This window comes from Triplophysa rosa, linkage group LG25 (assembly GCF_024868665.1).
Source record: "Triplophysa rosa linkage group LG25, Trosa_1v2, whole genome shotgun sequence".
NCBI lineage: Eukaryota > Metazoa > Chordata > Actinopteri > Cypriniformes > Nemacheilidae > Triplophysa > Triplophysa rosa.
Genome location: NC_079914.1, coordinates 11522701 through 11811058, shown reverse-complemented (window position 1 = coordinate 11811058; position 288358 = coordinate 11522701). Strand labels below are relative to the sequence as shown.

Here is a 288358-nt window from a genome sequence, read left to right as displayed (position 1 = left end):
GTCTGTGTTCAGTGAGCTTAAGAAATCTCTCTAGTGAACTTAAAAACTACAAACCCAAATCACCCTGCTATTCTTTTGTGGTGCAGATTTGCTCATTGATATAAATGAACAAACACACACAATATTGTATTCCTGGGTACTAATATGATACAGAGACAAAACTGCTCAAATGTAAACATGTAAACTAATGTAATGTAAACTACGTGGACAGAAACTAGTTATACAGTACTGTACATTTAATAATTTGCCATTTCCCTTAATCTTAAATTTAAACTGCTATATAATCCAAAATAAAATGTGAATAAAATGTGAGAATAAAATAAATAAAATGTGAGAATAAAATGGGGTTTTGAACACAAGTAACACATTGCTCTTAATGATTTTAACATGTTTTTGGTCATTATGGAATTATATGGAAATATATTGTATGGAAAATCTGGAAATATTTTTGCTGTGTTTTGCTGCTCCATGCACTTTTGACTTTCAGTTTGACAGAACAGACACATACATGTATCTTTATTGATTTCTTCTACTTAAACACATTGCATTCAATACACTTGGAACATCATTTATGACAGGTAAGTCAAAATAAATTTGTTTGTAAAATATCTTTAAAAAGCATGACTTGTTATTGGTCTCACTTTCAGTTTTGTTACGGCATGCTGGCATGTGACCTAAGATGCCATTTTACAGTATAACTGCCCCATCCTTCATGTTTAATCCCAGTAAACACAGGACAAAATATGAGAAAATGTAAAAGGTTGAATGCACAACTGCTTGGTATAAACTAAAGCATTTGCCAAATGAATAAATGCAATGTATACAGATGTATAGAGGCACGTTCAGAGGTGGGACTAAGGGTGCTTGAGAACCTGACGGTTTTCCCCTTGATGCACAAAGTGGCCTTTTTTAATGCCCTTCTCAAGAACAACCCCTCGAAATGCGATTGCAATCCCACATCTTTTAGCACCTACCCCTCTAAAGATCGCTGCATGGCACTGCAGATACAGTATGGGTACTCTCTGGTTATAGTACTAAGACATTTTGTTTAAAATAAATGCTAACTTGCCTTTAAATACATATGTTACTATGGTGGCCCTGAACCGCAAGGCGAAAAAAAGAAATTGCTGGGAGAAAAATAAAAACAGTGTCCTAGACCCTTTCTGAGCCTATGTCCGAAGACTTTCTCTCTCTGTCTCTCTCTGTCTGTCAGATTTTTTCCTCTCTCCTTGAAACGTTTTTTTCCTCTTCAAAACTTTTTTTTTCGTTCTTCAAAACTTTTTTTCTGTTCTTCAAAACTTTTTTTTGCTCTTCAAAACTTTTTTCTACGGAAGAGTATTAGGGCAAAGCAATAAAAAAATATATAAAACCGTGCCACCGTATTGAGGAAAAAAGTTTTGAAGAGCAAAAAAAAAAGTTTTGAAGATGAAAAAAAAAGTTTTTAAGAGCGGAAGAAAAAAGTTTTGAAGAGCGAAAAAAAAAGTTTTGAAAAGCGATAAAAAAGTTTTGAAGAGCGAAAAAAAAGTTTTGAAGAGCGAAAAAAAAAGTTTTGAAGATGAAAAAAAAAGTTTTTAAGAGCAGAAGAAAAAAGTTTTGAAGATGAAAAAAAAGGTTTTAAGAGCGGAAGAAAAAAGTTTTGAAGAGCGAAAAAAAAAGTTTTGAAAAGCGAGAAAAAAAAGTTTTGAAGAGCGAAAATTTGTTGCTACTGTCATTTGTTGTTTCACTTTCAGTTTTTTACTCTTTATTGCATAATGACAGGTACTTACTTTACAAAAATAGAATAGAAATATGAATGGTATGGTTACATAGGCTTTATAATAGTTTATTCATCTGTAAAATTAAGACAACAAACAAAAAACGCAGTTACAATGTACATGTAAGAGCAAACTAGATTTAAACAGTCTCTGTGTGACTATTACAGTTACAATACTTGCAGTCACAAACAAGCAGGTAAAATCAACATTCAAGTTTACTGTTTTTTATTTGTGTCCATGTGTATGTATTAAGTGTACCTTTTTTTAGACACGGTTTAAGCTCCGTCTTCTCTGCATTACTCAGTGCCTCACTCTCTGTCCTGGTCTGTGTGCCATCCTGTGCCCCACCAGTATTGTTGCGCCAGTCATGGTAAACAACTACGCCGAAGATGGAAACACTAAGGAGAAAGATCAGTACGTAACCTGAGAGCTGAAAAAAAGAACAATAACAGATTAAGATGAAGAAATGAATTAACACAAAAAAGAAAGACAGAAAATGTGGATATAACTTCACACTGTGCATATATTCTTCATTTTTTATTTATTTACTTTTTAGTTTTTTAAGGTAGATACCTTTTAAGCACATAGCCTACTAGACAGTTTTATAATGTTTACCTGTGATTCCCAGATAATCTTCTGATACTTGAGTCGTAAATCACTCTTATTGCCCACCTGTTCAGTAGGTTGATACCACTTTATGTTGACCTCTTCATCAAAAACATAATTTCCTTCCCATGCTGACATGCCACAAGCCATGTAATCGCCATCCAGTAACAAGATGAGGATCCATATCACAGGAGGAATCAGACAATATAATAACATTTTCCCCAAATTCTTTGACTGAGCATCATCAGCATCATTTATTCTTGCAGAAGACCGAGCATCATCAGACTGTGTAGCACATGGACTATCATCAGCCTTATTTTTTCCTGCAGACTGAAGTCTTAACAGGGCAAACATTAACGTGAATGTGAAACAAGCAGGTCCAGCAAAGATGAACGTTATTAGCGACACATTCCGCTCATATCTGCACGGGCATAAGAGCTTTGGTTCGATCAACACCGCCAGACCGATTAACAAAAGACTCAATGGAGCAGAGCTATAAACGCCAGGTTTGGATAGAAATGCATGGAGGTAGTTCAGAAAATGTTGCGGTGAAGGCATCTTTTGAAACGTCTGTAGTCGCGTCTCCGATATATTTCAATGGTCAGATACCTTTCAGTAGAAAAGATAATAATTATAATTCATATCAATGAACTGAATACAAACTTTACATTTTGTTTTTTTAACATTGCAGACATAGTGAATCAATATTGTTTTCTGTAGAACACAAAGCAATACAATGGAAGTAAATGGAGTGAATGTTGTATGGTTACCAACATTCTTCAAAATATCTTCTTTTGTGTTCTGCAGAAGAATGGAAGTCATACAGATTTGGAAAGACATGAGGGTGAATAAACGAAGAAAGACTTACAAACTATCGTAAGGCCAACTATCACTTAAAACAACAGTATAGGTAATGTTAGCTTTTTTGGACTTCAGCTGATTATATGCCAATTTTGTTATACAATTCTCACAGATATTGTGGGATCTCTAGTGCTTAAGTCATCATTAAAATTACATTTAAAAAGTGAATCATCATATTGTTACAAGAATGTTAACTTGGTCAATGTGCAGCTTTTTTAAAAACAACGTTTCAAATTCATTTTAAACTCATATTAGACTTACGTGAGGTTTTCTCTTTCTTCTTGTTAATGTGCTGTCTTAAAGTTAAAACAATGTCTGCAGTGGAATTGCATAGGCTTTTGAAGAAAGACGTTTGAGTAGCGTTTCACGTGAGACAGAAAATTCTCCAAGTAACAACCTTGTGGTCTTGAAGCAGATTTAAATCAATATTTTCAATTGGCATTTAATGTTTAAGTATATGAACATCAAACAGTTAAAGAAAGATAGAAAAACACTTCAACAGAAACAAAAGCTTATCTGTTTGAAATCTCATTATATTTCTCTAACAAGAGCAAATGTTTGAAATTACTGCAAAAAACAATGCATCTTGTTGATTGTACATAGGAAAGTCTGCAGGACACACGTGCTGGTACCTATAGCGTGGTAGACCACACATCCTGTTACACATCTGTATACAGTCAACCCTCCTAAAAAGCACAAAAAATAAAAAAACAGCAGTCATCATTAGAAATTCAGAAGCAGGTCCATGTGACGGTCTAACCTATATACAGTATTTGGGTAAAGTCTAAACTCAGTCTGGTTGGCTTACATCTGTTTTTTTTTATTTTTTATCCAGGGTATAATGTCATTCCCAGTGTGAATAAAAAGATTAAAAATTGACTTTAAATGTGTATGGAAATGGTGTTGATACAAATCACATTTATATGACATAGTAATGTGTTATGTCTTAAACATAACACAAAAAAGACCTCAAACAAGAAATAGCAACATTGTTTGGAGTCAGAAAACAAATTAAATACATAAAAAGCAGTGTTGTATAACTTGCCTTCAAAAACTTATTTTAAATATCAGGCATGGTCATGCCACAGGAACGATAATGCCCAATAAACATTTTCACGAATGATAGAAACGTTTTTCTCTTATTCTTCCGCAGAATTAGTTAAGATTTGAACTTGTTGCTACAAATGAAATAGTGTGATATTTATTGGGTTTTGAAGCAAAATTATTTGAATGAGGTGGCTTTTAGAGGGTTTTGCGTTTGAACTCTTCCTATGTACATAGATGCCAACAGTTCCAGACACGTAGCTCCTAAAGCTGGTTTCACAATACACGTGTAAATATGTAAGTGCGTTTTTTGGGCACTGAGGTTACTGGGTTAGCAATGTTGGGGAAGCTAATCTGAAACTGTAGTTAGATAAGTTACATAAGTAGTTAAATTACAGTTAAGATATCCATATGAAAACGTAGTTACAAGTTACTATCAAAAAGTAGCCTGCACTACAAATCCTATAGATACCAACGTGTTTCTGAACCTTGAAATAGCAAATATAAAGCATACTAAAGGATTTATTACAGTTTTTAACACTGCAAAATACTGTAGTATACATTAACAAAGTGTAGTAATTACTATTGTATACTACATTATACTACAATATAGGGCTGAAACGATTCCTCGAGTAACTCGAGTAATTCGAATACAAAAAATCATCGAGGCAAATTTTGTTGCCTCGAAGCTTTGTTTAATCCATTTAACTACAGTACACATGGAGCACTGCGTTTCCCCACGGACCATTATTACTAATGCACAGCCCGCTAAAATCTGTTCATGTTACAGACTAAAATGCGTGTGTCTCACGGTGAATGCGTGAGACTTGAGAGCCCTGTAACATGAATAGAGTTTAACAGGCTGTGCGTCAGTAATAACGGTCCGTGGGGAAACGCAGTGCTCCATGTGTACTGTAGTTAAATGGATTAAACAAAGCTTCGAGGCAACAAAATTTGCCTCGATGATTATATCGTAAATATGTAATAAAGTAAATTATAATATAATATAGCACCAGTATATCTGACACTCCAATACTAGCAAAAAAGATGAATTTAAGAAAATGTAAAAAAAAAACAAGCAATGGATATTGTGATAGTATCATTATTGTAATTTATTTTGGTCGCGATAATCACGAAATTAATTTAAAAATTCATGTTGAAAGTGTATCGATGACACTGAAATATTTGTACTTACTGTACAAGACTAAATATTGCTAAATATCAGACAATATACTCAACACAATACTGGGTCCACAATTTACGATATAAAAAAATCAGACAATTGTTTTAAAATAAAACTGAAATTCAAATAACAGATTTATTTCCAAAACATTAACATCTTTCTGTAACCTTTTCTTTACATACAATTTGTTAGAACTGACAACATTAAGGTTTAACTTAATATGTAAAGGAATAAATTGCATAGGTCAATCATTAAAATTATACAATTTATTTGATATATGTATCTTTACCCTCTTGTGCTAAATATTTACAAAGTTTACTTTGCAGGGAAATTAATATATCTAAATATATGCTTATATATGCTCATGTACATTCCTAAATAAAAACATTCACTTTAAAATCCTCTTAAATGCATTTTTTTCAAGCAACTACATATAGTGTATATATTGTAACAGATCCTTGAAAAGTTAGCAAATTATTAATTGGACTAGAAAGTGGACTAGAAAGTGGATGGATTAAAACGAAAAATGGATTACAAATACTGGATTGAAATTTTCTTATACATCTGAATCTGCATTATCTCCTGCATTAGTGGAGGAGATATTGGGGGCAGAATCAATAGTATTAAGCGGTATTGTCTCTTCCTGATCTTTTTTCTGTTGCCCAGTTTTTGCCCCAACTTGTGGCACAGCCTCTGTCGAACCTTGCTGACCTTCCAGTGTCTCTTGACATAATCTTCTGCAGCATTTTCCACTTTTGTAGCAGTCAAATACTCCCACAATGAAAACCATGATGACACTGAAGTCAGCAAGCACTACATAACCATTAAACTGAAACAAACAAACAAATTATTTATAATAAAATAAGTAAACATTAAAAATATTACAATTAAACGAATACATACTGTCTAATGTTTTGCTATAGCTACACAAAAGGTGGCTTAGAATATAACCTAAAAATTATTTTGTATGCACACAATGACAAAACAACTCTGCTAAAATGTTAAAATTATTTAAATATAGAATAAAAGTTTCAAACTTTTGAGCGGCAGTGTGTATCTGAATTTTGATAACAAGACTGCATATATGTTATATTTACCTGAGATTTCCCAATATACACCAGATAATCATGTTCACTCTTATTTATGGAAATAGACTGTGGACACCACTTTCTTTTTAGCTCTTCATCAAAAACATATATTCCTTCTAATGTTGTGAGGCTACAGGCCAGATAATCACCATCAAGAAACAAGATGATGACCCACATAACTGGAGGAATCAGACAATGTAGAATATCCTTCTTGGCATCATTCGGTTCTTCAGAAGAACGGGAATCCTCTGCCTCACAGTATCCAATTTTCAAGGGTCTTAACAGGATGAACATCAAAGCGAATGTAAAAAGAGCAGGTCCAGAGAAAATTAATGCTACTAGAGGTGTATTCCACTTAGGATTGCATGGACATGAAAATATTTGCTCAATTAACTCCTCTAGTCCAATTAACAAAAGGCTCATTGGAAGAGATCTGGAAGCAGCAGACAAGGTCAGAAATCCATAAAAATGTTGTAAAAAATCGTGTGGTGATAAAGGCATTTTTGGAGGCTAGTTTGATGACGCTTTTAGCTGCTGCTTTTTCTTAACGTCTGTCGTCTGGTCCACAGGATATTTTGTTGGTGTTCAGACACTCTTTATAAAAGAAGATATTCATTATTTTACATGTAATTAAAGTTAATTATGCATAGAATTTTGAAGCAAACAGTGCAGGGAACATTGAATATGCTAAATCTAAGTGAGATGTGTACCACAAACACAGTCACAGATTATGTGATACTGTCAAACACTTAGCACATATTTAATTTTATAAGGTCACAATTACAATAACTCTAGAGTTTACTGTAAGACAAAGAACGGCAGATGCAGATGTCGTATCAATATATCAATACTTAAAAATGCATACACACCTCGCCTGCCTCTTCTTCTGACGAATGAAGAACACGACAGATAACACAGTGGATTCAGAAGGGCACATGCAGAAGTGAAACATCCCGAAATAGTGTCACTGCCCTCATAAAAACACGTTTTCAAAGGGAACTGATACGATCACAAATTCATGGACAAATTACAGAGTAAATCACAAACTTTTAATTTGCACTTTTACATTTATAGTTGAAATATGGTTACTGTGGAAAGACAATAGTAAAATATTTGTTACTGTGGTTTTACCACAAATATGCCACATGGTTACAGTAGTAAAGCAGTGACTCATGTTTTAAAGAGTTTTAATGTTGGCACATTTGTTAAAAGAAACTGTTAAAAGGGTCTAATACCACAACCACCTATACTGTAAAAAAATCCTGTAAAAAACAATAATTTTCCGGCAGCTTTGGCGTTTTTTACCTTATTTCAAAAATACAAGAAAAATTAAAGCTGCAAGCAGCATTTAGTGGGTTCGAGCAGTTTAAGGCCTCTAAGAGGCCTTGCCGACGTAGACCAGGTTCAGGAATTGCACCCTTACACACCCACAATGAATATCAGTACTACAAATGCAAAATAATGCCATGGTTAGTTACTAATACATAATACAGACAACATCTGCTTACATACATACACACATATAATAACCATTGCAGTGCAGCAGACTGCAAGACCTTACAGTTGACAGCAAAGACAGCTGAGAAGATCATCCGTGTCCCTCCCCCCTTTATTCTAGATATTTATCTATGTATGTTGCTATGGGCGTGACTTGGCACCTGTCAATTGATAATTCACTAAGCCATGATGAAAACGAACCAACCCCCTTGCCTGTATGTTGTTCTACTGTAGTGATAAAGGTCTGGTTAAATGGTTGCTAAGATAATCTGTTTGGTTGCTATGGGCGTAGAATGGCACTTGCCAATATTTAATTCAATAAGCCATGAAGAAAATGAACCAACCCTTGTGCCGCTATGATATTCTACTACAGACATATAGGTCTGGATAATCGGTTATTATTATCTGTTTGGTTGCTATGGGCTTGGCTTGGTACATGCCAATTGCTAACACACTAAGCCATAAATAAAACGAACCAACCAACCCCTGTGTCTTTACGATGTTCTACTGCAGAGATATAGATCTGGCCAAACGGTTGCTAAGCTAATCTGTTTGGTTGCTATGGGCGTGACTTGGCACCTGTCAATTGATAATAAACTAAGCCATGATTAAAATGAACCAACTCCTGTGTCTCTATGATATTCTATGGCAGAGATATAGGTATTTTTGGTTACTACACTGCACATTCTTCAAAATAGCCTCTTTTGTGTTCTGCCGAATTAATATTGAACAAAAAATCTAGGATCACCTCAAACGGATAGTTCACCCGAGTATGAACATTCCATCATCATTTAGTCACTCTCTTGACATTACAAACCTGCATTGCTTTCTGTCTTCTGCAGAACCCAAAAGAAGATATTTTGAAGAATGTTGGTCACCATAAGCATTCGTACCTATTGATTTGCATTGGTTTTGTGTTCATACGTTGCACATTCTTCAAAATAGCCTCTTTTGTGTTCTGCAGCATTAAAATTGAATAAAATAAATCTAGGACCACATAAAACGGATAGTTCACCCGAGTATGAACATTCCATCATCATTTACTCACTCTCTTGACATTACAAACCTGCATGGCTTTCTGTCTTCTGCAGAACTCAAAAGAAGATATTTTGAAGAATGTTGGTAACCAAAAGCATTCGTAGCAATTGACTTGCAATGGTTTTGTGCCATACCATGCACATTCTTCAAAATAGCCTCCTTTGTGTTTTGCAGAATTAATATTGAAAATAAAATCTAGGACGTCCTCAAATGGATAGTTCACACAAGAATGAACATGAATTATAAAATGATTTATAAGGCATGTTTTCTTAGCATTGTACATTTTATATTAAATAAAATATGAAATGTTCAATGTTCAGTACACACCCTGTTTAGATGGCCAGATGAGTCAGATTCATTGACAAAAATGCTTACACAGCAATTTACTGTAATGGTCATGTTAATGTTATCTGTAAATTATAAACTGTGGGTCTTATTTCATTCTGTACTTCACAACAACAGACAAATATAACATGACACATATAAATGAATATATATCCAAATCTACAACGTATTCGCAAATATAATGAGGCAATAATTATGTTGTGACGTGTTTAGCATTCAGAGAAGGTATTCTACATACCTTAGTTGTAACAAGTGTTTATTTGAGTTCATTTGTGTCATCTCAAACCAGACTCCCCATTCTCCTCTGACCTCTGACATCAACAAGACATTTTCCTCCATACAACTGCCGCTCGCTGAATCTAATTTTTGGACCTCTTACAACCAGCCACCCTTATGTAAGATTTATAGATGTGTAAATTTGGAGCAATGTTTAATATGTATTAATGTTTAACACACACAAATGCACAAACACACACCCCTAGATGTTTAAACTTCCACACTAATAATTCAGGCACCAAAACAGTAAGACCATTGTAACATTTTGACCATACATTATAATAGACGTGTATGAAAAAAGCCATTTAAATGAGTGATATTTCACCTTTATACTGTTATGAAGGCATGCCTCTTCTGATGAGCATCACATTTTGCTTGTTTTGTGTCATAATATGCATAATAGTACTTAATGGCAAGTCACTTAGATTATTTGTTAAGGAGTAGCGAGCTTTAAGGTACACTTTTCACGTTAATATAATAAGGACCCTGTTATGGTCACACAAATAAAAAAACTCAACATGTTTTTGATAATTATTGACCTAGAGAGTCCAGAGAATTGTACTGTGGTGGAAATTTTGAAAAATCCTAGAACTAGTTCGCAAAAGTAGGTTTTTTACATCATCAGCAATAACTCACGAACCATTTGATTGACATCAATGGTTCAAGAGGCAAAGTTGTTATGAACGAGCTACAGTTTGATTTCAATAGTTTGTGTATAAGTCAAATGGCACGTGATACACAATTGTTTAGTCAACCAAAAGAGGTGTCGATTTTGCCATTTTTACTGTTATAGCACCACCTAGTCACCAAACGCAGAGGTGTTTTGTAAGTGATCTCAGAGTGATGGTCTACACATGTTCAGAGCCCCATGATGATATGTTAAGCCGTTCTGGATTTATGGCCATTTAAATGTAATAATCTCCGCCCATTTTTTAATTTTGGCGCCCCTAAGCGACCGTGAAAGGAAATTTCAACTTTTTTTCAATAATTATTTACATTCACACTCAACAGAAGTCATCTGCATTGGTTTGGTTCCAATCGGTTGAAAAAACTTGGACTAGTTCGCGAAAGTAGGTTTTAGACATCATCAGCGATAACTCATGAACCGTTTGATCGACAGAAGTGATTCCAGAGGCAAAGTTGTTCAGAATGAGGAGAGCTATCATATGATATAAATAGTTTGGGTATATGTCAAATTTCACGTGATATACAATTGTTTATGCACTCCAAAAGCGTTATTTTGCCCCCCTGTGGCTGAATAAGTTCACATTTCTTACAGACCTTCAGGACCATGAGACGAATAAGCCAAGTGAGTGTCGTTTCGATTGGCCTCCGTTAACCCGGTGTAATGAGTGCTCAAAATTCATTGGCCGATGGCGGCCATGTTTTTTGAGATACACCAATGTCCTTTTTTAGAGTCATGGTACATGACACAAGACACACTTTCCCAAATATCAATTTGATCGGGCAAACGGTTGCGTAGTTATAGCCATTTTTGAGTTCATTCCTATTATAGCGCCATCTAGTGGCCGAACGACGCAGTTTTCTTATCGTGACCCCAGAGTGAGCTTGTACACATACGTTTCAAGCCTTATGAAGATACCTCAAACCGTTCACGAGTTATAAGCATTTTAGTGAAATGGGCTCTACCCACTTCGTGCTATACGGCACCGCCTAGCGACCGCGGATTGAATTTTCAACTTTTTTTTGATAATTATTTACATTCACACTCCACAGAATCCGTCTGCGCTAGTTTGGTTCCGATCGGACAAAAAACCTAGGACTAGTTTGCAAAAGTAGGTTTCGCATAAAATGCAAATTAGCAGAAAAATTTGCATACCGGAAATTAAATGGGAGATATACGTTTTTTAAGTCTTGAGTCAAGGATTCCAAGGATACCAAACATTTGGGTGTGCGACAAACGGTTTAGGAGTTACTAGCGCAAACGCATTTGGCATCGCTGTAGCGCCCCTATGGGCCAATTGGGGTCATAATTTGATACCCTCTCCCCAAATTGAGGACTACCATCTGACCAAGTCTCAAGTCTCTACGCCTTACGGTTTGGGCTGCACGATCAGTTTTACGGCAGAAAAATAATAAAGAAGAGGAATAAAAATCCTTACAAATACAATAGGTTTCTAGCGCTATGCGCTCGAACCCTAATAACAGAATGTTATGAACAGTGTTTGTTAACAGTGTTAGTTGGATCAGTGTTAATTAGCCTTAAGAAGTCTTCATTTCTACATTTGACAGACACTTGACTTGCACCTCTTACTTCCTCTTTCTGCAGTACCAATACACCAGCCACGAACGCCCACTAACATAGTGATCAAATCAATGAACACAGTGATCCCTGCATAACCTGTATTCTGAGTGAAAACATGCATTAAGAAAAAGACAGAAACATGTAAACATGTTAAATGAAAATCTTTATGTTTTAATTATATATGTGATATAAAAAACTGAAAAACAGAATTTACAGCGTAACTAATTGTAACAATAATGTCTCTACAGTACATATCTGTAGGTAAAAGGGAACAATATGCAAAGTTTAATCTAAAGTATTACCAGAAAATGCATTAACAATAAAGCAAACTACTTATGTGTTTAAAACAATATAACATGTTGCTTTAGTGACGAGTTACTGTAAAATGATTGCACTAAAGATGTTAAAGTCAGCTGTCAAGAACTTCTTGAAAATTTCTAAAGAAATTTTAAATACTTCCCCATTCAAGCTGAGGACTTGGTTTCGTATAACTCAAATAGCTGGCCCTGGTGTCTTTAAATACTCATTAAACTTTCCAATGAACTTCTTAGATTAGTGTCAACTTTATTGTCAAGTACAAGTACAAGTCAACGAAATGTAGTTTTGTCTAACCAGAAGTGCAATAGCAGCAAGTGCAGGATATAGTTCTGAGGGCTTCATTAGACCTGTGTTATAACTGGACAGATTATTTTCTCCCTGGCTGTCCCATGCTGTGTGTCTTGATGTTTTCCTCTGCAGCATTTTGATTTTCCACTTTTGAAACATAAAAATTCATAAATCATAAATCATAAATTCCCACTAATACAGTGATCACAACACTGAAGGCACCGAGCAGTACATAACCTGCACTCTGAACATTTACATTTAGTCATTAAGCAGACGCATTTATCCAAAGCAACTTACAGAGAGTTCAGGGAGCAATAAGCGATATGTCATACAGGAGCAATAATACAATAGGTGCTAAAACAAAGTTACTAGTTTCAAGAAAAGCCAGACCACTACTGGTTGAGAGAAAGAGAGAGGGTTAGTGTTTCTCTGTCAAGTACTCATAAGAGATGGGTTTTAAGTAATTTTTTTAATGTTGTGAGATATGTGGTTGACCGGACCGAGTTAGGAAGAATGTTCCACCAGGAAGGAGTTGTGAAGGAGAATGAGCGGGAAAGCGATTTACTGCCCTTATGGTAAGGCAATACAAGACACCGCTGGTTTGCTGAACGCAGGGATCTTGATGGGGTGTAGGAGTGTAGGAGGGTGTGAAAGTATGTCAGTGCAGATCCAGTGATAGTCCTGTAGGCAAGCATTAGTGACTTGAATCTGATACGGGCTTCAACCAGTAGCCAGTGGAGGGAGATGAAAAGGGGCGTCACATGAGCCCTTTTGGGCTGTTGGAAGACGAGGCGTGCTGCTGCGTTCTGAACCAGCTGGAGTGGTTTGATAGCCTTTGCAGGAAGACCAGCAAGGAGAGCATTGCAGTAGTCCAACCTTGAGATTGCCAGGGCCTGGACAAGGAGTTGTGCTGCACGCTCAGTGAGATAGGGTCTAACCTTTCTAATGTTGAATAAGGCATATCGACATGACCGCGTTGTCTTTGCAATGTGATAATTGAAGGACAGCTGTTCATCAAATATGACTCCGAGGTTCCTGGCTGTTTTGGAAGGAGTGATTGTGGTATTGCCAAGTTGGAAACAAACTGAAAGAAAGAAACAAACAAATGAACATATTATTAAAACAACTTCAAAGCGCCTCTGCACCATGGTCCAGGTCCACCTCTGTTCCATGGCTCAGGTCCTGTTCCCTTTCATGGGCCTGGCCCTCCATCCCTCCCCCTGTTCTGCCTGCGCTCATCCACCCACCTGAACTTGTTTCTTAGGAGCGTCTGGAATCCGCTCCCTGCGGAGGGGGCTCTGTCATGATCCTGTCTGTGTTTTCCCCGGTAGTTTGGACCTTTAGTTTTCCTGAGTTCCTGTTTCCCCATGTCATTTGTAGTTCTGTGTAGTTTCTTTGATTAGTAGTTCAGTATATCTGTTTGCCCGCTTACTATCCCATATACATACATATATATATATATATATATCCCTAGTGTTTCATTTGTCAGTCATTGTTTCAGTGTCCCTGTTATCTGGTGTTTTCATGGGTTGCTTTTGTTGCTTTACTACGTTGTACTTTGTTTTTTGTTTAATCAAAAATCATGCTGTACGTGGATCTGCTTCCTGCCTGGATTACTCACACATTATAGAAAGTGTAAAATGGATGACATCATCATAGCTGTTTTCTATTGTTCAAACTGAACCCCTACATGCTTCTCTTATTGGAGAACGAACAGCTTTATATTACGAATTATACTTAAGAACACCTTTATATTACGAATTATATTGATACTAATGTCACTTTTATCCACTATTATGCAAAAGTACACACATAATGTCACTAATGTACTATTCTATATAATCATAATGATTTAATATACCTTCAATATGTAGTAAATATTCTTGTTGCAAATATTCTTTTAATATGATATAAAGTTACACACAAATGCACAGTTTCAATAAGAGCACAGTATGAGCACATTAAAAATCCAGAGTTGTTTAAGAGGCCTACAGAACATCTGAGGCCTACAGAAAACTGTTTTCAGCGTTGACTCATTTTCACCACGGCAGTGTGAAAATATTCTTATTTACCATGAGAAAGTAGTGTTGTTTTGAGAACGTATTCTTGTATATCATGTATCTCAAACCATATTATTTGAGAATGTCCTTTAAAAAAATATATTACAGTTTTTTTCAACTGCTTACACACAAAATGTTTACTTGTCACACAATTTCTGAAACCTGACACTCAAACACCAGAACCACACACCAAATCGGCAAAACCATACACTAATTCTCGACGTTTGACTCAGTTTTCAGATTCATAAAACACTTTTTGCAAAACACAACACACAATTCTCTACGTAACACACAAAAATCTTACAGGAAGTATATTGATTTCCTTTTTCAAACACAACCAATCAAAATGCCACACTAATTCCTCAGTGCCTCACACTAACTCCTCACATGTGCAAACACACATTGCTTTACTTAACACCAACCAATCATGACTTTAGAAGAGGCCTATAAATAGGCCAAGGGTCAAGTTATAGGTTTTGAACAATGGATGCAAACAATGTAGACAGAGTAAGGGGAGTTGGAGGGAGAGCCAGAGGACGAGGCAGAGTTCGAATTAGAGGATGAGTCGGAAGAAGAGGAGGAAGACGAGGAACAAGAAGTGTGGTCTCGAATGAGATCAGGGCTACAGTCATTGATCATGTGATAAACCACGGTTTACGTATACAACAAGAGAGGCTGTACAGAGAGTCCAGCCCAATTTGAGTCGATTTACAATGGCAGGTATAATTGAACCTTTAGAAATGAGAACAGGTATGTAACAATCTACTGTTATGTACACATGATCTAATGTACACAAACAGTAGGCTATAATACATATACAGTATTTTACAGTAGTACCCTTGCATTCATTTACTACGGTGCACTGCATTGGTCACAGTCTGGTGAGGTATCACACTGTACAGCAGTACAGCCAACTGTAAGAAGACATTCTGACCATATTGTATAAAATAGTATATTATGTTACAGTTTATGGTACATACTCACACTGTTCCTGAATCTTCTACAGAGTGGAAAGGTGAAGGTTTCATGGTGGGCGAGGTCACATGTTCACTGAAGAGCAAGAGACGGCTATCGTGAATTTGGCTTTGGCCAATAATGCTTTTAGAATTCGTGAAATATACGCAACCATATGCTTACTGTAATGATGCCACAATTTTTGCGAACATAAATGCTGTGAGCCCCTCAACAATACATCGTGTCCTCCAGAATTTTTTTTTCCGTACCGTGTACAGTAATACTGTATTCACAACCAGCAAAAAGATAAATAAACACAAGAAATAAAAAGTTTGGTTTCAATCTAGCTTTTGTTTTTACAGTGAATTTTAAACATCTCTCTGCCAATTTCTTTCAATCTTGTACAGAAATGTACAGAGGAGCTCATGAAAGAAGAGCTTTAGGTTTTGAATAACTGTGTGTACATGATATATCCCAAAATATAACATTACGGTAAATGTGTTTGCAACAGAAGACAAATGTTTGCTTTTGAAATGTGTTTGTGATATTTTTAATGTAGTGCTTCATTTTGAAAGAGATGTGAGGCATTTTGCATTTTGTGTGTGCAATTCTTGGATTTGTGTGTAAAGTTTTGAAAAAAAGAGGCAACTTTTTGAAAATGTGTGTAAGCAGTTGAAAAAAACTGTAATGGAAACTACAAGGCTATGTTCACATTTGACTTCTTTTTTGACAAGAAAAAGTTGACAGTGGCGCTTTTTGTTGCTACGATTGACATTTATATGACTTTGTTTCACTTTTAGTTTTATTCTTCATTGCATATTAACATATGCTTAGTGTACTTTTGTATAGGACAGTTCTGCTGTTTTTTACCTTCATTACAAATCACTGGGTTCTGCTGCCCCTTTAACTCTGAGTTACCCTGATGATTTTACTTTTCTATAGTGATTCTGCAGCAGTCAAATTTTCCATGGATGCAATTATGCATCCACATATTGAAACTACTGCACTAGAAATTATGAACCCAGTGGAGAGTTAAGAAATCTTTAACATTTTATTGAATCACCTTTTTGTACAGATAAAATGTAACTCTTCATATGCTTACTATGATGCATAATTTAAAATACTTTATTTATTGATGTGATTACATTTATACCTACACTCTACACTATCTAAACTCTAAAATAAAGGTGCTTCACGATGCCATAGAAGAACCTTTTTTTGTCTAAACGGTTCCATGAAGAACCTTTAACATCCAAAGAACCTTTCTGTTTCACAAAGGTTCTTCAGATTATAAAACGGTAAGAAAGAGATGATTCTTTAAAAAACCTTTGACTGGTTCTTTGTGGAAACAAAAAAGGTACTTCTATGGCATCACTGAGAAGAACATTTTAAGCACCTTTATTTTTAAGAGTTTGTATGTTCTCGGGACGGAGCAGCCTTATGCAAAATTCACAAAATAGAACTTTGAAAACACTAGAATAATCTTGAATCTAGATTAAACAAATGCATATGTTTAATAGAAATTACTGAGATGTCATTTTAGATAATTTCATTAGATTATTATACATTGAGTGCATTTGAAATGCTTTATTTACAGCCAGAAGTATCTAATTCAATTCACAAAGAACTCAGCAGAGAAAAAGATTACAACAATACAGGATAGCAATAACAAAGATACCATGATATGATTATTTTACTTTAATACAGTTGTAATAATGTAACATATTATTATATGTGTATCTCTTGAAATAAAATAATGATAAAAGGCTATTAGATCATGCTTTAGATTGACTGTGCTCTTGATTCTGATTGGTCACCTGCGACATTGAGGTCTTTCATTCACTGATAACTGTCACGATAGGTGGCGTGGAGAACCCAAATGCAGGCAACAGGAACAAAAGGGTTAACACACAGAACAGATTTATTTAATTAACAGAACAAAAACCACCCACGATGGGGGACAAACGAGGTAACTAAATATATCAAAAGTAGTAAACCAAAAACTTCCCACAATGGGGCAGAATGAGAACTAAGAAATAATCAAAACTCACACTGACTAACACGGGCAAGACAGGGCAAGACAGGGCAAGACAGGGCAAGACAGGGCAAGACAGGGCAAGACAGGGCAAGACAGGGCAAGACAGGGCAAGAACTCAAGGGACAAGCACATAAAGAACAGCAGCATATACATACAGGTAAGCACACGGTACACGAACGTGCACACAGAACACAATCCAAAGGCACAAGACAAAGAAACATGAGGGCATTTATAGGGGAAGACAAACGAGGGATAACGAGCAAGGGCAGGTGGGAAACATTAGACAGGGCCGGGAAACAATACAGGAAACGAGAGGGGCGGGGCTAATGACGAGACACTGGAGAGAACGCATACTATTGTCAAAAGGACAATAATATGTTTCTCTCCACACATAACCAAAGACTTTGTCATGGCTCTGCTACAGGACCAGGAAATCCAAGACTAGGTGAGGCAGAACCATGACAGATAACAACTCCTCAAAACTAATAACACCCATTCATCCAGTCATCTTTACTTGTGCAGTTTAATATTACACAGAAATTCAACTTTAGAATGTGTTATTAATAACAAACTGTAAATGAGATTATATTTACAAATGATAAAATCAAATTGAATGTTTGAATTCGTGTCTTGACTTGAAACCGAAAGTAAACAGTTTTCTCCCGGAAGGTCTGCAAGTGAGCTAATACAACATTTCAAATCAATATTTAATATCTAATAATTTACTTTTGTGTTAAGTAAGGTTAGTATGGTAAGTTTAAGGTATAGTATGATATACTGTAAATACACCCCTTCAGTGTTAGCACAGTGTCAGGGTTTGTTCTGCGATAACAACCGGCTGGCGTACATCTAGCTTACATAAAATATGTCATATGAAGTTAGTTCAATTCTGAGCAGTTTCATTTCTGTTTTCTGGACGAGTTATAAGTTCAGTTTCTTCGTTCCCTTCATGAACTTCATTTCTGTTTCCTGCAGTGGAGACATTTCTGAGTTGGATGTCCACAGGTATTGTATTTCTGTGTCCTTCAGTGGAGATGGTGTTAGGGAAATCCACTACAAGCTCCTGCGGGACTTGCAAATTACTTTGATTATTTCTGTAACAACGGCAACTTACATAACAAAGCACCGCAGAGAGGATAATCACCAAAACATAACCAGATATCTGCGGAAAAAAAGACACCAAAACAGATACATTAAGAACAACACAAAAGAACAAGAAATATTTAAAAATTATATAGAAATGAAATAAATTAAAACTTCTGAAAGGCATAAAAAGTCTGAAAAAGCAGATTACTCACAGATTGAAGACAACTAAAAAACATTATTATTGTATATAATATTTACCTGAGACCAGAAGATCTTTTGTTGATTGTTTTCTTGAAGTTCGGTCACATTTGCTGTCTGATCACTGGGTTGACACCTCTTTCTTTTTAACTTTGAATCGTAAACATATTCCCCTTGCCAATATGCAAAGAAACAAGCTATATATTGACCATCAAGTAAAATGATGAAGAGCCATACGCCAACAGGAATACCGTAATTTGTTCTATGTGCCCAATTATTCTCATTTCTGTTGTTGTTGTTGTTGTTTTTGAAGAACCTTGCATAGAAAAACATTAATGCACATGCAAAAAAAGGAGGTGTCACAAAGACCAAACATATTGTCATCACATTCCTTGAGTATCCACTGCACGGGCATGAAAATTCTTGTTCAATTAAAACCTCCAGTCCAATTAACAGAATACTCATTGGAAAAGAGCTGGAAAGGGCAGTTTGGGTCAGAACTGCTTGTAAGGTTTGTGAAAAATCTGTCTGAGACATTTTTTGGTATGTTAGTTTTCTCTTTTGCTCTGGCTGCTTCTCTCTCTTGGTGACCAGATACCCTAAAAAACAAAATATATTTTTACTACTCATATCACTTTATAAATATCATATTTTTATATTTTATAACTATCATATCATGCATGCAAACACTGGATACGTGGAAGAAAATCATATGACTTACTTCCTTCAAATGTATGAGATTTAGTAGGCAGGTTAGAAACAATGTATTGGGAGCGCATACAAAACATTATTAAAAACCGCAATGGTAAATATTTGGCCTAACCGGCCATTGGGAGTGGCATGACATATTACATGAAAACGTATTCATTTCATGTTGTTTCTCTGAGTTTATGATTCTTTGATGTGCAGTTAATAAAGGACAGAGGCATATTGGAACCTATAGGGGTTAATTCATCGAGACAGTGATGATAAATCATCATGTACATTGTATGCCTTATTAATAAAGCATATACAGTATACAGGCAAGCAAATGAGCCCATGAACTCAACACGTTTAATTACATGTTCAACATTGCCTTCCTATAGCAAACCATTATAAACAAAACAATTAATAATTTTGTGTACAAGTTATACCATGTTGTACACTTTTTAAAAAAAGTGTACAAAAAATCTAAAGATATTCTGAAAAAAAACCCCAAGAAGTTTTTTGGTTATAAAAAACACATGTCACTTCTCCTGTGAAAAATTAATAGGAATATTTGATACTGTTTTTTATTGTATGAAGTGAAACTAGTCCAGTGTTTCAACACCCATGATTTCCCCTACACAATTATCTTGACACAAATTCTTGCAATACATTTCAAAATGATAAAGAAATACATTCACCCCTTTAGTCTGTCCCTGGAATCCTCTATAGTCTAGATTATTAGTTTGGTTTTAATGCTTGTGGTTTTCATTTTGCTGGTTAAAATTCCCACATACACAACAAACATAAAAATTACCTTTAAAATAGTTAAAAATTAACAATTATTTAAGTCTAATGAACGCTTGTCATAGACTGTTACTGTACAGTAAATTAGGACACAATGTATCACTTTTATAAAACTAGAAGAATAGACATCATCGCTATCTATTCATTTTCATTTTTTACTTACATTTGATTTGCCTGATGTTTTTTCTTCCCGTTTTGATGTGCTGCCTTACTGTATATATATCTGAAGAGTTTTGTAGGAGTCACATGAAATCTAAAATGTTTTCCCTTCTCGGAAATGACCGCTGCATTCCTAAGCAGACCATATGCTGAAAATGGTGAAAGACTGTTGGCTGTTAATATTTTTCTTTTTTCATATAGAGGGACGGGGTGCAGGCATTGCATTTCATGAAGGAAGGTATTCTTCTTGAAAACGTAGAGGATGTCCAACTTCTTTCAACCTAACAGCCTCCAAACTCTATGCAAAATTCACACATAAATATAGTGGGATATTTTGCATCTATGGTTTAAAAAGGCAAAACATGTCCCAGATTTCAGTTCAACAAATGAATCGCTGCTTTTGTCACTGCTGATGGGTCTTAAATTTTTATTTGTTTGACAGGGACATAGCAGGGCAATGGTGCCCCTGCCCCATTTATGCACATTTGACATACAGTATGTGAGGATAAAAACAATGAAGATGGACTTTGCATGTTATGCAGTGAAAGAATATAATGTTAATAAAATGTTTTCAAGAAATAATAAAGTTGGAGCTAAACTCTGCAGGACAGGGCCCTCCAGGAACAACTTTGGACACCCCTGGTCTATTTATGATCTACATTTAGTAAGGAAATAAATCTTCCCTTGTTTTTACTAAGATACAGGAATATTTACATTTATTTACATTCATTTATACTAGGGCTGTCAATCAATCGATTAAAATATTTAATCGTGATTAATCGCATGATTGTAATGAGTTAACCTGTGATTAATCGCAACTGAATCGCACATTTTTATCCGTTATAAATGTACCTTACATGAATACTTTTCAAGTTTTTAATATTCTAATTAACATGGGCATGGACAAATATTGATGCTTTATGCAAATGTATATTGTTTTTTATTAGTGAAACCATACTCAACATAGAGCATGAAGACTAGACATGTTTCAAAGGTCATAGATGTTTTTCAAATAACTTGTACATGTCTATTAAACACATGAAAAAACTTCTTTCTTTGCACTGAGCTATTTACTTACACAAGCATGTTTACATTTTCGCAACTGTGATAGCTCGGTGGAGGCTGTGTGCAATGCAAGGCATATGCTCGAACGGAAGCTGCCTGGCCGCGGCATGTTGTGTGCACTATCGGTGGTCAGTGGGCTAATTTTGAGTTCAGTATTCCACTGTCTGGCTACCTGCAGAAAGTGCTCAGCGCAAACGTCAGCATAGTGCCTCTCGTCTGTCTTCATAACGGTCAAAGCGTACGACCGTAGTTTCCAGTGTGTGTCAAAATAATGAGCCGTGACCCCCAGGTAGCTATGGTTACTGAGGGAAGTCCAGTAATCTCTGGTGAGCTCAACCGTGTTTGTCTGTCTTATCGCCTCTTCGACTTTCGCTTTCTCCTCTTCGTAAGAGTCGTGAATCTTGCTTGTAGCAGTGGCTCTCGAAGGTAGTTCATATGTGTAATCGTTAGATGCGATGTGAATAATTTCAAGTAGACCCTCGTCCTCCACTACATTAACTGGCCTACATGCTGTAGCCACCCATTTAGCTCTCGATGTGGTGAGTCTGTTGCTTGTGGAGTTGTCCATCCGTCTCTGCTGAAAACAATCTAGTGTGGTCTGCCGCGAGAAGGAGAGCTCTCTGCGTCAGTTGTATGCTTCGCCATCAAGTGATATTTTAAACTCGACGTGCTGCGGTGATAGCTTAATTCACATNAGAGTTCGAATTAGAGGACGAGTCGGAAGAAGAGGAGGAAGACGAGGAACAAGAAGTGTGGTCTTGATGAGATCAGGGCTACAGTCATTGATCATGTGATAAACCACGGTTTACTGTAACAACAAGAGAGGCTGTACAGAGAGTCCAGCCCAATTTGAGTCGATTTACAATGGCAGGTATAATTCGAACCTTTAGAAATGAGAACAGGTATGTAACAATCTACTGTTATGTACACATGATCTAATGTACACAAACAGTAGGCTATAATACATATACAGTATTTTACAGTAGTACCCTTGCATTCATTTACTACGGTGCACTGCATTGGTCACAGTCTGGTGAGGTATCACACTGTACAGCAGTACAGCCAACTGTAAGAAGACATTCTGACCATATTGTATAAAATAGTATATTATGTTACAGTTTATGGTACATACTCACACTGTTCCTGAATCTTCTACAGAGTGGAAAGGTGAAGGTTTCATGGTGGGCGAGGTCACATGTTCACTGAAGAGCAAGAGACGGCTATCGTGAATTTGGCTTTGGCCAATAATGCTTTTAGAATTCGTGAAATATACGCAACCATATGCTTACTGTAATGATGCCACAATTTTTGCGAACATAAATGCTGTGAGCCCCTCAACAATACATCGTGTCCTCCAGAATTTTTTTTTCCGTACCGTGTACAGTAATACTGTATTCACAACCAGCAAAAAGATAAATAAACACAAGAAATAAAAAGTTTGGTTTCAATCTAGCTTTTGTTTTTACAGTGAATTTTAAACATCTCTCTGCCAATTTCTTTCAATCTTGTACAGAAATGTACAGAGGAGCTCATGAAAGAAGAGCTTTAGGTTTTGAATAACTGTGTGTACATGATATATCCCAAAATATAACATTACGGTAAATGTGTTTGCAACAGAAGACAAATGTTTGCTTTTGAAATGTGTTTGTGATATTTTTAATGTAGTGCTTCATTTTGAAAGAGATGTGAGGCATTTTGCATTTTGTGTGTGCAATTCTTGGATTTGTGTGTAAAGTTTTGAAAAAAAGAGGCAACTTTTTGAAAATGTGTGTAAGCAGTTGAAAAAAACTGTAATGGAAACTACAAGGCTATGTTCACATTTGACTTCTTTTTTGACAAGAAAAAGTTGACAGTGGCGCTTTTTGTTGCTACGATTGACATTTATATGACTTTGTTTCACTTTTAGTTTTATTCTTCATTGCATATTAACATATGCTTAGTGTACTTTTGTATAGGACAGTTCTGCTGTTTTTTACCTTCATTACAAATCACTGGGTTCTGCTGCCCCTTTAACTCTGAGTTACCCTGATGATTTTACTTTTCTATAGTGATTCTGCAGCAGTCAAATTTTCCATGGATGCAATTATGCATCCACATATTGAAACTACTGCACTAGAAATTATGAACCCAGTGGAGAGTTAAGAAATCTTTAACATTTTATTGAATCACCTTTTTGTACAGATAAAATGTAACTCTTCATATGCTTACTATGATGCATAATTTAAAATACTTTATTTATTGATGTGATTACATTTATACCTACACTCTACACTATCTAAACTCTAAAATAAAGGTGCTTCACGATGCCATAGAAGAACCTTTTTTTGTCTAAACGGTTCCATGAAGAACCTTTAACATCCAAAGAACCTTTCTGTTTCACAAAGGTTCTTCAGATTATAAAACGGTAAGAAAGAGATGATTCTTTAAAAAACCTTTGACTGGTTCTTTGTGGAAACAAAAAAGGTACTTCTATGGCATCACTGAGAAGAACATTTTAAGCACCTTTATTTTTAAGAGTTTGTATGTTCTCGGGACGGAGCAGCCTTATGCAAAATTCACAAAATAGAACTTTGAAAACACTAGAATAATCTTGAATCTAGATTAAACAAATGCATATGTTTAATAGAAATTACTGAGATGTCATTTTAGATAATTTCATTAGATTATTATACATTGAGTGCATTTGAAATGCTTTATTTACAGCCAGAAGTATCTAATTCAATTCACAAAGAACTCAGCAGAGAAAAAGATTACAACAATACAGGATAGCAATAACAAAGATACCATGATATGATTATTTTACTTTAATACAGTTGTAATAATGTAACATATTATTATATGTGTATCTCTTGAAATAAAATAATGATAAAAGGCTATTAGATCATGCTTTAGATTGACTGTGCTCTTGATTCTGATTGGTCACCTGCGACATTGAGGTCTTTCATTCACTGATAACTGTCACGATAGGTGGCGTGGAGAACCCAAATGCAGGCAACAGGAACAAAAGGGTTAACACACAGAACAGATTTATTTAATTAACAGAACAAAAACCACCCACGATGGGGGACAAACGAGGTAACTAAATATATCAAAAGTAGTAAACCAAAAACTTCCCACAATGGGGCAGAATGAGAACTAAGAAATAATCAAAACTCACACTGACTAACACGGGCAAGACAGGGCAAGACAGGGCAAGACAGGGCAAGACAGGGCAAGACAGGGCAAGACAGGGCAAGACAGGGCAAGACAGGGCAAGAACTCAAGGGACAAGCACATAAAGAACAGCAGCATATACATACAGGTAAGCACACGGTACACGAACGTGCACACAGAACACAATCCAAAGGCACAAGACAAAGAAACAATGAGGGTATTTATAGGGAAGACAAACGAGGGATAACGAGCAGAGGGCAGGTGGAGACATTAAACAGGGCTCGGGAAACAATACGAGGAAACAGAGAAGGGGCGGCTAATGACAGAGACACTGGAGAGAACGCATATATTGTCAAACGGACAATAATATGTTTCTCTCCACACATAACCAAAGACTTTGTCATGGCTCTGCTACAGGACCAGAAAACATAGACTAGGGAGGCAGAGACCATGACAGATAACAACTCCTCAAAACTAATAACACCCATTCATCCAGTCATCTTTACTTGTGCAGTTTAATATTACACAGAAATTCAACTTTAGAATGTGTTATTAATAACAAACTGTAAATGAGATTATATTTACAAATGATAAAATCAAATTGAATGTTTGAATTCGTGTCTTGACTTGAAACCGAAAGTAAACAGTTTTCTCCCGGAAGGTCTGCAAGTGAGCTAATACAACATTTCAAATCAATATTTAATATCTAATAATTTACTTTTGTGTTAAGTAAGGTTAGTATGGTAAGTTTAAGGTATAGTATGATATACTGTAAATACACCCCTTCAGTGTTAGCACAGTGTCAGGGTTTGTTCTGCGATAACAACCGGCTGGCGTACATCTAGCTTACATAAAATATGTCATATGAAGTTAGTTCAATTCTGAGCAGTTTCATTTCTGTTTTCTGGACGAGTTATAAGTTCAGTTTCTTCGTTCCCTTCATGAACTTCATTTCTGTTTCCTGCAGTGGAGACATTTCTGAGTTGGATGTCCACAGGTATTGTATTTCTGTGTCCTTCAGTGGAGATGGTGTTAGGGAAATCCACTACAAGCTCCTGCGGGACTTGCAAATTACTTTGATTATTTCTGTAACAACGGCAACTTACATAACAAAGCACCGCAGAGAGGATAATCACCAAAACATAACCAGATATCTGCGGAAAAAAAGACACCAAAACAGATACATTAAGAACAACACAAAAGAACAAGAAATATTTAAAAATTATATAGAAATGAAATAAATTAAAACTTCTGAAAGGCATAAAAAGTCTGAAAAAGCAGATTACTCACAGATTGAAGACAACTAAAAAACATTATTATTGTATATAATATTTACCTGAGACCAGAAGATCTTTTGTTGATTGTTTTCTTGAAGTTCGGTCACATTTGCTGTCTGATCACTGGGTTGACACCTCTTTCTTTTTAACTTTGAATCGTAAACATATTCCCCTTGCCAATATGCAAAGAAACAAGCTATATATTGACCATCAAGTAAAATGATGAAGAGCCATACGCCAACAGGAATACCGTAATTTGTTCTATGTGCCCAATTATTCTCATTTCTGTTGTTGTTGTTGTTGTTTTTGAAGAACCTTGCATAGAAAAACATTAATGCACATGCAAAAAAAGGAGGTGTCACAAAGACCAAACATATTGTCATCACATTCCTTGAGTATCCACTGCACGGGCATGAAAATTCTTGTTCAATTAAAACCTCCAGTCCAATTAACAGAATACTCATTGGAAAAGAGCTGGAAAGGGCAGTTTGGGTCAGAACTGCTTGTAAGGTTTGTGAAAAATCTGTCTGAGACATTTTTTGGTATGTTAGTTTTCTCTTTTGCTCTGGCTGCTTCTCTCTCTTGGTGACCAGATACCCTAAAAAACAAAATATATTTTTACTACTCATATCACTTTATAAATATCATATTTTTATATTTTATAACTATCATATCATGCATGCAAACACTGGATACGTGGAAGAAAATCATATGACTTACTTCCTTCAAATGTATGAGATTTAGTAGGCAGGTTAGAAACAATGTATTGGGAGCGCATACAAAACATTATTAAAAACCGCAATGGTAAATATTTGGCCTAACCGGCCATTGGGAGTGGCATGACATATTACATGAAAACGTATTCATTTCATGTTGTTTCTCTGAGTTTATGATTCTTTGATGTGCAGTTAATAAAGGACAGAGGCATATTGGAACCTATAGGGGTTAATTCATCGAGACAGTGATGATAAATCATCATGTACATTGTATGCCTTATTAATAAAGCATATACAGTATACAGGCAAGCAAATGAGCCCATGAACTCAACACGTTTAATTACATGTTCAACATTGCCTTCCTATAGCAAACCATTATAAACAAAACAATTAATAATTTTGTGTACAAGTTATACCATGTTGTACACTTTTTAAAAAAAGTGTACAAAAAATCTAAAGATATTCTGAAAAAAAACCCCAAGAAGTTTTTTGGTTATAAAAAACACATGTCACTTCTCCTGTGAAAAATTAATAGGAATATTTGATACTGTTTTTTATTGTATGAAGTGAAACTAGTCCAGTGTTTCAACACCCATGATTTCCCCTACACAATTATCTTGACACAAATTCTTGCAATACATTTCAAAATGATAAAGAAATACATTCACCCCTTTAGTCTGTCCCTGGAATCCTCTATAGTCTAGATTATTAGTTTGGTTTTAATGCTTGTGGTTTTCATTTTGCTGGTTAAAATTCCCACATACACAACAAACTTAAAAATTACCTTTAAAATAGTTAAAAATTAACAATTATTTAAGTCTAATGAACGCTTGTCATAGACTGTTACTGTACAGTAAATTAGGACACAATGTATCACTTTTATAAAACTAGAAGAATAGACATCATTGCTATCTATTCATTTTCATTTTTTACTTACATTTGATTTGCCTGATGTTTTTTCTTCCCGTTTTGATGTGCTGCCTTACTGTATATATATCTGAAGAGTTTTGTAGGAGTCACATGAAATCTAAAATGTTTTCCCTTCTCGGAAATGACCGCTGCATTCCTAAGCAGACCATATGCTGAAAATGGTGAAAGACTGTTGGCTGTTAATATTTTTCTTTTTTCATATAGAGGGACGGGGTGCAGGCATTGCATTTCATGAAGGAAGGTATTCTTCTTGAAAATGTAGAGGATGTCCAACTTCTTTCAACCTAACAGCCTCCAAACTCTATGCAAAATTCACACATAAATATAGTGGGATATTTTGCATCTATGGTTTAAAAAGGCAAAACATGTCCCAGATTTCAGTTCAACAAATGAATCGCTGCTTTTGTCACTGCTTATGGGTCTTAAATTTTTATTTGTTTGACAGGGACATAGCAGGGCAATGGTGCCCCTGCCCCATTTATGCACATTTGACATACAGTATGTGAGGATAAAAACAATGAAGATGGACTTTGCATGTTATGCATTGAAAGAATATAATGTTAATAAAATGTTTTCAAGAAATAATAAAGTTGGAGCTAAACTCTGCAGGACAGGGCCCTCCAGGAACAACTTTGGACACCCCTGGTCTATTTATGATCTACATTTAGTAAGGAAATAAATCTTCCCTTGTTTTTACTAAGATACAGGAATATTTACATTTATTTACATTCATTTATACTAGGGCTGTCAATCAATCGATTAAAATATTTAATCGTGATTAATCGCATGATTGTAATGAGTTAACCTGTGATTAATCGCAACTGAATCGCACATTTTTATCCGTTATAAATGTACCTTACATGAATACTTTTCAAGTTTTTAATATTCTAATTAACATGGGCATGGACAAATATTGATGCTTTATGCAAATGTATATTGTTTATTATTAGTGAAACCATACTCACAACAGCAGAAGATGATGAATGTTTCAAAGCAGTCATAGATGTATTTGTCAAATGAACTTTACATGTATTTAACACAGAAAAACTTCTTTTTTCGCTGACTATTTATTACACATGCATGTTTACATTTCGCAACTGTGATAGCATCGGTGGAGGCTGTGTGCAATGCAAGGTCATAATGCTTCAATTCGGAACTGCCGTGGCCGCGGGCATTGTTTGCACTATCCGGTGGTCAGTGGGCTAATTTTGATGTCAGATTCCAGCTGTCTGGATTGACTAAGCAGAAAGTGCTCAGCGAAACGTAGCATAGTGCCTCTCGTCGCTCATGAGCGGTCAAAGCGTGACGACCGTATGCTTCGCATGATGTCAAATAATGGTCGTGACCCCAGGTAGCTATAAGTTACTGTAGGGAACCATAATCTTGGTGAGAGACAACCGTCGGTGTGCTGTCCTATCGCCTTCGACTCGCTTTCTCCTGCGAAGTAAGAGCGTGAATCATTGCTGTACAGTGGCTTCGAAGTAGTCATATGGTGTAATCTGTTAGATGCGATGCGAATAATTTCAAGTAGACCCTCGTCCTCCACTACATTAACTGGCCTACATGCTGTAGCCACCCATTAGCTATCGATGTGGTGAGTCTGTTGCTTGTGGAGTTGTCCATCCGCTCTGCTGAAAACAATCTAGTGTGGTCTGCCGCGAGGAGGAGAGCTCTCTGCGTCAGTTGTATGCTTCGCCATCAAGTGATATTTTAAACTCGACGTGCTGCAGTGATAGCTTAATTCACATCGACAATAAATGCAGATCACTTTAGTCTTGTCGACAGAACCATCAGACATCGTTTTATAATGAATTTTACGTTCAGAAGACATATTTTTTCTCCATTTCTGTTTGCTGCTGCATCGTTTACTTTCTCAAACTACGGGCAAGGCCAAGGGTCAAACAGAAAATGCGCGCTGCGTTAATCGCACGTTAATAAAATTAGTGCCGTTAAAAGGAATTTGCGTTAACGTCGTTATTAACGCGTTAATTTTGACAGCCTAGTTTATAGCAACGAGAAAAACTACAACTTGTTCATCGTTGACTACAATGTTGAAAGAATGTTATGTAGGACTACTGACGATAAAGAAAGGCACGTTTTAAGACGAATGGAACTTGTCCAGATGTTACACAGATAGTGAAATATGATATCACTCACCATCGGAATTCAACATGGGTAATAACATTTACGATCTGTAAATGTTTCACATAATTTAAAACCGTAATGTATTCAAGGTGAAGTAATAGCTACGACATTACTAGACTAATAAATAATAATAAAATTAGAAATATCAATCAAACTATGTGAGCTATTATTAGTATTAACAACACAATCTGCTAACAATTTCCTTCTTCATACAAGTTCAGGCTTGTCTAGCTGACCCTGCTGGGAAGTCAAAACAATATGGAAAACGAAAGTCTCTGCTATAGTTTAGTATCTTTGCTTTAAATATCTTTGATGAGGCCTTTTTGTTCTCTATATACACTTAATACACGCACAACACGCACCCGACCACACACCAGGCTTTGGACGACCCGTGGGGAATCCCATAGGCGGTGGAATGCGGCACGGTTTCCGTGTGGTGGAAGGGTGTAACGAACAAAACAAGGTCGATGGAGATTCGTTTGAGGAGAATCGCGTGCGGCCGTCGGCCGGTGTCGTGGCATTGGGTAAAAAGTGGGCGGTAAAATTTTTTTCTTTAGTTCAAAAAGCTATTTTTTCTCCTCATACCATATGTTCAAAGACACCAAACAATAAAACCTCCACCACAACATCAGTCACCTAACACACACACAACACGCGCACACACACACACACACACACGGTTCTGGTTGACTATCCCCGTGGGGACAGTCCATAGGCGTAATGTTTTTATACTGTACAAACTGTATATTCTATCCCCTATCCCTAACCCTATCCCTAAACCTAAAGATCATAAACACTTTTTGCATTTTTAGATTTTTAAAAAATATTGTTCTGTACAATTTATTAGCTTTTTTGCCCATGAGGACCTCAATTTTGGTCCCCACGGTGACACGAGTCCCCATGTGTTGGTGTGTATTCAGGTTTAGGTCCCCACCGGGATATACAAACATGAACACACACAGACCACACACACAGCACACCACAGCACACGCACCGCACACACACGCACACACACCCGCACACGCCACACGCGCACACGCACACACGCACCGCACACACACACACACACACACACCACACACACACACACACACACACACACACACACACACACACACACACACACACGGTTTCTGTGTTTTATGGGGACATCCCAAAGACTTCCATTGATTTTATATCAGGTTTATGATATATTCTATCCCCTAACCCTACCCCAACACCTGAACCTAATAATCACACAAACCTTTCTGCATTTTTAATGTTCCATAAATTTCATTCTTTATGATCTCTAAGCTGTTTTCCCTCATGGGGACCTAAAAATGTCCCCACAAGGTCAAAATCTACTGGTATTTCTATATCTTTGTGACACACTAATCTGCTGTGCAGCAGAAAGCAGGACTCCAGACAATGACTTTGGTAAGCTTTAATATGGGATGACTGAAGAAAAATCACAAAAAACTCGAAAACACTGAGCAAATTGAAATGATTACTATAGGCTTTAATACAACTGTTTAATCAACTTTACACTCAAGCAAACAAACAAATAATGCATTAACAGTAAAAGAGCAAACCATATGCGTGAGTACTTTAGCTTGTGATCAAAAACAAATATCCAATTTCAGTCTATAAAGATACTTATATCTTATAACAGTGGAACCAGAAAGGAAGCAACACCGTTACAATATACTGTACTAGCAGTCTGAACAAACAAGCAGATGAAATCAACATTCATTTGTATTATTTGTATCTCTGTTCAACATCTCGATCTCTGCACCATGTGGCCCCAGGGACTGAGAGCCTCAAATTCTTCCAAAAGAATGTCTCTTTCTCTTTCCTTAGCCACAAAAGACTGGTTTAAAGTGTATACACATGAATCTCCACATTGTATGCTTGCCTCTATGTTATTCTCCTTCACCTGTAACCTCAAAGGCATATGTGCTTAATGGTATTCTGTGTATACAGTATTTACATTCTTGTCCAAACTGCAGGTCAATGTAATTGTAACCCCTTCATGTTTCATATCTACGTGTTTCCCTTTTCATGTCTTAGAATATGGTGTATAGCACAGTAATGTATTTTATACCATACTAATTTTATTCTATTCAAAGTCTATTCCTGCTCCAAACTACCAGGTGACCATAAATGCAAATGAGTTAGTGTGCCGGACAAAGAAACATGTTTTCGCGCCCAAAACTATCTCATCTCATTGGATCGCCCACCTTGGAGGGGCGTGACGTGTAAAAACATCTGAACACGCAGGAAAGCTCGTTCTTTTGTGTATGCTCGTTCGCTTGGGTGCGTTCGCGCTCTCGAGACCTGCCTCTCCTCAGAGACAGCTTTCTTCAGGCAGTTTTGCTTCAAGCTAAATCATCGGACTCACGGCCCGCTCTGAACACATCAGGACCCTTTGATACGCGCGCCAGCACGTGTCCCGAGAAACAAAGAAGCACTTGATATGCTATATTATCACCAAATATTGGATTCAATCTTTTTGTAAACTCAGTAGATTTCACCTGTAAATATCCACAAAAATAAAACTTGTGACACAACTCCTGGAAAAACAAGACCTAGTGGTTGTAAATACACATTTTGGTAACACTTACTGGTAGTTTGTAACTGCAATCTTTTTTAATGTTAATCTCAATACAGTTGTTCATGTTAGTTCATTGTGCATTAACTGATGTTAATAACTTTTTATTTTCAAAATGTTAAGTTAATTGTGTTCAGGTATTGTTCATTGTTAGTTCCTGCTAGCTAGTGCATTAACTAATGTTAACAAATACAACCTTATTGTAAAGTGTTAGCAGATTTTCTGACTAGTTTAAGGTCAATTGAGAAACAGAATAATGTCAGAAGAGATATTTCACTGATTGGATGGAAGGAAGGAAAGAGGGGACCAAAATAATATATGCTGTAATGTCACATTGTTTTTTTTTTGTTTATATTTATTCCTTCATTCATATTTATTTCTTATTTTGACAACATTGAATTGGAAATAAAAGCATGTACCCAACGGGTCTCATGCCTCACTTTTTTTTTGCTCACGTACAAAAGCATATTTTTCAAATGAAGTGGTCATGCCATCAAACTCTAAGATAAAGATTTAGATGATTGATAAAGTGAATCTATTGTCAGCTATTCTTCCATAGCTTAAGATAAGATTTGAAGTGCAATCCTTTTGTTGCTACAAATGACTTTACATGACTTACAAGTTTCACTTTTTACTCTACAGACCCCATGCAACTACAAACAAGAAAATTTTGCTATTTAACAAAATTACACACTCAACAAAAAATACAATATTTTTGGGTTATGGCAGTTTCTAATAATACAATGTGTTGGTCAAGCTTAATTTTGAGTTATATGTGGTATTTTCCAGGTGCCAACAGATTGTGGTGTTTTGTTTTATTTAGTTTTTTTCTGCGTTGTATTATCTTTTTACCCTCTGATAATAATGAGAAATTGTGGAGATTTTTCTGATGTTTTATACAGAATATACAAGTTTAGTATATTATACCATGTTTATCCAGGTGAATCTGCATATTCTGCAGGTTCACGTGGCTCAAGCTCACCACCCTGCACCCCGGCGCGCACTTCACCTCATGGTCCACCCCACGTCCCAGGATCTGTTACTGTCCAGCAGGGAGATTTTACACTCAGTCATTGCCACACACAGAGATGTTGATCAAAACTCTGACGACAGAGAGAAATGCACAACATAAAGTCTGAAAGAAAACAACATAAAACATTTTTGTTGATATAAAGTTTGAAGGTAACAAGTGAAGTTCTTACTGCTTATAATATTTACCTAAGGAAGAGGTGATCAATGTCTGATAAACACCTTGTAGCTTGCTCAAACATCCTTCATGATCCATTTTTGGGTTTACACCAAATTCTGTTTAGCTCTTCATCAAAAACATATTTTCCTTCCCACCATGTCAAGGCACAAGCCAGATAATCTCCATTAAGTAACAAGATGAAGACCCACATAACAGGGGGAATCAGACAACTGGCTAAAGCTCTGGGGCAATTCTGCTGAACATCATTGGCATTGCTTGGTCCTGCCGCACAACGGCAGCATCCATATCTACAGGGTCTTAACAGGATGCACATCAACACAAATGTAAAAAGAGAAGGTCTGATGAAGATGAGTGCCGTTAGAATGGACTTAGCCAATATGTGCATGGGCATAAAAAATGTTTGTTCAATAATCGCCCCTGACCGAATAACAAAATGCTGAATGGAATAGAACTGAAACCCACAAGAGGTTCTTGGATAATGCATGTTGTTGAGGATACTTTTAGCTACTTATCTTTCTAGTCCCATCCACAAGATATTTAAAATCCCTTAAATAAAGACAACATTAATTATTATTAACAATTTAGTCCTTTTTTGTGGTGCAGAATTGATCATTTACAAAAACAAACACTGTTAACTTTGTAAATTGGGCTACACACAGTGGCGTGTCCACAGGGGTGGCAGCTGCCACCCTAAAAATGAGCTTTGCCACCTCAGTTGCCACCCCAGCGCTGACCATACAGACTTGGGTACTAATGTAATGTACAACATTTTTTGGATTAGGTTTGTGGAGAGCGTCAGTTTTAAAAAAAATCACAAATTGCTAATATTCTGATAGAGACGCGTGTCTGTCGGCATTTGAGCAGCCTGATCACTGCGTGTATCCTCAGGCAGGAGCGGCAGTATAACTGCAGTCGAGTCGAAAGAAAAACACACTTCTCCAGAGACAAGTTGGTGAGAATGAAATTTCCACGCATCAAATATACTAAAGTAAAAGTAATAGTAAAACCAGTTTACTGTTACAATTAAAGCTCATGGGCCAGTGGGGTGGTTGATCTGTGATCCTTATTGAACGCGCCCCACTGTTCAGATGCTTGTGACCCTCGGATTAACTGCAAAATGTATCTATCATAAATTCTAAATGTGATCTCTTTCTCTACCTCGAGTAGTTCAGTATTTCTTTATTTAAATCACTGCGTAAAGTGTAAAGTTAAAGTACCAGTGTTGTGTAGCATTAAAGCTGTTAGCCGCTATTTCAACACACAAGTGACACCACAAACTGTCTGTACAAGCTGTCCGAGAAAAAACTATCACATGCGTTTCAAATAAATAAAGTGTGCACTTCTGGACAAGAATGAGTCTTTGTGCATGCTAGAAGGTGAGGACTACATCTGTCAATATAATCTCGATAGATCCGTCTGTCATAAACAGCTATTTACTCAACTGCACGTTTGTGTACATATTCATACTTATTCTTTATACATGTGTCTGTTTTTATACAAATGATATAGCCTGGAAGATAAATAAAAAAAAATTATCAGGATTTCAGAGCACATTAACTTTTCGAAACTTTTCTATGATCAGCAATATATTCATATCAAGTTTCTGCAGTTGTCTTTCAGAAAGAACAATACAAATCAGCACACGTTTTGATTAAATGGTGCTGGGAAACAGATCTGAAAGAAGAATTATGTATAATTTCACATATGATTATGAGAGGTTTTAAGGCATTATTTTGTGACCTTTGTAAAACTGCTTTGAAACAACATGTACAAGTCCTCTAAGGGGAGAACTCCCCTTTTCCTTAAACAGTTTATGTGAACACTATTTATTCCTTAACTATTGTTCAAAGAAAGATGTCGTCATAGTAATCATCACCTAAACCCTCTGCATTTTTTATGTAGGCAAAAGATTTTCCATTTTTTGCTGATCAAAAAAATTATCTGAACCAGACTAAAATAGGGATCAATAATTAGGAATCTATAAATGAAGATTGATATGTTTAGGTATTGCCACCCCTCATTGTCCTCTTGTCCCCCTTTGCAACCCCATGTATAAAATCCTGGACACACCTCTGGCTACATAACCACTTTTATAAAAAAACAAAAACATTTGATTTGCTTTCTTGTCTTGTTCTTCTTGTTGTGATGTGCTGCTTTACAGTGTATGCAGTATTTAATTCCAGCGTCTGCTACAACCCCTGCAACAACTGTTTTGCTGGAGTCACAGGAAGTCTGAATCCTTCCCAGAAAGGAACAATTGTATTCCAAAGCCAAACACAAACTAAAAAGAATGAAAGACAATTTTTGAAAGATAAAAGAGTGTTTTAAATGGGCAGTTTTCACTGGGAAGGATATTTTCCAACTTTTTTCAGCCTAACAAGCATCTCCAAACGCTATCAAAAATGCATTTCAGATTATGTTGTGTTGTGCACTTGTGTTTTCTTTTATTGATGGGGTTTAAATGTTATTTTGTTTGACAGGAGCACATGTGCCCTCTGGTGTCTTTAAATACTCTCCAAAACTTTCTAATGAACTTTTTGTCATGAACTGGCAGAAGAACCCAAGCGCAGGCAGGCAGTGAAGGGTTAACAGATACTTTAATTAAATGATAGACAAAACAGAAACAAACACCCACAATGGGGGAAACGAAACTGATATACATATATAAAACAAGAGACTTCCCACGAGGGGGCAAAATAAAAACAAGACAAATAAACTAAACACAAAGACACGACCAAACGTCTTAAATCATACGAGGCACAAAACTCACAAAACTCTCAAAACACGAACAGGAACAGGAACACGGGCAAGAGCACGACCACGATACAGGAACACACAGTACAGGCACCAAACACATACAATGCACGAGCACAAGACAAAGAAACAAGAGGGTATTTATAGGAAACACAAACGAGGGATAACGACATGGGGCAGGTGTGAGACATTAAACACTCAGGGAAGGATAACGAGGAAACGAGAGGAATGGGGCCAATGACAAGACACTGGAGAGAACGTATATTACTGTCAAACGGACAATAATATGTTTCTCTCCACACATAACCAAAGACTTTGCCATGGCTCTGCTACAGGACCAAGAAAAACATGACTAAGGAAGCAGAGCCATGACACTTTTGAAGTTTTCATTAACACTTTATTTGAACAAATTGACAGATTATTTTCTCAAGAGACGCATGTGCTATAGGGTAAATTCAGATAAACAGGTAATTTAGACCTAGACATATCCTTTGTTAACTTTAAAGATCAGACAAAATATTTAAACATTTTTATTAATGTGTTATTTGGATGGTATGTATCAAAAAACATTTTGTGATAATGCACACCATACAAGTAATTTTTCAGGTAAACTGGGCCAGCTGGTCAGATAAAGTGAGCCATCTTTAGTTTATCATAAACAAATTCTGCATCGTAATTAGACATTTAACCAACACATTGTTTATTAATATACCCTGCTTTAAAAAAACAGAAATCATTACAGATTCTAATTAAATTCTATTAGATTTAACGATTATAATCACAATAAGATTGGTTTTAATGGAAACTACAAGGCTATGTTCACATTTGACTTCTTTTTTCATAAGAAAAAGTTGACAGTGTCGCTTTTTGTTGCTACAATTGACATTTTATGTCTTTGTTTCACTTTCAGTTTTATTTTTCATTGCATATTAACAGATGCGTGGTGCATTTTTGTACAGTTCTGCTGTTTTATACCTCCATTAAAAAATCACTGGGTTCTGCTGCCCTTTTAACTCCGATTTATCCTGATGACTTTACTTTTCTGTACTGATTCTGCAGCAGTCAAAATTTCCATGGATGGGTTAGAGTTAGAACCAAAAATGGTACTCCTATGGCATCACTGAGAAGAACATTTTCAGCACCTTTATTTTTAAGAGTGTATATGTGTTCGGGACGGAGCAGCCTTATGCAAAATTCACAAAATAGAACTTTGAAAACACTAGAATAATCTTGAATCTAGATTATATGCTTAATAGAAATTACTGAGATGTCATTTAAGATAATTTCATTAGATTTTTGAACATGCATTTGAAATGCTTTATTTACAGCCAGAAGTATCTAATTCAATTCCCAAAGAAGTCAGCAGAGAAAAAGATTATAACAATACAGGATAGGAACAACTTACAAGAACAAAGATACCATGATATGATTATTTTTCTTTAATACAGTTGTAATAATGCAACATTTTATTATATGTGTATGTCTTGAAATAAAGTAATAATAAAAAGGCTATTAGATAGTGCTCTAGAATGACCGTCCTCTTGATTCTGATTGGCCATCTGCGACATTCTAAGGTTTGTTATTAACTGATAACAACTCCTCAAAACTAATAACACCGGTCATCCATCTTTACTTGTGCAGTTTAATATTACACAGAAATGAAACTTTAGAATGTGTTATTAATAACAAACTGTAAATGAGATTATATTTACAAATAATGAAATCAAATTGAATGTTTGAATTCGTGTCTTGACTTAAAACCGAAAGTAAACGGTTTTCTCCCTGAAGGTCTGCACTGGTAACAAGTGAGCTAATACAACATTTCAAATCAATATTTAATATCTAATCATTTACTTTTGTGTTAAGTAAGGTTAGTATGGTAAGTTTAAGGTATAGTATGATATACTGTAAATACACCCCTTCAGTGTTAGCACAGTGTCAGGGTTTGTTCTGCGATAACAACCGGCTGGCGTACATCTAGCTTACATAAAATATGTCATATGAAGTTAGTTCAATTCTGAGCAGTTTCATTTCTGTTTTCTGGACGAGTTATAAGTTCAGTTTCTTCGTTCCTTTCATGAACTTCATTTCTGTTTCCTGCAGTGGAGACATTTCTTAGTTGTATGTCCACAGGTATTGTATTTCTGTGTCCTTCAGTGGAGATGGTGTTAGGGAAATCCACTACAAGCTCTTGTGGGACTTTCTTATTACTTTGATTATTTCTGTAACAACGGCAACTTACATAACAAAGCACCGCAGAGAGGATAATCACCAAAACATAACCAGATATCTGCGGAAAAAAAGACACCAAAACAGATACATTAAGAACAACACAAAAGAACAAGAAATATTTAAAAATTATATAGAAATGAAATAAATTAAAACTTCTGAAAGGCATAAAAAGTCTGAAAAAGCAGATTACTCACAGATTGAAGACAACTAAAAAACATTATTATTGTATATAATATTTACCTGAGACCAGAAGATTTTTTGTTGATTTTTTTCTTGAAGTTTGGTCACATTTGCTGTCTGATCACTGGGTTGACACCACTTTCTTTTTAACTTTGAATCGTAAACATATTCCCCTTGCCAATTTGCAAAGAAACAAGCTATATATTGACCATCAAGTAAAATGATGAAGAGCCATACGCCAACAGGAATACTGTAATTTGTTTTATGTGCTCAATTATTCTCATTTCTGTTGTTGTTGTTGTTGTTTTTGAAGAACCTTGCATAGAAAAACATTAATGCACATGCAAAAAAAGGAGGTGTCACAAAGACCAAACATATTGTCATCACATTCCATAAGTATCCACTGCACGGGCATGAAAATTCTTGTTCAATTAAAACCTCCAGTCCAATTAACAGAATACTCATTGGAAAAGAGCTGGAAAGGGCAGTTTGGGTCAGAACTGTTTGTAAGGTTTGTGAAAAATCTGTCTGAGGCATTTTTTTGGTATGTTAGTTTTCTTTTGCTCTGGCTGCTTCTCTCTCTTGGTGACCAGATACCCTAAAAAACAAAATGTATTTTTACTACTCATATCACTTTATAAATATCATATTTTCAATATTTTATAAATATCATATCATAAATTCATTTGTGCATAATGTGCAACTTTGATGTGCAATTATTAAAGGACAGAGGCATATTGGAACCTGCAGTTAAGGGGTTAATTCATCGAGACAGTGAAGATAAAACATCATGTTCATTGTATGCCTTATTAAGAAAGCATGTATACAGGCAAGCAAATGAGCCCATGAACGCAGCACATTTAGTTATATGTTCAGCGTTGCCTTCCTATAGAAAATCATTATAAACATAACAATTAATCATTTGTGTACAAGTTATACCATGTTGTGCACTTTCATCTGAGGAACGAGACCAAGTTTGTCTTTAAAAAACTTTATTGCTTGCAAGCAGGTCAACTTGTCATACAGAGTGATAGCCCTTTTATACCTGCCCTCTCTCCTCCTCATCCACCCAGTATGCATGTCATCTTGCTATACCTCAGTACATGTCATCTGTAGCCGTCAGGCATTCTTCACATGCTGATGGGGTCTCCTCCTGCTTTTAAGACCTTGGCACTCTGGGTGTATTTGGGTAAACACTTTTCTCTCTAAACTCGTCACCTCTCAGACTAGGACAAAATGTAATATTAGAATATCTTCTGATTCCTTGATGTTTTAAAAACCTCTTAGAAAATGTTAGTAACTAGCATAAATGCAAAAGCATCTCCAGAAATAAAAAGATATTGTGTATAATATAATATTTCTTATTTAAAACAACCTTAAAGATCAGAAATTCTTCAAAAAGAAAAGTCTGAGGACAATATCACAGACATGCTCTTCACAAAGATGTCGAACATTAACACACTATGGCAAATTATGAGAGTATAAACGACCCTTTCAAAAACAAAATAGTCGAAATAGTTGGCTAGCATTTTTTCCTGACACACAGGCATGTCTATTCCTTGGCAAAGCAGGTTGTTTCACCCATTTCTATTTACAAATGTTATTTATCTCTTATTCGTCTACTCATTACTCATTATCAACCTTTGAATCTTCCACATAAAGCATCGAATGAAGCATGGCAAACAAAATAACACCAACCCTACCACTACTACTACTGGCAGGACAGTGTGAGATAACCAATAGCCCCACCCTCCCCACAAATTTTTCAACCAATCGATCCAGGAATCATCTCCGTCTTCAGGCTCTTTCACGGCTTTTCGCATGTCATTAATGATATCCGTAATATTCTCATGATAATCAGGAATATAGAAGCAACATGAAATACCTAACATTTTACACACACCCCCTTTCTCTGCTGTTAACATGTCTAAAGCAAATCTGTTTTGGATTACTGCCTCTCTAATCTTGGTCATTTCTTTATTAACAAGACCTAAAGCCTTCTCAGTCCTATTGGCTAGGGCAAGAACTTGCCACGCCAAGCCATTCAGTTTGTTTATTGTTGCAGCAGTTCCTCCAAAAGGAAACAGGGACCATCCTATTTGAGCACCTATGCCAGTAAATGGGTCCCACAGTTTGTTTCCTTTATAGTATGCTGGCATTTCACTCTGGATTAAAGTTGATCTCTTCCTCCTTTGCTGAACCTTTTCTTTGTCTGCAACATACACCGCTGCCCCTACAGACATGAATGCCGGATAGCAACATCCTGTCCACGGTATCGCTGGCAAATGATGAAAAGCTCTGCCCCCACATACCCAAACTATAGCTGGCATTGTCTGATTCGGCTTCTCAAATGGGCATGTGAAGTTATGCACGATGTTGTTTGCAATCGCAGTGCAGTTGTTGGTAGCATTTATCAAACTGATTTTTATCCTGCAGTCGGACCAGCCTAGCAGCCTCTCCGTTGGTTTAGTGGCACACAGACAAACATCCCCCACATCTGGTATCACTCTTATGGGTGGAGTGACAAAGCTTGTTTCTACATAAGATGTGGTGGTTTTGTGACACTGAGAGTTGCTGTGTTTCGCTGGAATTGTGCCCTTTGTCAGGTCAGATGCCGCTTGTAATACCTTGACAATTTGACATGGTATTTTCCCTTCTAATTCATTCACAACTTTGATTCTCAATGGAGCAGCTCTCCAGGCATGAGACATCTGTAAGCACCACCAGCAGCTCTTTTCGATTTTCAGTTCCTGCTTTTGTAACACAGCCAGAGCACAGGCTTTGTTGCCTCTACACATCAGCATGGCTCTATTCACAACAGGGTCGTGACCGTTTTTCACCGTTTCTATCATCCACGCATCTTCTTCAGGGGACTTTAGGCCTGGCACCAGCTTTTTGACGGGGTCTGGGATTTTATCAATCACATTTAGCTGGACTGCCTGATACCCATCTTTGCCTGTCTTTCCCCACCCACAATAGTAAGTTCCTATGTCGTTATCGGTCAGATTGATCATGGTGACTTTTAAGATCAGTGCCTTCTGGTATGAGTATGTCGCATCATTCTGTGTAACCGTAGTGACATTGAAGCGTCTGTCTGTTCCATACTCTGTGTTTGGAGTGTAAGCCTTCACATCTACCCAGCCACACGGGTGTTTACAGAAATACAGATCTTCGCCAAAGTTATATCGAGTGTTTTCGGTATTAAGGTCTTTTCCAGATGTCACTGTTATTGGATCACATAAGAAGCTATTTACTCTGCCCTTTTCTCCAGTGATTGTCATAGGATTGTCAGTCAGACTGATGGCTGATCTCTTCGGTCTGATTTTCACAGGAACACTAGCCTGGTCTTGACCATGGTTGGGGGTGTTTTTCTTGATTCCCTTGGAGATAGCCTCGGTTTGCGTCAGTATATTAGCACTTATCAGAACAGAAAGGATAGCAAGGAAACATGTTGTTTTAGATATTCCACAAAATCCTGGCAGCCAGAAGGGATGCCACGGTTGGTGTCGCTCCATTTTCACTAATACTTGCGTTGGGGAACCTATGAGAGTCTCGTGGGGAACTAAGTCTTCTGGGTCTTATCTTCAGCCGGTGGGGGGCCCCTGCCTGACTAAAAGAGAGCAGTTCTTGCTCTTGTTCTTTCTCTAAGCTATCTTTACAGCATGTAGGTGACCTTGCCACCGCTTGGCCTTCCAATATTTCCTCTGCAGGTCCCAGATCACCACAAAATCTCCCTACAAGATAATGCAGGGCCCCGCCTGCTGGTTCAGATTGGGCGTCTTTTTCCTGCACAGAAATGTCAATTAACAAAGATGACATCTTCTTGCAGTAATTCAACATGTTATGTTCACACACCTCGGTTAAAGGCAACTATTATTCTATGTGGGGGGGATCAGCCAAATAAAAATAAGGCCCAAATTTGTCTTCGTAGGTTTACTCATTCTCGTGTACATCAGTACAATTGGTAGGGCTTTTACCCATGTCAGCCCAGCGTCTTCACAGCACATTAGCAATTTGTTTTTGATTGTACCATTTTCTCTCTCTACTGCTTCTCCAGACGTCGGCTGCCACATGTCTATTCCCAAAAATGCACCCACCTGGCCATGTTGTGATGCATCTCAGTATTAGATGACCCCAATGGAAGAGTGCCATAGTGTTCACAGATTTAATTTCCTATTATCTCTTTAAATTCAGGTATAACGCATCAAAAAGACTAAACTTTTATGCATTTTCATTTTATCTGTATCTCTTAAAAATGTATTTTTTATCCTAGTATAGCACCCCCAAGTGGCCAATCGCTGTGATTTTTTTCACGTGAGCACAGACAAACTCTTAAACATGTGTAACAAAGTGTGGTTGAAATATCTCAATTTGTTCACGAGTTTTAGTAAAAGTGCCTCCGCCCACTTAGAATGTTTTGGTGCCCCTTACTGTACGTTTACACCACCAGTGACTGTATTGCTGCGTGTTGCCCGTCTCTTGCTATGAGGTCATATGAAGGCATTCCTAGCTTTGGTTGTTATAAACGAACACTGCAGTAACTGACAAGAGATGGATGACGTAAACTCCATTGCTTACTGCCATTGGTAGTCGCTCCTGAAAGTCACTCATCATTTGCATAAAGTTGAATAATTCTTAACTTTGTTGTGCGGCTGGACATGCCCACTCCTTGTCGCCTAGAGTCACTGTTGCCGGTATCTGATTAGCTACCACTGAAAAGAATGGGATCATGTTGCCTTGTCGCTGGGTATTGTTGGCAGTCTGAACAGGGCTTTAGCGACCCTGAATCAAATTGACAACTTTTTATTGATTAGTAAAGAATAATGTGCAGTCTGCCTGTACATTATCCTGCTTATTACATGGCTACTTGCCACATGAGAAAAAAAACTGTACATGAAATATGAATTTGTTATTTTATATTTTATTAGCTTATTAATGTTTCAATTACAGATTTTAAACTTTCCGCGAAAAGATATGGTCCCAAGCGGCCATTAGCATTCCTGACAAACTATTTAGTACAAGAATTTGTAATGCTACATATGAAACATATATAATAAAGCATATATATTATTTATTTGTAAATATTAAATTACACATTCCATTAATTGTGAACTGTGACATTGTATATGTGGTCCCAGCGGAGATGTTGATTTTTTTAGTTGAGTAAGCCAAAGTGTGTTCTATGGACTTTTCGTTGTTTGCCCCTATAATCACAATTATTATCATTAGACTATGTTGGCGATTAAATTTTATGATAAATATTATATTTAATAAGAAGCAGAAGGCGGACACTTACTGCAAACAGCGAAGCTGCTGTCATGATTTGCTTAGAGTGTACTGCTCCATTTCTGTCTGTCAGCGGTGGTCAGTGTACAAATAACTCTTTAGACTGCTCTTTCTTCTATGTCCGGTCACAGTTATCTCTCTGGGTTGCATTTCCCGATAACGTTATCTCTTGGACTCTAAAGATACACCTTAACTACAGGTATACCTTTCCTAGGTGTCCTCCGAACTATACCTTAGGATGTTGCTTAAGGTAAACCTTCTTTCGTGCGACCTTAGCAGGTGCTGTCCATGGCGGTGGTGCTGATTAGGTTGAAATCGATGCATCGAGAATCGATTGATCACTCTATTCACTGCGTTATAGAGTGGGTAAAGTATTGAGAAAAAGATGTTCATTATAAAGAAGTGCTTTAGAAATAGTAGAAATGGCATTTATCAGGGATCACTGAAATAGTACAAAGAAAGAAATATGTGTATGTGCGATCCCGCACCCTCACGGCCATACGTTTTCTGCGTTAACCAGCTTTATTAACTGGCTGTTTGGCTTCGTTTGTTTTTGAAAGGGTCGTTTATATTCTCATAATTTGCCATAGTGTGTTAATGTTCTCCACAATCTGTGTTGATTACCCACCAGCCACATTACATTATTGGCGTAAATCACTAATTTATATGTGTATGTATGTAATCAGTGGCATTACGCAGCAGAATGTTTGTCACAGAGTGAACGCACCGCCACATGAAGGTCTTACCCCTGATTTGCACTGCATGCATGTGCGGCACGTTACTGCTCAGACACGGCTACCGGAACTGATCGCGGTCATTCTAGTCAATGCTTGTGTTTACACCAGAAGCACTGCGGCATGTTTCAAAAGGGTCCCAGAAGTGCTAAAGATAGGATAAGGACGCCGCGTCCAAACCGCACAGCAAATACAAAAGAAGTCAAAAATCATGTAAAATTCAAAATAAACACCCTGTGCAGACTTACGATCGTATTTCACGGTCGCATATCTTTGGCAGGAGGCCAGAAATGGACGACGAGAGGTTCATCCTCGAACAAAACCATGGTTATTTTGTGGTAAAATATTGTTTTTTTTGTTTTAATTTTAGAAAACCATGGTTAGTTTTCGTGAGGGAAGGAAGCATGACTCATAGCAATAAACAGAACAATATACCAGACAAACATAACAATTTAAACCATTTAAATTGCACATAGACTATATGAGATGTTTTCCGTATTTATCGATCATGTATTAAACTTTTGACATTGTATTTAAAACACGAAATGAATATACATAATTTTCCTGTCGTGTCACGTACCACCAGGGGTCTCTTCAAGTACCACTAGTGGAACGCGTACCACAGTTCCAAGTTTAAGTTCGGTCTCAGTAAACTCTCTGTGTCTTGTTTGTTCTTCAGAGTTCAGTTTTAGTTTTTTTGGCTTAACTGGGAAGTCATTCGATTAGTACAAATCTATCCACTGCTGAAACTTTTTGTTTTTACCATACATGTTGAAATCAATGCTGAAATCATCCATTGCATATCATGGTTGTCCACTGTTTCAATCACAAAATGGCACCAGATGGTAATATTTGTTGGAGCGGAGGGATATTACAGTAAACACACCAGTACCGGTCATGTGTTATTAGTTTTGAGCGCTTGTTATTAACAAACCTTGGAATGTCGGGACTGGCCAATCAGAATCAAGCATTCCAATGAGCCGTGTAATAATTATTGATAATCACATGGCATAGAGTTTTTCTGATCTGGTTTGTTTTTGATCAGGGTTTCAGCACTTAGTCCACAAAGGTGCACAAGTGGAAAATTAATCTATAGAGAAACTACTACTATTTTTTATGGCAATAATCAATGTCAGGCAAAGGATATTGTTGAAAAAAAACTACTTTCTTACCTGAAAATCCAAAAGAAATTTATGTTTTATACGATTTTGCTCAAAGTTCTCCTATGAGAAAGAAATGGGAGTGTTTGTTATTCATGACATGACAACATCTATTTTCTATTGTTCAAACTAATAGTGAAATGAACAGTGTTGTATAAAATATCTCATATGTAACCTCAGTGTACATGACATGTCATCATTCTGGCACTGCTTTGTGGTGCACAATTGTTAAATTGGATAAAGAAACTTCTGGGTACACAAACTCTTGCAACCGAGAATTGTTTCAATGATAAAGAAATACATAACTCCACAGTCACCATGGATGTAGAAAGCCTCTAGTTCTTAATGCTATTTTTTCTTTAAATAAAACACAATGTACAATTTAACAGTTTAATTTATATAAGACAATATGCCTAAATCACCATTAAGTAAGGAATAATTGACGACGGGCCGTTCAATTATCGAAAGTTAATGCACACCGTTACACCTCGGGTGCGCATTAACTTTCGATAATTGAAAGGACCGAAGTCAATTATTCCGCTTATACCACGATCGCAACACCACAAGACGTTGTTCCGATACCACAAGACATTGTTACGATGTTTTATCTCAAGACATTTGTATGGTATTTGTCCCGGAATGCACTTGCTTGACTAATTTCTTACGCATCTCACCTGAAGGCATTGCTTGATCCTGCATATGCAGTTTTTTGAGAGCGAGAGGAAGACAGACAGTGCACGTGCACACGCGTTTGCTTCACTGAGAGTGAAAAGACAAGTATCTATATTTGATTTGTTTTCGTCATATTTAACTCCCCTGTCGTATAAGAAAAGTATTAAGAGAAAAAAGTGACATGGAGGTTTCTGCGCCAGCTGCGGTTCTCGCAGTGGCATAGAAAGCTTCCTGCTGTGTGTTTTAAGTCCCGTTTACCCATTCCACAGACGAATTTAACATGTTGTTGTTGTTATGTTTGTGCTTCGTGTTTTATCTTTAACCCGATGATTGTGTCATGTAGTTTGCCGTTACCTTTGATACATGCTTTAGTTTTTCGTCTGAACTGTCCTGTACAGTGCTCTCGCCATTGTTGTTCAAATGTTCATGCTAACCATAAATATTAATAGTTATTTCTCCTCAGACAATGGTATTTGCCTGTCACTTTGTCTGTTGTTAGATAAGTATTCACTGGTGGACAGTAGGCTACATTTAAGTTAAACTGGGCGCAGTGATATGGAACTGTAATTCGGTCGACAAATCTGGAACTACTCGATAGGTGTGCGTTTAACTGAAAAATAATGCACACCCGTCGAACGTTCGTCAGCCAATCAGAATGAAGCATTCAACAGCCCCGTGGTATAAGGTTCAAATAAACAATAGTTGAATGACATATTGTTCACACAGCACAGACTGTTAACTTTGTTGGCTAAATTAGGATACAATATACAGCAAATGTATAAAAACATTTACAACTTTTTAGAAAACAATGAATATTTATATTATTAATATATTATCATTTTAACTATTCAAGTTCATTTTTACTCACATTCGATTTGCTTGATGTTTTCTTGTTCTTCTTGTTGTGATGCCTACAGTACACTGCAACAACAACTCTTAAAGAGTTTTGCAGCTATAGGAAATCTGACTTTTTGCCCCTCCCAGGACCCAAAGAAAAAATAGTAGCAGGCTGTTGCTAAGGCGAAACAGGTTTGTTTTGAGCTGAAATTTTAAGCCTACATAGATACCAAACTTCAGTGGGTAATTCCCAAAGAGCGGTAAGCAGGTGAGCGATGTTTGTAGATGTGTTTCTGGACATTTTTGTTCACGATTTTGCTGCATCCACTCACCAAAATAAAGTTTTAATACATTTACAGTAGGAAATTATAAATATTTTCATGGAATATGATCTTTACTTACAGTTACTTTCTCGATTGCTAACAAACAGTTCATGAAACAATTCACCATTTTCTCACAACTATAAATACATTCTCAGAACAATACACCAACTGGTACAAACCCCACACAAAAACATCTTCATTTTGCAAAGTTTAACCATTTCAATTCAAATGTATTTATATAGCGCTTTTCACAATTTTCATTGTTGCAAAGCAGCCTTACATACCATCATAATAAGAAATTTAATAAAAATAATACTAGGGGAAAAATGAAACCGAATATACAGCATTACGATACATGGTATTATTAGTAAGTTTTTCTCTATGCAATGTCAGTGGATTGTCAGAAACTATAAATTATTCAATCGAGGTATATTTAATTTAGGTCTATTATTATTTTAAATATTGTTTCCAGGACTGGGAGCCTAAAATTTCGAAATACCAGAACATTTTGCAATAATACACTGAAACAATTATACTTTACAGTTTTTTCCAACTGCTTACACATATTTTCAAATCTATGTCACCTTTTTTCAAAACTCTACACAACTCCCAAAACTGCGCACAAAAAAAATGCTAAATGCCTCACATCTCCTTCAAAATGTAACAAAATGCCATAAACACATGTCAGAATGAAGCATTTGCATCAAATGGCAAACACTTCTTTCACAATAGTAAATGTTTGGGTATACCATGTAAACACTGTTGTTCTAAATCTAAAGCTCTTTGGTCTTTCATAGGCTTATATCTACATTTCAATAAATGTTCTACAGTGAAAGTAGTCTGCTGAGAGAGTTAACAAGTACACTGTAAACACCAATACAATGTAGAAACAGAAAATATTTATTAAGCCAAACATTACTGTTATATACAGTAGCATACAACAAAACCATAAACATATGTAAACTAAAAGTATATTCTTCAGAATACAGTAAAGAACACAATTGTGTGTGTGGGGTCCCGGGGGGGCAGTCCAGGAATTGGTGGGGGGCAGTCACGAGGGCTAAGCTACGCTTTATCTCTTCTCCAGGCTGGGTCTGGCCACAGTACTTCGTCCACATCACAAGATACGTTTTCTCTTGCCAAATATTGAGGGAAGTATCTCCTAGCATGGCGTATCCAACCTTGGACAGAGGCAACCTCTATGTCCCCACATGCGTCCTCCATTTGATTGGAGAAGCGCCATGCGGGCATAGGGTTGGTGATCATACACTTTCCAGCGCCAGGCTGAGAAGAATTCCTCTATGGGATTTAGAAAAGGTGAATATGGGGGTAAGTACAAAACTAGACCAGAACAGCCCGGTGAAAACTAACATTGTCCCATGTAACCACAAATCTAGCAGGCTCCTGATCTGGATCAGGGACAAGCATTGTGTAAATTGTATCCAGAAAAGTGAGCATATGGCCAGTGTTGTACGGACCCAGTGTGGCATTGTGATGGAGGACCCCGTTTTGAGTGATGGCAGCACACATAGTTATATTACCCCCACACTGTCCAGGGACATTGGTAATTGCCCTCTGTCCTATTACATTTCTTCCGCGGCGCCTGATTTTGGTGAGGTTGAAACCAACCTCATCCACATAAATAAATTCATGGCGAATTACATGGGCATCCATCTCCAATACTCTCTGTAACAGACAAAAGGATATACAGATGAGTAAATATGGTATGTAAGTAGTCTTGCATACATACCTCTACAAAGTCATGTCGCAGATTCGCAGATTGAGTTTCTCTCAAATGGCACCTTGTAAAGTTGTTTCATTGTCACTTGGTGCCGTTGGAGGATGCGTTGTATGATCGACATGCTTACAATATTTATGTTGTTAAATATGGTGTCATTATTCAAGATATGCTCTCTTATCTCTCGAATCCTAATTGCATTGTTGGCCAAAACCATATTTATAATTGCAGTCTCTTGTACATCTGTATACAAGCGTCCTCGTCCTCCATGATGTCTTTGCCTTTCCACTTTGTACAGAATTGAAACACAGTATGTGTTCAGCATAGGAACTGTAAACAATTTACAAAAAAATGTAGTACAGCATGGTAACCAACCTCATTCATTCAATGCACTGCAGTAAATGGATGGCTTAGAGTTACAAATGTTTATGCAATACTATGCAGTCATATGTATTTTACTGTACATTACTGTAAGTACTGAGAAATAGCTTATGGTTTTGGAGATTTGGTGTGTAGTTTTGCACTTTGAGTGAGAGGTTTCAAAAATTGTGTGACATGAAAAGATTTTGTGTGTAAGCGGTTGGAAAAATCTGTAAACTAATTTAATGTATGATGAACTAAACTGAACTGAGTAAACTTAAACAACAATGTCCAAATAACTTGATCAATTAAGTTTATCCTACTAAAAGTCTTTAAGTATAGATAACTTGATTCCATTTTGTGGAACAGCTGTCCATAATTGTATTAAGTTAGTTTAAGGTAAGATGTTTTATGATATAGCTGTTATTTTTAACACACACCAAATAAGCTAAATATAGCTCTCATCATTGTTAGGAGTTAGCCAAAAGTTGTTTTTTCAATATACCCCAAGTACTTATTTTTTTAATTAAAGCAACTTAAAATCTGGTTAGCAGGTCTCTATACTTTACCACAATGGTAACCCCCCAAAAACATTAACATACCAGAAACTCTTTTAAATACAAACATAAAAGAGTATTAAACATGAAAAATACCCCCATTTCTTAATTTTGATAAAAGATGTATAAAATAACATTTTATTGCAACTTTTACTTTCTCTTTTCAGCAACGTGCAAAGCATGATTGGAAGTGGAAATGTTGTTCCTTGTTTCTTTAACGCTACTTTAATAGAACTATATTCATGTATGTATATGTAAGATAATTGTGTTGTGTTAACTTGATTTATTTAGTAAGTAAATAATAAGTAAATTGACCAAGAATCAAATATTATTTTGATCTACTTGATTGAAACATGTTCATTTACAGTTTTTCTCGATTGCTTAAACACATTTCTTGAAATTATGCCTCGTATTCGCAAAACAGTAAACACGAATCGATAACATCTCACCCAATTTGTGTTTATAATTGTCAGAAAATGGGGAATTGTTTCATGAATTGTGTGTTAGCAATCGAGAAAAACTGTAAAATGTGAGTAGTAAATGTAATGTAAATGTAGTATCCTGTAACGAAATTCGGTCAAATGTGCATAGTATTCCATGATTATTTATATATTTACGCAATTGTATTCTAAATTGTGTTGCATAGGCCTACCCAGTTTATATTGTTTTTTTTTGTTTGTTTTTTAACTTTTCTTCTACTTTACACTAGTGTCATTTTTGTTCCCTAAAGTTCATTGTTGCATTTTGCACTTTCTGCACTCTTTTAGGTTGTATATGGTAATAGGCACTGAGCTGTCAAATTACTCTGTTCTTCAAACCCAATAAAATGTTTTAGTAACAGTGTTTTGATTGATCTCACCAGTGTCTAAGACTATGTTGAAGTGTGAGTGTTTCTGAGGTCTTGTTTGTCATATTTGGTAGAAAAGTTTGTTTTTTCTGCAAGTTTGAATGGTTTTGAGAAGAGAGCTTCATTTTGATGCAAAAATAGGATGTTGAGGGAATTGAGTGAGAAGTTATGGATTTGTGTTTAGAGGAGCCATAATTTCAAGAAATGTGTTTAGCAATCGAACAAAACTATAATACCCTAATGATTTTTGGCATAAAAGAAAAATCGATCATTTTGACCGTACAATGTATTGACTATTGCTACAAATACTGTATACCCGTGCTACTTACAGTATGACTCATTTTTCAAGGTCATTAAAGGCGCAGTTCTTGAAAATCAGCGGCCACTAGCATTGCATTATAGTTTTGCAATGAATCTCTGAGTCATTTGCCCACCCCTCCCTTTCGAATTACGACGGTGGCCGCAACAGTAAAAAAATGTCGTCTACTGAGACAGCGGATAGCAGTGACACAAGCAACGATGTTTCTTTGCAAAGGTAAGGCAATATATTACCGTAATTAATCATTTAACATGTATTCTATTGCGAAAGTTACCGTTACAATTCTATAATTAGATGTATTTCTTGCGTGCTATCTAGTACACGCTGAGAGTAGTGAAGTAACTAAAGTTAGCTAATCGTAAATAGCAACGCTGTTCAAAGTGTTTGATCTGACAGTGACATAGGCAGTTAGGTGTAAGTTAGTAGACGTTTGTCTCCCCCTTTGTAAAGTCAGGAACAACCGGAGTACGTACCGCAGGGACGGAAAAACATTATTATTCGGAGGTTATATGGCCATTTGTATAAAATGCTAACATTACCGTTTCAACAAAACAGTTGTTTGGTAATCATTGAAAAAGTGGAAACATTGAACATGTTGAATTATCTTACAGGTCTAGCAGAAAACAGGCAACTTTGGCGTCGTCTTGAAAACATTTGTCTTTCAACAGTGCCTTCCATCTGGTAATAGATACACCGATGTTTATCCTGGATTTCTGCCGCCGTTTGTCTCTAATTCGTCTGGCAGCATCACGTTTGCGCTTCTTTGACGACGGAGATTCACGCTCTGTCGGCTCTTGTGCACAATACGCATGGTCCTCCATTTTATCAAAACTTCTAAGACAGAACAATCAGTTGCTTCAGCTAGACGACGACTACTCCTCCTCTCCGTACTACGACTTACTACTTTGTGCGTCTTCAACTCAGTGATGACATAAGCTGCGTCTAAAAAAAACCACACGAAGACGACCAACATATACGAAACGCGCTCTATAGAGCTGTTTGTCCATTAGAGCTTACTGTACAAAACATGGCTGCGCAACATAACAAATTCCATGTAGATAGGCCCGCTCCCTATGTAGATACAACTGGTTTATTCTAAGGTAATAAAAACATAACTTTTCATTACGTAAGGTTTTTATATTTTTTTAAAGACACAGTTTTGTATGTTATATTGCATTTCTGTTAATAGATCATACAAAATATCCCTCACTGTACCTTTAAGAAATATAATTCTATAATTCTGTACATGCGTACGTCATTCTAGCGTCAGTGCGGTCTAAACTAAATGTACTGCTTCCCAAAATATTGTTAGTCTTTTCACACCCCATGGCTTGAACAGGACGTAACAAAAACGGACAAAGTTGACATGAACTACAAATAAATAGACTAGACTAGACTAGACTAGACAAGAACTGTATCTATGGTGTGTTCATCTTCATGCGGCACCGCAAAAAGTGACAGGGGCATGACATCAACATGTTGCAATAGTGATTTAAAAAATCATAAAAAAGAAGTTTGTTTTCTAAGTTAATGACAAACTTTTGATTAGCATTTTATTGCCAACTTTTACAATCATAGTGGAAATATGGTTAATGTGGAAAGACAATGGTAGAATTATGGTTACTGTGGTTTTACCACAAATATGCCACATGGCTACTGTTGTCAAGCAATACACATTTTTTAAATAGTTTTTATATTGGCACATTTGTTACAAAAAACAGTCTTATGTTATGTTAAGTTCTAAGTTGGACCTGGCATCCCAAGGTAAAAAGAAAGCATATGGAAAATTAGCTTTAAACACAAGATTTTAAGCACAAGATAACCATTTGCATTTGATCTGATATAACTGTAATACAAGGGCACAAGAGATGTGTTTTTGTTAGACCAGTTCTTCTGACTACTAATAAAGTTATTTATAATGCACCCTCTGTAGGGCAGAACACCTTCCTTGAATTGAAATAGATTCAGTTAGAAACAGTATAATTGCTTATATGTACTACAAATAACATTTGGAGTTTCACACTGATCCAACAAAAATGCTTTTGTTGGAGTTTATTGAATGAGAACTTAGAATGTTGGGCTTATTGTTTGTTGGATCAGCATGAATTAGCTTTGAGAAGCTTACATTTATACACATGACAGACACCTGCACCTGTGACTTCTTCTTTCTGCAGTACTAATACACCACCAGCCTCAGATAATGATCAAAACAATGAACACAGCAATCCCTGCATAACCAATTCTAAATAAAACACGCATTAAGAAAGATGACAGAAACATTTAAAAATGCTATAAAATGTTATATGAATATCATTAAGATTTAATTATATTTGTGATATAAAAAACTGAAAGTCTTTACAAAGTGTGTACATCTTGGGAAGTGGTCTATAGGATGAATAAATGAGCAAATACCATGATATGGTCACATTATTTTTCTATAATATAATTGGGTCTTCATCTAGGCATAAGCAACCCCCTCCTAAATGTACTGTATATGACTGATCATAAAGCTAATCATTTTTCTAAAAAGCCTTTCTGAAAAAATAAATCCTGTAAAAAGAAACGTTAGATTTGCAAAAATGTAATACACTGTATGTATCTTTTAAGATCAAATAAAATAAGCCAACTACTCATCATAACGTCTGAAAAGAATAAAAGTTACAGCACAAAAGAGAATTAACAGAATCTAAACTCAAATTAGTCAAAGAAAATGCATTAACTACACATATGTGTTTAAAACAATATAAAATATTGCTTCAGTGACGAGTTAAAATGATTACACTAAAGGCCTTTAAGTCAGCAGTCCAGAACCTTTACATTTCTACATGAAGAAATGTTTAGATACTTCCCCATTCAAGATAAGGACATGGTTTCGTATAACTGAAATAGCTACCCCTGGCGTCTTTAAATACTCATGAAACTTTCCAATGAACTTCTGAGGTCTTCAATAACCCTTTAGTGGGATGACTGTACAGATTATTTTCTCAGGGGATGCATGTGCTATAGATCAAAACATACAACATGCAGACAAAAGATATATCTCTTAATTTCCCAACATTTTTCCAAAAAAGGAGTAGGCAACTACGAAGGGTTAGTGTCACTAATGTTTTTGTTTATGTTGATGCTCTGAAATAGAATTAACCCTTCTCAAGCAGTTTGATTGACAGGTGATCTGACCAATCATAACGCCGATATTATGTGCCCCCATGAGTGACCACCATTTTGTCCGACAAACAAACCAGTCCCGCAACTGCTGGCATAGTAGAGCTTTGGTGATTAATATAAAAAATTGCTTTTAAATTATTGTTATAGAAAACAGAGAGATATATACCAAGCTTTAATGGACGTTTACACTATAATGATAAACGATAACTTAGTTATAACTTTTTAGAATCCTTAATGCGTTGGAGCCACTGCAGAGGGGCGTGATCCGAACAGAGAGTGAATTCCCGCCCCAGGAGATAGTATCGGAGGGTGAGGATGACCCACCTGATGCCCAAACTCTCCTTTTCTATGGTGCTGTATACTTAGTCTCTCTCTTTGAGAGCTTACAACTAATGTACAGCACCGGCCGTTCTTCTCCCTCCATCTTCTGGGACAGGACTGCACCCAGCCCCCTGTCCGATGCGTCAGTCTGCAACAAGAAGGGGAGAAAAAAGTCAGGAGAATGTAAGAGCGGCCCACCACACAGGGTAGCCTTTACCTATGTAAAAGCCTGCTGAAACAGCTCCGTCCACTGGACCGTATCTGGCGCCTCCTTTTTAGTGAGTCAGCGGGCTGGTGAGGTCTGAATAATTAGGCACAAACCTTCTACAGCAGGAGTCTTCAGCTAAAATTGCTTGAGGTCCAGTAAACGAACCCTCCTTACCAGCCGAGGTCCGGACAATTAAATATAAAAAATATGAATTGATGGTTTTTCATATCTATACGATGGCATAACCATGTCTGACAACAATATAATGAAGGAAAATGTGCAAAATGCCCTAATCTCTAAACCTGCACTGAACATTCATTCATTTCAACATTAACAGCTTTAAAAGAAAACTAAAGTGTTGTTTCCTGCTGAACTGAGATTAACAAATAGCAGCATCAAGTTGTGACCGATCATCCTCTGATAACATTTCAGATCTTCTGGTGGCTGTTGCAGCTGAAAGGGGGGTTTGTTTCATATTTTCTTTTAGTTCATGTCTTTATTTTCCTTCTAAAAGTGTTTCACAGAAGCCTCCGTGCACTCTTTTACTATTTCCCCATCAGTAAAGGGCTTGTTATGTTTTCCTAAGATCCACTGTATTCTTAGGGAACATTCATATGCTCGTTGTTGGGCGGTAAGTGAGTGAGGGAGGACCCGTGTAGATCGCTCTATTGGGAGCGACCTAATATATTTTCTGTGTCCTTACCTCGGACTGCTGCGGGTAAGTTTCTTCAAAGTGTATATGTGTAATTTCATAATGCCGTTTAAGGTTTCCAATTTTGACAACCGCAACAGAGTCCGAGCAAATGAGACAAACCGGTCTCGTGCATCTCGATGCAGGAAGAATAAATGCAAATCTCTCGACCCATTCATCTCGGTTTTCAGCGTCAACTTTTCTAACTTTTGAAAAGGACAAGGACATTGTTTTTCAGTCACTGAGAGCTACATCTGTCTGCGCGCTGTGCAGCGAGTCTGTCTCGGCTCTCAACAGTGCGCATATGTTAACTGTCCGTGGTGCCGTAGGACCCAAACTGCTACTGAGCGGACCTTGATGTGCCTGGTATAAATTTGTTAGGCGTTCATTTATTTAGTATGTCAAAAGGCTTTGAGGTCCGGACGGATGCATCTCGCGGTCCGCATTCGGACCGGAGTCCGCTAGTTGGTGACCCCTGTTCTATAGTATCCCACCAGCCCCAGGAAATGTCTCACCTCTTTTTTGGTGTAACCTGAACGCCATTGTGAAGGCTGTTTTTTCTGTGGATACAGACGTTAAATCCAGTGTCGAATAAAAACGAGCCGTGCCGAGCCGATCAAGCAATTCTTCAACTCGCGGCATTGGATACACGTCGAATTTTGACACAGCATTAACTTTACGATAATCCACACAGAAACGGACCGAGCCGTCCGTTTTAGGAACTAAAACTATCGGGCTCGCCCAGTCACTGTTGGATTCTTCTATTAGCCCCATTTCGAGCATTGCCTCTAATTCCATCTGAACAACTTTTTTCTTGTGCTCAGGTAAACGAAACGGCCGACTGCACACTACTACGCCTGGCTCGGTCTCAATATGGTGCTGAATGAGATTCGTCCGACCAGGTAGGGGTGAGAACACGTCCGCAAATTCTGCCTGCAACTTGGCCACATCAGTGAGCTGGAAGGTGAGAGATGATCCCCGGGGCCAGAGCGAGAGATTGAGTTTTGGTGTTCACTTCTGGCCCGAGATCATCTTCTCCACAAACTACCATCACCAGCATCACCGACTCCACCTCGCTCCATTTATTTAGGAGGATGATGTGGTAATTTTGACTTGCCCTGTTCCTATCTGTTCGTACCACCTCATAATCGAGAACCCCAACTTGCCGTGTAACCACAAACGGTCCTGCTACTTCGCCAGTAATTTGGAACTCGAAGTTGGGAGCAATAAAAGCACTTTATCTCCCACTGTAAACCTGTTATATTAGCCGGCTTTGTTTGTCCTGAGCCTGTAACAAATTCTCCATAGACAGCTGCCTCAAAGTGTGGAGTTTTGCTCTCAGGTCGAGTACATGCCGAATTTCACTTTTACTTTGAGAAGGTCCGTCCTCCCAAGTTTCTTTCAGAACTTCTAAAACCCCTCGGGGCTGACGTCCATAAAGAAGCTTGAAGGGGGAAAACCTTGTGGAGGCTTGTGGGACCTCCCGCACAGTGAACAAGAGGGATTCCAACCATTTATCCCAATTTTTGGCATCCTCGTGAACAAACTTACGAATCATGGTTTTCAACGTGAGATTAAATCGTTCCACCAGACCATCCATTTGTGGGTGAAAAACGCTGGTGCGAATGGACTTAATGCCCAATAACTTGTATAGTTCGCGTAACGTAAGTGACATGAACGCCGTGCCTTGATCCATGAGTATCTGCTGGAAAAGCATTTCCCAGCGGCTTTTTGGAACTAATAACTGCGTTGTATCCTCCTTTGTCTGAGCATCTTGGGTCACTCTATATAACCGGTCTATTACAATTGCGAAATAAGGATAGGAAAATGGTCGGGAAGGTTGGAGAGGCTGACCCTCGAAACAATGGACCTGTTGGAATGCACGTTTTAATGACCTCATCCTGAGTCTGTTCCAGGGGAAAGTCATCGTGCTCCGAGAGGATCAGCCTCTCGATTTCGCTCTGTTTCCCTGGTTCAGCCTCTCCCACCTGTATGAGCGCCGTCCTTCCCTGCTTTTTCTCTCCTCAAGAGACAGCCGCACATAGATAACCCAATAATTCACTAAAAGCAGGCCATTTAGTTCCAAGGAGTTAACCGCCACCTCTACCTTATACTTTTGTCCTCTAAATTGTATAACAGCAGCCATTAAAGGATACTTCACCACATCCCCGTGCACACACCGTACTTGAACCAGGCGGCTTGTATCCAATGCCTCGGGCTGAATCAGGCTTTGATGGATAGAGGTTTGGTTACAACCTGAGTCCACGAGAGCCTAATATGTACCTCCCTTAATACTCACAGGTATTTGGTACCAGCCAGCCTGACCGGGACACCTGTCCATGAAATGGTCCGGGTCCCAGCAACGTTGCCAACAGGCCAGCCCGGACCTCCCCGCCACCCTAGTGGATCAAGAGCGGGGCGTGGAGAGAGCGGGGAAGCTGATGTGGCGTCCGTTCCAGGCGCGGTCAGTCCTGCCCCCCTGGGTGGAACTCTCAAACCCATGGCCTAATCCTGTCCTGTCCCTCCCTTGGAACCGGGACAGGTCTTGCATATGATGGGAGGAGAGAGAGCCAGGGGTTCGCCGACCCCGGGGCACGCCACCATCTGATGCTCCGGCAGTTGGAGTCCAGAGACGTCGGTCGGTGGCACTGGACCTACTCCGCCATTGTCCTGGTTAGGTGAATGATAAACTGCTCCATTACCACGCGGACGATGACTTCCTCAACGTCGCATCCCTCAGCCAGCAGCCATTTGCGGCAGAAATCCCGGAGCTGTTGCGCCATCAGGAACCGCTGGAGGATGGCCTTTTTCAGATTGTCGAAGACCAGGAGGTTCTGCACAGGCAGTTGCTGGGCAGCCACCCAGTGGTATGAGGTGCATGGACCACTGCTCTCGTGGCCACCCGCTGGTTTCCGCTGCTTTTTCAAAGAGATCCTAGAAGGCTTCGGTTTCATCCTGCGGCCCCATCTTGTTCAGCGGAAGGTGGCTGGGTTGGGACTGGCGAGCTGCTGTTTCTGCCCGAACCCTCCCGGCCAATCCAGCGACAGAACGTCTCGTGGTCCTCCTGATGCGCCTGGATGATGGCCTGGAAGCGTTGCTCCTGGTCATTCTGCATCTCCAGCAGCACTTGATGTTGTTCTTGGTGGAGGGCCGCGAGGGATGAAATGACGTTTGCAAATGGCGTACTCGGCAGAGTTTGCTTGATGGCGGTGGCCCTCCTGCTTCCTTCCCAGGTTTCGACAGCAGTGTAACAAGTCAATGATCAGAAAGCAAGAGGACGAGGTCGGTTGGACTTCTGCTGGCTTTATTTTTACTTAGTCACACACTCAAATAATCAAACATAACAAACGCACAATGGTGCTTAACTGAATATCTCCAACAAGTGTTGCCGTAGGATTTTCAGATTTCTTCTCCTTCAGCGAGGACTCTATCTTCGCTGCTTGAGACTTGTTTCGTAGTTGAAAAGCCTTCGCAGCAGATAGTACCCCCTGCTCAGCGGACTTGTTGTCTTCTCCAGTGCCGCTATAAAATGTTATATGAATATCATTAAGATTTAATTATATTTGTGATATAAAAAACTGAAAGTCTTTACAAAGTGTGTACATCTTGGGAAGTGGTCTATAGGATGAATAAATGAGCAAATACCATGATATGGTCACATTATTTTTCTATAATATAATTGGGTCTTCATCTAGGCATAAGCAACCCCCTCCTAAATGTACTGTATATGACTGATCATAAAGCTAATCATTTTTCTAAAAAGCCTTTCTGAAAAAATAAATCCTGTAAAAAGAAACGTTAGATTTGCAAAAATGTAATACACTGTATGTATCTTTTAAGATCAAATAAAATAAGCCAACTACTCATCATAACGTCTGAAAAGAATAAAAGTTACAACACAAAAGAGAATTAACAGAATCTAAACTCAAATTAGTCAAAGAAAATGCATTAACTACACATATGTGTTTAAAACAATATAAATTATTGCTTCAGTGACGAGTTAAAATGATTACACTAAAGGCCTTTAAGTCAGCAGTCCAGAACCTTTACATTTCTACATGAAGAAATGTTTAGATACTTCCCCATTCAAGATAAGGACATGGTTTCGTATAACTGAAATAGCTACCCCTGGCGTCTTTAAATACTCATGAAACTTTCCAATGAACTTCTGAGGTCTTCATTAACTCTTTAGTGGGATGACTGTACAGATTATTTTCTCAGGGGATGCATGTGCTATAGATCAAAACATACAACATGCAGACAAAAGATATATCTCTTAATTTCCCAACATTTTTCCAAAAAAGTAGGCAACTACGAAGGGTTAGTGTCACTAATGTTTTTGTTTATGCTGATGCTCTGAAATAGAATTAACCCTTCTCAAGCAGTTTGATTGACAGGTGATCTGACCAATCATAACGCCGATATTATGTGCCCCCCATGACTGACCGCCATTTTGTCCGACAAACAAACCAGTCCCGCAACTGCTGGCGTAGTAGAGCTTTGGTGATTAATATGAAAAATTGCTTTTAAATTATTGTTATAGTAAACAGAGAGATATATATCAAGCTTTAATGGACGTTCACACTATAATGATAAACGATAATAACTTTTTAAATCATTCTAAATTAAGGAGAATAGCAGAGTTATCATCTTGAACTATACCAATACAGATACGAGACACGATATTGTTGAAATAATTATACAATAATACAAAATAATACTTATTGATATATTACTTACATATATGTATGAGCAAGCTGTCAAGAAATGCTTTGCGTCCCTGTGATGTGATGAGTGCACCTTCAGTGAGCAGCATTTGCAGTGACATTTTAAAGGAAAGACGTTTTCAGCAATGAAGTCATAAAGCAGCAGTTGTACTGTGTTTGTTGCAAATATTGATTAACTAACTGATGGACTGTTGTTTTTTTCTGAACTGAAAAGTTTATTTTCGTTTTCACAAAGAAAGATCACGGCCAACCAAAACTCTGCCCAACAAGGTTGAAAATAAATTACAGTGCATGGTATAATGGAAAGAGTAAGACCATTCCGATAAGGCAATGTTAATGGAATTGACAACTGACAGTCTCCCGGTGAGCAGGCCAACATGGCCAGGTGGCAAGGAACCCAAACTCAATGATGAATAAATGGAGAAAAAAATACTTCAATTGTGATACTTCACAGCTGGTAATTATCAACAACAAGCAAAACCGATAACTCTCTGGCTTAATTTTTTTAAATAATGATTGAAATACTTTATTTTGTTACATATCCATGCACAAATTTGGTCTAATATTAAAATCAACTGTTAAGTAGATTGTCTAGCAATGTGTGTTCTGAAAAAAATGTCTTTTCAAAAGTTCTGTCATGTTTCATTAAGTTTATTAAGTTGGCTCATGCAATTTTGGTTAAACGGATTTTAAAAATGTCACTTGATTTCCGATAAGGGAATATAATGAGCATCGATGCTACATGACTTTTGCGTTGCATTGTGGGATTTTTTAGGGAACGAAAGTAATCAGTGTACTGGAGGATTTTGCGAATGAGACAGCCCTTAAAATGGCAGACTCAGTGCCTGTGTGGCAGTAAAAGTAAACAGAGAATACAACTGTACCTAGGGAACCACCCTAGATTACAAACTACGCCACCCCGGGGGCTTACTACGGGGGATTGCCCTTTGCCAAAAAAATACACCAGGCTCACAGGTTCATTAAGGCTGAGTCAGATACCAGACAAGGTGGTGTAAAATTCAACAACAATCTTTATTAAGGCAATAAAAATAATACCACACTACTTCAAGAAATCCAATCACTCTCACGCACACAGTTTACCAATCCAGAATTGGCGTTGACCACACTAGTCCAGGAAACCTAGCGATCACATGTGGACACTCACACCACAACACGCCACACCTCACTGTGAACACTGAATTCAGGCAAAAGACCCACCACCACAACAACAACGGGACACACTGATCCACTGCAGCAGGCTGCCCCAATTCTGGAGGAAAACAAAAGAAAAACTTGATGGAATTGTTTTAAAATCCAGTAAACAGACACACATCACACAGGTTCAGCCAATAGTCAGTTCTGCCAAGCTGATCACGGGGCCACATCCAGCCACCGTAATAACCAATTGGTCGACAAGCTGGAGAACAGGAATATTGTATGAAGACACACAAAAGAAAACAAAACAAATTATAAAGCGAAACAAAAAATAGAAAAATCAATGACAAAGAAAAGAAATAGAATATGTCTAAATATCACACAGACTCAATTTAAGCATAAATACATATATAAATGAAACAAAACAACTCGAAACAAAAATAAAACAAAGAAGAGAGACAAAACATCAGAGAGCTTGGTGACCGCTAGGTGGCTGATCATCGATTGCACGCCACTTAAGACTCTGGTTGGAATTGGTTACCCACACAGTTACAATAGGTGGTAAAGACACCACGCCACAGGTCCTGACCCACAGTCCAGCTGATATAGCGGATGTTAGGCACTGCAAATGTAGTTAAAAACAGTTAGCAAAAAACAACCAGGCGCCATATGACGGCACACAGGCTCAAACGAGTTTATAGCACGAAGCTGCCGGTCCAATCCAGCAGCAAAACTGTAGGCGGCAACCCAGTCCTCCTCGATGCACAGAACCGAGATACTAATCGCAATTTCAAAGGTCAGATGACATGTAGCGTCATGGAGAAAGTAGCGAAGCAGCAAGCAGGACAGGCAGAGGAAATAAAGTGACATCTGCAGAGCTGCGAGTAGGGCTACGCCCATCACCTTCGCGAGGTTCTACAACCTACGCGTGGAACCGGTGTCAGCCTGGCAACATGTAGGACCGGCAGCCGGTAGGGCGTACGCCTGCGAAAGCCCTTCCCCCTTCCTCTAGGGGGATCAGCGGCTATTTACGCCTCCCTTCTTTCCCCACTGGGTAAAGAACAGGCATTCCATCCATCACTAAGCACCTCCTGGGGGCAGGCTGGGTAGAGCAGCCCTGCCCCCTTAGGCTGGGTAACAGTTGAGTTATCTACCACATAGCTCTAACCGGATCTAGTGCTCCAGACGTGGTAACCCCCCCCCCCCGTGGGCGGTTCCGTCTGATGTATCCTCATGAATGGTTCCCACCTCGGCAACCCATGACCTCCCTAGGTGGACCTCCACCTTGCGGTTAACTCCTTCAGTCCGCACGTTTTCCAATGAGTTCTCCCCTGATGGTGAGACCATTGTGGTGTCTGCACTAATTCCTTCCTATGGTAGGATAGTGCTCTCTGTAGCATTTTTCCCCCAGGGGGAATAATGCTTACCCAGTGGCCCTTACGGTGCCGTGACGGCCGGTGGCAGGGGCTTCCCACCTTTTCTTCAAAAGCTCTGGGACCCCCTACCTCTCCACTGGACGGTTACAATTTCGTACTAGCACTCACGTCTGACTCGCCCAGGCCAGTCAGCGTCGCTCCGCTAGAGATTGTGACGCGGCACAGCGCTGTGGCGTTTTCCATAGGAACCCCATCTGTCGGCTCGACACAACGTCGAGAGACCGACAGAAAGGGAACGTCTTGGTTACGGATGTAATCTCAGTTCCCTGATGGAGGGAACGAGATGTTGTGTCCTTCTTGCCGCAACGCTGGCCACCCGCCACAGCGGTCGAGGGATGCTCAGGTTCCTCAGACCAAAAGGTGAATGAATGCAGCACGATGTCTCCCTTTTATCCCGGATATCCGAGGGCGGAGTCTGGCATGCAAATTTCATTCGCCAATTTCATTGGCCTTTTCTAAACTAGTCAGAAGTTGATAGGTTCTCAAGAGCGAACCCCATCTGTCGGCTCGACACAACGTCTCGTTCCCTCCATCAGGGAACTGAGGTTACATCCGTAACCAAGACGTTTTGTAACACAGGTCAAAACAGATGTAGCACAAGTATAAAATGTCTGTTATCATCATTGAAAAAAACACAAGTGCAGGTCATCACATAAATAGGCAGGTACCTGACAAAATTGTTATTGTTACACACTGTTGGACGTACTATTTACTATGTTATTTAACCTTACTTTAGTAAATATACTACAGTGTTTACTACAATTGATCAATTTCCTACAAGAATACTACAATTATAGTAATAGCACATGTCAACGTTTCGTGGTTCAAATACCCATGTGAGGTCTCTCTTCAAGTGTATAAAGCATGCGTTTTATTTTTAGTGCAGGATTTTCTATAGTCCGGTTAGTGTCATTTTCAGGATTGTCACATCCATAATGGTGCATATTCCTCATGAAAGGACTAAAATAAATAAATAAAATAAAGTAACTATTTTGTGTTATATAAAGAGGCATCCCTTCTCTATTTGTTGGGTATAATTGCTTTTGGTTTGTGCATTCTAATTCAAAGAAATCCTACAAAGTTTGCTGTCTCCCAAAAACCGTGTCCATTTTTTGTCACATCCATAACACGTTTATTTTCCTTTTTATAATAAAAAACGTATAGTGATATTTTTCTGAGGTTTAAACTCTATCAACAAGGGTTAAGTAAAATATCTTCTTTTGCTATCGCAATTAGATTTATGTATTCATCGTATCTGCATATTCTGTCAAATCTCAAATCTTTCATTAAACAATGTGGCTTGTTGTCCTGCGGTAGTCTGCATCATTTGCAGAGGCTTGGTCGTGCTGGGTCCGCAGTGTTGTTATTTAACAATTTAAAAAGTACAGAATGTATAGACAAATCAGTGACTTGAAAACATGGCAACTGCAGTAGATCATAGTTTCAGGAATAAATAAATAAATAAATAGGATTATTACAGTTCTAAATGTTTATATTATTATGTTTATATGTTTATATGTTAATATCAATATTAATACAAATTTATAAAGGAAAATGAATATGGGACATTCAGACCTCTTCATGCAGTCTTGAGGTAGTGTTACTAAAACTATTTTCTTTTGAATCCTGCTAAAAAGAAGACGGCACCTAAGCGGGTCAGAAACATATTGGGGTTTTTGAGTTTCTCTACCCAACCGTTTTGGGTCACCATTGACTCTCATAGTAGTCATTTGTCCTACCATAGGAGTAAATGGTGACCCAAAACGGCTTAGTTACAAATGTTCATTAGACATCCTCATTTGTGTTCAGAGAAATGTATGCAGGTTTGTAACAACTGGAGGGTGAGTAAATGATGACAACATTTTCATTTTTGGGTGAACTATACCTTTAAGAGTCTATAGAGCTCCACTAACCTGTTACATTGAAATAATCAGACTCTGGGTGATGTCTTTAAATTGCTTTAATAATCACAACTGGCATAATCTCAAGTTATAAATCTAAATTACATCACTTTTAGTTATTCACAGTTACAGGACATACAGCTCAAATGCTCAATCCATGATGCTTGTAAAATGTAATTATCAAAAACTGCTTTCTCCGTCAACAGGAAGTATCATTTTCAATTTGAAGTTTGTCTTGTGCCCGGGGTGCTATAGCCGGGCTTATGTTTGCAGCATTTCACGATCAAAATCACAGAGATGACAATACTGAAAACAGCAAGCGAAACATAACCCGTGAGCTGTAAAAAAACAAACAACAATAGATTAAGAAGAACAAAAGAAAGATTTTGTTGATTTAACATTTTCCAGACTTCACTGTGGATATATCATTTGCTTACATATTGTACATACTTTTTAAAAACAGGTTCTTATATAATAATCGATATAATATTTACCTGAGATATCCAGATATTCTTCTGATAGTAACGTCGTAGATCACTCGTATTTCCTGCATTGGTCAGTGCAATGGGTTGACACCATTTTATGTTTATCTCTTCATCAAAAACATAATTTCCTTCCCATTGTGTTGAGGCACAAGCCACATAATCGCCATTAAGAAAGAAGATGATGACCCATATAAAAGGAGGAATCAAACAATATAACACATCACAACAAGTACACCCATTACACCCATTACACCCATTACACGCATTACACCCATTACACCCATCTTTTCCTCCTGAAATAGTGGAAGTGCCCGCAGCATCAGTATGTCCTGCACTATTCTGCCAACGGGATCTTAACAGGGCAATCATTACTGTTAATAATAAAAAAAAAGGTCCGAATAAGATGAATGCTATTAGCGATGCACTACGCTCATGTTTGCACGGGCATGAAAGGTTTGCTTTTAAAGCCGCCTCCAGTCCAAATGACAAAAGACAAACTGGAAGAGAGCGATTAACAGCAGGTTTGGACAGAAATGATGCTATTTTTTTTCCAAATGTTTTCGAAGACATCTTTTGAAACGTCTGTAGTCCCGTCCACACAATATTTCAGTGGTGAGATAACCTTCAATACAAAATATATGAATTACTTTTTATATCAGTGAAATTAGTAAACACATTACCACTTTCGTTTTTGAAAACTTCAGGTAACACTTTACTAGACAATATTTAAGATCAGTGTGTTTAACTGGCATTGCATCCTACATTGCATTTTATACTTGATCATTTTTGTAGGTCGCTTTAGATCAAGCATCTGCTAAATGTAACACTAGTGTACTCAACATTTGTGTTAAACAACTTGTGTTGAACAACTTTGTGTTAAATAAGCTTATAAAACCACTCAAATGTAAATTAATGTAAATTCTCACAGATATCCGTTTAATCATCGTTAAAGTTCTAATGAACAATTTCACAAAAACTGAATGATCAAGTGTGTTAATTTGAGCAAATAAGGTTAAAATGTTACCAATTTCATGAAATAAATAACACATTGGACATCAACTCGTGTTACACTTACTTAATGTTTTTTCTTTCTTCCTGTTGTGATATGCTGCCTTACAGTATATAATTCACTCCTGCTGCGGCAACAATGTTTGAAGATCACATTGTGCACTGCGCAGTGTTTGACACCATCTCACAGGAAGTTCTGCCTCTTCAAACATCAACCTTGTGGTCTCAGGGAAGCAGATGCTTTTTGAATAACACATTTTTATACCATTTGCATTTGATATAATGTTGTAAAACTGTTCCATTGGAGTCAACTGAGATGACACGACTCTCTCTCTCAATGGCTCTGGCCCCAATAGCGCTGAAATGTATTTGTAATACCCAAAGGAGATATTGAGCGAGTCATTTGATGCTTTCACTTTCGGTTTGGGTGCGACTGCATATTTAAAGCATCTTTAACCATGAGCAAAGATAGCATTCTTGCAAATACGAATGGTTCTCTATGACTTTATGCAAAACAATGTATTAATAATATAAGTAATAACAAGCCATGTGTAATTAAAAAAATAGCTATCAAAAGCCACGCCCTTCGGTGATCAAAAACATACTGCAGGATCTCATTTAGAACCTATTAAAAAAGTTAAACGGACAACTTTATGAAATTATGTAAAATGAAAAAACGAGTGCTTCTGGACCTGTCTTACAAAATGGTCTACAGCATAAGAAAGATTCACACTAGTTTTACAGAACTTTACTCTCATTTCTTGCAGATTTTTAACAATGTAAAAACTGTAATATTACAGAATTGTACTTTTTTTTTTTTTACAGATTTTTTGTGCATTTTTAAAATACTAGTACAAAAAACTAGTTTTTACAGTGTAGTGGATCTTGACAGAAAGGGTTTAAATCTACTGTATGTGTTTCTAACAACTGAAACACAAAAGTCACATTTAAAAAAACAGGCAAAAGAAATTGAAGACATTTTGTTTTATAGTTTTATAGTGGAGAAAAACGTGCAGATTTGTATTTGACTTTACATTTCATAAAGAATCTCACTTAACTACAGAACATAAAACAGGTACTTTATCTGTCTTAGGTTAGTTTATGCAGATGACTCTGCTTCTTTAGCAGCGGAGGAGAGAAGTGGTTTCAGCTCAGTTTTTGGCCGATTCTCTGCACTTCCCTGTGCGTCACCCTGTGCCCTATCCTGTGCATCATGTGCCGTACCCTCTGTCAAATTCTCTGCCCTGTCTTGTGTCCCACCCTGTGCTCCAACATGATCCTCTGGAGGTGTTCTTTTACAGCACTGAAAGAGACCAACTGTGACAATGATCACAAGACCAAAGACAGCTAGCACTATATAACCATACACCTGCAAAAACATCAAGAATAGATTAAGAAAATCAACAAATGACACATTTTTAAGACAATACTGTAAGTATATAATATCTACCTGAGATTCACTGATAAATGCTCGATATTCCTGTTGTAGATCACTCACATTTCCTGCATAGGCCTGTTCAACGGGTTCACACCACTTTCTGTCTATCTCTATATCAAAAACATACTTTCCCTCCCATGTTGTCCAGCAACAAGCCAGATAATCCCCATCAAGCAACAAGATGATGATCCACATAACAGGAGGAATCGCACAACGTCCCAAAGCTCTAAAACAACTTTGCCAATCATCCCTTTTGTCTTTTGCAGAACACTGACAGCATATGCATAAATTAACAAGGGATTTTAAACAAGATGCTAAGCGACCCCAGAAACCTTTATTTGCAGAACACTGATAGCAGACGTGTCTAAAGGGGCTAAACAGGACGAACATTAATGCGAACATGAAAATAAAAGGTCCGATGAAGATGCACACGATCAGCGGTTCATTCAGTCCAGATCCGCACGGGCATGAAAGATTCACTTCCATCATCTTCTCCAGTCCGATTAATAAAAGACTCACTGGAAAAGAGCTGAAGACCGCAGAGTCGGTCAAGAACGCGTGCAAGTTCTTTAGAAGATTTTGAAGTGCAGACATCTTCCGAGGTCATTGAGATTCTTTAAGGTGATTCCTTAGTGTCCTCAAGATTTTTTAATGGTTGTCAGATACCCTTCAATACAAAAGATATTCATGAGAATTTATATCAATGAAATGCATAAATAGAGTTAAAATGTTTTTGATGTATTGAACTGTTAAGGCTGCAATGGAAAAGTTTCATTATTCAAATTCATTTGTAACATATGTTAGACTTACTTGATGTTTCTGTTTCTTTGTGTTGTTTCATTTATCACTGCTGTGGAATTGCGACAACATTTGAGGAATGACTGAGCAGTTTTACACGAGTCACAGGAAGTTCTCTCTCTTCAAGAACAACTCTGTGAAACAGGTGCTTTTTCAATGCCATTTTCATTTTAGGATACAGGTGTCACAAACAACGGTAATGACCTGTAAATCTTTTTAAATATTAATTTTTAATTATAATGCCATCTACTGAACATCTAGGTTAGGTCATGTGACAATGGGTTATGTGTTGCCATGAGAACATCTTTAACATTGCGGTCTGCCTACTTGACACATGTTGGAGTGGCAACACATTTTAGATAAGCTTGTCTTTGTTGCAGAAGGTTATGGAGTTGTAATGTTATTTTAAATAACTAGCCATCTATTATATTAAATCTGTTTTGATCACATTTATTGAACAAATTGATATAAAACAAGTTCGAAAAATATTGTGGTATGTCACAAATCTTAAAACAATATTTGATCAATAATTTCAGAAATGTGGTGTTTTTATCTACTATTATCTTTATTTGTTGACAAAAATGTGCATTTCAGGTTAACATGTAAACGTAAATTAATATCAAACATTTCAAGAGAAAGAAAAAGCACTACCATAGAAAAAAATCGCAATTTGTTCCTAAAGACCGGAGAATAAATGGAGAGCAAATCGAGATGTTCGCTTACTTTAAGTTGTACGATTGTTACTGTAGTAAAACAATGGTTAATGTTGTAAAGAACATTAAAACACATTGCAATTAATCGTATTATGTGTGTAATGTCATGTTTTCAAGGTACAAATGAAAGAAACAGCAGTCATGAGTAATTGAGAAGTTAAAGGAACGTAAAATGGAACGTGCCAAAAGAAGACTCCGTGTTGGTCAAAAACATATTTCATTAAACAAGGTCACACTAGAAGAATAGAATATATCTTTATTGTCATTGTACAGCTGTAGCCCATCATTGAAATAGGGGTTCAATGAAAGGCTTTGGACACGCGTTATCATGTGATCTACAGTATATGGAAATGTTCAGTGATGCTTCTAAAAATAGAATTTGTTTTTGTGTGGTCAGTAAGCCACCAACAAACATGTTAAACAAACAAGATCATATTAGACTAGAGTTAGAGCAAATAGCATTATGTCAAATGAAATGAACTCGCCCTGTAATATTATTTGTCAAGCCTAACAGCGGCAATTTGACACAAGCTTCTGGAATATGTTTGTGACTATTTTATCCTCAGATTATACATTTGCATGCAGATTAGACATTGTCTTTTAAATATTATTGTAATAGACTATGCGGTCAAATGTTTTTGCTACAGTTTTTTTTTTAAATTTTTTAGGTGGACCATATTCCAGCTTACTACATACATTGCCATCACCAGTGCAGGACATGCTGATATAGAGATCTACAGTTAAAAGATACATTAAATGCTACTGTTTTGTGCATTTGTATTCAGAAAAAGTGAAACGTCGTTCACTGAACACTGAACACGATTGATTTGAGGTTATATGTCATTTCTCATTGGATCCATCTCCGTCTCTGCAGTGCGTCTCTGTACTGTCTCTGCACTGTCCTGTTGTTCATTTCTACAGCATTTAAAATTTATCAGGCAGTCATAGACGCACACAAGAACAAATGTCACAGCGCAGAAGACAATGAGCAGAATATAACTGGCAAACTGGAAAAAGAAAAGACAAATGCATTTGTAATATAACTAAATCATTTATTTGAGTTATGACGTTTAAGTTTAATCATTTATTTGTATGAATGTATTTTTTACTTCATAATAATTTACCTGTGACCAATTGACTAAAGTTTGAGTTCGTAGTTGGAGTTCTCTACTTGCATTCACATCGGTGGGTTTACACCATTTCTTTCCCAGCACCTGATCATGAACATACACTCCATTCCAGTCTGTTTGACTGCAAGCGTAATAGTTGCCATCATATAGCACAAGAAAGAACCACACCACAGGTGGAATCAGACAGTGCAGGAACCTTTTAACACTCTCTCGGGAAGTTTCGTCGCACAGACACTCTCTATCACAATTCCAAGACTTGACTTTACAACCACACGGCCTTAACCATAAGAATATTAAAACAAAGGCAAAGCAAGCAGGAGCGATTATGACCAGATTAGAAAGAGCATGATTCCACTCGATTCTGCATGGACATGAAAACTCCACATCCATCAAAGCCTCCAGTCCGATTAACAAACAGCTCAGTGGAAAAGATCTGAAAACTGCAGTTGAGGACAGCTTGGCCTTCAACTGCATTAACAAATCTTTCGTCAAATTTTGCGTCATGGTTCAAGGATGATTTCAATGGTCAAAGCAACAGACAGATTTACAAGATGCAGGTGAACTTTGTGGCTCAAATGAAGACAGATTCCTGTCAAATACAGTATTCTTCATGATTATTCAAATCAGCAGCTGGAGTAATTGAAATGAATGACTTTTTTATGCATAAACAACAGATTTTTAGAGCAAAAAAAGAAATGATTATTATACCATTTTAGACTTACCTGTACAGTATTTGCTCTCGTTTCCTGTGACGGGCTGTTGAACAACGTGACACCACAAAGGGCTTTGGACAGGTATTATCTTGTGATCTACAGTATATGGAAATGGTTTGTGATGTTATATAATGTCTCCGACAAACCCGTTAAACAAGAAAGATGATGCTAGACATAATTGTGTGCACATAATTGAATTAACTCCTTCACACTTGCAAATGGGTGCTTTTATAAAAACGTCGTGCATGTTAAAGTAATAACTACAACGCATTAGAAATGGCAAGAAAATCCATTTTATTTCATAGTCCTTGGTCCAAAATCACATTAGGTATATCTGTGTTTGAGTATTTCAACGATACGTTTCCTACACTCCCTTAAAACAGCAGCAACCGTGTGATTGCTCAGTGCAATATAACGCTTATGAATTATTACAGGATTCATCATTTAGAAAACAACAACACTTCAGTTTCCACCCAAAGTGAAGACGGACCAAATATACTGTATACACTTTTTCCGTATAAAACTTTGAACATTTAATACATTTCCAGAAAATACAAGCAAACCGGACGTACAAATCAACTATAAAATTATAAAACTTTCTCCGCTCTAGTTTGTACATTTGCACAGAGATTGTGTGTGTGTTGCCCCAACATCATGTCATAACACGAAGTGAAAGTCTTTATTTTATAGCCCCTGTAGTGCTAAAAGGTATTTATCTGCAACAACTTTGAGTTGGTTTCGCTTTCGACTGCATATTTAAAGCATCCGAAAAATAACATTGATCTACGTAAACATAACAATATGAGAAACACGGAATCGATGAGAAATATAAAAATAAAATCTGTGACGTGAGCATACGATGCGTTTAAATATGTGTCTGTATCTTCTCGTACTGTTAAATATTAAGAGGCAACTTGGGAATATCTAGGCATTGGCGATCGTACCACCAACAGGAAAACATATACATACCGTGTACGTAAATAAACCTATATAAAATTCTCTTTACATGTCTTTAAATGTATATAAAGCCTTTCGAGATTGAGCAGCTGTGAAAGTCCGTTTCATTTTTTGTTTCGGTGTAGTGCATTTACAAAGTCACAAAGCAACCAAAAATGTTTAAAATAAAAAGACGTTTCAGCAGCCCACACTGCACAGGGAGCGACCGAACAAAACAACGTACGTAAAAATACGTCGTTTTGACGATACTAATAATGGAACAGAAAAGTGAGACAAGACCCAAAACGGATGAGTTAACCTGACGGAAAAAGTTCATCTTTGTGTTTTTAGATATTTTATACAGTTTGTATAAAAAAGAAGCAAGTCTTGGAAAAGCTGGGTTACGCCGCCGTTTCTCGAATCGTCGTTTCCAGTCTCTTTGGGAGAACGTCACGTCTTGTGTCGAGGTTGATGACCGGCTTTCGACAGTGCTGTCCGTCATGGTACATCTTTGTGTATATTGGGTTTGAATAGTTCATTGCCTGGAAAAGCAAAATGTTTTATTACATTTACCTAGCATGAGGGTACTAGATCAACTGCTATACAGGGAAACATTAGAATCAATTTTTAACCAAAAAAAATGTATTTTTTAAGTATTCTATATGCATTCATGCCACTGTCCAACACCTTCACAGTCTGAATTTTTCCTCCAGGCGTATGCAAACTAAAAAGTTTGCATTTATAATAAATGCGGCACATATTACAATTAAATTTCGGTCTGGTTTTCACACAGTTCTGTTGTGTGGTTGAGAAGATCATGCATTCATGCAAACCTCTATGTTTAAGGGTGTGAGAACGTCTGAGAGTTCACCTGTCCTGGAATGAGCTCCTTTGGAACGTTCTGGATAGGTAGAGTTTGTGCAGACAAAGGGTGTGCGGGTAAATTGCGAGGATCGCTGGATCTCACACACCAGCCCTGAAAAAAGCAAAAGAAAAATGATATTAAACTAAGCTCCAAATAATGTCCAATGTATTGTAAGCACTAAAATCTTTGAATGCCAGCACTATAATACGAACAAATTAAAATAGTAAATTAAACTAAATGTTGTTGGGGGATTCTGGGTGCTACCCAAATGAAATATAAAAGGGCAGAAAAAGTTTTGTTAGAGAAAGCAGTGATAATATTACTGTAATGAAAAATATAAAACTAAAACTGCTGCTCTGTTATGACTTTTGACACCCTCAATATTCTTGCGGCAAAGATATCTCCGCATAAATGTTGAAATGCTATAAAGACAAAATGTCCTGTTGGGATTTTGTCTAAATTAAAGTGAGTAAAAGAAATTGTTTTGTAGAAATGAGCCAAAAAACAATCACACTTTAAGGGCGATAAGAAACAACTGTATATCACCTGAGAAAATTGTTTGGTTTTAGCGCAAAATTATTTTTTAAAAACACAATCACGTGTCATTTAGTCGCCCTGAACTTTTACGACTCTTAATTTTTTTAATGCAATTCAAATTACACCCATACCATCATATCACTGATTTGATCAGTCAAGCACAGGAAGTGATGTCACGGACGTACAATTCCCAATGTTTTCCTACCTTATGAGGGTCGAGGGTAAAGCTGGGGTGAAGAAAGCTTCCCACGTCTACGTGATTGTCGTGGTCGACTTCGTACATGTTATACGACGGGTTCCCGATCTCCACGTTCAGGCCGCCGTTCGCCATGGGTTGCCTCTGCACCCGTTTGCCTCTGTGCAGAGATATTGTATATATCAAACGCAACCTCACAACAATTAGTACCTATGTTACGAGGCGGCTAGTTCATATTCGGATTATTTTCGGACGTTTTCGTGTGGTCTGTTATGTTTAGGGGTGGGGTTAGAGGAGGGAAGTGTTGCTTTTTTCCTAATAATCGCACATAGATTCATACGAAATAGCCACATGGTAAAATAGAATTCCCGTGGGATCAGGCTAATACTTCACGTACTGTATGTTTTAAGTGGAAATCACAGAAGCTACAGCACATCAACTGAATGCTAAAACTGGTTTGAGAGACTCTCCAGGGCTGCGTCAACAAATCACATTTGCAATTCTGTGATTAAACATCTAATCCTATCTCACACAAATGATTTGTTTGTTTACCGTTGACGTCTTTTGCAAATAAGGAGCCCCAGCGTAACAGCGGTGATGATGAATACCAGAAGAACCAGGGGCACTACGATGGCGATACTTCCTGCAAATAACAAAACATAAGACATAAACATATTCTGACAAAACATGTTTGTGTACATGTGTATTTAATTAACAAAAATGACCAATAAGTACCTCTCTAGTGTTATTTATGAAATTAAGTTAAGATTCGTTTTTCAACATGCAAAATATGGATGTACTATTGCGTACATTTGGGTAATAACATTAAATATGATTTCTCCATTCCACCACTGCTAACCCTAAAAGACTGCAGACACCCTCGCGAGCTGTTTTACGACGATGCTAACCTCTCTTAACTAACACATATAGACATCTGCCGCTGAAATGGCACGGAAGGTACGTCCTGAAATGTCAGCCCTCGCCCCACACAAATGAAATGACCTAACTGTCTGAAAACAGACAGCGGACGTCACTATAGGTGAAGATAATCAGACAAAAGGGCAGAATAAAGCTGTGTGTGATCTCTTCTGACCGATAACGTAGACCTTAAACCACCTACAAGCATAAAACTCAGGCCTAATTGTAGACGTGTAAATTGTAGAAGACTATAGCTCCCCGTGCTACTGTATTAGGTTTATAACCATCTTCAGCTGTTTAAAGTACACACAATAAGTAGGCTGAAGATGGTTATAAACCATAAAAGTATTGAAATAATGTTACTTTAATGCTTTTAACTGTTGTTTTGTATTAAATTAGCTGATGTGATGATTGTTATCTGTTCATTTTCATCTATCTCCAATACAGAGTTAATATTCATTCGGCCAGTTGCAGGGTCTCCATCTCGATGCGGCACCAACATTTAACAATTTTAAATATGTTCTAGCTTATCAAATATGAACTACTCTCTGAAAGATATGCAGTATATTTAAGATATTTTTCAAGGTCCCCCTTTTCAGGCCCCCCCCAATTTTTTCTGCCCCCTTTTGAACTATGTTGAATAAGACACTCACTTCCATTGAAGTTTTCTGAGCGACTGGTTTTGGTGGCCGGTCTCTCGCACTGTGTACCAGACCAGTTTGCTGAGCACCTGCGAAAAGATGAAAAAACAACTACAAATCTGTCTTTGTTGCTACCAGAAACAGGAAATGTTTTTAGAACTGACGTTGGCTAATTTTGGCTAATGTTCTCTAAAAGTTGTCTCAAAGTTATCAGTCATTATTCATACATTGTTATGAGAAATGACATTTTTCATAACTTAAAATGAACGTTGGCAAAACGTTCTTAGAACATTTTTTTTGTTGCTGGTTAAAAAAACCTTTAAAAAAAAACAAGAGAATTATTTTCTAAAAGCATCAGGGTATCACAGTATATCATGGTTTGATTATGTTTTTGACTCATTATTTACATTTTAGTTTATTATATTTATTTTTAAAAATGTCGATGTTGATTTAGGTTGTGAAAAGCATGGCAACACTGACCCTCAAGCATGGACCATCAAATTATTAATGATAAACGCACAATACACCAAAGGGCGAGTTACAGGATTATTCTCACTGTAAACACATGCAGTGTGTGTGTTTCTCATCCCGAGTTCAAGCGGCATGCATCCACAGCAGTGATCTCTGGACATGAGAGATTAAGTGATTATGAAAGATGCTGGTGTGAATGAAACAATGTTTAATCCAATTTCCTGTGGACAGGGATTCTATTTCCTGCTGAGGGGTGCACGTGAACGCACAGCTGTCTGAGGAAGGTGACCGGAAACATCCAGCAAAAAAACACTGGGGTAGGAAGATAAAATGAACTAAATGAACGTAAACATCTGGGACACTTTCCAAAAACATGGTATGAAGCAGGACCTGCATGTCTATTTTTGTCAACAAATATTTAGCGAAATGAGTCGAATAACTTTCAAAGAATGGTGATTTATTGTTCTTATATGAGATTGTACCAGGATTTTTATATAGTGATAAACATTTAATGACGTTCAAAATAAGTTGAATTTATTGAAATGTATAAAAAAAACTACATACAGAATAAAATATAAATCTGTATAGAACTAATTGAAAAATTTGCCCAAACTGATTGATCACTAACAAACTAAATGTTGATTTATAGCTAATGATAAAGTTGTATTTCTCATAAATTAAAAATAATTACAAATCAATGTATTTTTCCTTAAAATATCTTTAAAAAGGTTGAAAAGTTGGGGTTTAATAAATGTAGTCAACGCAACATTTATAAAACTTTAAAAAATGTAATGTCATTATTGTTTCGCTTTTATTTACAATGTTGTAGTTTTTACATAAATATGTAGGTTAAAAAAATCAATAACAAAATAATAATGTTATATTTGAAAAAGTTAAGTAAATTAAAGCTTAAAAATAATGTAGAGAAATTAATGAATAAATAATAAAAAATAGTGTATTTATAACACAAAACAATAAGTTCTAAATGCAGCAAAAAAGTTACAATTAAAACAATAATAAAAAAATTAAAAATAAATCAATGTGAAGTTTGTCCTCTACATGTGTCAGTCTGTAAATTTTAAAACGTATGAAATCCCACTCATGCCAAACGTGTCCATAGAGACACAACGTGGCGTTTAGTTGCCGTTTGGCAGCGTTTGCGGCCGTGCCGGAGACATGCTGGTGGTGGCGGATGGAATTATGGGAATGTTCTGAAAACTGAATAGACTGGGAAGACCTACTTGCAACGGGGTTTGTTATAGGCGATGAGGGAACAAACGCCCTGGTTCTGACAGTAGTGATCGCAAGGGTTCGCTCTCTCGTCGCACCTCGGGCTTTTAAACTCGGACGGGCAACTGAGGAAAACGCAATGAGATGAAAAACACGTGAGGAAAAGAAAAAGAGGCCACACACACACAGAGCAAGCAGCTGTCCTTAAGATAAGAGCAAGGACCGACGAAGACAACATTATTTTTGTATAATGTTCACTGGCCATATATAAATGCACAAATTGTTAGTTTTGTGGTAGCAAGATTATTATAGTTTACTTAAACTAAAACATTTTATTTTAAATATAAAAACTTTTTTGTTAAGTAAGACCAAATTAAGTATCGACCTATATATTATTTTTAACACTTGAAATGAAAGATGAAAATGAGAAATGCTGCGTCAACAGTAAACTAAAATACGTCTGAAGCTAAAATTATTAACTAAACAAATAAAAAAATTAACTAAATTAAAAATAAAATTGCAACATAACAAACATAACATAATAAATAAATAAATACAAATAAATAAACAATAAAAGGTCAAAAGCACATAACAGAATGGCTAAAAAAGAAACTATTTTTACATATTCAGTTTTTCATGTTAATTTTAAAATATTAATAAAACTAAAAACAAAACTATAATAACTGCGGGGAAGTATGTAAAGTTGGGTGGTTGTTTAAAACATGGAGTGAAAGTGCAGGAATGAAACGTCACAAAACAAAACTTATCAAGAGATAAGTCGAGATAAACACAAACACGCCATCTAAATCTCCTCTCATTTAATACAAAATAAACAGTGGCTCCAGGGATTTAAACTGCAACGTGTCGTCAAAACGAGCTCTGATAAAATGCTGTTTGGAAAATAAAATAACCAAAAATCCAGACGAAAGACAAACAAAAGTTTTTGATGGGGTGATGTGAAGTCAAATATGCCTATTCATGTAACACGCTCATTTTCCCAGGTAATCTCTAAACGTCTGGTCACCGCCTGTTTCTCATCATTACCAACCTCTCACCTCCAGGGACAAAAGAGGAAAAACAAGACTGAATCATCTGCATGCAAATCGATTCGTTCTCGAGGGGCACAATGGAGCTGTCGGCCCATCAACGGTGAGCGGGGATGAAAAAGAAGTGGAATATGAAGACCAGGTGTCGCGGTTAAGCCTCTAAAGAACCCGTGTCTATCTTCTGCGGGATTTTCACCGACTGTAAAGGAATCACCGGGGCCCTTTCAATGATTTTGGCTTTGTTTGGCTCGAAGATTGCGATGCATGCCGAAAGCGGGAGGCGGGCGTGAATATTGTCTGGGTTTTATTGTGTGTGGAAGTGGACGGTAAAAGCTCCATCACCGAGGAATTCACAAGGACCGAAACTCAAATAGTTTCAGGCGGATGAAACATTTCCACTAGATTCACTTTACGATTATCTGTCATCAAATACGGTCTAAAAAAACGTACACAAACAACGGCTCCGCCACTTCATCTCTCGAATAATGTTTCAAGCAAACATGTTTGTGTAAAGGATACAAACATTTGTTGTTGTAGGTCAAATAGTTGAGAAGAAAGCACGGCTAGCATTCAGATGCTAAGAAACAGAAACTCACAACAATTCGTAACTAGTTTTCTATTAAGTGGCTAATTCGCATAGCGTAAATTCGTAAAATCTTTTTGTACGTTTTAGTTCGATCTGCATTTGTATAAACTCAAACCAGCCACGTCGTAAAATATTTAAAAATGAAACAGGCTGGTTTAAAAGGTTTTTAATGGCTTATTGTGAATCATTTACGAAGATACGCAAATAATAAAAAGAGTAATCGCATTAAAATAAATGAGCCAAACTCGAACCTTAAGGTGTGCTACACCACTGCACCACGGCTCTGACATCACCTTTTGATGCTTTTCACTGAATCTCTTTCTATTTTCCTCCGATTTCTATGATCGCTTTCGCCGCGTGCCTCTAATATACGAATAAAGACTTGGAAATAAGCGTCAGATTATGGACCCCCGCTGTGATAATTCACTCCTTCTCTCTAACACCTCGTTCTCTCCCGCTCTCCTTCACGAAACATTCATCCAGCCGACTCAGACGGGCAGAAAAAAGCCATTAAAGCGCATGCTCTCGTTGCCGGAGGGAGCAATTTAAAAGGAATGAATCTAAATAACGACAGGCAATTTGTTGCCATAGAAAGCTATTAAGAAATTACTCACTGACAGAAAGGCAGGCCCGTCTCCGGGTCGAGGTGGCAGGTACCGTCATTATAACAGTATCCGTCGCACAACTGACAGCTGGCTGCGATTCTGCCGTTAGTACAGCTGTAAACACACACACAGAGACAAATACACACAGAGCTTCAGTCATTTAATCTGATCTGATCTCTATATATTAACAAATACAAAATCTGAATTGCATGCATAGCTACTGTAAACAAACACAGTTTACAAGTATTTAATAACTGAAACAACAGCAATCATAAACTGCCAAATACACACTTGCAGGCAACATCACCGGTCTCCTCGTCGGCTATACACGGGGCACCTCGGCAGCGAAGACATCGGTCCATCTCGCACTTCGGCCCCTCGTAGCGGGTGGGACAAACACACTCCACGTGCCCGGAGCTGGACAATGTGCAGGCCTTAGAGTTCACACAGTAATGATGACAAATATCTGTGATTGGAGAGAGAGACGTCAGATTATGAATGCATAAAGTTTTAAATGGGATATTTGATGTCTAAAATTTTCACAATATATGAAATATTTGGTGAATGTCTTCACAGTAACTAAACACTCTCTGTAGGGCTGTCAAACGATTCATCGATGTCTACATAATATTTGTCTGTGTTAATATTTGTCTACTTAGTATTTGTCTGTGTTCATTAATTTTGTATTTATAAACACACACACATACACGTGTGCATATTTAGGAAGTATTTACATGTATTTATTTATATTTACCAGTCATTTAAATTATATATAAATGTTTATTCATTTTTATATTTGATATTTCATTTAATATGCACATTGCACAGACATATATTTTGTAAACACATACTTTTATTCTGGATGGGAATAATCGCGACAACATGAATTAAAAAAATGTAAATAAATTTGTTATCAACGTAAAGCTCAAAATATATACTCGCATGAAAGAATCTATTTACAATCAATGTCAATAGAGCTTAAAACATAAACAATGTGTAGAAAATATTGACAAATATTGGGCAAAATAGTCTTTTAACTATATTTTATAACTATTTTTTATAATTATATTATTTACATTTTTTAGCAAAAGTTAAAAAACAAATGACGTTATATTTTTCTGTATTGAATGAAATATAATCGGCAGTTTTCTCAGAAATGCGATGCTGGCTTAGATTTCAGGCCAATAAGAATGCGAATTTACGGAGCGTAAATGAAAACTCTAGTAGCAAATTTATCAACCATAAATTGCCAAAAGGAAGCTTGGAAAAAGGTTAAAATTTTTGTCATTTTTAGAGTTTTTATAGTGTTTTTCTTCTTTCTCACTGTGCATTTTTCTTTGTTTCTTGAATCTTAGCGTTCACATTCTTACTGGCACAAAAATAATCCCATTGCATAAATCTTACAGCATGCACATCATTTAACTTTTAACATGTAGCTTGCAGTACACTGTAACTCACGGTGCTGGCAGCGGTCTCTGGTGTACTCCGCCAGACAGTGGCACGTGGGTTGGTTGCCCAGGGTCATGTCGCACGTCCCTCCGTTGAGACAGTAATCGTCGCATACGCGTCGCTCACACAGCGGGCCAGTGAAACCCAAAGCGCAACGACACGTGGGCTTACCTTCAGTGAGAGAAACAAGAAAAAATACACACTGTTTTAGTGTGGGTTTAGTGAGGACCGGATCATGGCCATATGGGGTCCAAGGCCATTTGTATTTGGGACTCTAGGTTTCAAAATACGTTCGAGATACTCACAAATACTCATAGACATTCTTGAGGTTATATTTATGTTGTAAAAAGCGTGTATAGTCACTCAGTTTGACCTAAAAGTTTTTGCCTCCAAGTATGTGCCGCACCGAGACTGAACCCAAACTCTTAAAGTCATTAGCAGACGTAAAAAACCCCAGAAAAAATAAACTCATAACATCATTTCTAATCTAAAAACAACATCATCTGCAAACTAATTTCTTTTATCAAAATACGAAAAGAGCCTTTGCTATCTTAGACAACATTCTGGCTGGAATTTGCTTGTTTGAGTTACTGTGACATAAGCACGCCAGGATTTGCGAGACGATACATCTGTTGGGCAACGATTTTCTATGTGCACATGTTCAGCGCACATTCAGAGCTGAGGGATATTCTGTTCTTCTGCTGGTGGTCCATCTGCCAGCCTGTGCGAACGACAGGTTTTGATGTAGAGAAGCCAATAGAAACAATTCCTGCCTGTTTCTGAGACATGAAACATGTTCGGGTTGAATTTTGTCCAAATTTTAGTCCCTTCTAAAATATTCTTCGGTATTATGACTCAAAACAGGGTCCGGTACGAAATTTGACAAAATTTCGTTAATTTGCTATAAATTGTTAAAAGATCAACTTGTAGTGCCTTCAGACGTTCTTGAACAAGTAATACTGTATGTTAAGACACGCCATGTTGGGAAACCGTATGCGAGAACGTGTGTCAGGAGAATTTGTATAGCACTATAAATGATTGCAACTATTGTCACTATTCCCTGTGAAATTATAAAATGCTGTAGCTTGACTTAGCAAATAAGGAAACAGCCGAGTTTGTAATAAAATGCTAAATACTTACAAGATTATTAGTTACATAGATAACAACAAGATAACAACAAGACTACGCAAGATAACAACAAAACTAAAAGCAAACAGCGCCTACCTAGTGGCGAACCCGTGCATGTGCCTCCGTTCTGACAGTAGTCCTTACAGTGGCTGATCTCACAGCGCTCCCCGGAATAATTCGGCCAGCAGAAACAGCGCGACTCACCGCGCTCGTTCGTCAAACATCGCCCGCCGTTCTCGCAGGCTGGACGGCAAAGGTCGCCTACAACAAAACACACAAACATACAGTATGTTTAACTAGCTAAATGCAGTCGCCCACTGACCGCTGAATGTTGACGTTACAATAAACACAGCTGTATACACTGGAATCACTTCGACGTATTAAATTCAGAACTGTTAAATTGCATGCATTTCCAGGACACATCTATAGAAACTGCCTTGTCAAAACATTTGAACAAGGATTGCACGATATTGAAAACGAGATAAGCGATAAGAAAATGCTGTTTGTAAAATATATTTAAATTATTATTATATAATTAGTAAATTCTCAATATAAATTTTAAGAGTTAAATATTTAAAAAAATTGCACATTATATAACCAACATACATATTTTATATTTTTTCTGGGAAAAGAAAACACTATTGCAACAGCCATGTTTTTCTTTTCCAGTAAAATCTGACAATTTCACTGCAAATATACATAATGCGATATTTATGTAATATGCGATGTAGCTGCAATTTTTAAATACAAATCAAAGCGTTTTTAGTGTTTTATACTGTTGTTTCTCAATATAAAGATCTTGTTTATCCTCGGTCTGTCTTCGGTCTATTTGTCTTCAAAGAACAACCAAATACACGAAATATAAACGAAAGGTTTATAATGGACGTATGTTTAAAACACTAGTCCACTCATTTAAAGCCTGTGTGCTGTGTGTGGCTAAAGGGCCTTCAATTCTATAAAAACACTTCAGTCAAACTCATTGAGGTGTAACGTGCGAGTTTGACACGAAGCGCCTGAGGCGGCTCTGCCGTTCTGTTCGAGGTGTAAGGGCACTCTGCCCAGCGTGTTTTGACAGAGGTACCTGAGATGTTGCTGTCTGCGCAGGTCCTGTTCACCAAAGTTTTTCCCTCAGGACATACGCAACTGGCACCGCTGGGGTTCAGAAGGCAAAGGAACGGACAATTCAGCTTGGCACAGAGGTTCGAGACTGAAAGAGAGACATAATTCACATAATATGTGTCAGTTTACTCATATGCATAATTAATAGTTCATTTTTTTAATATAATTCAATTATAATATTTGATATGCAATGGTTTGGGTTTGGTTTAATATTTAGGTTTGCTTGAACGATAATACTTCTTTATATATGATAACCGTTCGGTTGGGCAATGTGTGATGCATTGCTTGTTTGTTTGTTCAGGTTTAGCTTCTCTTAGCTTTTGCAGGTTGTATTGAAGACCATAAAGGTTTTCACTGTAAAAACACATCAGGGTGAGATGACAGTTCCCATTATACAGCACACAGACAAACAACACGGGCAAAGATCCATCCCGCCTCCCTTCTAACAGACGGAAGGAGATCAGTGGGGTATAAAGAACAGAGGACAAGAAAGAGAGAGAAATCGAATGGCACGTAAAGCAAAGCAAAGCAAAGCAAACGAAAGAAGACAGAGAGATGAAGGGCTGGAGGTCACAAAAGGTGTTGCGAAAGAAACAAGGAAGATAGACTCAGACAATTTAAAGCTACAAACTGTAACTTTTGCCAAAATATCACCTATATTTTACATTTATATTTCATTGTTTGATTGTGATAATAAGCTACCATTTTGCAAGTTTCAAACTCACCGTCCAATCAGATTTCAACAAAATGAAAATGAACAATTCTTGAATTGTCTTCTTGGCAGTGGCTTTAAGATACAAAACCTTTAATTGTATAGTTGAGACACATTTGAGACGTATGATGGAGACTCACCCTCTTGTTGTTTGTACCGATGGAAGACCAGGATGCTGGACGCTCTCTCCACACCCAGCATGAGCCTCTCGGCGGGAAGCATCCCGTATTTGTGAACTCTGAAGACGTCATGTTTCATCCCGACTCCGTAGATGTAGTCCTCAAACACGTCGATTCGGAAGGGTTGAGAAATTCCTGGAACGAAACCAAGACAGACAGAAATAAGTCTCATTGGTTGTCGTGGGTTTTGTAACCACTAGAACCAATAAGATTCAAAAGATGAGATTCGTTGAGCCCTTGTGCGGCCATTTTGAGTGAGAACACTGATGATCCTGTTTACACCCAAAATGTGACTAAATTAGCGCAAAATATTCATCAAAATGTCATTCTAGAGTGAGCTGTCTCTTTAAATAGTAATGGCTGGTTTAAAAATGTAAAATATAGCACAAAGCTATTCTGTAGCACAACTCAACAAAAATACGTTTCTGAGGCCCAGAATCAACAAACAGGAAATCTGCATGATGAATAGATCCAACATGGCAGATAAGAAAACTTTCAATTATAAATACACAAATATTTTTACATTTTATATATTTTAACAGTGAAATATTCAGTATATATACACAAATACTCAAATATACACAAATTTCATTATATCTATCTTACCAAACATTTGCAATGCATTTATATTACAGCTAGAGTATGGTTTTATACGCTTTGTTAGCAGGCTAACATCAAACTCAATAGACTTTTTGCTAGCAAAACTATTTGTGTAGTTGCTGCCTATGTAATCCAGTCATAAGGTTTCACTTCACTGCTTGTGATGTTGGCTTTAAAGGAAGCTCTCTAGGAGGCAGACAGCATGGCACGTCCGAACGACGGTTAAGTTTCAAAAGCATTCAATAATTCCTTAACTCTTTAATACTTTCTTTCTAACCATCCAATCAGGGTCTAAGTGGGAACCTGAATGAAAAATCTCACTGAAAATCTCAAAAACATTTTTACTATACAGTAGTACAAATACTGTACACAATACATGCAAACTTACCATCTCGACTACTAACAGCCACCAGCGAATCAGAGCCATCGAAACGCACGCTGCCGATCTGAGAGAGCTCTGAATCTGCCCAGTACAGCCGCTGGTTATAATAATCGATCGCAAGTCCTATAAAGACAGAGAATTGTCACAGAACCATGTAATATGTGAAAACATTATTGTTTGATTAATTGAGCTTAATTGAGAATATTCTTATTATAAACAAAGTACTTCTATAAAAAACTGTTTATAGACGATTTGTCACATTAACAAAACATTTGGATTTTATTCATTCATAGAAAATACATACAATTATATTTATAATATCGGAAATCTAATAAAATATAGTCACTCTTGGCTAATAAAAACATTCGCATCCCATAACTGAACAGATAATAAACAGATATAGTGAAACTTTAAGATGTTTTTCCTGTTTTTGCTGTCAACCCACAGAAAGGACCTTGGGAGTACTTGGAGAGGTGTTTTTGTGCTTTGCATTTTAATTGAGTGAAAGACACATTTTTTAGAAATGTTTCAGTTTTTAGCATAACATATGGCACATTTTTCCTCTGACAGTTTCTGAGTCACACGTTTCAAACTAGAGAATATTTAATAGAAATCAGTGTTAGGATTTTGGCGTCTCATAATCTCACCCGTGGGCCTTCGCAAGTTCCTTTCCAGCAAGATGCGACGCAAAGACCCGTCCATGGCAGACTCTTCGATGTGAGACTGGTCGCCAATAACCGTCCAATACACCATTCTACAGAAAGAAAAATGACAGACAAACATTGCCTGAAGAGTCAGGACTGTACCATGTTATTTCATTTTAATATAACAAAATGAATTCAAAACATACAAATAAAATATTTACGAATAATATACAGACCCTATATACACATTTTAGTATATAGTCTTAAGAACCTTTTCCACTATAAAATTTTGCACAGAAGCAATCTTTCATGGATGTAAAAGATGATTGGCCAAGTTTATCATTTAAAGTCATTAGCTCATTCAAGCTGGTCCAACCTGGTCTAGATGTATATAGTAGACCACTCAGACCACCTTGGACCAGCAACCAACCAGCTCACATATTTTAAAAACCATCTTATCCACTTTAAGCTTTAGTCTTATCTCATACCACTTACCCTCGTACGGGATTAACGGTGATAGCGAAGGGTTCCCCATCGATGTCCGTGATGAGTCTGGTGCAGTTTGGGCCACCCAGTTGTCCAACATTGATGGAATATCGTAGTCGTCTCCAGTGTGCCGTGTAGTAGCTGAACCAGTGCATTCTGGAGTGATCGGTCCAATAAATATTCCCAGTTACCCAGTCTGCAGAAATATCCCTCGGTCTCCTGAAGTCTGGACACTGAAAATACAGAATGTAGTTAAGTTTTAAAAAAGTATCACAGGGGACCCATAACATATTTTGTATGTCTATAATAAATCTGTTATTGACTTACTATGACTCCACTGTTGGACGAGATTGGACTTCTGTCTTGCAGGTCTCTGTAAAACATTCCTCCGGGGTTAAACTGTGTGGCCCACACAAACTTGTGATGATGAAACAGAGCGTCCATTCCGATGATGCGAGCGCTGTCTGAGATACGGGCGAGTGGCGTGTGTCCGTGAGTTTGGTTGTACGGATATACGAAACTCCGGATTTCCGTGTCGTTGGCCACATAGAGGACCTGATCCTCCGGTCCTGATCAAAAAGATAAAAGTGTCACCAAAACTAACTAAATCAAATGAATCCAAAACGAACGAAATGAAACCAAATTAAACCAAACCAAATGAAACCAAAACTAACCAAATGAAACCAAAACGAACCAAATGAAACCAAAAGAACCAAAACGAACCAAATGAAACCAAAACGTACCAAATGAAACCAAAACGAACCAAATGAAACCAAAACGAACCAAATGAAACCAAAACGAACCAAACGAAACCAAAACGAACCAAACGAAACCAAAATGAACCTAACCAAATAAAAACCAAAACTAACCAAAACAAAACAAAACAAAGCAAAGCAAAGCAAAACAAAACAGCAGATTTCTGAAATGAATATATAATAGAATAAAATAGAAATATACCTTTTGTGATGCATTCTCTGTTTATGTCTTTAAAGTTTCGGTCACAGGTGCACTTGTACGACCCTTTGGTGTTGGTGCAGTACTGCGAACAAGTGCCAAACAGCAAACACTCATCGACTTCTGATGAGAGAGAAACACATCCGTCCATCAGGCTCTTCGCTCCCTCAACCAGTGACATTTTTAACAACGCTGTAGGGATGACGCTTGTTTAGGCTGTTAGGGATTACAGAGGAATTTTCTTTATCTGCGTTGCCGGAGTTCGAGTTTGTGTCAGGAAGATGACCCTGAAGCGACCGCTGGCATACGGCTGATGGCTTAAAGCCTAAGTCATAACTGAATACAGAGAGACCTTTCCATTGGACTGTCTATTTGATGATAGATGACAAGAAATGTGTACTGGGGCAAAACCTACAATGACTATAAAAAGTATTTGGATAGTAAACATCACTGTAAAGGAAAAAGTTTAAACTGTGTCAACTTAAAGTGACAGTTCACCCAAAATAAAATGTACCCTCATGCTATTCAAAACTTGTATATGCCTCTTTTTTCAGTAGAACACAAAAGAAGATATTTTGAGAAATGTCTCAGTTGTTTTGGGTCCATACAATGAAAGTCAATGAGGATCAGTGTTGTTTGGTTACCAACATTCTTCAAAATATCTTTTTTCTTGTTCTGCAGAAGAAAGAAAGTCATACAGGTTTGGAATGACATGAGAGTGAATAAATAATGAAAGAAATGTCATTTTTTCATTTTCAACTCCAACAAGCAGATGATCTAACGCAATGAAACTCATACATTTCCTTTATCGTACGATTTATTATTTTGTAAATCTGCTCCTGCAGAAGACGTTTACAAGTGGAAATGTCTTGTTGTATAAATGTTTCATAGATCATTATAAGAGTCTAGCACACAAGAAGAAAAATGATCCCTTTATTAATCCCATCATCCATCATCCAAAAACTTCGCAACACTCTTCATTTTAATATATTAACGTGTTCAAGTTTATCTCACTGTACCCGCAAAGGAACCACACTTCAACAGTAAACATCTTTGGTTGACTTTGCTGTAAATTTACTCAATAAATTTTCATCAATACACATCTAAACATCCCACAACCCACTAGAGGCAGCAGAGCAAATTCATTTGTTTGTGTGATTCCTTTCAGAGCAGTCTATGTACTGTGTTAATGTACGGTACAATACGTCTTAAAGGGAAGAAGAAGAAGTATACATTTCTTTGTTTTAATAAACACAGAGAAAGATATTTGGAATAATGCTTGTAACCAAAACAGTTATTGGCCACTTAGTAGGAAAAATTACAATAGCAGTTAATGGTGCCCCAGAACTGTTTGCTTCCCTACATTCTTCAAAATATCTTCTCTTGTGTTCATCAGTACAAAGACGTGATGTATACAGTCTGAGGAAATGATGACAGATTTTTCACACAAAGGAAGATATTTGGAAGAATGTCAGTAACAGAGCAGATCCTCCATTTACTGCCATAGCAGGGAAAATAAATACTATGGGAGTCGAGATCTGTTCGGTTACTGACATTCTTCCAAATATCTTCCTTTGTGTTGAGCAGAACAAAGAAATGTAGACAGGTTTGGAACAATCTGAGGGCGAGCAAATGATGACAGAATTTTCATTTTTGGGCAAACCGTCCCTTTAACAGAACATAAAAAAACATGTCAAAGTATTAGACCTGTCAATCATTCCTGCAGTACAAATGTGGCTAAACGGCTTTAAACATCAATATTTCTGACACACACAGTCTCTACCTTCACATTGCCTGGTCTTCTGGTTCCTCTGAAAACCTTCTTTGCATTGACAGACTGAAGGCGTTTTTGTATGGTTGCAAAACGCGTCATCTCCGCACAAGTCCGGTCGCTCTCGGCAAACGCCTTCTGCGGAATCTGTAACCGAAAGAAGTTCAATGCATGCGCACTTATTTAAAAAACAAACGTGAACGCTTTGGTTATCCAGCAATAAAAATGTTTTAAATAAGAACTTTTATTTTTATTTAGATATTTTTTTATTTATAAATAAAAGTTTTTGTTTTTATTTTGTTTATTTAACTTTTTGTTAAATTGCGCACAGTCGGAACTAAGGCATTGCTCCAAGAAGGAGACAACGATGCGACTCTCAAAACACAGAATCATGGGTGAATTTAGAAACAATGCAAAAGTGTGCACTTACGAGATTTGCATTCGCGCTCGTCCGAGCCCCCATCTTCGCAATCGTCAAACAGATCGCACTGCAGCTCGGCCGCGACACATCGCTGGTTGGAACAAGAGAACTCGGACTTTCCACAAGGTCTCGACCTTCTGACCACCTCCACTGGAGAAACAAAAATATCAGAGTCATATAAAGAGAGGAAAAACAAAGCGAAGAACAAAAATGTCATACCGCATTCGTCTTCATCCGAATTGTCGCCACAATCGTTCGCTGCATTGCAGATTTGTTCGGTCCGCAAACACACCTTGTCATTCCTGCAGCGGAAAGGTCTGTTCGGGGGACACGCCGACTTTCCTACGGGGCCACATACAAACGCATAATCACAACATCATTTTGTTTTGCGAGTTTGTTTGGATGAGTGTTCAAATGATACTATGAAAAACAATCCGGACCGTGTTACATGCGTCACCAAAACCACCTAAAGCTGCCAAGATAAACGCCTACACAGTATGTTGTGTTTACACAGCGTCGCAAATCTTTTCATTTCAACGTGAATGTTGTGTCGCAAAGGGTTTAGAAAAGCAAAGATCCAACAAGTGATCAAAATTTGGAAATATTCGCTGATGCATTTGGCTCTTTCTGCGAAACGCTCCATCAAAGCTCAAGTGTATAGACATCTCGACAACAACAACAAAAAAAAACATACCACACATGTCAGCATCTTCATCTGAATTGTCTCCACAGTCATCCTCGCCGTCACACAACCAGACCAGCAGCTTACACAGCGTGTTGTTGCACATGAACTCGTCTGCACGGCACGTCAGCGAACCTGCCAACGTATGTTGAAGGACAGTCAAACAAATGAGATTGAAATCTATCTGGATTAGTTTGTAGATATGCATATTTTCACACAAGGTCATTCTTTGTGTATTCGTATAAAACGTAGCTTTATTCAAAAGGATTGATGTTTTGCTGGCGAGGGACATTTTTGGTTTCCTTTTCTCAAGTGACAAAAGCACTTTGTAACCCTGAAGATATTTTAGGCTCCAATTTAGCTTAAAATCACGCTTCAGGTACAGTGAAATAAAGCATTACGGCTGTGCGAAGACAAACTAAAACGACCGTCCCCCAAAAGGATGAACCGAGGTCAGCTTTTGTGCTTTCTTTTTTAAGGCTCAAGTTTGGATGTCAGCACAGAAAGCTGGCGTCCCATCAGCGTAAAGAGGCCGTTAAACTAAGAGCTTTGCTTTTCAGGAATATAGCGGCTTTTCTCGCCCCGAAGCCTCTCTTTTTTATTTGGTCTGAGAGAGAGAGGGGGTTTTATAGCAGGTGTCTGACAGAAATGGACATTAATATCGCAAAGCTGCCTTGAATAAAACATCATGATCATCTGTGGAAAAGAGCAACACGGAAGGGTGAACACGGAAGATGGAAATATCTCCCAAAATATTGAGTTCATGATCATGCTTCGAGTTTCTCGAAAGTTTTGGAGGTTGAAAAAACCTGGAAAAATGCCCTTGGTGAATTATTATTTCAATTCTATCGAAAGTGAATGTAGGTTTATTTATGGTTATGTGTACGTTTATGTGTACCACCGTGGTTCGTTCTTTAGCATGTCTCCACATACAGCAGCACGACAAAAGATCACGTGAACTCGAAATTGTCTTTAATTTTTTTTTCATTTTACATTTACATTCCATCATAAAGTCGGCATTAAACAACATTTTTAAACGGCATTTTCCCCTATCGTGACATATATCTAAGTAAAAGGGCTTCTAAAATGAGAAAAAAATGTAGGCGGGACTTAATTTCATCCATCGGGAAGTAACTGGATCACCGGAAGTTGGGTGTGGATAACAAAATGGAGGGGCAGAAACGAGTCCCCGATAAGCCCCGCCCTTGCACCATAACTTGTGACAGGAAGTTGTTTCGAGGGGGGTTCGGAGGAGACATGAATTAAAAATAAACATTTATAAAAATTAAAAAACAATTATCCATAAAAAACAAGAATAGTACATTTTGTTTCATTATTTCTGGACTGATGCATTTGAATGGATGCTACAGAAATTACCTGCAAGATTGACATTATCATGGGGAAATATAAAAACTGGTTTAATGATAAAAACAAATATATATATATATATCTTTTCTTGTGAATAATATACTTCTTTTACTGAAATTCTTGTAGTAAAATTTTGAATGTCCCCCCAGGTTAATTATTTTAATATTTTTTTTGAAATGTTAACTGTTTAAAAGAGGTGAATAAAGCTAAATTATTTATATTCTTTATTGATAGATTTTTCATAATGTGATTTGTCCGGCATTTATTTTTATTTTGGATGTATGTTTTTGTAAGATATGTGGGAATTTGTTATATAATTTACTTTTGATTGTAAAGGATAAATATTGTTACTGTCTTTTTGTTATTCATCATTAATAAATGTTTTGGGGGAAAATAAATAAATAAATAAAATGGTGATTTCATGGTTTCACTTTAACCATCACCTGTTACATAAAGTGGCGACCAAACGAATGTAAAAAAAAATGTGATCTATATGGAGATATTACAATTAAACCCCAAAGACGACAAGAGTTTTAAAATCTTCCCTAAACTTTCAAATATTTATCCAGAGCCAGTCCAAAAACCGCATTCATGCAGCAAATGCATAATTTAATTACGACATGAAGTACGTTTTTCAATCTGATTAGACCAAATGAACAACATCGCCACACAACTCCATGCTGAAGGATGATGCGAGCGACAGCGCGGTTGGGAACAGATCAAAGGCATCCGATTCAGCAAAAACACCTGGGAGTCAGTCACAACAGAAGAGAGAATTGCGCTCTCCAAATAAATCCAGACAACACGCATATCCACTGACTCAGAGCTGTCTAAAAGAAACAAGAAATGTGACTCCATGTCGTACGATATCTGATACAACCACACAAGCAATTCAGAAGAAATGAAAAATAAATAAATAACATTTCAAAAGGAGGCTTCATCTTTGATGCAAACTCCTTCAAAGAGCCGCAGGTGTGCGACGGCCGCCGCACGTCTGCACAATAATATCAACAACGGCAATTTTTCAAAACACCGAAATTAGGCCTTTCATGTACTTGGTTGTCAGATATCAAGTGGCGACAGGGAACCTTTCATCCGTGCCAATTTTCGCAAATAAGGGGGAAATGACTGTTCTCGTGAGGCTGGGGATTTTTCGGGAGCTGCGGCACGTGCGTAAGGGTTGATCCGGCGTAATGTATTATTGAGATGAGGGAATGGAAATCGGGTTTGGAAAATCCCTGAAGTCTGTCATGGCGTGAGAGCGAAATTTAAGGGAACCGGCACAAATACATCAGCGAGTTGCTGGATGCTGAAAGCAGAGCATCTATCGCTTGGGTTGTGTGGTGTGATTTTGCTTGTCTGGCTGATGTAACCGTTACATTTTGTTAACGTGTCATTTGTGTATAACCTGGATATCGTACGTTGGAATAAATGACTGGAAATTCTGTGGGGTACAACATAACCAACAGTGAAAATCTGGGATTTGGGTACATTCTTTAATAAAGACGAATTATTAGGTTTTGCACTTTACTCCTATACCTACCAGTACAGAAAAATGGAGATATACCAAGAAAGTCATTTTTATTAATCATGGAAACTATAAAATGTTGCATTGACTTTGGCAAGAACGCAACGTCTTCATTAGACTGTTAAGGCCCTGTTTACACCTGGTATTAAGATGTGTTTTGGTCGATCAGATAACAAGGTGTAAACGGGGAGTGAACCGTTTTAGACTTGTCCACTTTTGACCACTTCCAGAGGTAGTTGAAAATGCATCCGGACTGCATAAGGAATTTCGGCGCATACCTTGTTCACAGTTGTCCTCGTCGCTTTGGTCCAAGCAGTCAAAGACTCTGTCACACCTCCAGCGGGCCGGAATGCAGTGTGCCCGATTACGACACAGAAATTCGTCTTCCTTACACTCCTGGATACAGTCAACCTATACGAACACACCAAACAAACATACGTACGTACGTTTGCTACTGAAAGCTACAGATTTCTACTATTTTTAAATGCAGTTAATGACAACTACAACAGAGTCACCCCTAAAGAACAAATTTAACAGATAACTTTTAGCATTTTTAAGGCTAATTCTAATTCCAATCCCAAACCAATTGTCAACGGCACGGCCTCCTCATTTCAATAACTCAGCTGACTGATTGGTTGAATTAAGAGACGTGTCCCCTTTAGCAATGACCTTTAACCATTCACTGCTGCTGAAATTGCTTTTTATATATAATGCACGTGGCTAGAAATGCGGTCCGGGCTCTCTGGAAAAGTGGTCTGTTCTAATGGTCCTTATTGGGACAGGCAAAGCGAGTTGAACTATTGACATTGCATTATGAGTAAGGATGTAATTAAACTGCAGTCCCTGAAGAACAGACTGAAGAAACAGCCCGGTGATATCTTACAGAGTAAAAACAATAGTAATAGCAAGCATTGTTGCGTCACACGTAAGACTGGGTACGCGATTGCATCATGACCTGTTATTTTGTTGTACCAACGTTTCCTGCATTGTTATTCAGTAGTGTCTGTACCCAGCTGCAAAACAAGTTTGTATCCTGCATTTGATCGTGATACAGTGAGATATAATGGATGTGTTTGTGCGTGCACCCAGCTGACCTCATCGGATCCGTCAGAGCAGTCGTTCTGGCCGTCACAGCGCTGGCTGGCCGACACGCACCCCCCTCCGACGCAGACGTACTCATTCAGACCACAGGACGTCGGCCGAGCTGCATGCACAGTCACGCAATAATGGCTCATGTTAGACAAGACATCTATAAACCTTAAAAAATACTAAATATTTCTTGACACAAGAGCACGGTGTTACGAGAGATCAGGGGTCATGAACTAACATGCATTCAAGAGCTCAGATCCAGAGATAATTGAAAAAAGACCAAAACAATCTAAATACAAACACAAAACAAACATACAACAAACTTAAAGATGAACATGCTCCCGTCAAAATTTTCGTTCGTTGAATGCTCAGATATACAATAACAATGTTTTTCAATTCAATTCAAATAAAGCAATTTGATTAATTTAATTTAATCTAAAAAGAACTAAAATGAATTAAAATGGCCTTCTATGGTTTCGTTTTTGAACCTTTACACCTCACCTTCAGTAATCTTAAAAACGTCACTATATAGCCGTAATGTTAGTTTACATTCTAAATATTTACTTACATTATTGCCTTATTTATTAACAATAAAACGATAAATACTAAACTAAATAAAACTTAACAAAATAAAACTAACAAACAAAACTAAATTGATGCTAATATCAAACTAAATAATTATTTATTAAAATAAATAACTATGGTTGTCACGATATCAGATTTTTTTCCTTCACAGTTATTGTGGCCAAATGAATTTCAGCTATCACGGTATGCATTTTTTTAATATAAAAATGAATGTTTTCGGTGGAATTCATAATTAATTTAAAATTCAAGTGTAAGGATTAGAGAGAGAGTTTGTAACCACAGAAGCTTTAAATGGGTGCTAAATTATTTACGATATTATCATGTGTATTAACAAAATAACGACAATTCAATTTTACAAATCTGTCCAAGGACACCTTGCAAAACTTTGATGGGATAATATACTGCTTCCTCGAAGCCTCTGAATGGTACACGTGACTGTCTGCTGAAGTCTGAAATAATCTGCGGTGCGATTTCGGCCACTAAGAGCTTTTGGGAGACTTGACTGCATTTCGTGAAGTGCTTCGGCCACATAAATATTCATTTGAGGAAGAAATTCCCTCGACTTGCCTCGAGTCGCAGGGAAAGAGAAAAAGAGGTGGAGAGAGACGTCAGAGCTAGAGCGTTCTGAATGCATCTCAGCGGTCTTCACGATAAGAATAACTCACGTAGCGTTCGCTGGAGGGGGTGTCCTCAGGTACCCTGCGCAGGGCCCACAACACTAAAATATTCAAAAAGGTTTGTGGGGCACACACCCCCCCAAAAAAGAGAAAAATACTTGAAAACTCTTGGGGTTAAAGTAACCACTGCATTATTCTGGTTGGCTTGTATTTTGCAAGTTTCAAAAACAAATGAATAATTTCATTTACATTTTTGGTCATGTTGAATGTTTTTAGTGATTGATGCAAGCACAATATTAATTCAGTAGAAACTAAGAGTTTACAAATAGACAATTCCCAATCATTTTTCCTCCACATTTTTATTAAACTTTTCAAACTTTTTATTACGAAATACAGTCATAAAAATATCTTCCATAATAGCACGATGACTTAGTACTTCTGGTACATAGTGTTAAATGCTTGGCCAGATAAAATTGCTGTAATTTTGATTCTGAAGCGCTCGGTAGGAGCACAGATGGCGATCGATATCACAGAAGATGTGTTTTACAGCGGATTACAAAACGTTTTGCCAGTTAAAGAGTGCAGCGACTTTTTGCGCTTGCTCGGTTGGTTAATGTTAGAAAAACAAAACACAAAGCAAAACAACAACAAAAATCACAAAACCAACAACACAACATTAAACAAAAACAAGAACAAATTTTTGCATTTGCTCTGTTGGCTAATGTTAGAAAAACAAAACAATAAAAAATAAAACAAAAGCTTCAGATAAGGAATATTATAAAACGCTTTGATTTTACATATAAAAAATAATTTTTTTTGCACTTACTTGATTTGTTAACGTTTTAAAAATAAAAATAAAAAGCAAAATACAAATCTAAATACAAAGCAAAACAAAAACTAAACACAAAACAGATCAAGAATATAACACAAAAAAATCCAAATCAGTGTATTTTTTGTGCTCCGTAGTTAATGTTAGAAAAACAAAACACAAAACAAAACAAACAAACAAACAAACAAAAAATGTATAAACAAATCTGTGGACTTTTCGCACTTGCTTGGTTGGCTGATGTTAGTTTTAGTTAGAAAAGGTGGTTTTATTCTTAGGAAGAAATTAAACATGTGAAAGTTACATGGCTAAACTGCTTTTTTTAATGTAGATGCTCGTCAAAACACTAAGAGATGTTTCTCATTCCCGATGGCCAATAAATTATAAATTGAGCTAATGATGTATTGTCCTGTTCTCATCAAAACGGCTTTACATGGAACAAAACTCTATTGTTAACATACAAATAAACTTTAGCCAATTCTTCCTATAGGCAAACTACACAAGTTGCATAGGGCCCTTGCACCACCAGGGGGCCTCCTTGAGTACCGAATCAAAATCACTATAACGTAAACAAGACGCAGATTCAACTTTCTGCCTTCGGAGTGTTCGGTTACAAATTTTACAGGAATCATTTGGAAATTGCCTTTTTAATACTTAGCCCTCTAAGCGCCAAAGTCGCAGAATTGCGACAAGACATCATACTTCATAAAATAGGCTGTAGATCCTAATATGGTGTAATATCTCATTTGTATTCCATACCACTAGATGGCAGACATGTAGTACTTCGATTCTAGACCAAAATGACGTCATGTTCCCATTCAAAGTGTTTGAGCAAATAGCAGAGCAAGTGAGCTATCATGAGCTATCATAGCGGAAGCAGTTCAGTTCAGAGCGTCACAGTAAATTGTGAGATTTGTGAGAGAAAATTGCCAAATTGCTAATAAAAGGTTGTACCGCGAGGGTGTGTTGCGAATGTTATTCGCCGATTCTGACTCTGAAGGGGAATATTTGCCTTTTGGAAATCACGATCGGTCGTCTAATCACCACGCATCTCCTGGTACAGCTGTGCAGCGCAATGGTGCCGCCGTGCAAGGCGCGAATGTTCACGAAGCACAAACGAGCGATCATTTCGACCCTTTTCCTAACGGAGATGGGGGTGGCAGGGGTGAACGTGGTCATAGTGTCCATAGGAGAGCTGTTGCTAGAGGTAGAGGCAGCTGATTGGGCCGATAGCTGGTCAACTGATCAAAAAATAGGCACATGCATTTTACTATGGCACAGTAATATAGTAATAATTTTACTATAGTTACTAATAGTTTTACTATTGATTTCCTCTTTTCCTGATCATTTGGAATAAGGATCAAAGAGTAAAAAAAAACATGCAAATAAGTTCAAACATCAATTCAATATCTACTATTTCCTGAATATTATGAAATTCAAGTTGGCCGCCCCGGATGACGTCATAATATGCAAATTAGATGAGTATATTTACACCCCACATAAACTTTTGGTCATGCCCAACATTTTTCTAATTTACAGAAGATCTCTATCTTTAAGTCCTTTCAAGCCACAAGCTTTTGAAATCTTGATGTCAAAATCCAGCATGTTTTCCAAAAACCCTGGCGCCTAAAGGGTTAATTTATTTAATTACTGTGACATACTCAGACATCATGCAATGCGTGCAGGTGATGACATTGTAACGGCCACTTAGAGCAGTTACGGTAGAGAGGAAACGTGGCAGCATGTACTGAATGGAACAGTTTTGGAAGACGAGAGAACCGCTCTGCCGACTTCTGTCTTTTTTCTTTTCTTTCTTTGCTATTGTTTACCAATGTGGTTTTGTCAACTTATGCAAGTGTCATGATTCTGCCTCATCTTGTCATGTCTTTCTTGATCTTGTGGCAGAATCACGGCAGGATCCCCTGTTTAATGTGGAGAGAAGCCGTTTTGGCCTTCCATATACTCCCTCTCTCCGGTGTTGCGTCTCTGTTCCCGCCCTTTTGTCTTGTTATTGCTTGTTAATTGGTTCATGTCCCGCACCTGTCCCCTCTTGATTTGCTCCCCTTTAAATATCCTCATGTTTCATTGTCCTTTGTTCGGTCATTGTGTGTTTGTATCTCGTGCTTACCTGTGTTTATACCTCTGTGCATGTTTCTCTGTGGATGATATTTCCCATGTCTAAGTAAGTCTAGTTTAGTGTTAGTTTATTGTAGTCCTGTCTAGTGTTGTATTTAGTCTTTGTTAGTTTAGTGTAATCAGTCTATGTTCCTGTGTTTCCCATTTATCGTGTCTTGTTTTTCCCCATCGTGGGTTTTTGTTTTGTTCGTTGTTTTATTATTAAAGTCTTGTTAACCCCTTCATCCTCGCTGCCTGCAATTGGGTTCTTCCCTAGTGTTTCATGACAGCAAGTACATATTTACAAAACATTTGGTTTGACTGTGGATGTTCGATAGTCGTGAATTTAGGGACTGTCTCCAAAGTTACATACTGTACACATTCATATTCTAACTTCAATCGCATTTACAGGGAATGACGTAGTCACAAAACCAGCTATACAATGTTCATGTGAGTCTCATGTGAGGTTTTTTGTCTTTCAGTTTTAATTTGTTTAAGTGTGTTAATTGATTTATCATTTTATATCTTATAGTTTACAGTTATGCTCATCCAATTTGAACTATTACGACAAGGGCCCCTCACAAAGGTTTGCATTGGGCCCCAGACGTCTAGGATCGGCACTGCTAGCATTTAACTGTTATTTTTAAGAGATGTTATAGTTATAGACTGGGATGTCATAAAGGTTTGAAGGTAGGTCGGATCGAGGACTTGACAAAGATTCAATGCATTCTGGGGCCAGGAATATGGCGATTCACTTTAGATAAAGGTGTCCGCTCGGTGACGAGTGGTTATAGAGGTGCTATGCTAGCTGTCCGTTTTAGATCGTTTTGTTTTATTTAAAGAGCAAACCTGTCATGGCGGTGTTGGCGGGGCTGCAGTTGGCCTCATCTTCTCCGGTCTTGCAGTCTTCCTGTCCGTCGCAAAGCCATTTGACGGAGATGCACAAATGATTCATGCATTGAAACTGATCCTCCGAGCAGTGGCTCTCGCATCCTCTCTAAAATCACATCATATTTAATAATGATATAATAAAGATATCATACGTTATATAACAGAAATAACATTAATATCAGTACATTATATAATAGGGATAATATATAATTATAATATTAGCACATGGTATTGAAATATTATATAACAAATATCCCAATATACCGTCACTGTCCTTCTGAAACCTTGGATGTCCAAATTTGCTGTTTTTCAGGAAATGGATAAAACACTTTTTGAAAGATTAAATGCTGTGTTGTAAAAGGTGACAAACACCCTTTAAATGCTTTTTATTAGTTAGATAATTGCAAAACCCAGTGACAAACAAAGGGTGACTAATAATAATGATTTTTGACAAAAAATAAACATCACAAGATACAGAGATACAAGGTTTCAAAAGCGATATTAGGAGTAATATATAGCCACTAAATGTACACATTATATAATAGCAATAATAAATAATTCACAATATTGGCACATTACATAACATGCAATAGTATAAAATCACGACATCTGCACATTACGTAATAATATATAATCACAATATCGACACGTTATATAACAGAAACAATATATAACATCACGATTTGTGTGCGTTTATATGTCTAATAACAGATAAATGGTAATGATCAACAGTATGACTAATGGATCTGGTACTTGGTCGAACCTCATCCGAGTTATCAGTGCAGTCGAAATCTCCATCACAGCGAAAGCGGGATGAAATGCACTCTCCGTTTGCGCACACAAAGTTTTTCGAGTTGCACGTGATGGGCTCTACGAGAAGAAAAAGAGGATTGAGCTACTGCCACCAGTAAGACAAACAAAACCAAATAAACAAGGAAACAAAAGGCACCCAAACTGGTCAGTGAAGAATCTTATGAATGGTTTTAGAAAGACACATTGAAATGTCCTTGTGTGACTGTCAAAAAACAGTTTGACAGAAAGAATGCTAAATGCCAAGGTGACAAAAGATAGGAGGAAGAACAGACAGAAGAATAGAGAATGACAGAAGACAGAGAACAAGATAAAAGAAACAGAAGAAGATAAAGGCAGTAAATGTAAGAGAGGAATTGGTCTTCTGTGCGGATCCTCCAGCCTCTATTATCAGTCTCCCTGCATCCGTCTCAACACCCCACAGATTATCTGCCCCGACATCAAGACTCCACGACCTAATGAGAGCCTGTCCGTGATGTTCCTGTGCCACTTTCCCAAGATGAAACCTCTCTCTGCTTCATATATCTGGATATTACATGTGTTGAGACCCACTTGTACAACCCACAACAAACACAGAATGACCCGGATAATACAAAAAAGTGAAATTAACTTTATTCAAACATACACAAACAAGCTAGCTAAAATGTAAATGAGTCAAACAAGTTTCGTTAGTAGGCCATGCTTGTTAGTATTGTTAAAAACAGCCTCTAGGAAAAGATGTCACATAGCTACAAGAATAAAAAAATCGCATGTGTTTTAGTGTCTGTTGTGTTGAGAAATCGGCTTTCTTTGAACTGAGATGTGCGAAACGATCAACGCAAACAAGAATGAACTCAATTTGAAATCCAGCTCCCACACAGTTCATAAATCCTCAAGACCCGCATGAGAGCTTTAAGACGTTGTATATCTTTAGTAAGTAATGTGCGCCAACCGCTAACAGAAAACTGACGTTGATTTGTTTTGAGTGCTTTGCGTTGATGTGGCTTCTCTAAACTTGATAAAAATAGTAACTAGTAGTTAAAAGCGCTCTTTAAAATACATTACTACTACTGGGAAAGAGATTCAAGACACAAATGATGCCGGAGAAGATGCAGGTTGAAACAGGTCTGCAGCCATTAAAACCAAACTGCGGATGAGGGTTTGTGATCAACTCCGCCATTCAGTGCAACATTTCCACCGCTGACTGTCAATCAAAGTCACAGGGCTGAAAAATGCGGCTGCATGGATGGAAGGCAGCAACATACCGAGAAGACAAGAAAAATACCTGCCTGCATTTCGGGGAAATTGAAATAATCACCTCTTGTGCAACACATTCACTCACGCAAACTTCGACAACTTTGGCGGTTTCTCGCTCTCGACAAAGCAGTTTTTTTTCCTGCTTTTGCCCTAAAAGATGTAAAAGCCTTCACACTTTTCCATCTTTTAGGGCAAAAGAAGGAAAAAAAAACCTGGAGGAACAAGTCACATCAGGACCACGACACAGGGATGAAACACATCCTGCGTGAGAGTCAAGCACTTTTCAGAGGGGATAAAAAAGCATGTGTCAAACTTGTCAATCCTCGACGAAGATGGAAGTTGTACGTGCCGTGAGATGAATTCATTTATAGCTTTCAGATACACTGCTTTATCTGTATGTTTGGATATGCAAAGGAATCTTTAAAGCTAGGTGTCCGCAGACAAGAGGAAAGCAACAACATAACAGCGGATTACAAAACTTTTTGCCAGTTACAGAGTGCAGCGATTTTTTGCGCTTTTCGGTTGGTTAATGTTAGAAAAACAAAACGCAAAGCAAAACGACAACAAAAAACACAATATTGAACAAAAAAAGGGTTTTTTTGTGCTTGCTCGGTCGTCTTATGTTAGAAACACAAAGCAAAACAAAAAACACAAAACCAACAACACAATATTTAACAAAACCAAAAAATATTGCACTTGCTCTGTTGGCTAATGTTAGAAAAACAAAAAAACAATAAAACAAAAAAAAAGCTTCAGATACGGAATGTGATAAAATGCTTTGATTTTACATATAAAAAACAAAAGCAATTATTTTTGGGTAAAACACAAATCTAAACACAAAAAACACAATATTAAACAAAACAAAAATCCAAAGCAGTGTATTTTTTGTGCTTGCTCAGTTGAACAATGTTAGAAAAACAAAACACAAAGCAAAACAAACAAAATTATAAACAAATCTGTGGACTTTTTGCACTTGCTTGGTTGGCTGATGTTAGAAAATAATTAACAAAAAACACAACAAAACAATATAAAAAACAAAAACAAAAGCTTCAGATGAAGGAATGTAAAAAGATTTTTTGATTTTGTGAATGAAAAAACAAAAGCAGTGTTTTTTTGTGCTTGGCTGGTTAATACAACACAAAACAAAACACAATATAAACAAACAAAAAAAACCTAACAAACACAAATGGTTCAGATAAACGAATAAATCATGTTTTTTATTTTATGTATATGAATTCAAAGAGCAACATTCATGTTTTGTTCATCAATGTTTTGAAAATATCTAAAGCAAGTTTAGATGCAGAATGACTTACTGCAGTTTTCCTCATCAGAATTGTCGCTGCAGTCGCTCTGCCCGTCACATCTCCAGTGGTCCGGTATGCAGTTGTTGTCCTTGCATCGAAATTCATGCGGCCCACAGGTCTTCTCATCTGCTTACACAAACAAACAGAGTTCTCAAAACAAACACATCCTCTGTCGAAGTTTCGATTGCCGATAGTAACATCCACTAGAATTGATTGCTTCATACTTTAGACCTGTAAAAACAAATCAATGTTTACAAAACCGTTTCATAAAATAACTTTTTGAACTTAAAGCATTTACCTCTAATGTCAACAGGAAAAGTTACATGTAAGCCTGAACCTCAATTCAACTTTTTGGTCACACACACAAAAACTTGTATACTGTTAAAATGTACAACGTATACAATAGAAATCACACTTTCATGTCTTCGCTCTTTAATAATCAGCATTCAAATCTCATCTTTTTGACTACAGGAAATCAGAAATGCAATTTCCCCTCGTCTGAATGTCAGAGACAGCTAATCCGGCTATCATGAGGGAAGATGAGAACATAATGCATGATTAATTGACAATCGCAATGCTGTGTTTGAGCGCTAATTCCCAGACTTAAAATGACATTATGAGAATTCTAATTCAAAAAGAACAAGGCAGGAATATCAAGATCGATTCCTTTTATTTGTTTTCTTTTTCTTTTTGAAGGTGACTTGAGCCCTGAAGCTAAATCGAAACAAGGCGAACTAAGAAAGTAGCTGAAAAAATGAATAATAATATAATGAACAATATGATTAATAATTCTGGAATTGTTTACAAACATATGTTGTTTACCTGCATTCTGTGATTTGTATGTTCCAAAAAAATCTCGAATGTTCTAAAAAAACAAAAACAAAATGGAGGCGAGACACGCAAGAGCAGAATGAAACACAAAAACACAATAACGTTTATCAAACATCATTTGCTGTGGTTAGTAAGCCAGTGACGTTCAATTGCTGTACTTTTCGTAATATCTATTCAATGCGTTATCTGCCAAAATAAAATAAAATAAAGCAAATGTTTCAAAGCAAATATTGACATACAGTATTGATTGTGATACATTTAGTTATTACAGTTACAGTTTAATTTGCTCTGATCTCAGCGTAATACCAACTAATCATTGTTTTTGTATTTTGTACGGCTTGAGTTTGCGCTCCATGCAAGATTCACGGTGGCCGACACGAGGCGGGTGAATAATTCCAAATAAATAAATGAGGCTCATGCTCAACTGGAAGATGCCACATCCAGAAAATTAAGAGCGGCACTTGACGCGTCTGAGGCCATAATGTAAATGTTTTAGGAGAGCCGGATCAAACGATCCATTCTTCTGTAGCGGGGTTAATGCGATCCTTTGATGTGACACAGCAAAACAACTTCAACAAACCCTCCAATCAACATCCAGTCACTCACTTTAACTTTTTTATTAGACCACCTGTCATAATAAAGAGAAATCACAAATATTTTAGGAATCCGTCAAAAGCTCTTACTTTCACTTCGGTGGACATCCCCAGGGTTCTCATCTCAGTGAACCTATAAATACACCCTACCAATATCTTCTGATCTTTCATAAAATCCCACGGCAGGCAAATGCCTTTTATCAAAAGAGATGAAACAAGATGAAAAAGATATTGATTTTTGAAATGAAGATCCACACCAGTGGTGTTCGGACACTTACGTAAGTGTCTCGTTTTTAAAAATCAATGGAGTATTATGCAGCTAAATGTGAATATTCCATTATAATCTCTCAACTGATGTTGTAAAGTGCGCGGGTGTGTTTTGTGTAAGGGGGCATGTAATGCAACCCATTCTAATAATAATAATAGATGTGCGTGCAATATGAAATACGCTTTCTTCATACTCATTTCAAATTCATACCCTTTTAATTTACTATATTCTTTTAATTAAAAATATGTAAGTGGATTCACACTTACATATCCTGTTTCGCTACCTTATTTCAGATTCAATTCAAACTGGAAAACAATAGGAATTCATATAACATTCTCAATTCAGAGTGATATCTGCAGATTCTGAAGATTAAATTACTATTTCTTAACTTTCTGAATATTATTAATTCTAAATTGTAGAATCTTGATTTTTAACATTTTCTATAAACAAAGCACAAATTCGTTGCATTTTCCTGTCCTGCCCTGTTCGAAAAATTGCTTTTATCGACCAATACCGATTATTGGCCGATATATCGGTGCATCTCCATTCCCGATTATTTGTGTTCTGATTCATATAATATGCTTTTGGATTAAAAAAAAGGTTCAGAAACGTTTGGGAAGACTTCCTCACAGGTCCCGAAAGATTGTAACAGCAAATTACGGTTTACTTAACTTTCAATTTCCCTTCTTTGCACTGCATTAAACCTTCACTGTAATGAATCCCAATGCGTTTTTTGGCCCCATGGAGAGGCAGGACTCAAAATTGGTGTTGGACAGTAATAGACAGCTAATGTGCCAGATGACCATTAAGAAATGCATAGAGAGACATCATTAAAGGGGTGATATGACACGGCTGAAACGAATATTATGGTTTGTTTTAGATGTAATGCAATGTGTATACAGGATTTAAGGTTTAAAAACGCTGTATTTTCCACATACCGTGCATGTTTGTATCTCCTCTTTGCCCCGCCTCTCTGAAACGCGCAGATTTTTAACAAAGCTCATGGCTCTGAAAAGCGAGGTGTGCTATGATTGGCCAGTCAACCAGTGCATAGTGATTGGTTGAATACTGCAAGCATGTGACGGAAATGTAACGCCTCTTACCATATTTGGAACATCAGGTTCCAAAGCAATTGTACTGACAGGTACGCCCACCTTACTTGCATATACATTTGGCGGTCTTAGTCAAATCATACCACGAACTGACGTAGATTTGTGGGGGTGTGGTTACACGAGGCGTTTCAGGCAGGTCTGGGTGAGCATTCGCTTTTAGATAGAATGCATCTTTTGTTCCAACACTTTTTGCAATTTTACGTGTCTAATACATGCATGGGCAATTTATAACGCACCAAAGACACAGAAAAACACGTATTCACGTCATATGACCCCTTTAACAATAATTAAAAAGACTTCTCTGTTCTATGACACAGTGATGCTTAAAGATGTGTACAAAGGGACAGATATGCAGAACATAAGGTGTTTGTATAACGCACAACATCTGCGAATCTACTGAAGCTCTATATTGTAAAGGACTCTACAGTCTGTAAAGACGTCGCCTTGAAGGAGCTCTCCTATACAGAAAGGAGGAAAATATTTTGTGTTCTGAAATCTGAAGTCTAACCTTCAGCACACACGATTCTGTAGCACTTCTCCAAAAGTTTTCTGTGTCGTGAGATCATCAGGAAGACTCAAGCGAGAACACACAGAAACTCAGCTGTTGATGGCAAAACGAACGTCAGGTTTCTCAACGTGTCAATCTGAGATACTCAGAGTTAGTATGGAAAGCAATGTCTAACCTGCCTGAATGAATACATTTACGATATACAAACTAAAAAGACTACACTGTATAAAGAAGTTCTTCTTAAATTTTATGTAAACTGGAAAAACAGAAATATACAGTAAAATATATTTTCCCCCTGGAAATAATGATATATATTACATTGTTTTCCCCATTTTTCTTGTAAATGTGTTGTCTAATTCTGTAATTTTATAGTTTTTGACCATATTTCAAGAATAAACTGTAAAAATAAAACTTGAAAAAAAAACGGACATTTTCTGGCAGCTGGGGCGCTAGAAATAAACTTTAAAATAACGTTTTTTCCCTGTAAAATTACATTTCCCCGTTTTTCTTTTAAATTTGTGGCCTTTTTCTGTAACTTCACATTTTTTTGACCGTATTTCAAAAAATACATAAAAAATCTGTAAAAAATAACAAGAGAAATTCGGTAAAATTACAGGGATTTTTTACAGTGTATATTATTATGTATAATATCTCTATTTCTGTATTTCTTATCTTTATTCTATAGATTTTGAGATAAACTCAAACTCAAGTAATGTGAGCTATGCCATCCACAAGGCTTTTATGAAGAGAAACAACTGTGACAAAGTTGATCCTCATAACTACGCAAGTCTTCTGAGCTTCGAAAGAGCAATTTCTGAGCAATAATGTTTCTATATACTGTAAGCTACATAAACCACTGGCAGTCAAAATAACAGCTTTGTGGACACATTAAATGCAGATCTTATTATGAAACACTGCTCTTTATAAAGCGAGAAACATCTCCATAATGTCATTACATTAAATAATAAATTTTGGGCCCAATGTGGAAGGCAAATCAGTTAGTTGCTCAGGAACCGAACACAACACAACCTGACATGGCTCGCCCTGAGAAAGCGTTAGCGGTCGGGTGAGCGGTTTCCGACTGAGGCTTCTTACCACACTAGTTCATCTTCCGACCCAACGCCAGGCGTAAAACCTCCACAACATCTTTCATGAAAGTAAGCAAAAGCTATCTTTATTCATCCGAGTCAGCCTTCTGGGTAAACAGACGGTGCAAAATTAAAGCAAATGGAATGGTTTTAAAACGACGACTCTTCTCAGAGGGTGTTTGGGGGTGGTGATGATGTGCGTGAGGTGATGTTCTTTGAAGTCGACTGACTCACCGCAGTTGGCTTCGTCCGAGCCGTCAGCGCAGTCGGGGTCTTCGTCGCACACCCACAGTTTGGAGATGCAGTGCATTGTGCTCTTGCACTGAAACTGGGACGGCGAGCAGGTATTCTCAGCTGGAGAGACAATAAGAGATGATGTCAAACAACGAAAGCTGAAGACCATTTTACAGACATGTTTTTTCTGAAAAAAAGAAATAAAATCAAATAGAAAATAAAATCAAATAAAAGAAATACGCTAAATTTAATTTTTTTAAGAGGTTATGCGTGTCATTTTCTGATGATAAAATACTTCCTATTCCAACTACTGTAAATACAGACACAAATATAAGCCATTTACTGTATAAGCCAATTATTTGTTTTATTTTACATTTATTTATTTATTTAGCAGACACTTTTATCCAAAGTGACTTACAAAAAAGAAATCATACAATTTTTAAAATATTTTGTCATGTTTTCTATTTATTTATTTTCAAATGGTCACTCGGTTTTTATTTTATTTTAAATTGTATTTTACTTAAAATGTTATTTTAAATATTACTTTCCATTTAAAATTTCATTTATTTAATATATTTAAATTGTAATAAATTTGTGTAACGTAACGTAACGTAACGTAACGTAACGTAACGTAACGTAACTTAACTTAACTTAACTTAACTTTATTTTTCCAGCTCAAGCAATAGATATTGATATTCCGCTTTTAGTCAAAATTAAAAAAAATATTGAGATATCAACTTTTACATCTGTGGCCTTAGAATTACGTCATTAATTAATTTTCCATTTATATTTGAGATTAAATATAAATCGCGCATTTCCCGACAATTTGACCTCACTTCATACAATGTTCTACATAGCAAAATACAATTAATTAATTACAATGCAAAGTAAAACAAGTTCAAGCCCTTGCTGTCTAAATTAGAACAGAAAACCATAAATGTTCAGGCCGCTGTGCGCAAATCTTAGCTAAACCCTGACCCGGTGTTCCCCAGGGTGAGGCAGAAATTTTAGCCTACAGCGCTCTCTCCTATGGGGGTCTAAAGCCAGTCTCCAGTGCGGCGCTCCATATGCAATTAGTCCTGTAAAACCGTCCCTGTGTTTAGCTAATCAGTGCCGGGGGCTGAGTCGACTTCTCCTAGATCCAAGACCCCCTCAAAAGCCTCTTAGAGTTCTGTGGACCCTCCGGGCTCTGCTCCATGGTGCGCTATTTAAAATGCTCCTCCTTCTAACTTTTGGTTTTCTCTCTTTCGCTGTCTCAGAGAAGATTGAGAACCTTTTCTTCTTCCGTCACCTACCAGGGCGTACCAGATCTGGGCTTCTTATTCAAAGCACAGGGAGATACTCGACTCATGCAGGTGTAAGAATTCAGGCCCCCGCCGTGGCTTTAAATTGAGTTTTCTGACACAAGAAAGGATTTTAAGTCTTATTCGTCTCTAACTTCTTTTTGTTCTGTTCGTATTTGGACAAGGATTCGGTCACTCATTGCAAACAGAGAGAGTAATTATTTCACCAGTCAAGTTTCTGAAGGTGACATTAGGCAGATCTTTGGTGTTTGGTTAGCATGTCTACATCACTTTCATTGCCTTTTCCATTTCTTTTTATTTACCTTACTGTCGGTGTGCTAAATTTGCCCAGAGCGATTTTGCCTAAGGCAAGAAGTTTCTGCTGGTTTTTACCACGATACTCTCTCGGCTTTCGTCTCATCAGCCGGTTCAAACTTCCCAGACATTTCATATAAAAAAACAATTGCCAGTCACACAAAAATAGATTTATCATTCTCTGTCGCCTTGTGTTTTTCCTTCTGCACTTTTTACTCAAAGCAATCTGGTTTACCAGGAGGTTTACAGAAAATTACTTTTTTTTTCTTAAAGTAAAAAAATAGCTGAAAAATACATTATCAACTAATATTTTTTAAACCACCAACTGTATTCGTAATAGTAAATATCACCGATTTTTTTGCGTACATGGTTTGAGCAACTAAATTTGTTTGAAATCGGGACATCTGAAACACATCTAAACATACATTTTTAGTAATGCATGTAATCATAACAACAATTGCCAATCACTTTATTTTGTCTTTTAATTCATATACAGCAGTGTATAAAATATGAAATCAAATGAATTATCAAATACTGAATTTTATAACCTATACAAAAAGTCTAGCGAGAGAATAAAAGTTTGTCTCTTACGACAATCCGTTTCGTCTTCGCCATCACCGCAGTCGTCCTGTCCATTACATCGCAGGTTTATGGGAATGCACTTTTGCCTGTGTGTGCATTTAAACTGACCAGACAGGCAGATATACGAATCTGAAAACAAATGCAAACAAAATAAATCATAGTGTTATGAATCGTACCGCACAATGGCTTCTCTCCAGAACCCATCATCTATCTATGCATCAATCAATCAATCCATAATTACCACAGTTGGCTTCGTCTGAGTTGTCGCCGCAATCGTTTTCTCCGTCACAGATGAAAGGAGGTAGAGCGCACAAACCCGTTCCACACTGAAACCTTCCGGGCTGACATTTAAACTCGGCTATAAATAAGAAAGACAGACAAGAACAAATGAAAGCCAAGAAGAACAGAGAGACAAGCAGATATATAGACAAAGCAAACGGAAAAAATGGATAGCCAAAAGAAGTAAAAGACAACAGATAAACAAATAGAAAACAATAATAAACAAACATAATGACAGAGTATATGAAAGGATGAAAAGAAAGAAAGAAAGAAAAAAAGAAAGAAAGAAAGACAATTAATAAATTAACAAATAAGAGGAAGCCAGAAGAGGTAAGAAACAAAAACAATAAATGAATGAAAGTCAGATAAAACAAATAAAAGACAGAACAAACAACAGATAAACAAACAGACAACAATATTAAACAAACAAATTAAAGCATATAGGAAAGAGACAATGAAATGAATGAAAGACATAAAACAAATAAAATAAATGTATAAATGACAAATAAATGACGTATAGGAAAAGAAAAAAGAAAGATAGAAAGAAGGTAGGAAAAAAGGAAGGAAGGAAGGAAGGAAAGTAAGTAAGTAAGTAAGTAAGTAAGGAAAGAAGGAAGAAGGAAGAAAGAAAGAAAGAAGGAAGAAAGAAAGAAGGAAGAAAGAAAGAAAGAAAGAAAGAAAGAAAGAAAGAAAGAAAGAAAGAAAGAAAGAAAGAAAGAAAGAAAGAAAGAAAGAAAGAAAGAAAGACTGAAAAAAGGGTTTCATTCAACCAATTAAAATATTTTAGGGTAAGGATTCACATCTAAATTTTATAACTTGAGCCAATTAAAAATATATACATTTTCTTTATTATTTTTCATTGGCTTAAGTTATAAAATATAGATGTGAATCCTTACCCTAATTTTTTTTAATTGGTTGAATGAAACCCTTTTTTCAGTGAAGGAAGGAAGGAAGGAAGGAAGGAAAGAAAGAAAGAAAGAAAGAAAGAAAGAAAGAAAGAAAGAAAGAAAGAAAGAAAGAAAGAAAGAAAGAAAGAAAGAAAGAAAGAAAGAAAGGAGGGAAGACAATAATTAAATAATGAATAAATAAACAGCAGTGAACAGAAGCCATGAGGAACAAAAGACAGACAAACAAGCAGATATACAGACAAAACAAATGAAAAACAGAAACAATGACAGGTGGAAAAATGTAACGAACAAAAACAACTGAAAGAAAGAAAAGAAAGAAGAAAGACTCTAAATGCCAGACTTGTGCCGTCCTTTGCAGAAAATTGGACAATTCACCTTTCAATCAAATAAAAACTACTGCAGCACTTACAAATGACTCGTACGCTGCCATATTCAACGCAACCCAAGAGTCACATGAATAGAGCCTTGATGACAGACAATTTTATTCAAAAATCATCTCTCCATAAACCGTAGAGGAAAATTACACGTTTAAATTATGAAATAAAGTTTCTCCTGTCTTCCACTTAGATAAATGGATCAAATGTCTATCTGAAATGCAGGGACTGTATTCCCTTTGAAGGGATATATGTGAATTTCTCAAAAATGAGGAAATGATGTACTTTTGAATCAGCCATCACATTGGAATCATAAAGCCTCAAAATACTGTGTAGGTAAATGGCATGCTAGGAGCTAGCGAGTCTTGCACTAGCGTAACAGATGTGCTCTTTCATCGGCCCAAGAGCGACGTGTTTGGTGTTACTCACGACAATCTGCTGGCTCATCAGATCCATCGCCACAGTCGTCCACAGTGTCGCATTTCCACCAGAATGGAATACATTCATCCGTACCACAACGAAACTACACACACAAACAGGAAAAATGCACTTCATCCATTAGCACACATACAATTTGAAAGTGTTTCGGAGTTTCATGATTCACACCTGGCTGGCTGTGCAGTTGGACAGGCATGTCTTGTTGTCGTTGGCCAAGTAGAAGTGTGTAGGACAGGCGCACTTGTAACCCCCACCAGGGGATAGAAGGCATAGGTGACTGCACCCTCCATTAGTCACCTGACAGTGATGCTTCGGCACTACAGACAACAAATAACATCAAGCCAGGAACAAATGCTGAATCTTGACATTGAACATAAACGTCACTAGAAGAAACAAGATGACTAATTCAAGCTGATACTCTTGTTGTAATACCGTCAGGTTGTCTGAGAGGATGGTAGACTTTAATGTCTCGGATGGTTTGCCAGGAGTTGAGGAGCTCGGTACGTCGGCCTCCAGACGTCTTGTGAGAGCGGCTGAGGGTTTTGGACTTTTGGTCGCTCCAGTAGATTAAATCCTCAAATAATGTGAGGGCAGTCACTCCACCAATGTCCTTGATCGGGACTGGGAAAGTGAGAAGGAGAGTTTCATGAGCGAATTTCAGATCTTGAAATGATTGAATTTTGTACTAACATCTAAAATCTTGAATCTTCCATTTTGGCTAATAAGCCAAGTTGGTCACAGAATTTCAACTTCATGAAAGCTTCTAACAACTAAATTTTGTTTAAAAAACGACAAATGTCTGTTGTCACATAATTTTGTACATTTTGTTGCATATGCATATATATAATATAAGTTAAATATTACAAAATTTAGTCAATATTATAGAATTAAGGTGTAAAAATAATAAAGTGACAATAAATAAATAACTTAATTATTGTAATATATTATGATTTATAAATTAATTGTTAATAAATTATTTTAATTAAATGATTTAAAATTATATAAAATGATATTTTTTATTGATAAATTTGCTTATTAGGAGTAGACCTGTGATATAATCCAGATTTTCAGTACAAAAAAGTCAAATCTTGAATTTTTGCAATTTGGCCATTTTGGTCACAGAATTTCAACTTCACAAATTTTATGGATATTTTCTGTTCTCACACAATCCTGATACATTTTTTGGACAATATACAGTATGTATATATGTAAAATATGTACAATTGTTATAAAATATTTATAAAATGTAGTAAATATTATAAAATAAGGTGTGTAAATAATTACAAAATAATAAATAATTTAAATACTTTAAATTTAAAATTATAAACTAAAATCATAAAATGTAATAAAAAGAAAAATACATTAATTCAAATTATTAATAAAATAATAAAAAATACATAAAATGACATTTGCTATTGATCAATTATTTTATGCAAGTGTTGTCATTATATTAAAAACATTATTTCCTAATTTCTAGATATGGCTTTAGCTTTGTAAAAAAAATATATTAAGTTAAACACAAAATATCTTTCTTTGTGTTCAGCAGAACAACAACATTTACACACATTTGGAACAACTTGAGGATTAGTAAATAAAAACTAAATTTACATTTTTGGGTGAACTGTCCCTTTAACTATGAAGTGCAGTGCTAGAAATGATCATGGGTTTCGATTCTAAGGGAACACCAAAAAAACGATTAAAAAACATACCTTTGTGCCTTTTTGTACCATCCATATCTGAAAATAAGATATGGTTCTCATCCGACCAGTAGATTCTCTTGTTGATGTGGTCAACGGTGAGAGCCGACGGGGCGTGTATTTCTCTATCTATGATGACGCGCGGCTTGCTACCGTCCATCCCTATTCTCCCGATGTTAGGCTGCTCACAGCAGTCGATCCAGAACACGTATCTGAGTCACCACAGAGGAAAAAATTGTATTTGAATTTGCCTGAGGTGATTCCTTTATAATTCATGCACGTCTTAAAAATACAATTATTTTACCCTGTTTGTGTGTCCAGAGCTAAAGCGGTTGGATTTTTGAGTCCGGACTTGAGCAGTACAGTCGGGTAGAGCCCATTAGCTTTCGCCACCTCCAGGGTTTTTTTCTCTCCGTCACACCAGTACAAGTTCTTCCCGATCCAGTCGACAGCGAGAGCGCTTGGGACCGACGTCCTGTGAACCACCTGAGAAAACAACAAGGAGTGTTAGGCTAACGCAGTCGCTTTGGCTGGATATTCACAGGTAAAGATTCGCAGTCGGGATCACAGGGAACAAACGTTTCCTGGCAGACTAGTTCTAGATTTTAGTTTAAACTAGTTTCATCTGCTAAGTATGCAAGTAGCAAGAGCTTTAGACTGTCTTAAAGGGACTCCCACTGACTTCCATTGTATGGACACAAAACCACACATTTCTCAAAATATCTCCTTTTATGTTCTGCAGAATAGTTTTGAAAGATATGAGGGTGAATAAACGATGACTGAAGTTTTATTTTTGCGTGAACCATCCACAAGATAACCCCCCTCAAAAACAAAACAGGTAGCATTTCACATCATTTCACTGCTCATACTGATAAGGGAAATTGCTTGTTTGGCATAAACAAAACACTCTCCAGCTGGCAAATAAACAGTTGCGTTTAATCATTTTCACTCTTGGTTGCTGGTGCCCCCTGCCTAGCGCTTTTAAGAGTTTGAGTTATATTTTACAAGCTCTTTCTTTCATAACCAGAGATGAATACTAAATACATTTCGCCTTGTGTGTGTCTGTCCCATAAGCAGCAATTAAAACTACGTTAGCTGTGGTGATATACGCTGTCTTTTGAGGTGTACACTGGTTTTTGCATCAATGTTACGCCACAGGGTGAAAGTGTAAACATTTATGATGTGATATGTGTAAACAAATCGATAGAAAATCCAGCGAATTTAATTACATTTAATTTAAATACACTATATAGTGTCAGCTATGACAGCCCCATATGCAACAGACATACATAGACACAGCATTGGCACAACATCCATCTGACAAATTTCAACTGGCTTTAAAGGTCCAGTGTATGAAATTTAGCAGCATCTAGTGGTGAGGTTGCGTATTGCAACCAACGGCTCACTCCACCCCTCCCTCCCTTTCGAAGCACTACGGTGGCTGACACAGGACTAAGATGTCGTCATGTTTTCACTTCTTTGTCGAAGATCATCACGTATTTACGAAACACGCTCTGTAGAGCAGTTTGTCCCTTTAGGGCTACTTTACAAGCAACATGGTGAATTCCATGTAATGGGACCCGTGGTGTATGTAGATAGAAAAGCTCATTCTAAGCTAATAAAAACATACCGCTTCATTCTGTAAGCTCTTTATCCACCTCTGAAGACATAGTTATGCATATTATATTGCACTTCTGTCAATACATCTTCCAAAAAATGACACGTTGGACCATCAACAATTGTGGAATTGCAAAAACTTAAAGCTAAAACATGTCAAACGTCCTGAACATTGGCAGCATGTGGCTCATTTACTTTGCTAAGATGCTAATAAATCTCCTAAAAAGCATTTTCGTCCTATACATTCAAAATGAAGTAGAGGTAACACTTTACAATATTGGTGCATTTGTTAACATTGGGAAATGCTAAGCTAACATGAAAAAGCAATGAGTAATATAGTTTTCAGCATTTATTAATCTGCAAATGTTATTTATACTAACACAACTTTCATGTTAGTTTATTTTGCATTAAGCTAATGTTAAGTTACAACCTCTAATTTAAAAAATGTATTAGTAAATGCTGAAATGAACATGAACTAAGATGAATACATGCCGTAAAAGTATTGTTCATTGTTAGTTCACTTTAGCTAACGCATTAACTAATGTTAACAAATGCAACCTTATTAAAGTCTTACCAAAGACGACTTACAATTTAAGATCACTCTCCAAATTGTTGTGTCACCTTCTCTCTTCCTGTGCTATATAAACCTCTCATTATCTTAGTGTTGATGCATTTTGCCTTTAACTTCGACATCGAGAGTGTGACTTCGCCGCTGAACTTTCATTGCCTTTTATAGAAGCTCTCGCTCTCTCGCTCTTATAGGATAGCATCATAAATCAGTTTAAGATCCAGAGTTCAATCAAACGTAATGAGCCATTATGGCTCGATATTAAACATAATGAGCTCTGGCTGCCCAGCAGGGCAAGACTGGCACACGATGCCCATTTTCTGCCCTGAGTAATACAGTTTACACAACGGCATTGATGAAGAGGAGTGTGTAGACAGATAGCCTCTCTCTCTCTCCTCTCTCACACACACATTTTTCTTTTGTCTATGGGCATAAACCTGGCTCATTCCTTATTACACATGCCAGGTCTGTTAGAAAAATCAAGGCTTCTGTTAATTTGTTGAGCTGGAATCATCAATTGCACAATGGGTGACTATTATACACGTGGAATGTTTTGCTTCATTGCTTTCTCTCTTTTTGCAAGTCACAAAATTTGACTAAAATATGTAAATATAATGTAAATGAGTAAATGCGTTTCAATATTTAAGCTACATTAGGTGCATACAACTTACATAGATACATAAGTCGATACTATAATTTCATTCAATTATAATAATAGTACTAATAAATATGTATTATTTTAATAATAATAATACAAAATATTTACAGAATACAGAAGTGAAACTATTTGAAATGTTTCATATGCAAAAATTATTATTATTACTATTTACATTACGACCTACTGCAATTTTTATTATTATTAATATTGTTAATAATAATAATAATAATTCTGTATTTGTTATTATTATTGTTTACATTAGGACCTACTGCAAAAATTATTATTATTATTAATATTAACAATATTAACGCTGTATTTATAATTATTATTTACCTTAGGACCTACAGCAAAAATATTATTAATATTGTTAATATTAATAATAATAATGCTGTATTTATTATTATTATTATTATTGTTTACATTAGGACCTACTGCAAAACTTCTGTATTTTTGGCCCTCACAAATACAGTCAAACCCAAACACAAAAACCAAAGACTGGCTCATTTCAGACCAGGATTGTCAATTCTTTTCAGAACACCTTTCATTTCTGTGTTGGATTGATGTGAATATGCTTATTTCCCAATGGAATCCATCCGTAACACAATGAAAATGGCTACAGGTGAGAGGAATCAAATTTACCCACGGGCAGGGAATATTTGCCTATGTCAATCTGGGCCATTTCAAGAGTAATTTAACATAAACACACATACACATAGACTAACACTCCCAGATGTACCTTAAGGTCACTTCCATTGAGACGCATGCGGTTTATTCTGCGTCCGCTGGGCCTGCTGGTGTCAATCCAATAGATCAACTCCTTCCTGGAGTCAAAGTCTAGAGAGATGACATTACTGAGCCCCTGAAGAGAGAGAGAGAGAGAGAGAGAGAGAGAGAGAGAGAGAGAGAGAGAGAGAGAGAGAGAGAGAGAGAGAGAGAGAGAGAGAGAGCGAGAGAGAGATGAGATGAGATGAGATGAGACAAAATAGAAAAAAATAAAAACAAGACATATTTAGTATTCAATAAACTCAAATATGTTTATTTAATTACTTATTTAATTATAAAATATTTAATAATTTAACGATAAATTATTTAATAATTTGATATTTTTAATAATATTAAATATTTAAATAAGATTATTAGAAATACAATTAATTTTGTACTTTACTGTACGTTTAAAGCTTTAACACACCAACAGCAGAACCTGTGTTCGCCCCAGTGTATTTTTTTGTACGTTATCTTTATATGAAATGAACAAATAAGCCTCCTTTGTAAAAAAAAAAGTCGCAGATTACTGTGATATCAAATAAACATACTATATTAAAACGGATCAGGACACCAAAACAGACTCGGATGAAACATCACGCCGTCTTTACATTCGACTCATTACAGCAACTACCCGCGGCTTTCATTTTCTCACTGTCACTCGGACCCGTTTTATTTGACTATTTTCAGATTTATGTCCAGTTCGAAATAAGTCTGAGACACACTCAGTCTGATGGAAACTTCCCATCATGCATCGTCGAGACCTGAGCCAATCACTTTCTCAGCAGGGGTCTCTCACATTCTCCTCTCTCTATGTCTATTTCTCTCTCTGGTTCACTCGAAACCCCCCGCCGTGCTCCGATCTGACTTGCCGGACCAGACCTTTCAAATCAAACTGATGGAGTCAGTGACTGATGAATTAAGCCGAGCGTACATTTTTAACTGCTCTTTAAATGGCGAGACGCTCAATCTTGAACATGAGAGAGATTCTTCTTTGTCGGATCCTGTTCACGGTATTGGTCATGAGGAAACGTCGGGTCTTCATATGGGATTAAAGACTTGCTTAAAGACCATGAAATCATTAATGATGACTAATAATATATTCAAGCAATAAAATAAATGAGGCAGGGAACAAGAAGCCATGATGTGTATGTGAGAGATAGAAAGTGACTTTAAACGGTCTACTTTACTTTTTCTCAATCATTTTATAAAATTATTTGTATTGTACGGTGCCCCTTAGGGGGAAAACTTGTTTTATTAAAAGTGTAAAATCGTAGTACCCAGTTTTTGGCACATCGGTTCCCATTTGTACAACCATAGTTTTACTACAAATATCATGGATAAACTATGGTTACTGTAGTAAAACCGTGGTAAATTTGTGGTTACTATGATTTAACTATACAAAATAAAACCAAAAAACTATGGTCACTATATTTAAACCATGGTTAATTTAAACAGATTCACCCAAAAATGAAAATAAATGTCTTTGTTCTGATGAACACAGAGAAAGATATTTGGAAGAATGCTTATAACCAAACAGATCTTGCCCCCCATTGACTCCCACAGTAGGAACAATTACTTTATCATTTGTTTTGTTCTGCTGAACACAAAAGAAGACATTTTGAAGAATGTAGGACAGCAAACAGTTCTGGGGCACTTTTGACTACCATTGTATTTAGTCAATCTATCTACATCTGCAATGTATCTACTATGGGAGTCAATGGGGGGCAAAATCTGTCTGGTTACAACATTCTTCCAAATATCTTCAATCAAAACAAAGAAATTTATACAGATTTGGAACAACTCGAAGGTGAGTAAATGATGACATAATTTTCATTTTTTAGGTCAAGCATCCCTTTAAGTTGCTCATTTCAGTGTTACTTACTTAAATGTACAATGATGAAGTGAAAATATTGCAGAACAGGTGGCTCTTGATATTGTGTTTCCCTTAGAGCGTTCAGACATTATGAGTTTATTAATCTCCATTTGTCACAACATGTGTATTTTTATGAGCAAAATACGTATAAAATTTCAGGCGAAAAAAAATAAAACAAGAGGTAAAAAAATCACAAAAGAACTGGATTATGAAAATGGGAGTGCTACCTCTACGACTGCTAAATGCCTAAATGAGAAACTGTGAATCAAAAAATGATTCAATGATTTTTATCGTACCTGTTTCAGAAGGGTGTAGTTGGACCCGTCCAGACTGATCTTTCTGATCTCGTGATGGTCAGCAAGAACGAGAAAAGGCTCTTCCGCTAGAAAACGAAAGAAAGAAACGAGCGAATTTAAGAAGCATTTCTAAAATCAAGTATAAAAACAATTTTAAAAATCTCCTACATTTACCAACGGGTACCGAGCATGCCAGATTCAAACCTGCGTCACCCAATGTGAGCACCATAGGTACACATTTAATCGTGTGTACTAACAGATCTTGACGTAAGCAAACATCTTGATCTAAGAATGTTGCCGTACTACCAGGAAGTCGGTCATCCCTCGACCACAGCTTCCATTTCAAAACATTGCCTAACTCTAATACTACATGCAATATGTAAATTAAAATGAAACTAAAACATAAAAGTATACCATCTATTTGGAAACCAAATGCGTTTTAAGATACGTGTTTGTGTTGCTCTATGGATTACTATGGCCTGCGACTTGAAGATTGACGACTTGAAATTGATTTCTCTCAAGCTGCCAACACCTGCGCGTCCACTTCCTGTCAAAAGCAGGACTTAGATATGTCAGTCAAACACAAACAGGGCTTTATTACTTGAGGTTGTGCGCGTGAGTGAGACCCATACAAATACACATATACATGTGATAGAACACAACAAAGAATACCCTGTATGCCTTCAAAATATTGTTGTATTCTCAAACTTCTTAGTTTATGGCTAATCTGCATGTTAGTGATGTTTGTGAGCATCCTGTAAATGTGTGTGGCTGTGTTTTCCTGTATCCTTTATAAATAACTGCAGACAGATGCCATATATGTCACACCTGGATCTGCTCTCAGCCAATCAGAGCGCACCTGCAGCTACCCAACTAATTGTCTATCATGTCACTTTCTTCTAAATATAAACCACAACGAGGCAATCTGAGACTTTTCAATGCAAGTATGACAATAAAATCTTTGTAAGGGTCCACAGGAGCTTGTTTGCACCTGTGCCGCTGAATAGACGGGCTGTACCTGAGAGAGACCTGCAGCTCTGTGGGTTACTGGCGGTCCACTGGTAGCCGTCGGCGCAGAGGCAGCGAAACGATCCGTAGGTGTTGATGCACTGATGGCTGCACGGATAACTCTCGGAACATTCGTCGACGTCGATGCAAGTCCTGCCGTCGTTTTTGAGACGAAACCCCGGCCAGCACGTGCACTGGAGGAGAAAATATTTTTGAAAAGTTGTAAACAAACATTTACTTGCAATATTGTGCTTTAGTTTTAAAATTAAGCATTTAGCAGACACTCCAGCCTGATCTCACGAGAATTTATTATGAGAGACTATATTATGAGATTGCTATTTCATATGAAATTGTATGACGTGAAAGTTATTAAAGTTCACTAACACTACAACTATTACACGTTTCTGGTAATTGATATCAAATAAAATATTGGTCTAAATATTCATTAAAAAAAAAACTTGATTGACAAAGAGAAATGCTGCCTTGGCAATACAGTACACTGAACTTAGTTGAGGCATTTAAAATATTAACAGACTAAAACTAAACTAATACTAAAATAAAAATAAATTAAACTAACATGGCAACGCAATAAAATAAATAAATAAAAGGGCTGAGACGCATATTAAAATGACTGAATATTAAACTAAAATTACCATGCATAAAAAAAATATATATATATATTAGTAAAACTACAATACAACTAAAAACAAAACTATAAAAACACTGAATCGTAAAAAAACCCTTATAATTACTAGGAAAAACGCAATAATGAAGCCCCACCTCTAACCCCGCCCCTAATCCTAACCGTTACTGGTGCAAAAGCAGATCGTACAAAACTTATTAATGAAATTGCATGAATTCATATGAATTAACCACCTCGTAAAATAGTTATGAATTTCCATGTTAAATGCTTTTATCCAAAGTGACTACGGATATGACAAAAATGAGTAAAATAAATTAAGTAAAATAAATGATTAAAATAATTTGCATACTTAAACCTCAATAAACCTCAATATTGTTGGACAGAAAATAAAATAAAATTGAGTAACCTTTAATTATATAGTGCTTTACTGAATATATAAATAGTTTCAAAGCAGCTTTTCAGCTAAATTCATTCATTATTAAAAGTGCCTTGAAGGGAATCACAGTATGAAGGTTTTAGTTATAACTACATGTTTTGTTGCATAAATAGTTAAACATAAATGTTAGACGTCTTATGTACTAAACAATCACAACTTTTTAAAACACAATAATGCTAAAATGAGTTGCAGGTTAAATTTAGTTGAATATCGATGCTGCGAAAGTCGAATCAACTATAAAGCAATCTGAAAAGAACAGTTATGTTATCATCCAACTCATTTCAATTCTCATCCAACAATGTCTGTAGAGTCCAATTGATATTATTGAATGTTGAAGTGTCCTTTTAACCCCAACCATGCAATGTACAAAGCAACTAAACAATGTACAAACTTTAAAAAAGTGAAAGTTTGGTTGTGTCGTGTCCTTCACTGTCGGTTTTAAAAGTCAGCGCGCCTGTCAAAGGACGGAGGCCAGTATTCCGAGACATCTGCCAAAAGAATCGCCTCTATCTGCCACTCACTGCGTGTGCACGCTTTTCCCCCACTAAAAACACACCCCGAGTGTGTGTCTGCCTACATGTCACTCCTGCTGTTCAATATCTCGACAGCATGAGTTTCTCACATTCCAGATACATTTGCTATTGAGTTTATAACCCAACACACAAAGGTTAAACAGCGTAAAATGGTGACAAATAAGATCATAGCATTCTGTCGGCTCACATTAAAAAGAGTGAACCGTGCCCTCATATAGCAGCGTTTTATTTATTTGGCTTTAAGCAAACATTTGTGGAATGTGGAAAGCCTTACAAAGTATTATTACTTTGAACGTTTGCTTGCAAAGACTTTGGTAAATATTAGTCTAGGTGCTAAAACCTGTAAGGATTTGTTGGACAAACAAAAACATTCTTTACAGCCAGTGGATAAAAGCATTTCGGATAAGTAGTTTGTGTTTCTTCTGGTTTGTGTGCAGATTGGCTATCTTTGTGCAAAATGTAACAAATAATTTGCCCTGAAAATGAAACACTAAAACATAACGTCACACACCTTGTATCCCACAGGTAGATCTTGGCAGTCCTGCGAGCAGCCGCTGACTTTACGGTTTAAACATTCGTTAACGTTGCAGTTCCTTTCGTCCGAGCGATCCCCGCAGTCGTCATGGCGATTACAGACGCTCCCCAGCGGAACGCAGCGACCGTTTGCACACATGAAAACCGAACCGTTGCACAAACTTTCTAAAACATGGAGCAGCGAGGAAAAAAACGGGAGAAAGAAACAGATAAAACTGTTAGACGGAAAGCATTTTGCGTTTTCGTTTGGTTTCAAAAGTTTTAAAACTAGTTCTTTATCACTACATTAAAGGGGTCATATGGCGCGAATATGTGCTTTTCTGTGTCTTTGGTGTGTTATAAGTTGTCCATGCATGTATTAGACACGTAAAATTGCAAAAATTAAAGTGTGGGAACAAAAGATGCATTCTATCTAAAAGCGAATGCTCACCCAGACCTGCCTGAAACGCCTCGTGTAACCACACCCCCACAAATCCATGTCAGTCCGTGGTATGAGTGGACTAAGACCCCCCAAATGTATACGCAAGTAAGGTGGGCGTACCTGTCAGCACAATTGCTTTGGAACCTGATGTTCCAAATATGGTAAGAGGCGTTACATTTCATCACACGCTTGCAGTATTCGACCAATCACTACACACTGGTTCACTGGCCAATCATAGCACACCTCGCTTTTCAGAGCGATGAGCTTTATAAAAAATCTGCGCGTTTCAGAGAGGCGGGGCAAAGAGGAGATACAAACATGCACGGTATGTGGAAAATACAGCGTTTTTAAACCTTAAATCGTGTATACACATTGCATGACATCTAAAACAAACAATAATATTAGTTTTAGCTGTGTCATATGACCCCTTTAAAGCATCAGGTAAACAAAGAAACTAGTGACCGTGTTAGCATGAATCCAAGGTAAACTGTTACGAATGCAACAACAATATAAGAAAACGTCATTTAATATCTGCAATATCTGTTTTTTCTCAAAGAACACCTTCTGTCGCATTCAATTCAACGCAACGATTTTGTTGTAAAATGTTAGAAAAATGATTTTACAAGCACTTTACATGGAAATTCACAATTCATTAATACAACCCAGCATAAACGGCACACTTCAATACATCTCAATTGGTCCAAACAACATTTCGGTACAAACATTAACACAAGCCAAAAAAGTTTGTAAGTTCCCCACAAGTTAACTAAATGCAATATTCCATCTAAAAAAATAAATAAAAAATGAAACTACATCATGATGAGGTTGGCCAGGAACAGTGACAGCATCTGCTAACATTAATGGCATATGTTTGCCCTAAAACTAAAAGCTAGAGTAGAGGCGCCGCGCTTTCATCAGCCCCTCTCTGCCCTCCTCAGGTGGCACTGGCAGGGGAACAAGATGAAGGGGGAAGAACAGGTGTTCCGACAAATCCCATATGGGACGGGACAGCGGAACCTGTCAATCAATGAGGCGGGTGACATGTGAGAGGGACTCGCCTGCAGCAGAACATTTAGGGTTCAGTGGCAGCTCGTCTGATTGGTCGAGACAGTCGGGGAAGCCGTCGCATTCCCATTGGGCGCTGAGTAAACACCGCCCATCTGCGCAGCGGAACTCCTCCTCTTTGCATAAACGGTACTCTGAAGAGACCGAAAAATATATTTATGTGAACGATTGGCTAGAGAAAATTATTGCATCGTAAAACATCACAATAGCTTTAAAATATAATTTTTTCGTGAACTACCAAATCGAAACAAATATATCCAAGTCATTATGAAACCGTGTGTTTATTATTAGTTTGAGGTTTGGGACTTCAATCTATCCACTGAATCGTCAAATTAAACTTGTGCCAACGTAATTAATACACAGTAAACACAGACCGAGAATCCGATCTCAGAGGGATGGTCATTTTGACAGAGACTAATGAGTCAAGAAAATGGAGCTACTCACCGCATTCAAGAGACTCGTCCGAACCGTCGCCGCAGTCGTCGTCGTGGTCGCACACGAAACGCCGCAGGATACAATTCTGGTTCCGACACTGAAACGTGTTTTCTGTGCATGCGTTGTTCGGAGCTTTTGAGACATAAGGACAGTAAGTCATGCATTTGGATGAAAGACGAAGAACGTATGGACAACTTTAGAAACACGTATTTGTTTCGAGAGATGATAGTGAAAACTACCACAGCCGGCTACTGCGAGTTCATCACTGCCATTGGGACAATCTCTCTCCCCATCACACAACCAATTCCTGGGTACACAAGCGTATGAGCCTGGACAACTGAAGAGACCAGGAGCACATGTTACCAAACCTGCAGAGAGAGAGAGAAAGAGAGTCAGACACATTTTCCCGAACCCCCAATCTCAAGCCAACACTGTGTCATTAATGAATATTCATGTGTTTTGAGAAAACGAGCCGCGTTTAATCTTTGACACCGAGGAAATTATCAAACGTCTGCCAGACGCTGACTTCCGCCAACTACATGGAAAAGTTTAATCAACCTTTAAGCATTGTCTCGAGAACTTGTTTAAAAACCTGCTTGTGTTTGACCTCTGTGGCACCTCTGTTTTTTCAGCTCTATTAGTTATGAGCAAAGCGCTCCCATAAATTCGCAACGATGATGAAAGCTCAGCCCAGTTTTCCCTCCTGCCTCTTTTACGCTGATTTATATCTTTCCTCTCAGAAGTCATTCGTTCTATGTCCTAAATGTAAATGTGCGGTGCTCGGTTTTACCGCAAACTTCCTCGCTCTCGTCCAATCCATCACCGCAGTCGTCCTCCCCGTCGCAGACCCATTGTTTGGCGATGCACTTGTTTTTCGAGCAGGCGAACTGGTTCCAAAGGCACGATGAATCTGTGGGGGGGGGGGGGGGGGGGGGGAGTTTAAACTGTTTAGATGAATCAGAGACTGCAACGAGTTTTCTTGAAAATTTCGCACTTGTGGATGTGGATGAGAATTTTTAGACAGCCCCTGGTCCGTACGTTGCTTTTTAAAGAAAATCTGAATTCAATTTTTATCAGAATATTATATTTTCTATGCAACGAAGTTGGGTTTTATAAATAAGCACAGGTTCGGAACGACGTGAGGGTGACAACAGATTTTATTTATCTGAAAATTACTTTGCCCTCAAAACGCTTTGTTTTTCCATTAAAGCTTTTATCTGTTCGTCTGTCAAAACCGAGACAGAAAATATTTGTGGCCCACAATAAGCAAAAGAAAACTGAAAGGTTTATGAATACATTTCAACAGTTATAAGTTCGCCCGTGAAAGTCAAATGGAGTGCGATTACTCCGGAGAACTGGAGAAGTAAAAACAAGGTGGCATTTAAAAGCAGAGAAATAGATCATATCTGTGCCCCCCGTTCGCCCTTGTTGGGATGAGAGATTCAACTTTAAAAGTGCTTGCGAGCAGGAACGCCATCCAAAATAATTGTCCACTCGCGCACATGCACAAAAGCAGTAAAGGTGCGGGGCAAAGATGCTTCTATCAGCATTATGGCGTGAGGGCCGAATGTTTGTTTGCCTGCCTCCGCCATCGATTTTGTGATATCTCTGCAAGCCACTGGGGTTGTGAAAAACACAAGGTCAGAAAAACAGAAGCAGAAAGGTTTTTACTTCTGTTATTATTCACTCAACCATAAAGTGTTTCGAACCAGTATGACTCTCGGTTTAGTGGAATCAAACATTTTTGAAGAATCTCCACACAATGGCAGTCAATGGTGACCATGAGTGTTAAATGGATAGTTCACCCAACAATACAAATTCTGCCATCATTTATTCATCCCCGTGTCATTCGAAACCTGTTAATGACAAAAGAAGACATTTTGAGAAATGTTTCAGCGGTTTTGTGTTTACACAATGAAGGTCAATGGGGGTCAATGTTATTTAGTTACCAACGTTCTTCAAAATATCTTCTTTTGTGTTCCGCAGAAGACAGAAAGTCATACAGGTTTGGAATGACATAAAGGTGTGTGAATATTGAAATAATTTTAATTTGGGGGAAGCTATCCCTTTAAACAGGTTTGAGATAAGTCCATGAGGACTATTATACGGTACACCTGTGTGAATTTTACAACCAGCACTATACGTAACAGAATGGCGAATAAGCTCTAGTGCATTTGTCAAGGGCACATTACTTCTGACATCTAGTTTCCTTCACATATCAAATCTCTTGTTGAGAACACAGCTCTTTGAACCAGAACCCATAAGATTCACCACAGGGTCAGGATAAGACCAAAGCAATGACCAGAAGGAGCTAAGGCCCTTTAAACCCAATATCTCATCATACTTTTCAGCACAACTTCCAACCCCACAGTGCTGCTCGGACTCTGAGGTGCATCCTGTCAGAACTAAAAATTTTTTTTTTTTTTAAAGCGGCGTGTGTTGATACCAGTTTTTTAAGAGTGACTGGATTTACAAGAATATTACAATAATCACTTTTATCAGTCATCGAATCGAAATGACGTTTTACGGTTAACTGCAAATAAATAGCTCGACAGACAATATCAATCATAGGGAGATAAACACCGTTTTCAAGGCCGTTCCACGGTTTTGGCAGCATAACATGCTCCATGTTTCTAATGTATTTAAAATTCCATTGTCAACATCAAAATAATATTTTTGTAAATTAAGTTACAACTTAATAGCAAAAAAATGGGCAAAAGCAAAAGAAAAACAATTTCGTAGTCCAACAAGTGATTACTCCATGCAGGTGCATAATACCACCAGATGTGATGTGAAGAGTTTGGCTGGAAATTGGCTGGAATTACGAACAAATCAAGTCAAATGTACGACAAGAAACCAAGCGTAACATTTCTATAAAAAGAGAACTTTAAAGCATGTAACGTCAGCATTTAAAGGCACATACAAGACACGTTATGCAGATCTTCGTGGCAAAATAAAACTTTAAATTCTGACGCTGATGGTAATGCGTGACTAGACAATAAATAAAGTCTTTAGACATGAATATATGCATTAGGATGACCAAGATGGTGGCACTCACCGCACTGAAATTCGTCAGCTCCGTCCTCACAATCCTTCTGTCCGTCGCACAACCAAACCCTGGAAATGCAGTTTCCGCTGGGACATGCGAAGTGGCCGTCTTCACACGTATGTATCGCAGACACTGAGAGACAACAAAAGCAAAGGGAAAGTTTTATTTAAGGGAGGTGTTGAACATAGTGTCGTTTTTTGGAGGAATCAGCAAAAATGATCTGCGATTCTAACTCAGAGTCAAAGATAATGAACAACAATAATATATAAGTGAAATATTTGAAGATAATATTTAATAATGATGTCAATTTGTCAACTTTTTTTGATGTGGCTATAAATTTGTGTTTGGTTGTTGACCTGAGGTCAGCAGAAGAAACATCTAGTTTTAGTTTTACGAGGCAGAAATCAGGTCAAAGAGAATCATCTTGAAATTTCTATTGAAGATCTGCTTTCTAAAGATCTTTTTACTAAAAATCCTAAAAATTACACACGCAAAAGAAACGAAAAACTCAACCACTGCTCAGCTCGGTTGTTAAAACCATAAATATTCACCGAAGAAACTGGACCACAAAAATCTAAGCACATCACTTGTAAATATTCAGCAGAACTCATCTTGGCCGTGTTTCAGAACATCACAAAAAACGTCAGGAAAGCGAGCAGTCAAACACTGACGTGGCTCTTTTGCTTTTGTCAGTAACATGACTGAAACATTCAGTGCCGACACAGTCAAACATTTGCTTTGGTTCACATCCAAACTTTTCATTCTACTGTGACAGCATTCAGTTTTGTAAACAAAGAACAGAAACAGAAAGACTGACAAAGAATGCAATCCCATCTACCGTGGCAGTTTATTTCATCGGCGTAATCTCCGCAGTCATCGGCTCCGTCGCACAACCAGGAAGGATGGACGCACAGCGACGTGGAGTTGCAGCTCAGAAACGCCTCGCCGTTGCTGGCGCGAGCACCCAGCCTGTAGTATTCCACGCAGTCTGTGCTGTCTGGATAGGGAGGATAGCGAGGAGAGCGTTTCGCACGTTAGGTAACACGTACACAAACAGGTCTGCTAAAAGTGTAAACAAGCTAGCGCCTTCACGCATGCTAATCTTACTGCAGCTTTTCTCGTCCGAGGCGTCGGCGCAGTCGATGATCTGATTACACCAGGATGACAGCGGGACGCAGGAGCCGTCCACGCAACGCCGCTCGGAGGACAAACACGAGGAACCTGCAACAATGACGAGAGTTAGCATGCTATCCAAAGAACATCTAAAGATTGTGTTATAGTTTGTTTACCTCTGACTTTATTCTGGTATTATTTTGTATATCGTATTTTGTTTATTTCTAATGTTAGCAATTTCACATACATTGTGCTTTACTGTAGGTTTACTGTTGGAAGCCATTTCCATCATGTATCGCAAGAACTGTTGTAATTGGCATTCGGTGAAGCGTGGCGGTGTTGAGATCTGTGGTTTGTGTGTGGTCTACATTATAGATGTGTTTCTTCATTAAAGCTTAATGTTGTTATTTAGATGTTTGGGTAAGGTGAGAACTCAAAGGTTTATCGATTGATCGAGTGAATTTCTCAAGAGAATTTAGCAGGATGAGGGCAAACTACAAGTCGTGGATTCGCCGACACACAGTGTTTCACAATTATCAGACAAAGAAACTCACTGTTACAGTAAACTTCATCTGAATTATCCCCACAGTCGTTCACGCCGTCGCAGAAACGATGCTTGGCGACACAGCGCTGGTTATAGCATGATTTAAAGCCGTGTCGGCAGCTCCGGTTTTCTGGAAAACAACATAAGAATCAAGAATATGACTTTTCAACAGCATGTGTTTTGTTTCTCAACTGCTGAGATATGACCTATAAAATCGATCAGAAGTCTGTTCTGAAAGAGGAAATTTTAAATTCTTTTGGTGTTGACATCAATATCTGGGCGGCCAATCTAACGTATCTTGATATTTTTATGCAAATTCATCTGTCACTTTAGAGAAGCCAGATTAGACGCCAACAAATATGGGTTGCTAGATAAGACTTTACCTTGGAAAATCAGGTTTTAATAAGATGTGTCCCATGGTACGGCACAATAAAAAAAATCAATTACAGGTTCAAAATAAAGACAAAATACAGCAGACTTCAAATTGTATTTTAATTAAATGTAAATGCATACACAAAAAATACAAATAATTGCAAAATGTGGTGCCTATTTGATTCACGGCAATATCAAGAAAATATAATGACTGACTTTAAAAGCAATTATGTTCATTTCTACACCAACAATTCTGGTATCCAGTTGGGTTGCCCATATGTTGCATTTGGGTCCTGAGGCAAAACCAGTTGAGAACCACTGTTTAATAAACACTGTGCTTTCAAAAGTAAAGAGAGAGAGAGAGAGTCAGCCTGTCTCATCACTAGCTCTCATTGCTTTTTTGGCAGGCTGCTCTTAGCTCGCCTCATTAGCCCCAGTCACAAGAGAATGAGAAGACCTTCTACATTTCTGTAGATTCCTTCATTCTGCTCGGATTTGTAACCCGAGGGCTACAACCCAGCACCCGTCCTGATTGGGTTCTTACCGCAATACTGCATTTTCTCATCCGACCTGTCTTTGCAGTGAGCGATGCCATCGCAAGTCAGCTGGTAGTTGATGCATTCACCGTTCCCGCACTGGAACTCTGAGTGGATGTTACAGGAGGAGTTCATGGCTAAAAAACAAGACGACAAAGGGTTTGTAGAGTTTTGACGTGCCATTCTGATGCAATGATTGGAGATGGGGTCATTTCGACTGCCTGAGTATTCAATGGATACATTGAATATACATTTAGAATTCAGATTCTAATCCGCCTCAACAATCTAAATTCAGAAAAAAATGAAATTGAACCTCATTATGGATTAAGAAACCAGACTTTGAATTTAGATCTTAATCTGGTTCTAAAATCTAAACTCTGAGCAAACAGAGTTGGACCCACTATGTGGATTTAGAAATTACATTTTAGTCTAGTATAAAATCTAAACAGAATCTAAATCGCAGTATAGATTTAGAATTCAAATTTACTTCCTTATGTGGTTCTAAAATCTAAAATCTAAAAAGAAAAGAAAAAGAATCGAAATCGTAAATTGGCTTTAGAATTCAGATTTAAAATGTAGATTATAATCTATATCTAAAATTTTATCTCAAAGCAAACAGTATATGAATCAAAATATGGATTTAAAATACCCATTTCCAAATATAAATCCTACTCTGATTCTAAAATCTAGACTCACAGCAAATAGAATCTGAATCACAATGTGGATTCAGAATCCAAATTTAGAATTTAGATTAGATACTAATCAGGTTCTAAAAATGAAAAAAAAAAACAGAGTAAACTGAATCTGAATCGTAATTTGTCTTTAGAATTCAGATGAAAAATATAGATTATAATCTAGTTTTAAAATTTAAACTCAAAGCAAACAGAATCGAAATACATATTTGCAAATTTTACACTCTGGTCCTAAAATCTAGACTCACAGCAAATAGAATCTGAATCACAATGTGGATTCAGAATCCAAATTTAGAATTCAGATACTAATTGGGTTCTAAAATCTAAATAACAGAGTTAACAGAATCTGAATCGTAATTTGGTTTATTATTCAGATTTAAATTATAAATTATAATCTAGCAAAACACAATCTGAACCACAATGTGGATTTAGAATTCAAATTTAGAATTCAGAAACTAATCAGATTCTAAACCCTAAAACGGAGTAAACAGAATCCAATTCACAAGCTAGATTTAAAATGTAAATAAGAATCTGCATTATCCTGTATTCACAATCCAGATTCGATGCGTCTTATTTATTCTGGACACAGAATCTCTCAGCTTTCTTTCTAGCTCACTAACCAGGTCTTATTAAGAACAATGGAGCTTTTGGGGTAATAAGGAAAGGGAATGGCACTTAAGGTTGTTAGGGCAGAACCTTGCTGCTAGATTTCTGTTGCAATCTTTTCTTGGAGTTGCACTTCGTTTCTTTCACTAATCTAAAAGTGGCTGTTCTGTCCCACTTCTCCCCTGTTTCTCAGCCTCCCGTCACCAGCTCCGGGGCTCCACAGACCTAAACGTACGTTATGAATTTCAATTCAGACCCAGTCCGTTCCTAAACAATGTTTCTCTGTTACAAAACTCTTATTTCATCACCTGTATTCCCAAGCAAATCATCAGATGTTTGAACAATGTTTACAGATTCAAATGCTTGTGAATCTATTCTCTGAGAGATGTTTATCAGTTGTCAGGCATGCACGTTTTGCTTAAGGTATAATGCCCAATAGGAGACCAAAGTCTGTTTTGTGAAAGTTGTCCAGAAGTCAAACTGCTTTGGGTTGAAATCAATGTCTCACCCTATCATCCCGTTTTTTACGCCAATTTACCAAACAAAGCTGCACATTTCTAGGCACTTCAGTGAGCCTGTATGTTCATCAAGTTCTGGTGTGAAAAAAACTTTTGGGTGCGTTCAAGAAATTAGTTCACATGAAGTTGACTGAGAAAGAGTGAGAGACAGAGAAAGGGAGAGAGGATACAGGACTTACATACACATCTGTTATCGTCCAGTAATATCCGTTCCCCACGGCAACTACAGTTTACCACACCGAGCGGGGTCAGAAGGCAAAGGTCATGGCACCCTCCGTTGTTCATGCTGCAGGGGGACGACTCGCCTGGAAGTATGAAGAAATCCCAGATGACACATCACATGTGGCGTCTTTGCTTCCATATACAAATCGCGACTGAGTGGGAACCTTTCTTAAAGCTTCAAATAGATATGTTAAGTGATGCTGAATAAGACACACACACACATGCAGACTGCTTGAAGGGCATTCCTGCATTGGCAGTCAGAGGTTCGGTCTTCTCAGCGGGTGTGAGTTTGAACTGTGTTTGGCACACATGTTGGCGAGTCGTGTGGGTCTCTGAACCACCCTGCCCTATCTCCTCACACACTCCTGGCATACTCCATAGCCCCGGGCTGAATATATTACCCGCACAAATGGCTGAGATTCAGATGAGTGCACCGGGCCAGCATCTTTCACCATAGCGACACAGGGCTTCAGTCCTGGGAGTGTTTCACTTATTATTGGATGTAGCTTTAAATAGCATGAACTCTTTAACGGCTGTTTCCTGTTGACGTTTATTAAGGAATGTTTGTTTGTTTGAACAAATGCCATTGCAGATGGTTACCTCAGTCTTAACGATGAAGGTACCTCTTTATGTCTAGCGACATTTACCCAATCCAGTGTTTCCCACAGAATTTTGTGAGACCATGGGGGCTAAACGTATTTTCGTGTAGGGGGGTCCAGGGGCATTCTCTCCCGAAGAAAATTTTGCATATTTTAAAGGTAACTACTGCAATCTGGAGCATTTTAAGAACAAAATTAAGTGACTCAATCTATAAGAATACAATAGCTATAGTAGCAATTTAATCATTGGCTCCATATATAAATGGGGATAATAGGGCACAACACGTGGTAAAATGGGAGTTCACAAAAAGTCAAAACATGTAGAGCATGAGCCATCAAAAAATTAAGGAAAAAAGTGTTTAACAGTTGAACTATTATATCCATATATTAAAACGCGGGCCTTTTTCATAGTGCCATTGTCCTACTCCCCCGCATGGCAGTATCACTTTACTATCCGGACCAGAGCATTCATACATTATTATGATGCGGCGACTGTTTAGAGTTAACCCGTAAGAAAAGTGTACTCAGCACAATAGAGTAATGTTAAGTTTGTGATTTATTATGTTTTCAACTTTATGCGCGAGTTGCGCAGACCTATCAGTTTATATCAAAGTAACATGAGAGCAATTAATGACAGATGCTTTCTCCTGCGGTACACTCCTATCCGTCTGAGCAGCGCTGCTTGATGTCTGACAAACCAAATATATTGACAAGTTTGGGACACGGAGACACAGGGCAGAATGTAATCGTGTGGAGCGCACCCGTATAATTTCTTTTCTTACGGCGACAGCCAAAGCTTAAGGAGGAAATTAAGCAGACTCATGCCCATCATGCTTCATATCATTAAAATTGGCGCGGTTGGCAATCAAACTGCGTTCTGTGCCTGAGCAACAAACAAAATACCCAAACATTTTTCTAAACAAACCTAATAAAGAAACGAAATGAAATATAATTTACCATTAAAAACTAAACTATTTTAATATTTTTTAACTATTTATTTATTCTAAACTATTTTAACTATTTAAACGGTGTCATTCACATTATTAATTCAAATTCGTGCTCCAGCGCAGTTGGCAATCAAACTATGCGTTCTGCACCTGAGCCACATAAAAACACTCCAAACATTCTTCTAAATTAACTTAATAACGAAATGAAACGAAATATGAATAATTTGCCATTAAAAACAAAACTAAACTATTTTAATGGTTGCAGCAGTTTCAAAAGTATAATTCACATCATTAATTAAAATCCGCGCTCCAGCGCAGATAGCTATCAGACTATGTGTTCTGCACCTGGCTGAGCCACAAATAAAAAATACTCCAAACATTTTTCTAAATTAACTTAATAAAGAAACGAAATTTGAATAATTTAAAAACATAAATGAAAACAAATTTTAGATTTTTTAGATTTAGATTCAATTTTATTGTCATTGCACATGTACAAGGCAACGAAATGTGACCTCTGCATTTAACCCATCCAGAGAGTAGTGAACACACGTACACCCGGAGCAGTGGGCAGCTATCACTGCAGCACCCGGGGAGCAAGTAGGGGTAAGGTGCCTTGCTCAAGGGCACCTCAGTTGTTACCCGCCGGCCCTGGGAATCGAACCGGCAACCTTCTGGTCATGAGTCCGACTCTCTAACCATTAGGCCACAACTGCCCCCTATTGTTTTAAAATAATTATAACTGCCCCAGTATTGTTTTAAAATAAAACAATACTGAACTATTTTAATTGCTGCAAACAGCCTGTGTAATGTGGAGGTACAAAAAACACGACCAGCTTTCTCAGCACGACGGGCTGAGAATCCTGATAAGATGTCGGACATGGGCCGGACTAGGGCCTGAGCGTCTCAATTTGAGGCCCGTGCAGGGCTCTAGCTTGAAGCACGATCGTAGCGATGTGGAAAGGGTTTAACGGAGTGCTTTTGGCGCTAAATAAGGATATTGGAGGATATAACGCCGAGAGATCTTCATTATAAATGTCACGGGTGCGTGTGATTCGTACAGCCCCGTTGTGTAGACGCGCTGCCCACATCAACAACAGAGAGGGGGAAGAATTTCGTCTAGCTGTGAACAATGGCACAGCAACGAATCAACGGTGCAGAATTCAACGAAATTCAAAGAAATATTTATGTTATAAGAAAAATTTTTTGGCTCATTTTAAGACTGTGGCGGAACAAAGTAGATTATGGTGGGCCGCCATAGTCTCGTCAATGAATGGGAAACACTGCAATCAGATGACACTGTTTGTCCAAACAATGGAAGTTCTAACATGATGGGACGGTGTTGAGTTATCAGTGAAAAGTATTGAACTCATGTACTTGGCTTCGCCAGCATCATGCTCTACCAGCTGAGCTGTGTGAGAATTTCACATCCCATACAAACAAATTCCCGTGATGGCTTCGTCTGTGCAATAGAGATAGGAGGGACTGTGGCCACCAAGGTCCAAATCTCATCCAGGATGAAAACGGCACCATTCACGCTTCCACATGCCAAACATCTAAGCTGCTTCCATTAGACTCATTTGAATCATTGAGACTGAAAGTGCACACAAAGAAACGTCTGTTCAGAAGCCAGAACAGCAGCACAGGGAGATAAATAAATAAATGATACTATAAATATGTCACTTTCTATAAATTTAATAGTGTTGCCGAGCTTGTCAGCCTGGATTCGTTGCATAAATGATTTACGCCTAAGGCACTCAAAATGTGTTTTTCCTTACAAACACGCCATTACCTGGAAACAAAAAATCTTGAATTTGAAGCATAAACAAGTCACCATGCTTTGCGATACACTGATGTAAACTGAACCGGCTTGGTTTGGGTCTTGATGCCCCCCAGAGATTTTACAATAAGAATATGTGGCGGTGATTAAATTTTCCCACCGGTTAATAGACGTGTAAAGGTGACACCGGGGGTGGGGGGTTTGCTATGGGGTGGTCGAAGATGCAGCCATGGCATTCAGTTTTGAATTTGCGGCAATTCGGGAACGACACCAACTATCGCAACAAGCCTAATGCCACATACTGTATATGCCACATACAATGCCATTGGCCACTTTTATTGCAAACCACTAGAGATTCAAGACACAGATTTTAGAAACATAAGTTGCATTTATAATAGTTTATAAGACTGCAGCAGACCTAAACCTTCAATTTATTTATGGCAATACTGCAGTCCCATCTGACGTTATAGAGCCATCCGTCATGATGTAAGTAGATTTTTGTCCATATCACAGAGAGAAATAGCAGATAACATAATTGCCACGTTGGAACATGTTGGTTTTGTTCTAGCTTCGCTCTGTGCCCATCAAATTTTAAGGACCCCGGTGACTTCTGACGCATCCAACATCTGACTTTCCATTGTGTTCCTGTCATCTCCGAAATAAGGATCTCAGACACGTCGTGCAAATAAAACAAACAGAGTGACTAACACAAACAGCACAGAGCTATCCAGTGCAAGACAAAGACACTCTTTTATCTGCTTGTTTAGAGAGCTTTTGGTTTTAAATGTTTGTCTTCGATTCGAGCAGATGTGGATTCTAGAAAAGACACTTGAAAAGGTTTGTTGTCAAAACCCTTCGACCAGCATCCGTCTGCAAACACTTAGTTTGGGTTCAGCGTTAAAACAGTTTGCATAACATCCATTTATGATGGGAACATAACAAAGGAAAACAATTACGTACAGCTGTTGGTGTCAATGGAAACAGCGACGATTCCCATTGGTTGATGAGGAATGTCCGCACGGAGAACTTTCACATTGGCTCCGGTTAACTTATCTGAGCGGATTATGGCCCGTCGCACCCAGTCGGACCAGAAGATGAAGTCTCCGTAAACTGCCATGCCGAAAAACGTTCCGGCACCGGATTTCAAAATGACCTACAATATTGAGAAGCAAAATTCAAGAAAAAGTTTCATCTTGGTGTAAGTCGTATGTAATATCTCGGGTAATACATTTATGTATTATCAAATTTAATTGTATTTATAGATCCTCAAATTCTCTCTCATTAAAATCACCCAATATGTCCATCTTTCCAAGCACAGCGAATAAATAAAACAAACCCTCCAGCAAAATCTATATCTTGCACTTTACAGGACAGTTCCATCAATAAATTTATCGCGTACGTTTTACTACGAAGGTGCCCAGACCAAAATAAACCACACCGAGCGCCTGTATAATTCACGCAGATACACGACTCTGTCCGGAGCTGGAGGGGAAAAACCACCATGACACCAGAAAGACGGCCCTCCTCCATTATCTCCGACATTATAAATGATTAACCTGGATCTGTGGAGAGTGTAAATGGAATTCCTGCCGTTACAGACGGTGGGATACATCACGCATGCCTTCAGGGAGGAAGGTGAGCGGTGAAGAGAGAGGATTTGTTTTTCCTGTGGCTCAAGTTGTCAGGAGAATTGAAGTTGAAGGGAATTTGAAAATGAAATGATTACTGTCAATCAGGAAAACTGACGTGACAGAGGGAATAAACGAGGTTAAAGATGAACACTCGACAGGCCAACTGTGAATAAATATTACCTGGAAAGAATAATAAATATTAAAACCATAAATATTTTATATTCTGTAGATATAGAAAGATATGTATGATCAAAGGGTTTACTGGCTTGATGTCTAATGTAAAATTGGGTTTCTACGGCAAATCCAATTGTGAACCACAGAGCTACACAATACTGTAGACATCGTGGCAAAAATGTATTTATTTCTTATCAAAATAATGCAAAATGCAATTTCGTGGCCAGCAAGAAATATTTGCAGCTGTTCAATTTTATCCACGCACCAGCCATTGGCAAAAAGTTCATTTTGGATCCTGGAAACAAACGATAAATGGCAATGCAACAGCATGGCAGAGAAAAAAATAAGAAAGAGAAACGACAGGTGAACGACAATGAGGAAGAGAGATGGAAAGAAATAATAGAGAAATGGAGAGTCAGGAAGACAAATAGAGAAGAGCAATCAAGACAGAGGGAGAGAGAGAGAGAGAGAGAGATTTAAGGCAATAAATGCCTCAACTGAATATTAATCTTCCCACACACACCTCTGAAAAAAGAGCTCAGCACCAGAACGGCAGGACACGGAAGACCAAACTGTGGCTCTGCCACATCAAATAGACCGACAGAGAGTTAGACAAAAAAAGATAGAGTGAGGGATAGAGAGAAAAATGTAGGAATAGAAAGGTAGGTAGAGAGACATACAGAAAGATAGATAGACAGACAGACTGACAGAAATACAGACAGAAAGATAGGGAAACAGACAGATGGATAGATCGATATATAGAAAGACAGAGAGACAGATGGGGAGAGAGATATACAGAAAGATAGATAGAGAGACACAAAGAAAGATAGACAGAGACAGTGACAGAAAGATAGACACAGAGAGATGGGGAGAAAGATGTATAAAGAGAGAGGCAGACAGAGAGAGGCAGACAGAAAGATAGACAGACAAATGGAGAGAGAAAGAAAGACAGACAGACAAATGGAGAGAGAAAGAAAGACAGACAGACAAATGGAGAGAGAAAGAAAGACAGACAGACAGACGGACAGGTAGAGAGATATGCACAAAGACAGAGAGATAGATAGCTAGACAGAAAGATAGACAGGCAGTTAGGGAGACAGACAAACAGAAAGGTAGAGATATATAAAGAAAGATAGACAGATGGAGACAGACAGACAGACAGACAGACAGACAAAAATAGAGACAGACAAATGGGGAAAGACAGACAGACAGGTATACAGAAAGATAGAGAGACAGACAGACAGACAGACAGAAAGATAGATAAACAGATAGTTAAAGAGACAGACTGACAGAGAGATAAAGACAGACAGAAAGAAAGATAGGAAGACAGAAAGATAGACAGATAGTTAGAGAGACAGGCAGACAGACAGACAGACAGACAGATGAGACAGACAGACAGAGACAGAAAGATAGACATACAAATAGGTAGACAGACAGACAGACAGGCAGACAGATAGATAGACAGACAGAGACAGATAGATAGACAGACAGAGACAGAAAGATAGACATAAAAATAGGTAGACAGACAGACAGACAGACAGGCAGGCAGATGGAGACAGACAGTCAGATATATAGATACGCAGACAGAGACAGACAGATAGACATACAAATAGGTAGACAGACAGACAGACAGACAAACAGGAGACAGACAGACAGACAGACAGACAGACAGACAGACAGACAGACAGACAGACAGACAGACAGACAGATAGATAGATAGATAGATAGATAGATAGATAGATAGATAGACAGAGACAGAAAGAAAGAAAGATAGACAGACAGATAGACATACAAATAGGTAGACAGAAAGACAGACAGATAGATAGACAGACAGAGACAGAAAGATAGACAGACAGAGACAGACAGATAGACATACAAATAGGTAGATAGACAGACAGATGGAGGCAGACAGACAGATAGACAGATAAACAGACAGATAGACATACAAATAGGTAGATAGACAGACAGACAGATGGAGACATACAGATAGATATATAAACAAAAAGAGACAGACAGATAGACATACAAATAGGTAGACAGACAGGCAGGCAGACAGACAGAGACAGAACGATAGACAGACAGATAGACATACAAATAGGTAGACAGACAGATGGAGACAGACAGACCGACAGATAGACAGACAGATAGACATACAAATAGGTAGACAGACAGACAGACAAAAAGATAGACAGACAGATGGAGACAGACAGACAGACAGACAGACAGAAAGGTAGAGAGACAGACATACAGACAGACAGAGAGATATGCAAAAAGATTGAGAGATAGATACAGACAGACAGAAAGAAAGATATACAGAAAGACAGAGATAGAGAGACTCTATTTACAGACAGAGACAGAAAGACAGACGGGCAGATAGGTAAAAAGACAGACAGAAAGATAAACAGACAGATGGAGACAGAAAGACTGATTGACATGTAGAGAGATAAACAGAAATACAGACAAACAGACAGCACTGCACTTTTTTTGCCATTTATTTCGAAAGCTTCATGCTTCACTCACATCTGTTTAAAAGTGTGATATTAGCTGCTTTTCACTAACCCCCCCCACACAGATGGCTCTGAAGGGCCGTATGCATGAATGTCAGAGTCTTTCCGTAATAATAGGCAGCCCGACGCGTGGAGAGCGAGACTCACGCTTTAATCCTCAATGACAACATGTCAAGCGTGTGTTCTCGCCCTCTTCCATATCTGCCGTCTTTATTCCCAAGCGTGCCATCGCTGTTCCCGCGCACACGTCTCTGAGCATTGAGCCAAGTCGGGGAAGGAGAATTAAGAGCTTCTGCACGACGTTCTGATATCAGAGCTGTCGCCTTGGCAGGTGAAAACCTCTCCGTGCTGTCCAAAGATCGAAACTTTTTAGCATTGAAGTAAGAATCGCTGGACGGAAAACACGACATCTCTGTTTCGAAAACAAGCTCGTGTGTAAAATAGCTTCAGAGGGGTGATTATGTTGGACTTCTCTACCCTTTTCCATCCTTTCTTAAAGGCAAAGGATGTACAATGTCTACCTGGGTAAAATGTGAAGGAGAGTGAATCAATGTAATGTGAAAGAGAGTAAATCTAAGCTAGGATAGGTGCAGATAGCGCTTTCTAATTTTTCGTTTTTTTTGCTCACATCTAAATTTTATTGAAGTTTATTGACAACAATATTATGCTTTTGTACATATTATATATATATATATACAACAAAACCCATTCACAACACATTTAACTTACGTATTTCATTTATTGTTTAGAGGGAAATAAAGCTTTTACTTAGAAAATCTGAAAATGAGCAAATAAGATGCATTAGCATACAAAAACCTTTCGGCTTCAAGAATTTCTGTTCACCTTTGAAAGTTAAGTGAATAAACAAATGCTAATTTTTCTATTTGAATCTTTTTATGGGTATTTAAAGAGACAACACAATGATACAAGTGGAAAACAAGAGATTGTTGTGTGTCTCAATTCAAACCCTTCTAGAACTCTCTCACCCAGAAAACTATAAATGTAATAAGGTAAAAAGAATAAAAAACAAGATAAAAAAATTACAACAATAATAATAATAATAACAATAATAATTAGGGATGCACGATAAATTATCGTCCATATCGGTATTGGCCGATAAATGGTCATTTTTAATGTTATCGGTATCGGCCAATAACAAAATTTATGCCGATGTATTATAGCCAATAAATTATATACAATTTTCTCTGGTTGAACCACTTCAGCTGCACGCAGCAGTTAACAGTTAAAATCCAGTACAGTACTGTCTTTCTGTCATGATCATTCACTTACAGCTATTAGCAAAACATTGTTGATGTTGGATGTAGATATTTATGAATGTGTAAGGAACAAAAGCATAATGTTTGAAGCCGACTGCTGTCTTGAGACCTGTTAGACTTGTGGCTATTGACAACACCTTTCTGGGTTGCTCTGGAAGAACATCTTTAATTTGTTTATGAAATAAACATTTTACCAGAAAAGTTTAAAAGTTAAAGAATCTTTAATTAGTGTAAAGTGGGCTTGGTACATGATTTTCAGGGGGAAAAAATAATTTTCAGTCTCGGAAAATGTTATATTAATATTTAGATACTGCATATCGGCCAATATATCGGTTATCGGCTTACAATGTTCAAGAATGTTCGGTTATCGTTATCGGCCACAATTTGCATGTCTGTGCATCCCTAATAATAATAATTATTTTTATTAACCAAGCAATACTTATAAATAAAGAAAGAAAGAATAGAAAGTTAATGTATATTGCACTCCCCAATATCGGTCTTAACAAATCTTTATTTTTAGGCACTACATAAACAAGACAAATTTTGATGTCGCCTTAAAAAAGTAATTAAAAAGTTTCATTAGGCGAAATCCAATCTGCATCGATTTATTTTAAAATCAGGGTGCTTGAATCCTTGGCCCAGTTCCTCGTACATAAGCTACAAGGTTTCTTGCACACTGTTTTCCATTGAATAAGTCTGAAAAGGCCACAGTATGGATCTATCTCCTGCAGACCGAGATGGCACTGGCTCCCACAGAGTGGTCCGTCAGGACTCCTTTTCTCAATACTTGGTTTGTGTCTCACGCACGAGAAAATAAACGCTCCTTTGTTTGCCCAGCTCAATTTTCACCTTTTAATAGCCTGACGGGCAGACGGAGTCATTTCACACACCGTGGTATGGTTGGCTGTTGGGGACTTGCAGTTCTAGACCCTTGACTGAAGCGTTTGACATGGACCCAAAGCGCGATGATGACTTACTACATATGATGCACACGAGCTATTGTCTCCTAAAGTCGAATTTGTAACATAGGACTAAGCTCGATGAATAAATGAAAGTCAATGCTTGTTTAGTGATCTCAGGGTCTTTAATTTACTTGTTTTCTTTAGCATCAAGTCAGAGCGAATCTCAGCAACAGCCATGAATCAATTTCACTCTCGATTCTTTAACAGGAATAAAAATCGAACTTTTCTTTTAAAGCAAAACAGAGAAGCTTTACAAAGGCCAAAGCTCGTTTCCAGAACTATTTATGTCCTAACCCGGTTCTACTCTCTAGATACACTTAATGCACCCACATCCAGCCACATGCATTTTTTAAAAAACTCTTCACGAAGCCTCTGCATACTCACGTATCTGTGCGAGCCATCGTAATCACACCTCTCGATGTGCCCGAGGCTGCCGTCGGAAAAGTAGAGCTTTTCGGCTTTGTGGTCGATGGTGAGTCCATTAGGGGTGATGACGTCTGTGCTGACGATGACTCGGACATTCCGGCCCGATAGCGTCGACCTCATGATGCTCGGCCTCTGTTCGTTCCAGTTAGTCCAAAACATCAGGCTGAGGGGTAGAAATTGTGTTAGCATAGTTTTCAAACCAAAGCATTTTTACAACGTTAACAATAAAGATAAAAAGCTAACTAGAAACCAACTTCTGGTTTTAAAGTACAATGAATCCAAGACATTCGGACATCTAGGGCAATGTCAATGCGTTATGTAACAAAATATCAAACCATATTCTGAAAATCAAAAATGGTATCTGTTAACATTAGTTATTGGCATTATTTAACATTATCAAAGAATAATAAATGCCGAAAAACTGTATTGTTTATGTTAGCTAATACATTGTTAACAAATGCGACCTTACAGTTTATTCTGTATTAGTGAAAACAACTTTGTGTAAAAAATAAAAATGTTTAAGTTTAAAATAAAAGCTTAGCTTGATATTTTGTAAACACAACGACAGTACACATTTTAAAATGACGACTTAAAGGCGGGGTAACCGATTTCCGAATTACGCTTTAGACAACCGAGTCGGGCCGAGTACCAAAACAACCTTGTAGCCAATCAGCAGTAAGGTGCACAGTGCACAGGACGGACATTAGCCGAGCCGAGCGCTGACGAAAGCGACAGATGGGGGTAGGGGTGTGTTTGTTTTGGTGATTTGAACATCAACAACAGCTAAGAGAAATCGGACACCCCGCCTTTAAGTGTCCAAATATAAAAACATTGGCAGAAATACTCACTATAGTTGAATCACTCGCACAATTTCAGACACGTTATCTTTGAATGCCACATTCAAATTTTGCATTTTCAAGTTGGCACCGTCGCCGTCTGATAAAAGCTGTTATCTATATCAAGGTTCACATTCTATGTTAATTTCCTCATTAAAGATGTATTCATTTGCAATTATAATCAAACAGGCTACAGCCCAACGACACTTACATAGCATCCTGTTCTTAGTCTTTTAATGTAGCGGAAAAAGGCTAGTCCTTGGCATCCTTGTGTACGAGACATGTGTGCTAGCTTAGTCGTGATCTCTGGCAGCTCTGAGATCTGTGGGGCAATGTGCTGACAACAGCAAAAGCCACCAACAGGCGCGCTAACGCTCTAACAGGTTAACACCACTACGGCCTGGCTAATGCTCAAACAGCAAAATATTCCTCAGCGCTTGTCATGATACGACGAAAAGACGATTGACAACTAGGATAACTGTTGAATACCCATTGACATAAAAGGCGTAGTTTACCCAAAATTTTTTAATTTGATAATATCTGAAATTTGTTTTGTAACTCCTCACGCTATCTTGAAGGTCTAGTTGACCCAAAAATAAAAATTGTGTCAGAATTTATTCGCCCTCATATCATTCATGTGACTCTTTCTTCGGTGTAACACAAAAGAAAATATTTTGAGAAATGTCTTTGTTTATGCTCTGCAGAAGAAAGAAAGTTACACAGGTATGAAATGACACAAGATTGAAGAAATTATGAATGATGATTTTTGTATATACAGGTGCTTAAAAGTTGAAAGACGGACTTTCAGCTTTTAAAGTTTACTCAAGGTTTTTAAACACATTAACTTATTGGCTATTAAAATGTATGGCGTCAAAGTATGTAAAAACTCGTTACACTTAAAATAGCTCATAATTCATAGTAGTTACATGTATGTCATGCTAATTAACGTGCTAATTAGAAAATCAAAAATGACTCATGATTGATGTAAAAAAAACTGCGTGTCTTGGACAACATGAAAATAAGAAGTTCAGCAAAAGGCGAAATCAATTAAATATTAAAAATAAAAAATCACTGATAAAAGTACAACTTAATTAATGTTTTCTAGATGATAAAAAATAGCTAATAGAGATCAAGAGTCATAAATCACGTTTGCCGTGTATCTCTGTAACACAGGTCACCCTGTTTTGAAATGTAAATCTTTATTAAGCATGCACGCAACTCACTGATGTAAAATTAATACGCTGTATGTGGTCTGCCGTCTAATTACACCGCAATAATTAGAGGACCCCTCCTACAATTGACCTTTTGGAAAGACAGCCATCACAATAATAATTTCAACAGGGCTTATTTGGAGGAGAGAGAAAAAAGAAACTAGATATTTTGAGAGTAATGGATTTATTTTATTCTAATAAACATAAACACATTTGACGGCGATATGGGATTTAGTTGTTCTTGTATTCGGAATCACAAGGGCTTAAGAACGTCGCTGAACAAAGTCGAATTTTAATTGCACAAGCAGCCGGATAAAAAATAAATTAACATGGGGCGGATTAACAACTACAACATGTGGAAATTACCAAGAGAACAAAGCTTAAAATGTTACAGTTAGGTTTAATATCTCCAGACAGCGTCTGGCTTGCTTTTTTCTTCAAGATGTTGAAGAACTAAATAATTTGTATTTATAAGCACAATCTTCAAAACTTCACCATGCACTCTTACCTCTGACACTCGTCCATAGTTAGAACATGCGGATGGTCTTCTTCAGACAGAGAGACCACCGTGTCTCTGTTAAAGGGGTTGGGTCTGGTCTGGTCGACGGTGTGCCGTGTGATGGAGGCTGTGGTGGAGCTCGTCCAGTAAAGCACGTCCCAACCTCGGTGGTATGCCAACCCCTCCACAGAACCAACATCTACAGAGGAAGAGTCAACGTCAAAGGTCTTGATGGTCCTAATTTTGGTGACAATGCCACTTGTACAGTCTTACGGACGTCATATATATGCACAATGAAAACGGAGGAGATTACAAGTGCACATCAAGTAGAGCACTATATTGTAACCTGCATCTTCTTATACATTTACATTTAGTCATTTAGCAGACGCTTTTATCTTCTTATGGATCTACATGCATCATGCATTTACGTATATTAAGTAAAAATTGCAGTTATACTTATACATAAGTCAAAAGATATTGATAAATGTAGAGTGAATTTAACGATAAAATAATAATAATTAACAATAAAAAATATGCTTTGACCACCTCGCCACAGAAGTTTAGTTAACAATCATTCTGTCCAATGGCTATATGCAACCTTGTTCTTTTCACTTTTTCTTATAAGTTTTTTTAGGAGAAATAAAATCATGCATTAATCGCAGTAGATTTCAATCTCTGTCATGTAAAAGTTGCATCCTCCATACTTTTTGTCAGATACTGATACCGGTTTTAACAAACAACTACCGTCCGATTCTGATTCCATAGTCTTTATGATCCATTTAACATTTTAAGAGAGGCACAAGTTTAGATAAAAATACAATAAGACGTCATGCCAATCTTCAAAGGTGATTTTTGCTATCCAATATTTATTTTATTAACAACTTTAACTCATATTTGACTTAACATTGAACATTTCTTTAATAAACTTAAATGCTTGTTGCTATTGCTGTTGCTATTTAATTATTTTGCTCAGAGAAAAACGTTGGATTATTCAGACATGCGGTATCTGACTTTTCATGCTATTGCCGATATGCCGATGGTGTTAAATGAATCCAATATCGGTGGCCGATACATCGGTCCATCCCTACTTCACATATACTGTATATATATACTGTATATTACAAAACTTGTTAATTTCACCGCAGCTTTAAAGCTTTAAAAGCGCACTGCAAAAGTATTTCACAGTTCACAGATTTTATCACCATACAGCCTGACAGATAAAGCGACTGGAGAAGAACAGGACACGCGAGATACGCTGGATTACTTGCATAAAGCAGGGGATTTAACAAGCGTGAAGCTGGACTCCGACCGCGCCGAGAAAGGACAATACCACAACCTGCTATTATCTCTAGAGAAAAAGACCCTTGTAATCTTATGCATCTCCTGTTGAGTTTCGCAAAAAACCGAAAGAGCTCAAACTGTGCACACATTTGCCAAGACGCAAACGCATTCAATCAAAACTCCGAGATTTTCATATATTTCGCGTCGGAGACCACGGGAGTTGTTGACAATCTATTTCCTCTAATGAGTTTTAGAGAAGAAACAGCAGACACAGTTTAAGTTGCTCATTATGAGAAACACATCTGAGAGATACACATCGAGATTTCTAAACAAATACGATTCCAATGTGCAACACCAAAATCAAGCAATCCTGAAGAATCTTATGAACTATTTAACACAAGACGCAAATCCTTCTGTTTCACTTGAAACAAACGTTCCGTCATCACTTATTCACCCTCGTGTCATTCAAAACATCACTCTTTTTTATGTGGAACACAAAAGAAGATATTTTGAGGAATGTCTCTGCGGTTTTGTCAATGGGAGCCATTGTTGTTTGGTTACCAACATTCTTCAAAATATCTTCTTTTGTGTTCTGCAGAAGAAAGAAAGTCATACAGGTTTGTGAGTAGATGATGAAGGGGATGGAAATGAGGCATCCGCGTTGCCATGGAAACGGCTCCTGTCCTATATATCGCGTGTGTCATCCCATCAACCCCTGTATGGCATCCGTCACATTTTCCTTTCACTAACAAAGACAGATCTCTCCCTGTGGAGAAAACCCCATCACATCTCTCTCTCTCGCTCTCTCTCAAGGCCTCAAGGTTGATCATGTGATTTCGAACATTCCTGGCATAGTTCAGTGCTCGCTGTCTATCTAACTTCCTTCTTCTGACGGTCTCTCCCTCTCTTAGCCGGCACTCTCTCGGTAACTCTCGTTCACCTCCAACCCGCAATTGATTTTCCTTGCATGAGTAAAACCCTTCAAGGGTCCGTCGTCTCTGTGAAGTCTGATTTGGCAAAACCTTTTAATTCGCTCACATTCTCCCGCAGATTCAATTGAGGTTCGTGCTGAATTACAATGGCCGTCTCATAATTCATAATAGAGACATCTGCCTTTTTAATGCCTAATTATACTTTAATATCAGAAGTGTTTTTTTCAACTGACTACACTGATTAGACCTTTGCAGCATATTAATGTGTCTAAAAAAAAGTAGGCGGACACTGTACGTGTGTATTTTTGCTATTTTCATGTTTACAGACCCCTCAGTGTTTCAGAATCGATTGAGAATATGGCAGACAAAAAAAATGCCTGACATGTTGTCGATATATTTTACTGCTTTGATCCAGTAAGAACTTTTGGATAAGAATATGAGTATTGGATCTCAGCAGTAAGCAAGCAAAAACCCCTACATCGAAAAATGTACCTTCGGAAAAAAGATACAGATCAGAGAACGCACATTTAAAGAGACAGTTCACCTAAACTTTTCCTCAAAAAAATCCTAGAAAATGTCCTTATAGTCATATGACGCCCCATTCTCGAAAAGCATATGTTTTTTTCTATTGAGGAACACAAACATTAAAATAAATAAAATAAAATTTAAATAAAATAAAATAAAATAATAAAATAGAATAAAATAATAGAATAAAATACAGAATAGAATAGAATAGAATAAAAAAAAATTACAATACAAGAGGACCATCAACATAAAATACTGTAGTATACTTTAGTATTTACGTTGTAAACTGCATTAAAATTCTTAGACACTGAAGTGTTTTTGAACCTTACTATAGTAAATATTAAAGTGTACAGTTCATCAGTTTATTTCAGTTAATACTACAGAATACTACAGTACACATAAACAAAATGTAGTAACTAATATAATTTACTTCAGTAGACTACAATTTACTAGTTTAATACAGTAAATACTAAATTATACTAGTTTTGTTCTCGTGTGGGCAGGGTTAACACGCTCCGAAAAAAAAGTATCCAGGACATCTTTTCTAAACATTTCCTTTTTCGTTTTGCCGAAAAAAAAGTGTAAATGATTGACAACTTTTCATTTTTGGGTGAACTGTCTCTTTAAAACCTCCCAAACTGTACTGATTTTCTTCTCAAAAGTAGAAGTGCTAAAGGAAACCTGAGGCTTGTTTCCGAACGCAGGATGAGAAAGTCAGGTTGGAGGTACGACGGTTCTGACAGTCGTAAGGATGAAAAGCGAGAGGTGCGATTCTTCCCTCTGTGAAAGTTCACGCTGAATGAACAGGGCGCGCTCTCTTCAATAAAAAAGATTTGGAAACGGGAGCGACGTTACCAGTGTGTGAAAACCAAAGGCTTTAGTCATCCGAACTGGGGAAAGCTTCAGAGGTCTGAGTAAAACAAAATCAGGCCGGCAACTGTCTGTGCTGGCAGAAGCTTTGAATTGGACAGGCTGCAACATGTCGGATTTTAAGCATCCCGTCAACGAAAGCTGGCCTTGGGAGATGTTGGAGCAACAAAACACAATTGGAGCATCTGGGTAAATCTCACGAAAACAAGTCCGGGTCGCAACTCGCATTGAAATTAAAACACCATTATCATTTTTGGCACTGTGACATTTTCAACTTTTAGAAATAAAACAAACAAGTCCGACAGACAAGTGTTACCTTATATCCTGTCACCCAAATATGTTTGAAGCAAAGAAAACCCGCTTATCATCTACGCCAAACAAACACGCATCAGCACAGATCCATGACAGAGGATACAGCTTATAGCGTCTGGGGTCAGGCGTAACAATCCTAACGCACGCCATGGCCACTTCTGACAAATTTCAGGATTCCTCTCAGGCAAACCATCGATGTGAAGAGCAGCTGTGAACTGACAGCTCCGCAGGTTAATGGAGTACTGATTAAATGAGACGTGTGTTAATGTTGACAAGGTTAGGACTTGATAAATCACATGAGGTATGAATTTTAATGTCGGCTACTGGCCCGCTTCTGTATCGGAGTAATTGGCTGTACTCTATGCGGATAATTTATTTACATTTTACCACAGTTAATTGGCCGTGATGCCTCTACAAATACGAGCCGCACTGCGAGAAAGCAATCGCTACGCTTCCTTTATAAATAAATACGTGCTATGAAAGTAGCAGTGAGAGAATGATGCGCAAGCGGTTCAAAGCATCTGACAAAACCATCAATTATTAAAAAAATAACTTAATTAAATGGCAACAATTAAGAAAAAAATCTATTTACGTAAACATTTCAAACTGCTCATGTAAACATTTATGTGGGAATTCATAAATGGGCCCAAACAAAGACTTCTTTGTTATGTTTAGTTGAAAGAAATCAGAAATATGTTTTAAAAAGCTGGTTTCAACAAACAAGAAGTTAAAATAAAATAAAATAAATAAGAATACAATAAAATAAAAACTAAAGTAAACTATATTAAAGAATATTTAATTAAATTCGATGCCAACAAAGGCTGCTCAAAAAAGTTGTCTTTAAAATAAAATAAAATAAAATAAATAATAAAATATATATATATAAATAAATAATATTTAATGAAATTTAATGCCAACAACGGCTGCTCAAAAAAGCTGGCTTTAAAATAAAATAAAATAAAAACTGAATTAAATTTACTAAAATAACAGCTGATTTAAATTAAACAAAATAATACCAAAAAGACTTATAATTAAAAAAAGAAAATCTAAACCAGTTCATGTAAACATTTATGCATACATTTTTAAATGTGCCCAACCAATGATTTGTTTATGTCTGGTTGAACGAAAACAAAGTTTGTTTTGACAAACAAGAGGTAAACTTAACAGCTGCATTTTCATATACTGTAAACAAATCATTGAATAAACACAAACACTCACTCTCAGCAATGATGCGTCGTCCCATCCAATCATCATTGATGACTTGTATATTCCCATAATGCAAGTCGCTGAAGAAAATCCGATTGGTTCCTTGCGTTTTCTGATGGTGATCAAAGGCCAGAGCTATGACGTTTTTAAAATAAGCAGGGTTCTCGTACGCCCGGACTGGCGAGTTGAGGTCATTTTCATCCGACAGGCGAATGCTTCTCAAAACGGTCCTCTCGGAGTACAGCAGGTAGCCCTCATACCTGTTGCATCCCAGGCCATCCTGAGCGAGATATCCGTGAGCGCAGGCGCAGGTCTTCTGATTGCCCCCCAAATAAAAACAAAGCTGGTGGCATCCTCCGTTAGCACTGCCGCAAGGATTCGTACCTGCGTGAGTTGGAAAAACCAAAGAGATCAGACTCCTTATGGAGTCTCGGACAGTTTTATCACCTGACAGACATTTAAGTTATTCCATATTTATCGTGATTGACAGAAAGCATTATGAATAGTGCCCATTAATATATATTTGATGAATTGTAAAAAGAACAGGAAATCTGTCATTAAGTGAAACCTCAACCTTTCTCCCGATCCGGATTAAAGACCTTCACATCATTCACGCTGACGCCCATGCCACTCCGTATCGTCACCGCGTCCACGGCGTCGTTCTTGGAGGCGCGACGGATGGATCCATTGGCGTGAGCTCTGGCGGGGCACGAAGTGAAAAATTTGACACCTGCTAATCAACGGCCCTTAACTAATTAAAAGCAAAGAACTCATTAAAATACAGTACACAGCTGGTCCGACAGAAGGTGAGGCAAGCCATCCTTGCGATGACATTGAACCGTACGAGATTTTTAAATAACAAAACCTGTCCGTATTACACCCTACAGCTGGGGCACTAGACTTGTGACCTTGTGTGTACAGTAAGACGGGACAGAATATGTTTCTTGGGCCCATCTATAAATTACAGAAAAATAAATTACCTGTCAGACCAAAAGAGGTACGCTCCGAAGACGGCTATGGAAAACAGATCCGCACCATTCGCCGCGAACACTATCTCTCGCTGTTCATCCCCCTCGAGGTTGATTCTTTCTATCTTGCCATTGCGTGAGTCGCACCAGTATAATTTATTTTCCTGGAATGCAAATGGAAGACAGATTTCAAGTTTTGTTATCAGGTACATTAGGAACAAAAAGATGTATTGTGTGCTGCTACAGTAGATAAGCAGCGAAACAAAATGAATGAGATCAGCACTTTTAAGGGAAAGAAGGAGCAAACCTGATAGTCTATGGAGACACTACTGGGTCGGGATAGTCCGGTGCTAACAAGCACAGACTTTTGAGAGCCGTCTAGAAGGGATCTGGAGATGGTGGGAGTTTGTCCCAAATCGGTCCAGAAGAGAAACCTGCATCAACCCAAGAAAATGGATTAAAGGGGCATTAAATTCAGTCATCATTTAGTCACCCTCATGTCATTCAAAACATGTTTATAACTCTTTGATCTGTGGAATACAAAAGAAGATATTTCGAGATATGTCTTGGTGGTTTTGTGTCCTTTACAATGGGAGTCAACGGGGTTCGATGCTGTTCGGTTACCAACGTTCTTCAAAATATCTTCTTTTGTGTTTTGCAGAAGAAAGGATGCTCTTCAACTTTCGGTATAAATCTGCAAACAGATCAACTCATTATGAAGGTCAAGATCATAATCGTGCCTCTCTTATTACATTACAAAGCAAATTACAAAGCCTTTTGTAAAGGAGGTGAATCTGTAGTTAACAAGCTTAGAGGTGCTAATTGCAGACGCTAGCTGTTCTCCAGATGATCATAGGTCATTCGTTTAAAGACTGCCGCCACACTTGGGTGAAGCTTAGCATTAGAGAAAATGAGAACAACCGCAGTGTTATACAGGGAAGAAACACGGGAAACCGATACGCACCCTTTCACTGGATGTACAGCGATCGCTCTGGGTTGATCGAGTCCCTCGGATATCACCACGGCGCGGTACATACCGTTCAGCCTGGCGACCTCGATCAGATTCAGCCCATGGTCCGTCCAGTAAATATTACCTTTAAAAGTAACAAAGATCCTGAGCCGACAGAGAAAGAAAGAGCCCGAAGGCTTCAAGGCTACTTGGGAACGTGTAGAAATGCTAAAACAACAGAGAGATGGAAATGTTGGCACCTGCGACCCAGTCAACAGCGAGTCCTTCGACGCGTCCGTGACCGCTACTGACGATGTCCTCCCTCCAGGTCTGATCTCGGCTGGATCTTGAGATTTTGTTCGAGCCCATGTCGGTCCAATATAACGTGTCATTTCCTGTAAGATCAGAAATTCGACATACTGCTTTTTCAACAGACGTAAAGATAGAGTGAGTATGTAAAGTAACCTGCACTTTTATGTTTCAAACAGAGATGGCGATAGAGAGGCAAACATTTACATGCATAGCTAGTTCAGAGCTATTTTAGAGATCCTTACTTTCAGCAGACAAAGTGTAATAGCCAAACCGTATTCAAACCATAAAATACTTTTTTGGGCTGTATGGACGTGCCAAAGCTCACCTACTACAATCTGCCAACTTTTACTGGTCGAAATGGTTTTGCCCTTTTGCTCTCAATCACACAATACTTTGACCATCCATCTCTGGACAAATCCATCTCTTCTCAAAAACAATAGAGGCGAATTTTCCTGGCACTTATGGTCCGCTTTAAAATGCTTTTCATACAAATCGCTTTGACTCGGCCACACTGGCATGCACCACCGGCTCAGCGCCCACCCAAAAATGCACATTTCGACAGGAACCCCAATACGAGTACATTGTATTCTGTTCTCATGCGTGCGTCTCTCATTAGGAGACGTCGGCTCATCTGTCCAGCTAATCTGTTGCGATTATCTTCCATCTGTCATGACGCCATATTGACCCGCGCCATAAAATATATAGACGTGTAATGCAACCCCAATATTTGCTCTATAATGCAAATGCAGAGCTGCAGATTGCCTGCTGCCGATGCAAGGACTGACATTTCTGTCTCGCCGGCAAGACAGCTGTCCAATTACTGTACTATATAAATCTGCCTCAATTACCGGGAGCAGCAACATTGGAAATGAACGTTTTCTGTATTTCTCTCACGTCAAGAGACGGTATATTGACAAACACGTTGTGGACGTTAAATAACGCAATGTTTTAAAGTCCACGTTGTGAATGATTGGAACAGTTTACTATACTTTTTTTCTCAAATATTTCATTGTAAACAGAAAATTGAAATTAATTATTTTTACTTTCTACTTTGTTTTTCATGTTGGCTCATTTTTATGGCTGATTAAAGCTTATTTATTTAATATTTGACAAAATACCATTTTGGCATCTGATTGTGTTCACACTTACAGTAATGAGTGACAAACTACACATTTTGTGAGAAAATGAGAGCAGGATGTGTCAGCTAACCGAGTACCTATTATCATGTCTAACAGATTAATTCCTTGTTGCATAAACTGCTATTTGTTTTATTTCCGTTACAGGTATGTGCATCTTGCAATGCTAATCTAGTTTCATTAACGCATTACTTCTCTTTTCACATAAAAATACTACAAACTAAAAAACATACCAGCATGATAATCCAGACCCACAGCAAATGTAGTTCCCGTAACTGGCATCAAAACTTCCGAGTTATCGCTGGGGTCAAGAGACAGTCCTCTAATTCCTTCATTCACAGAATACACCAGGAAGGACTGAACACCTGTCAAAACATCAACAAAAATGACACAAATCCGCCTTGAAACCTTTCTTTAAAAGGCACATATAGAATAACGGCTAATTGGGACGTTTTATGTACCTTCGCAAGTGGACCGGTCTGTCCGAAGGTTGTACCCCATAGTACAAGAACACGTGCGGGTATTTTCAGAGGTGGGCAGACAGAGCTGGGAACAGCCACCATTCTTCTGCAAGCATGCATTTCGACCTAAAAAGAGGACAAGATTGCGTAAACACACACACATATAGTCATTTGAAGAACATCTCGTAGAAACAGAGAAGTGAAAAAACATCGGCTTTGACTTTGTTCCTCGGACACCCCAGTTAGCTCATTTGAAGTGGCGTAATGAGACGGGCCCGCTCTCCCATGAGGTCCGTGTCAAAGAGATAAATGAGGGAGCTAATTGGTATGAGAAGATTCGAGGAGGAAGCAAAAAGATTTACCTTAAAAAGCCCCTAATTGCCATTTTTTTAATCCTAATAGAGCATTTAGAGGATCAAGCACTCCAGCGCTAATAGAACTGTCAGTGGTATGAATGTCTTTCACCGTAATTCATAGATGTAGGAAAGCTTTGACGGTGTTTAGCCGACGAAGAAATAAAACGCACTTTGTCCGAGTCGTTTGTAGCCTCACCTTGCAGAAATGAAACCGTGCCAAGTATCGGCTCTTATCTTGTTGGACCTATAGGCATTCATCTGAAAAACTCTGACAGACCGGTATTGGAGTTCGTCAGCGTTATCGTGCTCATGGGAAGATTTAGAGAACGAAAATGGGTATTTTAAATTGTGCTTTACAGGCCGGGAAAATTTAAATCAATCTTTAGTCTCAATAGACACTCTGTATTAAGATGGAAATCTACTGATCAAAGGGTGTTTTATCAGATTTGTTTACTGCTGTTTGTGTGTTGTAAAACAAGAAAACGGGTCATTAGTTTTGTAAATTGTTGAGTCTATGAGCACTTTTCCACCATCGCGCCTAATCGTTCTCGTTGCTTAATCTTTCCACTCCATGCCGATCCATGCCAGCCGGTACGTAAATGGTTTCATTTTCCACCGCAGGGCTGATAACGGGAATTTTTAGAATGTAAACACAAACGCGTCACGCGCTGCCTTGGTAAACGTTGTAGATAAACGTTTCAGACTGTGCTTAGAACGATTGGGCGCGATGGTGGAAAAGCATTTTAAAAAAATGTTTTATTCCAGACAAAACACGCTGGGAAATGTTTTTGTTTACCTTTCTGGCTGTCTTTGTCATAGACTTTGATGTGAACGACTCCTGTGGTCTTATTCCGAAGAACCGTCAGGTTTCTTCCGTCTCTCTTGTTCACAGTCCCCAGCTGAGCCAAACTATCATCTGCCCACCACAACTTCCCACCTGAAGGCAAACATACACACAAAAGACAGATATTATTCTCTTTCATTCTCTTTAATAGGTAGATGAGAAATAATATGAACTTTTTCGCATTTAAAGTCAACACACAATAATGTTCCTCCTTTTTTTTGTATTTCAGTAAAACAGTTTATTCAAGAAAAAAAATGTTGGAATTGTGAAATCAAGTATCTGCGTATGACAGTTGGTTGGAGGGGCGGGGTTGATAAATGAGAGGACTTGATGACATCATCAGAAAAGAAAAGTTGTTTCAGAGGCACAGCAAGTTATTTTATTTTGAGACAAAAAAAACGCAAAGACTTTCTTTGGAATGCTGTACAATAAAGAATCATTTATTATAAGACGAGCAACGTATCTTAAAGTAAAACGTACCATTTTTGATTTCTTGTTGCATAGTCAAATATCCATCAAATAAAATTAATTTTTATATACTCCATGTAGCCTCATAATAGATACAATTTTTATTTATTATATAATAATATGTAATTATTTTTTAAATGACAATTATTTATAACATTAATGAATAAAATCTAATTTATTTTAATAAAAATGCTGTGTAAAATGTATTTACAGGACATTTAAGGTGTGCATTTTATTACTGTGTGTGCCCTGGTAATCAAACCCATGACCTTTGGGCTTACGCAATGATAACGCAATGCTCTATCAATTAATCTGCAATTACACTTCACACACATCATGCCACATCAATCATTGCAAGACAATATTGACATTGCTTTATACTGTATGTCAAGTCAACTACACAGATTTAGTTAGAGACGTCTCTGTGTGTGTCAACAACCCTTCACAAAACTGAAGTGGGATGAAACGGAATTGCTGTACAGAGGTGTTTCAGTTTCTCACTGCAGCCGCGTGGAACAAATCCACTAAGCTCCGCAGTTCTGTCAACTCAGCCTTTAATGCATTATACAACACAGACTCCCGAAACTAAGAAAACAAGCAGGCCTTAAAAAACATCAGGTCTCACACATCGCCTGTGATTACACATCATAACAAGGCACACAAGTCTCCCAAGATCCTTTTCCCCGGTGTACGAGGAACAGCCGCACATTCCTTTGCCATCGCGCCTCGGAGTGAAGAATGCGACATCCCTTGGCGACAAACCGACCCATTGTACCTCTGTTCGGCTCACCTCCTCAGCACTTACGAATCCCATAGGTGCGAGCGCAGTCCCGCGGTCTCCTGGCAGTGCTGAATGGATTACATACAGATGCCAAAAGCAAGTGCGACTATTCTTAGCTCTCGGCCTGAGCTGAAGCTATCAGCCGTTGGCAGACACTTGGAGGAAACTTGGCGAAAATGAGTTTGAAGAACAAGCTAGACGTGTAGTTCACACGGACGCGATGAAGGATTGACTAAATGGACTTTAGTTGGGGTGATACCCTATTTACTTTGATGGAAACTAGAACAAATGTGATCGCTAACTAGCTAACAGCATAGACATACACTGTAAAAAACGTATAATGTAAAAAAGTGTAATTTTACTGTTTTTTAACAGATTTTTCACATATTTTTTTAAATACGGCCAAAAAACTTAAAATTACAGAAAAGGGCCACAAATTTACAAGAAAAACAGGGAAAACATGTCATTTTAAAGGGGAAAAAATGTTGTTTTACAGGGTTTTTTTTAGTGTACATAGATACCGCATTAAACGGTTTTGTAAACAGTCGCTACGTCAAACATATAGAAGTCAACGTAGCATATTTTTCTGGATCCAAAGCACAAAAACCTTAACATTTTTTAGCTGATTTCAATAGTTTACGATTTAAGTAAAGTAGTCAAACGTGTAGTCATAAAGAATTGTCCTAAATAATTGTGAATAGTCTGACTGAAACAGACAAAACTATGTCTCAAATGGCTGAGGAGGGCAAAACAAGCCCATTAATATTTTTGTGCAGACGACACGGCTTATTAATAAAAACGCAAAGACCAAACTAAAACCGTGAATGTTAGCGTTTACACCAGGGTGCTAACGACATTTGCTATAGTGGGACGACGGTACCTTGACTACGTTCCAAGTTCACAAAGTTAATGTGAAGGAACGACAGACTGTGTTCTGTAAAGACAACAATGACAAGGAAAATGAAGTGGAAGAGAAGTCATTAATAATTCATTATCGCTTTACTTGTTGAGCGACTCCAGGGACGGCTGGTAAGAATCGGGGTTAATTAGACATTAATATTAAACAAACGAACGTAATAACCGAATGGCCAAGAGACGAGGACGTGGCGGACTAGGTTCGGTTATTGTGCGGCTGAGCTCAAACACAAAACCAGATTCCAAACAAAGAAAGAGAGAGAACGAAATGATGTGAAGGGATGTTTTGAGAAACAAACGCCAGTGCGCTTGGGTCACGGAAATCTCTGTTTCATATTAGTTTGATTCAATAACTGTATATCTGTCCATAACATGCATATGTGCACATACTACACGGTTCCATTTAACAAATCGAGTCCACAACAGCGTTGATTTGAGACCTCATTCTTTAGACACACACAAAAACAAGTCAGATCTTCTTCGCAAGCATCTGCAGCTCTGTCTGGCACCAGCCGAACGGATCTAAATGAGGAGAATAAACATTGTTGCGTGCAGCGGACCGCAGAAAACGTGGAGAACAAACCGTCCAGTAACTACCAGTGTGTCAAAGCGTCTCAGATGCTGATTGCTGGGATGTCGTTCAGGCTGATTGCATTAGTACATAGTTGCAAGCGGCAGTGTCTAAACGTCTGAGGTTTGAACTTCATTGTGTTCTGTTTCACAGGATAATACGCCAAGTTGTTTCTCAGACACGTACAGAAACATACATACTTTAAGTTTAAGTGAAGCAGGAATCAAAATAGACGTTTATCCATGTATGCGGGGGGGCTTGGGTGAGCAGGTAATTTTGTGACTCTTAAAGGGACAGTACACTTAAAAAATGTGTTTTCATCATTTAATCCCACTCATGTCATTCCGAAACTGTATGACTTTCTTTCTTCTGCAGAACACCAAAGAAGATATTTTGAAGGATTTTGGTAACTGAACAACATTGGCCCCCACTGACTTCCATTGCATGAATACAAAACCACAGAGACATTTCTCAAAATATCTTCTTTTGTGTTGCACAGAAGAAATAGTAATATACAGGTTTTGAAGGACACAAGTGTAACTAAATTATGACAGATTTTTTATTTTTGGGTGAACTATCCCTTTAAAACCTTCAAGATGTCTTAAGATGGTACAACATTTGAATTTAAAAAGTAAAATTCAGTCTCTCTTAACCAAAATTGGGGAGAGGTAGTATGCCTAAAATCTGTAAAATATACTGTAACAACTGTAAATAAAACAGTAAAATACAATCAGGTATACTGGATCAGGCACATTTGTACAATCTAACTCATTTGTAATTGACCATGATTGTAAACACCATTGTACCCCCCCCCAAAAAATCACAAAACCTCAACAAGAAAACGTAGTTACGAAGCTATGCCTAATTAGAAGACTTTTTGAAGACTTGGAAGTTGAAGGTGAGTGGAAAGACGGGAGGCGCTTCAAACAGCAGATGTCGGGAGTCAGAACTGATGTCTTTAGCTGATGATTCTCTGGTTCTGAAGCAGCTGTTTCGCACTTAAACAGATTAACGTCAATCCACAAACGATGAAAAATGTGCGCCATGTTCCCCATCCCCTCTCCAGGCACCTTACAGACAGATTTACGCACCGGGTCAGAGGAATGAAAAGAAAGATAGTGCTTCATTGCGTTTGCTTCGAAGATTTCTTCGCGAGAGATGGAAATTGAATGAAATAGGACTTATTGCTACTTTAGGACTGTCTTTTAGAAAATGTCAAGAAAATGTTTATAAAAGACCATATAACTTTCTCGACCCCTGAAACAACTTTTCTTTTGTGCTGACAAAGCATAAAAAATAAATGCATCTTTATTTCAAACAAAAACAGCTTACCCATCACTGCCAACGCCGTAGCTTTCCTTAGCTCCTTCTTCAAGCTGTCAATCACGTCGAGGCCACTCCCATCGAGGTTACACCGATTCACAGTTCCGTTTCCAGAACTGATCCAGTACAGTTTGTTGGCTGTGTAGTCTATCGAAAGTCCTGAGGTTGATGGGGAAAAATACGTAACCATGGTGACTTTACGGTCCCAAAATTCCGCAAGTAGAACCGTTCGAAACTACATTGAGATACTTTGTTTGACCTCCGCGAGTTCCACGAGACGTTTCAAAAAGACACGACTGATTTAAACGACATAGGAATTGGATATTGTTTCATTTAATGAATATCATCACACTTCGCCGCTCACGAAGCGTGTCTGGTTATTTCAAATCTGCATTAGCCCAACGGCAAACAGTGTTTATTTGCCGAGCAGCGTTATTAGTATTCAGAGAGAGCTCAAAAGGTTGTTTTTTTCCCAACGTTCACTTCCTACTAATAACAACTGGTTCTACTTTGGATTTGGCTTGAGCGATAAACATCTGTAGTGAATCCCCCAAATTTTGCTTTAATTATAAAGAAAGGAAAGAGTGAATAATGAGAATTTACCAACTGGCTCTTTCTGGTTCTGATGCAAAATCTTGATGTTACTCCCGTCCATGTTGGCCATGTTTATGGTGCCGCCGTCCGCCCAGAACATCTTCCTGCCGACCGCAACAACAAACACACATTTAGAGAGACGGATGGGTCTTCAAGATGAAGGATGTGCTGCTGTCACTTTAAGAACTGCGAGCCGCGGGGGCCAGGAGGTATAAAAGAACATTCACCACAGGTCAAAAAACAATCAAATAAAGTCCATCTCTATCTTCTTCATACATCTAGATAGCGCGCGTGAACCTTTGTGACAGGTGACTTTCAGAAATGTCGAGCGGATCGGGAGCTAAAAGGAACAGACAGCTGCTTGAAAAGAGTAACGTGAGGGGCGTAGAGCAGCAGAGATGTTGGGATACGGTATGACACAAATCTTTTCAAGTTGTTGAGCAATGACGTGTCTGATTTGGCAGACTTTAACCTACGTAGAGCAACCTGCGGTTTTATGTATCAAACAGAGATGGCGATAGAGAGGCAAACGTTACGGATTGCAGCTTTAAGATAAGCTTGTGGATTAAAGCATTCTGTTATATTAAATCTCGTGTAAACTTTTCCAACGACTGGCTCCGTTTTTAATAGGCTCACATGCCTTGAATAATAAGTCATGCTAATTAAGAAGCTGTCATTGACCGGCCCAACAAGGGTATGATAAATTCCAGCTTCTGATTGGCTGGCGACCAGTTTGGCTTTGTGAAAGACTTTGCGTGGCTATAACAATTTGTCAGTCTTAATCATCTCCCAGAAAATGAATTTAATAACTTCAGTTAATTGTGAACATGGAAAACAGACCGAGATTGGTTTAATAATTAGGTTTTTATCTGATGTACGTAAGCAGCTTTGAAGGTAATCAAAGGTGACAATGCAATGGAAATTCGCAATTACATTGTTAATAAATAAGATATCGATTTTTGCCGACATGAATTTCTTTTTTGTGTACTGCTCGGAGTTTAGATGAAGTTTTTAATACGGTACCCCTTGGATGGGTGTAAGACGAGGCACTTGGGTTTGTCCATGCCGTGAACGACGGTGCTTTTGAGAGATCCGTCCAGACGAGCGACGTTTATGTGCGTCTCGTCGTTGTCCGAGTTCATCCAGTACATGTTTCTGGAGAGCCAGTCAATAGCCAGGCCACGGACGTTCTACAGGTCTATAAACACACAGACCAACATGTGTTATCGATGAAAAATCAAACTGCTTATATTAATAAAACTAACCACATGATCAAAGCTATTGAAAGTTGGTGAAGGCTTGCAGAACAACAAAAATTACACAAATATAATCACAATATTGCTAACATGGAGTTTTGCATTCGCAAGGAGGAAACAGAAGGACTTGGTAAAGAAACATTTAGCCCATCTATAACTTAAAGGAATAGTTTAAAGAATGTGGGAAACTAAAAAGTTCTGGGTCACCATTGACTATCATACTAGATTTTTTCGCTACTATGGTAGTCAATAGTGCCCCAGAACTTCTTCTTTTTAAGCAGAACAACAAAATTTATACAGGTTTGAAAAACTTGAGGGTGAGTAAATGATGACAAAATCATCAAGACAAAAAACACAACAAATAATACATTATAAAAGAGCCTCCATCTACCTCCAGACATGACGGTTTCAAGATTGGTTCCGTTAATAAAAGCTCGTTTTATAGTTCGAGTCTTCACATCGGCCCAGTAGATCCTTTCGTCTACCGCATCATAATCCATTGCTGTGACATCATCGATATCGGGTACGGTAAGCGCGGTCATGATGTTGAGGTATGGGTTATCTATGTCCACTCCTCGAATTTCAGACCTCCGGGCTTACAGCAAGAATTTCTTTACACCTGTTCAGATATTTAAGAAAATACAATAATCATGGTTGGCATTGAAATTTTATAATTGAGATTTTATAAAAAAGTTGGAAACACAAATATATTAAACTGCATTTGAACAAGACAAAACAACAAAGAGATTTTATTCAAATGTGACCCATATGGTAACATAATGGAAATACAGTATAATCAGAAAACTTCAGTGCCCTTATAAAAGACAAGACTATAAAAATCTTTGACTTACAGGAGTCATACTGTAAAATTCTCCTTTGTTGACCTCCAGAGAGATCTCTGGGGCAGCCGTTATAGAGAGATCTCCATTTCATTCTATAATGAGTTTAGGTAGGTCACAGAAATCTCCTGATACCTGCTATAATTATTCCGATATCAGACATTCTGCTTTATATCAAGTCCGTTCAACTGTAGAACACCCATTTTTACCAACAGACGTAGACTGTAATTCATAAAAGTAGGGTATTTGCGACAATAATAGTTTTTATACAGTTTTTAAACCGAGTACTGACTTAGGCACTTGCAAATGTATATCTGAATGAGATCTGTGGCATTGAAACATAAAATGACGTCCTGCTCCTTGTAAGTATTTTTGTACTGCATTATACTGAATTATATTTAAATAAATACTTAACTAAGCATGTTTCCTTATCTGAGAAACACCTAAAAGCTACATACCATTGCTTTAAATTAGTTTGTTAATATTTTCCTTTAATAATCTAATAAAACACTAAATTTACTTATTAGCATATTAGTTGCGGTGGTATCAAAATTACATTTCGCTAGTATGGGTCTTGACTGCTTATATATTATATACATTATATATATACTGTATATATCCATTTTTTTAAACTCAGGTAACAAATAACAGTGTTTGACAAGCTTTGAAACCTATAATCTTTATTTTCTGAGGTCTAAAATTATGGTGTTTTAGTAAAAGTGAATGTTCAGGAACCAGCGGGATGCAGCTCACCTTGGCAAGTTCGGTTGTTGGGTGAGAGTTTCATGAGATGCGGACAGGAGCAGGACGCAGAACCGTTATAATTGATAAGACACAGGTGAGAACATGGACCTCTTGCTCTGTTACCATCACATGGGTTACGTGCTGAGGAAGAAGAACAGATGTAACTTATGATGTCTGCATATGTCACATTAATATTTTATCTCCCATACTATTTATTTATTTACTACCAAAGTGTCTTATTATTTGTGATTATTATTTCTATGGGTCACAAAGTTCAAACTTATGAAACAACACAGCTGAATTACTTCCATAATAACCCACCATATGTCTTATTTAAAACATTTGCTTTATTAACTTTAAAGCTCAAGTTATAGTTAAAGGTCTGTGTGTCATTTATAATCAGCCTTAGCTAGATTATTATGATCTGCATCTTGTATCGGTACACATAGTCCCCTGAAAACCAGAAGCACTCTGCTTAACAAGTGGAATATGTGGATGCCGTGCTGAGTAATTAGGCCCCATATTCCCTTCCTAGCAATCCCAGGGTCCGTTCTTGCTCATAGCAAGGTTGTTCCTCCACACTTCTAAATGGGATTGAAAAAACACAGCTTTGAATTGCAAACTTGGGGCATAAAACACAGCATAATTAATTCATCTTTGACTGCATGAATGAAATTCTCTCGTTTTTGAATTGTTGCTGTTATTACGTGTTATTACATGGTTATTACACAGTGATTACATAGTAACAAGCTTATAAATGTGTTAGAACTGTCATTTCCTGTCCAATAATTGAATCTTTATGCCACTCTCAATATGAAACGTGGAACAGACATCTGACGCAAAACATAAACAGTGGCATAAGCTAAGACCAACCACAGAAAACTCAAATGCAACAAAAATGATTATAAATGCCTAAGTCTTAAACTTAGGAACACACTTTTGGTTAAATAACACACATTTGTAAACTCGCCCGCTCTTTCTAAACCTCACAAACGCCTATGATGTGATTTTCAAAAGTCACTGATTTCAAAGGTAAAAACAAGTCTAAATATAATTATTCAAAAGATGAAAGATTCACTTTTATCAACTTTTCATCACCGTCTTCTTTTGAGGAATAATATGCAGTTGAAGAAAAACGTCCCACTGTTTCACAAAAGGCCTTCAGCACACATCTCCAAAAGTACTTAAAAGAGTAGCGTATCACTCCATCCAAACTCTCGGTTCATAGCTGCCAATCATTATCCAAAAACGCTTCGCTGAACGTTTCTGCCAGCACATTATAAACATTTAGCTGGAGCCATCAGTTAACAAACAGTCTCTTAGCACCATTAAGGGTTTAATTTTGCTTTGGAGGACGATGCCAAACCCGATGTGATGACAGGGGACTGATTCTTCTAAATCTGGCAGATGTTCACTCAAAGGAAAAGATGCTGGACAGCCATCACACGCTGATTCAATTGCGATGTACTCATTGGCCATGTTTGGCTCGTCTTTTATGCACTAAATGTTGCCCAAACAGTGAGCAAATTCTATTAGGCCAATAAAATGCTAATGACAAAATGTGGAACGGATTCTAAGGGTTTATGCAAGCTGTTAAACACAAGACAAAATTACAGGGGTAATTAGTAGGGATGGCTCACACTTAAGGTTCGGATTGTAAACAAACCCATAACTTTAAGCATTTCACTTCAACAACTCATCTTGTATGTTTTTACTGCAGACATGAATGATTGTGCCGCTTGAAAAGATGTGACTCTACAATACTAGATCCTAAAGCTCTAATAGGAACTTCTATTTTTAAGAGCACATTTGAGAGAATAAGTCAAACAGAAGTAACTTGACTTTCACGCGTCAAAAAAGGTGTGTTTAATCAAAGACATCTCAATCATGAGTAACAAGGGATTTCTCGGTGAGACAACTTTACAGCCAATTAGTCCCTAAAATCTTCCGGAGAGAAATGGGAACGTGCCAAAATTGGGTCAGTATGTGCTAATGCAACATGACAACTCCCTTCAATCTGGGGACATCTTACATTTTATTATTTTGGATCTTTCCAATCATCTTGTCTTTTAAAGTCCCTTTTCGCTGCTGTCATTCAATCTAGATGGAGATGTGCGGCCATTCTGAAAGATGGAGACAAAGTCCCCTGTGCTCCCCTAATGGTTTTCATATAAATACATAGCACCTTAGATTTAGATGAAGGTTAAAATAAGTAAGGTTTCTTACTCTGTGGCTGTCTGCTGGGGTGGTAGATCTCCAGGTCGAAGGGCTGGGCGCTGGTTTTTTGGATCACGGTCACATTGGCCCCCGTCCACTTGTTGGCTTTGGTCAATGTGTTGGTCCTCCAGTCGGTCCAATAGACGTTTCCGCCGAATAGGGACACGGCAAACGGGTGAGAGAGAAACTCATGCCCTCGCAGAATTTCTATTAAACCCGTGCCATCGTACAGAGCGGAATATATGGCATCAGACCTGCGGAAGGATTAAGAATCATTTTTATTATCACTATCATCAGTATATTTAAGTATTTTATGTTTATTCTATAGTATTGTCAAAGTTATATAGTATAGTACAATAACTAATATTGTATTTTAGGTTCAACTTGAAATCAACATAAACCGAAAATATTCCTAGCATTCATGGCATTGTTTCACACAATTGACGATGCATGTAACTGTAATTTAAAACATATAAGATCAACCAACTAAATCAATGAAATGAATGAAACAAAATAAAATCTTTCAAATGATGAAAAAAAAAGTTTTAATAATGAATTCAACTAAAATACCATAAAAAAACTTGCCCTAACACCGCAAACTCAACGGAAGAAAAAGCTGCTTTCAGAGAGAGGGAGAGAGAGAGAAAATGAGCAAGAGAGATTAAAATAAGTGAGCTCTGAATATAGCAGAGACGGAAATGAGAGAATCGAAAGCAGACAATTGATCAGATTCTTCATTAGGTCCAGGAATCTCATTATCTGAATATTAATTTGTAGTGCATTCAGGGCCACCGGGCATACAAAGAATTGGACTCAATAGATTGCAGGAGGGAGTTTAGGAATGTGTTAAGACAGCACAATTGCTTGTATATGAAAGGCAAAACACTCGATGGGCACAATTATAATCTATAATAATACTATATATCCATCCACCTGTCATTTTCTTAGTGGCTAAGGTGGCGCTGACTTTCACGAAAGCGAAATCACATCAATCATTCAACAAGAAACTGCATTTGAATTTGCAACCAATGACTGAATCGAGTTTATTTTCAACCGCTGTAGTCACCATGGCCTGTATTTTTATCCATCTCCCCTAAAACCTGGTCTCTTATCACTCACAAAAACAATGTCATGAAATACTGACCAAGCTCTCGGCTGTAAAAGCATGAGCATCCCATCTTACCGGGCGTCTGTCCACACGATCCTCCTTTCCATGTGATCCAGGGTGAGTCCATTAGGCCAGGCGCCTGTGTCCATGTCCTCGAAGATCACGTGCCGACGGTCGCCACTCATCGAAGCGCCTTCGATGCGGGGAAACGTGGCGTCCCAGTCGGTCCAGAACAGAGCGCTGTTGACATCCAAACGTTCTCAGATAAGTACATATAACCGACAAACAGTCCTAACATCTTCACATCTTCATTAAGTCACATCTTCATTAAAAACACCACCATTAGCGCAACTGAACAATAGGTAAGAATGTGTAATGATCCAATTTTATCGTAATATCCCTTCTGGAAATCGTTTAAAAACCTCATTTATGGGTGATTAGATGTGTTCATTACTATCAGCAAACAACCGTAAGAAACTATCAATCATTGGACTTGTTCATTAAAGTCATTTAGAAACTGGCAAACATTTTGGCTAAATTGAGAAACAAACCCCTGGCCTGGGTCCACAGCGATCGCCCGAGGGTGTTCCATGCCACCAGCGATAAGGGTGGTCCGTAAGTCGCCATTCATCTTGGCCACCTCGATCTGGTCCAGGTTACTATCAATCCAGTAGAGATTTCCTGCTATCCAATCAACAGCCAGCCCCTCGGGGGTGGCCAATCCATGCTGGACAACCACCTCAACGCTTGAGACACCTGCAAAGAAAAAACTAAGTTTGTTTGAAGGCATGCACTGCTATAGAGTATCACAGAGATGACGTAATTTTGTATGCAAAACCCAGAAGCGAGTTGGCATTTTAGCACTTCCATCGCCCCAAAGTCAATGGGTTTTTTGGATGGGTTTTTGGTTAAATGCCTAAAATAAGGTTTGTGGTTAACAAAACGTCTAAATATTTTAACGTTTTAATTTGACATAAAACACACCAGTTTTAACCCACTCGTGATTTTTAAAGCTTTATTGTGTCTTAAAAACGGCGGTTGCTAACAAGTTGCTAAAAGTAACTACTTCCTTTGGCGGGGACGTTAGATGTCATCGTGCATATACTAAATCTCACAAATAATGCAACATGGGCACAAATGTCTAAAATCATTTTTGGGGATTCATTCACGGAGTAATTACTTACAAGGGAACGCGTTTTCAATAAAGTTTGAAAAAGTTGTCGGAGGCTTGGTGGTGGTGACGTTGATATCGAGCGACCATAGTGTAGTCTGTTAATAGCCTCATGTTAGCTTTGGCGATTGTATTAAAGCTTCAAAAAGAGCAAATATTGTGTTAATCTGTAAAGATTATGTTGATAGACAAAACGTGTAAACATCATAAAGCTTTGTTAATCACAGAGTTTATTTTTTTGCGATCTTCCAAAACTCGATGGGAAAAATCCATAGGCTTTCGGTCAAGGGAACCAGTGCGGCACTAACTTCCAGGTTGGCCTACAAAAATAAGTAATCTCTGCGAAACTCCATTTAGCTGAAATTACACTTCCCAGAAGATAAAAGGGCTCATATGTGGCAGTTGAAATGAAAAATTATACTTGGCATAATTATTTCTTATTGGTCAAATTATTCTTTCAACATTGTGTTAAAACGTAATTTAAATAGTGATGTAATGTTACCAGGCAACGCTTTCATTTACTCGCATTCGACGTTTGCCAAGTGTTAATTCCGGACCCTGGTTTCTAGCACGAAATGTTAGCACATGTCCTAAAGACAATGCAATTCCCACATTCTTTCAGCCCTCCACTCATAGTTTTTTGTGCGATCTGAGTGTAAATTACTTCTCACACAGGCTTTTGAAGCTGAAATATTAACACAAGTGGTACAGTGACATCGGCCTTTCTCTTATAAAAGAACTAGAAGAATATCACCATTGAGCTCAGAATCATGATGGTCATGATTACCTAATGAAACACTGTGTTTTACATCACATGTTATGTTTAGACCAATGTGTCCAATGTCATCTTAATGATGACATGATGCTAGTTACCAAGTTGTCAAACATTGTAATTAATTTTCATAAACAACCTGATGTGTTGTTATCGATACCTCCGCTGTCTGACAGCTTCCCACGGTAAATTTTGTCTTCGACGACGTCAGTCCAATACAGCAGACTCTGGCTGTAGTGGAAATCCAATGCAATGGTGTTTCTGAGGCCGGGGACCAACAGGCTGTAGTCGCCCCTTTGCAGGTTAATGCGGCGGATTTCGTGCCTGATGGAAAAAATGATGAAGGCCTCGAAGGGATCTGTTAAATCGACAAAAAACAACATGACATTATCAATAGAGACAAAAATGTCACTTAAAATAATAACACTTAAAAAAAGTATTATGATTGAAATTCGTTCAAATAGTGCTCAATTGCAACATATTTTGCATCTGATGGAGAACATTACGACTATTGAACATCTATACAATGGACAAAAACAAAAGAGAGAGAAAACTTTTAACAGGCAACTGAAATGCATCAATAAGTTTGTTTGTCATATGAAAACCTAAAATCAATGCAAAAGTTGGTCAAGAAAATGATGAAAGCCTTGAAACAATCTACAAAATAAACAAAATTGAAAGTAAAGACATTATTGGTCAAGTAAAAAAACAACCCTAAACAATTTACAAAACACGTATATGTCCACTTAAAACAAATAGATATGTTTGTTTAAAGTTGACTAATAAACAAATACATTTGCTGCAAATGAATTCTATTGAAAAAAAACCCCACATCTTTACAAGCCTGCGACTGCGGTCGAAAAACAACAACTTTGCAGTATAAATCCTAGCTGGCTGTTTCAGCTCGGCCACAAACTAAAGCATTTTGACAGCCTTCAGGGAAGAGGCTCACAGTTTGGCTGTGTGTTTAAGTAAAAGCCTGTTTTTCTTTTAATAAAACATGTTTCTTTCACACATTTGTCTTTTCTCGCATACATATTTTCTTCTCCACTATCGTGAGTTGCATCTCTTCAGTAATTCTAAACAGAAGTTTGGCCGCTTTTTTGTCGCATTTGTAAAGTCAAAACTCAGAAATGAAATGCACGGATATCTCACATTCATTTTATGCTTTCAAAATCAAAGCCAGCTTCATCTTAAATTCCTGTCCCGGAGAGCCTCATTAGGCCTGAAAACACTTACAGGTGAAGGAAAGAAAATAGATTCAGACGTTACGTGGTGTGTGCATCGTGAAGGCAAAATATGAGCAACAATGAAGTTACTCATATTACTCATGAACAAATATGGAAAACACAAAATGTGAGTTGTGGTACTTAAAAATGTCCTGTTAATAACTTAAGCCAGCGAATAATTTACTTTTTGTCATTTTACAGACATGTCTCATGTTTTTATAGTACAGAAATGAAGCGGCTTGACTCCAAAAGTTGCCCACTTTTAAAGGGACAGGGCACCAAAAAAAAAGAGCATTTTTTCATCATTTATTCACCATTATGTCATTCCAAATGTGACCTTTTTCCTCTGGAAAACACATTAGAACATATTTTGAAGAACATTAATAACCAAAAAACTTCCATTTACATTTCTCAAAATATCTTTTGTGTGTCAAACAGGTCATATACACGTTCGAAGACATGAGAGTTAATAAACGATGGCAAATTTTTTTATACGTTTGCTCAAATCAGTGATGTCTAAACAAGCTATTTTGCATTACCTGTGCTGTGGCAGCTGTCTCCATCAGGTCCCAGACTCCACCCTGGATAGCAGGAGCACTTCACAGTGTTTTTGTGCTGTTCGCACACCTGACTGCAGCGCAGGTGTTTGGTACAGTAATCTAGCACCTCGCAGGTACGGCCATCTGAGGCGATCTGGAACCCGGGCGGACAGGAACACACCACGCCTTTACCCGGCGCGACGGCGCACTCGTGACTGCAGCCACCCTTCCTTACAGAACACTCATCTGACAAAACACGACAAAGACAAACCCATTTTTAGATCACTTTTGACAAACAACGACATGCTCAAAACAGTCAAAGTTGTCTGGAATCAATGCAGACTGACTACGTTCTTCAGTAGCCATAAGGATGAACAGCAGGAAGCCGTTAAGGCTCATGAACGCCTGAAAGAATCGACTAAAAAATAGAACCAAACAAAACTAACAAACAAGAAAGAATTCGATGTTTCTCATTCGGATCTCCCGACTAACTATAAAAGAACAATTCCTGAGGTATTACAAGGATGCATATGCGTCTGGGTCACCCAGCACTCATCGAGGAAGCGAACCGTGACTGTGTCGTCCACCGTGTCAAAACACACAGGTGTGTAATTCCAGCTTGTTTTTGTTTTCCCTCCAATGAAAGCTCAGAGGCACCGGCCGCAGAGCTTCTTTTCACTTTTACTATCGCTTTATTGTAGTGTTGACAAACTAATGTGGCGGCACGGCCGCAAAGTGGCCCCGCGGCAACGGAAAATTCGGTTAAGTGTTAGCTGAAGTTGTCGACTGGCCGTATATTGTCAGCCCCGTGGGTATTTAGCTCGATAATTCTGTCTTCCAACTGTGTTGGTAAAAGTTTATAATTGTTGCAAATGGCTTTGTTATTCTTAGCTCATGTACAAAAGTAACGCACTTGTTGGTCTGGAGGGAACAGAGGCTCTTTTAAATGACCAGTAAAAATTAAGCTCATTTAAAGAATTATTGAAGCACGGAAAGGTTAAGCATCAATTAGAAATGTTCCTTTGGGTTGTGCTGTTAAAGGTAAAGTTTGTTATTTTCGTCACATTAATGACACCAAATAAAAATGGAACGACAGTAATATGTTTGTATAAAACGTTGTGACAGTAACAACGTTTTATTTGACAAGGGGTTTGCGGACATAAACCGATTGAATCATAGCCACGTGCAACGGTACACAAAATTCAAGGTTTGACACAGCGAGGACAACAGAGAACGCATCTTAAAATTATTTATTTCACAAACACTGTAGTTGGCACAACTCTTATTGTGCATCTTGAGCTAGAGTATTGTTTGGAATCACCCCAAAAAGTAAGAATATCGGAAAAAACATCGTCTCCCTTTGACTTCCATTGTATGAATACAAAACCACCGAGACATTTCTCAAAATATTCGGATTTCTCAAAATACATGTGTTCTGCAGAAGAAACCAGATGGAGGCCAGAAAAGCACTCAAAGTAGAACCCCTTGAGCAAAAAACAGTACTTCAGTATAATGTATCCATAAACCTCAAGGCAGCCATAGAAGAAAAAGTTATAAAGGGAATAAAGAAGCACAAATGGAAAACAGCACAGAACAGGCAGGTGACAAGAGTAAAAAGAATCACTAATTTATGAAATGGCAAACGAAAGTGGATTAGTTCACAATGCGGTGGTGGTGATGTATGGGATCCTGCTGCAAGAATCGAGCCGTGAGGTCTGAGGTGAACTTACTAATACAGTAGAGAAAATTAAAACGTTCCAACAGGGTAATAATGGATTTTTTCAGACTGCAAGGTGCCTGAAGAATCAGTTTAAATGCTGATGAAAGAGGGGAGGTAGTGGCTTTACAGTGCAAGAATTCAATAGACAAAGGGGGGGAATTGTTCAAAAACCTTGCCTCAGCTCTCCATCAAAGTTGCTTGGCATTTCCTCTAAAAAAAAATGTTGGGATGTTTTCAACCCATGGTTGGGTCAAACACGGGCAAACCCAATCGTTGGGTTAAATCGACCTAGAAATTTGGGGTTGAAACAACCCAGCATTTTGGTCTGAAAAACCCAGCAGTTGGGTTTATCTCTTTTTGGCCCAACTGCTGGGTAAAAAAGCAACCCAGCATTTTTTTTGAGTGTATATATATAAAAAAAACATACTCAAAACTCAAAAAACAATTTAAAATTAAGATTAAATAGCAGAGAAGATGCATCAAATTTTTCACGATCATTTCAGTACATCAGACTAAAATACACTCTAAAAAATGCTGGGTAACTTGCAACCCAGCGTTGAGTCAAAAAGTGACGAATCCAGCCATTGGGTTATAAATTAACCTGATTGATTGTTTTAACCCATTGTTGGGTCAACTATAAATATTTTCTATGTAAATTTAACCCAGCGGTTGGGTTTGTCCTTTTTTGACTCAACGCTGGGTTAAAAATAACCCAAAATTAAAAATTTGAACATTACACATTTGAAAGAAATGCTTGGTTTAACTCGTTTGTCTATATTTTACCCAATCATAAGTTAAACCAAGCTTTGTTTTTCAAATGTGTAATGATACACTCAAAAATATTATGGGTTTTTTTAACCCAGCATTGGGTCAAAATGGGACAAAAGCAACCGCTGGGTTAAATGTACCCAGAAAATGTTTATAGTTGACCCAACAATGGGTTTAAAACAACCCAGCATAGGAACATTTACAACAAATCTACTTTTTGCTGCGGCAAAAAGTCATGCGGCACAAACATACAGCATGGAGACTGCCATTATTGTTTGGGGAATACTCGCGCATGCCTACAGACTGAACGTGAAATACGCATGCATATCTCATCATCGTTTTTGGAAAACGCCGCCTTCAGAGTTTACACGGAAACAATAACGCGTCGTTTTCAAAAATGTGCACTTTGAGACCCGTTTACAAAAAATGTTCCCCCAAAATGCTGTTTTTGTGAAAATGAACAGCCAAAACGCATAAAAAGTTTTCCGTTTTTATTTGAAAACGGTCTCGCGTAAACGACCTCTGAGAAAAGCAAACCTTCAGTAGGTTACCATAAAATCAAATTGTAATTCACAATGAACAGCACATATAGGAGATGAAAGAGGTCACCGGAAAGAGTTACCGGCCTGTGGAACAGGGCAACATGTCTATTTACACATCCAGACCATCACATTTTTTTCAGCCTACAGAAAAACAGCTTCAGTGAGATCCCAGTGAGATCAGAAACGGCTGCTTATAGTCTCAAAAATATTAACGCTGACAGGTGAAGTCTATCCTGTCTTACCGAACATGGAGTGTGATGGAGTAATATTCGGATTTCTCGCTTGTAATATGAAAGAACCAGCTGACTAAGTTCAGTGACGATCTTGTTTAATCCTGTGAGCGGCAAGGAGGACACTTCTCGTCTTACTAACCGAGAAATAAATCAGTGAACGGTTTCTCTTTCATCTATTAAATTTAAAGCTCTCTCTTTTAGAGTGATGCCGAGAGTCATTAATCATGATTAGACCTTCTGTGTGGTCTATACCAGACAATATTTATCTAACTCGGGAAATTTTGGGATGTTTCTGGACCATTGAGTTTTGACATTTTTCTTATTTATCTTGCAGTTTCTCTTAGTGAATTTGGGTTCGGCCCAGCTTTTATTGTTATGTTCAATATAGTATGCTGAGGTTGTGCTAAAAGTTAATGGGGGTTTCACTGCCCCTTTAAACATTAATAGGGGAATAAGACCGGAATGGTGTTTAATGTTCTCAGGTCTGTTGAACCTGCTGGTAAAGGATTAACTGGTTTGCTGGTCTTGCGGGCTGGTTTTGAAGTTATTTTGGGCATTACAAGCCAAATCCCGGCTAACTTGTGCTGTTAGCTAAAGCTTTTCAATTGTTTGCCTATACAAATGACAGGGCTGAAAAAAAACAACTGAACCCAGAACACAATAGAAAATTTACTTTGTTTATTTTATTTTAATTGGGAATTGTATTGGGTTTAATGGAAACTATAATGGTGTCTACTGGTATGTGATGGATTCTGTTGGTAGGATGTTAAATCCTATTGGAATAATGCCCAAAACACAGTACAAAAAGGAATTTTGTAATGGTTTTAATGGAAAAAGCCAATGGTTCATAATGGTATTTTAATGTAAACCATTAGAATTTCTGTAATGGTTTCTGTTGGGGTTCTATTGTTTTTTTCAGCAGGGACACCACAGCACAAGTGCCTTGGTGAGTGAAATTCTTGAGCGTGCTCCAAAAAGTGCAGAAACAGTTTACATATAAAAAGTACTATTTACATATATACACTCACCTAAAGGATTATTAGGAACACCATACTAATACGGTGTTTGACCCCCTTTCGCCTTCAGAACTGCCTTAATTCTACGTGGCATTGATTCAACAAGGTGCTGAAAGCATTCTTTAGAAATGTTGGCCCATATTGATAGGATAGCATCTTGCAGTTGATGGAGATTTGTGGGATGCACATCCAGGGCACGAAGCTCCCGTTCCACCACATCCCAAAGATGTTCTATCGGGTTGAGATCTGGTGACTGTGGGGGCCATTCTAGTACAGTGAACTCATTGTCATGTTCAAGAAACCAATTTGAAATGATTCGAGCTTTGTGACATGGTGCATTATCCTGCTGGAAGTAGCCATTAGAGGATGGGTACATGGTGGTCATAAAGGGATGGACATGGTCAGAAACAATGCTCAGGTAGGCCGTGGCATTTAAACGATGCCCAATTGGCACTAAGGGGCCTAAAGTGTGCCAAGAAAACATCCCCCACACCATTACACCACCACCACCAGCCTGCACAGTGGTAACAAGGCATGATGGATCCATGTTCTCATTCTGTTTACGCCAAATTCTGACTCTACCATTTGAATGTCTCAACAGAAATCGAGACTCATCAGACCAGGCAACATTTTTCCAGTCTTCAACTGTCCAATTTTGGTGAGCTCGTGCAAATTGTAGCCTCTTTTTCCTATTTGTAGTGGAGATGAGTGGTACCCGGTGGGGTCTTCTGCTGTTGTAGCCCATCTGCCTCAAGGTTGTGCGTGTTGTGGCTTCACAAATGCTTTGCTGCATACCTCGGTTGTAACGAGTGGTTATTTCAGTCAAAGTTGCTCTTCTATCAGCTTGAATCAGTCGGCCCATTCTCCTCTGACCTCTAGCATCAACAAGGCATTTTCGCCCACAGGACTGCCGCATACTGGATGTTTTTCCCTTTTCACACCATTCTTTGTAAACCCTAGAAATGGTTGTGCGTGAAAATCCCAGTAACTGAGCAGATTGTGAAATACTCAGACCGGCCCGTCTGGCACCAACAACCATGCCACGCTCAAAATTGCTTAAATCACCTTTCTTTCCCATTCTGACATTCAGTTTGGAGTTCAGGAGATTGTCTTGACCAGGACCACACCCCTAAATGCATTGAAGCAACTGCCATGTGATTGGTTGATTAGATAATTGCATTAATGAGAAATTGAACAGGTGTTCCTAATAATCCTTTAGGTGAGTGTATATTTACAATACTTTAGTCTCTGATGAGTTTCAAAACACTTGCTGAAGATGGGTGTCAGAGCAACGGGCCTCCAGTCATTCAAGCATGTGCTTTTATTTTTCTTTGGCATGGGCACAATGGTGGATTTTTTGAAGCACGAGGGAACCACAGACAGAGAATGGAGAGGTTGAAAATGTCTGTGAAAACCCCGGCTAGTTGGAATGCGCATGCTCGGAGCACACGGCCTGGGATGCCATCGGGACCCACAGCCTTGTGGATATTCACCCGTCGAAAGGATCGGGTTACATCCGCGACAGAAATGGAGAGTGCACTCTCTGTGTGGGCGGTGTTGTGAGCCTCGAAACGAGCGTAAATGTGATTAAGCTCGTTCGGTAGAGAGGCGGCAATGTTCACAGTAGCTGGTTTATTCCCGTTCAAATCTGTGATGTTATTGATGCCCTGCCACATGCTTCTTGCATTGTTGGTGTTGAACTGTTCTTCAACTTTGTTTTTATATTGTCGTTTGGCTGCTTTGATGGATTTCCTGTATTGTTTTTAATGGAAATTATAATGCTGTCTACTAGTATGTGATGGATTCTATTGGTGGGATGTTATCTGTCATATTAATAATTCCCAAAACACATTACAAAAAAATAATGTTGTAATGGTTTTAATGGGAAAAAAGCTATAATAGTGCATAATGGTATTTTATGGAAACCATTAGAATTTCTGTGATGGTTTCTATAGTTTTTTTTTCAGCAGGGAAGATAGACACGTCACATCCATAAAAAAGACAAACTGAAATCCGATCTGACCGTGTAGATACATTCCCAAAATCAGATTACAATTGATTTCAAATTGATTTCAAACCGCACAAGGACGTTATGGATGCGGTTTGTATAAATCAAGTTTTTTCAGACCACAAACTAAACAGTTTTGAGGTTTCGGGTACACCCCCCAAAAATCGATTTTTGCCCATCTGAACAAAGCCTGAGTATTTATTTATTTGACTCATTTTTGATCGAGCTGATCTTTATCCTTTACGACAAAGCGCAACAATATCCGATGATATTTCAACTAAATGTCGCGAGACGGGGGAATATGGGACAGATCATTTCATACTCAATAATTTCACATTCCATTCATAATTTGTACTGTAACTTGAATGATGCTGTATGAGAGATAACACACAGATACAGTAAAGTAAAGAAAAAAGGAAACTGCTTCTTTTCTCGTTTTGTCTCATCTCTTCTCCTTATCTCCTCCATAGTTCCTCAGAGGCCACTTTGCTGCCATGTCTCAGCGTGCTACCCAGCATTAATCAGTCTGGAGGGATGTGTGTGTGTGTGTGTGTGCGTGTGAGGAGGAGCTGATAGATGTAATTGGCTCTAAGCTGATATTCAAGCACCACCCCATCTCACCTGAGGGAAGATATGTCTCAAAAGCTTTCCTAAATGAACCTTAATACACACACACACACACACACACACACACTGACACAAATCTTCCAATCCCTCAAGACACTCGTGCACACACACACATTTTGGGTTTCTATGTTTTATGGGGACTCTAAATTATTTTTATACTGTACAAACGTATCCCCTGGCCTTCACCGTACCCCTTAACCCGACCCTCACATAAACCTTTCTGCATTTTTTCATTTTCAAATACATCATTTGGTTTGATTTATCAGCTGTATTGGGGATAAAAAAAATGAAATATTGCCCAAAAGGATGCTGGTCTGCAGTGGTTCTTAAAGGGACAGTACACCAAAAATAAAAATATAAGTTCCTATATATTTTTTATGATTATTTATTATTATCCGTTTACCCTCATTCAAATCCTCTATAACTTTCAATTCCTGGAACACAGAAGAAGATATTTTAAGATATGTCTCAGTGGTCCACAGAGTGGAAGTCAGTGGGGGTCAATGTTGTTTGGTAACCAACGTTCTTCAAAATATCTTATTTTGTGTTTTGCATAAGATAGAAAGTCATACAAGTCATAAATAAATGATCATTTTTCATTTTTGGGTGAACTGTACCTTTAAATAGTTTTCGGGTAAATTGTCTCTTTAAATGCAAGTCTAAATGGGTCTCTCTGGTTGAGAGGTGCTAAAATTCAAGGCAATCCCCATCCCATAATAAGCCTTCAGTTTGGCTTATGCTCTCGAGACCGAGATAAGATTAGCCATCCTCTCTTTCTCTCCATGTCTTGCCCTCCAGGTCTCTCATTATCGAAATCTGTCCATCTGTTTCTCCGGGCTGCTAAAAAGCTTTAGATAAGAAATGCATCGGACAGGATCGGGAGAATGGAAAGAATCTCGTAATTCATAAGCATATGGTCTGAAGAACAAAACGTGCCGCTTAGACATATGTAAATTCAAACCTTCAAAGTTTGTATAAGCACGCCTCCTGCACCAGGTTCGTAACGCACGCAACATTTTGTGACAGTTCGCCAAATGGGACGCGTTCCCGGATCGACATCCTTTAACAGTCCTTGAACAATATTTCTATCAAGGAATAACCTACCCATAAAACCCGAGGGAAACGCCTGGTTGATAAGATTGTTGCTCAAGACCTTAAAGTCAGCCAAAGTCAGTCCGCTCAAGGGCCATTTTAGTAAAGCAATTTTCACAGGCAGATATTTTCTTTTTAGATAACAGGCATATGTATACAACTCCAAATCATTTGAGGAAGAACATGCATCTTCAACACTGTTAGTCATGACATCAAAACGGCAACAGAACCTAAAACCTCAATTGTGAATGTTTACCGCTCCACAAAAAACTGATCAAGATGTTATTCCAGAACCGAAGTCATATCGACCCTTTGGGACTCACCACAATACGGCCCTTCGTCTGAATTGTCCGCACAGTCTCTCCAACCGTTACAGATCCGCTCTGGCGAGAGACATACGGACGTGTCGTTGGCGCAGGGAAACTTTGGAGGCTTACAGACGGACACCTCGCATCCCTCCTCGTCTGATTGGTCCTCGCAATCGATGTCTCCGTCGCACACCCAGTCTTTACTGATGCATTTCCCTACAGCCCAGACGAGAACGCAATTAATAAAAAGCCAATAAACACTTAACATAACTGAACATTATGCATTGGTTGTCATATAATATAAACAATAAACTGTACAAACACAAAAATAAAACTTCTATGCAACTAACGTTACGTGTTACCAAAACTATTTTGTTGTCAACATGATCAAAATGCTCAACTCTCTCCGTGGTTGTTCTACAAAACAGTCTGCTTTTTACTGTAAATTTTGGATTCGAAATCAGCTTCATTCTCCCAAGCTGTTATTTCAGAGCTTATAATTTCCCATAGGGTTGCGCATAGCTTTCAAGTGCTTTTTGGTCCTTGCGGTACGCCGTATCATTAGCGATAATGAGGTGCACACTCAGGGGTCGATCAGACAGAACGCATTTTTTGCTGTCCTCTTTTGAATTGTTTTCAGTTGGCAGGGAGCGTTTTGCGCGCTGCTCATGCTAGCCGGGCGCCTCACATTTTTGGAGGAGCGCTTCAAGCGCCTGAAGTTGAAAAAAACTCAACTCTGAGCAGAAAAGCGCTTGACGTCATGCGCCTTTTCCCCACTGTCTAATCGAATGAAAGGAGAGGCGGGCCTTGCAATGTGGTGACGGACCTTTACAGTTGCTTGAAACGTCTGGAGACTGCAATGATGAAGGAGAAACTTGTGTTGGCTGACGCGGGTTAACCGAGCAAGGTACCTTGTACCTTTTTAAAGTTTCTGATAATATGATAGTTAACAGCAACTAGAGCGCTCGCGCTATAATCCTTGACTGACAGGACAGCTGTTTCGGTGGTAACCTAGCAACATAAAAAACGCTGCGCGCTGCTCTGTTCAAAGAGTCACCCAAAAGAGCAGCGCGGCGCGCTTTGCGTTTTCGAACAGAAAAGGCGCGTTCTGTGTGATCGTCCGCTCAATGTGCTTCTTTTTTCTGTTTTGTGAAGAAGAAATTAATCGCGAAAATTTCAGTCAGGTGCTCAAAATAACCACTTTTAGCAGTAGCGTGGGAGAAACTGAGAATTTTAAAGCTGAAGACTTACAAATGAATGAAATTAAATGCCACCGCTTATGTTACGATGACAAGCTGTGCATCTATTGTTGTTAAAAAAAATGTTTTTCCCAATTTAACATGAGATGCGAGATCCCGTGTTCAGTTTAACATAAAGGCAGTGCATCCAAGAAAGCGTTTTTCAAAGCTGTTTTTTTTAAACCCATCTTTAGGCGCTATGATAAGTGACGGTTGGTTGGTGTGGTATTTGTCCCGCCCCATCTCCACTGTGATTGGACAGAGTGAAAAGCGACATTGAGAAGTACATTTTTTAACGCATGACGATGGAAAGACAACGACCCGGGGTTGAATAAATGCTCAGACTATAAAATAAATACATAAATAAAATGGTGACCGGGACTGTAAAAACCAGGCTGAAGTCTCAAAATCTAATGTTGAGATCAAGAGCGTCAAAGTTTTATGTCAACCATTATTTCTTTACTCGGTCAATGTTAAAGATATTATATTACAGTTTACATTATATTACAATTGACTTTAAGTACATTATATAGAATGTTTTATCTAGAAAACAGTAAATCCCCAAAAAATACTTTAGCTGGGTTTTCACAGACTAGGTCACAATTTATTTATTTTTAATAGAAATAGAAAAGAGTTAGACGTTATGTTTAGTACTGGTTGTGTTAAGTATTTCACATAACAAATCGTTGAATTATCTCAGTATTGAGAGAAAAAAAGCAGACTTTCTCACTGACCTAGGAAATACACCAGTCACCCGTTTGTTTGTTCCACTTTCCAACCCTTAACTTTCAAGATCTCACCGCTCGGCGTCACGGATCGATTCCGCGCACACACATTTGCCCACAAACACACATACGAGATACTCTCCTCTCTACCTGAGCCCAGCTCACCGGGGTAATAAACTATTCACAGTCGGCCTCAATCAGAACACATTGTGTGGAAGTCATTCAGGGCGAGTTTGAGAAATCTCTCCAAAACGATCCATTTTAAACATTATAAATTCAGCCCGGAGGAAGCAAAGCAATAATCAGCTCCGTTTTGGAGATGGCTTTCCACGTCACTGTCTGGTTTTTCGTAAAATAACAGTGCATACTCATCAAGTCACTCCAGGCTAAAACCAATCGATTAAGGATATTTATTTAGCGCCCATCGCCCAAAAAATACATTACAGACACTTCCATTCTTCCATAATGTGATTATGTAATGGATTTTGCTTCTACCTGAGACTTTACAGGTGAACTTGGCATTGTGGTCACACATCCGTTTGGCTCCCTCGCAGGCGAACTCATCGCTGCCGTCCTCGCAGTCCTTGTCGCCATCGCAGCGCCAGATTTCGGGAACGCAGGTACGGTCACCACGGCAACGGAACTCTTTGTCGCCGCAGTCGGTTGCGGTTGAGAGCGCTGGTTGAGGGAAAGAGTCTCATTGGTGAACAAGTTTCCTGCTGAAAACACCATCTAAGACCATCGTACTGGTCCAGGCTGGTTTTTACTGGTTAGTCTAGGTTTTGTAACCAGCCTTTTTGTTCTTCATTATTTATTATTTACTCACCTTCACGTCTTTTCAAACCTGTATGACTTACTTTCCTCTGCAGAACACAGAAGAAGATATTTTGAAGAACGTTGGTAACTGAACAACATTGGACCCCATAGACTTCCATTGTGTGGACACAAAACCAATGAGACATTTCTCAAAATATCTTCTGTTGTTTTATACATACAGGTTTTTAACCCCGTGAGGGTGAATAAATGTGTTTTTATTTTTGGGTGAACTGTCCCTTTAAGATGCCTACATGAGCTATACTTTATATGCATAAATGCTTGCATTCCCTGGGAATCTAACCGACCTTGATGGTGATGCTTGTTTGTGGGTTTGTGGTGACAAAACTTGTTTTTGTATTTTGAAGGTGGAAGACACCAGTTTTTATGAGATTGTGACCGTTTTGTCAAAGCTCTGTTTCTGTGTGTGACACACACCTGTTCTTGAGCAGGTGGCGTTCTCGTCGCTGAGGTCACCGCAGTCATTGTCCCCGTCACACATCCAGTGCTCAGGGATGCACTTCCCACTGGAACACTGAAACTGAGCCACCGAGCAGGCATGGACGCATCCCACCTCATCGCTGCCGTCTCCACAGTCGTCCTCTAGAGAGAGAGAGCGAGAGAGAGAGAGAGAGAGAGAGGGAGAGGACAAGTGGAAAGGAAGGGAGGAAGGACGGAAGGAAGGAGAGAGAGAGAGAGAGAAAGAGAGGACAAGCGGAAAGAAGGAAGGATGGATGGAAAGAAAGAAAGAAAGAAAGAAAGAAAGAAAGAAAGAAAGAAAGAAAGAAAGAAAGAAAGAAAGAAAGAAAGAAAGAAAGAAAGAAAGAGGACAAGCCGACAAGGAAAGGAAGGAAGGAAGGAAGGAGGAAAGAAAGAAATAAAAAAGAAAGGATGGATGGGAGGAAGGAAGGAAGGAAGGAACAAAAGAAAGGGTGGATGGTTGGATGGACGAATGGATGGAAATAAAGAAAAAAGAAAGGATGGATGGAAATAAATAAATAAATAAAAGGATGGATTAAAAAACGAATTAAGAAATAAATAAAGAACATAAAAAGAAAGGATGGAGGGAGGGATGGAAGGAAGGAAGGAAGGAAGGAAGGAAGGAAGGAAGGAAAGAAAGAAAGAAAGAAAGAAAGAAAGAAAGAAAGAAAGAAAGAAAGAAAGAAAGAAAGGGTTAACAAATGAAAGAAAAAAGAAAAGAAGAAAGGATGGATGGATGGATGAGATGAAAAGAATTTAAAAAATAAAAAATAAAGGATGGATAGTCCATAGAATCCAAGAATAACCCATTATATTTCACAGAAAGAAAGAAAGAACACAGGGGATACATTGAAAATTAAAATAAAATACATAATATAAATGTAATAATCATAATCAATATAGAAATATGAATAAATATTTAAAATACTCATTTTAAAATCGCCTTACCAGAATCACAGTGCCATTTGACACTAATGCATTTCCCATTCGTGCAGCTGAAATGGGTCAGTGGCTCACAGGTGGGGAAATCTAAGGAAGGACACGAGAAGTACAAACGTGAAGAAAAGACGGAGGGCACCTCACTCACTCAGCTTCAGAACTCAACTTTGTCCCCGTGCCAGCTGGAAATGTAATTATAACAATAAAAGCTGAGATTAAACCTTCGACTAACAGCCTTCACTGAGGAGAAACACAACAATAAACACAGAGTTTGTTTTAGCTGAACTTCGCACCTTCCTGCTTTGTCTCTCTGGAGACAGAAGCTTTAACCTACCGCACGTTTCAAAATAAACCGACAGCTCAGGTCTTTGTGGCAACACCCATCAGAAAGACATCGCTGACAGAAAATACTGCCAAGCCGAAGTGAGCAAGCGACGTATAACTGTGGCCGCCACGTGCCAACTCTCAACGGTTGTAAGCGCGAGCGGAGCGGCGCCCGCAGTTCACAGTCAGCGTTTGTGTGCCAGCTTGATTTTGATTTAAGGAAGCCAAGCATGAACTTTAATTACTCCGCGCGCGGCCCGCGTTCACGTGTGTGTGTGTGTGCCAATGGAAGCGGCCCTGTAACGGTACCCGAGGAAATAAAACGATAATAAGATCCGACGACTGAGGAGGAGGAAGCTTCAAACGCGCGCATCATCCCTCAGAGGAAAAGAGGCGGAGATTTGCTGGTATTTTTCATCTCTTTTACTCATTTACAAGAAGTGAACTGAGCCGTCAGAACGGATATACGGTGGCTCGCGCAACAGTGAGAGCTGTAACAAGGCGCATAATATTACGCAGCGGTTCGTTGTTTATGTGTTATTTACTAGTTTAGCCGCAATCCAGCCCAGAGCCATTGAGAGAGAAGCTGTGTCCCAAATGACATACTATGCACTATGCACATTCTATGCACATAGAATGGTAGTATCGTCCCAAATGGAATACTAAACGGGTTTATACTAACCGGAAGTATATCGGTTTCCCAGACGAGCGCAAATGACGTCAATCACACGGCACAATGCGTGTGAAAAAAAATATATTTGTGCATTCTTCATTTTAATGTAGTTTTAAGCGTTATCAATCTGCAGGAGAGTATTGCTCGAGCTGTGTCCGATAGCCCCGCCTTCCTTCCGCTACGCAAGCGAAACTGCGACCGCTGAGTGCGTGAAGTGTCCACAGTTCCACACTTCATATTTTCGGTTGAAAAAGTGCATCATCCGGGTACTTAAAGTGCACCTTTTTTTGAGAATTTTTAATGTGAACGCACTACTCACACTATTTATACTACAAAATGGCAAAGAAAAGTGCATAAGTATGGGACGCAGCTAGAGAGTTGCGCCAACGGACGTTCAAAATTTTCGCGTGTCACAAGATTCACAGAGCCTTCATGAAAGTTCCAGGAAGTTATGTTTTCTCTTTAAATGCTTTATTTCATTCATTTTTTTATTCATTAAATGACTTACGTGTTTAAATGGGTTAAAAGTTTACCTCAGTTGGTCTATTTAGCTCCATGCGTTACTAATAACTTCAGGGAACTACTGAGAGCCTCCATGAACCACCATTGCTGTGAAAAAACTGTTCCATTGGACTCCATTATATCGCTTATTGCTCCCTGAACTCTCTGTAAGTCACTTTGGATAGAAGCGTCTGCTAAATGACTAAATGTAAATGTAACGTGAGTCAACGGAGTTGACGCGACTCTCTCTCTCTCAATGGCTCTGATCCAACCTTGCCCCTGGATCTCCCGTTCTGCAGTGAGGAGCTGCTGCAATTTTGTCCTGGTTCACATTTCCTCTAATCAAACAGAGGTTATTAGCTGGAATAAGCACAGGCATAGTGAACCTGCTTATTTTAAACCAAAAACCAAAGCGTATGCTTTTCAAAACAACACTGATCTGGTTCAATAATGCAACAAAACTAAATCCCTCCCATTAAAATTAACACACTTTCTACACGGGACACTATTGATGGACACTAAGTCCCTGTTTCATCTCATTTGTTTTGCAACAAATTTATTTTTTGTCTACATGTGTGAATGGAATGCTATAAATTGATTTCATATTACTATTTTACTTTAATATATAATAGAAAATAGGCTACAACATGTAAAACTTGAAAACAAAGTGTTTCGCTGGACGTTTGTACTTCACTGTGAACAATCTTCCTGAAGGGTCAAAATTGTGACCTCTGCATTAGCATATTGCGCTATGAAACGGCTCAAATTAAAGCAGCCTGGTGTGAATGGAAACGCAACCTCCACACACCCAACGATATAAAGATTTCAGAGAGACAAAACTGAGGAAATGTGACAACAGAAAAGGACTTTTTATGATGTAGTTGTACTACTGTAGACTCTCAATACACGTCTATTGCTGTTCCTGGCCTCCGGCATTCCAAACACACTGAACTTGAAATGAAAAATATGACTTTGCACAGCTCTGTCTGTGTTTTTATACTAGCACAAACAGAAAATATTTCTGGAAAAAAATCAATTGTGAACTGTTGCATTTAAAAAAAAAATATACAGACATCCCTCAATACTGTAATAAATAGACGTTAAAGCCAAAATCTAGAATTCATAAAGTCTATAATCAATTTAAAACATGTTGAACAAAAAGATACTAAAAAGAGTCTAAACATCCAGTTTGATGGAACTGGTCATTAATGGCTTGCTTTAATCATTAGATATCATAAGGTTCTCTTACAGTATATGGACGATGTCAAGAAATCTGTAAAAAAGGTTCAATAAAATATCCAGAAATCCTTTCTAAATGAAGAAACAGTATTCAACAAAAAACTAGCAAAATGATGTAAGAAAGATAAAATATTTAAATGCAGGGGGGAGGAACTTCAAAGCTCTCCGTGTAAGAAAGACTCACCACATGATGAAGATTCATCCGATTGATCCCCGCAGTCATCATCGCGGTCGCAGCGCCAGTTCTCAGGGATGCATCGTCCGTTCTGACAGGCAAACTGACCCGGCTGACAGGTTTGGGCTGTGAGAAGTAAAAAAAAGCAATCTCATCTTTTGCATCTTGTATTACACACGTGTTCACACACAGGTCTGTAAAAAAATGTGTTAAATAAACATGAACACGTACAGTAGTATATCCAAAATCTGTACCAGACATTTTGAAGGTATTGATCGCTGCTTTAAAGAAAGTATAACAAAATAACTTTGTTTGTGAGATATGTTTGGTCTTTGGACTTTTTTGAAGGCCAACTAAGCAAGGAGAACAACAATAAGACTTGAATGACCAGAAAAGCCTTGATCACAGTCTAACACAAAGGTTGTTCAATTGGTTATCAGATGGTAAGAACACAATTGGAAGCACTTGTGATTACAAAAAATAGAAGGACGGAGGTGGGACAGAAGACATTCTTGGAGGAAAAACTAAGTAAAGTGTCCTCAGATCAGACGCAGATGAAAACACTTACGGTTTAAAGTAACAGTTCACACTTTTTTAAAGCTTTGGTGACAAGAAAGATTTCTGTTCCTCCTGTAGCTCAAACGCATAAATGGCTACATACAGACGGGTTCTGATTTCTTAAAATATATTTTGTGTTCTCAGGCCTCTGTTATTTTTGGATGAACCGTTCAAGGAGCAATGTTGAGATTTTAGCGGCATCTAGTGGTGAGGTTGCAAATTGCAACCAACGGCTCACTCCACCGCTCCCTTTCAAAGCACTACGGTGGCTGATACAGGAATAAGATGTCGCTACGTTTTCGCTTGTTTGCCGAATGAGATAACGTATTTACAAAACGCGCTCCCTAGAGCAGTTTGTCCGTTTAGGGCTACTGTAGAAACAACATGGCGAATTCCAGGTAAGGGGACCCGCGGTGTATTTAGATAGAAACAGCTCATTCTAAGGTAATAAAAAAACATAACTCTTCATTATGTAAGGTCTTTATACACCTCTGAAGACATAGTTATGTATATTATATTGCATTTTTGTCAATAGATCCTTTAAAAAACTACACACTGGACCTTTAGATCAATGATTGACAACCAGAAGAGATGATAGGTCTCGATTTCTCAATTTTTTAATAGTTGTCTTGTTCTGCTGGTAAGGAACCGCAGACCGTGAGGAAGCTGCAGGTGTCTAAATAACCTTTGAAGGTCAAGTTGTGTTGTTTAACAGAGCTTTGAAAGGAGGCCAACTGAACATATAGCCAAACAGGTGCAGATCTGAATTCTGAAAGGGTAAAAGAACACACAAGTTTGGTTGTTTAACAATTCATCAAAAATAGCAACGGAATAAATTTTAAAACAAGAACGACGGCGTGATTGATGAATGGCAAGAAAAGTTCATTAGGGTTTCGCTAACATGCCTAAAGTTTACATCACTTGGTCTCATTTAAACCGTTTTTGTCATTAATTTTGGTTTCGAAAGGTGTTTGACACACTGCTAATGAGAAAGTTTCCTTGGAGATAGTCTGAGCACCGTCCGGGGGTCTTCGGCATGCCAAAAAAGCCTCGCTCTTAATGATCTGACTAAGCTTAGCAGAACCGTGCAAAACCTTTTCCTTTTATTTACCTGTACATCTTGCCTGCGAGCCTTGCTATTCCCGTCCATTTAATTAAACTTAATTTTTTCCCTCTGGTTTCTAGATTAATTATTTCCCTCAAGATCTCATTCTGAAATTCCAGGTTTGCATGTGACCTTGTTCTTTAGTCGTTAAAAAGTTTAACAAGGAGTTTAAATCATATAAATGATCAAGAAATGTCGATGTGAAAGCACCGACGGCACAGCGGCGTTTTTAATGCAATTTTAATAACTATTGTTAAGTCTTTCATGACTACAACTGCTAGAACAAATCGGTTGCTTGTTAATAAGTCAGTTTGAGGATAAAAGTGTTCCTGCATTGTTTCGCATGCAAATTGTGCCCGTTATCACAAAGGCACAAAAGAAAAAAGCATTCACATTTTCTATTGATCTTATAAGCATAAATTATTAAACACCAAGTTGCATGACAAATTATACATTAAAACACAAATCTCAAACTATAAATTCAGAAGAACACACATTCTACAAACTAAATCTTCCTTTTGGATAGAAGACTATAGACCTCTTCGGATGAAGTGAAGAACGTCCTGTTTCATTTTTTTAACACTATACACAAACATTTATATTTATAAAAATATACACATATAGTACATGCAAATAATTAAGAAGAATGTAAAATATAAAAATTATAAACATTTATATATAATTTAAATTATTGGTAAATATAAATAAATACATTATTTCCTAAATATGTATGCATATACATACCCCTAAAATAAATAAAAAATGAAAACGGAAGTGCTTAAAAACTGCAAGCTGGCACAAATATTCCTTTTCACCTCTAACACTCTTCCAAACAGTTTCCATTGATTCTCTTGAAATTCTTCCGCAAAGATCAGATTAGCGAACAGCATTACCAACAAAGGAGAACATTGTCTCCGGTCTATCTAAATGAAATCGACCAATGCCTGTAAGCCAAATGTGTGAAATTTGTCTACGCCGCTTTTATCAAGTGCCCAAAGCTCGGACTATACAGGTCTGACAACACAATGTATCTTAAACACAACCTCTTTACTATAATATTGATGTTTTGGTTTATCCTTACATCATGGAAACCCTCGGGGGAAGACATTGCTGGATATTTACATGTCACAGCTGTAAGAAACCGTTCCACATATTTGTAGTCTCAAACTGGGTGGCAAACCTTCCAGTAGGTATAAATTCGAGTGAATCGGCATCCTAGAATCTCTCACCGAGGACCTGAGCTCACCGGAGCGTATCAGACGCATGCCACATGTAAATCCCACCAAGTGTATGATGAATTATGATGGCAAACCTAGTTTCATCACGCACACAGCCGGTTTCGACCAGAGGGACACGCAGGCCATCCTGCGGGAAATTATACGGAGAGGTGTCGTGCAAAACTCGTCCTCCTCTCGGAGCAACGTATTCTCTGATGGCACTAGCTTTGAGAGAACGTAGCCTACAGCGAGTGACGCGTCTCCCAGCGGTGGGGCTGGTTTGTGGGGTTGTTCTGGATGGCTGGGTGCGTATACGGGCCTCCATGTAGGACAAGGCTCTGGGGTGAAGCTCACCTGAGCATGTGCGGTTGGACTCGTCTTCGTTGCTTCCGCAGTCGTCGGTTCCGTCGCACAACCATCTCTTCGGGATACAGCGGTTGTTCAGGCATTTAAATTGGTCCGCTGGGCAGCTGCGATTGGCTAAGAAAACAAACATCTCGGTTAGTCTGTAAAAATCACTTTGAATTCCTAACAGACAAGATGGACGACACTAATTTATTTGAATAAATCTGAGTGTCCAGATTTCAACTAAAGTGTTTTATATTTATATTGTTGCGCAGCTGCTTTGCAGAAAACATACAGTAAGTGGGTTTAAATAAATAATAATCGTTTATAATAATAAACAATAAATAATAATAATAATAAAGTATGTATTATAATTTATCATATAATATAGTATTATTACAATATATTATAAATAATAATTAGTATGTTAAATAACAATAATTTACAATAAATTTGTGATGATAATAATAATAATAAATAATGGAATAATTATTAAATATCAATGTCATTAGTATTATTATTATTATTTTAAATAATAAATTGTGTTTTAGTAAATAATAATAATAATAACATTGTATTTATTAAATAATAAGTAATAATTAGTAGTTTTAATAAATGTCAACGTTTTACAGGTTATTACATGTTGTATGGTCTTTGGATGTGTTCTAATATTGTGGAGTATGTTGGAAATCGTTTAACTGCGAATACAATTAATGTAGTAAATATAGCAAGCTACATTTTTTTGAAGTATAGTAGGTCACCCAGGTGACCTACTGTACTACTTTTGACAATTTTTCAGTACAAAACACAAATCACAACTGTATTGAACAGTATATCCCACAATGCAATGGGCTCAACTGGACCTTCCATTTCTGGTGTGATGAACAACCAGATAAATATCAACCATGATTTTTAACATCCTCTTATTTGCTAAAAATGTGAAATATTTTGTTAGTCAACACAAAAACTAAAAATACTCTGCAGAAAGCGGTCCGCTAGGTTTCCCATAACAAACATGTTTTTTGTAGTTTCATGGTTGAATTACATACAAGGATTGGAATAAACCTACAGCATAGATGCGGCTCTTCATCGCTGCCGTCCGAGCAATCATCATCGGCGTCACACTTCCACGAGAGCTGAATGCAACGCTGGTTTCTGCACTGGAACTCCGCTGGACCGCAGCGTTTTGTCTTAGTGACCTCTGATGGAGCTAAAACAAGCAAGAAATACGTGTCAAGGGAACAATATATAAATCCTTTCTCGACCTAACAATGAAAAGACGTCCTAAAAAAGAATCCACACACGCTTTCAATGGATTCAAAGTCAGGCACGATCATAAAGACAAATCCACATGGGGCTCAGAGCCAAACCGCGAGTTGAGCCGAGATATTTACATCCCCCACTGGAATTGGAAAAATCGATAGACATATTTAGCATTACATAAACACGTGTGATCTGCGGTCATGTTTTCTGTTGACCCCTAACGTTATTGACTAGTCTGTGTGTTGTTTTAAATGCTGAATATACTAAGTGACATTTTTCTAAATGAAAGTAGTACTGTAGCCTATATGTGAAACAGGATTCGGACCAATGAGATTCATTTGTGGTGGGGCTACCCACTGTGATCCTGTAGATGAAAACCTAGCCAAAAGAGAAGCGCCTGAAGGCATGTCCCTCGCTCTAGTAGCATCTTGTTTTGACAAACACGCAAGGTTTCTAGCACTTGTCACTTTATTGCATCACACCTTCTGGACGTGGAGGTAACAATAACTCTACTACTTGAGAGATTGACAGAAGCTTACATGTGCAACTGATGTTGTCTTTCTCCAGATGCTGGCCGTCTGCGCAGGCGCACACGAAGCCCGCAGGTGTGGCAAGGCACAGAGCCGAGGGGCTGCATCCACCATGATTTTCAGAACACTGGTTATTACCTAAGAGAGAATGAGAGTGAGGTAATACCATCAATTTTATGACATTTACAGAAAGCTCACTTATTGAGCAAGTCCGTTTTTCAAACGGCCTCCCTGTATTAGCCCGATTCACGCCGGTAAGCTTATAATAAAGATGTATAAATTACGAACTCATGGAAAATGTCAGCTTGGCTCCATTTGACAAGTACGTAACCTGCAGTTTATGTTTTAAACAGAGATGGCGATAGAGACGCAAACTGCATTGCAACACATGCTATACAAACGTATATACAACAGAGAAAGAATGCAATTCTCGTATAGTCCTAAAATGCATTTTCACAACTACAGAGAAAAAAACCCATTCATATATGATCTCTTCCTAAGGGGAACAATAAACATTTGGTGCGAATACGAGTTTAAACTGAAGCCACTGATCATTTCATAGAAAAACAATTCTTGGCAAATGATACCTCATCTCCGCTATTGTCCAGTCATCCAAAAAAGAGTCATAGAGAGCTAATGTACCGCGAACTCTGTACAAACTCTATTTCCGAACCGAGCTTCTGGACGCTCACAAAATGACAAATACTGAACATTAAAGCAGTTGCTTTTCTACATTATTTACAGTAGGACTTTAAGACCAAATGGAAGACCAAATGGAAAATCTGGGCTTTAAACGCAGAAATAAACAAGGTTTAAGAAAATCCCAAAGCACTTTTACAATAGCCTGACATGTTTTGTAAATGTGGTTTCTTAGGGATTTGAAGATAGAAAACACATAATTTAGCCTCTGAGCTGAAAGCTCAGGCTGGTTATTATGTATTCAGCGCAGCAGTGTGTTCCGCTTGGCTGTGTCACGTTAGCGTGTCTATTCGCCGCTTAGTGTTGAGTGCTTCGCTGGGCAGTGTGGTCTCCCGCAGTTTTGCAGACCCCCTGTGTAACACAATGCCAGGTGCTCATAGCTGTCAGTGGCTGTCATTACAGAAGATGCTTTGGCGTAGAAGACATCTGGAGAACGTCATAAGTATATATATAAAGTCTGCTTGATAAGAATATCAGAATATGAATTACAATCATTGATCACGTTGTACCTACTAGGTATCTAGGAGGGTCTATTAGAAATCCATTTATACTAATCGACCATTTCATTGTGGGAGAGTGGATAGCAAGTTGGTTGTTGGATGACTAGATCACCTCGACCCATCCTAAACGCTAAACCATGATGAATGACAGGATTCCCTTTTGAAGTCCCATTTGAGCATTATTAAGCGACACTGTTTAAATTAAACATGGGATGAAAGCACACTGTCAAAGATTTATTTGCATAATCCAAGCCAAAAAAATGTTATCAGCATGTGTTCTTGGGAATCAAACCCATGACCTATGCATTGCTACCACATTGTTCTGCCAATTGAGTTAGCATCTTTTTTAAATTTTCCAGATAATGATGTCACTGATAACAGCAGCATGTGTCACAGATCAACCACAAGACTTAAACTCCAAGTCATGATGCCCATGATTTATAAACCGTTCCACCTCTGCCCATAATGGATGGGTCACATCCAATCAGCCATTGGCTGACTGCTATTAAAGGGACAGTTCACTCAAATATTAAAATTCTTTCATCATTTACTGACTCTCAGGTCATTACAACTCTGTATGACTTCCTTTCTTCTGCAGAACACAAAAGAAGATATGTTGTGAAGAACGTTGACAACATTGACTTCCATTGTATGAACACAAAATTGTATGAAATTCCTCAAAATATCTTCTTTTGTTTTCCACAAAGTCATATACAGGTTTTGAATGAGGGTAAAAAATGATGACAGAATTTTTATTTTTGGGCGAATGACGTTTAGCATCTTAAATGAACCTAATATACGAATATCTCAACAGAGACGGTCACTATGATTAACCTTGAACAGAATCAAAAACATCGACTGCAGCCATCTTACCAGCTCAAAGCACCAACGAAGAACCAAGACGTCAATTTCTATCAATGGCATTACCATGAACACCCCACTAAGAAAAAAATACTACATTTGAAGAGCCACAAATAATGGCAAAGTTCATTGAAACAAAAAGGCGACTCTAAGCCCAAAGCATACACATTTCCTGCAAATCCCTCCAAATTGGTTGTAAAATACAACCTATGCTTCTTTGATCTGATATCCAAAAATGCTAGGATCATGAACTCTTAAGGTTAAAATTACCATTAAATATCCAACTCTGGGAATATCCACAGTAGAGCATTTATTCAAATTCAGGGACTTGCCGGTGTGGCATTACGTTATAGAATATTCAGCTTTTTAAAAGGTGAACGCATGCGGTGTAGTACATTTCATTTCTATATATTGTACGGGCTCTCCGCAAAGCTAAGCGGGGACGAAATGGAAAGAAACACTCTAAAAAACAGTAAAAAAAACGTAAAAATAACAGTTTTGACTGTATTTCAAAAATACATGAAAAATCTGTAAAAAAACGACTTTTGAGCCGCTATAAAGTTAGGTTAAGTCAAAGTACAAGTTATTTTTTATTATACGTGGTAAATCTGTAAAAAATACTGTAGAAAAAATCTGTAAAATTACGTTTTTTTCGTAAAGTGTAGACTTCCGCACCAAAAGACTTTTGAGCCGCTAGAAGGTTAGGTTTAGTCAAAGTACAACTTCATTCATTTATTATAGATTTGTTCGCTTTTTCCTATTCTTTGTGGTCCAATATTGACAATCCATATTTACCTTTCTGGCTCTGTGGATCATACACCTGAATCCCGAAGAGAGGTGGTCTTTCCGCCCGCATTAGCGCTACATCATTAGAGGACAAATCCAGACGGAATATCGAGGCGTTCATGTAATCAGTCCAGAACACGTAATTTTGGTAATGTGCGATCCCAAATGGGTGATTCAACTCGTTTCCGCTGTACACCACCTGTGTAAAGTAGATCACATCTGTTAGCCATTCGAAAAAAAAGAGAAAACAGCAGAAGAACAGAGGGTGTGTGAGGACGAAAGAACTCACTCACTCATTTACTAACCGTTCTGTGGCTGCCGTTGAGGTAGATTTTCTCAATGTGGTCGTAGTAGGCGTCACACCAGTACATGGCGTTGGACGAGTGGTCGAGCGTGAGGCCGTTGGGCCACAGCATGTTGGACGTGACGAAGATCTGACGGTGGGATCCATCCATCCAGGCCTTCTCGATCCGTCCGCGGCTGTCGATGAGCTCATCTTCCTCCCAGTCGGTCCAGTACATCCATCTGAGGAACCCAATGAGAAATACCATCTTCAAGTCATTCAACTAGACCCGAATTAAAGAAAGTTGGTAGCCAAACATTGACCCGCATTGACTTCCATTGTAGGGACATTTCTCAAAATATCTTCTTTCGTGTACCACTGAAGAAAAAGTCACGTACGATCTATTTATTTGGATTAAAACCTTTTTGTATTAAAGTCTTACAAGGTCAATTCATACCTCTCGTGCATTTTTTTCTACCCATAAACATAACACGGTAACACGGCCTTGCACGATTGATCACATCTTAACATAACATGACACTCCCCCTTCATTTCGTATTCGGTGACCTGTTGAATGATTCATAAAGCGGGGCTTTGAGTGACAGCACCTGCTGTGAGCAGAAGAAACGGGCGAGTGATGGGGAGCAAATGCGATCAGGACCCAAAGTCATAATCCTCCATCTTATCGTGTTAGTACAGACGGAAAATGACACGCGTGCATGAGAAAGCGAAGGACAGAGAAGATTTTTAAAGGTATAAAATAGGTAAAATGACATTTAAGGGAGAGATTATGTCAGGATAAGTACTTAAAAGTCAGCATTTCAGCAACTTAAAGGGATATTTCACTTTCATCATTTATTCACCCTCATGCATTTCAAATCTGTATGACTTTCTTTTTGCAGAACACAAAAGAAGATATTTTGAAGAATGTTGGTAACCAAACAACACTTTCACTGTATAGACACAAAACCACTAAGACATTTCTCAAAATATCGACTCGCATACAGGTTTTGAACAGCAAAGCTATTAGAAAAAATCTAGCTGATCCTGATCCAAAAAGCCATTAGGAGGATATACATACATGTCAAGCACAAACAGAACAGAAGCCACTAAAATATAAGTAGAAACCTGTCTTTAAACTTCTAAACCTCTTATGTCAGGCTTTCCTGTTCTGCCATGGCAGCGGTTTACAGTAGAGGAGCTTCTAAATTTCCTTTAAGCGTTTCTGAGCAATGCCATCCAATAAGGATGCTCGATTTAGCTGCTTTGACACAATGCTCTCTGACTCTCTCTCTCTCTCTCTCTCTCTCTCTCTCTCTATCTGTCTGTAATTTCTTCACTTAGATTTGAAGTAACAATATTATAAAATAAATGTGTAGCGAGTGGCTCAGAAACACAAGGGAGTAACGCATACTAAAAGTACCACAGTATTACCATAAATACAATGTTTTTGGACATCACTGTGTTAACCATAGTATTTTCTTCACTGGGACCATAATATTCCCATGTTTTTTCATGGTAATACCATGTTTTAAGAAATCAGGGCAATACTATGTTTTTCAGATATTTATCAGTGTATTACCAGAGTATTTTCACTAGTACCATGGCATTACCATGTTTTTCCAAGTTACAATGGTAATCTCTTGTTTTTGGACATCAGGATAGTTTAATGTTTTTTAGATATTTATAATTGTTTTACCATAGTATTTGCTTCACTGGTATCATGGCAATACCATGTTTTTAGAAATCAGGGTAATACTATGTTTTCAGACTTTTATTATTGCATTCCTATTGTATTTTTTTGTTCAAGCGGTATCAAGGTTTTACCATGATTCTTCATGTTACCATGGTAATACCATGGTTTTGACATCATGTTTTTTGGAGACTTGCTATACCATAGTATTATCAACTACTATTGGAACAGTTAAAAAACTATTTCAATATCATCAAGGTACTATGGTATTATTAGCACACTCTAGACATTATGCTACAGAAATATTTTTAAAATGCAATAACCCAGAAACTAAATGTTCTTTTTTTGTTGAGCATGCAAGGTGACGTGGACTTCTCTGTTGTCATTGATTTTTTTAAATCTCTAAGCCCAAAGGGCCAAAAATCCCCCCCCAGTTTTGTCCAAGGCATTAGCCTGCTGAAATCCCTGCAGAAGAAGCCTTTAAATGCTGCTGTAAGCAGGACCGGTATCATGAGCTTACCCATTCAGAGGATCCACAACAATGGCTCTCGGATGAGACATATTTCCCTCCAAAAGTGTTTTCCTGGTCTGCGAGGGCCGATCCAGCCGGGCCACGTTGATGGTCTTTCTATAACCGTCATTTGTCCAGAACAGGTTATTACCGATCCAGTCTACCGAGATGCCCTCCACGTTATCCAGCTCTGGAGAACGGAGAGGGAAAATAAATTGAGAAAATGTTGTTCTTTTTGCTCGTGAACGTCAACGACAGCTCGATTAATCACTGTCCTACTCCAGCTCTTCCCTCTGAAATTATGCGGTATCGACCGGCGAGCTTCCCTGACGACTGAATAGCACAAAACGCATGATAAATAACTTCCCATTTGGAAAACAACGGCAGGAGAAGCGGTGGAGTACAGGTGGCCTGATTTTGCCGCACCGCACGGATGATTCATTACCAAGCCGGACCAAAAATGATAAGAGCGATTTATGCAATAAAACTACAGTAGGACTTGAGAAATCTATAAGAACGATAAACTCATGAAGTGTAAGGTACATAATGTTCTCCTGCAAGAATAACAATAATCACGTACCATCTTTCAGGATCGTTTCCCGACCCGTCCCGTCGACTTTCTGACGTCCGATCAGGAAGCTTGTGGTGTCCGCGAAGTAGATGTAGCCGCTCTCTGCATGAAAGTCCAGCGCGCGGGGGCTCACCAGCCCCTCGATCTGAATCAGGGGCTCGTCGCCAGACTTGATATTCATATCCAGACCTCGTATAACCCCGGGTCGTCCTTTTCCATAAAACAGGAACAGCTCGTTCTTCGGCTCTGCGAAGACACGATTAAGCGAGTAAACAAACGCGGCGGCGTAACGTAATAAGCCTTCCACTACAATGCTGTCAGAGCTTAATTAATTGACATAATTATCCCCCGTTTTCGATTCAGTTCTGCAAATTAAAGCCGTTGACAAAAACGGATCCAAAGCGAACGGCTCCGGCTAATTACATTAGCTTAATTAAAACCAGAATTAGTTCCACTGATTCGCTTCTATCGAATCAATCATCTTTCAGCGCAAAACAGTTACATTGTGTTTTTAATTGTGAGAGAGCGAGGGGTACGCGAGCGTGTTTGTGTAATACAAACCTGGGGAAAATAGGATCCTTTATGGGGGGCATGTGTTGGCGCTAATGTTTTGGAAATGTATTAGCTACAGGCAGGAATGGGATAAATGGGATGACTTATATTATTATGGCAGGGAGATGGGCTTCAGAGATACAGAGGAGAAGATGGTGAGAGAGAGAGAGAGAGAGAGAGAGAGGAACCCAACCAGAACCAATTATACAGACAGACCAACGGTGCAAAGCATGTGTGGTGTTATTGAACGTCATAATGGGACACACACAAATAAGGACAAGATGATACGAGTGATTTTATATCATGGTAGCAGCATATACAGTATATTACAGTATGTATATCGTTTTTTTAGGTAAAGAAAATAAATAACGATTAAATCTCTTAAAAATAATTTTCTTATCGGTAGACTTTTTTAAAAATTATTGTGTAATTAAACAAACAAGTTTTAATAGTTTTTTTGGCACATTTCCATGCATTCTAACTCTCATCAAACGCTTTAAATGGTGCCATAGAAAATACAGTGTATTTAAATCCACTAAGCATGACTAAAGGCTTGTCCACACCGGGACGATAATCGCGCGTGTTTATCGTCGACGTTCAACGCCTTGAGACTAAACAAAGATGCCAATGTGAGTGTGCACACAGATGCGCAAAACGCCAAAGCGTAATAAAAAAAAAAAAACGCCTCGGGCTCGTTTTTTTTTGGTTTGACATGGCGCGTTAAAAACTGGCCTGTTGTTTGAACGTGCCTGGAACTGCTGATGTTACAGTAAAACACGACTTGGTGGCGCTCAAGCACAAAACGGTCTTGCCAAGCACACATTGACGAAGAGGAAGCGAGATGAATTTTTCTTCTGTGTGACAAGCGAGTGTCAGAAGCATAAAGTTGCGCAGCGCCACCTTGTGTACCGGTGTATTTCTGTTCTTCATTAAACGCCATCTATGTCAGGGAATGAATTTGCACGTTCACTCGGCTCATCTCCAGTGAAAATCGCTTGGATATGAACGTCGAAAATCGTCTCGAAAACCCGTAACGGTGTGTACAAGTCTTTAAATGTACTTTATTCTATTCATAACAAATGAATAAATTTGGGCATAAACTACTTTGTACTTCACATAACATAACATCAGGTTAAAAAACAAAATACTCGCAAAAATAACAGTAATCAATGGTATAAAATTTACACAATTAACTGTGTTCAGATTAAATAAATCTCATTTGAAACCAATGTAAAATTAAGACATGTGCAGCTGTTTTTGTTGTTCTCACTTGTAAAAACAAGTCGTACCCACTAATAACCATGGAAATGCTGTATATCTATCTACAACAGTCTTAAGGGATAGTTCATCCAAAAAATCATTTATTCACCCTTCTGTGGTTCTTAACCTGTATGTGACTCTTTTATCTGTGGAACACACAAGAAGATATTTTGAGAAATGTCTCTGTTGTTTTGTTTTCATATAATGAAAGTCTATGGGATGCAATGTTGTTTGTTTTCAACGTTCTTCAAAATCTCTTCTTTTATGTTCTGCACAAGAAAGTCATACAGGTTTGGAATGACATCATGGTCGGTAAACAACAAAATGTTTTTTATTTCATTTGAACTATCCCTTCAACCAGATGACAGACATACACTGTCACGCCGGCTCATTTAATCACAAGTTCACAAAATAACACGCAACAGCGAAGGGCACCCAGCTGTGAAGTGCTGCCTGAACGAATCACAAAACAGGCATTACTGCGCAAGCACGTCAGGTATTAAAAACTACAACCCTCTGAGACACAGATCAACCTCACATCTGGACTCATTTTGAAGAAACACAACATGCCAAAGGCTACACGGACCGTGTGACTCATGTCACGTTCAAACTCAATACCGTAACCTTTAACCTCAGCACCGCTCCACAAGGAATGCGGCACCTTTGTGTGAAAAATAAAAATCTCACGCACGCACGCACGCAGACACACACACAATCTCTGATAGTCAATGATCCTAATGCCACGACACAAAAACAAATCAATTTCCTGTGTTATCCGCCTTAACGCTCTCAACGCACGCTATTAATCAGACAAACATGTCCATTTTTCAGCGTCTCGTGGCTCCATAAATCTGCTCATAAATTTTCACTTCGCCAAAGCCCACGAGGGCCATCCATCTGATATATTGCTTCAGATAGCAGCACCCTTTTCCTAAGGGGAGTGCCCTCAAATCTATTTACATGAGAGACCCGTATCCCACAGCAAATCAGACACCCGGGAGAAGAGATGACTCGGGCGAGAGAGTGAGGTAAAGGGAGAGAGACACTCACTTTTGCAGGACTTCCCATCGCTGGAGAGGACGTGACCGGTCCGGCAGCGGCACACGCGTGATTTGTAGTGCTGGCTTAGGAGACAGACATGGGAACAGCCGCCTTTTCGGCCTTGCAGGTCGGGGCTGCACGCGTGAGTCCTGACTACAGAAAGAGAGAGGTTAGAATTTAACGCTGGATAGTATGCTATTTTTCATTTTACTATTTAATATTAATAATTCTCTTATGTGCCTTTGCCATTTTTTTTTCCCTCATTTTGTAAGTCGCTTTGGATAAAAGCATCTGTTAAATGACTAAATGTATATTTTATTTTATAGGTTACATTTATTTCAATTTATTTTTCAATTCTAGTTTAGATTTTATTTTCATGTAATAATTCTTTTATTAATAATGTCAGTGCGTCAGCAATAAAAATAATTCATTTAAACCAGTTTAAGTTCAAATATTTTATTTTTTCAAATAACATTTAAGTCTTTCAATTATTTGATGTTAATTAATAGAAACATTTTAATAGTTTTAGTTTTTAGTTAGGGGAATATTTGAGTTAGGGAAATACTTGAATACTTCTTTCTGATTGGGCAATCGCAGAAATCTACTAAAAATAAAAAAATTAAGTAAAAGACTAAAGACAAAAATAAAAAAGACTAGTTTATGCTTCATATCAGCTTGCTATATTTTATTATTTATTTATATATGTTTTTTCATAACATTCCGAAACATGTTACCTGTAGGTTGAGCCAGTCTGTGATAAACCCGGACGGTTCTGGCACTTTCCAAAGTGGCGATGGTGTTTACATCACTGGTGTTAAAACGGTTTATTCTTAATACATCCACCTTGCTCTCTCTGGAAGGTTCGGAGCACGTCGCAAACAGGTAATCTTCAAAGAGTGCTAATCCGTACAGGTGCGACACCTGGAGAAAACAACACACAAGCAAAGAACGAATTCGTTCAGAAGCCTAGTTACTCGTTTCAGCTTAGTTACAAACACGACACAAATACGTCTGCTTATATTTGTTACTCTAATCCAACAAAGGTGATGCAACGCTCTGTGAATAAACAGTGGCCTTGACAAACACGAGCCGAAAGATACATGTCTCTTTGATGTCGCATCTGTGCTACAAAATACCGGTGGGTACCTCTGAGGCTTTGATTTCTAAAAAACACAGTAATGTTAAAAACAAATGAGTTGTAGGAGGCGAAGTTCATATCAGGTTATCTTTCACTACCAGCTCAGAGAAAAGTACCGATATAGCCTTCAATGGAGTCCCAGGACACATGCTTGAGCTGAACCTTGCAGGAAATGGATGAGCAAATCAATAAAGTGCGCACACAAAAAAGTTCGTGAAGTCAGGACTCTGCAAGGTCAAATAAACTGTATAATCATTCAGGCTATAAGTTCAGAGAGGAGACAACGGAACAGAAACAGTGTCAAAGCAAAAACTGCATGCATGCATGAATGGATTCAGTTTGTGTATGCGGTGCAGTATGCATTAACCAGTAGTTCTCAAACTGGGGACCTTGGCCCCTGGGGGGGGGGGCCCGAGATGGATCCAGGGAGCCACAGATTTTTTGGCATTTTATGAAATATAGAAATTGATCATAGATTTTATGCAATCAAACATCAGAAAAATAAGATCACCAGACAAAAGTATTGATGTTTCAGCATTGTATAACCGAATATGTTTTTGTTTAAATAAAAATGTTAAATTTAAGATTATAAGTCTTTATTTGGGGGGCACAAAGCGATGCACTCTACACAAAGGGGGCCTTAAAACGAAAAAGTTTGAGAACCACTGTATTAAACGAATGGTCATTGCTCACTGCCATTAAGATATTTCAAATAAAAAATATGTACATAATATGTACTCACAGACGTGACTAACCGGTCAATTCAGAAGGGTGATGATAGGAAATCAAATAAACAACTGCATGTTTTGACAGAAATGTTGCTTTTAGGCCAATGCAAGATGTTACTCTGAAGACACATCCAACTTGGCAGTGGTCACCTTCATCGCGTACAAAAGCACAGCTTCCTTTCAGCAAGTTCAAGCATTGTTTTCAAATTCCAGCCAATAAACAACAACATTTAAGCACCATGGAAAACCCCCCCAAAAAATGGCAAGCAGGTGTAAAATAATCAAAAACACAAGCGGTAGAAGAAAGTTGAGTGGATTCTATCCCATCCATGTTTAAAACGCTTTTTCAACAACGACGATTGCTCAAAACATCCATTAAACTGTGAAAACTTGCAGACAAACTTCTCCCGGGGGGGCTGAGTGGAATTTGTAAACCACTTTCCTAAGTATCGCATTAGTTAACAGCAGATGTCTCATAAGGCTGATGAACAGTCAGGAATGGATTATGAATTGTTTTTTAGAAAAATGCACGAGGTTGACGGCACCCTTGGCCTGCTTTGTGAACTGTGGATGAAATTTATGCTGGATTTACGAAGCTATGAATTTTGAATCTTCATACTTCTGGGTCCGTTCGAGGGGTGAGCGAGAGAGGTCGAAACTTTATAGCCTTCAAAATAAACTGCTTTAGGAGTTTTTTAAAGATGCGTCATTTATCACAGGTTTACCCGAGACTGTTAAAGCAGCTAGGCGAAAAATAAGCAGAAACGTTTTGTATGTTTAGATGGCTGGAGGTAACTCAACTCAACCATCAAAGGGATGGTTCACCTTAAAATGAAAATTCTGTCATTTATTCACTCTTATTTTTTGCTGAAAACTTTTTGTTTAATGCATTAAAGAGAAAGTCATTCAAGTTAGGAATGACATGAAGGTATACGTTATGAAGTGTAGTGTAATGTGGCGTAACAGAGTAATGTAACGTAGCGTAACCTAGCGAAACATAACATAGCGTAGCTTAGTGTAGCCAAACGTAATGCAGTGCAAAAAAGTACAACGCAAAGTAACATATCATAATGTAATTTATCGTATCGTAGGGTAGCGAGGCGTAACACAACGAAACGTGAGGTAACACAAGATTATGTCACAAAGCCTGTTTTGTCTTGCATTTTCGTAAGCACAGATTTCAACATGTTAAATAAAATCCTAAAATAATGCAAAGAGTTGTGAAAATAGGAAAAGGCGTCAGATCTGCGTAGAGCGGCAGCTCTTAAAGGGGCCGCATTCTTAAACCTGCTGCTGTGACTCCTGTCACTGATGTTAATCAAAGAACAAAAGAAAAGAGGAATTCAATGTGTTTTGTAGCTTTAATTCTGTATTTAATGTAGAATTTAGCATTAAAGACTTAATTCAATTTCTGTATATTTCCTACCTGTTAGACATGAGAGCTCTCCGTTATACTGTACTTCAATGTTAAACGGCTATAGTTTATGTTAAAATAAAGAAAAAATAATCCATTTAATGGAGACGTCAGTTGCAGTACTAATATCAGAATGTTGCCTTTCATTCATAAAATGATGTTGTTAAAGAAACATGTTGTTTCTACATTCATTTGGAGATTAAATGTGAAATTATTAGAATGCAAAAGTACATAACGTAACGTAACGAAATAAAACAATAAAATAAAACAAAGGATTTCTTACCGAGTCACCTTGGATGATCGTGTGTCTGTTCTTGCCATTGTAATCCACGACTTCGATATAATCCAGATACGCATCCGCCCAGTAGACGAGTTTCTTAACCAAGTCCAACGTCACAGTGGTCGGCTGTTCGGTTCTGTGCTCCACTATCCTTGTTCGATTGCTTCCGTCCATGTTGCAGCGTTCCACTTTGGCTACTGTCCCATAGTCTGTGAAAAATAGTTTTCTGGGAGGGGCGGAGACAAGAAATCAAATTAGTTTTAAACTCGCACAGCACTTTTAAAAAATGCAACGTGTACAAGACCCTCAAAGCATCTCAATGCAACTCGTACAAAAGTACAAAAAAATGTTCTGATGGCTATTTAATATATAATCCATCCACTCACATCCATTACTGTTCTGCGAAACGGTGTTGTGGCCGAACTGAAAGCTTGCAGTAACAACAGCGCAATTAAATCAAGCCGTCGTGTGTAAGAGTTGAATGAATGGGCCGCAGTATGATATTACTCTTTATACTAACGCATATTGACAGCGGAATAAGAGAGGGGGGAGTTCATAAGCATTGCTCTTTACACAACAGCACTCGGAGTTCGAAATCCAAGCTCCGTTTTGGCACCGAAATTGTCCTTGTCATTTGAAAGAGCCAAAGTGCCCCCAACAGCACACAAAACTCAGCGCCGCATACAAATCAGTGTTTACCGAGAGAGCAGCTGCTGAAGTTTCTCGCGGCACAGTAACGCGGATGACTGTGCATCAGATAAGAGCGATTTATTCGCTCCGAGGAGATTTTAATCGGGGTTTCTTACTTATCTAAGGTTTTTAAGCGGAATCGTGTTGAGCTGCATATCTTTACATAGGTCAGCGAATGATGAAGGGTTTGTTTGGAAAGGTCTGTCAGAGGTCATTATGGTGGCTACGATTGGACCGTTTGTTGCCTGTAAACCTCTTTTAGTATGATAAAACTTTAGTAACCTTATGAAAAGTGAGCAGTATTGCCAAAATATCTATAAATAAATCATGTCAACAATGAATACATCTATGAATAAATTATGTCAACGCAAAGATGTATATTTCCTGGTCATAGCTAATGAAATAAAGCAATCCGTTAAAAAAAATCACCATGTATCAAAATCTAAATAAAGTTCAATCTAAATTAAATAAATTCAAAATGAAATAAACTTAAATCAAACTAAAATAAAGAAAAATTAAATAATGTAAATCAAATTAAATTAAACAAATAAAATACAATTCAGCACAAAAAATATTATTATTATTATATATAATTTTATTATTAAAATATAACTTTCTATAAATTTCTAATATTTTTTCTAATATTTTTCTAATAATATTTATTTCTAATTGTCTTTTTCTAATAATTTTTCTAATATTTTTTCTTCTAAAAATGATTTATAATTTAAGCGGTCGAGTACGATTTTGCTGTTAAAGTCAGTTTAACTTTCAAATATAAGTATGTAAACTAACTCGCAATTTTATATTTAAAACCAATTTTTGCCATATAGAGGCAAAAGCTACGAATTGCAGGTTTAGCGACTTATATCATATAACAATGTGTTGTTCCCTTCATTTGATTTTTTCTCATTTTATTTTACAAAAAAAATGTTTCTGCAGTAGCGTGTTATTTACCGTCACACCACCCCGATCAAAATAAACACATCTGATGGCTTCTAAGCCCGCTTACCCCATTATGGGATCCAGCGCCAGGCCTTTTGGGTTCTGGATGTCGAGGTCGATAATCGTAACACACGCATCTCCATGTTCGCTACAAGCAAATATCCGGTCATTGACTCTGTCTACAAAGTAAAAGTTTCCTGTCAACCAGTCGACGGCCATGTGTTCCACATCTGCATTTTTGGGAAAAGACAAAATGTACATTAGACACAAATGGGGCCTTGGCGCACTGGTGGTAGATCTGGTGGTTAGGATCGATTAAAAATTCATGCGCGCTTCAAAGCCTAAATGACATTCACCGACTTGACACGCACACTCGACACACTTACCCTTCTGACATTAAAACACTTCATTAGCAGATAATTACACACTTCAGGAGTTAAAAAGGTGAAAAAAGCCACGCTCGAGAAAATTAAAAACGGCTAATGAGAATATTTACGCGGACGCTAAACATTCAGGTTCCCGAAAACTTCAAAGGACATTAGTTTGCGCTCGCTCTGAATAAAACATCAAAGGTACGAAGCATCCGCTCTGAGAATAGACGCGTATACTTACTCTGTAAGCTCTGACCAATCCTTATCTGATGTTTTTCTGAAAATCCTTTAAGTTTGGTTACGCGGGCGCACCACAGCTGGCCCACGTGCTCTGCTGTCGAGAGCCAACAGAGAGATTCCTCTCTGTAAATAAAGTCCAATATTTGAGTCCCGTTCGTCTCCATGGACTTGAGATTTGGCATAGATGAACCGTTGAGATAAATAAGTGATATAGAATTCATATTTGCGGTTATGAGAACAGGAGGTTTATCACCGGGATCTGAAAAAGAAAGTAGAAAATGCATTTATTATTTCTAATAAATCATGAAAAAGTAATATACGTAGACAGACAGATATGCATAAATAAAGCAATTATTTATGCTTGCGATATTGGGGCTCAACTATGCACTTCTGGCCTTGGGGGAAAAAACATTTGAATAAAAAACTTATTCTTACAAAAACTCTACTAGTTTACTTTTATGTTCATACTAACAATGTCCAACAGTGCATATTCATCACAGGACTTAATTTTATAGCCAGCATTTTAGGTCTCTTACATAGACATTTCCAAGAAATGTTTAATGTGACCTTTATATAACAAAAAGGGAAAAAAACACTTAAAGCTGAAAAGTCTAAATATTTAATCGTATCATTTCCATATCTCAAACGCACACCAATAAACATGTAGATCTATTGTTTCCGACCTCTCTCAATCAATAATAAATATGTACTGTACATAAAACTTCACTCACCTCCACATCACTTTAAAACACAGGTTTATTATCCCCGCTCGCTTATAAAAAAACAGCCTAATTGGCGTGACAGGAATTGTGCGAGAGTTAACTTCGTGACTGGCTTGCGTTATTTTTTCCCCCTTTCGCGCTAATGAACAGAGACCATGAAGAGCAATTAACTGCGAGTGTGTAATCATCTCTAAATTTGATAGACAGGCAGGTCTGGATGAGCCCTGATTGACTTTCCATTAAAAGCTTCCCTGTTTATCTTTCTCATGTAGCCCAGCTCACCAACGGCCATTTGCATATTGATGACTTTAAGTGTAAGTGACACTTGTACGAGGCGAGCGGCGGAGTCAACTACGATGTAATCGGCTACGTATGTCGTTATACAGGCGCTTTGCTTTCCCTATACAATTAAAAATCCCAGAAGTCATTGGGGTTGTCTTAAGATGGTAGGGTAGCTTTAATTTAAATGTTGACCGACTGGTGAGTGTGGTGCTTCTTGGTTTTGTTATAAGGATTTTTATTAGTAAAACTATTACAATACCCACCACATGATTTTTTTCTTCTTGTAATACTGGGATTAAAGTAAGGCAAGAAGTAATTTATTACAAATACTATTACAAGTAATATATACAAATACTACTATGCAAAACATACTCAGAAACGCAACACAAACGGTAAAAAAATGATTAAAAAAACATTATCAACAAAATTCAAGTTGTTAAAAGACTGAATACCAAGAGGAAAGGCAGAACTTGCGTAAGGTTTTAACCCCAGTTTAGCAACACCATAGCAACTCCATGGTAACAATCCAAAACAGACTAGCATTGTGGCGTTAGTTTTGCATAGCTACACACCAAACGCTGTTCAAAATCAAAATTTTTGGCCTAGTTGGCCTAGTCGTGCATGCCCCCGACATGTACAAGGCGGATCAAGCTAGTTTTCCAAACTTTTGATTTATGTGCGAGTTAATTTATTTTTGGACTTAAAACGCTGAAATAAAAGTAAAATACGTGTTGCTTAACAAGGTTTTTCTCAGACCAGAAATAACACAGATGATAAATTAACTCACCTGTTTTGGCTTTGCAGGATCGTCTGTTGGCCTGCAGGCTGAAGCCATCTGTGCAAGCGCATCTGTACGATCCCTGCGTGTTCATACAGATCTGACTGCATGTCCCGTAATCTCTGCATTCATCACGATCTGCGGGTAACAGCGGGGCTATTTATTAAACCCTAAATGCGGCCAAACATGACCTAAATATATAAACCCAACTCTTAATTTGGATGTTCTGGGATACACTGTCAAAAGGCATGAATCTGGAAATGAGAGCTGTAGGTGTGGAGAGGGAGTGGTTTGTTGGTAAATCGCTGTTTCGATCAACAGCGTAATTTATGATGAAATGAAGAGTTTCTGGTAATCATTTAATAATTCAAACAATGTTGACATTCAATCTGAAGTTAGCTTAGATTTTAGTAATGGATTCACACTAGCAGAATTCCTCAGAAATTTGTGAAGATTTCTAAATGCTACAAAACGTTTGACTCTCTATCGCCACCTCTGTTTCAAACATAGCATTGCAGGTTGTGTACATATCTTTACTGTTAGTAGGATGAAGTCCACTGAAGTCAAACTGAAATTTCCAGCCAAATTGTACACAGCTTAATTTAAATATAAACGTTTACATTTAAGTTTAAATTCATATTAATAATATATCTTTTCACTATGCTTGACAAAAGTATAATATTTCTTACATATATTTTTTGTTTATGTACATTTATACCATTATCAAACATATATATGGTATATAAAATATATTATATTATAAATATATACATTTCAAATATTTAATATATATTATAAATATTTACCAAAAATAAATGTTTTAATAAAACTTTTTTTTCATTAATTATATTCTATTTTTTCACGATTGAAAATAATAGAATCATATTTCTTACATATCTTTTTGTTTAGTTTATGTACAAATATACTGTACCATATACCAGCAGATATAGAGTATAAAATATATCATATTTGTGTGTACACATATGTACAGTATATAACGTATGTGCAGTGTAACAATTATTTTTTGCATTTTTTTATCACCTGCTCTTGCATTTAACACTTACACCCAACCTTAATGAATTGTAATCGCTACCAAAGTGGTGCTGTGCAACATTTTTTATTTCCCGTGTTTAAACAAAATTTGGTTTAAACAGATCGGAGTTACAGATGGTCATGATCTCACCTCGACATCTCCTCCCGTCGTCTTCTAGTTCAAAACCTTCTGCGCAGAAACAGGACGTCCCATTCCTCATGACAACACAGTCAAACTGACAACTCCGCTCCTGGCAGCTACCCACCAACTCTACAAACAAAAAACACACATGTATCATTTATTTAAACAAACAAAGTTATCAAACAATCATCCCCACCCACTTTAAACCGTGGGTCATCCAACAGTATGACTTTGGATCAACCAATGGCAAACAAAGGGAGTGTCAGAGAAATCCATTTCACAGTTCGTTTAATGACGCTAGTGGCTCAGAAATGACACCTTTTCTCTTTTTAACAGTCGCTGCGTGATGACTATAAAGATGTCACAGCCAGCGGTTTGATTCACAATCTTAATGTCGCCGGGCCATTTCACCATCGTGAACATGCATTTACATTCTCCCAACCCCTCCGTAAGAGAACAATGTCATCTCGCAGTTTTCTCCAGCGCCGAGATCATTTTTTTACAAGTTGAACAGATGCGGCCTCATTACGAGAACATGATTCAGCGCTTTTAAAGCGCCACTTCAGGCTTGTTTCCTAAGATGCGTTTTTTCCGTGCGCGCCGCTGTCAATAGACAACAGTATAAAGTGTGAATTTAGGGCCCATTGTGTGATATTTATCACCTGTGGAGCGCTCGCCGCCTCGTAATGAGGGATGGTTTGACGGCCGCGTTCCCAAGCCGTCTGGAGCGGCAAACGCAGATCTCCCTGTCTTTATTTATCGATCCGGGGAATCGGGTGAAAAATCGCAGCGATTTACAAACGCTCGCACGCACGGTCTGCAATCTGTTTCAATTGCTCTGATATCTAAAGCCTATATTCGACGTTTTCATTCGTAGAGAGGCGTGGCTTACAGGTCACCTTGTCGTGTATACCGTTGTGCAAGTTCGCACATGAATGAGCAGGTATTGATAGTTTTTAAATATCTTTCGAGGGAGAGCTAGAGATAGAGAGAGACTGCTGGTGTGTATTCACTGTGTGCAGCCCCATTAATAATATGCACGCGCTGAGAATGCAACCGCAGCCCGGCTTTCTGAGTGGTTTAAGCCAGACGATTTTAAATTAAGTACTTCTTTAAAAATACATTACGGCGTTTAGGGGTAATGCTAAGCTTTTTACAATAAATGAAAGTGAACTTTAACAGCTTTTTATCTATTACAGCGGATGCGCATCCACTTGAGCTGACGGATGTTTAAGTATTTCTGTATGTGACTAGCATTGGTGACTAGACTTCTATAATCTCGTCTGTAAAGAACGCATTATTTATGTATGAAATTTTTTTTCACACAGCTAGATATTGATACTAATCTGGTACAACAAAATAAAATGTATTTGAAATCTTAAAAATTTGAGAGTAAATGGTGACAAAAACGTCACATTCCTAAACATAGAGACTTTTTAAAGGGATATTCCATAAAAAATGAAAATTCCTTCATCTTTTATTCACCCTCATGTCTTTTCAAACCTGTACGACTTTCTTCTACAGAACACAAAAGGAGATATTTTGAAGAATGTTTTGACTTCCACTGTATGTACACTAAACCAGAGACATTTCTCAAAATACCTTTGTTAGTCAAGAAAAAGTTAAAACGGGTTTTGAATGATATAAAGGTGAAAAAAATTACAGTTTCTTTGTGAAATATCCCTGTCTCTAATCATAAATAGTCATAAATCTCAATTAAATTAAAATGTATTGTAACTAATATTACTGAGCTGAGAAATCTTACCCGACACAGATATTACAGTCTTAGCAGTTTATTTTATTTGGCTTTTGATATTATTACTTCATACTATGTTTCAATTATTTATTATTTTCAATTATATTATTTCAATTATTTTATATAGTTTCACGTAGGCCAAAAAATGTGAGAAAAATTGTTGTGAAAATAATACTGGCAACCAAAGATATTCACATTTGGATGGGACCATTTCCAATAAATAAATAAATAAAATGTCGAATTTATTCTGGAACAATCAAAGCCGGCTGATTTAGACGAGATTACAATCACAAACTACACTCAAAAAACTATGAACTGTCGCTGCTGTTAGTTTTATTTAACCTTTATGTTCACAGTACATAAAGAATGCAAGTAACTGAATTAACGTAAGTTAACTGTTATTTATACTAAATGTAGATCTGTCAGCTTTACTTAACAAGTGTTTGACTGGTCAACTTAACATTGTTGAGTAGAACGCAAAATTGTTGAGTTTACTTAATATAAACAAGTCAATTCAACATGACTGGTTGAGGTGGATTTTCAGTTCTTGCTTTGCGCAAGACTGCATTTAGTGTTTTCGAAATTTAGTGTTATTTTAAGTGTTTTTCAGTAAAGAAAAAAGACTTGTTTGTGCTTAATGTTCATTTATCTTTGAGGTTTAAAAGAGTTTGTAATGTGTTTTAGTTTTAGGGTTGCCATTGTTTTGAAGAGTGGTACATATGCTTAGGCTGGGAGAGTTTAAAGCACGACCCATGATGGCTATTGCATCATTCAATGAGCTTTAACTGTGCTAATGCCAGTACTGAGATGCCTCTCATCTGATTTGCTCATTGTGTTTTGACTTACATGCAGTAAGTCTGTATATAATTTATGTATGACAACAAAAAGTAACATTGAGAAGGATAAATATTGAGTTCAATTAACGCAAAATTTCTGGTACAATCGGAATGGTTTGGATTTACTCAAAAAAGTTTTGTCAACATTACTTAAATTTATTTTGTTCATACAACTAAAGTGTTTTTTGTTCAAATTACTTAATATTGTCGCGTGGAACCACTTGACGCAGCTTTTTTAAGTAAATTCAACAAATCCATTTTTTGAGTGTACGCTTATGCAACACACATTTCTTTAACCTACTCCTAAGAAAGCTACAACCATCCAAACAGGGGACTTTAGCGATTAAAAATGTTCACAAATAAAACATAACTTCATTGTATACATTCTAAGCTATATATAATGTGCATGGACAACAACAAAAAACCAACAGCATCATTTACAGCATGCCAGCATCAGAGCAACTAGGACGCTCCCTGCCACCCGGATTCGCACTAATCTCCTCCGTACAGGAAGAAGGCCATTACGGGTGGACCCTCGCTGCGAGTCAGGCTCCCTCACAACAGGATGTATCCCCTGTGAACTCCACATCTCTACCTCAGGGTGATCTTCTCTCGGTGAGGAGCTCTACTTCCTCTGACTCTGGCTGGGTGATGTAGTGCTAACCGCAGCGGTCCGGGAAGGGTGCTGAGACTGACAGGGGCATCGAGGTAAATGCCTGTAGATCTATTTCTCTAGCCCAATCCAAAGAGCTTGAACTTTAGCCGCTGTGAACAATCAATCACTCCTGGGAGTCCCGTAGCACATAAAAAATTTAACACAGAGACCTTGGAAATCCATACGGCATTAAATGCCAAGTCTTGACCACATCTATAAGTTCGATGTATTTAAAGACCTTATGGAATCGTTGGCTAGTTTTCTTCCTGTGTAGACAGATTTGTCTGAAAAACTGTCTTATTATTTATTTTAAAGGGATAGTTTACACAAAAATGAAAAAACGTTCATGATTTATTCACCCTCACGTCAATTCAAATCTGTATGACTTTATTTCCTCTGCATAACACAAAAGAAGATATTTTGAAGAATGTTGGTAACCATACAACGTCGACCTCAATGGAAACAAAACCACAGAGACATTTCTCAAAATATCTTCTTTTGTGTTCCACAGGAAAGAACGAGTAATATACACATTTTGAATGACATGAGGGTGAATAAATTATGACAGAATTTTCATTTTTGGGTGAACCATCTCTTTAATTATGGCTGGATTGGGCTATTCGCGAACAAGCAATAAGTGCTATCAGGGTAAATCACATTGAACTTCGATGTTTGCATATACTGTACATAGTCTCGAACTAAAATACTTTTAAGGCTCCAACCCACAGCAGTCTTAATGGACCAATCGGAAAGCTCCATCAATTAAGCCACGCCCCTCCCAGCTGCTGTCACTAGTTCAGAGAAGGCGGTATATGTGCGGACAGGTCTATTATTCACTCACAGCGGGTCTTTCCCTCAGTCTCCGTGATTAGAGCGGCCACCGTCCCCATGGGTCCAGACAGCTAGGCCATCACTGCTGCAAAATGAGAGTAGGTTTGTGTGTTTTCCTGTTTGTGCGATCTGTACGAGTGACCGGGGGGTCTGACCTAGCAGTCAGTGTTTATAAATAGATGACAGAACACAGACAAGATGGTTTGTTGGAACACCAAGGACAGAGCTGGAAGTTGGATTGACTTTGTAAAGCAACAGTGGAACAAATGTGGGGTAGCCGTTGTGTGGTAACGTTTTACAAGATCAACAAGATATTTAGCAGAAAATCTACCAATGGGGTAAGAAAAAGAAACGTGAATTAGGTACTTAAGAAAAAGATAAAACTTAATTCAAGTCCATTTTTCTTAGCTTCTTAAACATAAAACAAGACTAAATATCACTCCCCCCGTCAAGTAAATGTATCTCTGTATCTTTAAGATATTTGTATTAAAACAAATTGTTTGCAGTGTTTGTTCCGAGAAAGTGACAAGTGGTGTTCACCTGTGCAAAACTTTAAGTTGCTGAGGTGGTTGTAAGTTCATAGCTTTGCAGTTGCTAAGGTGTTGCTAAGGTGCTATTTGTGTAAAAGTGGTTGCTAGGTGGTCATTAGGGCATTGCTAGGTTGTTTACGGGGCAATGTCACACTGCAAGAAATGTAGTTCTTACTTTTTTAAATCAAGATTTACTTCACAAAATCACAGATGTTTAGTCTTGTTTTAAGCATAAACTGACTTCATTTTGATACTTTTCCAAAAACAATCAAATGTATCTGGCAACAGGATAAGAAACATAAACTTAAATTAAGTTTTAAGTTAATTCAATAAACTGATTCAAAAAAGTTTATTCATTCTTTAATAAATTGGCAGAATTTTCAGAAAAAACAAAACAAGAAAACAAGTAAGTTTATGCTTAAAACATCAAAAATCTCTCCCAATGTGGTAAGAAAAATGAATTTAGCCACTAAAACTAAATTAAAGTTTTATTTTCTTACCACATTGGCAGATTATTTTGCTTGTTTTAAACATAAACTTACTTATTTCTTATTTTTGTCATTCATAAAACAAGACCAAATATCTTAGATCACGTTCCTTGTCAAGTAAATGTATCTTGATTTTTTTATATTTGTACTAGAAAACAAGGCACAAATGCTTAGTAAGAAATGTCATTTTTGCAGTGTAAGATGTTAAGTCTTATTTTAGGCATGAACTGACTTCATTTTAATACTTTTTCTTAATAAACAAGCAAAAATATTCGCCAATGGGGTAAGAAAAATAAATTAAATTCAAGTTTCAACCTAATTCAATAACATTAATTCGAGTTTATTTTTCATACCCCTTTGGCAGAAGTTTTTTTTGTTTCAAGTCTAAACTCACTTTTTATACTTTTTTTCAGAAAACAAGACTTAGGCCCAATCCCAATTCTACCCCTTACCCCTACACTTTCTCCATTTGGCGCGTTCACGTGAAGGGGTAGGGGTGTCTCAATTCTCTTTTGGTTGGAGGGGTAGGGGTAAGGGGAAGGGCCAGATAGCCTTTCAAACGAAGATTTTTCGGGACCTCACTTCAAACGAAGGGCTATTGCTGGGGCCACACCAAAAGATAATCGGCCCGATTTCACCCCTTCCGACAGTCCTACGTAAAGTCCTGATGATCTTAAACGGCTCTAAAGATTATCTTATCAGATTTCCCTGTGGTGTGATGTGTGTTAAGAGTGAATGAACCTGATCGGAAGAACATCGGAGCTACCCCCATCACGAATCTTAAAAAGTCAACAAGTTGAATATTTGCGATCAGAAATCCTGATGTGTGGGGGAAACCCCGAGGACAAACGCACAAGAACTCTGTTGATTGCCACTTGGAACAAAACAATATCCTATTAGAAAGCCAGCTGACAGAAGTATAACAACCGTAGTTATCACTTCAACAACCCTTTTCTTTATTCTGTCAATTTTCTGTCAAAAGCATTACACTTTCATCGCAATTACGAATAATTTCAATAAAAACCAGGCTATGTGCAAGTGACGGTAGTCCGAGTGTGCGGATGCTTTAAGGTGGAACAGAAAAAATAGGTCCAGTGGAGCCAGTAGACTCTTTCGGGTGATAATGTCAGCAGCTATTTTTTACAAAACTGTATTAAAATTCTTTTTTTAATTACGGTGAAGACGTAAATACAACAATATTTGAGTTGCAATAAAATTATATCTAGTGCTGTGCCACCTCAAATGCTTTAGACGACGCTGTTTGAGAAATTTCTCAACGATGAATAATATTTTTTGAATTACATAAAAGGTTATATGTACACATTTGTTTATATTGAACACATACATAATAAACAAAGGTTACAGTGAAATAATAAATAACTTATTCTGAAATCTCGAGAGAATTTGCGAGATTTCCTGCGTTCACAGTCAGGACTCTGTTTGAAAATCTGTTGGTGTGTGGTGTGCTTTCTTTGTCACATCACGGCGCACCACACATTAGAGCAAAATGATTAAATCTAGGATTTTTTCTCCTCATGTTTGTGGTCTCTCACCGTTTAAAACTCTTATAAGATTTAAAAAAATCTTTTGGTGTGGCCCCAGCACAAGAGAAATTTCCAACATGGCTGCTCACTCGAGCAAGCAGACCCATAAATGTAAGTAATTTTTGCCATTAATAAGGATTTTTATGACACTTTTTCATTTTACGTATGTTACATTCAATCTTGTGTTTGTATTTACGGTGATGTTCTTTTAACGTTTGCAAAAAAAATCGCTAAAGTTTGCTAGCGGACAGCACTGATTGCACGATATTAGAAAATATATTTTTATGTCATATACCCGGTGCATCGGTGCATGTCCTCTGACGTGACGTTAGGAGCTAGCAACGACGTATGATGACGTATACCAGTGTAGTAGTGGTGTCCCATTTCTTAGCGGAAAATTTGTAACCCTTCCCCTTGCCACTTTGTTTCAAGGGGAAGGGGCGAGGGGTAGGCGAAGGGGTAGAAAATAGAATTGGGATTGGGCCATAATGTCTTATGTCATTTAGCATTGTTAGGGTCTTGCTTGCGTAAAAGTTGTTGCTACGGGCACTGCAAGGTGGTTGCTAGGGCAGGGCCAGGATGTTGCTTGTGTGGTTGCTAGCGCACTGCTAGGTGTTATTTGTGCAATACCTAGCCATAGCAAACACCACCAGCTATTTTCTGTACATTAAGTGCATTGTAAGTTACATTTAATGGAAATTTGGAGATTTTGACAGTAATGTGTACATAATTTCACAAACATCTGAGATTGTTTAATCCGCCAAAACCAAAGACGACGTGAGACATCTCTGATGTAACTGTGAACCTGGTTTATTTTGCCCCTTCATCAACACTTCAGAATACCGGCAATGTAACACGCATCACAGAAAAGGGATTCGGATCAAACCAACGCAGATGGACCGGGTGCTTCCACAGTCTGTGCACCACAACTAGACACAACAAATCTATATTCAGTCAGATTGATATGACAGCAAAGGCCTGAACTTGGAAGCTTGTCCAAATCTGAAGTACGTCGACTTGGCACATGAAAGTCTCTGTCCTTCCTCTGACCACTGCGGATTTGCCCCCGGGCAAAGCACTTAACCCTCAATTGCTCCCATCATACTGTAATATGCCAACATCACCAGCACTCCAGCTAATGCTTGCAGAACCCTCCGACAAATAAATGTTAAATTTATGTGATGGATTGCAACATTTGGAGCTGTTAGCTGAGGATTTCAGCATGCCAAATGAGCTGACAGACTTCATAAGCGCAATTCAAAATGTTCCTTTTTTGTTTAAAGGTTGCTAAGCAGTCTAATGTATGCAAAGGAAGCAACGCACCAACAAAGGGTGATCAGCTTTAAATGTGCCATGAGCAAGCCTTCCTGAAATACAGATCGAATTAACCTTCAGTAACACCAGAGACAAGCGTTTTTTATGTTTATTAGTCAAGATATTTCTAAATGCAATCTTTATGTTATGCATTATAAGATGCACCACAATAACATAGATTATCATATTCAAATCCATGTCGTATAATTGGAAAGTGTATAAGGGTCTGTTGTATAACGAAATCTATGAGCGCTTTTCCACCATCGCGCCGAACTCATTGCTTTCTCGGTTAATATAAGGTTACCGTTTCAGACGTGCTTAGAACGGAAAAGCGCTTTTGTATGCCGTTTCTTTATGTGCGTGTGTGTTTCTGTGTTTATTCACCATGTTGTGTGGGCCGCCTTATTCAATTGCTTATATTCATAAGGGAACGTCAATGCAGAGGGGAAAACTGAGGCAAGTGTGTTATTACCATAGGGACGTGCAGAGGTGCAACACAAAGATGGTTTTCTGACTAGCACCTGTAGTATGTAGTCACTCAAAACAGTGAATGCCCAGGAGAGATGAAGCATTACTTTTTGAGAGAAAACGGACGTGATGTACAATGCTTGTGCTGGTTTTAGCGCAGAAACCAATGGCGATGGACATTTACGGCATAGCCGTCGATCCTGGAGAACCAAGAACGTTAATTGTGAATTTTAAGTGGGAGATAGAAAGTGAGGGGTGAGGAGATGAAGGATGTTTGACGTTATTCAAGGTGAAATGAAATTCTTGAAATATGATCAATTTGAAATACAAATAATTTACTGAGCCAACAAATGTCATTTCAACCACATATCTGCTATATGATACATAAAAATATACCTTATAAGATTTACAAAAATATATTTTTACTTTAGAATTAAAACTGATATAAATTCTTTCCATGCAATAAACCATGAATCATTAAAATATTCATTATTACATTCCATTTGCTTTTTGTTAAAGGAGTCATATGACACGGCTAAAACTAATATAATCGTTCGTTTTAGATGTAATGCAATGTGTATACACGATTTAAGGTTCAAAACATACCGTGCATGTCTGTATCTCCTCTTGCCCTGCCTCTCTGAAAAGCACAGATTTTTTACAAAGCTCATCGCTCTGAAAAGCGAGGTGTGCTATGATTGGCCAGTTAACCAGTGTGTAGTGATTGGTCGAATACTGCAAGCCTGTGACGGAAATGTAACGCCTCTTACCATATTTGGAACATCAGGTTAAAAAAGCAATTGTGCTGACAGGTACGCCCACCTTACTTGCGTATACATTTGGGCGGTCTTAGTCAAATCATACCACCAACTGACGTAGATTTGTGGCGGTGTGGTTACACGAGGCGTTTCAGGCAGGTCTGGGTGAGCATTCGCTTTTAGATAGAATGCATCTTTTGTTCCGACACTTACATTTTGGCAAGTTTACGTGTCTAATACATGCATGGGCAACTTATAACACCAAAGACACAGAAAAACACGTATTCACGCCATATGACCCCTTTAAATATTTTTGACATAGCTGTTTGAGAAGTTTTTAAGTAAATCTTTACGTGGAAAAAGCTTTTAAGATGTTTATATTCTTTTCAGTTTTCATGAATCATGAACGTAAACGTTGTAATAGTTTGTAGTTTCCTGGCTAAACTGCATTGCTAAAGATGCGTGATGAGATCTGTAAGCATACAAAAGCTCATTTTTGTTTCCTTTCATGGCGAACTTGTCAAAAACCCCTGAAGTGCCAATTTCAAGCCAGTCAGACCTTCCACTTCGCATTTTGTCTTTGAACTTCACGAGATTTGCAGCCTTGACAACGGTCGCCTGTTTTTTCCATCGGTGCGAACTTCGATTGCGCATCAAAAGCTGTCAACCCTGTTACACGTTCGGTGGTTTGTTTTATCATTTGTCGTCTTTGATACGCGTTCAATGTCGGGAATTTGCAGAGGGAGAGGAAGCGAGTGAGTCAAAGCGTGCCAGGCACATGCATACTTCCAGAAACATACGCCGTGTATGCATGAGCGACAACGGATAACGTAATTAATATATAACAGCCGGCGAGCGAGGGATGAATCTATCACATGGAGGAAGGAGAAGTCTGCATCTGTTCTGCTCAGACGTGGATGTGTTTGCCAGCAAGTTTAGCTTAGACTGAAAACCATTTGTTCCAAGATATTGCGATGACTTTTTTTAATGCAAATGCAAACAAACTAATAGTATACTAGTTTGGTTTATACTTTATATAATATAATTTACACTACACTACATACTACTTTTAAACATTTATTTTTGACTGTCTGCTGTATTTCAGTATATACAATACATACAGTATATAACAGCATTCTACACTAAATGTCTCAAAGTAGTATGTACTACGGTACGCACAGTACTAGTACTAAGCTAGTATGCTAACCTGATGACATTGTTGATGCATACTATGGCACAGCGTACATACTTATGCAAAAATATTACACTTGCTGCATCACAATTCACCTACTTATACTATGCCTTTAAAGTATGTACTGTTTTTGTTATGTAAAAGTATATACATTTTAGTGCGTGGCAAAACTGTATGCACGCACTGGGACATACTAACGCGAAACGGAAGTGGCCATTGTTGCCTAGACGATACTGTGATCCTTAACTGTCACGAACATCAAAATACCGCTCTTCTTTGCATTTAAGTATTTATTCATTTATTATTTTGAATGTAATGTTTACTGTATACTTACATTTATTAATTTAGCGAAGCATATTTTATGACATTTTATTAATGCAGTGTAGTTGTGGGTTATCAGCCGTTAAGTGTCCATGGATTCACACTTTGAATTTTCACCGGAAACAGTAGACCATCCGGGTACTTTGAGAACACTCATTTCAGCATACTATGATTTGGGACATACTACTTCTATTTTCGAATACTATTTAAGACGGATAGTATGCGAATTGGGACGCAGCTAATGACTATTTGAATTCAAACACTCACAAACTAATAGCATACTAGTTTGGTACTATTATATACTTTATAATATATACTATACACTACAGTAGTACATACTATTCTGAAACATTTAGTGTGAAGAGAAGAGCTATCATAAAATAAAATATTATTTTAAAAATTATTTAAAAAGTTAAAAGTTATTATAATTCAAATATCATAATTAAAAACACTACTAATTACTAAAAATGTTTTGAATTTGAATCCAAATAAACACTTTATACCAAATGTGTAAAAAAATATTTAAATAAAATAAAATAAATAACTCATAAATACATTTATGAGTACAATCAAAATAATGTTAAAAATAAGCATGCTTGATTAGTATACTCTTCAATTCGTGTAGAGATAATGTGGCAGGTCACCCCGGTATCCCACACAGAAAATCTGCATACTGTGGAACAGCATACATACTTCAATATGCAAAAATAGTACAAGTATGCCAGTCTGCTATTGCCATAATACCCACGGGCATGTCTGAGACTCATTTAAAACTCAAAATCCTTTGCTCAGGGTAACAGCGGGACACAGTGAAGCTGTGGACAGAACGAGACGGTATTAAAAAAATAGTAGTTCTGCGAGTGAGAGAGGGACACTCAGCACATTTTCAAGGTTACAGTGCGTGCCGTCACAAAGATGTAAAGTTTATGAGCTTTAGCATTTCCTTTGTGCTATAAATGTGGAGTCAATGCGTGTGTAAAATGAGGCTGCTTTTCAAACCCGGAGGGCAGGCCGCCCATCGCTGATGACACAAATGACTAAATTATTTTTACTGTAAATTCAAGACGACCTTTTTGCCTGCATGGTGATTTTATGGAAATATAGACATTCGGATGTATGGTACAAATGCATGAAAGGAAAATGTGCAGGAGGAAAAAGGGATGGAACAGTCACACAATCTCATTATGGAGACAAAAGCAGTTTTCTCCATTGACCACCACTGAAACTTAACATTTATTTGACTCTTAAAGGGACAGTTCACACAAAAATACAAATCCAGTCATCATTTATTCACCCTCATGTCATTTAAAACCTGTATATGACTATTTCTTTCTGCAAAACAATAGAAGATATTTTAAGATATGTCTCTGTGGTTTTGTGTTCATAAAATGGAAGTCAATGGGGGTCAATGTTATCAACGTTCTTCAACATATCTTCTTTTGTGTTCTGCAGAAGAAAGAAAGTCATACAGGTTTGGAATGACATAAGGGTGACGATGAAACAATATTGCGTAATATTTGTGAATTCCGCCCAATGAGATTTCAGCGGGCGGGGCTACCCACCAAAACCAAATCTTTAGATCTTTGAAAGCCATGAAACGTGTGCGAGCGCCGTGTCTTTCCACCGTGTATGAATGTGTGTTCTTCAGTCAAGTTAATTAAATGTGTGACACTCCTTTTGTCTCAGGGTTGTTATTTCTCCCCGCCGCACCCTTCGCCGACTTTGTTAAGTTATTCATTTCACACATCTACAGTAAGGCAGTCTGACACCAGAACACAGTCTGAATAATAATAAAAAGCATATAAAGTCTCTATCGGGCCCGAGCGTCTAAATATAATCTGTGTGAGAAAGACCAACACAAGAGAAAATATAAAGATAAGAGACTGTATGGAAACACACACCCAATTCTCTTTCTTGAGTCTCCCGTGGACCGCCGTGGTCACCTGAAGGCAAGCTCCATTCCTCACTGACAAAACAAATCCCCACACAACTAAAAAAACAGCATAGAAAGAGTTTCAAAATAACACAGCGGTCCGCAAGATGCTTGCTATCTTCTACAAACCACAGAAAAGAAAACCCAAACCCAAGGTTAGCTACTTGCTTACATTCATGTCAAAGAGCTGTCAAACTATTTACTTGGCCCATAAATGTTCGCAGTTTTGAGTTTTACAAGTTCAAAGCTTTTAAATGTAAACACGACAACACAAAATCAGCTTAGCAATGCCCTGGCAACCAATCGAGTCCGGCGATATTATTTCCCCCGCCCACACAGCCTTGGTTATGTCAACAAAGAAGAAAAGCAATTTCAAAGAGGTTATTACATTTTGATGAAAGATTACATTTTTTCGTTTGAATATATGAATCATGCACCATACGACCAGATAAACAGGGTTAAGTATATGGCTAAAAATGGGAACTTTAATAAGAAACAGAAATGCGAAACCGTCCCTGTGATGCTCTTTTAAAAGCTGCGGAGAAGACATGATATCGTCTCATTTCTCTCCAAACCGTCCCAGATTCAAATGCCTCGAGGAGCGAGAGCTGATGTCTGCTCGGCGGACTTCTAATGTAAATTATGAACACTTAGTTATGACAGGTGCGGAGAGCGGTTTCGAACGAGACTCCTTGGGGGTGACCTCTTTCCATAATTCTCGTCCAGCAATGCAAATTTTTATTTCCTTTGAAACCACACCAAGACTAAGATTGAGAAGAACATAAAATGTAAATGCACGAGAGTCCTTATGAAAAGCCTGGCGTGAGGGGGCTGACGTCCCGTGAGCGGTTCACCTCAAGGTGAAGCTGATAAATATCTCCATATGTTCATTTATTACAGCCATAATTAAACACACATATTCTGTGGACGTGAACGATGCGGTTCGTGCGTCTCGGTGGTTAAGCTCGCTCGGCTGCAATGCATCAAATTTGCTGATGTTAACTAGGCGTTAGGTTTGCTGATAAATCTTTCCCGAGGATATACGCCACAATGTAAAAATGCCGTGATCTTCACTTCATCATGCGCAGAAACAGTAATTGCCTCTTAGCAGAAAGCCATTATTACATTAAGCTAACCGCGACTTATCGCACGAAACAGACTTTAAACGACGGCAATTTTGTTCTTAGTGTTTGTGTCAAACACCTCGTAAAAAAGCTTTAAATATACTTCATCGTCTTTGTGTGGGAACTGTCTCTTAAAATGAAAAAGCATAAATTGAAGGATATTTGTGTAGATCTACAGGTATAAAACATTACCTTTATCTTCTTTATAAAGCACTTCTTTATAAAACCCATTTCAACCAAAAACATTACATATTTTATAACAATTTGGGGACTTTTCCTAACACAAGCACTCAAGTTCTGGCCATCAACAAATGGCATTACACAAATTCACTCAATGCCATTTATTTATTTAGATATCTTAAAGGAATAGTTCACCCCAAAATGAAAATTCTGTCATCATTTACTCACCCTCTTGTCATTTCAAACCTGTATGACTTTCTTTCTTCTGCAGAACACGAAAGAAGATATTTTGAAGAATGTTGGTAACAAAACAACATTGAACCCCATTGACTTTCATCGTATGGACACAAAACCACAGAGACATTTCTCAAAATATCTTCTTTTGCGTTCCACAGAACAAAGAGTCATATACAGGTTTTAAACAAAACGAGGCTAATAAATAATGACAGAATTTGTATTTTTGGGTGAACTATCACTTTAAGATTATAGTCGAATCCAATGTGACTATAAAAGTGTAGCATATTAGCATTGGTACTTTATGCGTCATCATTTCCTCTCACTATCTCCAACACCAGAAATAAATAAAAAATTACATACTTACATACTTAAAATAACACTTAAATCACACTTTCACTGAGCTTTTGAAAATAAATAGCTTGATGTACATTAGCTTGATGATCACCCCTGTGAGTATTGAAACTAGCTTGAAACAGAAACAACTCATTCTGAATTTCCACAACTTTCATCAGACGAAAACATGATCCGGCCATATTCAACAATGATGACTATTTGGTGATCAGAGTAAATTGTGTGAAAGTCTGTCAGAACTTGTCGACTTTGTGTGGCGGCTGCCGCTCTGCACGACCTTCTGAAGCGTCCCGACATCAGAAATAAGCGACTGATGTTTATTTTTAACAAGGTCCCTGATCATTTCAGTCTGACTGGCACATTTCAGCAAAGACTGTTTCAAGAATCTGTATCGTTTAAACAATGGAAATGGGACCTAGCCTCCGAATAAAAATAGATGGATACATTATTATGGACAGCATTGTTTTGTTTTATAAATTAGCGCTGCTCTTTTTTCCATACAAAGAAGTCAATAGGGACTGCTGCTGTCCGTCGCTAACTTTCTTAATAAAATCTGTTTGTGCTCCATAAATAAAAAGTTGTACATGTTTGAAACAACAAGCAAATGCAAGTTTGGAAATTTTATTTTTGGGTGTGCTGTCCCTTTAAGGGCTTACCGCGGCAGTGCACGCCCTCGTCGTAGCTGTCCTCGCAGTCCCGCACTCCATTGCAGAGTTTGCTGAAGTGAACGCATCTGTGGGTGCCCGGACACTGCAGATGATTGACAGGACATCTCATTTTTACCTGTCGTGAGCCTGGAGGAGAGAGAGGAACAGTGGTCGACCGACATGACTTTTAAAATGACTAATGGTGATACAGATTATCTAAAGGCCAATACAACACCAATTTAGTGCCTAAATATTAATATATATACTGTATATATATATATATATATATAATGTAGTCCTGTACTTCATTATATGAAATTATACATAATTAATATGATATATAATTATATATATTTATAATATATATATATATATATATATATAATTTATTTTTAAAGAGAAACAAATTAAAAGTCTGGTCACATTTCAACACTCTTTAAAAATATAAAAAAATTACTAAATAAAAGTTTAAATCACCCTTAGGGGTAAAAGAGAGGAATATCCCAGATATGATCTGACTGCAAATTAATGTTCTCTAATTACAAAATGAAATATTTTTTTTATTTAATAAATACCTACTGTGTAATTGAATATAATTTAAATGACGAATTTAAATCAACACACATTTCGTCCAATATTTACTCAAAATCTTCAAAAAGTACACTCGGTATTGAACAACATATCGACCGAGAATCTATTACAATAGACACAATGATCACTTATTGTAAATCAGTTAAACCGATAAACATCTTATTTAAATAAATAATAGGCTCGAACTTCGCAGGAACTTTTAAAAAACTTTCATCTTCTCTTTTCCCATTTCTGTGCAGCATGAAACCATAAAACCGCATCTCACTCTCCTTAACCCAATTCATAGGCACACGCTGTATAAATACGATGAGCAAGCCTATTTTAATATTCACAGTCCTCTCTAAATATGTCTCTTAAGCCCTGAAGAATTTTGCGTATCATGTCGAATCACTGATTTTGGATGGCTTGACATTTTAGTTGAGTCACAGGAGAGAAGGCCCACTTGCCAAAACAACAATATTGATCCCCACGCATAACAAGAGCTCTTAAAGACTTGGCCCGCACTACACCTGACTTCTTAAGTTTCAATTTCCTCATAACTGATCACCGAGCGGGTTCCTTCCAAGAGTTTTGGAGACGAGAAGCACATACACAGGTTGCCCCCCTAAGGCTTTTCCCAGCGGACCGCTGCTCCACTTTCATAATCCCGGTAAAAAGAGAATATGTAATTCAACAAATAGGAGAATTGTTTAAAAATATCCTCCCTGTCCCTCTCTTTCTCTCTGGGCCTCAGCATCTCCAGAGACGTTCAGAAGTTTCTAGGCAGCAGAAGGAGGAACCACGAAATCGGGAGGGTGATGCAACCTCATTAATTCATTTTTTATTGTTTTAGCCTTTCTCTAATGGCTTCGGCGGTGGCCGCCATCCAGTGCGACAGCATTATCGGGGAGGTCTTGCTTAAAGACTAATTATGAAGGATTTGTTGGAAACAAACTCTGTAGAGGCGTAAATGATGGATTTTGAGGACCTGGCCCCTTGGTATAAAAACGTTCCCACACGAGTCATCATTCGCCAATTCCGCCCCCTCGATATCCCCGCATTGTATGCCTTATGAGTACATGAGATCAAGATATAATTTTGCACAAAGATAATAAAAATGTATTTTATTATCTATTATTAAGCTTAAGGAGATTAAAGTATTTTTGTAATTTTTGTTTTTCATAACTTGAGAACAACTAAAACATCCGGGCTGAGGTTGTCATAATTCATGAATGAAAGGGTTACTATTGCAGCATTTGAATACTGTATATTCGACATGTAATATCCTGAAACAGGTAATGTGATTAAACATGTCAATCAACAATGTATTTTGATATACATAATGCAAATTAGCTTCACGGTGATATTAAAATATGCTTCATGTTATACACACAATGCAAATATGATGTCAGAATGCAAATTAGGTTAAGCGCTATATTTACTGTATATCTAAATAATAATACGTCTGTTAATAAGCCAACAGAGAAAACTACTTTAAGTGTCTGTCAAGCACTCGAAACCAAAGCATTCTCACAATACAAGCCATGAGGCGTTTCCTTTTTAGCAACGTTCTAGAAATACACAGGCAATCACTGCACACACTGGAAGTACGTCTGTAAAATGTCTGCAAAACATCTGCTGTGTAAACACATTTGATAAAGGTTTTAGAAAAGGCATTTTTACATCATTTCTAAATCATAAACATCTTACAGACATCTTCTAGACATCTGACAGAAGATATCTCAAATACGTATCGCAGACGAGCAAACAATCAAAAAAGATGTAAATGCAGACATCAAATAGACTTCTCCTAGATGTGCTAGATGTGCCAGGAATTGTACGAGTTGATTTTTGCTTAAAGAGAATAAAACAAGTGAAGTAAAATAAAGAGAACTGCAATACTCTATTTTTTTCTTCTTCTTAACTTCTTACTGTTCCTGTCACATAAGCATAGAATAATGAAAAAACACATTAATGTGCCAAGCCATCACTGAACCGAACCAAAAACCGTGAGTAAAAACCGAGGTACGTATTGAACAATGAGTTAAAGGTGCAGTTTGTAAAAAACGCAGCTAGAGGGCGCACGATCAAAACAACAATGCCGTAGCTTGATGACGCTGTGAAGGAGCGTGGAATGATGGGATCTGTTGTCTTCAACGCCACCGCTGATGGCCATCAATCAGACGGGAATGAGAAATCATGTTAGCAGACGAGGTAAAGTTTTATAAATGTTGCGAATAATTGTGGTCCATAAATAAGTGACTGCTCGAAACAAGCTAGTGGCTTGCTAGACTCTAGACACTACTTCCGCATTTGTCCATGACACTGTTGTCATGCGGTTTCTACGTCAGTAAAGGCGGTAACAAAGGGGAACGCGGATATGACGCCATTGACAGGTGACTGCACAGCCCCGTGTCACTGTTTAGAATGGCGATTTTCTCACGATTTACAAGTAGTGGGAAACATTTGAGTTATTGTAAGTACTCAGCTGCACAAAATATATAACACTTAGCACTTAGCTTAGCAGTTTTTGGATATTTTACTGCAAAATTGTTACAAACTGCACCTTTAACTGTATTGTTGCATCCCTAGTATCTACTATAAGGTCTCTAAAAGTTATTTTTTATACAATTTTCCATACATTGTCAGTTTATGAAACACCATACAATTATCATAAACGTAGGCCACATACTAAAACTTAACCAAAGTCTTTCAGTTGCGCAAGTTGTGGCACTCGGCGGCCATGTTTGCAACGCCTCTGGGCAGCTAATTCAATAAAAAGACCACAGTCTTATCTCTTTGAATGGGGGAAGACAGATATTTCTAAAATCGCTGGCAAAAATGAATGGGCCTTAAGTCGCAAAAGTAATACAATATCTTTGACAAGCCACTTTGTGAACAGACGACATGCACATCTATTATGATTATCAGGCTAAATATTGTGAGACCATCAGGAAAGAGCTGCAAAAATCACAGATGGTCCTTCAAAGATGAGAAACGACAAGCCATCAAAGAAATCACAGCCGTACGTGCACTGATGCACAACCAGAAAGGACAACAAATGTGTGTACAGTCTATGAAATCACACTTCTACAAGAATCTATAAAAAGACTGTGCTTATTCAAACTGACAGGATTAATGAAGATGGAGGAAGTTAGTTCAATGCAAGTCCGATTGGTGCGATTGTACAATAATACCTTTATTAAGAGTTTATTTCATCTGATCTTATGAAAACGTTATCATGCTCTTTTCTGCATACACTGAAGCTCAAAAGATATACATACTTAAAAAAGAAAAGAAAATCATAAACCAAACATAACAAGAATGGATCGATTCTTTATCGTTCTCAAATTCGTGACATAGGAAAAGTTTATTACGCCTTTATGAGAACTGAATGACGCTGCATGTAACAATTTATTCAATTAAAATCTTTCCACATTAGCATTTAAGGCCGTGCTAGTTCCCATTCAGCTAATTTCTAAGCATATTTGCCATTTTCAAGAAGCACCAGGCGAAGTCATTTAAAAAATACCCATTCATGTATGTAATAAAAAAGAAGTGGTACCATTATTTGCAGCTTAAAGAAATGAAAATCGCATTGAAATGGGCCAAAAAGGATATCGCATAACTGCTTTGCAGAAAGTATACAAAAAGGCCTCACGGTAACGTGTCTTCCTTTAAGAACGTTTGAAACGAGTTTATTCCAATGAATATGCGGCTTTTGAATGACGGTTTGTGACCTTGGTAATGATATTTAATGTGAAGTACTTTATGTCTTTCAAAACCCACTCAGAGAAACTTATTGAAGAACACAGCATGCTGAAGCTAAACTACAGTATGTGTATGTATATATATACTGTATGTATGCAAGTATACTGTATGGACTGTATAAAAGTACTGTATATATGCAAAACTATACATTATATATATACTATGGAAAACATATCAATAAAAGGATAAGCAAGTGACCAACAAACAGTATACACAGCATATATATTATACACATATGTATGCATGTCAGCTATATGAGTTTCATATAGGGTATATAATGCATATGTGACGTATATAAGTTTCATATTGCATATCTGATGTATATATAATGCATAAGTGATGGTACATATGGGAGAAATGCGTTTTGTTTGATGGACTTACACAAGTCTGGCGTTTCGTCAGAGCCGTCGGAGCAGTCTAGCTCTCCGTCACAGAGCCAACTCTCAGAAACACAGCTGCGTCCGTCGGCACACAGAAACTCTCCCACGTCACACACTGGAGGAAGGGGTGAAGAGATGGGATGGAGAGAAAAGTCACATGAGCGCTCATGAATGAGATGGCATACGAGGTTCATCATGTTTGTGTCGAGTATGTATGGATGTCTTACTACTAAAAATGTACATTTTGAAAATGGGTTGATAGTAAAATGATTCAGCGTTTAATGTTGTTAGATAGCAACTCAAGACAGGTCCAACATTTATATTATGTATTAAAGCAATACATGCAAATGAGCCTCTATGTAATGTAGGTTTCTTTCATCTTTCAAAGCTTTGTTCTTTTTTTTGAGAATGAGGTCATGTCACGCCACCTGTTCATGTTGGCACCTGCATGATGTGTCCGGTTTCTACCAATAGATTTGCCCCAAAATATTGTAGAAAGTTTACGATTCTATAAGAAGACCTCATTATACTGTTAGCCATATACAAATACTTCAAAATATACAAATACAATGAAAACCCCAATAACTTTGGTTTCATAGAAAAATATGAATATTCAAACAATAAATCGATATAAAATCCCTAAGCTGCACTACGTTTGTTTAGAATACGAGTGCAGCCTTATTTGCTGTACATTGGCTATAGATCAAACACAAGCACATTCGTATGGCCAAATATTGAGCATTGTATAAAATCCCAAAGGTTCAAGTGCTTTCTCCCTTTCCTCCAAAAGTGCATCAGAGCTTTACGGATAACAAAACATCACGCATGAATTGCACGCAATACATTGTGAGACAGCGTTCAGCCTAAACCCAAACAGTATTAGCTATCATCCAAATTGCTTCGCATCTTTATGCTCCCTGTAAACAATCCCGTCGCCCCAGCAGGGACGGACGTAACAAAGTAAGGAGATGAAGGTGGAGATGGATTTCGTACATCAGACGGCATCTTTCTCGCATTAAAAGCGGTTCAAAAAACACAAAAGGAGCTCGAGGGACACGCCAGGAAGTCTTTCAGGATGGGACGAGGCGCATTTCCATAACAGTACGATGTGAAACCGGGAGACTCAAAGAGACCAGTTTCTGGTCTCCTGTAGAGTAGATGGGCCGGGCGAGTTTTTAAGCGTAAAAGCAGCAGGCTTTGTGATTACGGCGGCTCCCGACTCGAAATCCAAATTGCACTCGTCGAGATGACAAGAGTGGTAACAATGAAGACATGAAGTTCAAAGGGAGATGTGTGTTGAGCGATCGCAACGTGAAAATGTGTATTGGACGTGTGTTTGGTGATGACTGGTTTCATCTCTTAATGGCAATAGATTTGTCATGTAGTTTTTATCTAATATACACAGAAATATAAAATTGAACAAAATGCACCCAAGTTTGACTCCCAGTTGCGCCAACATGCACCCATTGACTCTGAATCTCAAAGAACTCAAAGAATTGAAGATTTTGGCATCATGTATTAGTGTACACAGTTCATGTTGTTTTTGTTCAGGTATTTACTCACTCTTATTCTGTTCCAAACTCGTATTTCTTTAAAAGAACAACTATTTAAATTTATGGCTGCCTACAAAACCAGTGTATGACTTCAGAATACCTGGTTTGGATGACTTTTATGATCCTTTTAGTGTTTACTTGTAATCTTAGAACTTAAATCCCCCAATCCTCATTCACTTTATGATTTGAATAGCAGCCATTGTATTCTTACAGAAATTGTGTGTTTCACAGAGAAGATAAAGTTATATGGTTTTGGAACAATATGAGGGTGAGTAAATAATGACAGAATTTTCATTTTGGGGTGAACTGTACCTTTAACAAATTGGCCTGAACAAAACAAAATTTAGTTTTTATATATTCAATCAATGCTGAATGATTTAGATATCAATCTTCACCAAGCCTGATTTTACACACGGGTAAACTGCCAAGAAGAGCTGCCTGACCAAACATTAGGGAGGTGTGTAAATGACCACAATAAAAAATGCTAAATAACCAATCACAATTAACGTTTTATGTGACAAATAGAGGCAAATCTAAAATCAATGACGCCGCAAACCAGCATAAAATGCATAATGACACATGAATAAATAAATAATAAAATAAAATAAATAAAAAATAAAATAAATAAAATACTTATAACGGGGTAAATAAATGTAGTCGGAGGACTCCAAACACAGCAAATAAATACAAGAATACCAAAGACTACATGAAAGCATAAAAAGTACACTAAAAAGCCACATAAAGAGTCCGGCCCGTAGTCTCTACTTCACAATGCTGGCCATGTTTTTGAGCGAGCATTTATCCTCAAGCAAAAGAGAAGAAAATCGATGCAAACATATTAAAATGGCTTTCATTATGTGTCCCGTCTCTCTATTCTAAGCAATGGTTTCCATTATTCCCTCTGCAATGCCATGGATTATCAAGATTTTATCGTCCAAAACACAAACCAGGCCCTCTTAACTTAAACATAAGCCGGCACAGAGAAACACACACATCTTCCTTACTAAGAAAGCATGAATTATTCATAGGCTTATCTTAAAATTCAGTGTGGCTTTCTCACACATTATGCCTAATGTGGTTGTGTTCACAGTTCCTCACCGCTCTGTGGCTGCTTGTTTTGTACCTGGGAAAATCCTGCATGCTGAACGCATCCCTGACAGCTGCTTTGCAAATATATTTTATGTCTGCAAGAGGATATGAAACCTGCTTCAAGTGATGACCGTCTACACGTGAGCGACGCTTTGGCAGGTGTTACAGAGCGTTCGACTCAAAACCAATCGCACGGCATTAGGTTTGGCCATAAATCAAAAGCAATTTTGCAGATTAAAATTTTTCTACATTCAACAAAGCAATTACATCAAAGTAAATGTGCTTTAAAGCTAAACGCTGCATTTATGCTCCATTTGCGTCATTGGCGTGATGACTGGTTGAGCAACCGAAAGTCCGCCCAAAACGTCACCCTTTCGGTCTGCTCAAACAAACAAGCAACGTTTCCATAACGTTTGTTTACACTTTTCAACCTAAATAGCTCACCAACAGTTGTCTCAGCATGTTAAGCCGGAACAGCCGAAGGTACTTTGACATCGAATAAATTACACACTTCAGCTATAAATCCTCTCGAAACAACTTAAGTAAGGTTCAAACGCACCTGTCACTTCCTCGACAAGCTAAGCGCCGCAATCATTCACATGTAAATCCCCTGTATGGCTTTCTATAGCCATCTATACGACGCGTGTAAGGCCGTGTCTTATGTTCGAGGACAGTGTATCAATTACATGCGGTCATGAGGGGCACTAGATCAAACGGAGAACGTCCGCTCGATACCGCCCGATTGATTTCAGCATTTATTCTTCCTCATTTAGTCCCAAACCTGTATATGACTCGAGATATATGATATTTCGAGAAATGTCTCTGTGGTTTTAGTTCATACAATGGAAGTCAATGGGGAGCAATGTTGTTCAGTTACCAGCGTTCTTCAAAATATCTTCCTATGTGTTCTGGAGAAGAAGGAAAGTCAGACAGGTTTGAAATCACATGAGGATGAATAAATGATGACAGAATTTGGTCAATCTGTCCCTTGTACTCCCGTTGTACGAAATCGCCGCCCCCCGTTAGCTTATCAATGATAAACTGCTAAAGCCATCGTGCCGAAGAGATATTTGTGATTTCTCTCGCGCGTTATTAATCAATCCCAACGTACACAGCTCGTTCAATTAAACAGCACACTGCGGGCCCATATTGATCATTTTATTTCTGAAATAAGTGGAAGGGACGTAGGCTCTCTGCCAACTCTTAATTATGAAATATCACTCGCGGTTGCTATAGAGATGTGACACGGTAATGAGGAATGAGTCTTGAGACTCAAAATTATGCCAGAAAAAATCTAATTATTTAAACAGACTTCAAAAGCAGAGAGGCCCAAATGGAGGGAAGCGATGCAGCTCCATATTGGAAATCAAAGCAGGTTGTGACTTTAATAACGCAACGTGAAGTTTTAATGCACAATAACAAAAACTGAGAAAAATGCAATCTTTATTTATGAAAATATTTGTTATTTTACCATTCAAGATGAACATTTCAAAACATGAACCATCAGGTTTGCACAAATAAATTGATTCTAAATAATAATATAATTATTAAAATTAATAATATTAAAAACATAATTAATAATAATAATTAAAAAATCTAAATAAATGAGAATGAATTCTCAATGTCTTTTTAAGTAATGTAAAATTATAAAATTTGATTAATCCAGAAACTTCTTTTATAAATGTACTTTACACATCTCATGCAATCTGAAAGTTGTTTTCTTGTATGTTTTGTAGAACTTGTGCAAAAGGTGCAAAAATGTGATTTACATAAACTAAATCCCCCCTTCAAAAGTTGTTTGGAATGACGTGTCATTTTCACTTCAACGCGATCGATCAAGCTCGCCGTGCGTGCCTGAAGCTCATTCTCAGCTTTACAAACAAGCCCTTGCAATAACCCGCAACAGCTTTTAGCACAAAAATGATGTTTTGGTCAATTTTCCAAGATGCGTTGGATTTAAGATTAACGTCAAGAAAATTTGCCGTCTTCGCTAGACGAGTCCTTGGATGCCCTTTTATCGTAACAATCTGCATTCTGGATCTGTGAAACGACTAGATCCCGCTTCACCAGCTGTCTTCATTCTACAAGCCGGCATAATCCAAAACGAACCCAGCGCTCAACTCGTACGGCAGATGTCACCACAAAAACCTGGTGAAGGCTCCAAAAGAGCCATCTTTCACAGGATATTCCATCTGACTGTTCTGCAACCATTGCAAAGAAAATGCATTTATTCATCAGATATCCAAAATGCTTTTATGTTTGCATAAACTCAGTTGACGTCTTTCACTGCCTTCTCTGAAAAAAGCACTTCCTGTGACTTCCTGTTCGCTTTAACAAGCATTTGGCTAGTGTTCGTGAACTCTGATTGGTTGGTGCTTAGTAAAGGCGAGAGACTCTCGTTTTATCTTCCAAATGATTCAGAATCGCTGTGATTCATAAGGGGAGATGGATTAGCATAACAGAGCGGTATCTCACTCTCACTGGGACGCATTGAGCAGAATGATTCAGCCAAAATAGAAAACCATTATTTGATTTCAGATTCAATGAGGATTTATGAATACTTTAAAAGAATAACAGAGAAGATCCTGTACTACTTACATGAATGATGCCTCAATTTGTTGCCGTGTAGAGAACCGGTGTGCTATTACTTTTCTAAGCGATCGGATATCATAGAGGCATGTGGGTGGGACATAGCAACCACCCAGAGCACCCTAGCAACCGCAGAGACCGTTAAGAGAAATAATAGAGAAAGTGTAGTATTGCAGTTTTGGAAGAATTGACTGTTATGTATTACAGCAACAGTTTTAATGCAAATATCATGACCATGGTTACTATAAGACCATGGTAAATTTGTGGTTGCTATGGTTTTACTACAAATAAGACAAAAAACAATGGCCTCAAGAACGGACTTGTGTTCTCGTGCAGACCGCTCTTGCGAGGTAGTCTCGGAGGAATGTACTTGGACGTGCCGCAGTAACTTATAGGACTTTAAGTGAGTTCCATATGTGTGCAAGGCTGCATTCGATGCATCCTTGATATTGAGAAAACATCGGGGTACTTTCATGCATTCTCTGTTCTTGAGTATTGTAACCGGACTTTGACGGTTATTGATGATGTAGAGCGAGAACACAAGACCGCTGAAGAACGCATATTGAGAAATGGCCAATAGTTCCTAGTTAATGGTAACCATGGTTAAGTTTCATAAACATCCTAGAAACACTCAGAACCAACTGCATAGCAACACCTTAGCAACAGCACACAAACCGTAGCATTGTGGAGTCAAGTTTTGCACAGCAAGATATACTAACTAAAAGTCTAGTTTACTACTATATACAGTAGTGAGCGTTCTATGGTTTCTTTCACAACAAACTCACATGTGATCACCCTAAAAATACTGGGTTATTTTCAACCCAGCATTGGGCCAACAAGGAACAAACTCAAACCTTCTGTTATGATTTAACATACAGTATACAGGGATGTTTCAACCCAAAATGCTGGGTTGTTTTAACCCATTGTTGGTCAAATATAAACACTTTTAGGGTTCATTTAACCCAGCGGCGGGGGTTTATCCCTTTTGACCCAAAACTGGGTTGAAAAAACCCCAACATTTTGAGTGATGAGTCTTAACACACAGACCTTAAAGCAACACTATGTAGTCTTAACACAGACCTCAAAGCAACACTATGTAGTTTTCCGGCCTTAAAGGACCCATTGTATGAAAGTCAAAATTTTTCTGTTTTTAAGTGCTATAATCAGGTCCCGGTGCATCTAGCAACCCAGAAAATGTGAAAAACAAGATCCCAGTAACTTTTGGTAAGCCTTTCTCTGCAAGCATGTGAGAAATCGAGCATGTATGGTATATATAGGAGGATAACGTTAGCATATGATAGCGAAGGTAGCCAAGTCAGTCACGGGCTAAATAGAACATTCAAAGCCAGTGTTAAACTTACTCTATATTTATATGTTATTTGGCAAATTGGCACTTGGAGTTTAGCTGTATGTATGTTAATACATTATGTGCGTTAATATGTTTAGCTGCGGCAAGCTGTTTGTTTTGCTAATGAACAGGGGCGAACACTCCAATCATTCGTCCTTAGGCTGAAAAGTCTGTCACAGCATACTAGTTATGCTCTCACGTTGTGTGTGTAACGTTATAACTTGTCAACGAAAAGCGCTAAAATCCACGTAATTCCGCTGAGATCTGCAGGTGTGCATTCCGTGGATTTTATGCAAGCATACACGCACAACGTTTAAAACTAAACTAACCGCAGAGGAGTTCAGGAAACATAATATAGCTAAACCATTGCCATGGCAGTACTACATGTGTGTTGTGTTGACTCGCCGGACGGAAGAGGGGTGTGGTGCGCTGTAACTCATTATCATTTATAGAGACATGCACCAAAACGTTACATTACACAGCCATTGAGTGTTTTTAAGCTAAATATGTTCCAGACATTTCATGAAGACCCTAATAAATCATACCAACTTGTATCATACCAACAGTCCTTATATAATAATAATTGTAACAGTGGTACAGCTTTCCTGTAGCTCAGTGGTAAGAGTATTGCGTTAACAACGCAAGGTTGTGGGTTCGATCCCAGGGATTGCACATGCCTATGTATAAATGTATAGGATAAAGCAATGTAAGTCGCTTTAGATAAAAGCGTCTGCCAAATGCATAAATGTAAATGTAGGAATAACTCTTAACTGGACGAATTCTACTGCCGCTACTACCTGAGCAGCCTCATAGCGGCTACAACCACACTCCGTAAGTTCTGTGTTTGGGTCGGTACACACAGCCCCCGCCCATCCCCAAGTTCTGTAGTGCTGCTTTAAATTGATATTTCCCAAAATATAAAACTAGAAAGTTCTCGTTTTGCTGCACTGTTACACTGAAGAAGTCTTTTGAAGTGTAAACTCAAAGCTAAACCGACCATTAAAGACACAGCTCATACGAAAATAAAAAAGTATTTTCAAATGAAATATTCCTTTAGATGCGCTACTTCAAAATCTAAAGACTGTGTGAAAAATTTACTTTGTCATACTAGACGACCATTTGTATTGTGCATGCTGGAGTAGAAGTTACAAATAAAGGAAGATAAGGAAAGCGAAATAGAGAGAGATGTCCATCATGTGCATTTGTATTGTACATGCTAGAGTAGAGAGAGAGAGAGAGAGAGAGAGATAAAGAGAGAGAGAGAGAGAGAGAGAGAGAGAGAGAGAGAGAGAGAGAGAGAGAGAGAGAGAGAGAGAGATAAGAGTTGCAATTATGTTGCTCTCTCAGTTGTGTAATAGAACACGTTTCTCATCTATCAATACATGATCATGTTAATAGTTGTTTGGGGGGATAGGGGGGATTGGCCAAATCCCATTTTTCTTCAAATCTTATGATGTGGACATGCTTTTGTAAGGTTAAGGAGATAAAAATTACATTAAGATAACATGAGACAATGTACATGGTAGGAAATTGATTATTAAACATATTAATAAATGATGCTTATGTGAAAATGTAAAAGGTTTAAGTGAGGTATAAACAATAGAATTCAATGGAAAGTCTTCACAAAGATACAAAAACACAGTGTGTGTGTGTGCTAGTGTGGTCTACCCAAAGTCCCTTGGGGGCTTTCTAACCCACCGCGTTTCTCCTTGTGTTTGCTCCTCAGTGAGTTACAAAGAGACACACTTTAAAAAAACGTCGGCACGTATCCGTAAATAGCCACTTTAGCTGTCGCGTTTCAACCGGATGATTCGACCGAATGGATCAGTTAGGGAAGAAGGTTTTGGCATCTGAGCGGATACATCAGCAGTCCGGAGTAAAACCTGTGGTGTCAGACAAAGATTTCTGCTCTAATCGTCTCTTTAAACCTGTAAAACGTGTCAACAGCCAGCTTGTCTGCTCTTTGAGAATGACCCTGGATCTCGCATTACTCATCCAACCTGACTCCCCATAAATGAGGTCTACTTCCTGTCAGCGGTCGTTCCTCACAGCTCCTTTTCTCGTTTATGGGCATTTTGCTGTCAGAATCGGGACGGCGTCCACATTTGGACGGAGATAAAAGACCACGGAAGGGCACGCAGAGTCGCGGTCTGTAGAAGGACGAAAGACATGAGGACTGGACTAAGCTGAGGGGAGATAAAGCAAAGCTGGTCCAAACTGCGCAGCGGGGGGGGGGGGGGGGGATTTGGGGGCTGGCGTGGGGCTTCTGAAGCCAAAACGTACCAAAGACATTCGGTTCAAAAGATGCTGAGAGACGGGGCTGAAAGAGGAGAAATGTCAAAAATGAGAAGATTGAAGTTTAAAAAAAAATGAATCTACAAAGTGCTGCTTCTATTGAAAATGAAATATCATATGTATATTTGATTTTTAAAATGGTTTTACTATAGTAAAAATGTAGCAAGCATGTTTTTGGTGGATTGATTACCATTTGTATTACCATCTGGGGTTTTTTCAAAGTGTACTATCTTTTATGGTTAAACCGTGGTTTTGAATATAAAACTTTTTTCAGATCGATGTGGCAATAACCAAAGAACAGTACCAAAAGAATTCAAACCTCAAGTACAAAATAAATCGTAAACATTTATAAAAAGACATGTACACATTTATTTGGACATGTACTATGGGGATATCATGATAGTCTCTGAAATACCTTGGAGTGCGTTTTAGTAATATTTTTGTTTTAGATTAGTTTTTTAGTTTGCTTGAACATGCACTATGGTAATAGCATGGTAAACTAGATTACCACGATAAAAAATCATTGTGAATCAATTGTAAACAAAAAATATGAACAGGTAATTGTTTAGTATACATAAAAGTACTTTACCATGGTGTTACAATCTAATACCATCAGTGTGGTACTGCCACACTACTTCCATTACGTAAATTAACCATGGTTCCCCTACAGTCGGTCTCTCGACGTTGTGTTGAGACAGACTGGGGTTTGATCTTGACAACCTATCATCTCTGAGAGGAATTTTAAAACGCCAATGGGCTTGGCGAATGGCACACGCACGCCAGTCCCCGCCCCGTGCATACGGGTATAAAGGGAAGATGGCGGCGGCCATTCACTCATCTTTTGGGCTGAGGAATCTGAGAGACACTCCCGGTCGCTGCAGCGGGTCAGCAAAGCGTTGTGGCATGAAGACACAACGTCTCGTTTCCTCGGGGACACACGAGTGTCGAAGAAAGCTTACAAGCTTTGGAAGGAAGTCTAGGCCGACCCCTCCAGGTGGCAGCTGTCTGCGGGAACAGGTGCACCGCGACTGCATGCACCACCTGGGGGATGTCGACATAGCCTTTGGCCGCCCCACCGTCCAGGGAAGTAACAGCACCTGAGCCAGCTAGCTGGGAGAACGGCGCATTCCAGGACTTAGTGAGCTCCTCATGCACTTCCGGGAAAAATGGCACCAGGGCGGAGCGTGGTCAAAAGCCACGCTCCGTCCCCAGAAACCAAGAGTCCAGCCGCGAGCGTTTCGCGGCCACCCGGGCAAGCATGGCCGACATCTCAGTATCGACCTCATCTTGAGCTCGACTGCCTGGGGGCGGGAGCTCCGAGAGGTCTTCCGCATCTGATGCCAGGAGGTAGCTGTCCGATGCTATGACAGAGAGTTCGTCTTCATCCCTCTGTTGAGTCTGCCCGATATGGGACAGTCCACCGCCGCCCATCGGGGACGAACCAGGTGAGCGTGCTGGGGTATGGGTGGTCCGCAAAGCCGAAGCTGACGGAGCGACATCCATAGGTACACCCTCGCCGAAGCGGCAGTCGAACTCGCCTGGGAAGCAGACGGGGTGGCGGCCGCAACACCTTAACACCTGTTCTCACACACAGAACATGCCGGATCGACAAATCCTGCCTCAGCATGCTTGAGCCCCAAGCATGTGATGCAGGTGTCGTGCCCGTCTGACTCAGGGATGAGTCTGTCACACCCAAGGACAGTTTAGGTCTGTATCTCGTTGCCGAAACGCCCAGGAAAAGTCCGCTGTTGAAAGGGAGACGTCCGCTGCTCTGCGTCGTAAGTTCAGCAGTCTGGAAGAGTCTAGAGTCTCGAAGAGATAATCGCTTGACATGTGTGTCATGTAGGTTCCGAAGAACAAAGGAAGATGATTTTAAAATTCCTCTCGGAGATGATAGGTTCTCAAGATCAAACCCCAGTCTGTCTCTCAACACTACGTCTCGTTCCCTCCATAAGGGAACCGAGGTTACAGTCGTAACCGAGACGTTTTACTACAGTAACCATAATTTACTGTAACTATGGTATTTGTAGTAAAACAACAGTAACCACAAATTTACCATTGTCGTAGTACTACTAAAGTGACCATAGTTTAACCATGATATTTGTAGGAAATAAAAAAATATTATTTTATTATCTATTTATATTTTATTTATAACATTATCTATAACTACAACGATATATATATTTTTTTTATTTATTTAAATGTAGTTATACATAAAGCATGGGTACTACACTTTAACTTCATTTTCTAAAAGTTTCTCTGTATCTCTATAAAAACCACAACACATTTATGAACACGACAAAACTTCTACTTTTTCCCTCTTTCCCCTGTTTTGCATTTTTAACATGACTCTCCCCTGGAGCAGATGGCTGTCTGCTACCAGAAAACAAGTGTTCGAGCTCCATTCACCATCGTTGACATTATTAGGACCCATTTGATTGCCTGCCCGCCAAAGTCCGAGCCAACCCTGTCAGAACGGACAGCCCTCATCTCCATCCGCGCTGTCACGCGAAAGCCAAGCCGCACAAAGCTCGCAGGTGGCCGCAAACATTGATTTGGGCAGATTGGCTGCGGATCCTGCGAAACGGCTTTGTGTGATTCTGATGTCGAGCAGAGGGCGCTGTGTGTTTGCGTTTTTTAACAACAAACCGAATGGGGAAAAATCTCAGTTTTCTCAACCTTGCAGAGAAACACAGAGGGGAAGTGATTTTGGGAAACTGTGATGCGTGCCCGTATTTTGTTCGAGCAGAATGGTTCGCCGTAATAAAGTGGCAGATGGGTGATGCAACCGTGCGCGCTCATTGACGCTGTGTAGATGTTTTTTGACTCTAGTTTAGCGTTTATGGTGTTTCTGTAGGAAATGAGGAGGCCTCCATCATGCGCAATGACCCAAAAACCGCTCGCTTTTTGCTCGCTGCATCTGGTGAAAATGATCGGCGCAGTCGTATGTTAATGTTCCCCGTGGCGTCAGGTTTACACACGCACTCAAATCATGATTAAATCTCAGAACCGTGACGGAGTTACAGCTCTAAATGGGCTGCGAATGAAATTGGTGCAAAAATAGACGTGCGTACTACTCATGTATCCGCAAAAAGAAATGTTTGGGAAACACAGTCGGGAATGTTTTCTGTCAGTTTAATAGGTAATTTGCTAAGTACATACTACGTACAGTAGTATAACTAAATAAAATGTGGTTAGGATGGTTTAGTACAAATAAAAGAAAAAAAACATGGTTACTTTAGTGAACAATTGTTATTTGGCATACGCGATTGGATATTAATAGTTAAACATGTGGTTTATGTTAGCAAGGCATTATAAAAACTGTTTCCCCAAAAATAAAAATTCTGTCACCATTTATTCACCCTCATGTCATTCAAAACTTGTATGTGACTCTTTCTTTTGTTCAAGATATTTTGAGAAATGTCTCAGTGGTTTTGTGTCCAAACAATGGAAGTCAATACGTGCCAATGTTGTTTGATTACTGACATTCTTCAAAATATCTCCTTTTGTGTTCTGAAAGGAATAGTGGGAGCAAGTTATTTTAAAAAATCATTCTGTGTGAACTAGCACTCACTTTAAACATTAATGGTATATTGATGATTCATGAAAATCTTAAGATAATATTTAGGCTAATATTTAGTGTTCAATATTTTATTAAATCATAATTTTCCAACGCAGAAAACCCAGGAATTCATACAAAATGCATGATTCACAAACTGAACAAATATTGGCGAAATTCACAGAACTTCTTCAAAATCCTTAGAAACATTTACTCAACATCCCATTAACAGCTCTTTTTAACATCACTCTCAAGAAACGTTTCAAACATCGCCACTTTCCCATTCCGTCTGCATCATGATATCAATCCCAGACATATTATACGGATAAAAAGCTTATTTAATAATATACACAGCAAAGAAGCAAACCTCATCCAACTCCCTTGAGAAAACACAGTCCCTTTTTACTACCTGCCAGACATAATTTCCGCTATCATAATATCTCCAGCGCAAGCCTTTTCAAACATCACCCGACTGCCCTCACTTATCTGCCCACAGGTTCAGCAGGTCAGTGAGGAGATGGCCCTGCCGGGCGGCACTTAGCTCGCTAATGTACACGTTAAGGGCCGTGCGGACGGAGCGAGAGACGTTGCATAAGACCCATAACGGCACTCTCGAGTGTTTCTGGGAATACACAAATCCATTATCTCTCTGCACTTTTATTACAACTAATTAAAATGTAAGGACAATGGAGTCGTTTCGTCTTGCCGGGACCGGCGGCGACGGACGAAATGTTCTATTCAATGTTCTATTCTGCGCTAACACTGTATAGCAAACATCGAAAGACCTCCTTCACCTATTGAATTCATATTCAGCATGCGTTGCTACGGTGTAAGAAATATGACTGTAGGTTAGCATTAAAGTGCCGCCGGGCCAAAAGGACAGTGTGAGCTCACGCAGTAATGTACGGCGACCCGATGCGCTCCGAGTAAGTCGAATCACGGTTGTTAAGTGTGTCTAAAAGCTGCCCGGTAACTTAATGACGCACAGTAATGCAGGTACGAGCCTACAGTAATACGTGCGGTGAATATCTATGAGAACCACAGTCAGCAAGATCCTGCGGTCAGTGGTCAACTGCGGTTCAACACACACCTGCAAACGCAGGCCTCACAGTTGCATAAATAGCCCAACGGCGCATTACTTAAATCTGCTTCACGGCCTACATTGGCTCAGGTGCAACGTCTTCTGTGTCGTACATGTAAAATGTACGTTTTTGCTGCATTGTGCATTTTTTGAGCACGATTCGGGCAACGTAACCTCAATGTGCGTGCTTGTGCCATTTGCAAATACGCAGGTTGTGAACTTCCCTGAAGTTAAAAAGGAACGAGTTTTAAAAAGCAGAAGAGTGAGGTGATTTTTTTGTATCTGTATGTGAGAGCAGTACAGAAGCGTCCTTCATACGGCCGTGTAGCTTTGAACCCCCTCGGTGCAATCACCCCCAGCAACGGCGCATTTCATCAACCCGAAAACCAACAGTTATGGTCACGTGACCCAACCTGCAAATAATCTGTGCTAGAACATCACTCTATTTTTGCCTTACTCTGGTTTATTTAGTAAAACATTAACGCCAAGCAGGGTGGACACAATACTTTCCAAAGCCACCATGGTGGCACATAAAATGTGATTACTAACTTAAAATGCTATTAGACTTGTCGCCATTATTACATAATCACCTGTTCGCAATTATGTGAGATGAAAGAATGAAGAATATATTAAAAAACGCAATACAAAATGCTTTTGGGATTCACAAAATAATGTGTTAAAGGGGAGAATTTAGGCTGTAAGTGTTGTACAATAATATTCCAATATTCAATATAGCAATAAAAATAATGGGAAAATATTACAGTTGCACAATAATAATATTCAGATTGCCTAGGTTCCAAAAACAAGTTTAAATCAAAGTGAAACCAAACCAAAGTTGACTAAAAGGAATAAATATTGAAAAATATTATAATTTTAACAAAAGAATTAATCAGAAATGTTCTTATTAAAAATATTATTTACAGTATGCCATTCAGTGTAACTTTTTTCTAAAGTTTTCAATGTCCTATTTCAGAACTATTTCAAGTTACATGTAAATAAAATCTAAATACAACACAAATACTGGCTACATTCTACAACGTTAAAGAAAACTACTCCAAACGTTTTCCTCTGCATCCCAGTTAACAGCCTTTTTAAAGAGGTCATATACGAATACGTGTTTTTCTGTGTCTTTGGTGTGTTATAAGTTACCCATGCATGTATTAGACACGTAAAATTGCTAAAATTAAAGTGTGGGAACAAAAGAAGAGAACCCAGACCTGCCTGAAACGCATCGTGTAACCACACCCCGGCGAATGTACGTCACTTCGTAACATGATTTGACTTAAGACCGCCCAAATAACATATTATTTATATTTATAACATATTTTTAATAAAACCTTACCAATCCTTTACATCCTGCTCAAGTCGCGCTGGCAAAGTTGATGTATCGGCTTGATCATCTTCATTTTCCGTATCAGATTCGGGCTCGAATTGATATAAGGAAGTACCGATGACATTTTATCACCTGTCAGTACAATTGCTTTGGAACACGATGTTCCAAATATGGTAAGAGGCGTAACATTTCCGTCACACGCTTGCAGTATTCGACCAATCACTACGCACTGGTTAACTGACCAATCATAGCACACCTCGCTTTTCAGAGCCATGAGCTTTGTAAAAAATCAGCACGTTTCAGAGAGGCGGGGCAAAGAGGAGATACAAACATGCACGGTATGTGGAAAATACAGCGTTTTTGAACCTTAAATCGTGCATACACATTGCATTACATCTAAAACAAACAATACTATACGTTTTAGCCGTGTCATTTGACCCCTTTAACATAATTTCCAAGAAATGTTTCAAAACACAGCTACTGCTAAAGGAGCAATAAACATTAAAATACTTATAATACTTGGCCTAAGATTGTAACAAAAAAATGAAGATGTTCATATTTTAAAATATTATTTGTCATAGAAGTGTGTACGTTTTTTTTTCTTAAGCTTCCAATGCCTATTTCAAGTAATATGTAAACAACAAAATTAAATCTAAATAAGTTTTTTTTAATAATCAGGCTTAAACTGTGCTATAAACAAACCACACGATTAAAATGCTATCATTTGCACGCCTATTAATCGCCTTAGAAATTTTCGCAATGGTGACAGCCCTAATTACGACGCGTCTAAGACAAATTTCAGTTTGACAGGGCTGCGAAATGACCCACTTGTGGGAAAATCTGAAACGTGGCAAGCTGACAGTATCGTTCGCTCCCATTTAATTTTGCCGGGATGCAAATGAAGCGTGAGATAAACAGCTCCAGGCAATGTCAATACAGTCACGATAAACTACGAGGAAAAACCTTAGCGTAGACGTCAATGATAACAAAACACAGCCAATGCATCTCACAAACAAGAAGATGACAGATTGGTACCGTAGAGAGGGAATGGATGTGATATCTGTTTTTCAGCACCATGGACAGCATCGGATTTTACTGGCAGTTACAGAAATATATACGTACAGGGAAAGAACAGAATGAAATGGATGGATAAATAAATAAACAATAGCCTAAAGCAGCTACAGTAGATCACGCTTGAACCGTCATACACAGCTCGACTCTTTCTTGCTGACTGCTGGCTTGGAAATGTTTCGCAAATACGCAACTGTTCATCTCAAGCTTTCTTGTTCAGTTAACCCCTCTTTGCAAAAATAAAAAAAATCATTTATTCACACTCATGTCGTTCTAAACCTGCATATGACTTCTTCTTGTATGCAACACAAGAGCAGATAGTTTGAGAAATGTTACGGTGGTTTTGTGTTTATGCAATGGAAGTCAATAGGACCCTGTGTTGTTTGGTTACTAACGTTCTTCTAAATATCTTCTTTTGTGTTCTGCATAAAAAAGAAAGTACATAAAAAAGTCATACAGGTTTGGAATGACATGAGGGTGAAAAAACAACAAGCTATCAAAAACAAATCCAAACGCACAGAAAAGCGAACAGACAGGTATATTAACACCCATCTACACAGGCAGCTAACTGACAAAAAAACATATCTAGATATTAATACAGTCATTATTATTCAAGAAGAACAAGTCCATATGCTAATCAGAGACTCAATATGCATACTCAAACTCTTCACTTTCTAGCAAATTCTGCTGCCTTTGACCTGAGAGACGTTCCGGCGCAGCGTGAATCGCTCATGACTTAACAAGGGAACGTGAAGGTCAAGGAGCAAAAGAAAAATAAGGACAAAGATCCTTTCTGCTTCTGTTTAGCGCTGCCCGAGGGAATGTGTAACAAGTGAACACAAAGCCTATTGCCTAGTATTGTATGGTATGTGAAAGAACATAGTATTATTTAAAGAGACAGCGTCCTAAAATTACAATAATGTCATTACTCTCTTCCCTCACGCTATGTTCCAACCTTGTACGACTTTGAGTCTTATCTGTGCAACACAAAGGAGATTTTTTTAAAGAACGGTTACGTCACTAAAAACGTTCACTTTTAATAAATCGGGACTGAAGAACTTTTTGAAGCTGGAAAACTCCAGTCCCCATTCATTGTAATTGTAAGGAGCGAGAAAATAGTTTAAAGCTAAAAGAAACAAACCACTTTTGTTTTCCATAAAAGAAGAGGTCATGAAGAAACGACACATGGGCAAATAAATATAGATAAATATTTATAGATGAACTGTCTCTTTAAATCGGAATTATAGTCATTAAAGTCATTTTAAATGAAAGCTTTTTTTAAAAGACGTGCAAACACAAAAAAGCCTTCATGCTCATTTAACACAGACAGGTTTGCTTTACAGTGATATAGGAGGTGACAAATTAATTGGGGTCACGCTGATGCACTCGCATGTTATGCGTTTCTAACGCCGCAATTATTTTAAAGGCGTTTTTATGGTTCCATTAAGCGATAACTCGAAACCACTGCATCCTCTCAATAAACCCTCTAAAGAAACGTGCACCGACCCATCGTTTATAAGTTTATAAAAACAAAAAATTACCCATAATTCCCTCCTCAAAGAAAAGCAGGCATAATTAGAAAATACTTCATAGCGCAAATCCAATTATAACTCACGGGGCATTGTGGGAAAACTGGCCAGCAGTTGTTTGCTCCTGCTATAATTCAGTCAATACTAGTCCGATGATAATGCATCATCCTGGGGTCATCCGCGCGGCACATTTATCGTCGATGATAAATCGCCGAAATAAACCAAAATTAATTTCGGCTCTCCTCTAAAGCTCTGCTGATTTCACTGCTATCAGCGAATGCAGCGCACGGCAACAAGCCACTGTCTCGTCACAGGGATGTTGCCGCATACCTCTCCGTCATCGATTTTCTGTTCCTGCCAGAGTAAACAGTAGATCGATTGTCTGTTATGAATGTGCTATTTATCAGATTAAGCCAAAAGGGAGATTCGGGTGATAATATCTATCACTTTTGTCTACCACGGAGACAACAAAATAAATGTATGACTACTTGGACGGTGTGTGTGGTGGCTCACTATCCAAAATATGGGTCACAGGATAAGACAGGAAAGTAAAAACTATGCTTCAATGCAAATAAAATAATGTTACTAACCATGCAATGATACAATAGGCCTACCAACTTTAAGAGACAACAAGGTTTAAGTCAAAAAGTAATGCATCCACATTTTATTGGGTTTGTTAGGTAGAAGATATTTAAAACATGACCTTAAAGGGATAGTTCAAAATTATTTCATCAGTTACTCATCATCGTGTCATTCCAAACCTGTATGACTTTGTTTCCTTTGCAGAACACAAAAGAAGATATTTTGAAGAATGTCGGTAACCAAACAACATTGACCCCCATTGACTTCCATTGTATGGGCACAAAACCACAGAGACATTTCTCAAAATAGCTTTTGTCATATACAGGTTTAGAAGGTTTATATATACAGGTTTTTGGGTAACCTGTCCCTTTAACATTGAAAACCATCAACAAAACTATCAAAGCTACAAATATACAACCTATAGTGCAGTAGATATTGAATGCATTCACTTGCAGTGAGAATTGCCATTTGTGCAATAAACAATCAATAATAAACACATTGATCAATTCTGCATTTTAAATTCACAGTTAGATCTCCACTTTATGTCCGAGTCCTAAAACAAATCAATTACGAATTAAGACAGTGGTCACCTATAGAGGTATAAGGATGATAATGAGCAGGTCAAATGTCTGATCCCCGGTTAGGACTAGAAACAGAGGGTAACAAATAGAAACCCATCTCAGTTGTACTCCAGAGCGGGGCACTTAACCTCGTGTTACTCCAAAGAGCTTTCCCTGCAATTACTGTAGCAATAAAAAGCATCTGCTAAATGGCAAGTTGCCCGCGTGTGTTTTTGTGCATTACGGGCTACGTTTTATACTCATTTGGTATAATGTAATATTGCTCCAGGTGAAATAAACAACAGTTTAACTGTGTCAGACTGTGTCAGTCTTCTCGAACACTCTATTTATGACATACTTAATGTTTTGTATTGCGGTCTCGACTTTTAGACTACTCTGTAGATCAGATATTTACAACAAATCCACAGTAACTATTTAAGGAGATATGAACTGCAGTGTTTCCCATTCATTAAAGGGGTCATATGGCGCGAATACGTGTTATTTGTGTCTTTGGTGTGTTATAAGTTGCCCATGCATTTCTTAGACACGTAAAATTGCAAAAATTCATTGTAGAGTTGCGAGCACTCAGCGTCTCTCTTTCATGTTGCGTGCACCGCCTCTCACATGACAGTGAACGAATTAAAAGGTGGTGGTATTTTCAATATGCGTTGATCCGTGTATTTGCCTTTCCGCGTAGACGTCAACAGTCACAGATGTTATTGACAGAGAAGACGGCTGATCGAGTTTATCATGACTTAACGAAAGGTTAGAAGAGTTTCCCACACACACTCTTTCTCTATGTGCGAGCTCTCGCCCTGCGTTCTGTAGTTGTAACCCTGTGTAACAGCAACAGTGTGTTCTCTCATATTTCTGAATTTGCTCTGCACTATACGCGATCTACAATAAAACTATCACTCGCATTTAAAATAAAAAGCGCTCATAACACAACAACACATTGATGAGAAGAGTAACGGTGTTCTGTCGCATTGTGCTACCCTGTCGAATTTTCCATACAAAAACAGGACTGACCCCTCCCCCAACCCAATCACAACAACAGGGTAGCAAAATTCGATGGGTAGCATAAATCGACAGAACAGGTGTTCGGCAGTAAAGGCTGTGCGCTGCATGAGACAAACAAGTAGGTTAATACAGCCAAAATCACCTCAAATACCCCCTCTTCAATGTAAATGTATGGTGATATTGTTATTGTTGCGTTATAATTGTGAGTTTGATAAATGTGATTTATATTCAAACTGGTTATAACGGTCAATTTGGTTTTACAATTAAACGAATCTTGTTTAACCCATAATCCAGACACTGAAACTTATTGTATTCTCAGGTCTTTCACCTGTTCTTGTTTCCCCAATAACAAGTTCAGAGAAAAAGTCTAATGCGCAGAAAACACAGTAATAAATCACTGTCATCATTTTGCACATCAGTGACTAGAAGTTCAAAGGCACTGGAAAGGTAATCATTGAGCTAAATGGTTTTTGAAGGCATCTGAATGAGCATCACAATACCCAAGAATCCATAGAAGAGAGAACAGGACAATTCGGTTAGCTGCTTGGATCAACGATAAAGGTGAATGTGAAACCTGCAAACCATAACTTTAGCCTCTCTATCGCCATCTCAGTTTGAAACATAAAATTACAGGTTAACTACAATTTAAAAAAACATTTCACCTATTTCCGCTGCCTTAAATATCTAAGTTAAATCAAATTTGATTTATGAGTCAATTGAACTTAATTATATTGAACTGACTAGTTGTATTTTACAACTCTTACTACTTTAAAATGTAATAAAGCTGTTTAACTTAAGTTTTTAAGTATTTTTTTACAGTGTAATATACCAGCCTGATCTCACAGGATTTCGTAACTATTTTACGAGGTAGCCAATTCGTACGATGTGAATTGTACAAAAACGTACGATTATTAGAGAAAAGCAATACCCCTCCCCTAACCCCACCCCTACATCTAATGTCAATGGCACGAAAGCAAATAATACTAAATCGTACAAATTCAAACTGAAATTCTCAGTAAAAAGGTACTTGCTAAAATAAAAATCATTATTACAAGCTCATCGTCTTGAATTGGTTTAAAAGGCACACATTTTTAACCAAACAAAGTAACGGATTGTGGCTTTAATTACTTTCTTACATCCAAGCGGTTGTTTTTCAACTCATTTGAAACAACTGCAACTACATTTGTAGATGCTATTTATGCAGAAATTACACATTTGACATAATTAATGGTTCGAAAAAATATTTCCTGTTTTTCTTTGCTTCTCGAGTCCTGCAAGACGTTCCCGTCCCAAGCACTGTTTTGTCATTTAGCACAAGTGACTGCTGCGGGTGCCGTTGGCAATCTATAACAGAGTCTATTATGTGTTCATAGGATTTATAGGCCCTTGGTTTATAGTCAATAGACTTGTGTCTTTATTAGTTGGGCTGAGTTGTTGTTTTGGCCTCTGCCGTGTTGATAGACTTACAGCGGGAGCGCGCCGTGCCTCATTCGTGGGATTGTCAGGTCATTATAACCTACTGGATATCTGCTCGTCGCATGAAAACATTTGGAGTCATTTAAATGCACATCGCCGTTGTCTTTATCTCCTTAATTTGCATCGTACCAGTTTTGTTCCTTGCTGAATATTGAATCCGTGCGTTCGGATTTGTCAATAAATGATGCCCAAATAAAGGTTGAGATCTGCGCTGTGATCTCATACGCCGTGCTGATGTGGAGTCAATAAATCAATGTTCATTTTGTGATCTTTCTCATCCAACCACCCAGCAAGCGTCTCTCCCTGAACATCTTTTGATCCTCGCTTCGCCTTCATATAACTCTGAGATCCAGTAACAACCAACTTTGAGGTGAACTCCACAACGTGTTACGATGTTCAACATAACCTGATATTTTTAATAAATATACTTAATAAAAGTAAACCAAATAAATGCATCATAAAGAACAAATCTTTATACAGTAAATACCTAAATAATTAGGGTCTTGTTAAACTTATTCTTAACCTCATTTTAATGTCAAGCGGTCATGTGTGAATTAGTCCTTGAGCTGGTGTTTGAATTGGTGTTTTTCACCTCATTTTGGCACACTGAAAGTGGCAACTCTACATGTCACACAGTTTGCTTAGTTGCATCTGAAAAGTGGAAGAAAGAATTTCGGGTAATTCAAATAGACCCACAATTATAGGCTAAATAAAAGGCCTCAAGCTGGAGGTTCAATCTGGGCTGTTTTTATTTTCAACTTTTTGAGTGGTAGATCTTGCCTTTCAACAATTCTGACATCGGGGATCTTAGGCTCAAAAAGGTTGGTGACCATTGGTCTAGAGCCCTGAACATGCATTCATATTTTTATTTGGCTACTAGCAATTTGCTTTAACTTATAAAATAAGTTCAAATTATAACTTACAACTTTGAACTGACTGTGTTGCACATTTGATATCTCTTAAAAACTGAAGTCAGCAAAAAAATGTACAGTGCAACTTTAGGCCGACATACAGTAAGTGCAAATAAGATTTAATAGAACTCATATTTTGTTTTAACTATTACGTACTCAGAATCAGAATCAGAATCAGAAGAGCTTTATTGCCAAGTGTGCTTGCACACACAAGGAATTTTCTTTGGTGTTGGAAGCTTCTAGTACAGACATTCAACACAATGACAATGCAATATAATACGATTTACAGTCTAAAAGATTCTAAATTGTGCATATATAAAATAAAGACTATTTTACAGAAAATGGGGGATAATAACATATAAGAGACATTGTACAGGGTAGTATATAGTAGAATAAACATATTGTATGTACACTTGTGCAAATGGATAATTTAGTAAGTAGAGGTAGTGTTATATACATGTATACATAAGATGTAGATATAATAAGGCACTATAGTGCACACTATAGGAGTAGTGGAAGTGGAATATTGCTCTTAAGGAGCAGTTATCTGTTTAGGAGGGAGATTGCCTGGGGGAAGAAGCTGCTTCTGTGTCTGGAAGTCCTGGTGTTTGGTGCTCTAAAGCGCCGGCCAGAGGGCAGCAGATCAAAGAGTTTGTGTGCTGGGTGTGTGGAGTCAATGATGATTTTTCTTGCCCTGTTTTTCACTCTGGAATCGTACAGGTCCTGAAGTGTGGGCAGAGGAGCACCAATAATTTTCTCAGCACTACGAACTGTCCGTTGTAGTCTTCGTAGGTCTGATTTGGTGGCCGAGCCATACCAAACAGTAATTGAAGTGCACAGAACAGATTCGATGACCACTGAGTAGAACTGGGTCAGTAGCTCCTGTGGTAGGTTGAACTTCCTCAATTGACGGAGGAAGTATAACCTCTGCTGGGCCTTCTTTACAATGGAGTCTATGTGGGACTCCCACTTCAGGTCCTGAGAGATGGTGGAGCCCAGGAACCTGAATGACTCCACAGTATCCACAGTGCTGTCCAGGATGGTGAGGGGAGGAAGTGATGGAGGGTTCCTTCTGAAATCCACTATCATCTCCACTGTCTTGAATGCATTCAGCTCTAGGTTGTTTTGACTACACCAGGCAGCCAGCTGAGCAACCTCCTTTCTGTAGGCAGATTCATCACCATCTTGAATAAGGCCAATGACTGTGGTGTCATCTGCAAACTTCAGGAGTTTGACAGAAGGGTCTGTAGAGGTGCATTCGTTTGTGTAGAGTGAATATAGCAGTGGAGAAAGAACACATCCTTGAGGAGCTCCGGTGCTGATGGTACATGTGCTGGATTTAAATTTTCCCAACCTCACTAGCTGCTGCCTGTTCGACAGGAAGTTAATAATCCACTGACAGGTAGAGGTTGGCACAGAGAGCTGGGTAAGCTTGGGCAGGAGGAGGTCTGGGATTATGGTGTTGAAGGCCGAGCTGAAGTCTACAAACAGGATCCTGACGTAAGTCCCTGGTCTGTCTAGGTGTTGTAGGATGTAATGCAGTCCCATGTTTACTGCATCGTCCACAGACCTGTTTGCTCGGTAAGCAAACTGGAGGGGATCAAGAAGTGGTCTGGTGATGTCCTTCAGGTGGGCCAGTACAAGTCTCTCAAATGACTTCATGACCACAGATGTTAAAGCAACAGGCCTGTAGTCATTAAGTCCAGATATTTTGGGTTTCTTCTGTACAGGGATGATGGTGGAGCGTTTGAAGCATGAAGGGACTTCACACTGCTCCAAAGATCTGTTAAAAATATTAGTGAAGATGGGCGACAGCTGCTCCGCACAGACTTTCAGGCAGGAGGGTGAGACATTGTCTGGGCCTGGTGCTTTTCTGATCTTTTGTTTGCGGAAAAGCTGGCAAACATCCTCTTCGCAGATCTTAAGTGCAGGTTGAATGTCAAGAGGAGGTGTTAATGGTATAGCAGAGATAGGGTCAGGGCGGGTGTGAAGGGTGAGACTCTGCATTTCAAAACGACAATAGAAGTCGTTCAGGTCGTCAGCCAGTCGTTGATTACCCATAGACTGAGGGGATGATGGCTTGTAGTTGGTAATGTCTTTCAGGCCTTTCCACACTGATGCAGGGTCGTTGGCTGAAAACTGGTTCTTCAGCTTTTCAGAGTAGCTTCTCTTAGCTGCTCTTATCTCCTTTGTCAGTGTGTTTTTGGCCTGATTATACAAGACTTTGTCCCCACTTCTGTAAGCATCTTCTTTGGCCTGACGAAGCTGTCTCAGTTTCATTGTAAACCATGGTTTGTCATTGTTGTATGTTAAGCGAGTCCTGGTGGGAATACACATGTCCTCACAGAAGCTGATGTAGGATGTCACTGTGTCAGTTAACTCATCCAGATCAGTGGCTGCAGCTTCAAAGACACTCCAATCCGTGCAGTCGAAACAGGCTTGTAAGGCCCGCTCTGTTTCGCTGCTCCATCTCTTTGCTGTTCTTGCTACAGGCTTGGCAGATTTAAGCTTCTGTCTGTAGGTCGGAAGAAGATGAACCAGGCAATGATCAGAGAGACCCAGAGCTGCTCTGGGAACAGAGTGGTATGCATCCCGTATTGTGGTGTAACAGTGATCCAGAATGTTGCTGTCTCTGGTGGGGCATGTGATATGCTGCCTGTATTTTGGCAGCTCACGGGAGAGGTTTGCTCTGTTAAAGTCCCCAATAATAATAATAAGAGAATCCGGGTGTTGCTGCTCCGTGTCAGTGATGTAATCCGCCAGCTGTTGCAGCGCCGCGCTCGCACAAGCATGTGGAGGAATGTAAACATTCACGAGAATAAACGAGGAAAACTCGCGTGGCGAATAAAAAGGTTTGCAGTTGATAGAGAACTGCAGTTGCAGTTGATAGAGTACTCGATTTCTAAACTGTTATTTCACAAGAGCAAACAGTCCAAAACTGGCATCTGTTCATGTGCGTGTACACAGGAGGTGTGACAGAACTGATCTGAAATTTAAAAGACCCCCTGTTGTTCTTCTTCGAGTTAAAACCGTCACATCAGAGCCTTGCTTTGAGGAACATCGACTCCATAGGTGCTTCATATGAGTTGCGAGCAAGCTGTCTTTCCTTCTAACATCTGCTCTCATTTCATTGCTTCTGGATTTATGGCATATCTGACAACATTAGAGATCAGACCAGAGAGAGGAGTAAACAGAGGTAAAAGATGGACTTGAGATGGACTACAGTGTGTCACTGTCAATCCCAACCTGGTTTTACTGGAAAATGCTTTTTTAATATAATAAAACAATACCAATATAATAAAAAATAAACTTAGCATAAGCACTGTATTTGCACACCCTATGGACATACTGTATATGGCTGTGCATATGTCCAATTTCAGGATAAAACCTAAGGTAAGTTTTCAATATGTAGCCCATTGACTTTTATTTCGATGTATATTTTGTACATAATTTGACTGTGTCATACAACTGCAAAAAGCAACATATCATTCAACAAAGATTTCACCAGAGTCCTGTTTTTGTTTCACGAGATCAGGCTGCTAAATGCAGATACTGTATGTAAGTAGGACTTTGTGTCCTTCGCTTGTTGTGGCTCTCCCAAAGCGGCCTGCTTCGCTTTCAAAGTGTTTCATTTTAGATGCGTCGCGTTCAGCGGAAGACCAGACAGCAACAAACAAATACAGAAAGCCTTTCATAGGAATGCGTGACAAATGCACTCAGACGAACACAAACTCGGCCCTCACCCTCCTGTCTCCCTGTCATCTGCCTCGAGCCAGAATTGCAAGTCACGGTAAAAACAACAAATTCAAGCATGGTCTGGTGAGACGGCGGAAAAGACTTTGAGGACCCCAAAGTCGTATTGACTCCCATTGAGCTGAAGATCTCGGAGTAATAATTGATTTACCAGACAGAGGACAAGTTCCAGAGAGCAGAAAACCACTTATTTTGAGCTGTTCTTATGACAGACTGCTACAAGATGCTTTAAAACTAGTCCGCGTGTGTCGAAGTACAAATATGTGAAAGTGAATCCTGAAAAACAACATATCAAGAATATGATCAGAACTGTTTTGTATTGTAACATTAGATTCATGACAAGAAAAAGCATGTGTAATGGCACAATGTCGTTACTGCATTCCAAAAAAATAATCAATTTCTTAATTGTAATGCAATTATTTATATTTTTAAGCAATGAGGTACTAAAATTGTTAAAGGGGTCATATCACACGCCTAAAGCTAATATTATGGTTTGTTTTAGATGTAATGCAATGTGTATACACGATTTAAGGTTTAAAAACGCTGTATTTTCCACATACCGTGCATGTTTGTATCTCCTCTTTGCTCCGCCTCTCTGAAACACGCAGATTTTTGACAAAGCTCATCGCTCTGAAAAGCGAGGTGTGCTATGATTGGCCAGTTAACCAGTGCGTAGTGATTGGTCGAAAACTGCAAGCCTGTGACGGAAATGTAACGCCTCTTACCATATTTGGAACATCAGGTTCCTCTTCAATTGTACTGACAGGTATGCCCACCATACATTTGGGCGGTCTTAGTCAAATCATACCACCAACTGACGTGGATTTGTGGGGGGGTGGATACACGAGGCGTTTCAGGCAGGTCTGGGTGAGCATTCGCTTTTAGATAGAATGCATCTTTTGTTCCCACACTTTCATTTTTGCAATTTTAGGTGTCTAATACATGCATGGGTAACTTATGACACACCAAAGACACAGAAAAACACGTGTTCGCACCATATGACCCCTTTAAGTATTTATATTATACTGTACTGTATTTGCAGCATCATTTTAATTGTAAAAATAAAAAATGCTGTAATTGTCATGGAAAAGGTGAATTAATATAAATAAATTAATTAAAAAATTTCCTGTTTAAACTTAAAGCTTCAGAAAGTTTGATGGACATAAATTATTAGCCGCAAAAAACATGACCATAAATATCAATTTAGCCATAAATACTGTAGCTGCGAAAATCTACTGAAGTAAATAATCCTGGGATGCATGGAGACCCCCGTGAGCACAGTTTAAACTCCTCCAAACAGAGCAAAGATCAAAGACACGCTGAGCGATAGAGGGAGAAATATTCAATCTCGCTTATGGGCTCCAAATATAACTGCAACCACCTCAGAGCTTCCATAACATTACAGTTGAATAAACTTTAAGTAACGTAATAATTTTACGAGGCTTTAAAAATGATAAAATGCGGTTCTGTATCAAATTAATCAGGATTTTGAATGATTACCACGACTGGATGATCCAAGATACTGATTTTGAAGAACGTTGGCAACCAAACAGCATTGGCCCCCATTAACATTCCATTGTATGGACACAAAACCACTAATACAGGTTCCAACGACATGAAGGTGAATAAATGATTTTTATTTTTTGGTCAAAATAGGCCAAAACTACAAATCTCCATCAGCATCAAAACCAAAGTTATATACAACAAACCGAAACAATGTCCATCTGCAGTAATGGATTAATGTTTTTAGTTTGCAACATACATGCACGTGGTTTTTACTTTTATTTTACTTTACAAGTTACTTTACTTTACAATAATTTCACTTTACAAGTGCGTGTTTTCGAAGAAACCAGACGTGCACAACCAGCGTGTTCTTGGCTGACAACTCTACCGTATTCACGCAATGGTGTTTCTGCTTTTCGAACGATTCTGACAAGCGTAACTGGAAGTCAAGAATTACATCATCACCAAGCGAGCCTCATGTTCCTCTCCACGTCTTAAATATAAACGATACTATGAATTTATGTATGGCCTCTCGAGGAACACAGTCTACTTTCATCACAACAAGTATGAAGCTGATTCTACAAGGTTCTACAACCCAGCACTGCCAATCAATCAGTTTACACATGATTTTTCGACATGTCTGTCACGTTCTTCTGATAGAAACCCAAGAGGGAGAGAACAACTCGAGATGTAAATATCAACTGTAGCCTTCAGCAGAAGGTATATGAACGTGGGGTTTGATGGCAGCTGGAGGCTGAACGAGAGCCGTTAAGAGTTGACAGCTCAATTGAATGACAGAACTGTATAGAGAACCTTGGGGTGAAGGACCTCAAGTTCAAGCACTTAGCCCTGCATGACCATGAACAAAACAAACACAAATGAAAACAACAATATGAAATTTTGAGATGAAACCGTCATTTTTTTAAACAAAGCTGTACAACATCTTTTGGCTTCAACTGATGTCGCCTAAAGTTAGGAACAGATGAGACGTCTAAAAAAATGGCACTATCTTCTAATTATTGACTTGTTTTAAAATCTAGCAACCTAGAAACAACCAACGTGCTAAAAGTCACTCAAAACGCTTTAGCAACCAAATGGCAACGCTCTGACAACCAACACAGCCAGCGCAACACCATAAAAGGCCCACTCACAGATCCTTACGAAAATCTTCAAACATAACCACAAATATTCAACTTTTTCTGTCCTCAAGAAACATGTGGAAACAATGTGTTCCCATTTACCACGAGCACACAGAGTCGTCACATGGAATCGCAGTCGATTTAAGAGCTGTTTAACAACACTAAATGCCCCAATCTTGATGAACATTGCTAAAAATAAAACTCATTTCGCATCAATACCAGATTATAAAAATCAAGACGGAACTGTGGTAAACAATGCCACGCTGCCAAGACAGAAATCAACCATCGAAAACTCGACAAACATTTTTTCAAATTTGCATCTTATGCCAGCTGAGTCACGGTAACTTAACGCATGAAGCAGTGAGAAAAACCATGACTGGCAGCGTTGACAGTTAACAAAGGCCCTTCCCAAGAAAACAGCATTTGTAACCAACGCTGCCGTCCAGATTGGCATCGCCGCCAGGTATTGTTCCCAAATCCTCAATCTATTATGGAAATTCGTACCAGAATTGGTTCCAGGATCACAGTGAGAAATCAAAGCCAAAACGATCACCTAAACCACCTGATTCCATTTATTACCAATTTGCATTCCTGTCTGCCGCAGTGCACGCGTCTCCTTAACACATGGAAACTGGCTGCAGGCACACTACGAAGATAAGCAATATGAAGGATGCAAAGGTCACATGACCTCCAGGAATGGGACCGTGTAAGAACTGCTGTATGGATGCATCTAATGCGAGCAATGCTAAAAGTCACAATCTCTGATCCCTCCATATAAAACAAATCTCTCTGAAGTCAAAATACTGACTGTTGAGGCATTAATGAGACATTCATCTACCCCAAAAAATAAAACCAAGCACCATTACACTGACAGAGATATATTTACCACAATAAGTATTTAGTCTATAGCCCATTAGAGTACAGAATGCATTACTAAACCCGTAGGGAGCTGCACTTGAGGTGGTGGTTGATTTGTTCAAGATAACTACATTTACATTTAGCAGACGCTTTTATCCAAAGCGACTTACAAATGACGCAAACAATGGAAGCAATTGGAACAACATAAGGACAACAAAAAGCATAAGTGTAGAAATCTATCTACAGTATCTACGCTGTTGAAACAAACCGCATATGCTGGGTTAGGTATGTTTTGATTCTGGTTTGACCAGCTTAAACCAGCTAAGGACCAGCACAAACCAGCATCAAAAAACCAAACCAGCATATGCTGTTTTTTCAACAGGGTATCTATCTATCTACCTATCTATCTAATTGTGGGTTTGGTTGCACTGTAATTCCCTTCAAAGATGAATAATTCCACTTGCATTAGCACTTAACATGATACACCATTCACAGCCGTGCAGTAGATGCAGCCCTGTCATTTACAAGGAGTTAATTCAACACTTGTGTCCTGCGCGCGCGCATCACGTAATGACGCTGCATTTAAAGGCAATCAGAGGAAGTCGACACTCAATATAAACAGCTTTGTGACAAATGTCATCCATATTAAATGCAATAAAAGGTTTTACAGCTTATGTTATGTGAGAATTTTTCATGGTACACAAACAACTTTACACTCTTCACAAACATCTATGAACGGGTGCTTTTAGGAACCTTTCTTTTGTAATTGTATAGCAGATAACTATTCAATGCGCAATAAAAAAATGTAATAAAAAATAGAATATTTAATATAAATAATGAAACATGTATTTCAACTACATATATGCATTTTTCTTAAGTTTATATGTTTTATAATATCTACGTTTAATTGTTGACTTTTGCCTCAATGCAACTTAATTGACATTATTTTTGCCTCGCTTTCTTCACCCAGATTGCCTCTTGATTTACAGAAACTGTCATAAACTAAGCAAAGAAATAATCCATAAACAGCACAAAAAGCATTCAGCACTCTCAAAATCTACATCCCAAGTATAACGTCACATCGACAGGTTTCGCTAATGTTCTTAAGAATAAAGCAGAGTTTGTCTTACCTTGCTCAGCTCCGGCCACTGTCAGCATTTTCATCAGAAGTAGTAATCCCGACATGCTCACAAATGCCAAAATAAACTCGGACATCGTGGCTGGATGTAGTCCCGAGCGCGTCCGTTATCCTGATCCGTGTCCGACAGCACCGATGGTGCGCCCAAGTTGGGTCTGAGCAAACACGCACCGCACCGCCGCGCAGCGTCGCGCGCTCCTCCCGCAGGTGTGTGTGACTGTACCGACAGCGGAGACTGCGTGCGCCTTCGTTTCGGGATAACGATGTAGGAGGAGAGAGAGAGAGAGAGAGAGAGAGAGAGAGAGAGAGAGAGAGAGAGAGAGAGAGAGAGAGAGGATAGGACAGCGGGAGATCACACATCATCATAACTACGAATTATGTTTAACAGACTAGACAGACAGATTAGACCGACCGACAGACAGACATATAGATAGATATCATAAATCATTAATGACCCGGACAAGGACTCAGAAAACAATGAATATGCTGAAGCACAATGTGCTTCCATATTAGGACGAGCAGACGCAAGAGAAATTTGAGCTAATCTAATTCAATGGAATCTAATTCTACAAATTTGATTCAGGAACATGTTTCCGACAGCTGTAGTTAATCTGTAGTTAAGTTTTCTGATGTCTTTATGAAATGGAACAAAGCGTACAAGAAAACTAAAGCCATTCATTTACATTTACGCATTTGCCAGACACTTCTATCCAAAGCCACTTAAATCAGTATCTATGTTCCCCGGGGTTCGAACCCCTGACCTAATGCAATACTTACGCAATGCTCTTCTAATTGAGCTGCAGGAGTTTTTTGCTTCATAATGCTTAAAAGAAAAGAAGGCCGAGTCCTCCGCTTTCTGAAGTAGATGCATTCATTAAATTCACTTAAAAGGGTGCTCATAACGATGCAAAGTTCTCTGATTTAAATTCACTCTTGTCATGTTTGTCCTCGAATCCAAGCAGGTGTCCTTGGCACCATGGAACGTGTGAAACATCCAGTTCTTGCTCGTCACCGTGCGAAAAAACATCAGCGTGCTGTTTTTCGACGTGCTTTTTCTAACGTTCTAGGTGTTTCTCAAAGTTCGGAATGACACTAATTTGAAACAAAATTTACAAAATGTGCTTGCCTGCGCAAAACTCTCCCAACGCTGGAGCTTACCTGACAATATTACTATGATTTCATGTGCTATTCTGGTGCTTACATACGACTGGTGCCCCCAGGGGCCTCTACTGCCCCACATGGGGCCCAAAACAAACCTTTATGAGAGATTGGTCAGTGTTCGGGAAAGTTCACCCAAAAATGTAAATTCTGTCATCATTTACTCACCCTCGAGTTGTTTCAAACCTGTATAAATTCAAAGATATTTGGAAGAATGTCAGTAACCAAACAGATCTCATCCCCCATTTACTATCATAGTAGGGAAAATAAATACTTTGGGAGTCAATGGGGGATGAGATCTGTTTACTGACATGTTACTGACATTTTTGCAAATATATCCCTTTGTGTTTAGCAGAACAAAATGTGTACAGGTTTGGAACAACTCGAGGGTGAGTAAATGATGACAGATTTTTCTTTTTTTGGTTAAAAACGATCTTTTTAATAGATTCAGGCTTTGCACAATAACATGTTAAACATTCATCAAGACAATGCACGAAGCTGCTAACTATATGCAAAACCGGTCAAACAACACCACTTTAACACTGACAACTGGATTTGTATTTGCTAAGATGTGGGTGTCGTATATGCATATATGAAAACATGAATATTTGTTTAAAAACGCTTTTATTTCAGAAACCAGTGCTTTTTGGCCAGCTTAGCTGTATTGCTCTTGCAAAACTGAAACCAGACTGAATAAAATCATGCTGAAATTGGCCATAACACGACTCTGAAACTATTTTCTTTCTTGGATAATGTTACCAAGACCTTTTATTTGAAACCCCTCCCCTTTAGTGAATATCCAATATCCAATCAACTTTCAGTGGATGAAATCAAGCCCCGCCCTAAAGGTTTCTGCTTTAAAAACTTGGTATATTTTATCGCTCAGGAGTTAAAATGTTTTTTAAGTTTTGAAGATTTACAATAGACACAACTACCTGTCTGTAAGACTCACGTGTTTCCATTTTGTGTTTAATAATAACTATAAATTTATGTTTTGTTTTCCTTTTAACCATTTTCTTTATATATCTTAAAAGAATATTTAGTAAAAACGATGCTATCGCTGTCCTCCGTTTTTGTCCTCGGCAGGTGTTCACTTTAAAGATCATCATCTAACAAAAAAGCAACATAGCTTTTAACACAAAATGTTAAATCCCTCATTTGTAAGTGGCTTTGCATAAAAGTGTCTGCAAAGTGAATTAATGTAAATGTAAACGTGCACAGATGCAAATTTAAGTGTGATAACCACAATCTAAAATCAAACCCGATTTGAGAGTGTTATACTGCCACCTAGAGCTAGCCAGTACAATTGCGCCACATATTACTTTAATAGAATTATATAAAATGTAGTCTGAACCAAGCTTTTTAATTTCAGTTGTCTGAAATCCCCCTCTCGACAATAAGAAACAGAAGTGAATCTTTTACATTGTGAAATGTCACTCGGCTGTGTTTGAGTGCTTTCTCCCTGTGTAAGAAAACTCACCACACTTCTCCCTTACCCCCAGACAGAGACCCCCGGCTCCTCCATGTCCTAATTGGCCACAGCTCCAGTCTGGCCTGTGACTCCACAAGCCTCAGAATTTCAATCATGCTGCACAAAAGGGACCTGTGTCTCTGAGAGGAGAGGTGAGGAGTGAAGAGGAGACGATATGGAAAAGGGAGAACAGGGGAAGGATGAGAGGAGAGATGGTACAAATGGAATAATGCTTTAAGGATGATGGATATGCACTGCTAACATTCACCGCTGGCATGGAAGAAAAAACAGACGTGGAAATCTGGCTTTGTTATGGAGCAGTTGAACAGAGTCGCATTCTCTTACATATATCCAAGTTAATATAATCATTTCATTTATTATTTTAGTTTACGTGTTTATGTAGGCATTCAAGTTTCATAAATCTGGGGATACAGACTTGAAAATAGATTTTTTTCCCACTTTTTTCTTTAACTAGTGATCTCAGATTTCAGGTTCCCGTGTATATTATATATATATATATATATATATATATATATTCAATAAATAATTTATAAATAATATTTTTAACTTTTAAATATCATTTCTAAATGCAATTTTACAGTATGTGTGTGAAATGTCTCCCCCTGTTGGTATTTACACACACAATTCAATATATTCTCTGCGTTGCATTTTTGCCACCTTACATTTCAAAGTACAAAAAAAATTCAAGTACAATCACATTTTCTGTACACGTCATTTTAACTTACAACTTACAATTTGACGAGTCATAAAACATAAATAAAATAGTAAGCTGAAATGACATGCAAAGCCAAGTTAAGGCAGCAATACAAACTTAATCTTTGTAACTCTATTTTGATGAATAAACTCTAAATATCTAAATATAAAGCAGAGGGCAAAATGTTTGTTTCTACTGTATTGTTTCTTTTTAAATGATCATTAGAGAGTGCCTAGTAGTTAGGCCATTAGAACAAATCTGGCCCAGTTTCCACGGTAACGTATGTAACCGTACAAAATTCTTCACTGTGCTGAGAGATGTCTCGAATCTTTCTGACCTTTTATCGCTTAAGAAGTTTAATGAACCTGGCAGCTCACCTTATATAACAGTATTTGAGCAAAGTAACGCAGACAACCATATAATCAACTTAAACAAAAAATAAATCATTGGAGTCATTTTTACATTATTTTAAATTCACTGTTAATAGTGAACATTTTAGTATTGTTCTCTGTGTAAAAATGTATATATTTATGTTGGTTTATTTGAATCCCGGCCACAATAAATTTATGATCAAAACTTTTTAAACATATCTATTGCTCTCAGTAAATACAGGCCATCTCAGTCAAAACCGCACAGCAGTTTGTATTTGACAGCAATTTGTGGTTACTACTCTTCACATATTTTCTACAGAAAAAAAACATTATTAGAAACTGTGTGTATTGTGGTGCACAGGTTTATTAATGGTTCAACACTGCCACTTTGCGATCACAAACTGACATCACAATCCAAATCCCCCTAGTGGCACTTTTCAATAGCCATGGGTTCAAGCAACCTCAATGCTACTTTTGTATGCTGGCTTTTTTTGCACACTTTGGATTTTATATATTGCTACGTGCGTTAAAATAGTACTAAAACAATTATACAATTTTAAAGTAAATTAAAGTACAGTTTAGAAAGACTACTAGAACTACTTAATATGTAGGCGTGGCCTGAAGGAGTCCCCTATTCGAACCAGTCAAATTATATTCAAGCCACAAACTACGATGGGCCATTTATTAAATTTATAAACATTTGCGTGCCACGTATTAAATATGTAAATATATTCCTGGAGGATGTAATCTTATGAATTTCAAGTTCAAAAGACGTTCTCAAGACTTCCCTCTACACGTCATCGTTTATTCATAAGTAGTTCCCATTGAACCCTATAAATGAAATAAAAGTCGTTTACAAATATATTCACAAACTTTTATGCCACGGCATATAACTATAAACTTTTTCATACACAGGCTAAATTCATAAATGTAAAGATTAAACCGCGTCTTCATTCCTTTACTATAAACACTCTTTATTTATTCAGAAGTGGGCGTGTCTTCCATAGTTTAGAACGAACCGGGTACGTTGCATTAAACTAAGATCTATTGCCGTACATTTGTGTTTTATAACTTCTGTGTGGCAACTACCGACGTTTTGGTAGACATCTGTAAGCAATAAAACACGTGTCGTCACGCAATATCAGTTTATTAAAGCAATAATGAAGTTGCACTCCTAAACGAAACTTACCCGAGTTTGAATTCCGACGGAAAACACAATCGCAAACGGGTTTGTCGCTTTCCCAAACCCAGGCTGGATCATGGCGGCCACAGAGTCCAGTTTAAGCCCGGAGGTGGAGTCAGTGGTGCCGGCGTGTATGTTTGCTCCAGACGCGGGTCGCGCGGAATATCCTACCGGGGATGAGCACAGCGACACCGGCGACGATCAGAACGGAGACGCCGGGGATCAGCTGGACCTCAGCAGCAAGGTGCTATTAAGGCCTGGCAGCTGATTTGAACATAACCGCTCGTGCACGAATCAAAACAACTGTTTATTTTATAAATGCACAATGTTTAAGGATTATTGACAACTTTAAACGTATATTGAGAGTTGTGGCTTGGGTGACACGTTGCCTGTGCGTCGGTGCCAAAGTGGCATGACTGTCTAACCCACAGTCGCGAACTGAAATGAAATGTATTTGTAGTTTTGTAAAGTACAATTTGTTACGACACTGAAAGCTATTTTAAAAGCGGTGTTTTCGTGCATACCTGTTGCTGTAACGTTACGTGCGTTATGAAAACTAAACGCAAAGGATTTTTCAACGCATTCGTTTAAACTTTCTGAAGCACTGATTTATTCTCAATATTAGTATTAGTATTATTAACAATTATTTATATTTATATTAGCAACGATGGTTTTATTAATAATTATTTTAAATATATAGTTAACAATGATCTTACTATTTATATTTCGTAATATATCTCGTAAATAATATATATTAATGATTTATGTTTGTATAATACATACATATTACATTACTAACAAATATCATGTTTATACACTTTTATGTATGTGTATAATGTATGACTAACGTATGTTGTCAGTTTGCACTGGTCAGCCCCACAGGAGAGCAGTATGACTGTTTGCTCAGACAGTTGCGGGACAGGATGGAGGAGGGCTGTGGAGAGACCATGTATGTGGTCGGGATGGGGACAGGTGAGACCGATTGTGTAGATGCAATGGGAATTGTGTTTTTCTGGTTTATGTTTTAAATCAGTGCCTTTAAGCTGCAGTATAAAATATATTTTAAAAAATTATGCTTTAGACTAATAAACCATTCGTTTTAATAAAAATTGCTTTCTCCTCACAGCAATGAGCAAAATACTTGTATTGTCCATTTTGCTTTATTGTTATTTTGCAACATGTCTGACCTGGTGACCCACTGGGGTCAAAGGGCGTCTGTTAAAGTGCCTTGGCTGACTGAGTCCTAACCAATGTTGACACCCTCCTATTAACGCATCTAATGTTTTATTGCTTAAGTTTTCACGGCATTATGCAGTCGACAAATGTTTACCCTTTTTTTCACAATTTCTCATCCGCGATTGCTTTATTCGGCATTATGACAGATCAGAGAACAGGCTAATTACTTGTCCAAGCTAAACCGTTCGCTGTTAAAATAGATTTTGACGTTCCCTGAGGTAAATGGGCTATTTAGATGGCTGATGGATTTCAACGTGTCTCTTTTCTCCAGACGGTGGTGATTATGGTCTGGATGAGAGGGATATGGACGCATCTGTCGCCACCGTGCAGTCTCTTCGCGAACAGGTTGATGGCGATATGATTCTGCTGAGAGAGAGAGCGGAGGCCGCGGGACGCGTGCGAGATTACCTCATACGACGCCGGGTGGGAGAGGCGGACTTTCTGGAAGTCAGGTGTGCGAGATATTTTCACAAAAACCTTTGTTGTATTCTTTTTTAAAGTGACTCATTGCTTTCGTCTGTATTACGGCTTCTTTCAGAGTGGCGGTTGTGGGCAACGTAGACGCCGGTAAAAGCACACTGCTGGGCGTCCTCACCCATGGGGAACTCGACAACGGCCGCGGGTATGCACGCCAAAAGCTCTTCCGTCACAAACACGAGATGGAGAGCGGACGCACCAGCAGCGTAGGCAATGACATCCTGGGATTCGATCAAGCCGGGCAGGTGGTTAACAAACCGGACAGCCACGGCGGCAGCCTCGACTGGTCGAAGATCTGCGAGAGGTCGTCTAAAGTCATCACCTTTATCGACCTGGCGGGGCACGAGAAGTACCTGAAGACCACCGTGTTCGGCATGACGGGGCACTTGCCGGACTTCTGTATGTTAATGGTAATTAAGAACCCTGAAAAAGACCTCCATATCTACCTTTTTGTCCGTTTAATGTTTTATTTTTTCTTTGTCGTAAAGGTGGGCAGTAACGCCGGAATCGTCGGCATGACCAAAGAGCACCTTGGTCTGGCTCTGGCCCTCAACGTTCCCGTCTTTGTAGTCGTTACTAAAATCGACATGTGTCCCGCTAACATTTTGCAAGGTGATGTGAAGCATGCTTGTGCTAACTTGCGATACACGGTAAGGAAAATATTAAAAGTTTGTTTGCGTTACAGAGACGTTAAAGTTATTACAGCGGTTACTAAAGTCTCCGGGATGCAGAAAGATTCCAGTTTTGGTGCAAAACAAAGATGATGTCATCGTCACAGCTTCAAACTTCAGCTCGGAGAGGTAACCTAACTATTTTGATTCAGGCAACCACCCTAGCAACTGCATAGTAACACATTGGAAACCACTGTTAAAGAGTACTGGGTAAATCAAACATTGTTTGTGTTTGTAGGATGTGTCCGATTTTTCAGATTTCTAACGTAACAGGTGAAAACATGGACCTGTTGAAGATGTTCTTGAACCTGCTGTCCTCCAGAACGACATTTAAAGACGACGAGCCACCAGAGTTTCAGATTGATGACACATATTCAGTGCCGGTAAAACATTTTTAATATATCGCAATTATCAAAATATTAGAGATGCACCGATTCTACATTTCTCCGATATCGGTTATTCAAACCGATATCTGTCGATAGCGATTCTGAAAATTAAATTAATATTTCTTAACCTTTGTTAATGTTATTAATTCATATGATGACTATTAATATCGAACATCAAACTGGTGATGTTTCTTAATATTTTCTATATACAGAGCAAAATTTCATTGCATTTTCCTGTCCTCTTGATTGACAGGATATATCGGCCCTGATCATCGGCTGTTTTTAAACTATCGGCCGATAGTGTGAAAAATTGCCTTTATCGGCCAATACCGATTATTGGCCGATATATCGGTGCATCTCTACAAAATATCATAATAGTTTGCAATAAGTGAATGATTTTACTAAAGTATATGCACATAGCAGAGAGACTGGCGAGACCGAATGTGAAACGTTTGTTGTTTATATAATATTTCGATTTCATTTTAATTTTATGCAATGCGTATCGCATTATTTAGTTATCACATTTTTCTTCAACGTCATGCATCTCCAGTTCCATCTTAGTTCTGTTCTTCTAAATACTTAATAAATACATCAAATTTCATTTCAACCTCAACCCTTGTGTTCCTCAGGGCGTAGGGACGGTAGTATCTGGGACTACTTTACGCGGATTGATACGTCTTAATGACACGTTGCTCCTCGGCCCTGATCCTCTAGGCGCCTTCATTCCCATAACTGTCAAATCCATCCACCGCAAGCGCATGTCTGTGAAAGAAGTGCGGGGTGGACAGACAGCCTCCTTCGCCCTGAAGAAGATCAAGCGTTCGTCTATCAGGAAGGGAATGGTGATGGTGTCACCCCGTCTCAACCCACAGGCATGCTGGGAGTTTGAGGCAGAGATTCTGGTGCTGCATCACCCGACCACGATATCGCCGAGATACCAGGCTATGGGTCAGTACAAAAGACATCAGGGCTTTTTTTTTGGAAAATGTTTATTTATTTTTTATCTAAAAATGTTAATATAAAGTTATAGATATTGATTCGACCACTTGGCAGGGACTTTTATTAATCTTTATTATGTTTTAAGTGTATCGAGCTATATGTTGTGTTATGTGAATATCGAACCCATGACACTATTTAGTGCCATGTTTTGTCAGTTTAGCTACAGGACAGAAATGTAAAGAGAAACTTGCAAAAATTAAATAAATATATAAATATCTTATACATTAAATATTAAAAAGTATTAAGATAATTATAAAATGTAATAATAAATATATACAATTTATTATCTTAATATTTAAATGGTTATGTATTACATTTACAAAAATATAAAAACTAATATTGAAATAAATAGTAAAATAATTAAATAGTAAATATACATGATTTATTATGTTAATATTTGAATTATTATTATGTATTATATTTAATATTTTAAACCGTTTTTAAATAGATGAATATATATTTAAGTTCAGTTTTACTTCAGTTTCAAATATATTTATAAGGATGTCCCATTAGGAATCGATTATTTTTAGATTATTTTTTAGCTTATAAGCAGCTTTATATAAAAAGGTTCATTTAAATCATTAAAAAAAAAAATTCAATGTGCTATTTTCTTGCACTATTATCTTAAAGTCAAAAAGTGCTAAAATAAATTTGTCCTACTTATCTGTTTTAGTTCATTGTGGTAGCATCAGACAGACCGCCACCATCATCGACATGAACAAAGACTGTTTACGAACAGGGGACAAAGCCACCGTACACTTCCGTTTTATCAAGACCCCCGAATACTTTCACACGGACCAGAGACTCGTCTTTAGGGAGGGAAGGACCAAGGCCGTGGGTACCATCACTAAGGTCAGAGATCACGTGTTTAACTCATACAAAGTTGTAAGATATATTTGTTATTGTGAATGTAAACAGAGTCAGTTTAGAACTTTTCACAAACATTTCGAGTTGCGTTTTATTGCAAAACTCCCGTGTGTTTTTTTTTGTGTGTATGACAGCTGCTTCAAACAAAGCCTCAGGCCAAGATGCAGTCTACCAAGAAAACCTACCCACAGGTGGAGGGATCTAGCGAAGAGACGTCACATACGGAGACAAGCTCTCAAACGGCACAACAGGTGAGAGAAAGTGACACCATTCTCACAATTTATTTAAAATCAAAGTTACAGGGTTTTTTTTAACACGTAGCCGCTGAATAAATAGTTTTGGATGAAAGCATATGCTAATCCAAATCCACAATGAAGACGCAGCAGGCAAATCCGTAAGACTGTTAGCTTGAGTTACAGTATTCAATGAAGGTCAAAATAAATGACAAGCGTGACAAAAAAATCATATACACCAGACGTTCCTCAGAGGACCCCTGAGATGGGAATTTGTTCCATAATTTTACATCCGTTGTATGGGAAAATCGCAAGCGTCTTTGATTCGGATGGTATCAAAATCAAAGTACATTTATTTAACAAATTTATATTAAACCACTTTTCGCGCCTATCTTCCATTTCTTCTTCACATCTGTGATCTTGTATTATTTCTCGCTGCGTGATAATCTACTCTAAACGTTCTTTACCTCATTCCCACGGCCGCTTGAAAATCTCTTTTGATGCCAAATACTCCAAAACATCATTTCCTGATGTTTTTCTTTCCTTTGCTGTCTGTGTCTTGTCACGGTAGCCGGCAGGGAAAGAGGAGAATAGGCGAAGGAGGCGAAAACAAAGAGAATAAGGTAAAAGCAGTAGAAAGCGGTTTAAGTAAATGGGTTTTTAACCTTTTGAGGTCAAACGTAATGCTTCTTAATACGTAATTTGCTAAGAGTTTTAATCACATAGAGGGATTATAAATGCGACTTTCATGAGTTCATTTATTGCTTAAACTTTTATTTGGGCTTAATGGATAATTTACTTTCCTGCTAACGGTGACAGCGGACTGCTTTCTCTTTGTTTTAATAGCGTTTAAATAATAAACCTGTGTTTATTAATCGATGTGACTGGTTTAATTTACCGAACGCTAATGACATTTCCTCGTAAAGTCAATTCTGTGTAATTCCTTTTAACTTAAATGGACGAAAATGAACATGCCTCAGATTTGTAAAACAGACGCTACGAATGCTAAATGTTAAACACAGAAAATAAAGGACGATTGATAGTACTAAAGTGTAACGCATAAGTGTAACAGATTTTTACCTCAGCTACGTTATTACATCATATTGTATTATTGCATCATTAATTAAGAGAGCAACCACTGTTTTCACCTAAAAAATGGATTTGTAATGAATGATGATAAACTTGAAAAAACTTTGTAGAGCGAAAACATTTTGCAGTGAAAAATAGGAATTTTGATACTCGTCCAATTTACTTAATAAAACAAGTTAATTCAACACAATTAAACATTTTTGTCACAAAGTGAATATTTTAGGTTCAGTTATCTCAATCCATTTAAGTTGGTACTACATGAATGATTTGTGTTGTGTTAACTTAAATTTGGGCAGAGCATTTCTAGTTCCCAGCATGCTTTGCGTAAATTAAGTGTTGTTTTATGTTTGAAGTCCTATAAGAACGTTTGGTTAAGAAGATTTTCAAAATGTTTTTTTACAACCTCTTTTAGTCAAAGCCTGGTGGAAGTGGCAGGAGGCGAGGCGGTCAGCGACACAAAGGAAAATCGGCTCTGAGCGGCACTACCGGGGTGGCAACTGAGACCTGAAGTTGTTCTCTCACTCATCACTACTGTTCTGAACTTTCTCATAAGTGAACACCAGAGGGCAGTAAAGACTTTGTCATCACCCATAAGTCCCTTTATTTCACATCCCCTTTTTTTCTTTAACTACCATAAAACTCATAAACAAATCCGGCCGAGCTGTTTCTCGCTTGGCTCCCTAATTGCAAACGTTCATCCCCGCTGACACAATCGTGCCAAAATCCAGACTGACAAGCTCACGCGGTCCCTCCCGGAACCACCCGTCCACCCTACTTTATCATCCTTATCAAACTGGTGTCTTAACATCCTGCAATAAACACCCTAAAACCTGAATTTTGGGCCGGGATGTTTCCCCGGAGACCCAATTAAGGAGCCCTCGACTGAATCCGTGTTTGCGTTCAGCGATTTTCCTATTTTTCACTTAATTTTCCTTCAATTGAATCTGGCGAACGCTGAAGCAGATGAAAGGCAGAGAATCTGTTCTGCCTGTCAATCTTTTATGCCCCCTCATCCTCTTCTGATTTTAATGAGCGGCGTTGCTGCCGAGATGCAAGAAATCACAGCAGGCCGAGCCTTCGTGGAGTGTCACAAATTAGGCGCCATTCTGCTCTTGTGCATTGCTTTTTTCTTTTCAGGATTTAGGATTGCTTTTAAAGGTCTTCGATAACTATTTGGGGGGAAACGCAGCAAACTAAGCTGACAGTGGCATTTCATTTACAATACTGTTGTCACATCTTTATCAAATTAGATTTCTTATCCATGCTTATTTTTATGATTTTTTTTATAATTTGACCTACATAAACCACCACTGACCCCAAAGCAAAGTGAGAACACAGCTTGGCTTCATGAAAACTGTTCAACCAAAATTTAAAGGGACAGTTCACCCAAAATTAAAAGTCCATTGCACTCATATCATTACAAACCTGTACGATTATAAAAAATAATTGTGTTATTTTTCTTTTAAAAAATTATTTTCTTAATACAATGAAAGTAAATGGTGACCGGGGGCTGTTCTCCAGAAATGACCCTATGAAACACATCATGAGACTTGTGTTGTATTTTCCATGTCTTAAAGTTATTTTATAGTAGTTACGTGGAGAATGTTGTCATGGTTTCATTACGTGAAAAGCATACTGTTTCTCTAGATCACGAATCTTATTGGTTATATAAATATGAATATGAATATATTAAAATGTAATATGTTGCGCTCAGTTATGAGATGCAACTTTAGCAACCCAATGTAAGATTTTGGTTCAGTTTTGGTCTTTGGCTTCGAACGATTTAGCTTTTTTATTTTCAGACTTCTGGTCACCATTCACTTGCATAGAAAGCACATTTGAACAATTGTGCTTAAAACATACAGGTTTGAAGATGCAAAGCCAATCATCTTTGGGTGCACTGTTCCTTTAACACATTGTTTTTTTCAGGATTTAGATAAGAGTTTGAATTGTTCTCATGGAAATTTTCACACATGACACCTGTGTGGATGCCAATTATTTTGTTAAACTTGTTAAAAAAGACACAAATGAATGGAAGAGGGGAAGCGTATTGAAGTTTGTGTCTGTCTGTTGGTGCCAGGAACGTGCAGTGAGGCGTTTTAAAACATCTTGCAGAAATTTGACGTTGACTTTTTGCTTATTTAATTTCTGAAAACAACAGTCAAACAATATTAGTGAAGACAAGAATTAACGAGCATAACTGAGTTTGTCTTCTTGAGAGCGTCATTCGAGTTGGTTCTGGGTTCAGTTCTTGGGTTTGTTTTGGATTTATTAACTTCTGAAGTCATTACGTTTTATTATGGGCAACCGGTTTAAACCCTTAACTATTATTTGTTGTTCCATCAGGATAGCTTCAAAGCTTTGGCTTTCGCCTACAGGTTTGTTGTATTTTTGTTAATAAACAGGAACTTTGAAGGATAATGAAACTAGGCAAAACATTTGCCTTCTCCCTCGGACCTAGATATGATTTTTAGATAAAAATACAATTTTACTTTTCGAACGTTCAATGCTTGTTTCTTTCTTCCACACATTTTGTTTTAGTGCATGTTTCTTTTCGTTCAGAACAAACTTGGCTGTACAATATGTACAAAAGAAAGTATAATACATTTGTGGTGTAAATCCTTTTAAATAAAGTTATACAAAAACGATTATTACTAAACATTTTGCTCTCGCTGTATTGTGACAAAATGTTTATTGACTTCAAAATGTACTTTTATGTCTTTTTTAAAGATCACATCAGAGAAAATGTTCAGCTGAATTACCGAAAGCTTTGATTTATTCTCCCTCAGACACTCATTGCTAATTTTCCAGTCTCTGATACACTGAACAAATACGCCATAAAAAAAATGTAATTACTTACTGTCCCCAGCCCCACTGCTGTGTGAAAGATATGAAATGCTCTCTGCCAACTAAAAAGAGGCATTTATGTAATTTTTGTCAAAACCTATTCAAGTGGCGGCATTAATACGGCAGCTGAACGCGGTCAAACCGAGTCCCGTGGCGACTTTATCGAATAATATGTAGCTTTTTATTTCCCGGCTCTTCCGCAGGGGATGGACATGTCTTTTGTTCCTCGGATTTTCCAAAAGCCAATTTTATTCATACCTCGCCTTGACTTTTAATTGTGTCAGTAGGCCCTTTGAGGATTTTTTCGTGAATTGCGGTAAACGGCATTAAACCTCAAAGACGTTTTGATTGCTGTTTAGTATTTTTTACTTTAAAAGTGTTTCCCTTTTGTTTATTCGGTCAATGTTGTTGTTTACGACTGATTCAAATCGTATTTTGCTCTCAACAAAGTTCCTGTAATGGATCGTTCACCCAAAAATGTCAAATGATTTGGTCATTTCTTCACCCTAATGTCATTCCAAACCCGTATGACTTTCGTTTATGTGCAGAACACGAAAGAAGATATTTCGAAGAATGTTGGTAACCAAACAGCATTGACTTCCTTCGTATGGACGCGAAACCACAGAGACATTTTTCAAAATACCTTTTTTGTGATCCTCAGAAGAAAGTGTCACATACAGCCTTGACGGTGAATAAATGATGAGAGAAATGATATTTTTTGGTGAACCGTCCCTTTAAGTGCACACATTACACTTTGCCGTCAGACAGTATACCACATTTTCCAGAGACTCATCACAATGCTCCTTCGAAACAGAAAACGGGCTTTAGTTTTGAAGGTCATGTGCTGAAGCTGTCACATTTGCGGTCCTTGTGTATAGTATTTCAGCATCTGTTTAACATTTATTCATTAGAGTCCTGCCCCTCATTTACAGCCTGACCGCTTAATCCGTTTTTTTTTTTTACAGATTGGCAGAATACAACCACAGGCTAATTAACAGAAACCGTGTTTGACCAAAGCAAAGCAGGATTGAAGTTTTCTTTTTTCTAAAACGATGTCATCCTTTGACTTTGTTGAGTCTGGCTCTCAAAGATGAAAGGCTTCGTGTTTTTGGCTCGTCTTTGGAGTTTCTTTCTTCACGCGAGCCACAGTGTGTTAGCAATTTGCTCGACATGCTGGGGGCCATTTTGCTGTCAGGCTTGTATACGTCAACTAGATCACTGTGTGTATTTGAGAAACTACATTTGAGCAGATTCTGTGAGAAAAAAATGAAATCAATCAATCCCTGGTTGCATTTATTCCAATGACTAATCATCTACGCAGAATTAGTTGTAAAAGAGAATGAAAATTCCATCATTTATTTCCCCTCACGTCATTGCAAACCTGTATGACTTTCTTTCTTCTGCAGAACGCAAAAAGAAGATATTTTGAAGAACGTTGGTAAGCAAACAACATTGACCCCCCATTGACTTCCACTGTATGGATATTCTCAAAATATCTTCTTTTGTGTTCCACAAAAGAAAGACTGACATACAGGTTTTAAACGACACAAGTAATGCAAGAATTTTCATTTTTGCTAAGCTAAAAATAACGTAAATGATGTGTGACGTGTAGGACGAATGCAAAGAATAGTTCTCCTCCCATCTGACTCATGTGCCACTCACAAGTCTCTTATGTACGTCCACAAGGCCTCTTTTTATACCGACCATACACTGCAGTCACGGCCGTAAGCCGATTATGAATAAATGATCAGCTCTCTGGCAGTCATTGAGTCATTGTCTGTATCTCTGACTCACTCTGTGTGTATCTGCCTGGTTCTGTTTTCCTCTATCTTGCGATCTTCTTTTACCAAATGTCTCAGTGATGTTCAGGCATAGCAAATGTCACGTCTTGTTCAATGTGTACAAATCAAACGTAATCCCACCAGACAGACGATTCCGTATTTCCCACAACGAATTTGAATGATCCGAAAAGGCAAGATTTCGAAATAATTCAGAAAGGGGGGGAGGTCAGACGTTCATCTTGAAAGGGCAAAAATAGCAACTTTTTAATGGAACCCATGAAGCTATTTAGGTCTCGGCACTCTTCATCAGGAATCAGTTTTTCTCAGCGTTAGTCGGTCAGCGGCGGATGTTTAGGAAATGACCCGGCGCGAGTCTCTGTGGTGAGAGATAAGCATTTCGCCTTTGATGAACAGCTAAGCCTTCAGCTCTCATTTCTCAGCCCCACTTGCCGACTTGGGTTGACACATAGGCGACGCGCAGGATTGCCATCGTCTGGAGGCCGGTGTGGCTTTTTGTTCGACAGCACTTGAGTGTGCCCGGTGCTGGTGGCCGAAAATGACAAATTTGCCGTGTCCAGGCCGGGCACATTTTGAACGCCCTGGTGCATTCTGGGGCCAAAACATCCTTTGGCGAGGAGTATAAGCATTTGAATGGGCTTGGTGAGGGGCAAGGATGTTTTTTTAGTGTAAATGCACTAGGGAAGCCAACCTTGGATGGGTGGATAAATAGATGGATGGCTGGAGAAACAAATGGGCTCGGAGTAAATTCTCATACCCAGCAGGCAATATTAAATTAAATGCTAGAGATAAGGCTGTTAGTGGTGTACTAGGGAAAAGATGCAACGTTTCTTTCATTTACATGTTGTATGACTTTCTTCTGCAGAACACACAAAGAAGATATTCTGAAGAACATTTGGTGCCATATAGTGTTCTGCACAACCACAACCGGTTACAAGTGTTATGTTTGCTCAAGCGGTTTAGGTTCCAAGTCTCAACTTCGGTTTGTAAAAAATACCCACTAGGTGACAGAAGGCACCCATGATGACGCTTTTTAAAATGTATTTTACTTCAAAACTATGAGCGAATGTGGAAAGAACAAGACGGGTCAACTGAATCTCTTAGCATCATGTAAGGAAGCCAATTATTTTAGGCACTTAGGCAAAAGCCAGCACAAGAATTTAATATTCGAAAGACAGTGGCAACCTGCCCTTAGTGCTTTAATAAAGTTAAATAAAGTTTTGCAAATATTAACTTTGTTACCGTCTAATTCCTTTTAAAGTTCCTGATTTACTTTACTAAACTTATCTTATGTCTGAATTACGGTTTTATTTCAGAATTCCTGGGCAGCTTTTGGTCGGGGTTGCCAAGTATGTGTTTTTTCGCACGAAATTGAGCTACTTTAAAAACCGTTGCTGCTGTCTTTTTTTAAGTTTGTGGGTTAAAGCAGAGCTGTTAAACCTTCGTTCTCATTGATTTGTCTTAATGAAAAAACCTTTGGATATTTGTCCGGTCATCACCTCAAATGAACTTATAATGGTATAAAATGACATGATCGAGGTCAATTTTGGTGATTCCAAAATTGGAACGAGCGTTGTGGCTCACCACACGATTTCAAATGGGGTTTATAAATCAAAAGGTGGATCAATGGGGTGCCTATTATATCCTTATAGTGTCAGAGCTATATTTCCTGCTACAATATCCCTCAAGACAATGCTCCCAATGCTCGTTCATGATGGAGAAAGTGGGTTTACGTGACACGAAACTGATGCATTTCCTGCATTCGAGGTTGTGCTGAAAAAGTATGGTTTTTCATACAGTCGGGGTATTCAAACACCATGATGTGTCTTGTGGAATTATGCCTGGAATTTGTGGAGTGCTGGAAAAAAAGATTAAATCAGACAAATCTGTGCTTTCTAGGTAACCTCTGGCAAATGAGAAACTTCAAGGCAACGTCAAGATTTTACGCTTTGGGCTGATGTGAACTATTTTGCTAAAAGCAGCAAAAATGTGTAGAAATAGTGCAGTTGAATGCATTACATTTGTTGTTAGGAAAAGACAGAAATTCAACTAAAAATAAAAATTCTTTCTTCATTATTCAACCTCATGTCATTGCAATCCTGTATGACTTTCTTCTTCAGGACACAAAAGAAGATTTTTTGAAGAATGTTGACAACCAAACAACATTGACCCCCATTGACTTCCATAGTATGGACACAAAACCACTCAGACATTTCACAAAATATCTTCTCTTGCTGTGTTACACAGAAGAAAGAGTCACATACAGGTTTTGCATGACATGATGGTGAATAAATGACAGATTTTTTTTAGCTTCTATCCCTAGTGCGTACCCTATGCACGTATATTCTAGAAAATGGATTTTGATATTTGACATTTCCCTGTTTTAATGTGACCGTCTGTGAGATCAGTCTGTGGAGACATTCATTTTAAAACGATAAGCTCAACCTTTAAAATAAAATGACTGTACAGAATATCAACGTGAATGTAATTTCCTGTCTTTCCCATTACCTCTTCATCTATAAGTGTTACTCAAGTCAAACACTTGATAGATTCATAAATCAAATCTGAATCCCTCAGAGACGTTGCGATGTTGGCGTCATGTGCTGCTAGTTGAGCTACGCTAGGAACACGCTAGGTCTGTTTATATTTCTTTCTTCCTCGGTTTCAACACTGTTGGGGAACCGTATTGATTTTTGCACCGCGTTGAAAGCCCTGGTTAATATGTCATGCGTGCCTCGTTTGGTCTCGTCTGAGTGCTGCCAAGATGCGAAGCAACTAGCATTTATGTCAAGTTTTCTGCACAAGTGCAGTCATGATCTGTGATGCTTGTGATGCTAATACTCTCTCTATCATAAATGCCTGTGAGAGAAAGTTGTTTTTCTTTGGCATAAAGCTTTAGTAAACAGTGAAAAGCAATTTCAACACTTGGTAGGCCATTTTGAGCCATTTTATGGACATTGGCTGCATCTGAAAGCTTAGGCGTTGACGTAGCATCCTGTGTTTGTGTATGACTGACACAATCTCACAGGAATTCATAAATATTTTACGAGGTGGCGCATTCGGGTGAATTCGTACGATCTTAATTTTGTGGTTTTTATTACGATTTACTCTCTCGTCCAGGGATAATAATGTGGGTTTATGGGTGGGGTCAGGGGCCTCGGTATTGCTTTTTTCTAATAATCGTACGTTTTTGCACAATTTACATCATACGAATTAGCCACCTATGATAGTTACAAAAGCAGGTCCTAATTGGTCTACAGTCCTGCATGGTGGTCTGGTTTGTTGGTCTTACACTGGTTTTGTCTGACTGAAAGACCAGCCTGGCCTGGTTTGGAGACCAGCAAACCCAAACCTGTTATAACTAGCTTCGGCATGTTTTTATGCAAAAAGTAACTATTTACAAATCTTTCAGAATATAAATGGCTGAATTTATTATGCATTTAGGTCTCCACAGAGCCAGTCTGTCGATCATTGCTGTTGTGTATAAATCTCTCTGCTAGTTATTATTTTTCCCACTCAAGGCTTCGCCCGCAGACTGCTGAACAGATTCCCTCTTTCTCTCTCACTTTCTGTGGCCATTTCATTCTTTCAGCATCAAGCCTCGGATCTGAGGCAGAAGTCACCGGGGAACCAATCTGGGCTGTGTGATTACCAGAGAAACAGAGAGAGACAGCAATGGAGTCATACACAGAACTTGAAGGAAAAATAGCCAGAACGGGTAGTCGGGGAAGAGAGACAAAAGCGGGGAGATTAGATTGGCGAACATCGCACCGGCAAGGTCAGAGGATGGACGCTGGAGGAAAAAAGCAAGGCAGAGGAGTTAAAAAAAGGTTGAATTATAATTGGCAGCGGCAGTGCTTCAATGGCACAGAATATTGTGGAGCCATGAAACGGATGCTCTCATGCGTGGTTTGAGAAAAGTATATTGAATGTACCTTTAGTAAGGTTTACAAAAATGTCGAAATTTTTGTCATTCCAACCAAATAGCAGCTTCTAAGATAATTTGATTTTAACCGGATATTTTGTCAGCATCTATTGGTCAACTTAAGTCACGTCAACATTGTCAAATCTCATTGGTTCTCGCGTGTCTCATGGCTTGTTGTTTGCGTGTTTCATCATGTGACTCAGAACCAATGAGATTTGACATTATCGACATGCCACCATTTTTAACGTACTGTGCTGATCTATAAGGGATATGCGACTAAATAACTTAAAAATATAAAATATTTTCTTTTGGACATGTATTATTTAGCTTCAGAAGTCAGTTAAAAAATGGATAGACGTGCTTTTTGGAGCTTTGCCACGTTGACCCCCATATAAGAAGATAACATGATGTCATTTAATATAAAATGACTTGTTTGTGTTCAACTGAAGTATGGAAGTCATGGCATGAGGATGAGTAAATGATGACTGAATTTTCATATTTTGGTGAACTGTCCCTTTAACCATGTTTCAAAACACACCAGCGTAAACAACCATGGACAGTTTTCCAGTAGGAAAAGATACAACAATACATTTGGAGGTGATGAAAATCTTCCTGAAATGCCTCAAATGATTTAGATTTGCTTGGGCCTGCATATGTGGTCTTGTGAGAATTCTGAAGGGTGTGGAAAGATCTGGCAATGCTTTAATATTTGATGGCTTCCCTCCACGTCTCTCTGTCTCCTCCTCTCTCTCTTTCTGTCTCTCACCATTGTTTCCAATTTAGGCTCTGTCAGATCCGTCTGAAGGAACTTCAGCAGCTGTGTTCATCTGATTGCCGCTCAGGTTCTGCAAGACTAAAGTGTGAATCTGAGAAAGGCTCCAAAAACTCCACACATTCCTGCTGACGCACACGAAACGTTCAGCATCTCTCTTACAACACAGATAAGGGCTCTTATAAGCCAAATGATAATGTCAATGAAAAGAAACGCCTCAGCAAAATGACGGCTAATACTTACGCCCCAAGGACGAAAGCGGAGAGAAAGAATGGGAGCTTACAGGGATAAAAACAGATACGAGGGAATAACATTCAGATTTGATGTACTTCTTCTGTATTGTAAGGAACAGTTAGGACAGAATGTATTATGGAGAAATGGTGAGATATTTGCCCAAGCCCCTTGACAGTCAATTATAACATAAAGTCGTGAAAATGCAAAATGTTTTTAAAGGGAAAAGTGCAAAAACAATGTTCTTGGTTAGTATAATGTCCAAAGTTAGTATAATGTTAGATTCCATTTAGTTTAGCTGATAACACACCAATATGAAGTATTTCTGAAAAAAAGAGAAATAAACCTGTTTTATATTTCGTACCAGTGTTGGGTGTAACTAGTTACTAAGTAATTAGTTACTGTAATTTAATTACTTTCCCCTTGAAAGAGTAAAGTAAGGGATTACTCTCATTTTTTCTGTAATTTAATTAGTTACTTCTAATGTGATTGCACTAAATACTGTGTAATATACACAATAATGGAAATGACATTAATAAAAAAGTATTTAAAATTAAAACTTAAAAATGCATGCATTAATGTATCCTTCTTAAATTTGTATACTTTGGTCAGTTAATAAGAATAATTGATATAGTTATTTTTTATTTATTTATTTAATAAGCCGATTCATGTCTATCCTTGAATCAATTCTAATCAAGTTTGAAAAAGTAATTAAATACTTTTTTGAGAGAGTAATTTGTACAGTAATCTAATTACACTATTGAATATATAACTAGTAACTAGTAATGAATTACTTTTTCAGAGTAACTTACCCAACACTGTTTCGTACCTTCTTGGCAATTTTTTCTTGTTTTAAGCATAAATCTAAAACAATTTAGTTAGATTTCTCTGAAATAGACCAAGTAAATTATGCCATTTTGCTACCAAGGTGCATTTGTCATCACTGAAGGATGCATAAATCATTTCTACTGGAAAATAAGACAGAAAGAGGAAAAAATATTCATTGGGTGTCCTATCCAACTTTCTGGGTCCGTAGGAAACACAGCAACACTGGAAATAAAACTACTTGTCAAACAATTTCATGAGGTATTTAAGAAGTACTGTGCCTTCATTTCTACATCCGTCCATTAACATGCATGTACAGTATTTCATTATAGGGGACATTCTACCAGAAACGTACATTTACCGTGAAAGGGCTTGATGCTTTAGCTCGTCCTCCTAAAAAAATAAACATACAAAAACAAGCTTAAAGTCATACAATCCAATTTCAGAACTCACCCTTGTGTCAGCTTCACCTCAGTCAAATTAAGTCAAACCAAATGCGTATAGCACACATTTTATGTTGAGTTTTATGTAAACGTGACAGGACTGACCAAGTGGGGACAGTTGTAAAATAATGTTTATTTGTAGAATTTATGTATAATTTCATGTTTTTAATCAATTGATATGAATGATAACAACTTAAACTTGCTATTGATGGAGTTTTTTTTCTAAATAACATTTTTTTAGCATAACAAAACTATGAAAGCTGGACAAGGACAGAATTTGTGATTTTCAAAAATGTTTTTAATAAAGAAAATGCTAATGGCGTTAGCATCACCAAGGTCATGGGTTCAATCCCAGGGATTGCACACACTTAAAAAAGAAAAACGTATTGTACAATGTAATGTAAGTCGCTTTGGATAAAAGCGTCTGCCAAATGCATAAACATGAATGTATGTAAATGTAATTAAATGACATATTCCTTTACAGAACAGCTCACAGAAATCAAACATCAGTCAGTTTTAGACATTTTTTGGATGAAATACTTTTTGGATGAAATATTCACTGTAACAGTTCAAGGACAGATAATGTACGTTTCAGTAGGCCTAGATATGGGGCTGACACACAACGTGTAATCACGCCCTCTGCGTCATCTTCCCATCCTCCTTGTATTTTGTCATATGCATCGCGAGCACAAAGTCCCTTTGTACCCCTGTCTCCATTATCACCGCAACGAGATCAGTAGCGTAGTGAAATTCAGAGGATCACAGCAACGTGAACCCTGTGAAATGAAGACACGGGAGAGTTGAGGAGGATGAAAACCGGAAGGTTCCACAACGTTACTCTCTTTGCGCCCTTCGGGTGCTTTTGTGAAAAACGTAGACTTGAGAAAATGAAAAACGATGACGCGGTTAAGTTGGTTTTTAAGCAAAGATGGTTTCATCATCAGAATTGACTTTAAACCAGTGCGGACCAAGCGTTCATTGATTGCGGTTTAACGTATTCATTATTTTAAATAAAGTTTGGGTGACTCGATCTTCTGTGCACTCTGCTTGTGACTACGGCACAAACGTTTTCCAGTGAGTCATGTTTTTGTTCATTAAAAGATCAAGTGGCCACTGCTGCTTTATTTCCATTTGAATATCTGTCTTCATTATGGATCTCATCTAGTGTACTCTATTCTAAACAACCAAAGCATTTTTTGTCATTTATAGTCGATATCAAAACTCTTCGCTGATAGAATACACAATACATGTCAAGTCTCTCTTTCTCTTGTCTTTGTCACACAAAGCGATATGTCTTGGTCTCGTGGCCTGCTGCAAACAGACTGTGACCCTGTGGCTGCAACGCATGATGGGAATGTTCTCGACTATTTTCTGACCAAGCATGTGAAAATACAGAAGAACTTCGTCTCATACCTTCTGCGTGCCATATCACTCGCATCTTTTCTCCTGGGGTTTCGGTTGTGTGGGGGGTTTTCTGCAGTCCATGTAAGCTTAAAGATCCATCTCCATCCATAGCGATCATTAACTCGTCCTGTCATAACAAACCTGTTTGACTTTCATTTTCTGTGGGACACAAGGTTTGTTGTTAGTCCACCAACGTTAACATCAAAAAGCTAGAACCATGAACCCTGTACAAGAAATTACCTTGTTTAAACTGGAATTTGCAATAAGGTTCTGTGGTTCGTATAGCTCTCGGTAGTTTTTTCCTTCTGCAGTGTGAGTCACAGCCTCATTGATCTCCGGGTCTCTGTACATTACAGAAGCACGGCAGTGTTTCGCGATAGGGAATGACCCCCTGTGACTCCGGTGGGAAGGGAGTGTGTGAAATTTGGGGGTGGATTAAGAACCTGCTACTTGCGGGTCAATTACCCTATTATCTCCCCTGTCGGCATGGCCGGTCGCCATAACGACGCACTCTATCTGTAAAATTGTTTCCAGTAAAGGTGTTCCAAAGTTCTATAACACTTCTTTTTATCTTTGGTCCTATTTACTCCTGGAAGTAACATGAGACTGTTTCTGTCAGGGGATGAATTCTCATTATTGCAGCCGAGCGCCGGTGTGAACCAAGCTGTAGATGTGAGTGCTTTGAATTCTTTACATTTTCAGTCAAATTTCGTTTGACAGTTGATTTCTTCCCCGAATTTAGCTCGATTGTTGATGGACAGGAAGAGCACGAGGTAACACTTGTGTAAGCTGTAGACTGATGCATGCTGGGAAGTTTCCCCAGGTGCTGGCGTGCAAGATGGAGAGTTTGAACGACAGAACATCCACACACACACAGCATTTGTCTTAAAGCTGACAGCCACGTCAAAAAAGAAAAAAGAAGAACGAAAATGCAAGAACTAAGAGCTTCTCCAATTGCTGTCTTGTAAAATGGCTCTCTTTTTATCTCTTTTAATCTAGCCCACTATATTAGGGACGCTTTCATAGGAAAGCGTTACTTTTATTTTTGATCACAGGGATTTTTATCAAACCCTGAAGCATTAATATTCAAAACGTAACTCATTCTGTGTTATGGACATCAAAAATGTCCTCTTGTTAAACACAAACGTTATCGTTAATCCTTAACATTTCACAGTTTAACTTTGGTTGTCGTTATTGACAATAAAAAATATAAGACTTTCACATGGCTGATGATAAAACGGGGGAAAAAATCTTTATTGACGCTGGAAGTTCTGTAATAAAAGTGCGTATGCAGTTCACCATACTCGCCAGCAGGGGGCAGTGCAATAATAAGACGTCTCACGGGTCAGCTCAGCTGTTGCATCCTCAGAAGCTTCAGGGTCTTGTGCGCGCGCATTTGAAACGAGATTTATTTTCAATGTATCTAACATACGTCACCGAACCAGCTCATCCCTCGGACACGATAAATAACCCTACAGGCTTCATCTGACGCAGGTCTGACGTCATTATACGTGTCTGCGGAAAGCTAGAACATATGCCTTCAAGGATAAAAAGTATCTTGCTGGTTTGACTTCGCTACTGAGTTCCACACGCTCTTCTCTACTGGAAGGCAACATGCCAGAGAGCTCAAATATTCATTTCGAGTTGTAAGGCGAGAAATATTTAATACTGAAACGGTATTGGGTTAATTCCGACAGAGCTCGAGATATACTCACGCAAACTAGATATTTGGAAGTCAAATACATATAAATATACCCTCTCTCTCTCTCTCTCTCTCTCTCCCTCTTTCGGGTGAAAAATAGCCTATGATAGGATATTCGACTTTTATATGTCAGATAAACATGATTTCTCATAAATGTGAGCAGATGTAAATGAGAAATATTACCCATATAGCCTATGCTGTCTCGCAAATATCGGTATTTTTATTGATTAAGAAACCGAATAATGCTGTGGTTCCACCTGCAAACAAGAATATACTTGTGTTAAAAAGCATATTATGTATGAGTATGAATAAATAAGTAAATCTATACAAATAAAATCTATTCATTTGACAATTTATACTTTTTTGACAGCGGTGACAGATCACGCTAGTGGGCGGGGCTTAGCACGACGCGTGCCCATCAAAACAAGCACATCAACATCGATTTGCAGATATTGTTGCCAAGGTGACAGTCGTGATATGTTTCTTGTCGAGTGCTGCGCCAAGTAACGTTTCTCTTATTTACTCAAGTACATCAACTCACTCTCAGAAAGCGGCCATCCCTCAGACCGCAACGTGCTCTCATTAATACTATTTAAAAAGCTTTTACAGAAGAGAAGTGAATCAAAACTGTCACGTTTCCCTGTATCTCCTAATCTTCTTCTTCTGTCGTTCACCCCTTCATTCATTTATCACGTTCCTTCACCCAAAATGCCACTCTTTTATTTTTCATTTTCACTTCACCTTTCTTTGGGGTTATGGCATTTTATTGACATTGAAACGGGACAGACGATAGGATGTAAGGAGTTGAATGGGAGCCAGAACTGAACTCACATATGAGCCACGTGAGCAGTAAGTCTAGAACAAATGCAACTCTTTACAATGTTTCTTGAGGCATAAGACCTCATTTTCTTCAATGACAGCTCCATGCAGTGCCTTTACATCTCAGATGTATGGCTTTAAGTTGAGACGGTACTTTTTCACCGCCAAAGTTGTTCGGTACCATTGATATTGCGGTAACTGGTTAATTCACAGAATGGCACAGTATCTACTACCACAGCGTTATTTAATATTTAACAATTTTTTTCCTTAAGTATACCATGATATAATACTATATACCACGATACAAAGAGATTGAGATTACCTCATATCACCCATCCCTACTATAATAGTTTTCTCTCATTTCTTGTTCTGTAATTCGTCTTTTCATGACTCCACACGGTCGCCGTCACCATCAAGGTTTTATTCTCTCCGTCTGCTTCTATCTCCTTCCCCGTATCGCTCTCATTTCCTTTCCCTCGAAACCCTCTCCATTCCCATCTCCATGCATCTCTCTACTCAACCTTGATTTCAGGGCCTCGGCTCGTCCGTCCATTTCTTTCTTACCGTCAGCGTAATCTTCTTCTCTTCTCCATTATCTTCTCCTGTCTGCTCCCGTTGCTCTTCTAGGCCCCGTCTCTCTCTCTCTCCCTCTTCTTTAGTTCATGCCTTCTGTGTGTTTAATCAGTCCGTCAGTCGCTCTGCTCTGCAGGGGAAGCTGAATTATTGATCGAAAAGTCAGGATGAAAAGGAGGTGAAGTTAGAGAGAGAGAGAGATGCTGCTGATTCAGGGCATGACAGAATGTTGGTGTGCGTTTGTGCGCGTGGGGATATTTTTATTTTATCCCACGTCAGAAGACTGTAAAAGTTACAGTATACATTTTGAATGTGGGGGAAGGTAAATACAGTGTGCGTATATTTTTTGATGTGATTAAATTGATCAGATTAAAAATATTTACATATTTAAACTATATACATGTATATTTATTTATTTATATGAAGAGTTTGTTTCCAAAATGAGATAACTCAAAATTCTTTTATTATGTTATCATGTTTTTTGTGTTTTATTGTGTTAGATAGCTGAATTTTGTTTGAGTTATTATGGCTTAAATCAAAACAAACCAACTGCAGTTTGATTGATAATAATTGGAATACACAATAAAAAAACATGATTTTTGAAATTTATTAAAAATGGAGTCATTTCATTTTGGAAATAAACTCTTTTTATTAGGGCTGTCAAACGATTAATCGCGATTAATCGCATCCAGAATAAAAGTTTGTGTTTACATAATATATATCTGTGTACTGTGCATAATAATTTTGTATTTATTAACACATGCATGCATATATTTAAGAAAAATAAAAAAATGTATAAACATTTATTTATAATTTCAATTATCGGTCAATATAAATAAATATATTTAAATATTTCCTAAATATGTATTCATGTGTATGTGTTTGTATTTATAAATACAAAATTATTATGCCCAGTACATGGATAAATATTATGTAAACACAAACTTTTGTTCTGGATGCGATTAATCGCGATTAATCGTTTGACAGCTCTACTTTATGTATATACATATACAAACAAGTAATATTTTATGTGCTTTACATGAGTTAAAGTACATTAACATGGGGAAAGTCAAATGACGTCAAATTGACATTAAACTGACGTTAAATTGATGTTAAATTGACGTCAAAAAAGTGGAAAATGTGGATTGCTGCTTTAAAAATGACAATATAAAAACACTGTCCAAATACATTGTTTCTGCACTCATTCCTGTATTTTTTTTACCTTTTGCAGATGCTTTCATATTCACAAATTGACAAATTGTGTTCCCTGGGAATGGATCCAGTGACGCCGGCGTTGCTTGTGCAGTCCTCAGTTGAGCTGGAGTTCCCAGATGAATACTGTATTTCCCCCACAGAAACGTTTTTGCTGTATAAAACCCATCAATGTAAAGAAACAACGCAGCGTATATGCCATCTCAAGGTAAGTTTGGTGTCACGCTGTATAACATTCAGTCCGCTGGTGCAACACTCCGAGTTGTGCGCTTGTCAGTCTTTTTTAATTAAATGATACGCCTATTGAAGAACAGGAATGAGAAACTCTAAAATATAAAAACAGGGCTGCTTTGCGTCAATATGCACAACCTCTTATAAAAGCAGGCTGGAGAAAGATTTAATTTGCATGTAATCCACAAGTAAATTCGTGGAAGGGATTCGCTTGTCGTCGACATAACAGAAAACCGGATTAGGTAATTAGGAAAGCTCACCCGGCTTTCCGTGGGGAGGAGGTGAGGCGTTCAGAATCCGTCCGTCAAGCTGGGAGGATTCCTTCCATTGACCTCGGGATGATCAGAGCCGTTTAGCTCTCCTCCAAAACACCCAAATGTCTTAATCTTTCTTTCCCACAATTCCCCTGGTGAGGTTCAGGTACGCCCATTGAGGTAAGCTCCTTGAGAGATGCTTGAGAGGAAACAAAGATTTATTCACTTGCTTTGCTTTCCTACACGCATTTCCTTGGCTTTGGCTGTTGAAAATATAACATATTCCATGATAACAAGTACTTAACCCATTTGCTCCTTGAAAATGAAGAACAGATCAAATTCTAGCATGTCACACGATTATTCTCCGAGAGAAAATTTCATACTTGGACTCGACATCATAGCTGACCTGTTTAAACTGTGACCCACTTCTGTTCATGAGAGAGCTCCTGTCATATACTGCCAGTTCAAAGCAGAGAGTCAGAGCTCAAGACTCTTTGATTCAGCAACTTTTTATGTTTTATGTACATTGTAAACCCGAATGTTCAAAGAAATTAAACAGTTTAAGTAGTGTAAACTTAATTTTATATTTAAAAAATTCCTAACTTAAATGTTTTGAGTTCCTGTAACTAATTCTTACTTTTGAGTTAGTTTAACTTAATTTCAACAAGTTAATTCAAGATGATTTGTTGAGAATGAAATTCAGTTCCCAGCATGCTTTGCGTGAGACTGCATTAGGAAAGTAAATTTTGAAATGAAGTGTTATTTTATGAGTTTTTAGAAAGGAAAAAGCCTTGTTAATGATGAATGTTCAATTATCTTGGATATTTAGAAGAGTTTGTTGTGTTTTTGACTTTTGGGGTTACCATCGTTCAGAAGAGTGGTGCTTATGCTTAGGTTGTGGGAGGTGCAATAGCAGTCGTGTGTGTGTGTGTGTGTGTGTGTGTGTGCGTGTGCGTGTGCGTGTGCGTGTGCGTGTGCGTGTGCGTGCGTGCGTGTTAATTGTTGATGCAGCTGAACTGTTTAGGTTGTCTTAAGACCTTTCATTTATTTAGCTGTAAATAAAAAAAGTTACTTTGCTAAATGTTCAAAATTAGAAGGAGTCAACAACAGTACAACAAACTCAAAACTGACTAGTTTTGCTTACTTAAAATTGTTCAAAATTAAAAGGAGTCAACAACAGTACAACAAACTCAAAACTTACTAGTTTTGCTTACTTAAAATTGTTCAAAATTAAAAGGAGTCAACAACAGTACAACAAACTCAAAACTGACTAGTTTTGCTTACTTAAAATTGGGAACATCATAACTCAAAAAATTTGATGTAACTGATTACCTCAAATTTTTTGAGTATTCCCAACTTATTCGGGTTTACAGTGTACCACGATTTCAAAACCAATGCCACTCTTACTTTCAGGAGCGTCCCAGGAGCTGTCTGAAATATACAGATGTTCTCCTCATTAATGAACACCTTACTCCCTACCCAAGATCTCTTCCTCGGATGTTTTTCAGTGAGATTTTGCACATGGCTGTGCTGAATGCTAAACTAATACTGCATAATCATAACATTATTGTGTGCTGTTATGATTCATAGGTCTCTTTATCGCCTTATCACTCTTTTATAGAGTCTCAGTTGATTTTAAACTGCAATCGCACGCCCGTCGTGATTAAATTAAAGTGCGGTGGACGGCACTTCACGTCCTGTAACGCCGCGGCCGTCAGTCAGAGGAACAGACCATTAAAACCTGTTTATGATACCTGACGACTTCACTAAATTAGCAAAGCATTTGAAAGTCAATAAAACAGATGCTTCAAAGGGAACCACAATTCCCGTAGCTCTCAGAATGCCAATGAAATGACACACAAAAGTTATTAAATCGGTTAGCAAAATGTGAAATGAGTGGAGGAAAAAGTTTCATTTTAAAACATAAATAAAACTCCATAAATAAAAATTCCATGATGCCGTGTTTATTTAAAGTGTTGTCGTGAGCTTAATTAATTAAAATTCTGTCATCATCACCCTCAAGTTGTTCCAAATCTGTATCAATTTCTTTGTTCTGATGAACACAGAGAAAGATATTTGGACGAATGCTTGTAACCAAACAGTTGTTGGCCACCACTGACTACCACAGCAGGAAAAATGAACGTGCTGGTCAAAAGTGCCCCAGAACTGTTTGCTTTCCTACATTCTTCAAAATATCTTCTTTTGTGTTCAACAGAACAAAGACATTTATAAAGCAATTTTTACTACTAGTCAATAAAAAATATGGTCATGCACATATGAATTATGAAAAATATGAATTCAGTCAGATGGCAAAATCTAAGGCAAATGTCAAATTCGTATTCCAGATATTTGGTAAACAAACCCTCATACTTGTGTTTTTCCGGACAAAAAAGGTTTTTAAATAAACTACAACTGGGAAAAAATAAAATACTCAAACTCGTCTAACATTAACCAGCTTCCCAGATAACACAGGGACGTATGTAATATGTCTGCTAAAGATCTGGAGGAACATCTGCTGTGTAAAAACATCTGCTAAACGTCTTAGAAAGAGCAGTTTTACATACACTCTAAATCATGCACATCTTAAAGACATCTTCTAGATGTCTATGTGACATCTGACAGGAGACATTGGGACAAAATAAAAAATACGTCTTGCAGATGTAAATGCGGACATCAAACAGACGTCTCCTAGATGTATGTGTTCTATCAGGTTCACTACGGTTGATTTTATAAACATGTCACAGCTGACTTTAAGATGAATGACTTCTGAAGCATGATTATGTGATTTATTTATTCTACTGCTAGCCTTATCTTGCCATATATTTACAGAATAAAATTCTGCAAAACTACGCTGTTCATGTTCCACTAGAGGCTGGGCAGCAAAACGCAGTTCTGATGTACCTGCTGTGTAAACGTTTGGCATGAAGGGAACATGGCGTCTGTACCCAACATCTGCCCCGGGGGACTGCTGTAAAAGAATCAAAAGACAACGAACTGATATTTGATTTCAAATCTTTGATGTCACCACAAATCCCTTATGACAGCTGAACCAAAGTCACATCCTGAGGTTAATCTGCTCCCAGGGGCCCGACATGTCATTCTATATGAATGACAAAATTATTCATGGGATGATCCTCTTATCGTCATTTTGAGTTAATGCATAATGCTTGGAATCAAAATGATACATTATTAGAGGCATGCTCAAGATTTCACTACATTGTGAGATGAGGTGGAGATGTTTGGACTT

General features: G+C 38.0%; 4 protein-coding genes and 1 long non-coding RNA gene across 5 annotated transcripts; 1 reads left to right on the top strand and 4 right to left on the bottom strand.

Annotated features, from left to right (window-relative positions):
* Positions 1-67694: 67694 nt before the first annotated feature.
* Positions 67695-68777, bottom strand: LOC130548839 (uncharacterized). Its single transcript, XM_057325870.1, has 2 exons — positions 68183-68777; positions 67695-68101 (listed from the first exon to the last, which is right to left on the bottom strand). The coding sequence occupies exons 1-2, from the start codon at positions 68762-68764 to the stop codon at positions 67832-67834; spliced, it is 852 nt and encodes a 283-aa protein (XP_057181853.1). The 5' UTR covers positions 68765-68777; the 3' UTR covers positions 67695-67831.
* Positions 68778-70361: 1584 nt separating this feature from the next.
* On the bottom strand, positions 70362-71562 carry LOC130548841 (uncharacterized). The gene is made up of 2 exons (XM_057325871.1): positions 70806-71562; positions 70362-70688 (listed from the first exon to the last, which is right to left on the bottom strand). The coding sequence occupies exons 1-2, from the start codon at positions 71313-71315 to the stop codon at positions 70515-70517; spliced, it is 684 nt and encodes a 227-aa protein (XP_057181854.1). The 5' UTR covers positions 71316-71562; the 3' UTR covers positions 70362-70514.
* A 244-nt stretch (positions 71563-71806) lies between these two features.
* lrp1ba (low density lipoprotein receptor-related protein 1Ba) lies at positions 71807-257463 on the bottom strand. Its single transcript, XM_057325867.1, is given in 92 exon segments — positions 71807-73002; positions 73332-73436; positions 74068-74218; positions 74611-74701; positions 75630-75706; positions 77330-77443; positions 79565-79669; positions 79847-80021; positions 81014-81175; positions 82229-82393; positions 83214-83339; positions 84104-84277; positions 85131-85247; positions 85772-85878; positions 86264-86487; positions 86582-86823; positions 87212-87331; positions 88992-89126; positions 89410-89550; positions 89620-89742; positions 90095-90217; positions 93257-93389; positions 94073-94182; positions 99060-99207; positions 99865-99971; positions 102461-102577; positions 107086-107205; positions 109275-109394; positions 109507-109623; positions 111256-111349; positions 111433-111581; positions 111697-111885; positions 112974-113173; positions 113266-113447; positions 116541-116663; positions 118739-118824; positions 119757-119940; positions 121870-122057; positions 123372-123512; positions 123823-123945; positions 124053-124181; positions 124604-124723; positions 126872-126994; positions 127701-127859; positions 127970-128083; positions 128530-128649; positions 129436-129564; positions 131423-131548; positions 135749-135941; positions 141724-141928; positions 144321-144510; positions 149450-149821; positions 150012-150136; positions 150418-150569; positions 150713-150839; positions 151370-151499; positions 151615-151749; positions 153036-153167; positions 153264-153389; positions 154416-154556; positions 158531-158680; positions 159125-159219; positions 160139-160313; positions 160763-160990; positions 161964-162095; positions 164181-164425; positions 165355-165519; positions 165831-166035; positions 167383-167580; positions 168991-169236; positions 177320-177520; positions 179763-179945; positions 180519-180683; positions 181509-181589; positions 184421-184537; positions 187646-187771; positions 188706-188846; positions 189439-189567; positions 192285-192474; positions 192581-192800; positions 194772-194952; positions 195343-195579; positions 198196-198339; positions 198921-199107; positions 201750-201972; positions 203446-203608; positions 203991-204248; positions 205781-205909; positions 206955-207074; positions 222120-222257; positions 226833-226946; positions 257211-257463. Coding segments are annotated over 92 exon segments (13968 nt in total). The 5' UTR covers positions 257296-257463; the 3' UTR covers positions 71807-72861.
* Positions 257464-261938: 4475 nt separating this feature from the next.
* gtpbp1l (GTP binding protein 1, like) lies at positions 261939-270717 on the top strand. The gene is made up of 11 exons (XM_057325869.1): positions 261939-262360; positions 262977-263088; positions 263624-263804; positions 263891-264239; positions 264318-264441; positions 264515-264629; positions 264739-264883; positions 265516-265834; positions 266559-266737; positions 266887-267003; positions 268487-270717. The coding sequence occupies exons 1-11, from the start codon at positions 262193-262195 to the stop codon at positions 268580-268582; spliced, it is 1905 nt and encodes a 634-aa protein (XP_057181852.1). The 5' UTR covers positions 261939-262192; the 3' UTR covers positions 268583-270717.
* Positions 270718-279195: 8478 nt separating this feature from the next.
* On the bottom strand, positions 279196-285276 carry LOC130548842 (uncharacterized). The gene is made up of 4 exons (XR_008962092.1): positions 285118-285276; positions 284637-284780; positions 280330-283556; positions 279196-279692 (listed from the first exon to the last, which is right to left on the bottom strand). It is a non-coding gene; the product is annotated as an uncharacterized LOC130548842 (long non-coding RNA).
* Positions 285277-288358: the final 3082 nt, after the last annotated feature.

Excerpts from the sequence above, each read along its gene's own strand:
- gtpbp1l (XM_057325869.1), top strand. The coding sequence starts at position 262,193 with ATGGCGGCCACAGAGTCCAGTTTAAGCCCGGAGGTGGAGTCAGTGGTG. Across the intron at positions 264,630-264,738 it reads TCAAACTTCAGCTCGGAGAG|GATGTGTCCGATTTTTCAGA; the intron begins GTAACCTAACTA and ends TTGTGTTTGTAG. Across the intron at positions 267,004-268,486 it reads GCTCTCAAACGGCACAACAG|TCAAAGCCTGGTGGAAGTGG; the intron begins GTGAGAGAAAGT and ends AACCTCTTTTAG.
- LOC130548841 (XM_057325871.1), bottom strand. The coding sequence starts at position 71,315 with ATGACGCAAAATTTGACGAAAGATTTGTTAATGCAGTTGAAGGCCAAG. Across the intron at positions 70,689-70,805 it reads CTTTAGTCAATTGGTCACAG|TTTGCCAGTTATATTCTGCT; the intron begins GTAAATTATTAT and ends TTCTTTTTCCAG.
- LOC130548839 (XM_057325870.1), bottom strand. The coding sequence starts at position 68,764 with ATGTCTGCACTTCAAAATCTTCTAAAGAACTTGCACGCGTTCTTGACC. Across the intron at positions 68,102-68,182 it reads CATTTATCAGTGAATCTCAG|GTGTATGGTTATATAGTGCT; the intron begins GTAGATATTATA and ends ATGTTTTTGCAG.